This window comes from Hyperolius riggenbachi, chromosome 8 (genome assembly GCF_040937935.1).
Source record: "Hyperolius riggenbachi isolate aHypRig1 chromosome 8, aHypRig1.pri, whole genome shotgun sequence".
Lineage (NCBI taxonomy): Eukaryota > Metazoa > Chordata > Amphibia > Anura > Hyperoliidae > Hyperolius > Hyperolius riggenbachi.
Window position 1 is genome coordinate 73,431,032 of NC_090653.1, and position 266,225 is coordinate 73,697,256.

At 44.6% G+C, this 266,225-nt stretch overlaps 6 protein-coding genes across 14 annotated transcripts; 4 read left to right on the plus strand and 2 right to left on the minus strand.

The window, feature by feature from the left end:
- Window positions 1–31,526: 31,526 nt before the first annotated feature.
- On the minus strand, window positions 31,527–76,046 carry LOC137528925 (cytochrome P450 2C8-like). 2 transcript variants are annotated; one of them, XM_068250693.1, is made up of 12 exons: window positions 75,836–76,046; window positions 74,583–74,674; window positions 71,191–71,228; window positions 66,655–66,847; window positions 53,741–53,903; window positions 51,480–51,629; window positions 50,781–50,941; window positions 42,921–43,097; window positions 40,979–41,120; window positions 36,399–36,586; window positions 35,285–35,426; window positions 31,527–31,965 (listed from the first exon to the last, which is right to left on the minus strand). In XM_068250693.1, the coding sequence occupies exons 4-12, from the start codon at window positions 66,832–66,834 to the stop codon at window positions 31,784–31,786; spliced, it is 1,485 nt and encodes a 494-aa protein (XP_068106794.1). In that variant the 5' UTR covers window positions 66,835–66,847; window positions 71,191–71,228; window positions 74,583–74,674; window positions 75,836–76,046; the 3' UTR covers window positions 31,527–31,783. The 2 variants fall into 2 exon arrangements, with proteins under 2 accessions (XP_068106794.1, XP_068106795.1); XM_068250694.1 differs by lacking the exon at window positions 74,583–74,674 and having other exon boundaries at window positions 75,633–76,046.
- A 299-nt stretch (window positions 76,047–76,345) lies between these two features.
- On the plus strand, window positions 76,346–104,988 carry CCDC61 (coiled-coil domain containing 61). 3 transcript variants are annotated; one of them, XM_068249469.1, is made up of 14 exons: window positions 76,346–76,662; window positions 85,493–85,648; window positions 89,251–89,333; window positions 89,436–89,596; window positions 89,672–89,824; window positions 92,444–92,654; window positions 96,652–96,734; window positions 96,816–97,003; window positions 97,086–97,164; window positions 98,734–98,783; window positions 98,932–99,007; window positions 103,165–103,234; window positions 103,372–103,441; window positions 104,360–104,988. In XM_068249469.1, the coding sequence occupies exons 2-14, from the start codon at window positions 85,501–85,503 to the stop codon at window positions 104,452–104,454; spliced, it is 1,467 nt and encodes a 488-aa protein (XP_068105570.1). In that variant the 5' UTR covers window positions 76,346–76,662; window positions 85,493–85,500; the 3' UTR covers window positions 104,455–104,988. The 3 variants fall into 3 exon arrangements, with proteins under 3 accessions (XP_068105570.1, XP_068105571.1, XP_068105572.1); XM_068249470.1 differs by lacking the exon at window positions 76,346–76,662 and adding an exon at window positions 76,664–76,685; XM_068249471.1 differs by lacking the exon at window positions 76,346–76,662 and adding an exon at window positions 76,720–76,823.
- Window positions 104,989–112,871: 7,883 nt separating this feature from the next.
- On the plus strand, window positions 112,872–115,414 carry LOC137527357 (uncharacterized). The gene is made up of 2 exons (XM_068247867.1): window positions 112,872–113,006; window positions 113,361–115,414. Exon 2 carries the CDS (start codon window positions 113,435–113,437, stop codon window positions 115,412–115,414), a length of 1,980 nt encoding a protein of 659 aa, XP_068103968.1. The 5' UTR covers window positions 112,872–113,006; window positions 113,361–113,434.
- A 9,505-nt stretch (window positions 115,415–124,919) lies between these two features.
- Window positions 124,920–198,999, plus strand: DMPK (DM1 protein kinase). 5 transcript variants are annotated; one of them, XM_068250695.1, is made up of 16 exons: window positions 124,920–125,012; window positions 125,258–125,483; window positions 150,067–150,158; window positions 166,734–166,817; window positions 166,926–167,021; window positions 172,795–172,943; window positions 173,034–173,127; window positions 173,212–173,412; window positions 178,716–178,979; window positions 180,898–180,974; window positions 181,097–181,199; window positions 183,696–183,820; window positions 185,681–185,781; window positions 186,127–186,197; window positions 191,453–191,527; window positions 194,388–198,999. In XM_068250695.1, exons 2-16 carry the CDS (start codon window positions 125,342–125,344, stop codon window positions 194,472–194,474), a joined length of 1,761 nt encoding a protein of 586 aa, XP_068106796.1. In that variant the 5' UTR covers window positions 124,920–125,012; window positions 125,258–125,341; the 3' UTR covers window positions 194,475–198,999. The 5 variants fall into 5 exon arrangements, 4 of the variants coding, with proteins under 4 accessions (XP_068106796.1, XP_068106797.1, XP_068106799.1 ...); XM_068250696.1 differs by having other exon boundaries at window positions 191,457–191,527; window positions 194,388–194,473; XR_011023499.1 differs by lacking the exon at window positions 186,127–186,197 and having other exon boundaries at window positions 194,388–194,410.
- Window positions 199,000–215,302: 16,303 nt separating this feature from the next.
- Window positions 215,303–239,599, minus strand: RSPH6A (radial spoke head 6 homolog A). Its single transcript, XM_068250700.1, has 7 exons — window positions 239,374–239,599; window positions 232,990–233,221; window positions 227,929–228,387; window positions 224,802–225,089; window positions 224,565–224,709; window positions 220,116–220,233; window positions 215,303–215,598 (listed from the first exon to the last, which is right to left on the minus strand). Exons 1-7 carry the CDS (start codon window positions 239,472–239,474, stop codon window positions 215,364–215,366), a joined length of 1,578 nt encoding a protein of 525 aa, XP_068106801.1. The 5' UTR covers window positions 239,475–239,599; the 3' UTR covers window positions 215,303–215,363.
- Window positions 239,569–243,998, plus strand: LOC137528928 (3-galactosyl-N-acetylglucosaminide 4-alpha-L-fucosyltransferase FUT3-like). Of its 2 annotated transcripts, none has more exons than XM_068250701.1 (3): window positions 239,569–239,791; window positions 241,492–241,733; window positions 242,783–243,998. In XM_068250701.1, the coding sequence occupies exons 2-3, from the start codon at window positions 241,603–241,605 to the stop codon at window positions 243,888–243,890; spliced, it is 1,239 nt and encodes a 412-aa protein (XP_068106802.1). In that variant the 5' UTR covers window positions 239,569–239,791; window positions 241,492–241,602; the 3' UTR covers window positions 243,891–243,998. The 2 variants fall into 2 exon arrangements, with proteins under 2 accessions (XP_068106802.1, XP_068106803.1); XM_068250702.1 differs by having other exon boundaries at window positions 239,569–239,704.
- Window positions 243,999–266,225: the final 22,227 nt, after the last annotated feature.

Genomic DNA, 266,225 nt, shown 5'->3' on the forward strand with positions numbered 1-266,225 from the left:
TTTTTCAGTGACTACAATAGGGAAAATTTTTTTCAAAAAGATCTTATAGTTTGAGAAAATCGATTTTAAAATTCTTCTTCTGATCGTGGGAAAATTAAACGCCTGCCGACTTTAGCGGTTAATAGCAAAGCCCCCTTAAAGGATAAAACCCCCAAAATTGCTGGGAATGTTAAGAAGAACAGTGGAAACAAGAGGAAAACATTTTTTTCAAAAAGACATACTTTTTGAGAAAATTGATTTTAAAGTTTCAAAGTAAATTCTCCTTCTGACCGTGGGAAAATTAACCTCCGCCGACTTTAGTGGCTGGACAGTGTAATGGTTAAGGGCTCTCCCTCTGACACAGGAGACCAGGGTTCGAATCTCGGCTCTGCCTGTTCAGTAAGCCAGCACCTATTCAGTAGGAGACCTTGGGCAAGATTCCCTAACACTGCTACTGCCTATAGAGCGCGCCCTAGTGGCTGCAGCTCTGGCGCTTTGAGTCTGCCAGGAGAAAAGCGCTATATAAGTATTTGTCTTTGTCTTTTGTCTTCTAATAGCAAAGCCCCCTCAAAAGCTAAAAATACCAAAATTGCTGGAAATGTTGAGTGCACCGGGTGCCAGCCTAGGTAGGGGTGACAGGTGAAGGCAGGTGGGGAGAGACAGCGGGAGCCGACAGCTATACGTCTTGCACAGGAAGCATTCTAAGCTATACTAACTGGTTCATGAATGAGCCAGTTATTTTTAATGAATCTGCTCTTTTTAATGAATCAAATGAATCGGCTCTTTTTTCTTTGAAACTTTAAAATCGATTTTCTCAAAAAGTATAAGGTCTTTTTGAAAAAATGTCCTCTAGTTCCCATTGTTCTTCTTAACATTCCCAGCAATTTTGGCGTTTTTAGCTTTTAAGGGGGCTTGGCTATTAACCACTAAAGTCGGCGGGCGTTTAATTTTCCCACGGTCAGAAGGAGAATTTTAAAAACTATAAGGTCTTTTTGAAAAAAAAAATTTCCTCTTGTAGTCACTGTCCCCTCTACATACCCTGCAAATTTGGTGTTTCTACTATGCAATGGGGACTTTGGTATTAACCGCTAAAGTCAGCGGGCATGAAAGTCTATGGCAAAAATGCGAACCCAAACTTTTGGGGAAAAGAGTTCTCGGTTCACCTCGAACGCGAACCACAGATGTTCGCAGGCCATCTCTACTAGGTAGATGTCTACCTGGGACGCAGTGTAGGAGGGGAAAGAAACCTCAGGAAGAGGTGGGCACAGTTCTGTGCTGTGAGGGGGGCTCCTCCCTCCCTCTTCTCAGGCCCCCTTCTAAGCTCCTTCTCTCATCAATGAAGAGCTTTGGCGCAGCAGGCGGAGGTTACAGTGGACAGTCTTTCAGGCTCCGTGGAATAGATGTCCACGCCCCCTATCTTCTTATGGGGCCCACAGCTAAACTTTGGTGGGGCTCCTGCAATGTTCACACCCTTTCCCTTGCCTACCCCTGGTGACCCTCATAGACAGGGGGCCCATCTTGCAATGATCATACAACAAGTGTAGACATCATAATCTTCACACCCATAACAAGTGTAGTTACAAAAACACATGATCTGAAGACCCCTTTAATCTAATACACCCCTTTATTAGATGAAGTGAAGTAGTAGTTGGGGCCCCCTTACAGCTCTTGGCCTCCCTGATTCCAGAGAATGAGCAAAGCTGCAGCTAGAGAAGACAGATGGGACATGGGCCTCTATCGCATGGAGTACAGAAGAGGTGTGGGTCCAGTGTAATGCCCACTGTGCCAACACTCTGCATATTGTTAGAGGGTAGGGGCATAGAAGGAGGCCCTGAGGAGGAGGTGGTAAGAGTTGCACCCTGCTCCTAATGCCACTAGACACTGGAGATCATCTGGCCAGCTATACCTTTGGGCACAGCTGTAGGGGAAGAAAGGGGGGCTACATGGACCTACCTATTCAAAGGGAGCATCTGGCTACCTATAATGGGGGAGCATCTGGTGGGGAAAGGAAGGGTGCTTCATGTGGATATTTATACTGAGGGAACATCTGGCTACCTATATGGAGGGGGGTAAGGATACATTTGCATCTGGCTAACTAATGCTGGGTGCCCCTGGCTAACTCATGTTGGGGGCTGCCTAATACCACATCGCAAATAGAGTCCTTGAGCCTATGGGCTGGAGGGGGGTGCATTTTTACCCCCATTCGCCCTGGGAGCAGTTTAGCATAGAAACTGCCCTGCTCTGTGCTTATTGGTGATGAGCTACCCCAATAGTGTAGCCCTCTGTAGTTCACTAATGGACAATAGTATTCCGGTAAGTTGTACATACAGTTCAGTAGGGCATCCAGCCTATCACATTAAGGCATCAAGCAAGGCACACTCCAAGTATATTTAAGAATGCTACTATGGAAACTTCACTTGAATATGAGTGTGCTTCGACAATTATGGCATGTGGAGAACTAAACATTTTATATTATTGACATGCTAAAATATCGTCCTTGAATCTACAGTGCAAAAGTGCTGAACTGTCCATGTCTGGTGGTTACTGCTTTTGGAAGTGTAAGATTTAAAATGAATATATCACTAAATAAACATGTATATTTTAGAAACACTCCGTTTTCTTTTTTTTATTGATATTGACTCCTTTAAATAGATGATAACACTCCTGTCTAAAGGTTCATACACAGATACTGTGAATTTAACTCAAACTTTAAGGTGCACCTGAAACAGCCCCCCCCCCCCCCCAAATAAAGGCTTATCTCAATAGAGTGAAACCTCTGGATAGGTCATCGTTCCAGCTTGGGGTCCCAATAAGCATGTATTCAACACGGGCTTGTTGAATATGTTCTCGTGGCCACACACATATTCATGTACGAGCGCAATCATAGTGCGCATGCATGAGTATGGACTCACCTGCATAGTACTCAGCCTGCATGGCTTTGTCCTCTCTGCACTAGTGGCTTCCTGCTATGGCAAATGCATGAACCGTACTTGCACAGGCGCAGTATGGCCATGCTTGTACATGCATGTGTGCGTGGCCACAAAAGCACATTTGACAGGCTTTTTGTTTAATGTATGCTTAGAGTGACCCTGCACCTGAACAGTGGACCGCAGGATGATGAAGGAAGCCTCTGGACTATCCACAGGTTTCCTGCTATTGAGATGAGTATCCATCTTTTTTGTTTTGGCATTGGGGGAGGGACTTTTTCAGGTATACTTTAAAGTGTGTACAGTACAGAAGGAAAACATAGAGAAATGTATGCTGCATGTAGGGGCGCAACTAGAAATGACTGCTTCCTTCCACTGCAAAACTTTGGATGAGGCTCCCCTCTCCACACCCCTAAAAAACAAAAAACAAAAAGAGAGAGAGAAATTGGAAAGGCAGGGCCGGCAGGATATTAAAAAACAAAACAAAAACATACTTACAGTATAGGTAGCCAGGTATACAGTGTCTTGCAAAAGTATTCGGCCCCCTTGAAGTTTTCCACTTTTTGTCACATTACTGCCACAAACATGAATCCATTTTATTGAAATTCCACATGAAAGACCAATACAAAGTGGTGTACACGTGAGAAGTGGAACGAAAATCATACATGATTCCAAACATTTTTTACAAATATATAACTGCAAAGTGGGATGTGCGTAATTATTCGGCCCCCTGAGTCAATACTTTGTAGAACCACCTTTTGCTGCAATTACAGCTGCCAGTCTTTTAGGGTATGTCTCTACCAGCTTTGCACGTCTAGAGAATGAAATCCTTGTCCATTCTTCTTTGCAAAACAGCTCCAGCTCAGTCAGATTAGATGGACCGCGTTTGTGAACAGCAGTTTTCAGATCTTGCCACAGATTCTCGAATGGATTTAGATCTGGACTTTGACTGGGCCATTCTAACACATGGATATGTTTTGTTTTAAACCATTCCATTGTTGCCCTGGCTTTATGTCTAGGGTCGTTGTCCTGCTGGAAGGTTTACCTCTGCCCCAGTCTCAAGTCTTTTGCAGACTCCAAGAGGTTTTCTTCCAGGATTGCCCTGTATTTGGCTCCATCCATCTTCCCATCAACTCTGACCAGCTTCCCTGTCCCTGCTGAAGAGAAGCACCCCCAGAGCATGATGCTGCCACCACCATATTTGACAGTTGGGATGGTGTGTTCTGAGTGATGTGCAGTGTTAGTTCACCGCCACACATATCGTTTTGCATTTTGGCCAAAAAGTTCCATTTTGGTTTCATCTGACCAGATCACCTTCTTCCACATGTTTGCTGTGTCCCCCACATGGCTTGTGGCAAACTGCAAACAGGATTTCCTATGCTTTTCTGTTCATAATTGCTTTCTTCTTGTCACTCTTCCATAAAGGCCAATTTTGTGCAGTGCATGACTAATAGTTGTCCTATGGACAGATTCCCCCACCTGAGCTCTAGATCTCTGCAGCTCATAAAGAGTCACCATGGGCCTCTTAAAAACAAGGAACACCAAGAGCCCTAATAGTGTAATATGTACTGGTAAATGGTTACTAGATAGAGTAAATATTAATACTCACAAACCAGGGTTACCATTAGGCAACCACTGTAAAGGCAGGTGGGGAGATTTTCCTGACCCCACTCAGGAATAAAAAGTCGCTCTCTGTAGATGAGAAAAAGGGGGTTCAACCCTCCACCCAGGGTGGACTCAATATTATGCAGGAGAACAGAGGCGCCAAAAGGATAAAAGGAAGCTAAATGAGCTTAAAAACCAAATTCTTGGTAAATAGAGGAGGCAGTGGTGGAATTACCTCCTACAAGCAGACACACAACGACTGTAGTAAACACAGTCAATATATTTTATTTATGAACTCCAAATATGCAACGCGTTTCGCAGGTTTGATCCCGCTTCATCAGGCAATAACAACGGAGCAATAGCATATGTGGGCAGTAGAATCGTTGTTATTGCCTGATGAAGCGGGATCAAACCTGCGAAACGCGTTGCATATTTGGAGTTCATAAATAAAATATATTGACTGTGTTTACTACAGTCGTTGTGTGTCTGCTTGGAGGAGGTAAGTCCACCACTGCCTCCTCTATTTACCAAGAATTTGGTTTTTAAGCTCATTTAGCTTCCTTTTATCCTTTTGGCGCCTCTGTTCTCCTGCATACCATGGGCCTCTTGACTGCATTTCTGATCAGTGCTCTCCTTGTTCGGCCTATGAGTTTAGGTGGACGGCCTTGTCGGTAGGTTTACAGTTGTGCCATACTCCTTTCATTTCTAAATGATCGCTTGAACAGTGCTCCGTGTGGTGTTCAAGGCTTTGGAAATCTTTTTGTAGCCTAAGCCTGCTTTAAATTTCTCAATAACTTTATCCCTGACCTGTCTTGTGTGTTCTTTGGACTTCATGTTGTTGTTGCTCCCAAGATTCTCTTAGACAACCTCTGAGGCCGTCACAGAGCAGCAGTATTTGTACTGACATTAGATTACACACAGGTGTACTCTATTTAGTCATTAGCACTCATCAGGCAACGTCTATGGGCAACTGACTGCACTCAGACCAAAGGGGGCCGAATAATTACGCACACCCCACTTTGCAGTTATTGATTTGTAAAAAATGTTTGGAATCATGTATGATGTTCGTTCCACTTCTCACGTGTACACCACTTTGTATTGGTCTTTCACGTGGAATTCCAATAAAATTGATTTATGTTTGTGGCAGTAATGTGACAAAATGTGGAAAACTTCAAGGGGGCCGAATACTTTTGCAAGCCACTGTAGGTGCCCCCAGTATAGGTTAGTTAGCCAGGTATAGATGCCCCCAGTAGAGGTTAACCAGGTATAGGTGCTAACAGTATAGGATAGCCAAGTATATGTGCCCCCAGTAGAGGTTAGCCAGGTATAGTTGCTCCCAGTATAGGTGCCACCAGTATAGGATAGCCAGGTATATGTGCCCCCAGTATAGTTTAGCCAGGTATAGGTGCCCCCAGTATAGGTTAGCCAGGTATAGGTGCCACCAGTATAGGTTAGCCAGGTATAGTTTCCTTCAGTAAAGGTTAGTCAGGTATAGGTGCCCCAGTACAGATAGCCAGGCATAGGTGCCTTCAGTATAGGTTAGTCAGGTATAGGTGCCCCAGCATTGGTAGCCAGGCATAGGTGCCTTCAGTATAGATATCCAGGCATTAGTGCCCCCAGTATAGGTGGTAGCTAGGCATAGTTGCCCCCAGTATAGATAGCTAGGCATAGGTTCCCCCAGTATAGGTTAGTCAGGTATAGCTGCCCCAGTATAGATTACCAGGCATAGGTGTCCCCAGTATAGCTAGCCAGGCATAGTTGTCCCCAGTAAAGGATTCGAGGCATAGGTGCCCCAGTATAGATAAACAGGCATAGGTGCTCCCAATATAAGTAGCCTAAAGGGAATAGCAGTGGGCACACAGCGGCGGGGAGGGGGGCCTGACTTCCCCTCCCTCACCTAAGCCCCCCGCCTTCACCTAAGGCCCCCTCTTTCAGCGCTTTTCCCCCTCCAGAAATTGCAGACAATGGGCAGGAAACACAGGACTCACCCTCCAGGTTCCATGTGACGCAGCTGTGCATGCCGACTGCACAGTAAGCTGGAGCCCCTCATCCATGAGCGACCCATGCTCTGCATTAACCCCCTTGGCGGTATGAAAAATACCGCCAGGGGGCAGCGCAGCAGTTTTTTTTAAATTTTTTTTTTTTTAAATCATGTAGCGAGCCCAGGGCTCGCTACATGATAGCCGCTGCTCAGCGGCATCCCCCCACCCTCTTCGATCGCCTTCGGCGATCTCCGATCAGGAAATCCCGTTAAAAGAACGGGATTTCCTGGAGGGCTTCCCCCGTCGCCATGGCGACGGGGCGGGATGACGTCACCGACGTCAGGACGTCATTGGGAGACCCGATCCACCCCTCGGCGCTGCCTGGCACTTATTGGCCAGGCAGCGCACGGGGTCTGGGGGGGTGGGGCCGCGCACCGCACCGGATAGCGGCGATCGGGCGAGCGGCGATCGGGGTGCTGGCGCAGCTAGCAAAGTGCTAGCTGCGTCCAGCAAAAAAAAAATTATTTAAATCGGCCCAACAGGGCCTGAGCGGCACCCTCCGGCGGCTTACCCCGTGTCACACACACGGGGTTACCGCTAAGGAGGTTAATAGGAGTGGGACATAAACTTCTAGATTATCCTGGTCAGCGATGGTAGTCTGGGTAAGGAGGACATGGGAAGGCTCTGGAGGATCGAGAGGTTTTCCTCTTCTTAGGCAAGTATCTCATTTTTTTGCGTTAGAATCGCCTTGGGTTCTCTTTGAAAGACAACTGAAGCGGGAGGGATATGGAGGCTGCCAGATTAATATTCATTTAAGCAATACCAGTTGCCTGGCTATCCTGCTGATCCTCTGCCTCTAATACTTATAGCCATAGACCCTGAACAAGCATGTAGATCAGGTATTTCTAGCATTCTTGTCAGATCTGACAAGATTAGCTGCATGCTCTTTCCTGGTGGGATTCAGACACTCCTGCAGACAAATAGATCAGCAGGGCTGCCAGGCAACTGGTATTATTTAAAAGGAAATAAATATGGCAGCCTCCATACCCCTTTTCACTTCAGCTGTCCTTTAAGGCTTAATGTACAAATCTGTTTGAGGCCTCTTGCACACTACATGCGATTCCAATTTTTTATACGATCCTATTAAAAAAAGTACTGCATGCTGCTATGTTTCTTAACCAGAATCAAAAATCAGATTGTATAAAAAAATCGAAATCGCATGTAGTGTGCAAGAGGCCTGAATACTGATTGAGAATGAGCAGCCAGCTGTTGTCAATGAGAAGGAGATAAGAATGTACAGTATGAATAGTGCAGCAGTTTATGTTTTATTTTGTAAAGGTTACAATGGCCTTGATTCATGAAGCTGCGTTGCTATAGCTGCCCAAGCAACGCGCGCTCCTTTAAATGCCGGCAGCGGCGACTGCGATACATCACTAGCGCGGCAGCTACTATGTTAATTAACATAGTTACTATGTAAATAGCATAGGGGGTTGATTCACTAAATTGCGTTTTTTTTAACGGACGTAACTTTTCCACCTGCGTATTGCGTTACGCCTTGCGCGCACAGAAAAGTTACGTCCGTAAAAAAATAACGCAAGGCGTGCGCAATAGGAGCATTACGCTATACCATGGGTACAGTGGCATAGCAATAGGGGGTGCAGAGGTAGCGACCGCATCGGGGCCCTTGGGCTAGAGGGGCCCCAAGGGGCCCATTCCTCAAACACAGTATCAGCTTTTTATTGGTCCTGTGCTGATAATATTCACTTCTATAGTTGATTTGATTAGTAGTGATTATTAAAGGTGGCCATACACTCGTTAGATTAGCAGCAGATAGATCATCAGATAGATTTTCTGATCTATCTGATGTGTTTAGGAACAATTTTTACTAGGAACAGTATGAAATCTATTGAAAATCGATCTGATGGCATTTTTTTGGTTTTTTACATTAGGTCCAATGCAAACTGATAAGCCATCTCTTCAGATCGATCTAGATTTTCCAGCATGTCAGATCGATTAAAATCGATCGAAATCGGCCGCAAATCAATCGATCGGGAAATTGATTTGCAATCGATCGATCAGCCGCTAATCGGCGGAGTGTATGGGCCATTAACACACAGTTTCCCATCCTTTTCTTGCACTTCTGACGCTGTGGTTGTTCTTCATTGGTTTTGGTGTGTTGTATCAATTGTTATCTATAGCATGCTTGGGGGCCCCCAAAGCTAAACTTGCACCAGGGCCCATGGCTTCTTAGCTACGCCATTGTGTGCGTACGTTACTTAGCGCGTGGTAATATGGCGTAGCTGCATTGAATTGCAGTTACTGCAACTGAAAATTAAAAATAAATTAATAACTATTTCAACACCCCAACACCATTTAATTACCACACAAACAGCAAGGAAATATACAAATACACACACTTACTTGACCAGTCTCAAGCTGTTCTGCTGCTGCTGCTGCTGCTGCGGTGCAACGCTTACATAGGCCAAGAACACCTGAAATATATTAGTGAATGCCAACTAACACAAGTATGGGCGTAAAAAGTTATGCGCACACACTTACGTCCGTAAAGTAAATGCCGCGCGCTAACGACCATACGCCAGTATTTGCACACGTAAAAAATGAACATATTTAACACATGTAAAGTGAATAGCGCACGTGTAAAGTGTGTAGCACTCACGCGCTACGCACTAATACAGTTTAGTGACTCAACCCCCAAGGTAACTTCACAGCAGCAACCGGCATTTAAAGGAACGTGTGTTCTATGTAAGCAACGCATGTAACTAAGGTAGGCACATTACGCTGCACGACCGCACGTATCATGCATATCGCTCCCAGGTTGTTTTTAACTCTTTTGTGACTCAAGTACTATGTAGTTAATTAACATAGTAGTAGCTGCGCTAGTGAAGTATCACAGGCACAATACTTCACATCAGCACCCGGCATTTAAAGGAGCACTCGTTGCTATGTAAGCATAACCCTGGATTTAAGTTGCGCTGCTGTCATGGAGCTCGCACTGCTATAGCAGCGCAGCTAAACAAATCAAGACCAATGTTTTTTCCTTACTGATCTTTTTATGCATAATCCAAAGCAATATTCTATTAAATGCTTATAAATAATATACCTGAACTGGAGGATGTGTGCATCTACTGCTTATGGCATAAAAGGAATACTCTTCTCTTCTTAAATGGAATACATTTCTTGAGGTCTGCCTTTATTCTATAGCCTCCTGTTTCCTCCCACTTTGGCCTCGATTCATAAAGCATTACCACACATGCGTTATCACCCAAGCGGTAAATTACTGCATGATATGTTGTTGATAGTGGATTCATAAAATTGAACGCATGTTTTACCGCATGTAATAGTAACGTTGTTTGTGTCGTTAAACTGAATGAAGTGTATTCATGAAAAAAAAGGGGGAGTAAGGAAGCGATAAATAACATGTTGTTATCGCCAACAAAGACCCGGCGAGTTTGCTCTGCACAGTAGCATTTTAGGCAACAAATGGAGCCCTTTCAACTTAATGTTATGGAATGTGTAAGGATACAGAGGAGGAAGGGTGGTTGTAATATCACCCAGGCTTTTAGAAATCGTACAGAGTTAGATAATTTATTAATAATTTTATATATATATATATATATATATATATATATATATATATATATATATATATATATATATATATATATATATATATATAGTGGGTTGCAAAAGTATTCGGCCCCCCTTGAAGTTTTCCACATTTTGTCACATTACTGCCACAAACATGAATCAATTTTATTGGAATTCCACATATAAGACCAACACAAAGTGGTGTACATGTGAGAAGTGGAACGAAAATCATACATGATTCCAAACATTTTTTACAAATAAATAACTACAAAGTGGTGTGTGCATAATTATTCGGCCCCCTTTGATCTGAGTGCAGTCAGTTGCCTATGGACATTGCCTGATGAGTGCTAATGACTAAATAGAGTGCACATGTGTGTAATCTAATGTCAGTACAAATACAGCTGCTCTGTGAGGGCCTCAGAGGTTGTCTAAGAGAATATTGGGAGCAACAAAACCGTGAAGTCCAAAGAACACACAAGACAGGTCCAAGACAGGTCAGGGATCAAGTTATTGAGAAATTTAAAGCAGGCTTAGGCTACAAAAAGATTTCCAAAGCCTTGAACATCCCACGGAGCACTGTTCAAGCGATCATTCAGAAATGGAAGGAGTATGGCACAACTGTAAACCTACCAAGACAAGACCGTCCACCTAAACTCACAGGCCGAACAAGGAGAGCGCTGATCAGAAATGCAGTCAAGAGGCCCATGGTGACTCTGGACGAGCTACAGAGATCTACAGCTCAGGTGGGAGACTCTGTCCATAGGACAACTATTAGTCATGCACTGTAAAAAGTTGGCCTTTATGGAAGAGAGGCAAGAAGAAAGGCATTGTTAACAGAAAGCATAAGAAGTCCCGTTTGCAGTTTGCCACAAGCCATGTGGGGGACACAGCAACCATGTGTGGAAGAAGGTGATCTGGTCAGATGAGACCAAAATGGAACTTTTTGGCCAAAATGCAAAACGCTATGTGTGGCGGTAAACTAACACTGCACATCACTCTGAACACACCATCCCCACTGTCAAGTATGGTGGTGGCAGCATCATGCTCAGGGGGTGCATCACTTCAGCAGGGACAGGGAAGCTGGTCAGAGTTGATGGGAAGATTGATAGAGCCAAATACAGGGCAAACTTGGAAGAAAACCTCTTGGAGACTGCAAAAGACTTGAGACTGGGGCGGAGGTTCACCTTCCAGCAGGACAATGACCCTAAACATAAAGCCAGGGCAACAATGGAATGGTTTAAAACAAAACATATCTATGTGTTAGAATAGCCCAGTCAAAGTCCAGATCTAAATCCATTCGAGAATCTGTGGCAAGATCTGAAAACTGCTGTTCACAAACGCTGTCCATCTAATCTGACTGAGCTGGAGCTGTTGTGCAAAGAAGAATGGGCAAGGATTTCAGTCTCTAGATGTGCAAAGCTGGTAGAGACATACCCTAAAAGACTGGCAGCTGTAATTGCAGCTAAAGGTGGTTCTACAAAGTATTGACTCAGGGGGCCGAATAATTAGGCACACCCCACTTTGCAGTTATTGATCTGTAAAAAATGTTTGGAATGATGTATGATTTTCGATCCACTTCTCCATGTACACCACTTTGTATTGGTCTTTCACGTGGAATTCCAATAAAATTGATGCATGTTTGTGGCAGTAATGTGACAATATGTGGAAAACCTCAAGGGGGCTGAATACTTTTGCAACCCACTGTATATATATATATATATATATATATATATATATATATATATATATATATATATATATATATATATATATATATATAGATATATATATATATATATAGATATATATATATATGTATATGTATATGTATATATATATATATATATATATATATATATATATGTATATGTATATATATATATATATATATATATATATCTATATTTGTATATATATATATATTTATTATAAAAAATAAGTCACGTGTGTCTAAAACTGCCCACTTTGACCCAGCATGCACCTTGTCATTAGGAAGTCAACGGCAAACTACCGCACTCAGCAAATTATACCGCCAGCTTTACGCACCACACCGCACACTTACCGACTGCTATCGCAATCACCTCGCACTCTGAATTTTTTTAATGAATTCACTGCAAAAACCCTCATTTACTGCTAGCGGTAATTACCCGCCCTTCTCTGAACTACCGCACTCACTTTTATGAATCAAGGCCAATTGTCTGAGTCTGATTGCGTATGTTATATAATACAATCGCATATATAAGCAGTAAAGATGTTGTACTTGGGACTCGAGCGCTCTCCAATAACAGACTGTAGGATAACACGCATAGCTCCCTCTTTTTGGGAGCCTTGTCCCTCTTTCCTCCTCATTTGTGCCTCTTTCAGGACTTTGTCCCTCTTTCTATGCAAATATATAGATTTCTCTACTGAAAAATCTGTTTGACTCTAAACTTTATTTCTATCCTTTAAATTAATCTATTACTAATTTTAAAATGTTAATATGAAGGAAAATGAACCAGGATAGAAAGGACCAGTGTGGTTTGAATTATAAAATATATTTTTCTTATGAAATCTTTATGGCATGCGTGACTAGGGATGTGGCGGAGCGTGATCAGGGGTGTGGCAGGGGTGCGGCTTAAGTGTCCCTCTTTCTCATCTGAAAAAGTTGGGAGTTATGTAACACGCCCTGACTGCTGAGGGAGTATATGTTTACATCACAGCAAGTGCTGCTGTATACCTACTTCCTGTATTCAACCAGTCTATCTAGACTCTAGAGAGAGAGAGAGAGAGAATGGAGCTGGGAATAACAGGAACGCTTCTCCTGGCAGTCTGTGTCAGCCTAGTGCTCTATGTGTTCTCATGGAAGAGGAAGGTGAAGAGCATGAAACTGCCTCCTGGGCCACCCACACTGCCTTATTTAGGCACCCTAGGGCATGTGAGTGTTACAGAAATGCCCCAGTCTTTAAAAAAGGCAAGTTTGCCCCCAATTGTCCTTTTAACACAGCCCCTTTGTGAACCATCTTCTGCTATCCTCTTCTCTGCCTTCAAGGTCTGATGTACAAAACTGAATGAATGTGTTGCTATGGCCTGTCTGTATTACCATTACACCCTAGGTGGTCTTTAACATATGGTCCTTACCAGCCCCCGTTAGGTACTTATCTATTATTGAAGATCAGAGGCGTATCTGGGCAAAACAGCGCCTATGGCAAACACTGAAATTGCGCCCCCCACACACACGCGGTCAGAGCACCCTTCCCCTGTAAAAACAGCATCCTTTCTCACTTTCATTGTTGTCTGGTTAAGTAAAAGCTTATACTGCACATACTGGAGGTAGCAGAGATCAGCACACACTGCAGCTAGTTTACTATCAGTACAGGCACAGAGTAACAGCTTATACTGTACATACTGGAGGTAGCAGAGATCAGCACACGCTGCAGCTAGTTTACTATCAGTACAGGCACAGAGAAACAGCTTATATAATACAGACTGGAGGTAGCAGAGATCAGCACACGCTACAGCTAGGTTACTATCAGTACAGGCACAGAGTAGCAGATTATACTGCACACACTGGAGGTAGCAGAGATCAGCACACGCTGCAACTAGTTTACTATCAGTACAGGCACAGAGTAACAGCTTATATAATACATACTGGAGGTAGCAGAGATCAGCACACACTGCAGCTAGCTTACTGTCAGTACAGTACAGGCACATGGGAGCCCACTTCTGTGATTATATTAACCACACTTTGCTCTTGAAGGGGAGGAGGGGGTTTATTGGCCATGCTATATGGGGGTAAAGGAGGGGTGCAACACTAGATACAAGGGATGGGTCCCATAGAGGGGGAAAACGTCTCTATATAAGTATATAAAATATATATAATTTGTGTACATGCACATCACAAAGACACACATACATACACACAACATACATTTATACTACGCACAGTCAGATACTCCACATATACAGCAAACACATACAAACAGCCATTTACACAGATCCATACATAATGCACAAATACAGCACACACATACAAGCAGCCATTTACACGCAGATCCATACACATGCACACGCATACCAGCAGCCATTTACACAGATCCATACATATGCACACACATACCAGCAGCCATTTACACAGATCCATACATAATGCACAAATACAGCACACACATCGCAGCAGCCATTTACACACGCAGATATGCACACACATTGCAGCAGCCATTTACACGCAGCTCCACACACATGCACACACATACCAGCAGCCATTTACACAGATCCATACATATGCACAAATACATCAGCACACATACACACAGCACACACAATACATACATAAAAGAAGCACCTCAGTCTCACAGCACTCTGTGTCGGTCACGCTGTCTCCCCTGCACGTGTTAGTGTTGTCCGGATCATGAACGATTCGGATCTTTGATCCGAATCTATTTTATGAGTCGATCATCCGAATCATCAAAATCAGTGATTCGGATCGCAAAAGGGGCGGGGCCAGGAGCGACACGCCCCCTCTCAGCGTGCAGCGGGGTCTTGGAAGCAGAGCTGAGATGGATCGCTCTGTTGGAAGGGAGCCAGCCTTGCAGGGAGACAGGTAGATGAGAGAGAGGGGACATGGGTGCCACTGCCAGATATGTGTAGAGCACACATACTGGCTGCAATGTGCTGCCCATTACAGGCTGTCTGTTCCGTAGTGCTGCACAGTGATCACATTGGAAGCTTTTGGCTCAGCACAGCACAGTAACTTTGCAGGCACTGTGATTGAAAGGCAATATAATCCTCCTGCACTCGGCACTAAACAGCTGCACATATCTTCTGGGAATGCTTTCTTTCACTGTGCGACCTTTTCTTTCAAAGTGTACAGATGAGCATATAGGTGAAATATATGTAAAGCATATGACTTCAGCATGTGGGTATTACGTGCAAACATTTCTGCTCTCTGCTCGTCCCTCCTCCCTTCTCTGTCCACTCCCTGCCCTCTGTCCATCTTCTCCCCTTCTCTGTGTGTCCACTCCCTCCCCTTCTCCTATCCACAGACCTGTCCTGCTGTTCATTTCACCCCCGAATGCTTCCGGTAGTAAAATGATCCGAGATTCGGATCAAAGATCCGGATCTCTTCAATGATCCGATTCGAATCATCCGGATCATTGAAAAGATCCGAACTTCCCATCTCTAGCACGTGTCTGTGTATCTCTTCTCCTCCAGGCTTCCTCATGTTCCGAGGGAGGGGGGAGGTGGACGGGTCACGGGCTCACATTTCTCCATGTCCTCTCTGTGTAAACAGCTCAGCAATGCGCATAGCTGAAGCTATAAATTCGGAGCAAGAGGGTAATGTAGATCAGGCTCCAGCCTGATCTAATTTTGAGTATATTCAATTTTACAAGTAGCAACTTCCCCCCCTCCGTGCAGGTAAAAGTGGTGCATCCCCTGCACCCAATGCACTCACTGGCCAATGACGCTTCTGATAGGAAGGCAGCGGGGACAGCAGCAGCGCTGATCAGAGCAGCAATAAGGAGATAGCGTGCAGCACAGAATGGGGCAGGCATGGCGCCCATGGGTGCTATGTCGCCCATGGCACTAGCCATACCTGCACCCCTCTAAATACGCCTCTGTTGAAGATTGTTGCTTGTAAAAGTGATGCAAACTATTACATGTTGCAAACTTCTTATCACCTAAAATTGCGTATGGCCCTTTGTCTCTGATCTGACTCCAATGCTTTTTGCAGGTGTGATTAAAAAGCTCAGCATGACAGGCAGACAGACAATTGGCATTGTATGTAAGGGCTGGTGCACACCAAGAGTGCTCCAGAGCGCTTTGAAAAAGCTCTTGGCTAATGTATTTGAATGGCATGGATCACATCAGAATGATGTGATTTTCTCCCAAATGCAAATGCTAGTCCTGCAACATTTGTGCGCTTTTCGTAGGGGACTCAGCCTCAATATAATAAAGTGGTATGAGCGCTCCTCTTTATTGTCTCAGTGTGTTACTTTCTTGCTATTGGACAGATCGCTATACAGAATGGGGGGTATTACCTGCCTTAAAAGTCATATATACTGTAGTCCGTACAGCGCTCACTCCCCAGCAGACCCAATTGATGCCTAGAATCCAACAGTCCCACAGCTTCTTCAACAATTTAGTCCAGTCACAGAAGATGTAAAATACTCTCACCGATGTTAGTGGCTGATTTAATCACAGATCAGCAACACAGTTTCTTTCAGATTAATCTCAGTTCTACCTATAAATGACTCAAGAGAAACAAATAGAACACTACGTAGTGTAATCCAGTTTGTCTTTCAGGGTGCGTCCCATTCACCAACACCTCCTCGTGCAACCCTCCGTGTATATAATGCACACCGTGCTCTATAATCAGATAAAATACAGGCTCACCAGATTCAATGGCTGATTTATCCACAGATCAGCATAACAGGCTTATTTTAATCTTTCTGAGCTCCCACCATCCAGGCTTCCTCTCATGGCCTCAATTCACGGAGCTTTATCAAACACTTTATCAAACGTTTGATAATTTACCTCATGGGTAAAATCTAATTTTGAATTCACTAAGGTGTTATAGATTTATCGAATGTTTTATCGATGAAATGATCAATAAATCTATAACACCTTAGTGAATTCAAAATTAGATTTTACCCATGAGGAAAATTATCAAACGTTTGATAAAGTGTTTGATAAAGCTCTGTGAATTGAGGCCACGTGTTCCTCAAAAAAGAGCGGGATAAACCATAGCGTAATCCAGTACAAGCACTATACCCTGGTCACCAATTCCTTTTATAGTGCAAGAGTGTGCACACCTCTCCACACCCCTCTGCCAAAAGTGAGTGCACCCCTCCACAGTAATCCCCAGCACCAAATGGTAAAAATGCAGACTCACCACAACAGCTTGCTGACCAATCAGGACCAGCATAGCATACAGCGCTATATATATATATATATATATATATATATATGTATATATATATATATATATATATATATATATATATATATATACACGAGCTTCACAGTCTTCAAAGTTGTGGCTTTCTAAAAAAAAAAACTAACAGATGGCTCCCATAGCGTAACTGTATTTTTTCATAAATATGAACCATAAAAGTGCACTCCCATATCATAGAATCAAATGCGCATATAAATCAAAACCAGGACGTCCTCACTGCCGCTCATCTACCGTCTCCTCGTCTGCTGCCTGAAGCACCACCCTACCGGTTTCGTAACAATGACTCATCAGGGATTTGTCCATAGGCGGCGGGCAGAGACGCTTTAGCCTACGCTGCATGCAAATTACTTCCTGGAGCAGCGTACAGCTTCAAGCGGTGTCCCATAGCATTTTGGGTTGCCAGGCAACCACATAGCCATAATCTAATAGCACACCAATCTGAAGAAAAGAGGTGCACAAGGTCCCTGTAGTGGGTTACTCCGGAGTGCTCAAAGCCCAACAATGCAGTTCCACCAAGCCAGTAATCATATAGATAAAAGCGGCTGGGCACATCCAGTAAAAAAACCTTTATTGTATCCAATTAAAAGTTGTACAACCACAGGCAACAGTGCAGCAGGAGAGAGAGGGGTCAGCATGTGAAGTGGTCGACAGCTGTTTCGCACCCTGCAAACGGGCGCTTCGTCAGGACAATCAGAGCCCCCCAACAACCCCCCTTAAATACAGTACTCACACAAGTAGCAGATCCAAAGAGGAGGACGCCATGCAGAGTGCACCCACGAGGCCGGAATCCGCACTTCCTGGACGCCCAATGCGTTCCACCAGACGGAAGCGCGGACCGGAAGCAGTCATGCCGCTTGCTGGACCAATGAGGAGCATGTCCAAGTACTACTCCTCACATGCGTCAGGCTGTAACTGGCTGATACACGGGAACCGCCCCCAAACATTGCCATTGGCTGCTCCTGTACATGCCCGTCACCTCAACCAGTCACATGGGGTACGGATCACACCTAGAACCCGTCCCCCCCGGTAACTAGGAAGTAACAAGCAAGCGTTCCTAGCAACTATATCGGGAGTTACCTATTGACAGCCAAGCTGTCTACGCCTGCCACAATAATATATATTTGATAAAGCCAAGGCAAATAACAGGTCCTAACCACCCCCACAGGAGAAAAACGGGGCTAAATATCCCATTGACAGTAAAAGCTGTCACAAATTAGCAGAAACTGCGCGGACACTACCTGACTATTTAAGGAAGGTCCCGATGAGCGGTGCTACTGCGGCTGGCCTCCTCCTCCTCTAGACCTGCATGAAGAAAGAGGGGAAAGGTGAAAAGAGAATTAGATAATACAATTGACATATTATACAAAAGCTATATAGAACAATTAAAAATGACTATAAACAACCCCAATATTTACAAGAACACTGAAAAATCATTTCGTTCATTTAGTCCCAAAGGACCTACCGCCTCAAAGAATGAAATCCAAAAACTTTCTCTGCGTTGCAATTTCTTCAACCAGTTACCCCCTCTGGAGTCCCTTTCCACAACTTCTAACCCAAAAAACCTCAATTGAGAGGAATCACCTAAATGTACAGTGTTCATATGTTCCATAACCCTAGGACAGCCCTTTGCTCGTGGGTTACCTAAGGATCTGCAATGTTCCTGGTATCTATCCTGCATCATGCGTGTGGTTAATCCTACATAGATATGCTGACATGGGCAAATTAATGCATAAATTATTCCTTTAGTTTTACAATTTATAAACTGTCTAAATTTAACCTTTTTCCCAAATCTATCGAACTCCCTGCCAGTCACCAGAAAATTACAGCATGAACATGCATTGCACCTGTAATTACCCGGGGGTCTATTGCTACCCAACCAGTGTTGTGTTTTGTGGCTCACAAACTCACTATGGGATAATTGATCTTTAAGGTTAGACACCCTCTTGTACGAGATACATGGAGTTTGTCGACATTTATCCGCTAAAAGTTTGTCCTCTTGTAGGATCCACCAGTTGTTATTAATAGACTTTTTTATCTTCTCAAACATGAGGGAATAAGTAAAGTGCATAAAAAATCTGTTCTGTTGTTTTTTGACTCTAGGAGTTAAAAGGGAATCCTTTTTTCTATTAACAGCTTTATTAAAAGCTTCAGCGATAACTATATCGTCATAACCCCTGGCAATCAGCCTTTCCCTAAGTTGTTCAGCCTGATTTACAAAAACTTCTAAAGTAGTGGCATTTCTCCTCAGGCGCAAGAACTGACTATAAGGCAGAGATCTAATGGTAGAAGGTGGGTGGTAGCTCGAGGAATGGAGAATTGAGTTCACTGCTGTAGCCTTTCTAAATGTGTTTGTAATTAGGGACCCCCTACTTACATCTATATTGAGATCTAAAAATTCAATTTTTTCCTCTCCCCAAGTGGAAGTAAACGCCATATTTACGTCATTGTGATTGATCTCATCTACAAATTCCTGGAAAGTCCCCTGATCCCCATCCCACACCACCAAAATGTCGTCTATGTAGCGGATCCAGAGTTTGATCCTCCCCAGGAACGCGTTCCTGGTCGTAAAGACATGATTGGCCTCCCAGTGGCCCATGAAGAGGCCGGCATAGGTGGGGGCCACCGGGCTCCCCATTGCCGTGCCGACCTCCTGACGGTACCACTGGCGGTCAAAAAGAAACGCATTCCTGGTCAGGACAAACTCTAGACCCGCCAACAAGAACCTTTGTTCCTCATCAGAGTATTGTAATGCTGGCAAAAACCTGGCCACAGCCTGCAGCCCATCCCCATGACAGATTCTGCTATACAAAGAGACAACATCAATAGTTGCTAGGTGAAAAGTAGACTGCCATTCAAATACATTCAAAATATTCAGAACTTCTACTGTGTCCCCCACGTAGGCTGGTAAAGATCTCAACAGGGGTCTGATCTTAAAGTCCAAAAACTGGGATAGTGCCTCAGTTAGAGAGCCAATTGCCGAAACAATTGGCCTCCCAGGAGGTTTATCTACTGATTTATGGATTTTCGGAATAGTGTACCACACTGGGCTTCTTGGAAATTGAGGGACCAATTTGTTGGCCAAAGTTCTGTCCAAAATTCCATCAGATACTGCCCTAGATAATAAATTTTTCAAATCCAGACAATAGGAGGGGGTAGGGTCACATGATAGCTTAGTATAGGTCGATCTATCCTGAAGTTGTCTAAGGCACTCAGCCTGGTAGTCCCCAGTCGCCAACACCACTACCCCCCCTCCTTTATCTGCTTCCCTTATTGTAAGTTCCTTGTTGTTTTTCAACCATTTTAAGGCTTGTATTTCAGAAGACGACAAATTGTGTGGTGCAGTTGGATATATGAGTGCTTTACAGTCCTCCATAACACTCTTTACAAAAAGCTCCACAGACCCCCCAGGAATCACCGGAGGATTAAAGGAAGAGCGACCACCAATATGGAAAGGAACAGCTCGATTAATATTGACCAGATTCGTCTCATAATCACCAGTAAGTTCACACAAATCCTTCAATGCATCTGTGTCCCAATAATTCCAACAATCACCCATTAGGGGGGGCACTGAGATGAAGTTTGGAGGAGTAACTTGGGTTTTAGATCTTTTCTGACTTTGGAAAAAACTGCATGCAAATTACTTCCTGGAGCAGCGTACAGCTTCAAGCGGTGTCCCATAGCATTTTGGGTTGCCAGACAACCACATAGCCATAATCTAATAGCACACTCGTGTTTGCTGCCCTTAACTTTTAAAAGTTACATATAAAAATAGTTTACATACAATACATAAATATACATACAGTACCTAGAAAATACAACCAGGAACCATCATATAGACTTGTATTGTGGACTTAACGCACCCCCGTCTATATTGCTACTTAGCATTGATAATCTTAGGAGACAACTACTTGTAGCTTTCTTTCCATACAGGTCCTCCGCACCATATCCCGTTACAGACCTTTTATATCTGTGTCCATATCTTTATATTACAGTGCCTATATAGTGTGATACACATATGATATGACCCCCATGCTACCTCCATCTTTTTGTATTGATAACATCCGATCCCCTATACTAACAGTTTTCCCCCATCATAAAGTGCCACTGCAAGATGGACATCAATCTGCAATGTCACATATCCTCTCCAACCAAAGAGGAAGATGCTTGAAACAGTACCTCACACCATACTATAGTAACGTCTGCTTCGGGAACCCTATCCCCAGAACTAGCCTTGCTCAATAGAGATATTGATGAGTTTAACTCATTACATAGACAGGTAGTCTTTCATACTTTGGCAGCCGCAAGAGCATTATTAGTTTCAAACTGGAAATCAACTCATTCTCCTTCTCTATCACAATTAAAATGTTTGGTTGAACAGAACCTATCCTTACAATATAAAATCAGATCACGTATGCATAATCCAACAACTTCTTAATACCTTTTTCCACCGTGGCCAGATGGGGAATAGATCACTTAATTATCAATCCAGCCCAGGACAAACACTCAGACCAATTATTGGCCAAAACTAATATATAGAGACCTTCCTTCCTTACTAATAGAGAGATATATGACTCATTAGGTTACTAAACTGTGGTGCACTATATTAAGTGTACCCTTACTTTTATAGGTTCTTGTAAACCCCTGAGTTCATCCTTAGGGAAGATTTATGACGTGAATAAAAGCTCACTTAGGAAATAAATAGTATAACAGTTGGTTCATGAAGTTAAAGCTAATGGGAACCCATATTTAAATAAAAAAAGTCAGATACTCACCTAAGGAGAGGGAAGGCTCGGTCGTAATGAGCCTTCTCTCTCCTCTTCCGTGTCCCAGGTGCTACGCTGGCTCCCCCGTTCACTCCTGAGGGGACTTTGGAAGTCTTCGGGAGCTGAGTCCTCCTGAAGACAGGCGGCTCCACACTGCGTATGCGTGAGTGCGTCATAGAGGGTGCTCACGCGTGTGCAGTGTGGAGCGGCCCGTCCTCAGGAGCACTCGGGCTCCCAAAGCATTTCCGAAGCCTCCCTTCCGCTGGGAAACAGCAGTATTTGACCAAAACGGTCGAATACAGCTACGGGGGAGCCAGCGCAACAGCGGGGACCGGGAGAGGAGAGGGGATGCTCTATGGCAGGGGTCCCCAACCTTTTTGAGCCCGGGGCCCACTATCCCGACCAAAATTTTCTCCGGGGCCCCCCTGGGGGCGGGGGTTGTGAGTGGGCGTGGCTAGTGTGACGGCGGCAGCAGCCCCCCCCCCCTTTTTTCCCAGATTCCACAGTATAGCAAGTACAGTTTCCACAGTATAGCAAGTACAGTTAGCCCAGTATAGCAAGTGCAGTTACCACACTATAGCAAGTACAGTTAGCCTAGTATAGCAAGTATAGTTACCACAGTATAGCAAGTACAGTTACCACAGTATAGCAAGTACAGTTAGCCTAGTATAGCAAGTACAGTTACCACAGTATAGCAAGTATAGCTACCCCAGTATAGCCAGTAGTTACCCCAGTATAGCAAGTACAGTTAGCCTAGTATAGCAAGTATAGTCAAGTATAGTTACCCCAGTATAGCAAGTACAGTTAGCCTAGTATAGCAAGTATAGCTACCCCAGTATAGTCAGTAGTTACCCCAGTATAGCAAGTACAGTTAGACTAGTATAGCAAGTATAGCTACCCCAGTATAGCAAGTACAGTTACCACAGTATAGCAAGTACAGTTAGCCTAGTATAGCAAGTATAGTTACCCCAGTATAGCTAGTACAGTTACCACAGTATAGCAAGTACAGTTAGCCTAGTATAGCAAGTATATTTACCCCAGTATAGCTAGTACAGTTACCACAGTATAGCAAGTATAGTTAGCCCAGAATAGCAAGTATAGTTAGCCCAGAATAGCAAGTATAGTTAGCCCAGTATAGCCAGTATAGTTAGCCCAGAATGGCAAGTATAGTTATCCCAGTATAGCAAGTATAGTTAGCCCAGAATAGCAAGTATAGTTAGCTCAGAATAGCAAGTATAGTTAGCCCAGAATAGCAAGTATAGTTAGCTCAGAATAGCAAGTATAGTTAGCCCAGAATAGCAAGTATAGTTAGCCCAGTATGGCAAGTATAGTTATCCCAGAATAGCAAGTATAGTTAGCCCAGTATCGCTGCCCCAGTGTCGCCAGTACAGTTAGCCCAGTGTAGCCTCTCCTCTCCCCCGCACAGCCCCCATGTGGCCGCCGCTCCTGTTACCTTACGAGCGGGCGGTCGCTTCCTTGTATTCCCCATAGCTCCTCTCCTCTTGCAGCACCTCGTATCACAGCAGCGCTTCCCGCGCGGCTGCTGTAAGGAAGGGTAGGAAATAGGGCAGCGGCTTCCTGTAGCGGCGATCGCCGTTACCATGGGAACACTGCCCGCCTCCTTCCCTCCTTACAGCATGCGCACAGCAAGCGCTGCTGTAATACGAGATGCTTTAAAGAGGAGAGGGGCTATGGGGAATATAAGGAAAAAAGCGGCTGCCCGCTCATAAGGTATCAGGAACGGCGGCCGCTGGGGGGAGAGGGAGAAAGGCCAGATCCGCCGCGGCCCCCCAGAAATCTGCCCACGGACCCCCAGGGGGCCGCGGCCCCCAGGTTGGGGACCTCTGCTCTATGGGACCCAGAGCCTCCCTCTCCTTAGGTGAGTATCTGACTTTTCTTTTTTTAATATGGGTTCCCATTCACTTTAAGGGTCATATGCTGTTATTTGACTCATGGTTCTTTCTTTAAAAAGTTAAAAGTAACTAGTATATGCTCTGGTATATGTACTTAGAACTAAGATATTATTCACATGTAATTACTATTAAAATTAATGTTTGTATTATTAATATCTCCTCAAGATGTTATATACAATGCTATTATTTTGTTCTTGGTTTTGAAAAATTTGAATAAATGTATTTAAAATTTAAAATTTGATTTAAAGTTAAAATCCGTAATTTTCCTAGGGACTTTTGGCATGTATCCCACTCCGCCTTGCACCCCTCCTGGTGTTAGACCGCTTGAAACATCTTTTCCATCACTTTTGTGGCCAGAAACCGTGTTTGTAGTTTTTCAAGTTCGTCTGCCAATTGAAGTCTATTGCGGTTCACTAAATTCGCCGGTCCGCGGACTTTTGCGGAAGTTTGCGTCCACGGTCTGCGGACCCAAAATCTGAGGCTCGAGCCATCTTTATTTGGGAATTCTGGCGTGTAGAGGACTTATATTGATGACCTGCTCATATATCTTACACCCATAACTTGAATCACATGACTGGTGTACAGTAGTGCTGAACTGTTCATGTCTGCAGTCAGTGGTTTTTGGAAGTGTAGGAAGTGAGTGCGTATTTTTGTATGTTTTATTATTTTTAATTTGTTTTTAGGGGGATGCTGGAATAGCAATTCGATTTAAGGTAATTACATGGCCAAATAAAGAGTGGCTTTTTATAACATTGACTACTCTCAAAAAAATCAAAAAAGAAGGGGGACTACGAGTTCCTGATTTGGAGGCATACCACTCTGCAACTATTCTTGACACTTCACAATATTGGTGGTCAGATGCGAACCACAAGCTTTGGTCTCAAATAGAAGAATTCAGAAATAACAAAACTCTTAAATCTATTGGGCCTAGACTTACCTAAAACACGAATCCTTCCCATCCAAACCACTGTTAAAGAATGGTGGAAATATGCATCCATGAATCACACCACCTTAACTGATCCTCAGTTACAGATAGACCTGGTGTCGGTTGCTTCATTGATAGGCGACATATCCTTTTCAATATGGGAAAGGAGTGGCCTCCATTATTTGAATGACATTCTAGATGGCACCGTTTTAGCAAATTTCTCTGACATTCAAACCAAGTTCAATTTACCAAGTAATCAAATATTCACATATTTGAGACTGAAACATTGGATGCCAGGCAACTGATATTGTTTAAAAAGGAAATAAATATGGCAGCCTTCATATACCTTTCATTACAGTTGTCCTATAAGGCCTGGCTCATACTGCAAGAGCTTTTTAAGCGATTTGAAAAGCTCTTGCTAATGCAATCCTATGGGTGATTTTTCTACAATCACATTGCTCAAGTGAGAACACGCATAGCATTACATTAACATAGCATTACATTAATAAGAGCTTTCAAAATCACAAGCACTTAGAAAAAGCTCTTGTAGGGCTGGTGCACACCAAAACCCGCTAGCAGATCCGCAAAATGCTAGCAGATTTTTAAACGCTTTTTTTTATTTTTATGAGGCGTTTTGCTAGCGTTTTGCGGATTGCTGCTGCGGTTTTCAGTATAGTAGATTTCATATATTGTTACAGTAAAGCTGTTACTGAACAGCTTCTGTAACAAAAACGCCTGCAAAACCGCTCTGAACAGGCGTTTTTCAGAGCGGTTTGCGTTTTTCCTATACTTAACATTGGGGCAGAAACGCATCCGAAATCCAAAAAATGCCTCACCCAGGCATTTTTCGTTTCTGCAAAACGCCTCCCGCTCTGGTGTGCACCACCCCATTGAGATACATTGACCAAGCAGATCCGCAGCCGCAAGCGGATCTGAAAACGCCCAAAAAGCCGCTCGGTGTGCACCAGCCCTTAATGTAAACTAGTCCTAAGACTCACCTTAAGCAGATCTGTCAGCATTGCTATAAGTGACAACAACAGAAAATTAATTTATGCTGCATATTACTCTGGGAGAAATGTACTCCTTTATGGGTATGTGTATACTTACCGTAAATACTTGTGTATAAGCCAACCCGCGTATAAGCCAAGGTACCCACTTTTTCCCGGTGCCGCTCGCTCCCCCCGCCGCTGCCTTAGCCACATCACTGTAGGCGTCATGGTAACAGACATATCGGCAAGAACCAAAGGGCGCTCAACTACTGCCGCCTGCTTTACTTCAAATATGGAAGCGACATCACCTCCTGCATTTAGAGTTCACTGGCCACGGGTATCGTGTGCGCCCATTGTGTCTTGCCAATATGATGATGACCGTTACCATGACGCCGGCGGTGGCACGGCTAAGGTAGCGAGTGGCACCAGGACTCAGGTCTGTGATAGCACCTAGCTTGCGCCCAGACGCTGCTACCCTTCACCCAGCCACTTTGCCCCAGCAACCCTGTCCCTGTCCTGGCCACCCTGCGCCCAGACCCAGCCACTCTGCACCCTGTCCCTGCCCCAGCCACCCTGCGCCCAGACCCAGCCTCTCTGTCACAGTCACCCTGTCCCTGCCCCAGCCACCCTGCGCCCAGACCCAGCCTCTCTGTCACAGTCACCCTGTCCCTGTCCCAGCCACCCTGTGCCCAGACCCAGCCATTCTGTCCCAGCCACCCTGCACCCATACTCAGCCATTCTGTCCCAGCCACCCTGCACCCAGACTCAGCCACTCTGCACCCTGTCCCAACCACCCAGACCCAGCCTCTCTGTCACAGTCACCCTGTCCCAGCCACCCTGCACTCAGACCCACCCTGCACCCATACTCAGCCATTCTGTCCCAGCCACCCTGCACCCAGACTGTCCCAGCCACCCTGCACCCAACTGTGCCCAGACCCAACCTCTCTGTCCCAGCCACCCTGCACCCAGACTGTCCCAGCCACCCTGTACCCAACTGTGCCCAGACCCAACCTCTCTGTCCCAGCCACTCCCTGCACCCAGACGCACCCTGTCCCAGCCACCTTATGCCCAGACCCAGCCACTCTGCCCTTGCCACCCTGTACCCATCCACCCTGCGCCCACACCCAGCCATACTGTACCCAGACGCACCCTGTGCCCTGGAGGGGGTGCAATTTCAGTGTTCGCCATGGGTGCCATATTACCTAGATACACCTCTGCCCGCTCGCTATGTGTCATATGACGCCATTTAGTGGCACCTTGAGAAACAGCGAGTGGGACAGAGAGACAAGGGAATCCCTGAAACTGCACGTGACATACACCGCACTGCTTCTGAGAAAACACGGAAATAGACACAGCACGGAGCCCTGGAGGAAGCAGCAACTGTTTTAAATTGCATCCATGGAGCATTGACAATGTGTCTCACTCTCTCTCTCTCAGCTACAACTTACCCAGGTGACACAGGTGAGTTGTAATGCTGGATTGCACACTGTTGCCGCGGGTGTGCAGGGACATAAGAGATAGCGGGGATGCAGCACATGAGTGTGATCATTGCACGATTACTTACACGCCACAGTGACTAGTAGGGAGGGCACCCAGGGGACACTGACTCGCGTATAAGCCGAGGGGGGACGTTTGAGCACATTTTTTGTGCCCAAAAATTTGGCTTATATGCGAGTATATACGGTACTTTCAATAGTGGTGCTTTAAATATGACACAATGAACCAAGCTGAGGTTTAGATCTGAGCACCGTGGGAGACATAAGGGATGATGCAATTTTGACTTTGCTTTTTACACTCACATGACTTCCGCATGCAGCCAGAAAAGAGCAGCCTTTTAAAGGTTAGAGGCGAGTCTGACAATAAACAAGTCATTTACAGCATGAGATATGGAATGGCTGTCAGCTAGGTGCAGTTACATTCGAGCTACTACTCAAAAGATAACGTGATAACAGTGAGCACCATAAATGGCATGCCTGAAAATATAAAGCACAATGAATGTAGGATCAAATTACCCACAAGGCCACTGAGGCAATTGATATGGCCAGCCAACAAAAGGCCAACCATAGTCTCCTGAAGTGCAGAGTACAGGGTAGTGGAGCATGCTGGAGTGGTAACCAGGGCCGGTTCTCTCATGAAGCAAGGTGAAACATTTGCGTCAGGCGCAGAGATTTCAGGGCCAGCATGTTTGTACTGTGTTTACACTTACAGCATGCAGTCAGAGCAGGAGGAGGAGCGAGAAGAGAGCGAGGGAGGTGAAGAGGTCATCATTGGGGAAAAGCAGCTTATTGTGCTGTCTGAGGAGTCTAACAGTGAGTGAGGAGGGGGTAGGCAGGAGAGCAGCAGAAAGGAGATGGCACTGCTGTCCTGACTGAGAAGGGATGGAGTGTCTGAGGGTGAGCAGTTTGTTTATCACAGACTCACAGCCGGCCAGTGTGCTATTGTGTTCAGCTGCAGCATGTCATGTGAGAACATTAAATGAAGCAAAGTAAATTGTCGGGTGCTGTATGGTTATTTTAAATTGGGGTGGGTGTGCATCCTCACAAGTTTGCCTCAGGCAGCAAAAAGTCTAGAACCGGCCCTGGTGGTAACTCGCCTGACCAGTGACACTCCACCTCCAGCATCCCTTTATTTCTGTGCAGCCATGTTCATGTGACCTGTCAGCATGTGATGTCTTTTGTACATTCCAGTGAGGTAGGAAACAGAGACAAGACTGACCGAGTAATGCTAGAGGCACAAGAGTGCTGGTCATCAGGGGGTGGAATTGTCCCAGAAGCAGGACAGGTGAGTAAAAACTTTTGTAAACTCTGTATTGAGTATATGGGCCTGATTCACAAAGCGGTGATAACTCAGTTATCACGCCTAAAAGACTTTAGGCGTGATAACCTTTGCACTAGTGAAGTTATCACCACTTTGTGCTATAATTCGCGCGAAGCTCCCGCACGCAAACACGCACGCGCAAAGTCCCATAGGGTTTAATGGGTGCTGCGCGCGCAAAGTTCGCGCGAATTCCTTCAGATCACGCCTAAACTAAGTTTAGGCGTGATAAAGGGCTTTTCACAGGCGTGCAAAGTGTTTGCACCGCTTTGTGAATCAGGCCCTATGAGTGTATGGGCCTGATTCACAAAGCGGTGATAACTCAGTTATCATGCCTAAAAGACTTTAGGCGTGATAACCTTTGCACTAGCAAAGTTATCACCGCTTTGTGCTATAATTCGCGCGAAGCTCCCGCACGCAAAGTTTTGCAAGCGCGCACGCGCAAAGTCCCATAGGGTTTAATGGGCGCTTCGCGCGAAGCACGGTGCGCTGCGCGCGCAAAACTTTGCACGCGGGAGTTCGCGCGAATTCCTACAGATCACGCCTAAACTAAGTTTAGGCATGATAAAGGGCTTTTCACAGGCATGCAAAGTGTTTGCACCGCTTTGTGAATCAGGCCCAATGAGTGTCCCCTCATATGGGTACTCAATTATTGTATCTGGGGCACAAAGCTGCATGGTTCTTGTATCCTGAGGCATATGGGTACTTATGTGTTTTTTTTTATCTGGGGGCGCAATGGCTACTTAATTTAGGTATCCTGGGGCACATAGCAAATTAATTCTGGAGCTGGAGGCCACAAAAGTATTATCAGTAATATGCACACAATAAAATGTTACCGACAATACCAAATGTATAAAGCGTAAAGCTTCAAGACAGAGGGGAGCTAAGGGAAAAGGCACTGGGCGGAGCAGCTTAGAGCTGACTAGACAGCTTTTTTGGGGGAGATACCCCTCATGCTACAAGGATGGGGTAAAATTGGACAGTGATTGTCCAAATCAAGATTGCATGTGTGTATGCGCTCGTATATTTGGCTATTTATTCTATTTATCACAGAACTTAAATTAGGTTTCTGATGCCAGTGATGACATTTGTTTAAAAAAAAAAAAAAAAAAAAACATGCAAATAATTATTGGATTTCAGAATGGCTGGACAGATAAATATATACAAATAAACACCATCCGGACATCACCCCAGCACTGGAGCACAAGGCACTGGGTGATGGTATTTATTGCATATTAAATAGGGACAGTCAATGAGATGCAACTAATACGGAACGTATGCAGGATTATGTGAATTTTATATGCAAACATATGCAGCTTGAAAATGGATGAATCTACGTCTGACAAGGTGGCATTCGATTGGTCTGTTTTCAAGCTGCATACAAAATTTGCATAATTCTAACACAACTTGGAATTATTGTATTTCCATCTCATTGGCCATCCCTAATATTCAATATGTGTGTGAGAATCCGCTCAGCTGCCTGCGCAGGCAGGCAGCCTTTTGACCATTGTTTAGGTTTGCATGCTGCAGGACTCTGGAACAGAGACCTGTCTTTCCATTGCAAGTTCTGGTCTGTTCTCTTGCTGGGGAATTTGCATACATTCGTTATGCAAATCCCCTACCTGCCTTCTTTGATGACTGGCACTATAAGAGCTTTATGTTTCCCAGAAGGCTTTGCTGGTCATTTCCTTTCCATGGTCTGTTCCTGATGGACACTGCTGGAGTGTCAGCCATTGCTATCTAGTATAGTTAATTCCTGGGGGTTGATTTAGGCTCCCCTTCTAGCCCAGTCAGGTTGTATTATCTGTATTGCCTGTTCTGTCTTGTCTTGCCTGTTGCCATTGTCCTGTCCCTACGGTGGTCGACAGGAAATGGTTCTGATCTCTGTTCTTGGAGTATAGCTGGTGCAGTGGTTGCTACCAGCTATCTCTTCTGTTCTGTCTCCTGGGATCGCGCTAGCTACTTTTCGCTAGCGCTGGGGATCCTTCTGTTCTGTCTCCTGGGATCGCGCTAGCTACTTTTCGCTAGCGCTGGGGATCCTTCTGTTCTGTCTTCTGGGATCGCGCTGGCCACTTTTCGCTAGCGCTGGGGATCCTTCTGTTCTGCTACTCTGTACCTGGATCGCGCTAGCCACTTTTCGCTAGTGCTATGGATCCTATCTCTTGCTTGTTCCTGTTTTCGTGTGTCTGTCTTGTCTGCTACGCTTGCTGGAGGCTCGGTGAGGTAACCGTTAAGCAAGCGCTCGCGTCCTCGGTTTCATGTTTGTCTGTCGATGGTTAGTTAGGCGTGCTTGTCTCTATTGTGCTTATCACGTGGAGACCGCGCATAACCGCGTGCACTGTTGCGAATGAGTGCGGTGTTCGCGGTTAGCTAGCGTTTGTTATTTTCCGCATCTTCTCATTGTATTATTTGCTGTGCCTTTGCTACCCTCGTATTCTGTTCTGATCTGCCTTGTGTCACGTCTGGCGATCGCACCTCTCGCGATCGCGTTCCTGTTTCATATCTGCTGTTGTGTGTGCGCGGTCGCGGGGTGGCGACTGGATTGGCGCACACACATACAACCTGTCCCTTTGCTGATACTGATCCAAACTGTGGAGAAAGAAATTGGCTGATGCCACACGCTGTTGATGCTGGTCCTTGCCGGTCAGCGCATGATATCTGGTGAGAGGCTTGTATTACTGTTTTGGTGGAGGATACACCGGGTGACATTGGAGCAGTAGTTGGAAGTGCACTGGTGTATTTAACTGTATTTAAAGACCAAACAGTATTACGCTATGTGCTTGCACCTTACTTTTATTTTACATGTGTAAGAAGCTGAAGGATATTGAAAGACCTGGGAGTTACTGGCTGGGCCACAAACGTGATTTGCTGATTGTAATTGATCGGCCATAAAATCTGGTGAGCGTTTTTGTTTTGTATATGAGGATCCAGTGGACTATATGGAAATCTGGGAAGATTGATTATTATACTGTGGACAATCTGTTGAAGAGGGGATGTTGAGCGCCGCTTTACCTTTCTAACTAATTAAATCACCAGTTAAAAGTTTAATGCAGCTAGTTATTTTAATGTCAGAAAACCAGAGAGTATATGATTATTGAAAACGTCTGAAGTTTTATTTTGAACTAACCCTAAATCTATACATACATATATACTGTACAGTAATGTTACACAATCTGTAGGACATAGGGATGTGCATTCCAGGATGTTTAAAGTGCTTGTTCTTATTTTGGATCTGTGAGAGGTCAGTGGTGATATCTGAGTCCAGCAATAAGGAGAGGTAAGTGGTGACAGAGTCCTGGAACAATGAGAGGTCAGTGTTGAGTCCTGGATTCCAATGACCCATTCATCTAGGAGTGACATACAGCTGGTATGTTCTGGCTACTGATCCATTTTTGTTTGGTTCGGGGGTGATTTCAAGCTGTTCAGGGCACACTGTGGATTTCAGGTTGAACCTCTGCAGTATAGTGGTCAAGAAAAGAAAAATTTCCATGCGTGCCAAACCTTCTCCAATGCAGCTCCTCTTTCCTGGAAATGGCAATAGAAACCTAAATGTAATTATACAATTCTACAAAATATTGGTAATGTGACCAGGGATGAAAAAAAAAATATAATATATATATATACACACACGCACACCTGGTACTTTCTCCAACTCCCTCCAGGCTAATCGGTTCCTTGCCGTCCTTGTCTACTGCTTAGATCTTCCGGTGAATGCCCGGTTTTCCTCGGCAGTCAGGGTGTACTGCACAAGCACACCTTGGCCGCACGTGCCCTGTCGCACTCCCAGCTGCAGGAGCATGATGGGGGAGTGCACGAGTGTGGACTGGCAAAGATAACGGAGCATCTAGAAGGTGGCTGGAGAATCTAGGTGGTGGAGGAGGATGGCGAGGGACCAATTAGCTTGAAGGGGGCTGGAGGAAGCCCCAGGTACGTATCTTTTTTTTTCTTATCGTTCATCTCAGATGCACGTTAAAGTGTGCCTGAACGGCAAACAAAAGCTAGGAGTGATTTTCCTTTACAAAGACAATACAACACACGCCTATAATTACTGTTTAAAGCAACTGTCAACTTTCATACTGGAAGGCTGTGACTGTTGACAATGCTGGTATATTGCTTTAAGTGAATGGTCAAATGCTGCTGTCTCTACCACTGAAGGGAGTCTTTGGAAGTCTTCAGCACCCTCTCTCATGCACTCGCGCATGTGCAGTATGGAGCCACCGGTCTTCGAGAGGACTTGGCTCCCAAAGACTTACGAAATCCCCCGTGGTGAGGGATTTGAACGGAGGAGCCAGTGCTGCCTGAACGAGAGCACCGGGAGAGGAGAGTGAAGGCTCATTAGGACTCAGAGCCTTCCCTCTCCTTAAGTATTTGGTTTTGTGATTTTTTTTTTTTTTATTTTTTTTTACACAGATCCCATTATCTTGAACTGGTATATTACTGTGTTATGTACACATGTTTAGCTTGAGGGAGTTTAGAAGCAGAAATAAACTATTTAGCATTAGAATCATGAGCTATGCAAGTAGTTACTTTCAGAAAGCACGATGGCAGCCCCATGAAACAGAGACAGCATGAGCTGGAAGGGGAGAAGACTGTTGGGAATTCCTCCTATACTAAAAGGTGGGTACACACATCATATAAAAGTCTTTGGAAAATGAAAGATCACAGACCAATTTTACCCTCTTCAATGTAGTATAAGAGCCATACTCTACACAGTCTATTCTATGGAGCTGAACTCCCCATCAGATAACAATCTTTGCAAGGTGCTGCACACAAAGGATGCTGTACACATGCAACAGATCAGTATCTGTAAAATGCATTGATAGTCTATATCTGCAGATCCTCATACACACCTTGTTTAACGGACATTCATCTGCAGATCAGACAATTATCCATCCTGGTGGATCTGATCTGCAGATAATTGTCCATTAAAAGGGAACCGGAGAGGAACCTTCATTAACCACTTCACCCCCCCAGTGCTAAATTTCTCCGCCCCTCTGCGCACCGCTTCACCCCCAGGGACGGAGAAAGGCGCACTTGTTTGTTTACTGGCTGGGAGTGGGCGGGGAACTCACGCGCACACTCCAGCCAGCCAGCACAGCAGGTGACTAATTGGACGTTAGGAACAATCGTTCCTAAATCCAATTAGACTCGCCGATTGTGAACAGAATGAAGACTGCTTCAAACAGAAGCAGTCTTCATTCATAACAACCTAAAGTAAACAAACGTGCAGCGCGCGCCCCCGCGACCCGTGCACACACACCCCCGCTCTGCAGTCCAATGATTGGTTATGGGGACCCCAGTCCCCAATAACCAATCATAAGACAGAAAAAAATGAATGGAAGCAGCACTGCAAGGTAAAAATTGCGCTGGTGTTTCAGGGGTAAAACCCCTCCGTTGTGAAGTGGTAAAAAATACAAAATGCTTTTATACATACCTGGGGCTTCTTCCAGCCCCATAAGCCTGGATCGCTCCCACGCCGCCATCTTCCGCTTCCTCTATCGCCGGTACCGGGTCCCGTCACTTCCGGCGGACGTGGCCAATTGTTCGCATCACAGGGGCTCCCTCCATACCCGTACGCATGAAGCTGCGCAGTATGCAGCCTCACGCGTACTTATATGGAGGGAGCCCCCTGTGATGCGGACAATTGGCCGCGTCTGCCGGCCGACTGGCGGTAATGACGGGACCCGGTAGCGGCAGATCCAGGCAGCGGGGATGGCGGCGTGGGAGCGATCCGTGCGTATGTGGCTGGAGGAAGCCCCAGGTATGTATAACAGCTTTCCCCCAACGTCTCTGGTTCCCTTTAAACAAGGTGTGTACGAGATCTGCAGATATCATAGACTATGAATGCATTTTGCAGGAACGGATCTTTTGCAGATACTGATCTGTTGCATGTGTACAGCATCTTTGTGCACATCATCTTGCAAAGATTTTTATCTGATGGGGAGTTCAGCTCCATAGAATAGACTGTGTAGAGTATGGCTCTTATACTACATGGAAGGGGGTAAAATTGGTCTGATATCTTACATTTTCCAAAGACTTTTATCTGACGTGTGTACCCACCTTCAGTTTCATCAGCTGATGGCATTGTATGCTTGGATTATAGTGAACTTCCACACAGTGGCGTAGCTAAGGAGCTGTGGGCCCCGGTGCAAGTTTGACAATGGGGCCCCCCCAATCACTCTATACATAACAATTGATACGGCTCACCAAAACCTGCCACTGGCAACTACAGTGTCAGAGGTGCAAGAAAAGCATGGGAAACAGTTTCTTAAGGATTACCAGTATTCAAAGTATCTATAGAAGTCATTATTATGGGCACAGGACCAATAGAGAGCTAATACTGTAGTTGGGGGAGGGCCCTTCGGGGCCCCTCTGGCCCAAGGGCCCCGATGCGGTCGCTACCTCTGCAACCCCTATTGCTACGCCCCTGCTTCCACAGCCTTCCAGTAGATTGAGTTCTCCAGTTTTTTAATTCATTAACCTTGCGAAAACTTAGGGTCCATTCACACTTTGAACAGAAAGGTGTGATGCAATTAAAAGAACAGTCTATGGAAATCGGAAATTATGATTTACTCGGAAATCAGAAAATGTATAAAAGAAACACTGAAAAGCCCAATGAGGAGATTGGCTAGTCCAAAACCTGCTGGTTCTGTCAGATTTCTGCTACCTACTGTAAGTGACAGCAACATAAGAGAAAAGTAATTTATGGCTACTTCTTATTTGTATTGGTTTACATGTATTTTAAATTGTATGATTTTCACATGAGTGGTCATTTAATATTCCCAGTCTGTGAAGACACACTACATTGGTATTATGTAACACTTAAACTACTTATAGACATTACCTAGTGAGAATGGCAGGAAGGCTTCATTCTTTTGGAATCCACCATTCTCATTTAAGAAGTGCGTGGGGTCAAACTGCTGGGGATTCCTAAAATATTTGGGGTCCTTTAAGACTGATGTCAGCAATGGGAACACCAATGTACCCTAGAAATGAAAAAATGCACACTATAAAAAACACTTACTGTATCTACACATGTAATAAAGCTTTAGTTCAATCTCTCAGAATTTTCACTGTTAGTTAAAGTATACCTCAGACAAGAGGACCCATAGGATTTTCACTTACCTTCTTCCAGCCACCTGTAATTTGTCAGCCCCGAGTCCTCCCAGTCTAATCCGATGAGCTGCTGCAACCACATTAAAGGATACCAGATGCGAAAGCATCTAGTAAAAACTAAATTTGTACTTTGTAGGGGGCATAATCAAATACTCAGCGTGCCTCCCGTTAAATACTATTCCCCCTCCGAGTCATAGCAACTAAGAGGGAGAAGTAATTTGTGGTCTGGCAACTGCCGGAGCCCAATTACCCTTGCGTGTGGTGGGCACTATAGCATTTGTGAAACCACCTGCTTCGAGCCACACAGTTATCACTTTGACTTTATGATACATTGCGCCATCATGTTGGAAAAGGAGTTGTTCTCCACCAAACTGTCCTTGAATGGTTGGAAGAAGTTGCAGTTGGAGGATGTTTTAGTACCATTCTTTATTCGTGGCTGTGTTCTTAGGCAATATTGGGAGTGTGCCCAATTCCTTGGATTAGAAGCAGACATGAATGGTCTCAGGATGCTTTACTATTAGCCTGAGACACGACTGATGGTAGCGCTCACCTTTTCTTCTGCGCAAAGTAATTTTGTCAGATGCCATTCTGACATTCAGAAAAGGGCTTAATCAGTGAAAATAACTTTACACCAGCAGTCCAGTGGGAATGTTTTTTGGGGGAATTAAGTAGATTTTCATAGTGAAGAAGGACATGGCAATTCATCTGATCACTCTTCATAACATTCTGGAGGATATGCAAATTGCCATCATAAGAACTGAAGCAGCAAACTTTGTGATAACCAGCATTTGTGCCTTTATGAAAATTTTGGCCATGACTGTAGACAAACAAGACAAGCTGACCTTAGGGATGTTGTATCCCCGGAATGTGATGTCCTGGCTGACTCCATGAGGCAGGGTTATAGGGGAGATGTCCGCAAATCGCTGAATTTCATGAACAACGGCATCTGTGTACGGCAAATGGACACGATCTTCCACTGAAGGGTGACGACTCTGGCCAATTACATGGTCCAGCTCTTCGTGGATCTTTCCTTAAAAATGATTAAGGGAGAATTGGTTATAATATTACAGAAGATGTATGCTCATTTTCACAATAAAGTACGAAACAGATAAGTAAACTTAATAGTTTATGCCTTTCCACAATGTGCAATTCATTAAACTCTGTGAAGACCCCTACCTTGGGCTGTTTGTTCCTCTCTTCATTCATGCTCAAAGGGATAACTCTCTAAAGAGGAGTGTCACTTTTTGCAACAATCTTTTTCAAGAGGAAATACAGTATAATCTCGTTATAGTGAATATAGTAGAACTTCGTGTAAAGTAAACTAAATGTCAGCGCAGTGACATAGTGGATAGCAATCATGCCTTGCAGCGCTGGGTTCCTGGTTCATATCCACTATCTGCATGGGGTTTGTATGTTCCCTCCGTGTCTGTGTAGGTTTCCTCCAGACACTCCGGTTTCCTCCCACATCTCAAAAGCATACAGAGAAGTTAGTTGGCTTACCCTAAACCCTAGTCCCTAGACTACAACGAACCTATGACTATGGACAATTGTGGCTCCTCTGAGAGACAGTTAGTGACAAGGCTATATACTCTGTACAGAGCTGTGGTAGATGTTGGCACTATACTGTATAAATATATAATGAAATGTCCATGTTCCTGCAAAACGCCATAAGTATATGGGAGTAACGCCTAGTATAGTAAACCTGGATATAATAGATCTTCGTTACAGGGAACCTGTTTTTGGCCCCCGTGGTATTCTGTATCTGGCTATAGTAGAAAGTGGGCAGGAACATGCATTATACGGCAGCCAGAGACCCATGAGCTGTGGTGGTGGGTGGGAGGGCTGGCAGCCACCTGTAGCCTGCTTGCTATCTGCACTCTACTCTGGGCACCAATCAGTGCATGGGCTAAAGCTTCAAGGGTCCTAGCGCTGGAACAGTGAGGTGGAGGAACACTGAGACAGCCTCCGGAAGATCCAGAAGCTTCCCTCTGCTGTATCTGTCTGTCTCTTTTTTTACGTTACAGGTTTTCTTTAAAGTACATATTTATTTCCTTTTAAACAATACAAATTGCCTGATGATTCCTATAATACAGTACTTTTAGCCATAGACCCTGAACAAGCTTGTAAATAATAAGTCTGACTAAAGGGAGGGGGACACACCAAGAGCCCAATAGTGCGATATTGTATAGATGAAAATTAATAATGAGTAATATAACAATTTAATACTCACAAACCAGGGTTACCATTAGGCAACCACTGTGAAGGCAGGTGGGGAGATTAACCTGACCCCACTCAGGATTAAAAAGTCGCTCTCTGTAGATGGGAAAAGGATGGGTACAACCCTCCACCAAGGGTGGACTTAGCAATATGTAGAAGCTTTCCAGAGGCGCCAATAGAATAGTCACTTAAACAAGCTTAAAACCGATGGGGCAGTGGTGGGCCTATCCCATCCATGCGGACAAAGCAAACAAAGGAAGGACTGTGGCATCAACAATCAAACAATTTATTTATACTCCACAGTAAAAATAGGCAACGCTTTTCTCGGGCTCAATCCCGCTTCATCAGGCCAATCAAAAAGGAGCACAGGCGCTCAGTGTGGTTTTGATGCTGATAAGCTGTATGCTCCTTTTTGATTGGCCTGATGAAGCGGGATTGAGCCCGCAAAACGCGTTGCCTATTTTTACTGTGGAGTATAAATTGTTGTTTGACTATTGATGCCACAGTCCTTCCTTTGTTTGCTTTGTCCGCATGGATGGGATAGGCCCACCACTGCCCCATCGGTTTTAAGCTCATTTAAGCTCATTTAAGTGACTTACATTCTATTGGCGCCTCTGGAAAGCTTCTACATAAAAGTCTGACTAAAGTAAGACTAGATTAACAGACACTACTGATGCATGATAGATCAGTAGGAAGTCGGCAACTTATATTGTTTAAAGGGAAATTAATATGACAGACTATTTCCATCTCACATCAGGTGTCCTTGCCTGATTTAAACAATCAAATAATATTTTTTTTATTGAAAATGTGGTTTGAAAATATGATGCCTGACTAGCAAATACTTTTTGGTATTGATTTTGTGGAGATTTCTGTTACCCTGCTACCTTTGGACTGCTCAATGCATTTCCAACTGACACAGCCCCAAATCAACGCACTGCTAAATCACCAAAACTCTACCATAGTTATTCAGTATTTTGGAAAAGATGACCCACATATGGCTACCTTTGAGGGAGAATAGTAGAGAACAATGCTGAAAACATGGTATCTGATGTTTGGCGGGGGACTCTTTACAGAATCTTTGTAAAGCTATAGATGTAGTGTACTTGGACTTTGCAAAGGCTTTTGACACTGTTCCCCACAAAAGCCTGGTACAAAAGCTGATGATACAGGGACTAGGAGAAAATGAATGTGTGTATGTGGATAGAGAACTGTTTAAGGCATAGAAGGCAAAGAGTGGTGGTAAACGGAGTATACTCAAAATGGGAAACTGTTAGCAGTGGGGTACCACAGGGGTCAGTACTTGGTCCTATTCTTTTCAATGTATTCATTAATGATGTAGTAGATGGAATACAGAGTAATGAAGCCATCTTTGCTGATTATACAAAATTATGCAGAATTATCAACACTATGGGCCTGATTCACAAAGCGGTGCTAACAGTTAGCACGCTGGTGAAAAGCCCTTTATCACACCTAAACTCAGTTTAGGCATGATAAGTTTAGGCGTGATAAGTTTAGGCACCAACTGGGTTAGCACCGCAGTGCACAGCTGATCAAAAGTTTTGCGCTGGCAAAGTCTGGTGCACTTCGCATAGAGTTTAATGGCGCTGCTTTGCGTGCGGGACTTGGCGCGTGATCTAAACTTATCTAAACTTATCATGCCTAAACTTAGTACGCCTAAACTGGCTTTTCACCAGCGTGGTGCAATGGTTATCACGCCTAAAGTCTCTAACTGGGTTAGCACCGCTTTGTGAATCGAGCCCTAAGACTGATAGTGACATATTACAACAGGACCTTGACAACATGGCCATATGGGCAGGCACGTGGAAGATTAAATTTAATGTCGATAAATGTAAAGTCATGCACCTTGGACATACCAATGGTAGATCATCATATTAAAAAAATGGCATACAGCTGGGAACATCTGACTTGGAGAAGGACTTAGGAATATTGGTCGGTAGCAAGTTAGGTAATCGTATACAATGCTAAGCAGCGGTAGCTAAAGCAAATAAAATTCTTGGATGCCTAAAAAGGGAAATAATGTCTCGAGATGCTGGTATACTACTCCCTCTGTATAAATCACTTGTGAGGCCACATCTGGAGTATGGAATATAGTTTAGGGCACCACACTATAGAAAGAACTTTGACCTTCTGGAACAGGTACAAATGACAGGCAACTAAATTAATCGGATGGAAGATCTCACTTACTAAGAAAGGTTGGACAAACTGGGCTTACTTAGCTTGGAAAAAAGGCGACTGAGAGGTGACCTGACTAACATGTATAAGTACATCAGAGGGCAATACAAAAGCTTGGCAGATGAGGTTTTTGTCCCTAGGGTTGAGGGGACATGATTTGCGGGTGAAGGAAAGAAGTTTTTGCCATCTATTAAGAAAGGGGTCACAGTGAGTGGTTAAAATCTGCAGCAGCTTACCTCAAGAAGCAGTTATGGCAAACTCTATACCTACATTTAAAGAGGGCTTGGATGCTTTTCTTGCATTGAAGGGAATCCACGGCTATAATTTTTAGGTAATTCCTGGAAGCGTTGATCCAGGGATTTATCTGACTGCTATCTGGAGTCGGGAAGGAATTTTTCACTTTTAAGGCTAATTGGCCGAAGCGTTGTAAGGCTTTTTGCCTTCCCCAAGATCAACTGGGATATGTGCAGGCTCAGGATGGCGTTTTGTTTTGTTTTTTTCTGCTTGGACGAATGTCTTTTTTTCAACCAAACTATATAACTTTTTCTCTCCACTTCTAGGGGAGAAAAAGTGCATGTTATGGTCCAAAAGATAGATTTAATCAGTGTTTGCCCATTGTAAAATCTTTCCTCACCCTAATTTACATTCTGAAATGTATCACAGGTGGTGACATCTTTAGTCCTGTCAGATGCAGCTCTGAAAAATTGTTTGTTTCTGCGAATTTCAAAGCCAGTGAAAATAATATCTGGTGTTCCTGAGTGTTCTGGGAGGGGAATTCTGCATAGCTTAACAGCCTAGGCTAAACATCACTGGTAGGGCAGGGCTACATACTAATCTACAATTATATATAGATATAGGAAGTGTTTCTGATGCTCAAACTGGGAAATTATTGCAAAAGTGGGTATCCTGATTAATTTACTGCATTCTACTGTATGTCACTACAGTGCCTCTTTAATGTAAGCACATAATCAGTTTACTTATATGCAGTCAGTGTAGGTCATGCAGTACTTACTTTCCACCTCTGGATATTTCAGAGTTATGAGGAAACTGTACTTCATGGTCATGCTTGTAGTTTCTGTTCCAGCGATGAAGAGGTCAATGACGGTCCCAAATAAATTATCAAAGTGGAATTCCGTGTTGGGGTTGTCTTTTTCCTGTGGGACAAAATAACAAAATGATAGCAAATATTGCATGTACTTTATATGGTGAACATCAGCATTTTTGTAGTTTATGGGCTCTAGTATTTGTGTGCTGTAGAACTCAGAAACTTTATCAGTTTGATCAGGTGACACATTTTTAAAGAGACTCAGAGATTAATAATTATACAAGATTTATACAAACCTGGGGCTTCCTCCAGCCCCATCCGCGAGGATCGCTCCCACGCCGCCTAGACGGCTGGATCGGCTTCTTCTCTCCGGCACCGATGCAAACCCAACATGTCTTCTCGGCTCCAATCACACGATATGACGTGATCAGGATCCAAGAGAGCATGTCAGCATTACAACACGATGCGTTGGTGGAAGAGGGGTGGCGGAAGAGTCTCTTCCAACTCTTCCATCAACACTCTTCCACCACCGGGTGGTGCTATAACGCTGACATGGTCTCCTGGATCACATCACGTCATATCATGTGATAGGATGTAGTTGAGACCCAGAAGACCTGTCAGAAGTTCCAAGACGTGGGTGGAGGGAGAAGAGAAAAAGCCATCTGGAACAGATAACTATAAATGCTTCCTGCCACCCACTCCTTTGACTGCATTAGGCAGCCAAACAAGATTTGCAGGTAGAGGTTTAGAGTGCAACAGCAGTTTCAAACAAAATATTTTGTTTGAAACTGCTAACGGATTAAAGAACACTTGAACCAGAATTAACCAGCCTGGCGGTATGGACGAGCTCAGCTCGTCCATCACCGCCGGAGGCTGCCGCTCAGGCCCTGCTGGGCCGATTTGCTTCAAATAAAGAGCAGCACACGCAGCCGGCACTTTGCCAGCCGCGTGTGCTGCCTGATCGCCGCCGCTCTGCGGCGATCCGCCGCGAGCAGCGGCGAAAGAGGGTCCCCCCAGCCGCCTGAGCCCAGCGTAGCCGGAACAAAAAGTTCCGGCCAGCGCTAAGGGCTGGATCGGAGGCGGCTGACGTCAGGACGTCGGCTGACGTCCATGACGTCACTCCGCTCGTCGCTATGGCGACGATCTAAGCAAAACAAGGAAGGCCGCTCATTGCGGCCTTCCTTGTTTATTCTGGGCGCCGGAGGTGATCGGAAGAACGCCTCCGGAGCGCCCTCTAGTGGGCTTTCATGCAGCCAACTTTCAGTTGGCTGCATGAAATAGTTTTTTTTTTATTAAAAAAAAACCCTCCCGCAGCCTCCCTGGCGATCTTATCAGAACGCCAGGGTGGTTAAAAAAAAAAAAGTAATTTTTTTTTACTAACTTAGGTCTTCTTCCAGCTCCCTGTAGCCTCACTGTCCACCAGGACCTTTCCGTTGTGCCGCTATAACTCTAATTAAAGTCTCTGACCCAGATTCACCGTCCCAGGTGCACGCCTGCTTGACCGTGCTCTGGGAGGTGGAAGCATTGTGCGCATCTGTGGTTTGTAAAGACTTGTAAACGCGGATGCTTAGAACACTCCTGGCTATGGTTGAAGAGGTGTGAAGCCTGGTATGGCACATGCACCGTAGCCTGTGACCCAGCCGGATCGGAGACTTTAATTAGGGTGACAGTGACACAATGGAGAAGACTACAGGAAGAAACACCAGGTAAGTAAAAATCCACTTTTTTTAGCCTGGTTCATATGTGCTTGAAGTTTTCTAACCATTTTTTTTAGGTATACTAGATGAGCTTTTGATGTCATGTATGGGATGTTTTAAAACCAGCATACCAGTTGAACATCAAGGCTGCAAAGAGAAGTAAGAGACACGGTTGCACAGTAAAAGTAAGCAGCACAAGTACTATATGTCACCTCCTCCATCTTCACTAGGAAGCAGTCAATGAGGTCCCGAGGACAGTTTGCATCAAGAGTCTTTTTATGACTTTCCACAGACTCTGCAATAAACTCTCTCAGCTTGTCAAGGTTTTTAAAGATCTTCTGATGAGGTCCAGGAAGCCTTTCCATGGTTTTTGGAAATATGTTGAGGAGCTACAAACATAAAAAAACATGGTTTACCAGCCAGGAAGGAGACAGGGAGATCAAGCATCAGATGTAATCTTTAAATTATGAGCAATAGATTGCAAGTCCATGGAAATGTTAACGCATAAAGGGACATTTTCCAGAATATAATCCACAGCAGCTTTCCTGGTCACAGTTCTGCATGCCAGTCACTCTGATCCTTGTTATGTGTTCCCAACGGAGGCTAAACAGCACAGTCTTGTAGGAGTACCTTGAGGATGTGAGCAGAGATTGGAAAATAGGGGCTTTTGTACACAACTTAATGAAGCCTGAATGATTTTCTTGAATTGTTGTTGCACCTTTTAAAGGAAACCTGAGACAAAAGTCATCTCAGGGTTTATACTCGTCTGTGGCTTCCTCCAGCTCCCTTGATGCAACAAGGTCCCATCCACGATGAAGCGCGGCTCAGCCAGAGTAACGAGCCGTCCAACCCGGGTGATGGCAAGAAAGCGAGCAGCCTCAAGGGGCTGGAGGAAACCCCAGGTGAGTATAAAACCTGAAACGACTTTCGTCTCAGGTACACTTTAAGGGACAACATCAATCCCTTCTTAGATGACGTTACAATATACAAGTTCACTAGTTAAAGTGAACCTTAAGTGACTCCCCAAAAAAATTAGTTTTACTCACCTGGGGCTTTCCTCAGCCCCTGCAGCTGATCGGTGCCCTCGCCGTGTCTCTCTGATCCTCCCGTCCTCGCTGGTGACTACTTCTGGTTTCGCCGTCAGGACCCGACAAGCATGGGAACGCGAGTGATTCTTCGCGTTCCCAGCCAAAATATCGCCCCCTATGCTGCTATTGCGGCCACCTGGCCGCATAGGGGCGATATCTTGGCTGGGAACGAGAAGAATCACTCGCGTTCCCATGCCTGTCGGGTCCTGACGGCGAAACCGGAAGTAGTCGCCGGCGAGGACGGGAGGATCAGAGAGACACGGCGAGGGCACCGATCAGCTGCAGGGGGCTGAGCGAAGCCCCAGGTGAGTAAAACTCATTTTCTTGGGGTCACTTAAGTGCCTCTTTAAAGGGAACCTGAACTGAGTAAAATTATTTAAAATAAACACATGATGTAGCTGCAAATGAATATTACATACGGTACTTACCTCGCCGTCAGTTCCTCTCAGAAGCTCACCATTTTCTTCTTACAGTGATCCCTTCCAGTTCTGACAAGATTTTGTCAGAACTGAAATATACCAGTTGCTGTCAGTTATATATCAGCTGCTGTCAATTACAACTGAATGTGCAAAGTAATGTCGACGTTTCCCTATGGCTCAAGTGGGCGATATAACAGTTTAACAGTGTGCTGAGCAGGAAGCTGTTATTTGGTAATAGCCATTTTCAAAATGGAGGACAGAGAATGTCATCGATTACAGTGGACAAACAGGATGCAGGAGAGGAGAATGATTGATGAGCAGACTACATGGGAGGTAAGTATGACCGGTATATGTTTATTTTGACTTTTTATTTTCAGTTCAGGTTCTCTTTAAGTCTCATCTTGGCAGCTGCAGCTTAATTAGTGGTTGTCAAGCTGGGGGCAGGCCACAGCAATGCAGGCGGAGGCTTCTGAATAGCTTCGGCAGACTTCAGAAATATGGCCGCAAATGCATTCCTGAAGAGGGGGGAGGACCATCACCTGTGACCCAAAGACGTCTGGACAGGTAAGCATTTAAGCCCAAGACTCCCCAATCTATCATCATGTAGGTAGAAAAAAAACAAAGTTTTGTAAAATACCTTTTAATGGCTACGTTATAAAGTTAAATTATGCATGCTATCAGGGAACTAGTGCCCTTCTTCCTTGCATAATTTAACTTTATCAGTTAGCCATTACAAAGTATTACTTTTACAAAACTCTGTTTTTTCTATCTACATAATTTATTTGGCTAACACGGTACAGACACTCTTGCTACAATCCACCATCTTTAAAGAGGAACTGAGGTGAAAATAAACATATTGAATAAAATAGCATTTTTTTTTTATTTTTTTTACAATATTCATTTACAGATTATTTAGTCAGTGTTTTCCCATTGTAAAATATTTCCTCTCCCTGATTTACATTCTAAAATGTATCACTGGTGGTGACATCTTTAGTCCTGCCAGGTAATTTGTACGGAATGTTCGTTACTGAGAGCTCTATGCACAGAGGGGGATATGGTTTGCTTGGCAGTTGGAAAGAGCCATTATTTCCCACAATGCAACTGGGTTCACTGACAAGAAAGTGCCAGGACCAAGGTCATGACATCACACTGTGGGAGGGGTTTCACCACAATATCAGCCATACAGACTCCCCTGATGCTCTATATGAGAAAAAGATAAAGATTTCTCGTGGGAAAGGGGGTATCAGCTACTGATTGGGATGAAGTAACCAAGCCTTCTTTACAGTTGCTCTTTAAGACAAGTCTTTTTTACTGGAGGTACTCTAAGTATTTCTGCACAAGTTTTTATCATTTAAGCATGGCAACATTTATTTTTTCAGTTTATAACCAGTTATGACTTTCTGAAAGTGACCAGAAGTTTAAACGACAGTTCTTTGCATGTACAAACAGGCTGCCCATCTTTTTGAATGAATAAACTACACAAAGTAGGAATCTTAGCACTCACCTCGTCTAACTGAGTGATTGGCAGCAGGCTTTAACACAATTATCTTTTTATTTTTATGAAACACTGTGGAATTACTGTTAATTACATACATAAACACAATACTTTTACCACTTAGAGTGAACCTTAACTTCTTCCGTACCAGTATTCTCTGGCCCCTTAAGGACCAGAGACTGCTGGTACAGCAAAAGACAAGACAAATAACATTTATATCGCGCTTTTCTCCTGGCGAACTCAAAGCGCCAGAGCAGCAGCCACAAGGACGCGCCCTATAGGCAGTAGCAGTGTTAGGGAGACTTGCCAAAGGTCTCCTACTGAATAGGTGCTAGCTTACTGAACAGGAAGAGCTGAGATTCGAACCCTGGTCTCCTGTGTCATTACACCATAACAGTGCTTACCGACGATTCGCTGCACAGACCCATTGCTCTTGCCAGCCACGCCGTTCTCCCAACGCCGCAGGTCCCTCTCTCTGCCATTGCTATTGCCGGTCAGGAGCTTTGATTGGCTCCTGACACTGTCCATCAATGTAAGCCAATGGGATTGGCAAACAGAGAAGAACCCGTGGCGGCGGTGAGGTGAAATCTACGCTCTGGCAGGTATTAGGGGATAAAAACAGGGCGTAGATTTCAATCACCGTCATCTGTTAGCAGTTAATGAATCCTCCAGAAATGGCAAACACGTTTCAGACAAGGGCCCATATGCAATTAAACTTATTCTCTTAAGTTATTTCCTAGCTAGGAGATAATTTTCATATTCTCTTTAAAATAACTTTTGAAAAAGTACTTAAAAGTTGGTGAAAAAGTACTAGCAAAATTACTTTTTCTTGCTTGCTGGTTATTTAAAAGGCATTTTTTTCACAGGTGTGTAAATATCACCTAGCAGAAAACTCAGGAGAAAAAGTTAATTTCATATGGCCAAGGTGTATACTCATAAGCCTGCACCATACAGCAAGCTGCGGACCCTTTCTGCCTTCTTCCTTTAGCACTCAAGAGAAGTGGAATTTTGACTATATTTTAGAGACAAGGGCCCATATGCAGTTAACTTTGAGATCTCTCCTACATGATATTTTCACAACTTATCAATACAATGCTTTTTAAACCACCAGGGATCAAGAAAATACTCAAAATAATTTTGATAGTACTTTCTCATCTATTTTTGGTATTTGTTCAGTTGCAAAGTGCTGAAAATGTATGTTAAATGCAAGATACAAATCTCCATGAAGAAAAAACTTGAGAGAAAAAAAGTTACCATATTTTTCGGACTATAAGACCTAAGATACACCTAAGTTTATAGGACAAAGACCAAGGGCATACATACATACATACATATACATGGAGTGCAGACTTATTAGGCAAATGAGTATTTTGACCACATCATCTTCTTTATGCATGTTGTCTTACTCCAAGCTGTATAGGCTCGAAAGCCTACTACCAATTAAGCATATTAGGTGATGTGCATCTCTGTAATGAGAAGGGGTGTGGTCTAATGACATCAACACCTATATCAGGTGTGCATAATTATTAGGCAACTTCCTTTCCTTTGGCAAAATGGGTCAAAAGAAGGACTTGACAGGCTCAGAAAAGTCAACAATAGTGAGATATCTTGCAAAGGGATGCAGTACTCTTAAAATTGCAAAGCTTCTGAAGCGTGATCATCGAACAATCAAGTGTTTCATTCAAAATAGTCAACAGGGTCACAAGAAGCGTGTGGAAAAACCAAGGCGCAAAATAACTGCCCATGAAAAGTCAAGCGTGCAGCTGCCAAGATGCCACTTGCCACCAGTTTGGCCATATTTCAGAGCTGCAACATCACTGGAGTGCCCAAAAGCACAAGGTGTGCAATACTCAGAGACATGGCCAAGGTAAGAAAGGCTGAAAGACGACCACCACTGAACAAGACACACAAGCTGAAACGTCAAGACTGGGCCAAGAAATATCTCAAGACTGATGATTTTTCTAAGGTTTTATGGACTGATGAAATGAGAGCGAGTCTTGATGGGCCAGATGGATGGGCCCGTGGCTGGATTGGTAAAGGGCAGAGAGCTTCAGTCCGACTCAGACGCCAGCAAGGTGGAGGTGGAGTACTGGTTTGGGCTGGTATCATCAAAGATGAGCTTGTGGGGCCTTTTCGGGTTGAGGATGGAGTCAAGCTCAACTCCCAGTCCTACTGCCAGTTTCTGGAAGGCACCTTCTTCAAGCAGTGGTACAGGAAGAAGTCTGCATCCTTCAAGAAAAACATGATTTTCATGCAGGACAATGCTCCATCACACGCGTCCAAGTACTCCACAGCGTGGCTGGCAAGAAAGGGTATAAAAGAAGAAAGACTAATGACATGGTCTCCTTGTTCACCTGATCTGAACCCCATTGAGCACCTGTGGTCCATCATAAAATGTGAGATTTACAAGGAGGGAAACAGTACACCTCTCTGAACAGTGTCTGGGAGGCTGTGGTTGTTGCTGCACGCAATGTTGATGGTGAACAGATCAAAACACTGACAGAATCCATGGATGGCAGGCCTTTGAGTGTCCTTGCAAAGAAAGGTGGCTATATTGGTCACTGATTTGTTTTTGTTTTGTCTTTGAATGTCAGAAATGTATATTTGTGAATGTTGAGATGTTATATTGGTTTCACTGGTAAAAATAAATAATTGAAATGGGTATATATTTGTTTTTTGTTAAGTTGCCTAATAATTATGCACAGTAATAGTCACCTGCACACACAGATATCCCCCTAAAATAGCTAAAACTAAAAACAAACTAAAAACTACTTTCAAAAATATTCAGCTTTGATAGTAATGAGTTTTTTGGGTTCATTGAGAACATGGTTGTTGTTCAATAATAAAATTATTCCTTAAAAATACCACTTGCCTAATAATTCTGCACTCCCTGTGTATAATATTTATATATATATATATATATATATATATATATATATATATATATATATATATATATATATATATGACCTGGTGCTTCCATGGTGAAGGGGCATTTTGTGGATTATGCCCCCTTTGTACCTCTTGTGTCTCCCTGTGTCCTCCTCTGTTCCCTTTGTGTCCTCCATGTGTCCGCCTCTGTCCTTGTATCCTCCTCTATGCCCCTTTGTGTCCCCCTGTGGCCTACTCTATATGGGCACAGTACAGGGAGTCCCTGACATTGCGGCGGGTTGGAAGTTTGTATTGGCAGGCGTTCACAAGTCAGGAACTCCCTGCATTTGGACTATAAGACGCAGTGACTTTTCCCCCCACTTTTGGGAGAGAAAAATTGAGTCTTCTAGTCCAAAAAAATACAGTAATTGCATGTGGGCCACGGCCTTTTTGGGCAAAAGAAGAACCTGTAAAGCAGATAAATGGGGAGGAGCAGTTAAAGTTGTGGGCAAAAATGGGCGCAACTGTTATTTATTGTAATAAAGATAGCCGTTACTCTATTCAGCAGGTGGCTGCCATTAAATTGCTATTTAACGTATTATTGTTAACCATTACACTATTTAGTGGCCGGCTGCAATTAAATTGAAAATGTATTGTATTATTGTTAGCAGGGATTGGTGGGTGTTGAGGTTAGGCAGCACCACGGGGTATTTAGGGTTAGGCACCACCAGAAGGGGTTTAGGGTTAGGCACAAACATGGGGGTCTTAGGGATAGGCACTACCAGGGGGGGCCCTTAGGGTTAGGCACCACCAGGGGAGGATTCTGTGTGAGAGTAGGGAGAGATTAGGTTATAGTTAGGTCATGCATTATAGGTAAATTTACTAATACAGTGATTTACCAGTTTTGCTTTCGTTATTTAATGTTGTGCTTAAAAATTGTTGTTTACTGTTTTTGTTAGTAATATTGTTATTTAATGTCACGCCTAAATTAGCGTGCGACTTTATCAAATGTATGCCAATGGGGTGCCACAATCAGCAGGTGTCTAATAGATGCCAGTGATAATTTTTGGTAGAAGCATGCCCAGGCGGTCATTTGGGCACCCGATGCGTCCAGTAGAGGATTGGCTACTACATTGTATCTAATGGTTGAAGCCAATTTTAGTCGGACCTAACCAGCTACATAACACTTTAACCACTTGACCACCAGAGCAATTTTCACCTTTCAGCGCTCCTTCCATTCATTCGTCTATAACTTTATCATTACTTATCGCAATGAACTGATCTATATCTTGTTTTTTCCGCCACCAATTAGGCTTTCTTTGGGTGGTACATTTTGCTAAGAGCTACTTTACTGTAAATGCATTTTAACAGGAATAATAAGAAAAAAAAACGGAAAAAATTCATTATTTTTCAGTTTTTGGCCATTATATAGTTTTAAAATAATACATGCCTCCATAATTAAAAACCACGTATTGTATTTGCCCATTTGTCCTGGTTATTACACCGTTTTAAGTTATGTCTCTATCACAATGTTTGGCGCCAATATTTTATTTGGAAATAAAGGTTCTTTTTTTCAGTTTTGCGTCCATCTCTAATTACAAGCCCATAGTTTATAAAGTAACAGTGTTATACCCTCTTGACAAATATTTAAAGAGTTCAGTCCCTAAAGTAACTATTTATGTATTATTTTATTTATTTTATTGTAATTTTTTTTTCTTTTTATTACAAAAAAAATATTGGGGAGTGTGGAAGGTAATGAGTTAATTTATAATGTAAAACTAGGTATTTATATATGAAAAATGTTTTGGGATGTAGTTTTACTATTTGGCCACAAGATGGCCACAGTACTTTTTTGTTCATGCAAACTGTAAGCGTCGGAAGTACGCTTACAGGACATTGGGAAACTTTTTTTTTTTCACAATGATCGCGCGGCTTCTCATAGAAGCAGCCGATCATTGCTGGGGGCTGAGATCAACGAACGGAAACAGTTTTTCCCGTTCATTGATCTCAAGGGCGAGCGGGCGGCGGCGTGCACGAGTGCGGCAGCGCGCGCACGTGCGAGCGGGAGCGAGGACAGCGGCGGTACCACCAGGGGCGGTACGTGTATCTATGCCCCTAGTGGTAAAGTGTAAAATGGCAACATACTTATTTAAATTTTGGTAAAACACTTAATGGACAACAGTCGTCCTGTCAACTCACAATGCCCCAGACTGAGGACATGAGCAAAAATACTTCTTCCAGCAAGCCAAGCAAAGTCCGAAACTTCTGGTCTTCATAGTCAAATCGTTCTCCAAATACAACCGAGCAAATCACATTGGAGACAGCCAGGCGCAGCAGTTTGGTGGGATCGAAAAGTGTCTCTGTAAAAAGTCCAAATATTTGAGTCATTACAAGTGGCAAAACGGCAGAGTAAACTCCATTAGAAATGTCCTCACAATCCCTATACACACACCCATGCACTCAGCATGGTATCTCCTGAAAACCTTGGAAAGATTATTCTATCTCCTGTTTTGTGTATGTATAAATAGTATGACTTGTTTGCGGTGAAACAAGACTAAAGCTCGGTGAAACATAACATAAAGCTGTGGGATATCCAAAATTCATTTTTAGGAGTAGGGGGTTAGATACAATTGTTTATCTCATCAATTTATTTTCACTTAAAGGAATGGCTTATGGCCACATCAACCATTTTCCACAGAACGTCATGTGCTGATTTATCTAGCTACCGTGGTTAGCTTTTCCCAAAATTAACCAAAGCTTGATATTACTTTTTACTTAATAACTTACTTTTTAATTTGCTTGATGCTCAGAAGGTATTTTGTGGATAAGACAAGAAAACTTCTCCTGTGAGAAAACTCTGAAGAAAACTTTATCGAATCAGGAACATTCTTCACTAACCTCCATTCTTTCCAAATTCTTCTGCCAGACAGCGAGCTTCCTCTTGGATCCGCTCTTCAATACTTCTCTTCCCCATCCCAAAATTCCTGAGGGTAGACAGTGAGAAACGACGCATCTGCTTCCAGCGCTCCCCATTGCTGAGAATCACCCCTATCAACAAATAAAAGGATTGCACGTTATCCCAATCAGTAGCTGATACCCCTTTTCTCATGAGAAGTCTTCACCTTTTCTCACTTAGATCATCAGGGGGTCTGTATGGATGTTATTGTGAATAAACCCCTCCTGAAGTGTGAAGTCAAGAACTAGGTCCTGACAGTTTCCTGCCTGTGAGCCTTGTTGCATTGTGGGAAATAACTGTTAATAAATGTTTCCAGCTGCCAAGCAACCAGTATCTCCCTGTGTGCATATGTAAATCAATATAAAAACTAACCCTGTAGCCTATGACATTGTTAGGGGGTGTTCTAGATAATGGCAGTTGGTGCTGTCTGGTTTGTTTTTCCACGTCTGCCAGTAGTAAAGATGATGAAGTGAAGGATGATTGTGGATCAAACAACATGAACAAATTACATGGCAAATCTCAATCATTTCTTAATTTCTTCTTTTTCCCCTTTTCGTTAAAGTTCCTCTTTAAGTATTATACTATTAGGCTACAGTCAGAGGTGCATTGCTGCGTCACAGCAGCATTGTAATGCTGCTTTCTGCAATGCACCATCTATGCAGCGTTCACAGTGCGGTTTAACAGTGTGCAGTATCCCAACACATTTCATGCAGTGCTGCAAAACGTGCATGTTAACAGTGACAGTGAAGCATACTTTTATTGGCTGTATGTGACATAACTTTCCCATTCCATTGTATTGCGTTGCTGCTTTTACAGAGAATTAAGCTGTGAAACCTAGTATCAAGCAGTAAGCACAGGTGCTACAGTCACAGAGATAACTGGATACACCAATGAGCTGCTAGAGGCAGCCAATCTACAATGGTTAAACAGTAAAACAATCAAATCCTCAGCGCTGCATCAGATGAAAGATTTCCCACACTCTGTTTGAACGTTCCCTACAGCCACCCATGCTCAACAACATATATAAGGCTTGATTCACTGAGACAAATAGCACGCCTTATCAAAGTTAACATGCCTTATCAGAGTAGCATAGCGAGGACTACAAACCCACAGGGGCTCAGGGCAGGACGGGTAGAGCTCTCATCATTGCCAATTAGCAGACATAAGTTCGCTATGCTACTCTGATAATGCATGTTAACTTTGATAAGGCGTGCTTTTTGTCTTAGTGAATCAAGCCCATAGAGTGGCACTGGCCACCACCACAAAGATATACATTGATATAATAGATATAAATTGTTTGGGAATCCCAGTGACTTATTTCCTGTCCAGCAGGAGGTACGTCACTGGGCGAGGGATGTGCTGGGGGGGGGGGTAGTTCTATGCATATGACCCTGTCGGCGCACTCAGCTATGCGGGCAGAGCGTCGCACCACAAACGCAAGGGCCAGTTGTAAAATCGGCTTTAAGGTTTCCTAAACGATCCACCAAGAAAGAGTATGAAGAAAAGATGCTCTGTCTTAGTTGAAGACACAGGATTATTATGCGATTCAGGCAGCAAGTGTTATTTTATGGGATAGTAACGGCAGCCTCTGGATTCTTCTCCCCAGGGCTGGATTTACTATAAGGCACTGTAGGCACGTGCCTACAGGCACCTGATGATGGAAAGGCAGCTCACTCCCCTCCCTGAGCGCCTCCCTCCCTCCCTAAACAGAGTCCTGATGAGAGTGTAAATGAGAGGTTACTCACCCTGGTCTTGGCATTTCACTGCCGAGATCTCCTTTCAGTCAGGGGCACCTCTAGCTACTTAGTACTGAGGTTCTTCTAGCTACCTAATACTTGGGGACACCACTAGGTAATATTGAGGGTACTTCTGGCTACCTAATGCTAAGGGGTACCTGTAGCTACCTATGATGGGCAAAGGAAGTACGGGAGAAGTGACAGCTGGGACACACAGCACATTTCGGTGCAGTATGGTGGGGGTTTGTGCAGAGTTTGCCATGGGTGGGGGGCAAATCTAAGGTGCCAGAACATTTGTGCCTATAGGCTCCTATACGCTAAATCCGGGCCTGCTTCTCCCTTTATATTTCCTTTAGAAGTATTTTATAATCTGAATATTAATTCATGCATTAATATGTTTCTGTAGTTTGGCGTCGGAAACAAAAAGAAGCTGAAAATAAACTGCAGTAGAAGAGCTTTATACTCACCACAGCCTTTGAAGATCCTGTCTCCAAGTTCTGATGGGCCTCTAATACCGAATGTATCTGCATGATCGCTTAGAGCTTCTTTCACACAGTCGTAGCCAGCCAACACCACAGTAGGTACACTTGACAAGTAGATGGTGAACACAGGTCCATAGGTGTCACTGAGCTGAAAGGGAGACACAGATACATAAAGATGAATACATTGGTGAGCTCCAAACACAGTACAATATATGTGACTTAGGCCATGTCTTCAACATATCGAATATGGCATTTTATTACTGTCTGTGTCTATGCTGGGTAGATCTTCTCGCTTATTGTTCCAGGGACCACCAGTTATGAGGAGAGGAAGTACCATACGGTATACTCTTTCTAAGATTGGAAAGGAGAACTTAAATCACATAAAATGTATATACTGGTATATATTTTGGCCATAGATGATTGATGAGCCACACAAATTCTGTAACCAATGCATTTTTTAGGCTCATTCCCAAGCCACATGCTATCTATTGCATCACAACAATCCTCTCCATTTTGGATAAGAGAGGCACACCAGAGCCATACTTCCAGTCACACACACACGCACCACCGACAAACACCTACCCCACTTATGGTTACACACTAATGAATAGCGGAGAAGCCGCCGCGCGGTCTGGCGGCGGCTGTCTCCGCGTTCAGACCGGCGGTTTCCGCGCAGCAACAACATGTGTCTGGTTTGTCTGGGCCTTCTAGTGCACACAGATGGAGAGCTACGCGCGCGCCAGAAGACAGGACCTTTATGCCAGCAGGAGAGGTATCAGCTGATCAGGACGATCAGCTGATCTCAGCGGAACTCCTGATTGGTTGAGTGGCTGGGGGCGGCGCTGCAGTGCGCTGTAGTATATATAGATCTTGCCTGTCAGTTGCTGGTTGTCTGCCGTTGCGAATACTTACGTGTGAGCACTCAGACCTCAGTCAGATCCTACAGTGTGTTAGAACCAGCCGGAGCTGGGAATTCACACTTGATCTCTATTGTTTTATTGCATTGTTATTATCTAGACTAGTTCCAGGGTATTGAGACCAAGGACCTCACACCTAAGATTAGGAACTGTGTTACCTCTGTTATTATCTAGACTAGTTCCAGGGTGTTGAGACCAAGGACCTCACACCAAGATTAGGAACTGTGTTACCTCTGTTATCATCTAGACTAGTTCCCGGGTGTTGAGACCAAGGACCTCACACCCCATACTAGTATTGTGCTATACGGATATCTGTTATGACCTCTGGCTCTGTTGACCTCTCTCTTGCTTTCTGATTCGGTACCTCTGCCTATCTGTCTACTAGTTGCCAACCTTGCCTGTACCCGGTTACCGAATCAGCTTCTGTCACTGTACCTTATCTGCTCGTGTGTTACCGAACTTGGCCTGTCTGACCCTTCTGACTGTCACTCATCCCTCGAGTGATCAGTCTGTCTGTATTACCCGTGACACTAATCCACCAGGAGTCAGTTAGCTGCAAAGACCTCCTGCTCCTCAGAGAGTCCTTCCTGCAGTCCGGCCAGTGGTCTCTACCCCTAGGAGTCCACTGGCTGCAGTACAGTCTGATTCCCAATCCATCAGGGAATCACTGGTTGCAATATTATCTTTATCCGCTTAAAGAGATAGTCCCTGCACAGTCAGGGGCCACCTGCCCCTCAGGTGGTCATTGGCTGCAGTAGTATCTGTGTCTCCCGCTCCACTGGAGATAGCCTTACAGTTGCACCAAGCACTTACACTCTTTAGGTGTCCAGAGGTTAGTCATGCTTGTATTATTGGTGATTCTGCAGATCACCCATAATCAGGTATACATCTGTATTGTTGGTGATTCTTGGTTCGGTCTCGAGAAAGCCCTCATTACGGGGCGAAACGGCCGTCGACTTCACCTCCGCACCTCTATACATCTGCAGTGACCTGCTAAGTATCAACTGTTTTTGTACTTTTTTGAATTTTTTAGCCGTTTATTACCAATGTGGTCCTTTTACTAAGAAGTATATTAAAAGTTTAAAGTTTTTACAATGGATTGGCTGCTCCTGGAATGCTTTGCTTCTTTTTGAATAATTGTTGGTGATTCTGCAGATCATCAATAATCAGATACTCTCTGTGTGCTGAAACCATTAATTACGCACCCAGCCATCATGCCCTTGTCACATCTATGGTCACATCCCAGTCACATCTCCTCCACACTCTTAGGCCCCTTTCACACTGGTGCGGTGTGTTACCCTGTTTTGCCACAGGGCAACGCTAAAGCAGTGTAAGTCTATGGGGCATTTCATACCTGCCGATGCGCCGGAAGTCTCAAATTTGACGCACGGACAACAGCGCATTGTCGGGCAACTTTTGCGGGGACTGAAAGTCATGTACGTTTATGGCGAACTGTAGGGTGTGTGTGTGTGTGTGTGTGTACTTTTTTTTTTTCCTGAAATTGCCACAACCAAAGGGTATGCAACTGAATCATAAGTCCAAACAGCCAGAGCGCTATTAGTAAACAGAAGCCCTTTGCAAGCAGCATTCCACGTGGTCTGCAATTGGGGAGGTCAGCGTTACATACACCCCTTATCTGTACGCTGGCATCCTTCACCACTTGCATGGCCACATCCTGTGTGTATTAACCATCAACCATTGAGTCTCAGGTCCTGCATACACTGCTTTCACTAAAACCTGACAGACAAGATGTGCAAGTATGCTATATACCTTTCTGTTCATTTTGGCAATAGTTGGGCTGAAGCAGCTTTATATGACCACTAGACTTTCTGCTCTGTGGTCTAAACTGGCTGTTCCGTTGTGCCTCCCACATGACTTGGGGCTCTGTGGGGTATGGCCGTATGCTTATGCTATTTGAAGTTGCCCATATACTAACTGCCAATGCTACACGCTGTATGGTACTTCATACATCACGCTATTTGCAAAGGGCTTCTACTCACTAATAGTGTTCTGTTTGGACTTTCGATTCAGTTCATGAGGACTCATGTTGCATATCTTTTCAGGTTGTGGCAAATTCAGGAACTATGCTAGTGCCTCGCACATCAGAATCAGAATCAGAATCAACTTTATTCGCCAAGTACGGCGGGCACCGTACCCGGAATTTTTTGTGGACAAAAACGGCAATTGGCATACAGCATCAACAAGGTACAGATGGTACAGATACTAGTACAGATAATGGCTACACATATAATGGCTACACAGATAATGGTTACACAGACGGTCACAGCAGCAATATTACAGACAGTTTTTTTTTTTTTTTTGGGGGATGATTAGGGAGTGTCAGTTAGTAGTGCCTGAGTTGAGTAGGACAACCGCTTGGGGAAAGAAGGTGTTTTTATGCCTGGTGGTTTTGGTGAGAATAGACCTATAGCGGCGGCCTAAGGGAAGGGGGTCGAAGAAGCAACTGCCCGGGTGGGAGGGGTCTTGAGTGATCTTGTTTGCCCTGGACCTCATTCTAGCTGTATGAAGGATGTCCAGGGGTGGCAGGGGTGACCCTATGATCTTCTCAGCAGCACTGATTACCCTCTGGAGTTTCTGCTTGTCCCTTGAGTTGGCCCCGGAGTACCAGACGATGATGGAGGAGCAAAGGACGGACTCAATGGTGGCAGAGTAGAAGCTGATCATTAGCTCCTGCGGCATGCCAAACTTCCTCAGCTGCCTGAGAAAGAACAGTCTCTGCTGGGCTTTCTTTTGAGTTACAGAGGAGTTCACGTCCCACTTCAGGTTGTCCGTGATGGTGGTGCCAAGGAACCGAGCGCTGTGTACCCTGGAGACCTCAGTGCCATCAATCGAGACCGGACTGGGAGACGGAGCGTTTCTTCTAAAGTCCACAATTAGTTCCACAGTTTTTGCCGTATTTAGTACAAGTTTATTTTCCTTGCACCACCCGAGGATTCGCTCAATCTCCTTGCGATATTCATGCTCATCATTTCCATCTATGAGGCCTAGTATCGTGGTATCGTCGGCAAACTTGATGACCTTGACAGAGTCAGCAGATGAGATGCAGCTATTTGTGTACAGTGAGAAGAGAATCGGGGACAGCACACACCCTTGCGGGGCGCCAGTGTTGGTAATTCTGGCACTGGAAGAGCAGCCGCCAATCCTGACTACCTGCGACCTGTTAGTAAGGAAGTCTTTGATCCAGGAGCACAGATTGGGGTCAACACCGATTTGTACCAGGTTGTCGTACAGGATGTTCGGGCAAATGGTGTTAAAAGCGGAGCTGAAGTCCAGGAGCAGGATTCTGGCGTAGGAGTTGGGTTTATCCAGATGTTCCATGATGTGAGCTAGACTGATGTTAATAGCGTCTTCTACGGACCGGTTGGCCCTGTATGCAAATTGCAGGGGATCCATATTGGTGGCGGTGTGCCCCTTCAGATAAGAGAGTGCCAGCTGTTCGAAGGTTTTCATGATGATTGGAGTTAAGGCAACGGGTCTGTAGTTGTTTAGATCTGTGACACCTGGCTTCTTGGGGACCGGTATGATGTTAGCTTTCTTGAAGCAGGAAGGGACCTTGCACATTGTCAGGGATTTGCTGAAGATTGAAGTGAGGATCGGGGCTAGCTGGCTTGCACAGGTCTTCAGGCAGGTTGGGGATATGCCGTCCGGGCCTGAAGCCTTTCTGGTGTTGAGCTTCTGGAGGTGCTGTAGTACGTCAGCCTCCCGAATGTTTACCGGTGTCTGGGGGGCAGTGGCAGCTTGGGGAGATGTGGCGGGAGGCTCCCTGGGTGAGGGAGTCACTGGGTGTGCCAGGTCCTCGGAGTGGGTGGGTTGGTGCTCGAACCTGCAATAGAATTTGTTGAGGTCCTCTGCTAGCGCGATGCTAGGAAGTGTGTGTTGGGGAGGAGGCTTGAAGTTGGTGGCTGCTCTGAGGCCTTTCCAGACGTCCCATGTGTTGTTGGACTGAAGATCCTGTCTTAATTTGTTTGAGTAGTCCCGCTTTGCTGCTTTCAGCTCTCGATTCAGGGAGTTCCTTGCTTCCCTGAACTCCTCTGGGGTGCCGGATTTGTGCGATTCCTCTTTTATTTTCCGTAGGTGGCGTAGCCTACCGTTAAACCAGGGTTTATTGTTTGGGAAGACTTTGACGTTCGTCGTTGGGATGCATGTCTCCTCACAGAAGCGGATATAGGAGGTGACATTCTCCGTCCATTCATCTAGGCCGGGAGCCTCCAGGACCGACCAGTCAGTGCTGTCAAAGCAGGCTTGTAGTTGATCCTTAGCCTCCTCAGTCCACTTTTTGACTGTCCTGACAGTCGGCTTGGAGGTTTGTAGGAGCCTTCTGTAGGTTGGGATCAGGTGAATCAGGCAGTGGTCGGAGTTGCCCAGGGCCGCCCTGCGGATAGCCTTATACGCATCTTTGATGACCGTGTAGCAGTGATCCAGGATGTTTTGGTTCCTGGTGGGGCAGGTGATGTGTTGCTTGTATCGTGGCAGCTCCTGGCGCAGGTTCGCCTTATTAAAATCCCCTAAGACGATGAAGAGGGAGTCCGGGAGGGAAGTCTCCCACTGTGATATGATGTCGCTGATAGCGCGCAGGGCGTTCTTTGTGTCCGCATCTGGGGGGATGTAGACACCTGCTAGGACGTAGGAGGTGAATTCCCTTGGTGAGTACTGAGGCCTACAGTTGATAAGTAGAATCTCGGCATCCGGCAAGCAGCTCTTGTGCAGGATGGTTGTGTTTGAGCACCAATTGCCGTTGATGTAAAAGCAGATTCCGCCGCCCTTACTTTTCCCTGTGAGAGAGGGGTCACGGTCTGCTCGGAAAAGATTGAAGCCTGGTAGGTTGAGGGAGTTATCCGGGATGTTGTCGTTTAGCCAGGTTTCAGTGAAACAGAGAACCGGGGAGTTGCCTTCAATCGAGGGTTTGCTCCCAAGCAGTAGGAGCAACTCGTCTAGCTTGTTCGGCAGGGAGCGGACATTTGCTAATAGAATGGCTGGGATGGGAGACCGCAGGCCTTTCCTCTTAAGTCTAACCTGAGCGCCCGCCCTCCTGCCCCTAGGCCGGAATCCGCTGGTGCTGGTCCATTTGTCAATTTGGGACCAAACTATGTCCCAAATTGGCAGTACCTGAGCCTGTGTCTCCCATTCCAGGAGCTCTTCTCTGGTGTGGGAGATGGTGCTCTGCGAGGTAGGGGGAGCGGGACTGGCCATCAGGAGATTCGGCTGCGTGTCGACAGATTGCGACCTGTGCAGTGTGTGGTTACCCAGTTATTGGGCTAAGAGACAGTCCTTGTATGTATCAACAGTATGTGGCATGCAATTTAGGTGAGGAGCATTCAGCATCTCTCAGCAGGTATGCATGTAACAAAACAGTTTATGGCAAGCAGTTTAGATGGGGAGCATACAGCAAATCTCAGCAGCATTTCAGCAGTACTGATATAGTTCAAGAAAAATTGGCATCAGCCCTACTTATGGATTACTGTTCCAGCAGGACTTAGGTGAGGTAAGCAGGACTTGAGTGAGGCAAGCAATACTTAAGTGAGGCAGAGAGGCAGGATCGAGGGGTAGCAGTGCCGGACTGTGCAGTGTGGGGCAAGCAGGACTTAAGTGAGGCAGAGAGGCAGGATCGAGGGGTAGCAGTGCCGGGCTGTGGGGCTCCGTTGAAGAGGGGTAGGCTGCAGCGGGCCACGTGCGAGCCACGTGGGTGGGCAGCTCTCCGGAGGAGTCACTAGGGGTGAGCTGAGCCGCTGGCCAAGGCAGGTCTCTGGTAGCGTTCCGGGGGGCAGGTCTCTGGCAGAGTTCCAGGGCAGAGATAAGCTGCCGGTCGCCGGGGAAAGCAAGGCCCTTCTTTGATCGCTGCAGCGCTGCCACCGCTGCGTCTGCGCCGGGGAAAGCAAGGCCCTTCTTTGATCGCTGCAGCGCTGCCACCGCTGCGTCTGCGATGTTGGTGGGGGACTGGAAAAGTCAGTGGGTGGTCCCCTGGTGGCTACGGAGCTTCGCTTCGGAGTCAGCAGCAGGCTGCAGGGTCTTCCCGGTCACCGGTGTCGGCGGGACCACGGGCAGTCGTGGGTGGTCTCCTGGTGGCAGGATCCCGGAGTCGGCGGCTGGATCTCCTCTCCGCTGCGATCCGAGGGCAGCGGGCCTCCCGAGCCGGGGGACTGGCAGAGACAGCAGGTGATTACTCCATGCTCCTCTCCGGCTGGATGTCTAGCTGGTCCTGGAGGGCAGTGGTGGCTGGGCTGGTCTCCTGGCGGCAGGATCCCGGCTGGATCTCCTCTCCGCTGTGATCCGAGGCAGCGGATATATATACATGTATATTGCGCACCTAAAGTGGCTAAGACTGAGCTAAAACTAAAATTAAACTGAAGACTCAGCTAAAACTATGCTGGGAAACAAAACAAAACAAAAATCTAGGAATTGCCGGGAGCCGATGTGTCCGAGGCTGCCTCTCACGGCGCCATTTCCATATGGTTGTATGTTGATGATGCCAGGCTAAATACCAATTTTTTAATTTACATTGTTTGATTTTTTGTTGTTTGTTATTAGATATATTCATTAAAATGTACTTTTTTATACTTATAATTTGTCTATAGAGTTATCATTACCCCTTGCCTTACAGTTCTCAAACACGCTTTGGGTGGCCCTGTGATATCTCCTTTTGTATAACGGTTTTATGGGAATAATTAAACTTTCAGACTAAGTTCACAGTGGGACGTTAAAGTCGCGCGTTAAAACAGCATTTAACGCAGAATAACTCACTGCAATGAAAAATCAATGCCCTGTTCACAGTGCACACGTTGCGTTGGTGTCTAACGCTGCACGTTAAGTAAAAGTACTGCATGCAGTGCGTTATACACGTTATTAGCGGCGTTGGACTGTTTTCACATGCTCAGTAATAACTTGGAAGCATACTTTTCATTGCCTGTATTTTTTACTGTATCTGCTGTATGCGACGGTAACGCTGCGTTGCCACTTTTTGGGCGCATTGCGTTGTAAGCTTGCAGTAAACGCAACATCCCACTGTGAATCTAGCCTCAAACTTTGACAAAGCCCTTTTGTGGGGCGAAACGGCTGTCAATCTGCTGTCTCCGCACCTCTATATACCTTCTACCTGCTGCTGAAAGTGTGCCTTTGGACTTTGGTAAGTATATTGTGCTTTTTACACTGCCTACCACTTTTCATGGAAATGTTCTATTAAAGATTGAGAAGTTTTACTACGTTTTTCAAATGAGATGCTCCTGGATCTTTTTTCTTAAGTGTATGCTGAATAATTAAACTTTACAGACTGAGCCCTCTTCCCTATCAATTTCAATTTAGTCATAAGTTTATGGCGACACAGTTTTTTTTTTCTTTGTAATTTTCTGCATTCATGTTGGGGCATGTGTGGAAGCGTATTACTTCAATACACTTCTGCGCAATTCAAATTTTGGCTACAGGAAGTGAGTGCTAGAGAGCCTCTCTTCCTGCTTGGCTTGCAGCCAGAAGAGATATTACAGCGCTTTTTCACAGTAATCCCCAAAAGGCTATTTTTAGTGTTGTAGTGCGATGCGCTCACCGCAGAGCTCCCATAACACCCGTTTCTAGTGTGAAACCGGCCTTAAGGTACGTAAGCAAGTGATAACCATTGTCCAAAATGCACAATTACCATTTCAAATGCCGTTCAAGCTCCCTCGTGCATCAACAACCCTTGATGCCCGGAGTTCCTCCATATCTAGATTTTTTTTTTAAACAAATAATACCAAACGAAGACTATCCCTGATGCTGCATGTAGCATCCAGGACAAGACGACAGATCAAGCACAGCATTTACACAGATGGGAAAAGACGGTTCAGTCCTTTAAAACGCACTGTGCATTCATTTGAATAACCAGCGCTTGAGCTGCGAATGCTGCGACTGCCGCTATTAAAGCCCCTGTAAAATGGCCTGTGTTTTACTGTGAGTTTTCTGCATTGGAAAACTGACAACCAATGTTAATCAATGGGCTAGTTAAAGGGACCCTAAACTGAGAAGGATATGGGTTTGTCCTTTTAAAATAATACCAGTTGCCTGAGTCTCCTGCTGATCCTGTGTCTCTAAAATACTTTCAGCCACAGCCCCTCAACAAGCATGCAGATCAGGTGCTCTGACTGAAGTCAGATTGGATTAGCTGCATGTTTGTTTCAGGAGTGTGGCCCAGTGCACACCAAGTGGATTTGGATGCGACATGCCGACCGCATCCTCCTGTAAAACCGCTTGGCTTTTGTATTTCAATGGGCTGGTGCACACCAGCGGTTTGAGGTTTGTAGCAAACCGCAAACGTGCCTCCTGCTGCACGTTTGCGGTTTGCTAAAAACCTCAAACCGCCGGTGTGCACCAGCCCATTGAAATACAAAAGCCAAGGGTCCATTCTCACTTACAATTGCAAAATTCTTGTGATTAGCGCTAGAGTTTTGTTTGGTGATTTGTACGTGATAAATGTGCATGTTTCACTAAACGTTCCCCCAATTTGAGCGGTCGCGATTAGCGCTCGCTCAAAAAACGCAAGAAAGCGCTGCTAACACCACGATCACGTCAGTAAGATCACTGCCATATACTTTTTGTTGCACTAGCGCTTTTCACTAATGCTTTAAAAAAGCGCTAGCGATTGCCGGCAATTCATTACCGGTAAACTACCACTAATCGCCCGAGTGTGAATGGGCCCTAAAGCAATGTGTGCACTTTTCCTATCAATTACATCGGCTACTGTGAAAAAAATGCACCCCTTTTCACAAATGCAAACACACATGGCGTTCAGAAAAAACGCACGCAGAAAACGGTGTGTGAATCCTGCCTTAGGCCTCAATCACATTGGGTGTGTTCAGAAACGTATTTAAAGCGCAACCGAAGTATCCTAAAAAAATAAGCGTTTCTCTTACCTGGGGCTTTAGTCAGCCCCCTGCAGCCGACATGTGCCCGCGCTCACTTTTCTTTGCGTAGTGGAAGCTGACATCCATTGTATCTTGGCCACGTGTATCCTTGTACACATTCCCGTGGCCAGGAGCATCCTGCGCAGTACAAGATAATCTCTACTGCGCCTGCGCAATATACTCCCGGCGACGGGAGCGTGAATGAGGACGCACACAGCCAGAGCCACGCAGGCCTGCAATAAGTGAAAGTGAGCCGCGGCAGGGGAACGAAGGATTGTTTGGTAACTTCATGGGCACAGGTCAGCTGCAGGGGGCTGGCAGAAGCCCCAGGTAAGTGAAACTTATTTCTTTTTAAAATAATTACTTACAAATGATTTAGTCAGTCTTTGCCCATTGTAAAATCTTTCCTCTCCCTGATTTCAGCCATTCCTGTCGTCCAGCCTTGACAATTCACATCAAAGGGCCCGCTGGGCAGCCCAAGGGCCAGTTGATCTCTATGTCATATACAATATCTGCCTGCTGCTTGGCTGAATATGGGCCAGTGTGGAACATACATCTAAACAGGCTTGCTTGCTTCATGTGCTGAACATATTGCTCCACATGCTGAGGGTACTAATGCTTGCTCTGATGTGCTGGCTTCTTTATGCATACTGTGACATGATGAAGTATCTCTGTCATGAACTGTGCCTTTACTAAGAAGATTTTCTCTCTGAGCATGTCATTTGGATTGCTACCATAATATTGCTGAGTACGCCCAGGCGGTGATTAAAGTGAATTGTCGCACGTTATCAAGAGTATCAATTTCTTCATAGCAAGGTCCCAGCGTGGCTATCACAATTGGAACAGCTTGTTGCTTGCATTACTACTCTGGCTGAGTTAGCAAGGATTCATCATTGCCCATTGCTTGGCTTTACAAGAGTTGTGCTATATTCTTTGGACTCTATATTATCCTGCCAACACCAGGACATTTATAGCTTTGTTGATGGTAGGCTGTGCAGCCAGAGTTTTTGATTCATGTGCACATGATACAAGAAGTCCTCAGTAGGATCTATGGGACAATCCGAGTGAGAGGTATTGGGGGCTCAGAGATATAGGGGGGCTGGTGGGCTGCTGGGATAATTTGCTGTTATGTGCTTTTATGTCAAAAATAGTGATTTTGTGAATATTGAATAAAGTTTTGTATTTTTATAAGCAATACATTTGTATTCAGTCAGGGCATACCCTTCCTTTATTCTATCTCAAAGTTTTTCCTCTCCCTGATTTACATTCTGAAATGTATCACATGGCAACATCTTTACAGCTGGCAGGTGAGGTCTGTGGAAGGAGATGCTGCTTTTTTGGCAGTTGGAAACAGCTGCTATTTCCCACAATGCAACAAGGCTCCCACAGTGTGCTGTCAGCACCTAGGTGCTAACATCCCACTGTGGGAGGTGTTTCACCAAATAGCAGCCATACAGAGCCCCCTGATGATCCGTTTTAGAAAAGTAAAGATTTCTCATGGGAAAGGGGGTATCAGCTACTGATTGGGATTAAGTTCAATCCTTGGTTAGGGCACGCTCACACCTAGGGCATTTTGCGTTGTTTTGTAAGCGCCGGCGATTTTCAAAATCGCCCTAAAAGCACTTGTGCAATGATTCCCTATGGCCTGGAACCCACTGAAATCAGCAAACGCGAAACGCAACCGCTAGCGTTTTGTCTGAGCGGTTTGCAAGCGGATTCATGCACGTTTTCGGTCGCGTTTTGCAACATTGTATTTTTTTGCTCAGCGGTTGCATAGCATTTTGCGTTTCGCGTTTGTATCCTGATTGGTCCTGGGAATTATTTTTCATTTTGTTACAGTGTGCTGAACCGCAAAACGCTAGCAAAACCGCTCAGTTTAGGTTTTGCTGAGCGTTTCCGCTAGCGTTTCAATACTTTACATTGAAGCGCTAACGCTCCCAAAATGCTGCAGGTCCTGCGTTTGCGTTTCTGGGAAACGTAAACGCTCCTGTGGAAGTTGCCCCATCCATTAACATTAGCCCTTTTGGCAAAGTGCTAGCGTATCGCAGCGCTGCCAAAAGCGCTCCTGTGGGTTCCAGCTCTATGAGAGTGTTCACATCTGAGCGGTTCGTTTCCGATCCGCTCAGCAAAGTGCTGCCTGTACCTTTTTCTGAGCGTTTTTGCTCAATGGAAGGTATAGGGAAATCGCAAAGCACTTGAAAAAGCGCTTAGTATAGCGATTTACCCAGCGCTTATTTATTCTTTTCCGGGTCAAAAAGTTCACTTCCTGACTTGCGCCAGGAACTGAAAAAATAAATCGCTCTGCAAAATTGCTTTGAAAGCGCTTTATACAAAATCACAGTGCTCAGCTAAGTGTCAGGAGGAGAAAAAAAAAAGTGCAAAAAAATTTGAAAATCGCTGCCGTCAGCGATTTCGACTTTAGATGTGTACAAAGCCTTATAGTTTCTCTTTAAGCACATGATAAAAAAACGCATGCATTGATGCGCATTTTATAATGGCTTTCAGTGCGTTGTGGTGCGCTTTTTTTAAGCGGACCCATGCGTTTAGATCAGGCATGGGCAAACTTGGCCCGCCAGCTGTTAAGGAACTACAAATCTCACAATGCATTTGCCTTTATGAGTCATGACTGTGGCTGTCAGACTCCTGCAATGCATTGTGGGACTTGTAGTTCCTCAACAGCTGGAGAGCCAAGTTTGCCCATGCGTGGTTTAGATGCACTTTTATGCACTTTAATGTGTTTTTGTTCAGCACGTTTTGCTTATTTGATGTAGCAGTTATCAAAGATTAATTTTCATGATATATTTTTTTTAAATTAGGGATAAAAAAAAAACACATCTTCAAAGCGCATTGCTATGCGCTGAAAAAGCACACCCATTCACTTGCATTGCTGTGCGCTTCACAGCGCAATGCACAGAAATGCATGGGACACCACGTTACTCAAACGAATAGTGACAACGCGTATAGATGTGAACGTGGTACATTAGGATCAATGTAAAAAGCTATACCTAGCAAAGTGCACAGCGCAATGCTCTGTGAAATCGTACAGCACTGTCCCTAGTGTGAACAAGGCCTTAAAGTCACAGTGCAGCTGCCTCACCTTCACCAGAGACTGAGGCATCTCCTTCGGGCTGACATGCAGCATAGTCCCCAGGACTGGCAGCGGATCTGGGCCGGGGGGCATGTTTTTCCTCCTCAGTTTCCTCCTCCATGTAAAGAAATAGACCACGAGGCTCACACAGATGCCAAGGAGGAGAGTTCCTGATACTCCCAGCTCCATTGTCCCCTCAGGCCTGCAGTGTGAATACAGGAAGTGTTACAGCTCTATATGCAGCCTCTGCTTTTACATTCACAGCAGAGCAACTACAAAGCGGGTGTGTCCTGTACAATGACCTATATGCCTGTCACTCCAATCCTTCACACACAATGGGCTCTATTCTCAAAGAGCCAAAAGTACCGCAAAATTTTACCGGTAAATTCCCGCCAGCGGTAAACTCCGCATTTTTTTAGCATTCACTAACATTTTCCGCATGTTTGCCGCATGCGGGAAAAAAGATGCGGAAACAGGCATTATTCATGCGGGAATCATGCGGTAAAAAGGTCGCATGAAAAAGTGTTTAAAAAAAAAAAGTTAAAGTCCACCAAGCACAGCCCTTAAGCCTCCACACTTCATTAAAGTCAATGGGATGCGGAATATATCACCTACTTCTTGTAGGTGATAAAAATTCGGTAATTAACGAAGAAAAGATGCGCCTGAACATCTTTGAGAATTGATCTTTTATTGCGGAAAATACCGACTTTTGCGGAAATTTTACCGCATGAATCCCGCACTTTTATCACACTTTTTCCGCATGCGGAAAAAACATGCGGAACATTTTGAGAATCCCAACTTGCCGGTATTTTGGGTGCAAACTTCCCGCATGTACTTTACCGCATGCGGAAACTCATTGAGAATAGAGCCCATTGAGGTCACACGTGACAGAAGCCAGGTGCAATATATATCATATATCTAATGCTTTCCATAAAAGGGCACATAATGACAACACATACACTATTTACCAATGTATCCTCACTGTGCTTAACTATATGGACTATAGTACACAGGCCACTCTGCTGGATGATTAGATAACTCATGACATTGGAGTTGCTTTTTTTTCTGGCACTCCTCCATTCAAACTGTATACAGCTTGCAACTGGTACATTTGCATCTGCAAGAGGGAAATGAAGGCTGCAATATTTATTTCCTTTTAAGCAATACTAGTTGATAGCCTGGCTATCCTGTTGATCCTTTGCCTATAATACTTTTAGCCATAGACCCTGAACAAGCATGCAGCAGATCAGGTGTTTCTGACATTCTTGTCAGATCTGACAAGATTAGCTGCATGCTTATTTTTGATGTGATTCAGACACTACTGCAGCCAAATAGATCAGCATGGCTGCCAGGCAACTGGTATTGTTTAAAAGGAAATAAATATGGCAGCCTCCATATCCCTATCATTACAGTTGTCCTTTAAACTATCTCTGAGCCCTCTTTTCGAAGGATGCAGGGGCATAACAATAGACCCTGCAAGAGATGCAGCTGCAGGTGGGCCCATAAGCTGCAGGGGGCCCTGTGGGGGGAGAAGTTTATTTTCCTTGTCCTGAGAGATTGAGAACTAAGGTCACGGAGTGAAAAAAAAAAAAAAAAAAAAAAACACAACTTTCTGCTCTGTGCACAATTGTTCTAATGATCATGGGTGTCTGCAGAAAATTTTCTGGGGGTGGGGGAGCAGTGGCGTAGCAATAGGGGGTGCAGAGGTAGCGATCGCATCAGGGCCCTTGGGCTAGAGGGGCCCCGAGAGGACCACCCCTTAAACACAGTATAAGCTCTATATTGGCCCCATGCTAATAATATTCACTTCTATAGTTGATTTAAATAGTAGTGATCATTAACACACAGTTTCCAATCCCCTTTTTGCACCTCTGATTCTGAGGTTGTCCTTGATTGGTTTTGGTGTGTCGTATCAATTGTTATCTATAGCATGCTTGGGGGGCCCCAATGTTGAACTGGCAATGGGGCTTACAGCTTCTTAGCTACACCACTGGGGAGAAGCCATGAAGTGCGTGTAGCAAGCAGCTCTAAAATACAGGGGGGAAAAAAATGGGGGTATTAGGCGAAAAATGGGCATGGCCATTGACCAGGATGTGGGTGTGGTCACCGGTGGAGCCAAATTTACATGAACTTAGCAATGGTGGGACATTGCTAAGACAGCCATACACTAGGACTATAGTAAGAATTAGATTGTGAGTGCTTTTGACACAGGTTCCCCCCAGTTTAGGTAGTGACAAGAGCCCCCCAGTTTAGGTAGTGACGGGTGCCCCCCCAGTTTAGGTAGTGACGGGACCCTCCCCAGTTTAGGTAGTGACAGGAGCCCCCCAGTTTAGGTAGTGACGGGTGCCCCCCAGTTTAGGTAGTGACGGGACCCTCCCCAGTTTAGGTAGTGACAGGAGCCCCCCAGTTTAGGTAGTGACATGTGCTTCCTAGTTTAGGTAGTTACAGACAGTGCTGCTCGGATACCCCTTTTCACTATCTGGAACTAATTCGGATCCGGATACCCCTCTATCCGATCCGGGTCGGATATCTGGATCAAAAATTTTCCAATCTGAGTCGGATATCCGACCCCAGTATCCGCCGGATTCAGATATCTGGATGGAAAACCGGAAGTGGCCTTTAACCTCCTTGGCGGTAACCCCGAACGTAGTTCGGGGTTAGCCGGCGGAGGGTGCCGCTCAGGCCCTGCTGGGCCCGATTTGTTTATTTTTTTTTTTGCTGGACGCAGCTAGCACTTTGCTAGCTGCGCCAGCACACTGATCGCCGCCGCCCCGCGCACGATCGCCGCTATCCATCGCGCAGCACGGCCCCCCCACCCAGACCCCGTGCGCTGTCTGGCCAATCAGTGCCAGGCAGCGCCGAGGGGTGGCCCGGGACTCCCAATGACGTCCCGACGTCAGTGGCGTTGGTGACGTCATCCCGCCCCGTCGCCATGGCGACGGGGAAGCCCTCCAAGAAATCCCGTTCTTTGAACGGGATTTCCTGTTCGGAGATCGCCAAAGGCGATCGAAGAGGGCGGGGGGATGCCGCTGAGCAGCGGCTATCATGTAGCGAGCCCTGGGCTCGCTACATGATATAGGAAAATTTTTTTTTTAAAAAAACTGCTGCGCTCCCTCCTGGTGGATTTTTTTATACCGCCAGGAGGGTTAAATTGCTTTAAAGAAAACCTGAACTGAAAATTAAAAGTCAAAATAAGCATACACAAGTCATACTTACCTTCCATGTAGTCTACTCCTCAGTGTCTTTCTCCTGTCCCACGTCCTGTTTGTTCACTGTGATCAAGGGGATTTTCCGTCCTCCATTTTGAAAATGGCCATTACCCATAACAGCTTTCTGGTCAGCACACAGCTAAACTGTAACATCGCCCACTTGAGCCATAGGGAAACATGGACACATCAGTTCTCCTCTCGGCTGTAACTGACAGCAACTGAAATTTTATTTTAACCGCAACTGATATATTTCAGATCTAACAAAATATTGTCAGAACTGGAAGGGATTATTGTCAGAAGAAAATGGTGCGCTTCTGAAAGAAACTGATGGCAAGGTAACTATGTAATGTTCATTTGAAGTTACCTCATGTGTTTATTTTAAATATTTTTACTCAGTACAGGTTCTCTTTAAAAACGTTTTTAAGGGTATATGAGGCATGTAGCTTCATTATTTTGTAAAGGGGCCTTCCTTCCTCCCTCCCTCCTCTGATCTTGTCTTCCAGGGATTTCTATTTGCAGAGAAGGTCCATGCACAAGATAGAGCACCAGCTCAGGAGTGCCACACATCCATCCAAGGTAAACACTTAAGAGTAGAGAAACAGCGACGGTGCACATCCGGCTAAAACATCAATTTATTGCTTCAATTTAAAATCATGAACAATTGTTACAGACCAGCATCTTGGAGAGAGGTACAGGCAGTAAAGGGTCTACAGCCGTTTCGCGCCTTAACACATGTGGCGCATCATCAGGACCATTCGCTTCCCTCCCTTATCAATACCTAAATAATGTATATCTTACCAAGAAGGCAAATCAATCAGCCTCCGTCATGGGGCCGGACAACCGCTGCTTGGAACGCACGCTAGAGCTTTGAAATCTCCACTTCCGGATTCACGATTGGTAAAAAAACGTCACATCCGGCGCATGCGACCGGAAGTACGCATCCACAGGAGGAAACCTAATGGACAGGCGCCCTACATCCGAAAAAACGTCAGCGCATGCGACCCCATGTATACATCCACGTCACTTCATGTGACCAAAATCATTGCATGAAAAATAGGCTAAGGAGCCTACTGGCTCCATCTTGTGGCCAAAGAAAATATAACACAATCTGCAATGATTAAATACACCGAGGGGAAATTGATATTGCCACCAGAGTATATTAAAAACCTCCAGTAGGTCTGGAATCACACCTAGTCCACTTGTGTATAGAAAAGAGGATTTTTAAGGGGGGAAAAGAGCAGGAGAAAATAGAGAAATATCTTTCTTGCTAGATAAAGAAAATTCAATAATTACAATAGACAATCAATTAATCACAATCACCATTAATTCAACTCACCACCCCTCAATATACGGTGGACCCTGCGTGATCCAGACCTGAAAGGAAAAATATTTATAGAAATTCATTAAGAACCTTTAACAAATGCATACACATTATCAATAAAGATGGAGTTATAAAAACAAGTCACCCTATACAGAACATCTTGTCAAATAAAGACTGAGAGATTGTTTCTCACATTCAGTCCAAGCGGGCCTACAGCATCAAAAAATGAGATCCAATAGCTTTCCCTTTGGAGTAATTTCCTATGCCAGTCACCCCCTCTTCTATCTCTCTTCACCTGCTCCAAACCCAAAAACTTAAGCTTGGTAACATCCCCGGCATGCATCTGCCGCATATGCTCAATAACACGAGGGGAGCCCTCACCACTGTGTATCGATCTGCAATGTGCTTGATAGCGGTCCTTAAGCATATTAGTGGTTTCCCCCACATAAATACGCATACAGGGACATGTTAGGGCGTAAATTACACCCCGAGTTCTGCAATTTATAAACTGTTTAATCTTGCAAGATCGACTACAGTGTGTGAATTGCTTCCCCTCTAACAAGAAATTACAACAAGAGCAATGATGGCACTTGAAATTGCCAGTCGGACGCATGTCACCAAGCCAGGTCAGGCTAGTTGGACTTACAAATTCGCTATCGGTTAATTTGTCCTTCAGGTTTGGGGCCCTCCTATAGGATACACATGGTGGAACGCTACTCCTATCCTGTAGTAGTTTATCCTGCTTAATGATCCACCAATTATTTTTGATAGACTTTTTGATATTTTCATACATGGGTGAATATGAGAAATGCATATAGAAACGGTTTAATGGGCCCCTCTGAATCGTTCTTTTTGGAGTCAACAGCGATTGCCTATCTCTGTTGGCTGCTTTCTCAAAAGCCTGATTAATCATCCCTTCTTGGTAACCCCTCTTTTTTAATCTATCCCTCAAATCCTCAGATTGACTGAGGAAGTCCTCCCAAGTGCTAGCATTCCTCCTCAAGTGGAGAAACTGGCTATAGGGGAGACTCTTGATAGTAGTCAAGGGGTGATAGCTGGTTGCACTTAACAGAGAGTTAACCGCTGTCTCTTTTCTGAACGTTTTTGTTAGGAGGCCCAAATTCCTTACCTCAATTTCCAAATCAAGAAAAACCATTTGTTGGTCACCCCAATTGTGGGTGAATGCCATATTGACATCATTATTATTCAAATATCCCATAAATGATTCGAATTCGTCCTTGGTACCCTGCCAGACAATTAGGATGTCATCAATAAAGCGAATTCAGAGTTTGATCGGCTCCAGAAACCCGTTCCTCAGGGAATAGATGTAATTGGCCTCCCAGTGGCCCATAAAGAGGCCGGCATAAGTAGGGGCCACCGGGGTCCCCATAGCCGTGCCGACCTCCTGATGGTACCACTGGCGGTCAAAGAGGAACGAGTTTCTGGTGAGGACAAACTCTAGACCCGCTGCCACAAACCACTCCATAGATTCCTGTAATTGTAATTCTGGAAGGAAGTCCCTTATTGCTTTCAGGCCGTCTGAATGGCAGATACGACTATACAGTGACACTACATCTATTGATGCTAGATGGAATTCAGGCTGCCATTCAAAATCATTCAAAATATTTAGAACTTCTAGGGTATCCCCCGCAAATGAAGGAAGTGAACGTAGAAGGGGCCGTAACTGAAAATCTACAAACTGAGATAAAGATTCTGTCAATGACCCTATTGCTGAAACTATAGGTCGGCCCGGTGGGTTCTCCAATGATTTATGAATTTTAGGGATACAGTACCACACCGGGCTACGTGGGAATTCGGGTAGTAGTTTGTTAGCTATAGTTCTATCCAGGGCCCCATTAGAAATACCCTTGTGCAGTAGTTTCTTCAATTCCAGAGTGTAAGCCGGTGTAGGGTCAGAGGGAAGTTTTGAGTAAGTGGATCGATCCTGTAATTGTCGGAGACATTCCTGTTGGTAAGCTTCTGTTGATAACACCACTACTCCACCACCTTTATCAGCTTCCCTAATGGTAAGATCTGACCTTAATTGTAGCCACCTCAATGCATCTTTTTCCTCTTGTAACAGATTGGGTCTAGCTGTAGGATAGATTAAGGCCCTACATTCCTCTAACACCTTTTTAGTAAATAATTCTACTGATCCTCCTGGGATTGTAGGAGGGTTGAATTTAGAGGAGGTACCTATATTGTGGGGTAGTGGACGATTCTTTTCAATTACATTCGGGACAGAGGCATCTGCCAGTTCACATAAATCCAGGAGAGTTTGTTTGTCCCAATAATCTTCCATGTTACTCACAAGTGTCTTCCAGGGATTTATAGGATGTCAAAAGCAAGCTCACATACCTTGGCCAGGATTCGAACCCAGGTCCACTGCTTAGAAGGCAGCTCTCCTCACCGCTATACCACTATTGGCCAGGAATCGAACCCAGGTCAACATTACAGGCTGAAGCCAGCCATTTCACTCATCTCTTCAACTACAAGAAAGGCCCAGGAGTAGTCCTAGCTACCGTAATATCTATGTTACGGCAGGGCCCTTATTACACTTTCTCTTACAGGGATATGGAAACCGTTTTGCCCATACGATAAAGCGAGGTGCAAAAATGAAACCATGCCTAGCAGAGGATGGTGTGTGTGTGTGTGTGTGTGTGTGTGTGTGTGTGTGTGTGTGTGTGTGTGTGTGTGTGTGTGTGTGTGTGTGTGTGTGTGTGTGTGTGTGTGTGTGTGTGTGTGTGTGTGTGTGTGTGTGTGTGTGTGTGTGTGTGTGTGTGTGTGTGTGTGTGTGTGTGTGTGTGTGTGTGTGTGTGTGTGTGTGTGTGTGTGTGTGTGTGTGTGTGTGTGTGTGTGTGTGTGTGTGTGTGTGTGTGTGTGTGTGTGTGTGTGTGTACTTTTAAAGCCACTGAACTTGTAATCCAGATTCGGATATCTGGGAGAAATCCGCGGATATCCGAGTCAGCTGTCAAACTATCTGCAGATAGCTATCCGGATTTTCACCCAGGTATCCGGTCGGATAGGCCTAAAAAGTTTGGATATCCGGGTCTATCCGGAATCCTGTTGAGCAGCACTGGTGACAGGTGCCCCACCCAGTTTAAGTAGTTACAGGTGTCCAGGGGCAAACCCAGGATTTTCAAAGGGGGGATTCCTGAAAGGTCTCCCTCAGCCACACACAATACAGTATAATAATATGGCAGGCTATCGTACTGGGTACACAATGCAATTTCCCCTTCCCACTGATAGGATCTGACAATTATTCCCTAAATGTCCGATCTGCTCCTGATTGACAACGGTAAAGATCAGGAGCAGTTTGGATACAGATAATAATGAAGACGGCCTAGATTGCTTATGAAGGGGAAAGTGAAACATTCACACAGCAGGGCACAAGGCTGTGCTCATACCTGAGCTGCTCCATGCTCTGTACACACGCTGCTGCTTCATGCTCTGTGCACACACTGCTGCTCCATGCTCTGTACACACGCTGCTGCTCCATCTAAAGTCAAATGTAGCAGGGAAAGAAAGAGGGCAGTGCTGTGAGCAGCAGGATGCCTGCAGATATTCTGGTGTCTCAACTTGTGCCTGTCCCCAGACATTTCCCCAGGCCATGGTCTGAGGGGGGATTCTGGGCAGCTGTAATTCCCCCCCCCCCCCTGCGTTTGCCTATGGTGTTCCCCAGTGTAGGTAGTGACAGGGACCCCCACTCACAGCAGCGACATCAGCCAGCCCAGCATGAACGTCAGACCTCAGAATCAGCCGGCGAGCAGTGAGACACTCCGTGGACACCACGCTGCATATGCGGAAGTGATGTCACTTTCACATATGCATATAGGGGCGGGAGGCATCTAAAGTTTTGCAGGGTGCCCCATCCAAATTTTTACAGGGGGACCCCAGTTATTCTAGTTACGCCCCTGCATGGATGGCTGAACTGTATACTTGTCAGGCAGCCTCTCGGGTGCAAGCCACAAGTGCCATTAGTGTTTGAGGACATTACCCAGGTAGCATTTGACACGTGGCCTCCCAACCAACTTTCTGAGAAGAGAAAAAGGGACACTTAAGCCACGCCCCAGGGGGGGAGGGGTCAGAGACAGAAAAGTGGGAGAGAAGTGTCAGAAAGGGCTTCTTTCCACTTAGAAACGCAATTGTGCTGTGATGCAATCGCATTTCTTTCTATTTTCCATTTTACACGATTCAGTCCTTGCATATACGGCATAAGCACAATGCATATGCGTTTTGCGCCGGGAAAAAAAAATTGGAAAAATATTTTGAATTGCTAGATTGTGGAAAAATTGCATATTGGTGCAATTGCTGTTATTTTCCCACATGCCTAAGTATAGATGTTCATTTGCATGAAAATGCAGCAGGCACAATGATTGTGATCTGGAAAAATCGTGTCACAAACACAGCACACTATTAGAAACATCCCCTGCAGTTTCTATCAGTTAACTATGTACCTAGTGTTTTGCAATCCGCAAGTGATCAGAATTAGATCACAAAATGCTGATAGTGGAAAAGGGTCCTAAAAGAGAGGGAATGGTGGAAACGCTGATATTTTACCACCAGCAACATAATTAACTTAACACTGAGCATGCGTGCTACTCAGTGTGGAAGGGAGCTTCCGGGCAGCGCGATCAGACATTACACCGGGCTGCACTACCTGATATTATACCGGTGTAATGTCAGCTATTGAATCCCCGCATGTTGTGCAGCCCCGCATGCGCAGTAGGAGCCTGCGTCCCATTAAATTGTGCAGCCACGTAAAACGTCCTAAATATCTCCGCTTCCGCACCACGCACACCCCCGAAATTTTCAGGGGAGGGAGGGGACCCCCAGATCTAGCTCTGTGCCGAATTGCAGCCCCCGAGCCCCGCTGGTTCCCGAGACTGATTGCAGCAAACCTATCTCGGGAACTAGCGGGGCTAGGGGGCTGCAATTCGGCACAGAGCTAGATCTGGGGGTCCCCTCCCTCCCCTGAAAATTTCGGGGGTGTACATGGTGTGGAAGCGGAGATATATCAGGTAAATAATGTCTAACTTCCCACTGAGCATGCGCGATACTCAGTGAGGAAGGCTGCTTCCGGGCAGCAATATCTGACATGACACCGGCTGCGCTATCTGTCATTACAGCGGCACTGCGTAAGTCGCACGTACCCCCGCCCAATTCTACATGTCTCCCAGTCCCAGGACAGTATAAGCAGCAAAGCATTCCGGGGCGGGCATGCGCCTGGCAATGAGTTGCCATGCCAACAATGTCCAGCTTGGCTAATTCTGAATGGGGTGTTACCGCAGCCCCTATTCGCTGCATAGATGCACTTACTGACAGGCAGATTCGCCAATAGGAGAGCAGAGGCGGAGAGCGAGGCGGGACAGTGACTGACAGACCGCAGGAAGAACCTGTGAATGGGGACCCGCGACCAATAGGAGGGTAGGGCGGTGTTGTTGAGGATACCGGCGGTTTAACTGACTGAGAGGTGCAGGAAGGGAGGTGAGCGAACTGCTTCTGAGAAGGTCTTTCCATGTCTTTTCCTGTGTATAGATCTGTCATCTCATGTCTCTGCAGCCAAGGCTGTGTGCTGCAATCTCGGGCCTTCCAGGTGTGAGGCACTACAAATCCCAGCATCCCTTAGGGCTGATTCTCTCAAACAGGTACGCAGAAAACTGGAGTAAATGTCGCGCTGTTTCCCAGATACAGAAAAAAATGCCTGCTTTTCATACACTGAAATCTGATTAGCTGCCTCACATTTATTCCAGTTTCCTTTGCAACAGCTTTGATAACTCTTCCCAGCAGTCTGTGAGCGTGATTTACTTTTGGGATTTGTAGTTCCTTAACAGCTGGAGGGCCAAGTTTGCCCATGCCTGCTGTAGATGGTCTTTATAATAATGGAGCTAGTGTTACCGGTATATCGATACCTGCACCCACTGCACAGACATTTGCATGTGAGAAATCAGTCCATTGTCACTTCTGAAAATTAATAATTTATATTGATTAATCCCCTTTTACTTAACCACTTAACGACCGCCTAACGCCGATAGGCGTCGGCAGGTTGAAGTGGTGTTTCCATGGAAACGGCTGCTCGTTCGAGCGCCCGTTCCATGTCAGTTCATGGAGGGTGTCTCCGTGAACAGCCTGCGAGCCTCCGATCACAGCTCGCAGACGAAATGTCAACACACGGGGAAGAAATCCTCTGTGTTTACATCTGCTGCTGTTGCAGCAGCGCCGTAAAGGAGATCGGCGATCCCGGACTCTGGCCGGGGATCGCCAGCATCTGATAGGCTGAAGCCTATCAGAGGCGGTACAGGACGGATCGCCGTTCTGTGCCGCCCATAGCGGGAGGGAGGAATAGAATATCGCTGCGGAGGGGGGGCTTTGAGGTGCCCCCCCCAGCTCGGCCACACAGCGGCGGCGATCAGACCCCTCCCCAGCAGGACATCCCCTAGTGGGGGAAAAAGGGGGGGGGGGAAGTCTGATCGCCCTGCCACAATCCTGATCTGTGCTGCGGGCTGGAGAGCCCACGCAGCACAGATCAGCTTGTGCCAAAAATGTGATATGCCGATATAATAGGTGATGAGAACAGTTGATTTTTCTTATTCCAGTTTTGAATCTTTAAAGGACCACTATCGCGAAAAAAGTAGGCAGTTAAAAAATGTGACCGATGACAGGTTTTGGGCCAGTCCATCTTTTTAAGGGGGATTCTCAGGGCTTTCTTTGTTTTCAACAGCATTTCCTGAACAATAGTTGCAAAATCTAACTGACATAATAGTGTGCAAGTGATTAGGGAGGCCGGCTGGTATCTTGCTATTTTGGCAGTTAAACTGCTGTTCAGGAAATGCTGTTGAAAACAAAGCCCTGAGAATCGCGTACATTTGAAATCGGCGCCGGTAGACTTGGGCGCAGGATACAGCGGTATATGGCTGATCCTGCTTCTGCACAAGTCCGGGCCGATTTAATTACTATTCCCCCTCCAGGCCGACATGGATAGTGGGGGAATGAAATAATTCGGCTTCCAGCGATTGCTGGAGGCCGAATTATTATGTTTTTAAGCAACTTCGGCTCTGTCTTCTGACGGAGCCGACGTTACTCACTGAGCGCTTCAATAGGAATGATTCCTATTGAAGTCTATGGAGGCGCCGGCTGCGCCCAAATCTAGCAGCGCTGAAAAGCACTGCTCCGTGAGAATCCCCCTTAAAAAGATGGACTGGCCCAAAACCTGTCATCTGTCACATTTTTTAACTGCCTACTTTTTCCGCGATAGTGATCCTTTTTAAAGAAGTTCAGTTAGTCTGTGCTTAGCATGTGCCTTCCCCATTGCATGTGAGATTGACTGTTGGTTCCACTGAAGCAGTTGCCCTGCTTCCAACGGTCCTTTTTATAGACCTGATTTACAGATGAAACTAGGAATATATATGAACAGTTACTATGGGCAATAAAGCTTGCCTTGCACAGCAGTTTAGCTCCATCAAAGGAAAAGCTTTTCTAAGTTATCCACTTGAGGACCTCACCGGTTCAACCCCCCCCCCCCCCCCCCCCCCAAAGACCAGGCCATTTTTCTCTAAATGAGCCACTGCAGCTTTAAAGAGAACCTGTACTGAGTAAAAATATTTAAAATAAACACATGAGGTAACTTCAAATGAACATTACAGAGTTACCTTGCCATCAGTTCTTCTCAGAAGCTCACCATTTTCTTCTGACAATAATCCCATCCAGTTCTGACAATATTTTGTCAGATCTGAAATAGATCAGTTGCTGTCAGTAAAATATCAGTTGCTGTCAGTTATAGCTAAGAGGAAAACTGATGTACCAGGTAATGTTCATGTTTCCCTATGGCTCAAGTGGGCGATGTTACAGTTTAACTGTGTGCTGACCAGAAAGCTGTTATGGGGTAATGGCTATTTTCAAAATGGAGGACGGAAAATTCCCTTGATCACAGTGAACAAACAGGACACGGGACAGGAGAAAGACACTGAGGAGTAGACTATATGGAAGGTAAGTATGACTTGTGTATGCTTATTTTCACTTTTATTTTCAGTACAGGTTTTCTTTAAGGCCAAGCTGCAGGGCCGCACAACTTGGCACACAAGTGATTTTCCTAGCCACCCTTTTCTCCCACCAACAGAACTTTCTGTTGGTGGGGTCTGATCGCTCCTCCAGTGTTTATTTTTTATAAATATTTATTACATTATTTTACAAATATATTTCTTTATTTAATTTTTTATTTATTTCAAACTCCTTCCCCCAGCCAATAGCGGCGATCGGCTGTCATAAGCTTCAGCCTATGAGAGCAGATCGCTCTCCTGTCTTCCAAGGGGACAGCCGTGTCACGTGGCTGTCCCCAGTACAGCGCTGCCTTAGACCACAGCGTTATACAGCAATAAAAGACGGCGGTTTTGCCGTCTGAGAGACTGAAGGCGGAGCTCTGTCATCACAGGGGGGTGCATGCGCATGATCTCCTGCAAACCACGCCCCAAGGACTTTATGCCAATTAGCGTTAGGTGGTCCTGGGGCTGCCGCTGATGCCGCGCCCGTCGGCGTGACGTGGTCGGCAAGCGGTTAAAGAGGCACTGTAGTGACATATAGAAGAATGCAGTACATTATTCAGGATACCCACTTTTATGTGCTTTTTCTGGTTTCAGCATCAGAAACGCTTTCTATAAATTGCTGTATATGGAATGTAGCCTAGTCCTCCCGGTGATGTTTAGCCTAGGCTGATTAGCTATGTGGAACTCTCCCTCCCAGAACATTCTAAGAGACCAGGTATATTTTCTGCTGGCTTTAGAACTTTTACCCAAACATTCCGCAGATGCACCACCTGACAGGACTAAAGCTGTTTCTACCTGTGATTGATTTCAGAATGTAAATCGGGGTGAGGAAAGATTTTATAATGGGCAACCACTGACTAAATAGTTTGTAAACGAATATATAAAAAAAGCAATTTTATTCATTACATTATTTTCACTACAGCTCCTCTTTAATTGACATTTATGCTCCGTAATACTGTTATCAGTATCCCATGACTAGAAGTACAGTTGGACACTGGGAACAGCTTGGGAGAGAAGAGCAGGTACAGCTTTAAAGAGACACTGAAGCGAAAACAAAAATGATGATATTATGATTTGTATGTGTAGCACAGCTAAGAAAAAAAAAATTAAGATCAGATACATCAGTCTAATTGTTTCCAGTACACGAAGAGTTGAGAAACTCCAGTTGTTATCTCTATGCAAAAAAGCTATTAAGCTCTCCGACTAACTTGGTCATGGAGAGGGCTGTTATCTGACTTTTATTATCTCAACTGTAATTGAACTGTTTACTTTTCCTCTGCTAGAGAAGAGTTAATTACTTCACAGACTGCTCTGAAAGACTCATTTTGAATGCTGAGTGTTGTGTAATCTGCACATATTATAGAGTGATGCAATGTTAGAAAAAACACTATATACCTGAAAATAAAAATGAGAATATTTTCTTTGCTGCTAATCTTCTAGTAATTATTCATAGTACACAACCAATTCATTATATCATATATTTTTTTTCGCTTCAGTGTCTCTTTAAGTCCTTTGCCTCTAGTGAGGCACCACTGCTAGACGGCGGCAAGTGGTAGGCATTGGGGGGAGGGAAGGTTGGTGTGAGGCAGAAGAGAGATGGAGATTGGAGTTGTTGCCTAGCATAAATGTTAGCAGGGCAGCATCTTCCCGGTGTGCTATGATATGCGACTGTGTCAGAATATCCGACCTCCACCTCACGTATGCCTTTAAGGATACCTAATGTGACATGATGAGATAGACATGTGTATGTACAGTGCCAGGCACACTAATAACTAGGCTATGTTCCTTTTTTTTTTTTTCCCCTCTGCCTAAAAGAGTTAAACATCAGGTATGTAAGTGACAGTTTCTGTTCGGGTCGGGCTATAGCATAACCCTCACTGATTAGTGGTTACAGCCATAAAATCCTTTTCTGTCAGTAAACGTCTTCTAAGAGCAGGAAAGAGATAAAAAGGGTTAATAATTCATAGATTTGAGCTTAGCATACTGCAATACATGTGTCATTGAGCAGAGACAATAAAACAATAAAAACTAGATTTAAATATAAAATAAAACTATGGCATATCTTAAAAAGTCATTTTTAGGAGGAGGATGGATACAATTGTTTTTCTCATCAGTTTATTTTCACCTCTGAGGTCCTTTTAAGGCTACTTACACACTAAGACGTTGCGTTTTAGGGGACGTTATGGTCGCATAACGTGCCCCTAACGCAACGCATGGTGGTGCAGGAGAGGACGTTAGAGTGAGCCGCGTTAGGCTGCTCTATCCGCATAAGGTCTCCCAGAGTGGCGCTGATTGGCCGTCGGGACCACGTGATGCGGAGCGAGACTTCCCGCATCACGTGGTCCCGCCTGCCATTCAGCAGCCGCTAGTGCAGTGGATATTAAGTAGCCATGTGCGCGGCTACTGTAGCGGCATCTCCCCGCCTCCTCTCCGCCCCCCACTGAGCATGTGCAAACAGTCGTAGAACGCACAGCATGCTGCACTTTCACTACAACGTGCAGTGTTACATGTAACGCAACGTGGGCACTGTGAACAGCCCACTTGTGTTACATTGCTGTGCGTTGGGGGAGCATTACAGGCTGCACTAACGTGCACCTTAACGTCCCACTTAGAAAGCAGCCTTAAGGGAACCTTAACTGAGAGGGATATGGATGTTTCCTTTTAAATAATGCCAGTTGCCTTGCAGTCCTGCTGATCTCTTTGGCTGCATTAGTGTGAATCACACACCTGAAACAAGCATGCAGCTAATCCAGTCTGACTTCAGTCAGAGCACCTGTCTGCATGCTTCTTGAGGAGCTGTGGGTAAAAATATTAGAGACACAGGATCAGCAGGAGAGTCAGGCAACTGGTATTTTAAAAGGAAAAATCAATATCCTTCTCATTTTAGGTTCCCTTTAAGGTGGTCACACACAATCAATCAAATTTTAAAAATATCTTTCCAATTCAAGAATTGCAATCAATTTTTCTGTAACATTTAAAAAAAATATGACCAACGTACCACACAGGTGTGGTCAATTTTTACCTAATTATGAAAAAAAATGATTGAAAACTCTGAGAATATTGCTTGGGATTATATATAAGGAAATTGACAATCTACCAGGGCTGTGGAGTCGGAGTCGGGCAATTTTGGGTGCCTGGAGTCGGAGTCGGAAAAAAATGCACCGACTCCGACTCCTAATGAATTTGTAACTGTAATTAAAATAGAAAATATGATAAAATGTTCTATTTCTCAGATAATAGTCATTAAAAATAATGTATATATACAGTAATAGCTGTGCTTAGTCCACAAAAATGAAATAAACCAATCAAAATTAGTTACTTGTGCTGCTTCAATAAAGCAGTCCCCGTATTTTTAAAGAAAACCTGAACTAAAAAATAAAAGTCTAAATAAACATACACACATCATACTTACCTCCTGTGTAGTCTACTCATCAATCTCTTTCTCCTCTCCTGCATCCTGTTTGTCCACTGTGATCAAGGCAATTCTCCGTCCTCCATTTTGAAAATGGCCATTACCCCATAACAGCTTCCTGGTCAGCACACTGTTAAACTGTAACATCGCTCACTTGAGCCATAGGGAAACATGGACACATCAGTTCTCCTCTCAGCTGTAACTGACAGCAACTGATATATAACTGAGAGCAACTGATATATTTCAGTTCTGACAAAATGTTGTCAGAACTGGAAGGGATTATTGTCAGAAGAAAATGGTGAGCTTCTGAGAGGAACTGATGGCAAGACAACTATGTAATGTTCATTTGAAGTTACCTTGAGTGTTTATTTTAAATAATTTTACTCAGTACAGGTTCTCTTTAAGGTCAGATATACATATCTGATTGTGACTGTATATATGATGTGTACACAGGAATCTCTTACATATACACTAAATAACATCTATGCTGTAAGAATAAAGCCTGATGTGTAGCTGTGTCACTAATAGAGATGGTCAAAGAGATGGAAATAATTCTGCATTGATGCTGATTTATGCAAATGTATGCACTCCCTTTGCTGATGAAATCAAATAATTTGATATGTTGTTAAAATTTGGTTTGGTGACTACAAATTAAAGGGTAACTGAGACGGATGAAAAGTAAAGTTTTATACATACCTGGGGCTTCCTCCAGCCCCCTTCAGGCTAATCAGTCCCTCGCTGTCCTCCACCACCCGGATCTTCTGCTATGAGTTCTGGTAATTCAGCCAGTCAGCGCTGTCCGGCCGCATGCCTCTCCCACAGCCAGGAACATTCTGCACCTGCGCAATAGTGCTGCACAGGTGTAGTATGCTCCTGGTGGCGGAGTGTGTGCATGCGCACTACGCCCGACTGGCTCAAGTACCTGGACTCATAGCAGAAGATCCAGGTGGTGGAGGAGGACAACGAGGGACTGAATATCCTGAAGGCGGCTGGAGGAAGCCCCAGGTATGTATAAAACTTTAATTTCATCCGTCTCAGGTTTACTTTGTTACACAGTAGTACTATACTCTACATATGCACTCCCCACAGAGCTGCAGGGAATCCACTGAGAATGCTGTGCACATTGAACACAGAGGTGTTGTCTGTTTACAATCTCCTCATTCCCTTACAGAGTACCTGCACATCATTCTTACATGTACCCACACTTACATTGCCTAGGGCCTGATAGATGTTCTTTGTTCCGGTTTGTACCTTTTACAAGTACTCTTACCAAGGACTAGTTTTAGTCTAAAGGGAATAAATATAGTAGTCTACATATCCTTCTCACTTCAGTTGTCTTGTAAAATTCCTAAGCGTTGGCAGTTAAGAGACGAATTTCATGTTACATACTTTTAATCATCAAAATTGTAATATGCAAATTAGAGGAGTCGGAGTCGGTGGAATCCTAAACTGAGGAGTCGGAGTCGGTGGATTTTTGGACCGACTCCACAGCCCTGCAATCTACCATACACAATTCAATTTCCATAAAAATTGATCAGAAAAATCCAGCACACCCGATAGACTTTTATCAAATAAAGACGGGAAATCCGATCGGATTTCTTGCTCAAATAAAAAAAAAATGGAAAATCTGATTGTTTTTATAGAATTGCCGTAAAGTGGGATCATTTTATTGTATCGTATGTGCCTAGGCTACCTTATTACTAACTTTCCCCAGGGCTCTTCTGCACACTACCCTCACCATCTTCCAATACCTAAAGCCCAATCACTGACCAACTTTACCACCTTAATGTAGTATGAGAGTCAACAGATATTGAATATTGGATGAGTAGATTGTGTAGGTAAGCCCTCATACTACATGGAGGTGGTAACATTGGTCGGTGATTGGCCAATCATAGTTGAAACTGTGTACCAGGCTTAACTTCTCCCTCTCCAATGCCTTAGGGTGTATACACACATCCAATATTGGTCAATCACTTTGTTACCACCTCCATGTAGTATGAGGGATTGCCTACAGGATCTGCTCGTAGTTTTCAGTCTGTTGACAATCCTACTACATGGAGGTGGTAAAATGGGTCAAGTACTGGCCAATCAAAATAGGATGTGTTTATGCACAATAACCTCTGCCTAGCGATGGTTCTTCACTAATGATAAAGTACCAAGTTTTCAACTCAACCTTTAATCTCAGCCTAAATACAGAAGAGATTCTGGTAAATAAGGCATGCAGTAACTAACCAAAGGAGATATTCTGGCTGGAGAACTGCAAGTTTCAGCATGCCCAGTCTAGCTGAAGAGACTATGCAAACAGAATATCTGAAGAAACATGTCTTCCAAGCCTTCTATCCTCGTAAAACTTCTCCTCCTAAAATTATTCAGTCTATTGTAATTAAGAGGATTATTTAACAAAAGCTGGAATAGTTGCAGTTTTCGTGATGCTTACATGGCACCTGGTAACTTGTAGTATTTACAGCTACAGGATTGCCTGCTTCAGTCTGCAATAAAATAACCACTCCCGGGATTCCTGACTGGTAGCCTAATTACATACTTTGTTCAGACAGAGCAGCTACTGTATAAAAGTAGAGTACATTTTACTTGATTCCCAGTTGATGTACAGTGTATTCCCAGTTATCAGGTTGCCATTCATATAGGGCTGTAGAGTCGGAGCAATTTTGGGTATCTGGAGTTGGAGTCGGAGGTTTCATAAACTGAGGAGTCGGAGTGGGGTGATTTTTGTACCAAATCCATAGCCCTGGTAAGTATTAGACTAAGGAGTCTGAGCCATTGTGGGTACCTGAAGTCGGAGTTGGATGATTTTTGTACCGACTCCACAGCCCTGCATTCATGTTCTATTTTGCATTGATTCTTTCAGATTCCAAGATGGACGAGGGTGAGGTAGCGGAAGCGCGGTGTGTTTTCAGAGGCATAGAGCACATCCTGCGTATCCGTAACACAGGGGATCACCTGGAAGTGGAAGTGGAGGATGCTGTGACAACGGATCAGTGGAGGGCCGAGTTTGATGCAGAGTGTAAGTGTTGCTATATGGATTACTAAACCTAGCATTTCCCTCCACCTCTAGGCATAGAGGATTCCACAAAGTGTCATTGAATCGGGCATTAAATAGGATTAACATATGTTCTTTATAATGGGAAAAAAAAGTTGAAATTTTTTTTTTTTAAAGAGGATCTGTAACCTCAAAAATTCCCCTGGGGGGTACTCACCTCGGGTGGGGGAAGCCTCCGGATCCTAAGGAGGCTTCCCACGCCGTCCTCTGTCCCACGGGGGTCTCGCTGCAGCCCTCCGTGCAGCGGTGACGTAATATTTACCTTCCTGGCTCCTGCGCAGGCGCTCTGACGGCTGTCGGCTCCGAACTACACGGAAATACCCGATCGCCGTTGGGTCTGCTCTACTGCGCAGGCGCAAGTTTCCGGCGCCTGCGCGGTAGAGCGGACCCGACCGAGATCGGGTATTTCCGTGTAGTTCGGAGAGGAAAGCAGCCACAGCGCCCCCGCTGGAGCCAGCAAAGGTAAATATTGAAATTACAGTCGGGCCTGTCGCCGGCTGTTCAGAGGGCTGCAGCGAGACCCCCGTGGGACAGAGGACGGCGTGGGAAGCCTCATTAGGATCCAGAGGCTTCCCCCACCTGAGGTGAGTACCCCCCAGGGGATCTTTTTCATGTTACAGAGTCTCTTTAAGAAACCTGAAGTGAGAGATATGGAGGTTGCCATTAGGGATGCTCGTTTGGATTCCACGGAAATGCAATTTCTGAATTTCCGATCAGAAATTGCATTTCCGCATCGAAATTCGGAAATCGGTAAGGGAAGTGTGGTAGGCGGATTTTCACGGAAATTTCCGCCGAATTTAACATCAATTTTCTCAAAGTACAAGGTCTTTTTGAAATTTTTTTTTCCTCTTGTTCCTACTTATCTGCGTAACATTCCCTGCAAATTTGGTGTTTCTAGCACCTATGGGGATTTTCAACTAACCTCTAAAGTCCGCATCATACCACATACCAGTTCCGATGCGGATTTCCGCGGTAACTTTTGCCGATTTTTTTTTTTTTTTTTTTTTTTTTTTTTTTTTTTTTTTTTTTTTTTTTTACATGGATTTTCTCAAAAACTATAAGGTCTTTTTGAAAATTTGGTACCATGTAGCAAAAGACAGGCCCGGGGTGGATGGAATCTTGTCACTTGTAATATGTCCTCAAGTACTTGTTAACCACTTCGTCCACAGGTCAGTAGATATACGTCCTCTGGGACTTCATCTAAGCCACAGGTCAGTAGAATCTACTGACCTGTATTGAAGCAGTATTGTGCAGGATTGGGCTTGCTCCTGTGCACATTTCTGGCACTATCTGATGCAGGACTAATTGGTGAACGGGAATATAAGTTTCCTGAGCTAATGACATTGATTTTTGCCATTAAAAATACTTTTATTTTCTCATTCATAGTGAAAAACACACTCTGTAGCATTATTTCAGAATCAAATATCTTCACCATAAATTGTGACAGGAACATAATCTAAGTTTTGTGATAAACAGTAGAAACAGCCAAACAAAATGTGTGTTTTTTATCTACAGTAGCACTTTTTATTTTTAAACGGGAATTGGTAAAACTGAGAAATACATGTTTTTTCAATTTTTTTCTTTGTTTTACCCTTAAAATTCATAGAAAGCAAAATTGTTTGAGGGAAAAAATGGCATACTATGAAAGCCTAGTTTGTCTTGAAAAAAACAATATATATTTCATTTCTGTGTCATAAGTAGGGACAAAGTTATTTCTGATTAAATAGGGACATAGCTAAACTGTCAAAACTGCTCTGGTCAATATGTTGAAAACAAGGTCTGGATGCGAAGTGGTTAATACTGCAATAATAAGTACTTTAAAAAAAAATTAAAGGGACAATTCTGCCAACAGATTACATGTATTAAAGAGAATCTCTAACATCAAAAATTCCCCTGGGGGGTACTCACCTCGGGAGGGGGAAGCCAAAGGATCCTAATGAGGCTTCCCACGCCGTCCTCCGTCCCTTAGGGGGTCTCGCTGCAGCCCTCCATACAGCGGCGATGTAAATATTTACCTCCACAACTCCTGCGCAGGCGCTCTGGCGGCTTTCGGCTCCGAAGTAGCCGGAAATACCCGATCTCAGTCAGGTCCGCTCTACTGCGCAGGCGCCGGAGACTTGTAGAGCAGACCCGACAGCGATTGGGTATTTCCACCTACTTCAGAGCGCCTGCGCAGGAGTCGTGGAGGCAAATATTTACATCGCCGCTGTATGGAGGGCTGCAGCGAGACCCCCTAAGGGACGGAGGACAGCGTGGGAAGCCTCATTAGGATCCCAGGGGAATTTTTGATGTTAGAGATTCTCTTTAATACATGTAATCTGTTGGCAGAATTGTCCCTTTAACTTTTTTTTTTTTATTTATTTATTTTTTTTAGTACTTATTATTGCAGTATTAACAAGTACTTGAGGACATATTACAACTGACAAGATTTCATCCACCCCGGCCTGTCTTTTGCTACATGGTACCAACTCCTCCATCAAAGCTTACAAAAAATCTGTACTAATTCATCTGATTAATGCTGCTCGAGCACTTATACCAGCTCATTGGAAATCTTCTACTCCCCCCTCACTTCCTGAATGGGTCCGCAGGGTTGATGCAATAGCTGATATGGAGGAGTTGGTGTCATCGGCGGCAGATAGACTTGAGAAATACAACACCGCATGGGCTGTCTGGCACCACTTTAAACTCTCGGATCAATTCCAGCAGAGAATTGGGCTATAACAACATCTCACTAGATATCTCTGGGTTCCTCTTACCTACAGACTAGGTCCTCCCACCTTCTTCTTGAGTCCTTCTTTTCTCTTCATTCCTAACTCCTTCTCCCTCCTCTCTTTCCAATACTGCAACCTCTATCTATAAAATATGCTATGATAATTTGCTTTTTCAAGCTGGACTTGATAGTATTAGCTAACTTCCAGACTGATATATATACCTGTATGCTATTGACAATGGTCTATGACACTGTGAACCTATCTATGTTTATATAAGTTCTTTATTTACCTTTTTGATGTTGATACTTATGTACCATTTCAACTTTTACACAAATAAATCTTTTAATAGTGAAAAACAAAACAAAACAAGTACTTGAGGTTAAAATGACATGCCTTAATAGGCTCCGCCTTAATGATGGAGTATGGAGGGGGTGTCACAGTGTTAAATACACACCTTCTGACGTCTTCTCTTCAGGCAGGTGATCGCTCCGCCCACCCCACTACCATTGGAGATGGGCCCTGGTGAGTTTTTTTTTTTTTTCTTTTAAACTGCCCGCTGATGCTTTGACCAAGCCCCCTGCATCACTGTGGCCCGCCCCCAGCTCAGCAGCCAAGGACCCCTACAGGCTTATCTGTCCTCATTTAGCCAGGCTCTGTCATTTTTTGCCTCAAGTACTCTTCAACTATTTCAGCAAAAATTTGTTTTAAAACCATGGCCACTATCAACCGCCTATGAGCGGTCGGGAACTAGTTAAGTCCAATTTAGTGTATTTTCTAGAATGTGTTTTCTATTTGTTTTGTTTGAGGCATCATTGTGTTGTTAGTTGATTTATCTGATCTTTTGTATCTTTTTAGTTATTGAAGACCTCACACATAAGACTGGAAACTTCAAGCAATTCTCTATATTTTGTAACATGCTGCACTCTGCACTTACTCAGGTAATGTCCATGCAAACAAAACATCCGCTTTCAATTTATTGTTTATTATGCACAGAAAACTAGAAGGTAATCTCCAAGTTAATTTTCATTTCTTCAACTTAGACCAGCGACTCTGTAACCCTTGACCTCCTGACCTATGCAGACCTGGAGCTGCTTCGTCATAGGAAGGCTGGCGGTGCTCAGCGTCAGGCTCCGCCTGCCAGAAGCTCAGCGCTCACTTCCAAGAGATATTTGATACTTATTTATTCAGTGGAGTTTGACAGGTGAAGCTGATGATGATTGGTACATTGTAAAAGTTAGTTATAGTTTGCCCTTCACTCATTAATTCCTCTTCACAGGATACATTATCCCCTCCCCCTGCCCTACGTTGGTAAACCAGACCCTGTGTACTTACGGCAAGTGATACGAGGGCTGAAGGATGAGTTGGCAGCTCTCAAACTGACGGCCGGTGAAGAGGACCGAGAGGCTGAGACGAGACGTCTACGAGAAGAGTGAGTACTTCAGAATTTCTGTGACCTTAAAGAGACTCTGAATAAAAAAAAATGTCCCCTGGGGGGTACTTACCTCGGGAGGGGGAAGCCTCAGGGTCCCAATAAGGCTTCCCCCCCGTCCCTGTAGCTGCAGGCAATCCAGCGCTGGCTCCTCCAAAGTCTCCCGCAATCCTCCCCCGACAAGCCTGACAAGGCTTGATATATTTACCTTCCCTGGCTCCAGCTGGTGCGCTGTTGTGGCTCTCAGCACAGAAATGGCCAATTCCAGTCGGGTCCGCTCTACTGTGCAGTAGAGTGGACCCGACTGGAATCGGCTACTTCCGTCTACTCCAGAGACCAGAGCGGCAACTGCGCTGGAGCCAGAAAGGTAAATTTACATGCTTGCTGTTCCTGGACCCACAGCGAGACCACCGTGGGACAGAGGAGGACGGGGGAAGCCTTGATATACCCCGCAGGGACATATTTTTTTTTTTTTTAATACAGATTCTTTTTAAAGAGAATCTGTATTGTTAAAATCGCACAAAAGTAAACATACCAGTGTGTTAGGGGACATCTCCTATTACCCTCTGTCACAATTTCGCTGCTCTCCGCCACATTAAAAGTAGTCAAACAGTTTTAAAAAGTTTGTTTGCAAACAAAATGGCCACCAAAACAGGAAGTAGGTTGATGTACAGTATGTCCACACACAGAAAATACATCCATACACAAGCAGGCTGTATACAGCCTTCCTTTTGAATCTCAAAAGATCATTTGTGTGTTTACCTTCTGTCCCCTGCAGCTCTCAAGAGTAACAGGCTTCCTGCAGACAGCTCTGCCTGTGCCTGTTTATGTAATTCCTCAGTATGGCCTGGTGCACACCAAAAACCGCTAGCAGATCCGCAAAATGCTAGCAGATTTTGAAACGCTTTTTCTTCTTTTTCTGTAGCGTTTCAGCTAGCATTTTGCGGTTTTGTGAAGCGTTTTTGGTGTAGTAGATTTCATGTATTGAAATCTGTTACTGAACAGCTACTGTAACAAAAACCGCCTGGCAAACCGCTCTGAAGTGCCGTTTTTCAGAGCGGTTTGCGGTTTTCCTATACTTAACATTGAGGCAGAAACGCATCCGCAATCCAAAATCTGCAGCAGCCCGGGAGTATGCGTTTCTGCAAAACGCCTCCCGCTCTGGTGTGCACCAGCCCATTGAAATACATTACCGTAGCGGATCCGCACCCGCAAGCGGATCGCAAACCGCAGCCGAACCGCTCTGGTGTGCACTAGGCCTATATGTCAGCCAGCTCCTTTCACAGCCTAACAGAGGAAGATTTTTATCCAGCTCTCTTTCACTGATAAGCAGAGACGCTGCTGGCTTATGTAAATAACACACACACTGGAGTGGGCATAGAGGGGCCTGGAGACTGTGTATAACAGATCAGCACGGAAGAGTTGGCAGCCTTCCAGACACAGGCCGACAAGTCCGACAGGGGAAAGATACATTGATTTATTACAGAGAGGGTGATAGTAGAAAGTGCTGCAGTAAGCCAGAGCACATTAGAATATGTTTAGGAACTTGTAGGATGGTAGAACAAAGCATGACATTTTTGTTACAGAGTCTCTTTAAGAAGTGTTGTTGTTCGGCATAACTAATTCAGAACGCCCGGATACTGCTGAACACCACACTTTAGTCCCATTTCTGTAGCGAACAAGCAGACTAGGTCAGGTGGAGTTCACTATTTGTGCTTCATGGCGTATTTCACGTGGCGGCTTTGGAAGGAAGAAGCATCAGAGTCAAATGAAATGTGCCGTGAAATATTAGTACAACAGAGGTACCAAGAAGATTAATATACACTAAAAGCAGGTTAACCTCCCTGGCGGTATGATTCTTTCTGATTTTAGGGTCTAAAAGCGGTACAATTTTTTTCATGTGCTTTTAGACCCTAAAAGCATGAAAAAAAATCATACCACGAGAGTCTGCAGCAGCCCCTTCACTTTCTCACCTCCCTGGGCTCCAGCGCTGCAGTTTTTCCTCTGTCCTCCAGGTGGCACTGTAAGCCTATAGTGAGATTCCCGGCTGTCGTCATGACAACAGACTGCGATCTCACCAGGGGAAAGCACAGCCTCAGAGGAGAGGAAGAAGAATTGTGGCCGACAGTGGGATCCCCTGGGAGGTGAGTTGAAATGCTTGCTGCATGTATTACTCTGCATAGAACCTCCGACGGCTACCCCGAGTGTAGGTCGGGGGTACCGCTTTGAGCTGCGGTTTTCCGCCCCAACTGTAGCTCGGGGTTACTGCCAAGGAGGTTAAAAAGGGAGGCAGTTGTGTACTTACCGCCCCATAGATGACTCGATTTGTTTGCTTTTAAATAAAAATCACTTTATTATATACTCTGTGTGACGCGTGGTGGTCCCTCCTTATGGAGGAGGGGGAATGAGTGAGCAGTTCCCTGCTTTTGGGAGAATCGGATAAAGTTCCTGCAAGTACAAAAGTGTTAAAGAGAAGAGCAGTCCATCCCTCCGGCTTGCAGAGAAAGAAGGCAATCAATCTAACTCTAGGTTTTCTTTTGACATCGTCACAAACCATTTGTTCAGCCACGGAAAATGTAAAGTGTGGAGAGATGTCTGAGGTTTTCATTTACTTTCCAGGCTGCAGAGGGTAACAGAGGAGAAGCGAGAGGCGGAGCTGGCGTTACAGCGGCTGCAGGACCTTGAAATGCCCAATGGAAAAGAGGCCAGTCACGTACGAGTCCTGAAGAGAGCAGTGCAGACTTTGGAGATGGAGCTACAGAAAGAGAGAAGCCGGAACCAGCGACTCTCCAATAAGAGAAGGGAGGAGAGCATGCAGCTTACTGAGCAGGTATAGCCGATGCCATAGAGTTCTATGGCGACTTTTTCTTTTTGCTGGCTTCTTTTTTGTTTTTACAAACTGCAGAAGACCTGTGAGCCTGTTTGAGAATAAAATAATGTAGGCGACAAGACACCTTCACCTGTAGGTGCATTATTTTTCCCCTGCTCTAGTTTATAAATGTCTGGCTAAGAATCAATCTGTGAACTGGTACATCGCTTCTGTCTATGGGAGGCAGTAATATACTGTACTTAATAAAACTTCAACTGGCGTTTAATCAACAGGTCTTATTCCTCAATTTAAGCAATGTGGATGGAAAATGAGATGCAAGTTTTTCCAAGTTTATGCAGGATCATGCAAATTTTGTTCGCTCCTTTTTGCAGCCTGTAAATGCACAAATCGCACTCCATCTTGATGGGATACGATAGGTCCATTTTCACACGGCCTTAATTTGCATAAATTTGCATTATGGTGCATCAGCTTGAAATTGTTTACATCTCCCTGACTTATCCACAATGATTAATGATGTGGAAGGGAAGCACCCTCCAGTGTCCACTTGTAGTAATGCACCAATAAATTATAATACATACCTATAGTCAAAATTAGTTATATACAGTATGCTCCAATAGATTATCCACACTCCCCCCCCCCCCCCCCCCCCCCCCCCCCCCCACACACACACACACACACACACACAAGTTTTAAGGTGAGTGTGTAGATTTAGATTAGATATGATATATATATATATATATATATATATATATATATATATATATATATATATATATATATATATATATATATATATATATATATATATATATATATATATATATATATATATATATATATATATATATATATATATATATATATATATTATACACTAGCTGGTCGCCCGGCGTTGCCCGGGTATGTGATTGGCTAGTGTTACCTCTGCCCACTTTTTCTAATCCTAACACACAATTATTCAAGGATGACCTAGTTTGTGAGCTTTGCGGTCTTTGGCATCAATAATTGGCACTGAAATGAAATAAATCTAATTGGCTGTGGCTCCACTCCTTTGAAAATCAATAGGTGAATTTTGATTAGCTTTTGTAGGCTCCACCTACTTTTCTGAATATTAATCCCAGTCACCCAGTGACCAACTGTGCAAAGTTTAAGAAACCTGCCATTGACAGAGTTAGAAAAACAAAAGTTTGCTTTCTTAAAACAGAAAGAATTTGCGATAATTCAGGTTGGAGTGAGCTTAAAATGTCTCCCAGTGCATCACTGTTGAATATATGCAAATTAACCATTGTTACCCTTAAAAGCTAAACACACCTCCAGAACTGCTGGAATGAAATGTGTCAGTTTGTTCATTTGTACAGAGCCATAATAATCCAACATGCATACAGACTGTTTTGGATTGTTTGATCCTCATCAGTGCATGGCATGGATTAATTTGGCTCTATGCAGTAGGGCTTGTAACACCGAGAGGTACACACTAACCAGCAAGCTCATGGTGACCCAGAACTCATTGGAGTGTGTAAGGGACTACAATGGTCCTAAAAGCCCCCTTACTAAGATGTTAAGAAAAACAAAAGTTTGCTTTCTTAAAACAGAAAGAATTTGCGATAATTCAGGTTGGAGTGAGCTTGAGATGTCTCCCAGTGCATCACTGCTGAATATATGCAAATTAACCATTCTACCCTTAGAAGCTAAATACACCTCCAGTGTAACAGTGGAAGAGTGGCTGCAGTTTACATTTTCCAGTGAAATTTGTATTTGTCTCTTTTTGGTTATGAGAATAAAAAGTATCCTATACTTTATTCCAGGTAATGTACTATGTGTGTGCCAAATTTCATTCAAATCCGTTCAGCCGTTTTTGCGTGATCGAGTGACAAACATCCGAACTTTCCCATTTATTATATTAGTAGGATGATATAAAAAGCCTTATACCTACCTGGGGCTTCCTCCAGCCCCATACGCTCCAATCACTCCCACACCGCCGTACACAGTCTTCCCGCTGCTCCGATACTGGGCCCCCTGGACTTCCGTCAGTCTGAGCCAGTCTACGCAGGAGAAGTGAGCCCTCTGTATCTCTCCAGCGGCTGCCGGAGAGATACGCAAACGGCGCACTCTGACTGACGTAAGTGCGGGGCCCCAGTATCGGAGATGCACGAAGACAGTACGGCGGCGTGGAAGCGATCCGTACGTATGGGGCTGGAGGAAGCCCCAGGTATGTATACAACTTTATTTGGAACAGCTCTGGTACACTTTATAGCAGGGGTGTCTAACTCCAGTCTTCAAGGGCAGATGTCCTCACAATTCTTAACACGGCTCAAATGAATTGATGGGACTAAATCAGGAAAGGTGTGGTTTATCAAGTAGAACACATTCCTCAGTTCATCCTAATTACTGACATGGCTATAGCCCTAGAGGACTGAAATGGGTAAATAGTTTTAAGGTACAAACACACGTCAGATTTTCGCGGACGACCCGTCGCTTGCCCGTCAAATCGGGCGTGTGTACAGTCTGTCGTTCAGCTGATGAGACTTTGCGTTCGCGAAAATCCGACGTGTGTACCAGCCTTTAGTTTTGATCTTTCTCTCGCATTCTTATCAGCCAAAGAACTGCACTGCACTGGCTGAGCCTGACCCACATGGAGTTCTTCAGGCTACTGAGGTTATTTTTATTTTCTCTGAATGCAGAAGATATTTTAATCTAACCCAATCCTAATCGGGGGGCAACAATTTTATCTGATGCCTTTCGTGATGTGCTCAGAATTGCGTCCAAGAGTCTAGCTTTAGCAAACCTGTATTGGAAGGGCTCTTTGGCTAAAAAGGTTGCTATGGGGATGGTCAAACTGTGTACGCGTTTCTTTCAGAGCAAATTATGGCTTGGAACTGTATTAGATTAGTGCTGTTGAAAAGGATATATGTAGCAAAAAACTGAAGGAACTTGAAGAGTTTATATGCAAAAATACCAAAGATTTTTATTGAAGACAACACTTGTGCAAAAATATTTATAAAAAGTATCCGTTTATATCCTTTTTATCAGTATAAAGTCTGAGAGGATATCACTACCACTTCTTTTGTTTCCCCGCATACAGAAAGTGTGTGTGTGTGTGTGTGTGTGTGTGTGTGTTTCAAAATCTTCAATATGAAATGTGGCCCAACACACAAGAGTTAGGATGGTAATTTTTCTTAGGGGAGCAAAGGGTTGATGCTGCACCCCATCTCAAACTGACAATGGTCTCAATTCACTAAGTTTATCTCCTGTCTTTAATAACGTTTCTAGAGTGGTCACCATGGTGATGAGTCATGTTGTATTCAGGAAACATTTTACCTCAGGCAAACCTAAAGTTAACTCTTCTGTCTTTAAGTTAACTCTTCAATCCTTAAAATAACTCCAGATTTTTAAAGTTAAAGGCAGGATGTTAATTAACTGCGTGTGAAAATAACTACAGAGGAGGTAACTACAGAGGAGGTAACTTAAGGAATCTAGAGATAAGATAACTCTCTCACTGTGTGGAGGTAAGGTGTTTTTTTTTTTTTTTTCTCTTGCCATACTATCTCCAGCATGATCTTAGTGAATTGATGCCAATGTTTTAGCCAGAAACTGTCACCAGCATGCTCCACTGGTTGGGAAGGCAGTGTGGTGGTGGTGGTGATGTTTTTACTGCTTACAATGATGCACATTTGACGCTCTGGAGGGCCACATAAAATGGCAAGGAGGGCTGCATTGGGCCCGCAGGCCTTGTGTTGGACACCTGTGCCATATAGTATTGGAGAGGAACTTTACTGACATCACACAGTGGGAGGGGTTTCACCACAATGTCATCCATATAGATTTCCTTGTCGAGGAATGGTAAAGATTTCTTGTGGGAATCGGGGCATCGCTACTGGGAGAAAGTTTAATCCTTGGTTAAAGATCCTCTTAAAGCTTATTAAATCAGTTGGCCATGTCTTCTGGTGGGCCTGTGTAGAATAGTGAACATTAAAGGTTTTTTTTTTCTTTGATTTAGTTAGAAGAGGCACGAGCGATGGAACGTACACTTCGTCTAAAGGTGAAAAGCTTGACCACAGAACTAGCAATGTACAAAAGAGGGTAAGAAAAATAGATTGCTGATTTAAGATGATGTGGAACTATGTTAGCATCATATTTACTTGATATTGTTTCTTGTTAAAGGCGTGTGACACCAACTGGACCTTCACCTCAGAGTCGCTCCAGCTCTGCTGGTCGGGGGCCCACTCACCATAGTAACTCTCGTGGAGAGGTTGGCATAAGGAGGGATAGATCCACATCTCGGGAAAGAAGTGGGCTGAGCTCTGGAGGAGGAAGGGCCAGGCAGCCACGCTTATCACCTTCTCCTGTGGGTAAGCAAAGTTTCCCTCCATTTTATACCATAATGAGGTACAGTATACGCCCAAGTCTAAAATGCCTCTTTTATGTTCTTAGCTCTCCGCCCTCCACGATTCGATCCTACAGCCTATATACGAGACAGAGAGCGCAAACAGCAGGAGATGAACCTAAAGAAGTAAGTGACTGCTTCACAACTTGTCTTCTCTACCTGTGAAGTCTACCTGAGCCATAGATGTCTTTCTTCTAAATAAATTGTGTCCTCCCTGTGATGCTTTGTTGAAGGGAGGAGGTGATTGAGGTCAGGTGATGACTCTGTATTGGGGAAGCTGCATACTTTGTGCACAAACCCCTTTCATGCGACTAGTATTCCCAAAGGGGATATCTCTGGAATAGGTGCATCAAATATGACTTTTTTGTAACTAATAGCATAGTTCTCTAGTCTCCTTTTTTAATTAACCATGTAGAAACCATGAGGTTGAACTAGGACTTTGAAATGCAACTTCAGCCTAATTTTATTGTGTGACAGGAAATGAAGGATATTGAGACTTTGATAGCGGTAAAGGTCTTACAGAACTTCAAGACTTCTGCAATACTGTTTGAAACTAAAATATAAGCTCTGGCTTTCAGGGCTCCTTCTCAGGTCTTCTTGCATTTCCTAGGTGCATTTGCCAATACTTAAAGGACATCCAAACTTAAAGAAAACCTGAACTGAAAATTAAAAGTCAAAATAAGCATACACAAGTCATACTTACCTCCTGTGCAGTCTACTCCTCAATCTCTTTTTCCTCTCTTGCATCCTGTTTCTCCACTGTGATCATTGGATTTATCCGTCCTCCATTTGGAAAATGGCCATTACACCATAACAGCTTTCTGGTCAGCACACAGTTAAACTGTAACATCGCCCACTTGAGCCATAGGGAAACATGGACACATCAGTTCTCCGCTCAGCTGTAACTGACAGCAACTGAAATATAACCGACAGCAACTGATATATTTCAGTTCTGACAAAATGTTGTCAGAACTGGAAGGGATCACTGTCAGCAGAAAATGGTGAGTTTTTGAGAGGAACTGATGGCAAGGTAACTATGTAATGTTCATTTGAAGTTACCTCATGTGTTTATTTTAAATAATTTTACTCAGTACAGGTTCTCTTTAAGGGATAAAAATTACATTTACTTACCTGTTTTTTTTTTTTTCTAACCCTTAGTAGTCTACCTGGTCCCTTGGTTCCGCTCCCTTCCAGAGCACCGCTAGCCCCTCTGGAAGATCACCGATCGCACCTGTAGTTGCAGGCTATGGAACATGTATGTCCACATGCCTTTCTCAAATGCGCTCCCATAACCAGGATCGTTCTGTTTGCGCAGCTCACAACTACGCAGGAGCCAAACCCTCCTGGCTACGGGAGCATGATTGAGTGAAGCATGTTGTCATGCATGCGCCTTAGCCCACAATCACAGCTGTAGTTGATGTTTCAGAAGGGCTAGGGGTGCACTGGACGGTAGTGGAACTACACGGAGGGACCACTTGGGCTGCTAGGGGTTGGGGAAAAAAAAGTTACATAAATCTAATATTTATCCTTACAGCTCAGATGTCCTTTAAACTGTGCCTAAGTCGCTCTAAAACACCTATACAGTTGATGACAATGTGTAACGCCAGAATAGCTATGTAGTGCATACACACGTGTGCAGTAAAGTGCAGAGGTGTAAGCTACATGCGATAACCATTTACCTACTATTTATTGCAGAGGTCGAAGATCCTTGACATCGCCATCTAGTCAGAGACGCAGCTCATCAGGTGGGCCACAGCATTTGAAATTCCAGAACATTTTCATTCTATCTTTCTATGTCTTGTCTGTATGGTGTTTCTGCTTGTGCAGTGCTCATCTCCATCCTAGTGTACATATGGGCAGGATAAAATGCTAAGTCCTGTTTTTCTATAACAGTTGAGAGTCTTCAAAGTCACCGATCCTACCAAAGCTCTGGAGATGAAATGGAGTATGTGGAGCCAAAACCCAACAGGTGACATACATACTGTTCATCCTGAGCCGAATGTTTATACACCTATGTATTGTCTGTATACTTAACGTCCAAATCATTAATGCCTCTGACAAGTGAAGTAAAAAACAGATTTATTTTATTACAATGGCAGCTGTTAAGAGGGTGGTGTAGATAAGTTAACAAGGGAACAGACAGTTCATGAAATTGACATGTTGGAAAATGGGCAATCATAAGGATCTAAGTAACCTTGAAAAAAGCTAGGACTCTAAGGCTACTTTCCCACCAAGACGTTGCGTTTTAGGAGACGTTATGGCCGTATAACGTGCCCCTAACGCAACGCATGGTGGTGTTGAAGTTGGACGTCAGATTGAGCTGCGTTATGCAGCTTTCTAAGCAGCCGCTCCAGGTTAGTGATAGGAAGTCCGGATCTTTTTAAGGATTTGGATCATTTGAATCGGATCATTGAAAAGATCCGGATCTTTGAACTGAATCATTTGAATAATTTTACTATGGAAGCAGACTGGGTGAAATGATTAGCAGGACAGGACTTTCCCTACACTGTACATTCTGTATGTTCCTGTTTCTTCCAGACAGACATCCACTGTGAACCGAGTCTTTCATTGTGGTGATCCGGATGATTCGACTTACAAAAAAGATCCGGATCAAATGAACGATTCGTTCATGATCCGGACAACACTACGAGTCCCACCACGAGTCACCACAGTGCAGAGAATATTAATTAGCCATGTGGCTGGCCGCGGAGGGGGGGAGACCTCCTCCTCCAACATTACGGAGCATGTGCAAATAGTCTAACGTGGCTTAGACCAGTATAACGTACAGCATGCAGCACTTTGTTTAAACGTGCTGAGTTACTATGTAACGCAACGTGTGCACTGTGAAACAGCACATTGATTTTACAGTGCTGTGAGTTAGGCTGCGTTACTGGCTGCTGTAACGTGGAACTTTAACGTCCCACTGTGAAACCAGCCTAAAGGTGCGTATGACTGTTGCCCATCACGGATCAGGACCCAATCCTCTTAGGTGACATCGCTGGGCCAGGCCGCGCAGACACGTATTGGCTGTGTAGATGACGTTGTGTTGATATGCGGGGAGGCAGAGGGACCAGAGAGGTGCGTGCGGTCACGCGGGAGACTGGCATGAACAATGGCATTGGTTGTCATGGGGTGTGAGTTGATTTGCTGGGTGTATCGCTGGGAGAGGGGTCACGAGCCTCTGCACAAACACCTATCAGCTGAGGTGGTCGCTATCGGCCGCCTCAGCCGACTTTAGTCAGGCGTGTGTATGAGCCTTTAAAGGGACTCCGAGGAGAAAAAAAACCCACAAAATAGTAACTTACCTGGGGCTTTCTCCAGCCCACCGTAGGTCGGGAGGTCCCCCGACGTCCTCCTGGCTCCTCTCCCGGTCCCTCCGCAGAAATCAGGACCGGCGACACAGGGCTGGGCTGACACCTCCTGAGCGGTGACGCTCATCGTCACCATGCCGGCCGCTACGCATCATCACGGCAGCCGGCGTGACAGTACTGCGCATGTGCGGTTTTCTAACTCTGACCGCGCTTGCGCTGTACTGTCACGCTGGCCGTCGTGATGACGCATAGCGGCTGGCGTGATGACGACGAGCGTCACCGTTCAGGAACTGTCAGCCCGACACTCGGCCCTGGTGTCGCCGGTCGTGATTTCTGAGAAGGAGCCAGAAGGATGCCGAGGGACCTCCCAACCTACGGTGAGCTGGAGAGAGCCCCAGCTAAGTTCAGATTTTATTTTTTTACTCCTCGGAGTCCCTTTAGAGGGATGGGAAATAAGGGGTGTTCCTGGTATTCAGTGGTTGCTACATACCAAACCTTCAGTAAGGAAGCAAAATGGTAAACCAACGAAGTGGAGTACAAAAGTTAGCCCTTACTGGCCACCCACACCCAAAATGTATTATAGATGCGGTCAGCTACATTTTTAAATATTGGTGGTCCGCCTATAGAATGACGCCAGAAAGCAGTAATTCTCTGGTTTCCAATCAAATTCCACATCAGGTGACACTGTTGTCCAATTGGACTGAAGGTTGTCACCTCAGTATGCATCACTGTCTGGCCCTCAAAGACTTCTATGTATACTCCGGCCCCCCAGCAGTCTGAAGTATGTTGACCCGGCCCTCGACCCAAAACGTTTGGGGACCCTTGGTCTAGCGTGTGAACAGGAGTGAAAACTGTTCTGTAGCGGCGATGCCGTTACTATGGGAACCGCTCTCTATGGTTTCCTGCGTCATCACAGCAGCGGGGGGCGCGCTGCTGTGAATGAGTTACCGGAGGAGGACGGGGATAGAGGAAGCGGCGCCGCTTAAGGTAATAGCAGCGGTGGCCGCGGGGGGAGCGGGGAGGGACAGCACCTATCCACCCACCCACCCACCCATGACTCGCAAGCAAGCCGACCCCCCAACTTTTGGCCCACTTTTGGGGGGGTCAAAAATTCGGCTTGCTTGCGAGTATATACGGTATATGTATTTGTGATTATACGTACATTTACAGACACTGGTGCATGAGGAATCGGGCTTGTTTGTCCCCTGAAAGGCATTGTATTGGCACTTAATAGATGTTTTTGCTTTTATTATAGCTTACCGGTATTTATCACCCAGGAAGTAAATACTCAGTGACTTAAGGTAGCCATACATTTAGTGGTGTATGGGCAGATTCAACCAAGAGACAAATTTCTCTCTTGGCCACACACCGTACAATTTTTTTAAATATCTGTTCAATTCAACGATTGCAATCAATTTGTCTGACTGATTGTAACATTTAAAAAATCTGTCCAATATCTGTCCAATGTACCACACACCTATGTTCAATTTTTCTTAAGATAAAAATTATTGGAAACTCTGAGAAAATTGCTATGGTGTGTATATTAATAAATTGACACTCTAACACTTCGCATTCAATTTTCATAAAAATTGATCAGAAATATCCTGCATTCCCAATCAACTTTTATTGAATAAAAACGGGAAATCCGACCAGATTTCTCGCTCAAATTAAAAAAAAAAAAAAAAAAAGCTTTTGATTTTTCGGGAAATCGAATTTTTGGTTTCAAATTGCCGTAAAATCGGGTCATTTTATTGAATCGTGTGTGTGTGTGGCCACCTATATGATGAGAGAGAGCTCTGGCCATACACCACAGGCCGATTACCGATCAATTTCATGCCGAAATCGATCCGGAATCTGCCTTGTGCGCTGCTTCCGCTCCCTTGACGCTGTGCCCCCCTAATGTAAATGGACCCCATGTAAAGTATACATTACCTGTCCGCAGCCTGCGCTAGTCCCCCGCTGTTTTTGGGATATCGCCTCTGCATACATGCGCGCCCCATGTGGTTACCTAGTAAGGGCGCACGTGTGTGACGTCATGCGCGCACCCTTACTAGGAAGCCACGTGGGGCGTGTGTTTATGGAGAGGGGAATGCGCCTGGAGCAGCGGAGGGACAAGCGCAGGCCGCAGACAGGTAATGTATACTTTACACAGGGCAGCATTCTTCATTGGGGGACAGCATCGGGGGTTTGTTGCGTTTGTTGATCGTCAGGAAATTGCACGCCACTCTCGCTGGGCATCCGATTGATCAAGTCGGTCCAACATCTTGCAGCATGCGAGATCGAGAATGTGACCAATTTTCGTCCTGAAGTTGATCTTATTGTCGGCCGGGCATGCACTTGGCGGCAAAGGTTTTCATCCAATGCGATTATAATCTAATCGGATGGTCGATTGGCCGCCAAGTCGCCTGATGTGTAGCCGCCTTTACACTCCCTTTTATCTGTTTTTTAACTCTCATCCTTTGGGGTACCCTGGCCCATAATGGCTTTTGGCCACTGCTCAAAAACTTCTAGGGGAACCCACACAGCCACATGCTTGAGTGGAAATGGTTTAATTTGTCCACCTGTACAGTGGTTGTGAGGTTTGACTCTTTCTTCAAAAAAATTTTTTTCCTTTTGGGGAGGTGGGGTAGGCTTACAGTTGTTTGGATTTTTCGTGTTAGTTTTTTTCTTTCTCTCTTTTCTGAGGGATTTGCGAGTCTGAAACTCCTATTTGCATTATGTCTTTATAGCCGACAGGCCTTTTACTGTTATGACTAGATCACAGTTTGTCATCTGCCCAAATTTTTGCTCACAATTTACTTTAATTCTGTTCTAGTGGTGACAGAAAGCCAGCTGCACGTGGCAGGAAGCCATTTGCTCCTTCGTCATGGAATAGCAGGAATAGTGTAAGTTCTCCATCATCCCGATATGCTTAGTTGTTCTAATCAGACCGTTACTTAGCAGTACATTGGCAACCATTCATTTTGTAACACCAAGAAAGCTTTTTACAGCTCTATTTTTGTGTTTATTTTTGGCTCTGCAGAAGAGAGATCGAACAGCTAGCAAAAAGAGGCTCTCCAGCACTCCAACGTATGACAGGAAAACTCAGAAAGGTAAAGGGACTCCTGATGCTTAAATCTTGATTTAAAAGATACAGAGCTTAAAGAGAACCCGAGGCGGAAAATTGAAATCTTAATGGGACCCAGAGGCTCTATTGCTGCAGCTAGTCTTTCTCCCCCTCCCCTTGGGCTCTGCTATCCCCCCTAAAAATATCGGCAGGCTAGCGACAATCTGCTTGTCGCTAGCCTGATGTTTACCTTGCAGCCCCACCCCCCTTCAGATCACAGCTAGATCGCAGCGCTGTACATTTATTTATTAGTTTTTTTTTTTTTGTTTTTTTTAATCACTACAGCCTGTCAGCTCCGGTCGCGGCTGGCAGGCTGATCCCGGATCCCTGCTCTGTTTATTAGCAGGGAACATGCACATGTTCCTTGCTAACCTCTTAAGGACTGTGACGCCAATTGGCATTGGTGATCCTGGCAGCGCCACCATCCCACTGCCCATTGGCGTTAGGTCAGTAGGAATTTAAGATGGGGGGGCTGAACTGCAAGCCTGTTGGGCAGTTAAGCATCCTGCCTGCCACCCACTACTGTCACTTTCGCTGAATGGCAGCATTTGTAACACTACGTGTGTTGGTGGCATAACCTGGTGGCAGGCAGAACCATGTCGCATCAGAGCCTTGCTGCAGTCTTACTCATATGTGACTCCGTGAGGGTGCAAAAGTGCAGCTGACAGGAGGTGAATTCACAGGTCTCAGAATACTTGTTTGCATGGGGAGGGGGATAAGGGTGGTCACATATATCAGAATCTGCACTGTCTGTCTGGGCCAATTCCAAGCTACATTGAATTTGCTTGCAATTACTAACATCTTATTGACCAACCCTATTTAGCATTATTCCATAGATCTGACTGCCGCCAGAGTGCAGCATACATCCTATCTAACCTCATTTTTATTTTTTTAATCTTCCCAGAAAACCGCCTTGACCCCATGTCCGATCTCTCAGACATTGATGCCCGACTACAGGCACTGCAAGATTACATGAGGAATCTAGATACACGCACCTAAGTGGAGGAATCTGAACAGCTTCAATCATGTATGATGTGTGTGTGTGCTGAGATACAATGGCCAATCAGAATCACTTGCAACAGGACACGATATACTAATAATCTTCAACATTCCATGATCATCATTTAGATGATGCATCAGCAATATATTGCAGGATCCTGAGTAATCTGCAATAAACATGAAGGATTCCCGAATATATTCCAGTGCTGAATCCTTCACACTGCAGAACTGTGGGGAGAACCTGACAGTCCATGTTGAAGAATTTCGAGAGGGAAAATATCTGAGAAAGCTTTGCTCAGGATATGATGCCAAATTGACTAAATAAAATGAAGATGGAGATTGATGAGCCTAAGTTTCTCATTAGGTGATCTCATAAGGATTACTTGAGACATCAAGCATAGGATATACCACTTTCAGAAGAAATGAGGGCCTACAAAGCTGCTAGATAGTGACGTCTATGCATGACACATGAAGGGACTGCATGATTAGCAACCTCTTTCTGTAAATTATTAATTTGTTTTGTTGTTGTTGGGACTTGGTGGGTGGGTATTTTTTTTTTTTTTTTTTAATGATTTTTTATTTATTTGTTTTGTATTTTAATGTCTCGTTTTAGGTTTGAAACTTTTGTTTTTTAAATATATTTGTATTCAAGAAGACTTACCGTATGCTGTCTCTTTTTTTTTTTTTCTCTGTTTTTAGAAATAAGTTTTGAGTGAAGTGCCTAATTGTGGCAGCAGCAGAGTCACATCTATTGATCCCAATCAAGCATATTTACAATACAACATCCCGGGCTGGATTTACATCTCAGGAGCCGATAGGCACAGAAGTATTGGTGCTCTGAACTCCGCACCGCATGTGTTCTGTGGCTGGCTCGGTTATCACTGTGTTATCCCTCTTCCCCTGCCAGTCGTGCCCACACTCTCCATCCTGAAACCACACTAACATCCCTGTCACAGACCATAGAGAGCTGGGGGAGGCTGGATGGGCAGTCTCATCCACCCCTCCTATGTAGCCACCTATGCTCTGGGAATGGTTATGTCAGCCCAGCTCCAGGATGGTGAATGTGGGTTTGTGCTTAGTCCGGCCCTGATAATAGCGCTGACATCTGCAGGCCTTTATAGTAGTCATATACTGTACTTCAGAGGAGCTCCCAGTCAAAATCTGGTAAACGTGGTCAATTTTATCACTTCCATGTACAAGTGCTTACCTACACAATCTTATCATAGTATCCTAAATCTGATGGCTCTCATACTACACGGAGGTGCTAAAATTGGCCAATTTTACCTCATCCATGTACCATGATTACCAGATTTTAAATATTAAAAACAGATAGTGTAGGTAAGCTCTTCTACTACATAGGGTCTTTGGGACGAGGGAGTAAACTGGATTCCGAGAAGGGAACCCATGCAAACACCGGGAGAACCTACAAACTCAATGCAGGTTGTGCTCTGGCCCAGATTTAAACCAGGGACTCTAGCGCAGAAAAGCAAGATTGCTATTCATTATGCTGCAGGGCTCTGATTTGCTGGTCCTGATCATGTGCTGAAGAATGACATGAATAGTGCAGATCAGAGTCTTACAAATCTGTCACATGATCAAATTGAGCATATGCTTGTCATCTATAATTATAAAACTGTTGAAATGAGCAATACTAGTAATGAAATACCCTTTACCATGTGGTGACTGACAAAGAATCGCTGCCAGGAAAATGTTGCCTGCATGCATCATGCCAACTTTTAAACATGGTGGAGGAGAAAAATGTTTGGCTTTTCTTATTGTGTTCCTAATCCACAAACTGAGGTCCATAAAGATATGATGTGGACAAATTTGATCAGCTTGCCTTTGCATGAGAACCAATAAAAAACCAACCATGAGCCCAGACCTGAACTCCATTGAGCTCCTTTCGAGTTGTATTGGAATTCCAATTATAAGCCAGGCCACAACACCAAACATCAGTGCCAAGCCTCTCAGACTGTGTGTGAAAGTTAGCAAATCTTTACAACTATCCAGAAGATCAGGCTGTTACAGCAGCAAAGGTGTTATTTACTTTATATTAATTTGTATGGTTTTGAAAGTAAATGTTCAACAACCACATGTAGGTTTTGGTGTTGTGTCCACATACTTCTGACCCTGCAGTGTTGAATATTTCTATACCCGATTCTGCATTGTGAAATATAGATTGTGACGGATTTGCCATTCGTGGATGCGCCATTTGCACAAACGTACGCACATAAAGGCCTGCTCCCAAATTTTCCTTTCAGCTTTAGTTTTGTGTTTCTGTCAGGAGTGAAGAATGACAATTCAGAGCTCTCTAATTGTGGTGTTTACCGGAAAGGTGACAATGAAGCCCAAAAAACCTTCTACCAGAGCCAACTAAGCAACATAGTGGAGCCTAGCAGGCTCCCTAACATGTACATCACAGGCTTTCTGATAAGCTAGAAGCCAAGCCATAAAGCTCCCTCAGGTAGCTTCAAAGAGAGCAGCAATCAGGTGCCAAAGGGCGGCAGAGGGAGAGGGAATTTGATAACAACTTTAATCAACCTAGGAATAAATAATATACGTTTTTATTATATTTCCATACTTCGATTGCCGCTGGATACAACATGAATGTGTCCAGCCAGTAATCGTCGTTCTAGCACATTCTGCCACCGACATATGGGGATTCCCTGATATACCACTTAATAACTACACAGTGTTTTGATAGCTATGAACACCAGAGAACCCAATGCACTCATAATTATTTGCATCGACACTGCCTGATGGATTGCCACAGAGATGTGATATTTACAAACATTTCATATCTCTTTCTGCTCTACTGAGGGGGGGGGAGGGGCAGAACTGGATCATGTACCAGGGTCTGCCCATCTGTCATTACAATCTCCACCCAGCAAAGAGTGGGTTAAAAGTCTGTGCTGCAGATTCTAAAGGGTCCTACAGGGCTGGAACCCAGTAGAGTTTTTTGAGCATTTAGGGATCGCTTTAAATCGCTAGCGATTTGCCTAAACGCTCTGCCTATGTAAATGGGGTGTAACATTCCACAGTAGCGATTTAAGAATAGCAAAATTGCAATCGCAGGACATGCAGCATTTTGGGAGCATTTGCGCTCCAATGTAAAGTATTGCAGCGCTGGAAAATAGCTCATTAATCTCTACACATAGCGATTTGTGTGTGACTTTTGAATTACTGCACACTATAAAAAATAATTTGAAACGACCAATCAGAATTCAAATCACAATCGCTGGCAAAAAGCGTACACTTTTTTAAAATTGCTGCCAAAATAGCCAGAAAACGTTAATGAACTCGTTTAGAAAGCGCTAATTCAACTTCGACTTGTGGGTTCCAGGCCTCAGTGCTGATCCATCTGCTAGCTGATTGGACCTGGCTCCACTCCTTTTGTACGTTGGACAATTAACAACTATTGACCAACATTCTGGGACTTGCAATTTCCAAAAGGACATGGTAATTCCATGGACTGCGCAGACTTTATACAGTTACTATTTCAACTTTTTATTCCTATTGTTTTACTATATCAAATCTCATTCTGCTGAGTATTTTTCCATATTCATTTTATGCACTATTTTGTTTTAAAATAATGTAAAAATCATTTGTCTAAGCGCCTGGTCTGAATATCCTCTGCAAAGAATCCTGCCTTTTAGATAGAACGTTACCATAACTGTTATTGATAATATATTTTGTTATATCCTTTTTCCTACAGGACTAGGGTTAGAGTAGCATCTTTGAAAGCTAATGCTAAGTGGTGGCAGCTTACCTGTTTTCTATACGAGATCTCAGATTGCATCGATTGTATATACTGTACAATCAAAATTGTATTGTGCGTGGATTACCCAACCAACCCAAAAGGTAACATTGTCTGCAGTGTTGAAACCCTTTAGAATACCCTGAATGGTAATTTGTGAGGGAACAGGAATTGGAAGGTGACATCACACAGATCACCCATGACTAGACCTATCAAGTTCATGCTGCGTCTTGCTATCACATGAGGGAGAGTAAATATTGTACAGCTGTTTCAGATGGAACAAACCGAATATGCACAAAGCTACTGTGTTTAACCCTTTGGGGACCGGCTGCCTAACCCCTTAAGGATCAGGCCATTTTACAAGCAGGGGAGGGGTGCATTTGGGGGGGGGGGGAGGTCAGGCAGCCTGATCCTTAGTATGGCTAGCTAGGCATGGTGCCCCCTGTATTGCCAGGTGTACTGCATATTGCCAGAAGCCTTTACTCTCCTCCCAGGCTCCAGTGATGAGCAGCTCTAGCCCCCTCCGCTCTGACCAGCATCCTTGTTCCCACTGGCGTTAAGTTCCGGGTTACAGCTTGATGACATCATCAAGCCGGGACCCAACAATTGCGTCAGAGCGGAAGGGAGTGACGATCGCCAGGGGAACGTCAGAAAGGTAAGTGGATCCTCTTCTTCCCCTCCTACCACCACTTGTCTAATAGTGATTGTTACAATCCGCCGGTGATCGTAGTGATCAGGAGCCAATCGTGGTAGCTCCTGATCACTGAGGGTAAATGCCAGCTGTCATTTGACAGCTTAATCTCCTCTCGCCGGTGTGCACGATTGCGTAGAGAGTGGAAGCAGCAGGTTGCGTAAATCCTACGCTGCATCAGGCTTAGACAGCCACGAGTGCGGCGTAGGATTTGCTATCAGCGGTCACCAAAAGGTTAAGCCAGCCTACCTAAGATACCAAAACAAAAAGAGCAAGAGGTCCTATAGAACCACACCAATATCCTGATTTTTTGCTAACTCATGTTTTTGGTATTGTAGTTCAGTAGGACTTTTTTTTTTTTTTTTGAGAGGGGGGGGGGGGGGGGTTGGTATATTGAATTTGGTCCTCTCTGCACACTGCACACCCCTTGAACGTCTATACACATTGCTGTAGAATTAACTGGTCAGTAACATTGCTTGCCCAATATTTTGTTTTACGCTGGCGATCGGCAAACTGAGCGCAATCGCTCATGGTGTGAACTAGCCCTAAGAGTAGGTAGCAGTCTATTATTCTGGGTGAGTAAGGAGCAGTCATATAGACCAGTGTGGGTAGGGAGCAGACATGGGTGCTTGTAGATCAGGGAGGAGACAAAGGTTCTGTAGACAAGTGTGAGTAGGGAGCAGGGAAGTCCTCTGTAGACCAATGTGATTAAGGACAAGGGAAGACCAGTGTGATTGTGTAATTCTACAGTATGTGTGTGTGATCCCACTCGAGAGAAAACACTCATAGCATTACATTAGCTGGAGCTTTACAAATCACATGCGCTTAGAAAAGCACTGCCAGTGGGTCCCAGGTCTAAAATTGATTTGCTTGACATCTGAACAAGGAGCTTTCAATAGAGTTGAAAAGAAGCTCTGCCACTGATATACAGTGAAAGATTGCTAAAGTCCACTTTTGATAGGAAAAAGTCTTCTGCAACTAAAAATCTTGTCTGTTTAAAGGGACTCCGAGCAGTGCAGAAACTATGGGAAGATGCACATCATTTTAAAGCTCTCTTTCTCCTCTTTCCAATGATATATAAACCGCCATCCTACGCCTTTTAGTTTTCGCTATTTTCGCGATTGAAATTGCCGCGGCCGCGATTTCAATCGCGAAAATAGAGAAAACTAAAAGGCGTAGGGCAACGATTTAGGTGTCGTCAGAAAGAGGAGAAAGAGAGCTTTAAAATTATATCCATCAAGCCATAGTTATATTGTATTACACAGGACGACACTTTCCCCAGTGTCAGCAGCTCCATTTTGCTGAATGCAGCTGCTGACTTTGACAAAAAGTCGCCCTGTGTAATACAATATAACTATGGCTTGATGGATATCATTTTAAAGCTCTCTTTCCCAGGAACGTCCTCGGACAGCACCCTTGCGACTTGTCTCCTTCCCCACTTCAAATGGACAGGAAGCTAAAAATACCACAGACATTTGCATATTCATTAGGCAGGCATATATAAATAGGGAACTCACAGTAAATCGTCAGTTGTTTTCTGTCCACCACACAGGACGCTACAGGGGAGCTGAAGCCAACCATGTCTGTAAGGCAGGAGCTGCTGCACGACTCAGGCCGAGTATCGCGGGTCAGGGACCCGGCGTGCGCCGGAGCTGCGGCCGAATAGTTTCCCCCATCGGATCTCGCGCGCACAGGCGCGTCTGACGCACTTCCGGCGGAAGAAGAGGCCGATCATGTGATCGCGCCAGCCGGATAACGTCACTCAGTCACCGCGGGTAAGCCTATCCAGCGTTCAGAGGGCAGTGAGCCGCGTTGCATCCCAGAGCCCGGCGGTGAGGGAGCGGTTCGCTTGCCCATAAGGTAAGGAGGAACTATAGGTACAGCAGCAGTTGTACGGGGGGTTCATATTTTGGAAGCGCACTCTGTCAGGGGGGGCGCGGCTTACCTTGGCGTGGCATAATTGGGCGGCTTATTTAAAGCTCAGTTCCTGGTCAGAATCCATTCCCTGACCATGGAAACTGCCGCTGGATCCTCCTCCACCAGATCTGTGGAGCCTGGCTCAGAAGCCTCTCTGGTTGGTGTCATCTGCTGACTCCTTTTTCAGATATGTATAAATAGTTTTTTTATATAAGAGGCTGGTTAGTTACACTCTCTCTTTGTCTCTTTTATAGCCTAATGCTCCTAAAACGGATAAAGACAAATCTGATCCAGCTGACAAGGCTGATAAGAGTGACAAGGGGAAACAGGCTCAGAAGTCTGATCATAAAAGATGTGCCATCTGTGCCGTGAAAATATCCTCTTCTTCATCTAGATCATTATGCCAGACATGTATTGACAAAGTTATGAAGAAAGAATCACCCGTGGTGTTTAAAGATTTGATGGGATGGATGCGTTCTGAAATGGCTACTGCCATTAAAGCTATTAAGGAGGCAAACATTCCAGCTGCTGGGACTGTTCCTATTCCTTCTCCTATGGTGCCTCCATCTCATCCTTCTACATCTAGTAGTGATGTCACGGTTACACCTCAACCTCCCCCAGGGCAGGACTTTGCCGTAAATTTACAAAAAAGAAAGAGGGGTGAAGATTCAGGGGACTCAGAATTATCTGAGGGAGAGGTGGATATATCGTCTCTTGAGGAAATTCCTTCAGGAGAGGAGTTAGACACTGATAAGCCTCATAAATTTGCCTTTGCAACTGATGCCTTAAAGTTATTTCTTAAAGCTATGCGTGATACCATGGGTATTAAGACTGAGGAAAATACTCTATCACCCCTCGATCATATGTATGAGAGTTTATCTGATCCTGAGGTTGTTTTCATTCCAGTACATAGTTCTCTGAAGAATATGATTAAACGGGAATGGGATAACCCAGAGAGGAGAGCATTCTGGCCCAAGTCTCTTGCCAATAAATATCCGTTTGACCCTAATGACCAGAAATTCTGGGGGCCGTCACCTAAATTAGATCCCGCTCTTTCTAAGGTCTCTAGAAAATCTGATCTCCAGTTTGAGGACTTTGGAAATTTAAAAGACCCCATTGATAAGAAAATGGATAATCTGTTAAGAAGAGCATGGGAGTCTTCATCACTAACATTTAAACCAGCTGTCGCATCTACAGCCGCAGCCAGATCTTTAAAACTTTGGTTGTCTCATACACAATCCCAGATAGCTTCAGGGGTACCCAGAGAAGAGATACTAAAGGACTTTGATAACTTATTTCACGCTGCTAGTTATCTTTCAGATGCAGCAGATGACACGGTCCGTTTATCTGCCAGGACCACGGCCTTGGTGAACTCTACCAGAAGAGGTATATGGGTAAAAACATGGCAAGGGGACACCTCCTCAAAATCTAAACTGTGCGGAATACCTTGTGAGGGGGAATTATTATTTGGTTCCAAATTAGATGAAACGCTAGAAAGGTCCTCAGACAATAAAAAGAACTTTCCCATAAAAAGAAAGAACTTTCGTTTCAAACGTTCCTTTCGAGACCCAAAACAGAGCTAACAGGGGTCCAAAAGCTATCCTAAAAGAAGATGGGGGCAGAACAAACCACAGCGGCCAAGACCAAATGTGTCCTTTCCTCTCCCATCCCAGGGATCTAAACAATGACATCAGGCTCCCAGTGGGAGGAAGAGTAGCGCACTTTTACGAAAACTGGGAAAGTCACTTTCAGAACAAATGGTTATTAAATATAATCCTCGAAGGTTACAAGATAGAGTTTGCCACAGCTCCTCCAGTACAATTTTTTCTTACACAGACCCCATCAGATCAGCATCTAAGCTTAGCCTTACAAAGAGAAATTGCTGTCCTTCTGGAAAAGAGGGTAATTCGTCAGGTCCCAAAATGTCAACAGTTTCAGGGGTACTATTCTCCAGTATTCCTAGTAAAAAAACCTCAGGGGGAGTACAGGTTCATCTTAAACCTAAAGGGATTAAACAGGTCAATAAGATATTGAAAATTTCGAATGGACAATATACGCAATGTGGTCAATCTGCTACAGAGTCAGTGTTACATGGCTTCTATGGACCTCAAGGACGCCTATCTCCACCTGCCTATCCATGTCAGATCCCAGCAATACCTGAGATTCGCCATAAGACTACAGGGAGAGGTAAGGCACTTCCAGTTTTCAGCTTTACCCTTTGGTATATCTTCTGCACCCTGGCTGTTCACTAAAGTATTGTCCGAGGTTCTAGCAGTACTCAGGTTAGAGTCAGTTCAGATCATAGCCTATCTGGATGATCTTCTTATTTGGGGTCAATCCTATGAGACCGTTGAGACACAGATAAACTTCTGTCTCGATTTTCTGCAGTCCTTAGGCTGGCTTATTAATTGGTCTAAATCCTCTCTAGTTCCTACTCAGACTATGGAATTTTTGGGGTTTACTATAGCCTCCATTGACAGTGTTGTGTTTCTTCCTGAAAGGAAAATATGTGCAATTCTAAAATCTGTTCTTTCTTTCCAGGGCAAGATTTCAATATCATTGAGAAACGCCATGGCTTTACTGGGTCTTCTAACTTCATCATTCCCAGCAGTTCAATGGGGTCAGCTACACTCCAGGACATTACAACTATGGATTTTAAGAAGTTGGAACAGGAGTATAAGAGACTTAGACAGGAGAATCTTAATTCCCCAGTTCATAAAGGACTCACTGAATTGGTGGTTGATCCCTTCACAGTTGACGAACGGACGTCTTTGGAGCTATCCCTCAGAGACAGTCATAACAACAGATGCAAGCGCCTGGGGTTGGGGAGCCCATCTGGGTACAATACCAGTACAGGGATCTTGGCCCAGAGCGTCGAGGCAAAGATCTTCAAACAACAGAGAGCTGGCAGCAGTTTGGCAAGCGTTGACACACTTCGATTCCCAAATCAGGGGCACTCACGTCACGATAAGAACGGACAACAACACAGTGGTGGCCTATCTGAACAGACAGGGAGGAACAAGGAGTCATTCTCTATGGTACCTGTCATGCAAGATACTACAGTGGGCAGAAGGACACCTGAAATCCTTGAGAGCAGTCCATCTAAAGGGAACCCTGAATTGTTTAGCCGATTTTCTGAGCAGATCACCACTTCATCAGGACGAGTGGTCTCTGAACGAAGTTGTGTTTCAGGGCCTGGTACACCTCTGGGGCAGACCCGACATGGACTTGTTTGCTCGAAAGAACAACACAAAGTGCCAGATGTTTTGCTCACTATGCCCCCAGGACAATCCTTGCTCAGTGGACGCATTCTCGATAACGTGGAATTCAGGTCTGATGTATGCCTATCCTCCTCTTTCCTTAATTCCTCGAGTTCTGAACAAATTACAGAAAGACCGAGCTCGGATGATCATGATAGTGCCATACTGGCCCAAAAGACCATGGTTTACACTACTGAAGAATTTAGCTACAGTCGATCATGTAATGCTGCCAGATCGTCCAGACCTGCTGTCCCAGGGTCCAGTTTTTCATCCAGATCTGAGGCTCCTTCAGCTTTCAGCTTGGAGCCTGAGTGGAGAAGTTTAAAGCAGAAGGGTTTCTCTAACGGACTTTCAGAGACGTTAATCCAGAGCAGAAAAAAGGTTACCAGGAACATTTATCAAAAGACCTGGAATGTGTATAAAGGATGGTGTGAACAAAATTCCAGTGACTGTTCTTTATCCCTTTCAGTACTAGAATTCCTACAGGAGGGTTATCAGAAAGGCCTCAGCACCAGCACACTGAAGGTTCAGACAGCAGCTATTAGTGTTTTTCTGGAGAGACGTTTGGCTGAAGAAGAATTCTTCATACGATTCTTTCAGGCACTTAAAAGAATCAGGCCACTGGTTCAGTCAAGAATGCCATCCTGGGACCTAAACACCGTACTACAGGCCTTATGTAACAGCCCCTTTGAACCTCTGGAGGAGATCTCAGATAAATGTTTAACCATCAAGACGGCTTTTCTTGTAGCAATTACGTCGGCCAGGAGAGTTTGTGAATTACAGGCCCTGTCCATGAGAGAACCTTATTGCATTATCTCTGGAGATCGTATCACATTACGGTTGGACACCTCTTTCCTCCCTAAAGTTGTTTCTAAGTTTCATCGTTCTCAAGAAATATTCTTACCTTCTTTCTGTAACAACCCGACCAATGAAAAGGAGAAGAAACTTCACTGTCTGGATGTAAGAAGGACGGTTTTAGGCTACTTAGATCGTTCCAAACAATGGAGGAAATCGGATGCCTTGTTTGTTCTCTTCGGAGGAAGATTCAAAGGCAAACAAGCATCGAAGTCGACTATAGCCAGATGGATAAGGCAGACCATTGCGTTGGCTTATTCCCAACAAGGAAAGTTATTACCATCATCCATAAAGGCTCATTCAACTAGAGCGGTGTCAGCCTCTTGGGCAGAGAAGGCGGGAGCCTCCATCGAACAGATCTGTAGAGCGGCCACGTGGTCCAGCCAAAATACGTTTGTCAGACATTACAGATTAGACATTGCAGCTAGTTCAGACCTGTCATTCGGCAGGAAAGTGTTGCAGGCAGTTGTCCCCCCCTAATTAACTTATCTTGTTTTTCGTCTCATGGGTGCTGTCCGAGGACGTTCCTGGGAAAGACTATAGTTACTTACGGTAATGTCTTTTCCGGAAGTCCGAAGGACAGCACCCTTGCGACCCACCCTTACTAATAAATACATTTGAAGCAGAACTATGTGTGGTGTGGTCTTTTTTATTACTGACGATTTACTGTGAGTTCCCTATTTATATATGCCTGCCTAATGAATATGCAAATGTCTGTGGTATTTTTAGCTTCCTGTCCATTTGAAGTGGGGAAGGAGACAAGTCGCAAGGGTGCTGTCCTTCGGACTTCCCGGAAAAGACATTACCGTAAGTAACTATAGTCTTTCTCCTCTTTCTGACGACACCTAAATCGTTGCCCTACGCCTTTTAGTTTTCTCTATTTTCGCGATTGAAATCGCGGCCGCGGCAATTTCAATCGCGAAAATAGCGAAAACTAAAAGGCGTAGGGTGGCGGTTTATATATCATTGGAAAGAGGAGAAAGAGAGCTTTAAAATGATGTGCATCTTTCCATAGTTTCTGCACTGCTCGGAGTCCCTTTAATCACATGACCAGGACCTGGTTTGAGTGAGTTCATTTCTGGCACTACATAACAGAACTGCTGCAGCTTGCATTGAGCATCCTGCCATTCAGACAGCATTTAGAGCAGGGCTGCCCAATAGGTCGATCGCGCTCTACCGGTCGATAGCAACCGCCTTCTAGGTAGATCGCGGCCTCTCGTTAATTGTTGCGGCCGGTGGCTCATCATGTTTAGCTGCCGGCCGCTGCCTATACTGACACAAACCTGGCTAACCTACGCTGCAGGCACATATACCTGGCTAACCTATACTGCACATATACTGTACCTGGCTAACCTATACTGCACATATACCTGGCTAACCTATACTGCACATATACCTAGCTAACCTATACTGACACATATACCTAGCTAACCTATGCTGCACATATACCTAGCTAACCTATACTGCACATATACCTAGCTAACCTATACTGACACATATACCTAGCTAACCTATACTGACACATATACCTAGCTAACCTATACTGACACATACCTGGCTAATCTATGCTGCAGGCACATATACCTGGCTAACCTACGAGGGAGGGGGGGGGGGGGGGGCGTGCTTCGCATTTGAGTCGTTGGTAGATCTCCTAGCCTTGGCAAGTTTAAAAGTAGCTCGCGAGTCGAAAAAGTGTGGGCACCCCTGATTTAGAGGAAGGCACAGACCAAATCTCTCGGAGAAGATTGCAGCCTGTAACACAAATAGTCTGTACAGGAAGTGGCCAGCGTCTGGCCTCTTGACCAGGTACTTAAAAAGGGATTTATTTGATACCAGTGAATCTAGGCGCTTCTACACAGACAAGAGTGGCTATACTGCAGAAGGGGAACATTTTATGCTTGGAGTGGAGTGAGAACTCCATTATCCCTGAACTTTAGAAAGGTAATCTGTTTCTCTAGTTATTTCCTTCATTATAATAAAAGAGATAAAACTTGTGCAGCATTTTTCAGTGCCCATTCTAATCCTGCTTCAGTGAGTTCTTCATTTACAGAGATAGACAAGACAAATAACATTTATATGACGCTTTTCTCCCGGCAGACTCAAAGCTCCAGAGCTGCAGCCACTAGTGCACGCTCTATAGGCAGCAGCTGAGTTAGGGAGTCTTGCCCAAGGTCTCCTTACTGAATAGGTGCTGGCTTACTGAACAGGAAGAGACAAGATTCAAACCCTGGTCTTCTGTCAGAAGCAGAGCTCTTAACCTGTACACTAGCTCTTTAATGGGAAAATCAAGTCCACTTGTTACTAACTCTCTTGAACACCCCTAGATTAAATGTATAATGCCGAAAGTCTGTCTTTTACTTATACTGGCCATTAGGTTTTATTATAAAGCAGAATAACCGCACAGAAATCTGGCTTCTCTTACTTCTGGCTTGATTCCTGCTATTTGCAGGCTTGACAGTGATTTGTGTACACGCCTCTGGCAAGTTGTTTGTAATGGATATGGGTGTATTTCCATAACTGAGTATCAGGCCTGCTTATTGTTCATCAGACAGGGCAGAAATGTGCCTGGTTCCATACCCAGTGTATAAAAATGAAAAGCCAGGCAAGAGTTAACTGCGCTGCCATGTGTGCTTGCATCGTTCAGCGTTAGGTTCTGCCTGGCAGGGAGGGTTAAACGATGTGCGCTGATCTGCACTATGTTTGGTTACATTCCTGTGCAGAGAGTTTTCGGATGTTTATATTTAGAGCATGTGGAACTTATGAATAGGGAGAGAGACATGGAAAGAATGAGATTTCTATCTATATCTGCTCATCTCCCTGCCTGCTTATTTGTCCGGTTGTCTGCCTATCATTTTCAGCTCTGCAGTTCATCATCTTGTCCATCCTCATAGAGCAACTGTCTGATGCATCATCCAGAGGGAATCATCTATCTGGCTGTACTTGTAGGCCCTGGATTGATTCCTGTTTATAAACTGTGGTTTGACTTTGTCACTTGCGGTTCAGGAGCAACAATGTTGTGAAAGAGAACAGAGGTAAAATCAGCAGAAAGAATGTCCTGTAGAAGTAAAGTTGAAGTGAGAAGTGAAAATGGGTTAGGTTAAAGTAATAACAAGAATGTTAAACACATTTATTCTGAGTAATGAGATGCAGGAGAATAAGGGAAGTTATGAAGACAGGATTGAGAAGTTTAGTACAGACTTCTCTTTTCATCGCCTGAGATTATCGTCTTTAGTGGAAATCCAGCGTCTGTATGGAAGTCCCACAACATCATTCATTGATCCGTCGGGTCAGATCTCTGACTGTCTGCTATTGTTGGATTATCCTCCCGGGAGAGGGAAGCCTCCGACTCAACTTCCCCTTCATAGAACAGAATACACTGGTCAGCATTAGCCAGTCAGCTTGTCTGTGAAGAAATCAGACCTTAAAGAGGAACTCCAGTGAAAATAATGTAATAAAAAAAGTGCTTCATTTTTTACCATAATTATGTATAAATGATTTAGTCAGTGTTTGCTCATTGTAAAATCTTTCCTCTCCCAGATTCACATTCTGACATGTATTACATGGTGACATTGTTACTGTGGGCATGTTATGTAGCTGTTTCTAGCTGTTCTGGCTGTTAGACAGCTCTAAACAGCCATTTCCTGTCTGTGAACATTGTTACATTGTGGCAGTTTGCCAGGAGTACCGCGGTATTCAGAGCCTCTAGTGGGAGTGGTTTCAGCACAAAATCAGTCACACAGCGCCCCCTGATGGTCTGTTTGTGAAAATCATTCTATTTCTCATGTAAAAGGGGGTATCAGCTACTGATTGGGATAAAGTTCAATTCTTGGTTGGAGTTTCTCTTTAAAGAGGAACTCCAGTGAAAATAATGTAATAAAAAAGTGCTTCATTTTTACAATAAATAGCCAGTGTTTGCCCATTGTAAAATCTTTCCTCTCCCTGATTTACATTCTGACATTTATCACATGACATTTTTACTGCTGGCAGGTGATGTCAGTGGACGGAGATGCTGCTTGCTTTTTTTTTTGGGCAGTTGGAAACAGCTGTAGACAGCTGTTATTTTCCGCAATGCAACAAGGCTCCCACAGTGTGATGTCAGCACCATGGTCCTCAGATCACACTGTGGGACGGGTTTCACCACAATATAAGCCATACAGGGCCCCTGATGATCCGTTTGTGAAAAGGAAAAGCTTTCTCATGGGAAAGGGGGTATCAGCTACTGATTGAGATGAAGTTCAATCCTTGGTTACGGTTTCTCTTTAAGCTCCATACACACACTGGATGAAACCCGGTCGAGGCAGGTGTTAGAGAAACCGTGACCAAGAATTGAACTTCATCCCAATCAGTAGCTGATACCGCCTTTTACATGAGAAATCTATTCCTTTTCACAAATGGGTCATCGGGGGCTCTGTATGGCTGATATTGTGGTGAAACCCCTCCCACAGGAAACTGTGAGGACCATGATCCTGGCAGTTTCCTGTCTGTGAACCTCGTTGCATTATTCGAAATGGCTGGTTACAGCTGTTTCCAACTGCCAAAAAAGCAAGCAGTAGCTACTTCCAGTGACATCACCTGCCAGCAGTAAAAATGTCACCATTTGATACATAAAAATAGCACATAAATCCAGGCACATCACCTCTAGTTAGGACATTAAGTTATTAAGGAAAGGAAGATGCTGAAGGGGGTGTGGCCAGAAAATTAGCAAAAATAGTAACCCTTCGCACACTGCATGCAAATCTTCAAACAAATGCATTTACAGATTCACTCATCCAGGCACCACTGTTGTCCCTACAGCTAAATTAAAAGCCTGGGGTTACTGATTTTACCATTTGATAAATGTCAGAATGCAAATAGGGTAGAGGAAAGCTTTTACAATGGGCAAACACTGACTAAATCATTTACTGTATACTTAATTATTGTAAAAATGAAGCAATCTTTTTTTATTACATTACTTTCACTGGAGTTCCTCTTTAACCACTTTACCCCCGCCCGTACGAATTTCTCCGTCCCTTTTTCCATCCTTTCACCTCCAGGGATGGAGAAATCCGTACTTTCCGCGCTCCCGCCGCTGCCCGCGCTCCCGCTCGCTCTAGCGCGCACTCCTGCTCGTAAATACGCTGCCCGCCCGGAGATCAATGAACGGGAAAATCCATTCCTGTTCGTTGATCTAAGCCCCGCTATGATCCGCTGCTTTGCCGATAAGCAGCGCGATCATTGTGAAAAAAAAAACTTACCCAGCCTCCAAGTACTTCCTCCAAGCGTCCGGAAGGACACTTGGTCGCATTAAACAATAAGTTACTGTTGCCATCTTGTGGCCAAATAGTAAAACTACACCCTAAAGCATTTTTCACATACAAATTCATTAAATTTGTAACTCATTACCTCCCACACTCACCATTTTTTTTTTATTAAATTTAAAAAAAATACATAAATAGTTACCTTAGGGACTGAACTTTTTTAATTTTTATGTCAGGAGGGTACAACACTGTTACTTTATAAACTATGGGCTTGTAATTAGGGATGGATGCAAAACTGAAAAAAATGCACCTTTATTTCCAAATAAAATATTGGTGGCAAACATTGTGATAGGGACATAATTTAAACGGTTTTATAACCGGGACAAATGGGCAAATACATTTCATGGGTTTTAATTACAGTAGCATGCATTATTTAAAAACTATAATGGCCAAAATCTGAAAAATGAATTTTTTCCCACATTTTTTTCCTATTTTCCCATTAAAACATATTTAGAATAAAATAATTCTTGGCATAATGTCCCACCTAAAGAAAGCCTAATTGGTGGCGGAAAAAACAAGATATAGTTCATTTAATTGTGATAAGTAATGATAAAGTTATAGACGAATGAATGGAAGGAGCGCTGAAAGGTGAAAATTGCTCTGGTGCTCAAGGGGTAAAACCCCTCAGTGGTGAAGTGGTTAACAACTGCCTCTACTGAGGATCCAGTGTGTGTATAGCAGCCCATGATACTCCATCAGGGACCCTCGGAAGGCATCAGAAGCATTTGTGTCATCGAGTGCTTCTGAAGGCCAGTGGCTCCGTACTGCGCTGGGGACAGTGCTGAAACGAGGACACTGTAAGAGGACTGGGAAGGCTCTATAGGGTCCAGGACCTTCCCTCTCCATAGGTAAGTATAAAACTTTTTTTACTTTCATGTCACTACAGATTTGCGTTAAGAGTGTATAAGCCAGGGATGCCCAAACTTTTTAGGCCATGCGCCATATCGCCGTTCATGAGAGTGCTGGGGGGGGCAAACTAGCATAATTGAACACAATTCTTCCTGATTGCCATTAGGCACACTATGCCTGTGACCTTTTGTCAAATAAAACCAAAAATAAGCAAATGTCAAAAATAACCCATAAACCGTGTGCAGTCAGCATATCCCTTTCAGTATGCAGTCATAGTGCTACTGACACAGTGAAAGCTGCTAATTTGTGACTGTTACTGCTGCTGGCATAGTGGTGGCTGCTAATCAGTGGCTGCTTCTGCTACAGTGCTGGCTGATAACCTACAGGTGAGCAAAGGAGGAGGCAGAGTGCCGATACAAGGTGGTCCCTGTATGTGGCACCACAGTTATGGCCTCCAGGTCGCATGGAATTACCGGTAACTGTGAATAGCTTTCAGGAGCCACCGGAAATGGCTCGCCGGGCCGCATTTGGATCCCCGGGCCGGACTTTGGACATGCCTGGTATAACAGAAGATGTAGAGAGGCTCCACAAAAACATATAGTAGAATGTAATATATTATTCAGGATACTCAATTTTATGTTAATTATACTGGTTTCTGTATCACAAACACTTCATGTATTTACTGTATATATTGCTGTGAAATGTTATGTAATTATGTCTTCCTAATGATGTGTAGCCTAGACTGTTTAGTTGTAAAGCCTTCTGCCCCAGAGCACTCTGGGAGACCAGGTGATATTTCTGTGATTACTTCAGAAGACACAACAAACAAACAGGGCCGGATTTACAGCTCAGGAGCCTATAGGCACATAATCTCTGGTGCCCTAAACCCCGCCCCATAACACAGACCACACCCCTTTTCTTAGGGGTTGGCTGGGTCTTGGTGGAGGCTGTGTCTGGTTGCAGGGTGCAGTCTGGGTGCAGGGTGGCTGGGGCAGGGTGCAGTCTGGGTGCAGGGTGGCTGGGTCTGGGTGTAGGGTGGCTAGGTCAGAGTGCTGGGTGCAGGCTGGGTCTGAGTGCGATGTGGCTGAGGCTGGGTACTATTCGCTGGGGCTGGGTGCAGGCTGGCCGGGGCTGGGTGCAGGCTGAGTATGGGTGCAGGGAGGCTGGGTGCAGGGTGGGTCTGGGCGCCATAATAACAGACTTCAGATTAGCGGCGACAGGTGTAACATTATTTTTTGCATGTATGTAGTCCTTCCTTCCCCCCTTGCCCCCCCCCCCCCCCCCCCGCATAGTGCAAGGTGAGCGTTAAGCATGAAGGTAACAGTGTGTCTCCTTACTGTGACATGCCGCCGCCAGTATGTGCAGGCGCATCATAGTAAGGAGACACGCTGTTACCTAGGAGATGACTCTGGACGCGCTGCGGGGAGAAAAGCAGGTTAACACTGGCATGTTGGATCCCAGTGAGTCTTGTCCTGCTTAGCGCTCCACTTGCACTCTGCAGGGAGGGGAGACAAGAGAAGGGCACTTTGGTGGCTATTAATCCACCTCTGACTGTGACGGACATATGTCTATCTGGACGGATATATCCGTCCAGATAGACTGTGCAGTTCCTGCTGCCTGAGGCGCATGCTCCCGCGCACGCTGCCACCGCCTGCCATTAGCCCCCGATCAGTGAATGGGAATATAGTTCCCATTCACAGATCTAAGTCCCCTGCAGAAAAAACTACAGTCTCTTATCAGAGACCGCAGATTTTCTGAAAAAAAAAAGTTCCCCGTCCTCTTTCTAGTTCCCGGAAGCGTGATCGTACGCTTCCAGGATTTTTTTGACTGTAGCCATCTTGTGGCCAAATAGTAAACTACACCCACATACATTTTTTATTAAATAATTACATTACTTTACATTTAAAATTAGCTGTTTACCTCCCACACCAAAAATTACCCATACACATTTTTTTAATAATAAACAAACAAAAACAAATTACAATTAAAATAAAAAAACATAAATATTTACCTAAGGGTCTGAACGTTTTAAATATGCAAGTCAAGAGAGTATATTATTATATTTTTTTAAATTATAAACTTATAAATAGTGATGGACGCAAATTGAAAAAAAAATGCACCTTTATTTCTAAATAAAATATTGGCGCCATAAATTGTGATAGGGACATAATTTAAACGGTGTAATAACCGGGACAAATGGGCAAATAAAATACATGGGTTTTAATTACGGTAGCATGTAATATTTCAAACTATAATGGCCAAAAACTGCAAAATAATGATTTTTTTCCATTTCTTTCTTAATCTTCCTGTTAAAACGGATTTAGAAAAAAATAATTCTTAGCAAAATGTACCACGCAAAGAAAGCCTAATTAGTAGTGGAAAAAACAAGATATAGATCAATTAATTGTGATCATTAGTGATAAAGTTATTGGCTAATGAATGTGAGGTGAAAGTTGCTCGGATGCATAAGGTGAGCAACACTGTAGGCTGAAGTGGTAAAAAAAAAAAAAAAAAACATGTACAAACGCATTCCTCAGAGTCTATATTGAGACACATTACATTATGTGCATTGTACATGCTTGTTTTTGAAAATTATGCAGCAAATTGTGCGTTTTCATAAACGCACAATGTAAATTGCACGTACTGTATATGCGTTTTTACATACGGCCCATAGACTTGTATTAGCGGCAAAAACTCAAGCGTTTCTGCCTAGCTAAAAACTACAATGGCTGAAAACTGAAAAATGATTATTTTTTTCCATTTTTTTCTTATTATTCACGTTAAAATGTATATAGAATAAAATAATTCTTAGCAAAAAGTACTAACCAAAGAAAGTCTAATAAGTGGCGAAAAAAAAGATAAGATGTAGATCATTTCCGTGTGAAATGGGGAACACCTCCTGTAGTGGTCCAGTGGCTAAGAAGTGGGAAGATTCATAGAAGGAAGAGGGAACAGTTACAGTACATAGCAGGCTTTGCAAAAAAAAGGAACAATGAAATCTAAAAAGAAGATGCACAAAATTAAGCAACTTGGGCTGTGCTCACGGCTGGATTTTCCATAAGGCACTGTAGGCACGTGCCTACAGGCGCCTGATAACGGAAAGGCGTCTCACTCCCCTCCTCAAGCACCTCCCTCCTTCCCTCACTTGACATTTCACTGACGAGATCTCCCTTCAGTCAGGGGCACCATTAGCCAACTTATACTTGGGGACACCTCTAGCTACTTAATATTGAGGGTAGTTCTTGCTACCTAATACTAAGGGTCACCTGTAGCTACCTATGACAGGCAAGGGAAGAAAGGAAGAAGTGACAGCTAGTACAGCCAGCACACTTGCGGTGCGGTTTGGTGGGGGATTGTAAGTTCATGGAGGGCAAAGACTGAGGTGCCAGGACATCTGTGCCTATAGGCTCCTCTGAGGTAAATCCGAGCCTGGCTGTGCTCATGCTGAAATAAAAAAGCAGAAAAAAAATAATGGGTGTAGCACGGGATTGAATAGAGACCTGGAGACAGAGAAATGGTTGAGAGTAAGCAGAGTTTATTGCGAGGTGAAGTAAGTGAGTGAAAAAGAGACAGAAGAAACTGGGAAGAGAAGGAAGGAAAAGAGAGACGGCTGCAGAAATGAGCAGTATTAGATGGGTATATACTGTATGTTACTGGAAAAACCTGATCGGGCATAAGAGAAACACGCAGTGGAGTGAATTAGTTGGCTTTGTGAACAAGAAGTGAGTAATTCAAGCTTGTAGGAGTTAAAGGGACAGGGGAGGTGGAGAAGGGGGGTTGGATAGTGACAGGAAGGAGCGTGAAAAAGGGTGGAACAGAAAACTGAATTTAGAGGATAGGGAGAGCGAAGCTGACGATGTGGATTGCCTAGTGAAGGAACAGAGAGAGAAAGGACCTGTCAGACACGTAGAGGAAGAAAAGAGAGAGAAGAGGTGAAGTATCAGTTGCTATTTACTTACTCTGCTTCATTAGAGCCATTGAGAATGCTGTGACAGGTTCATTGAGTATTAATTTACTCTGGTATGTGTCCAGATATGCTACTAGCCATAAGAACAGGTTGATGGCAATGTTAGTTGGTGGCTGATGATAGCCAGAAGCTATTAGGTAGTGTTAAGTAATTACTTTGAGAAAGTTCTGTTTTGATACCGGTGGACTGAGTATAGTTTGTAAACTTTAGACAACTTGGGCACAGACGTCAGAAGCACACCATGATCCCTCGGCAAATGTGACATGGACAGGCGACCTCGCCAGTGAACCTCGGATGTCAGGGATGGAGCATACCCGCCTCACGCCAGCTCTCCTGAATCTGGATGCTCTGTTGGACCTGATGATCTGCGTGTGTCATGAGCTGGTCACGTCTCCGCTGGCCCAAGAGACGCACATTGCGGAATTTCTGCGCTGGGGTAAGTGTCTTTTCCATTAAACCAATCACCTTCCATGTGTTTTTCTGGGCTGGGCCCATATGCAATTAACTTTTTCTCCTGAGTTATCTCCTAGGAGATAATTTTCATATTATCTTTAAAATAACTTTTAAGCATTTTAGAATTGAAAAGGTACCTAAAAGTTGGTGAAAAAAGTACTATCACAATTATTTTGAGTATTTTCTGCTTTGCTGGTGGTTTAAAAGGCATTTTATTGACAAGTTTGAAAATATCACCTAGGAGAAAACTCAATAGAAAAATGTAATTGCATATGGGCCCAGGGCCCATATGCAATTCACTTATTCTTCTGAGTTTTCTCCTAGGTGATATTTTTAAACTTGTCAATAAAATGCCTTTAAGCCATCAACAAGCAAGAAAATATTCAAAATAATTTGGGAGTACTTTTTCACCTACTTTTTGGTACTTTTTTATTTGAAAAGTGCTGGAAAGTTATTTAAAATCGAAGATGAAAAATTATCTCCTAGGAGAAAAGTCAGGTGAAAAAGTGAATTGCATATGGTCCCAGGGCTCTTATTCAATTCACTTTTCCTCCTAAGTTTTCTCCTAAGAGATACAGTAGTTTTCACATTCTCTTTAAAATAACCTTTCACTTTTTTTGCAATTGAAAAATTACCAAAAGGTAGGTGAAAAATGGTAGCAAAATTATTTGTGGAGGTGTGAAAAGATCACCTAGGAGAAAATGTAGGAGAAAAAGTGAATTGAATTAGGCCCATATGAAATTAACTTTTGCTCCTGAGTTTTCTCCTAGGAGATAATTTTTCATTTTCTACCTACCAAAAAGCAGGTGAAAAGTATTATCAAAATGATTTTGAGTATTTTCTTGTTTACTAGTGATTTATAAGGCATTTTTTTAACAAGGTGCGAATATATCACCCTTTACCACATGCTGTATTTCTATTAAGTATAAAACTTAAAAAACAATCTTCCCGATTTTGAATGATAATGTTAAACACTACCATTACCTTTAGTGACTACTTTACATTCAGCTGTTGCTTGCCACTTTTGGAGACCTCTTCCATTTACAGATGTTTGCTAAGTTTGTGTATTACCAGCAAGTTCTATAAAAGACTATTATATTGTTTTAAAAAAATAGTGATATCAAGAAACTTCTTGCTGATGTGTGACCTGTCTAACAATTGGCCTCAATTCACTAAGCTTATCTCCTGTCTTTAATAATGTTTCTAGAGTGGTTACCATGGTGACAAGGCATTTAGTATTCAGAAAACATTTTACCTCAGGCAAACCTAAAGTTAACTCTTCTGTCTTTAAGTTAACTCTTCAATCCTTAAAATAACTCCAGAGTTAAAGACAGGCTGTTTATTAACTGCACGTGAAAATAACTACAGAGGAGGTAAATTAACTACAGAGGAGGTAACTTAACCATTTCTGCCTCCAGGACGTAGTACCTACGTCCAGGAGGCCACGTGCGCGTCCGCGCGCTCCCGTGGCCGATCGCGCGCGTGCACGCGCGCTCCCAGCCCGTGGTTCGTTAGCCAGGCAATCAGTGAATCGGGCTATGGTGCCCGATCACTGATTCCTCTCCCCCGCTGAAAAAGCGACAGCTTCTCTTGGACGCTTCGCTTTTTCTGGCTTCATGCGTCCCTCTAAGCGTATGTTACGCTTAGAGTGACGTCATGTAAACAAACTCATGGCTGCCATCTTGTGGCCAAAAAGTAAAACTACAACTATTTACATCCCACCCTCCCAAAAAAACCCAAATAAAATGTTTAATATATAAAAAAACCCATGTAAATATTTACCTAAGGGTCTAAACTTTTTAAATATCAATGTAAAGATGAAATAGTTCTATTTTTTTTTTACTTTTAAACTTGTAAATAGTGATGGATGCAAAACGGAAAAAAATGCACCTTTATTTTCAAATTAAATATTGTCGCCATTCAATGTGATAGGAACATAATTTAAATGGTGTAATAACCGGGACAGATGGGAAAATACAATACGTGAGTTTTAATTATGAAGGCATGTATTATTTTAAAACTATAATGGCTGAAAACTGAGAAATAATGATTTTTTCCGTTTTTTCTTATTCTTCCTGTTAAAATGCATTTACAGTAAAGTGGCTCTTAGCAAATTGTACCACCCAAAGAAAGCCTAATTGGTGGCGGAAAAAACAAGCTATAGATCAGTTTATTGTGATAAGTAGCGATAAAGTTATAGGCTAATGAATGGGAGGTGAACATTGCTTGGATGCATAAAGTGAAAACGACTGAAGGCTGAACTGGTTAAGGAACCTTTATTTTGCGAATGTACAGTAGTAAAACATAAGGGCCTGATCCAATTAACTTTTTCTCCTAAGTTTTCCGCTAGGTGATATTTTTACACCTCATTAATAAAATTCCTTCTAAGCCAACAGCAAACAAGAAAATACTGAGAATAATTCTGGCAAGACTTTTTCACCTACTTTTTGGTAGGCTTTTCAAATGCAGAGAGCTGAAAAGATATTTTATACAGAAGATGAAAATGACCTCCTATGAGAAAACTTGGGAGAAAAGGTGAATTGGATCGGGCCCAAAATTAGTTGAATACTCTTAACAAGTTACTGCAATGAGCTGCTGCAATTGCTAAACTACATCAACCAATCAGAGATCAGCACTCTGAAGTTTAATGAAGTCAGACTGAAGATGGTCACACAATACAATTTTTTTGTATGCAATGATTTCATCTAGTAGACATTGTACAAACACAGACAAACACAGAACATTTATATCGCGCTTTTCTCCTGGCGGACTCAAAGCGCCAGAGCTGCAGCCACTAGGACGCGCTCTATAGGCAGTAGCAGTGTTAGGGAGTCTTGCCCAAGGTCTCCTACTAAATAGGTGCTGGCTTACTGAACAGGCAGAGCCAAGATTCGAACCCAGGTCTCCTGTGTCAGAGGCAGAGCCCTTAACCATTACGCTATCCAGCCACCACATTGTAAGGCCTTGTTTCCATCTGTGCGCTTCTACCTGCTTCTGTCCGCTCTTAAGAGCGCTGCTATCCCCACACAAAACGTGTTTTTCAATTATTAAATATCAGCAATGAAGTAACTATATGCAATAGTAATAGGAAATCATTTTCACAATGTTTTTCTAAAAGAGGTAACAAAGTAAAAGAAATCTGGGCACCAGACCAAGAGCTCCAAAACAGCGTCACCTTTTATGCATGCTTAGACACAAAATTGACAGCAAAGGCAGTGTAGCCTAACAGCCGTTTCACGGGTTATACCCTCTTCATCAGAGGCAAAAAAGGATGTTTGGTTTTTTTTTGTTATAAGGCAAATACTGAAATAATCCATTTATATTTGAGATGAACAGTGCTTTGTGAATTAAGCCCAGTATCCCTATAGTTTACAACTAGCATTGTGTACTACTGAAGGGGTACAGTTTAAAGCGGACCCAAACCAAACATTTTTTAATTCAAAATATTTAGTTGCACCACTCTGACACATATAAAGATAAATAAACACTCCTTCAAGCCTAGGAGCATTTCAGTGCATGCTTTTCACCCTTCTCTTTTCATAACTAGGGTTATACAGGGGGCAGCCATTACTTCTGAGCTTAGTAGGCGGTTTTAGATCATAGGTATGTTTGTCATCAGCTACCCTCCCTCACAGGGGCGTAATCTATGTGAAATCTCACACAAGCTGAGATCACCTCCCCTGTGACATCATCGGTAGCAGCCTGTGTTTTGTTTTTTATCTCCTCCACCAGTCTACCAGATTCTGTCCCGGGAATATAAAAGGAAGGGAGGGGTTCCTCCAATAAATGTAAAATATTTTATACTTGTCATCATGCAGCTGAAAAAAGGCTGCTATTTATTATTATAATTTAGAAAATAGATTTTATTTCTGAAATATTGTAATCTTAATTTGGGTCCAATTTGAAGGGAATATCCAGGCAGCCCCAAAAAATGACATTTACTTAACTCGAGGCTTCCTCCAGCCCCTAGCAGCTGCTATGTCTCTCGCCGCAGCTCCGCTCCCTGGCCCCAGACGGTGCAGAAACCGACCTTACCAGGTCGTGCTCTGTTGTGCTTGCGCGAGTGCCGATGTCAATCACTTGCCGGTGGTGTGGAGTATACTGTGCAGGCGTAGGATTACTGCACCTGCTCGGTACACTCCACACCCCGTGCGAGTGATTGACAGCAATGCTCACTCTGGCACAGTAGAAGACAACCTGGCGAGGTCGGCCTCTGCACCATCGGGGACCGGGAGCCAGCGGCTGAGATCGGAGCTGCGGCGAGGGACATAGTGGCTGCTAGAGGCTGGAGGAAGCCTCGGGTAAGTAAATGTCATTTTTTGTGGCTGCCTGGACATTCCCTTTAAAGTATACCTGAGTTACCTCAGTGGTGGGAAGACCCTGGTTTGTCCGGAGGCTTACTTGGGTCCCTCTATAGCTATTTACTTGGGTCCCTCTATAGCTATTCAACTCGCTACACTCGAATAGGTTAATTTTTTTCTACGAGCGTGGCCTTGGAAGAGTTCAGCCAGATTAGGCATGAGCAAGTAAGGTCCACACATGCCCAGTGGAACAAGGTACTTGTGCACAAAGGAAAAAAGCAGTGCACAGGCAGCTTCATTGTGTTGGGAATGCAGGGACCGTCCTTGTGCATGGCCAGTCTGGATGCACTCATCCAAAGCCAGGAGCGCAGCCAGACGATGAAGGGGCACCCTTTGGTGGAATGGTGGTCTCTACAAGAAACCTGGAAGCTTCTGGACTGTCCAGAGGTTTCCAACTACTAGGGTAAGTATCACCCTTATTTTTTATTCACTTCAGGTCCGCCTTAAAGGGAACCCGAGGTGAGAGTGATATGGAGGCTGCCAGTTGTCTGGCAGTCCTTTGAACTTCAGGCATATGTAGTGTCTGAGTCAAACTCCTGAAACAAGCATATGGCTAATCCAATAAAACCTTAGTCAGCTGAGTCAGAGTACCTGATCTGCATATGCTTGTTCAGGGTCTATGGCTAAATGTATTAGATACACAGTATCAGGAGGACTGCCAGGCAACCGGTATTGTTTAAAAGGAAATATGGCAGCTCCATATCCCCCTTACCTCTGGCTCCCTTTAAGCACAGCATCCTTTAAAGTGGACCTGAACTTTTGCACGGGACAGAAGATAAACAGCATAGAGAAATGCACCCTGTATGTATTTAGGGAGTTTCGCTTGTCTAATTCCCCCTCATTTGTGATTAATCACAACTGTAATTTGAACTCTCAGCTGTGTCAGCTGTCTACCACTGCAGAGCAGCTAATTAGTAAACACAGGCTGTTAACCCTATGTCTGCTTCCATGAAAGCAAGCAGTAGATACACTGCAGATTTATTGCAGGATTTGTATCAGCTGTAACAAAGTAATGTTTTTCTTTAAAGGTTATTATGCTGTTATTTATCTTTTAGAGCAGAGAGGAAGTTCTGAGTTCAGGTTCACTTTAATACTGAACATACAGCAGACAAGAGCCCTTTATGTTAAACTCTTTAGTAAAGCCAACACGTGCTGACACAGCATCCCTGTCAGAAAATAAGCCTGCGTAAGACATGGCTTTGGATTGATTGGGACTTGTTATTGAAGCTATGTGCACAATCTAGATTTACATCACTTAAAACGATCATTCGCGATTGTGTCGGGTGAAAATCTAATGCAATATCGTTGACAATGCCATTAGTGATCCATCATGATGGATAGAGATGAACAATAGGATGCAGATAATGCCTAGTCTGTGCAGAATTATGCACATTGTATATGCAGACTTATGGAACTTGAAAATGGACCACTTAAAGCCAATGTGGAATTTGAAACAGAAGAGAGGAAGGAGATGGGCACAGCTGCTAAAATACCCTTTATTGTGGCTGGGTTGACACAAAAAGCTTACAGCAGTGGGGGAAAGGACAAGTCTGACAGCTGTTTCGCAGGGACTAGCCCTGCTTCATCAGAGACCAGATGACGCAGGGCTAGTCCCTGCGAAACCGCTGTCAGACTTGTCCTTTCCCCCACTGCTGTAAGCTTTTTGTGTCAACCCAGCCACAATAAAGGGTATTTTAGCAGCTGTGCCCATCTCCTTCCTCTCTTCTGTTTGAAATCACGGGCTACCATTGGAGCACACTGCAGGTAAGCCCAGTATGGCAGTATCCACCCCTGCTGCATTTTGTGCAAGTGGGATTTGATTGGGACTATTTTCGAGCTGCATACACTTGCATTAAAGGGAACCTTCTCCCTTCCCCCGCAGCAAGCCAGTTTTGTTTCCGGCAACTGGCCAGTTGGCGGACCACTGCGCCTGTGTGGCCCTGGCAACGCACGTCCTCTATCACGCTACGTCTGCGCAGGACGGTGATGGGAATGTGATTGAGGAGGCATGTGGCCAGGGCCGTGCAGGCGTAGTGGCCAGCTGATTGGCCAGTCGGCGGAAATGAAACTGGCTTGCTGCGGGGGATAAGAGGGTCAGTTTGTCCCGGGGCGGGCACAGGGCAGCTGCTGGGGGCTGGTAGAAGCCCCAGGAAAGTTAAAGTTTTTATGTTTTTGGTTTTTTTTTTTAACATTAGTTAAAGTTCCCTTTAGACATTTGCAGAATCCTACATCAGCTCAGGATTATTTGCACCTCATCGACCATCTAAATGATGGATGCCTGATGACCAAAGCTATTGTCTGTCTATTTGTGTCCTAACAGTGGGACATCTCCTGCTTGTCCTCTCCCTCCCTTTTAAACAGGCTGCTTCACAGGGAGGCAAGCTGCATGTCTGTACAGCAATCATTGATGAACGTTCACCCTAAATGATCACGAATGACTGTTTGCAGTTACAGTTTTTGAAAGGTTGTATGTAGGTTAAGCATCACAGCTTGCACTTGTTGACTGCCTGCCTGCGTGTGTGTTGTTGCAGAACTTCACTATTAACCTTTTATGAGTTTGCACTCATTACTTTGTATCGAGCATCCTTTCCTGTTAATGTATACTGACAATCTATATGTGTCTATATGATTATACAGACACTAGTCTGACTGGATGGGTTGGTTAGACAGGGAGTGTCGGTGTCTGCAGCATAACGCCCTGCAATTAGAGCTACAAGTCTGGCTGTGGCATGATGGAGGGGATCTTCCCACCCACAGCAGGGTGACAGATTTATCAGGCAGGGTGTGCAAGCCTGCCCTGGCATATACACCACAGGGAGAGACGCACAGGAGCCAGGCTGTGTGCCTTTTGCTCAGAGGCTTCAGCTACAAGGGACTTTGGAGTCATTATCTGGGTGCCAGATGCCTTCTGGGAATCCCTCCCAGTTATATGACATAGCCAGAATGTCTGGCTGCACCTCTGTATGCCAGCTGACACCAGTAAGATCACTAAAGCAGCTGGATGATATAATCTATTCCTCTGTCATGTGTACCTGTCTTGAGAGCAATAAAGAGGCGGCCATTACTGATCTCCTAAAATACTAGCTGAGGCTTTTTTTACACTGCAAATTGCAATTCAGAAAAAAAAACAGCAAAAAAACCCAAAAAAAACGCAGCATGCCGGACTTTTTTCAATTTCATAAAAAATCATAACCACATGTAAAATTGCATCAAAATCGGAATCGCATGTAGTGTAAAAGAGCCCTTAAAGTGCCCATTAACGGATTTTTCCTTCAGATTCAATCTTTCAACGTGATTTTTTTGATCGAATTGTATAGAATAGTACGCTGTGTGTGGCACAAATCGATGTGAACTGATTCTTTGGTGGAAATCTGACATTACCAACAGATTTTGGACTAGCCCATCTTCTCATAGGGGGATTCTCAGGGTTTTCTTTATTTTTAAAAGCACTTAGTGAATGGCAGTTGCTCCGTCCAACTGCCAAATAAGTGTGCAGCGAGCAGGGAGACTGGCCAGCATCTTTGTGTTTATTCTTTAAAAAGACATTCCCTGAAAATGATTAAGGCCATGCTGAGAATCCCCCATGAAGAGATGGACTAGCCCAAAACCTGTCGGTAATGACAGCAATATAGGAGAAAAGTAATTTATGGCTCATTTTACTCTTATTTGTATGTGTTTTAAATGTTAAGATTTTCGTGACAGTGCCTCTTTCAGTATGCAGATCAGATGTACTGACTTTCCTTGGAATTGTGTTAATCTGCATAGCATACTTGTTCCTGGCGATGGAGGAAGAGCTAGCATTTTTCCTGACAAGTTCATGACAAGTTTTGTCTCAGAGCGTCTGAATATGAGTTGAATATGCAGACTAGATGTCATTAGTTCTAGCTTGCATACAAATTTTATGCACTGTGGATTTGGGCCAATCGGATTGAGTAGAAAGTGCATACAGTTTGAATTAAATCTGCATGCTAGATGGAATTTTTAGCAGATCGCTGACACTAGTGCTAGCATAGCAGCAGCTGGTGATAATATCCTATTTGAATTATGGACTAATGAAATGATAAAAGTCATTTGGTTCCAGTAAGACCATAAGATGCATATTTGTGGAAAACTGAAGTCAGGGTTTTGCCACATGGCAGACACGGAGGCCTTATTAATAAGACTGGCACTTTCATTGTTGCCCTATAACCCTACACATCACGGTTAGGGGCGTAGCAATAGGGGATGCAGAGGTTGCAACTGCATTGGGGCCCTTGAGCCAGAGGGGCCCTCCCTCAACTGCATGATTAGCTCTTTATTGGTCCTGTGCTGGTTATAATCACTTGCTTTGAATAGTGGTAATCATTAACAAACTGTTCCGTATCTCCTTCTTGCACCTCTGACACTGTGGTTTTCCTTGGCAGGTTTTGGTGTGCCGTATCAATTATGTGTAGAATGCTTGCTGAGGCCCAATTAAAACTTGCACTGGGGCCCATACCGCCTGAGCTACGCCACTGATCACAGCTATGCAGAAAAGAGAGGTGCAGTAGAGTCTCATTTATCTGGCACAGGCTGAGATTGCCTGATGTGTGCTTGCCAGTTGTCAAGTCAGGCAACCAAAAAACCAAAAATAATACTAACCTCCCCGCCCAACAGATGAACTGCACAGCAGTGTGCATTAGAAATTGCTTATGAATCATCTGCACCATCCATTCCACTTATTGCAGCTCCCAGCTGCTTTGCGGCATCCTCCTTCCACGGCCCTGTTGTGTCATGTGACCCAATGCGGGTCAGGTGACCCACCAGGGAGCCGCATGAGGACACAGCAAAGCGTCTAGGAGCTGCAAGAAGTGAAAAGGACGGTGCCGGAGGGTTCATAAGCAATTTCTGATGCACAGCTTAGGTAGGAAGGTTTTTGACGTTATGTCACGCCAGGCATGCCGGTTAGTTGAGACTGCTGAATGTCCGTTTAACCGGGACTCTACAGTACATGCTTCTTACACACGGGAGAAGAGGCTGCGTGTGGAATGGGAGGGAGGCTGTGCACAGGCATGGGGGGGAGGATGCTATATACAGAGGGAGACCCACAGGAAAGCTGGTCTAGGCGAGGAAAAAGCATGAATCTGGCCTTGTGTGTGGCCTCCTTGAAGTAAATATCAGGTGTTCATTGTAAAGAAGCGGCATGGTCTTGGCGATGTGCCCATTACACCTTTACAAGGGATACTTTGACACGCCCATGCCACACCTCTAACCACGCCCCACCACACCCTTCACCATGCATATCACAAAGTATTCAGAATCAAAAGATGTAGTTTGATCATTCAGACCACACTGGTCCTTTCTGTCATCCGTAGTTTTCCTTCATTTTAACATTTGAAAAATCCATATATTTAAACAGTTTGTTACATCGGTCTTGAAAGAGGGACAAATGGGGAAGAACGAGGGCCAGAGGGATTGGGTTCCCCAAGAGTTAGGGGCACAGCTGGGAGGTATGCTAAATCACGTATGAGTGTCATGCCCCCTATGGTGGCCACATACCTTACAATCCAATTGTACAATCTAGTATGTTGAGGTTGAGTGGTATAAAATGGAAATACTGTATGTTACAATTAAAACTTAAATGAGAAGAACAGATTATAACATGTTTGGCGAACCTTGCTATTTTATTATCCACAATTACATGTTGCTCATCCAATTTTTATGCCCTTTTACAATCTGATTGTAACGTGTTTAAACAGCTGTATCACGTTAGAGCTTTTGGGGCTAATTCATGACAGTTGGAGAAGATTTAACTGGAGCAATTTCCTGTAAAGGTTCCTTGTTTCTGCTTGTTTCTGACAAAACTTGGTTGCTATAACAACTACTTAACATCTTTTTGGTCCTTTTCTTTAACCCCTCCCCCCCCCCCCCCCCCCCCCACACACACACACACACACACAAACACACACACACACACCAGACAGTTTTTATTGTCGATACATCGGACTCAGATAAACAGGGTGACTGTGCACCAGAGCTGTGAAAGTGCCTGCTGAGCATTAGGATGGAAACAGAGGTGACCATGCCGTCCGTGTCTCCCAGGGAGTGGGAATGAGTTAATTCCCCAGACGGGGAGGTAACACTAGTACATTAACCATATGTGGAGACTGTAAGAGCACAGACTGACAGAGGCCTTATAAGGAAGAGGTCTTACACTGCTCCCCCTGGACTGCAGTGCTCATTCCGTTGTCCCCACACCCAGTGCTCTGTATGCGCCCCTTCAACCCCTTGTTCTCCTATACTGATTGACCTGGGCTCAAGAGCTTCCTCCAGTTCAAGGTATACTGTATGAGACTCATTGATAACACTGTACAAACATAGGCAAGGGTTTCTCAAGGTTCAGACTTGCATCAGAAGTAATAGAGAAACACATTCATACTTGCATTATTTTCTGCCTGATAATTTCACCAATGTGACAAAAATATTTGTTTATGGCCTGAAATGTGTCAGTAGTAGAGCTTGGTTGCTGTCTGTGTATAATAAGCTTCTTCATTAGCTGAAGGGCAATCAATCAAGATCTAACTATCTAACTATTGTACCTGATCAGGAACCCCTTTGACAGTCATATTCTGTAGCACTTTGAGGCCGTTTTTATATTTATTTCTTGCGTTAAGGGAGGGGGGGGGGGGGGGGGTTTGCGATGCTGCTGACGCATCCCACCGCAACGCAAAAAATTGACAAACGTATGACCTTGCGGTGGAGTGCGCTGATGGGGCATATACATAGCGCTGCCCCTGCTTAGTGACGTACTCTTTGCTGGGCAGGAGGTACGCCACTGAGATTCCCATCAGTCCACGCACGTGTGCCGTGATGCACCGCACTCCGTCGTTTATGCTATGTGCGTCGCCCCTGGACTTCCATTACCATTAAGCGCGGTGCTTGCAGTAACAGGCTGTTGCCCTTGCGTTGGCTCGGATAATGCAGCTAACCACAAGGGACCGCAATAAGTGTGAAAGTCTCCATAGGTCTTCATTGCATTTGCGACCCCTTGCAGCATAATAGGGTAATGCAACGTAGGTTTACCCTGCTGGTGTAAAAGAGGCCTGAGAGGTGCAGGCTGTGATCTTCTGTGTTATTTTCATATCAGATCAGCAGCGCAATTGTGGTTTTAGATTTATTTTTTTTTACTTTTTTGAGGGGACATGAAATCAGGGAGGGTCCCATCTTCCCAGCCAGTCACAGAAAGATTTTTGCTGGACCAGAATCCTTGGCTGTCATGCCCTCTTTATCGATATTTTATGCCCAATAATTTTTAATCCATACTTGTTGAACCTGCTTGAGGTGTGTGTTTCATCCAGTCCAAATAGCACTCTTCTGAGAGTTGTAGTTCATTATAACCCGTGAATGCCATTTTTTCAGCTTTTTGGGGCGTCCTAAACTCAGAATCGGCAGAGATTTTTTTTCATACAGAGGCCCATATGCAATTCACTTTTTCACCTGAGTGTTCTCCTAGGTGATATTTTCACAATTTGTATATAAAATGCCTTTTAAACTGCCAACAAGCAAACAAATACTCAAAATAATTTTTACATTATTGTTTCACCTAATTTTTGGTACTTTTTCAATTGCAAAGTGCTAAAAAGTTATCTTAAATCAAAGATGAAAATGTATCTCCTAGGAGAAAACTGAGGAGAAAAAGTGAATTGCATATGGCCCAGAGTCTCTTTAAACTTGCTAAAAACAAACTGAATATTCCTGTTGAATGTTTCTGAAGTCTAATAATCATCCAATGTTAGTCAGTCACAGGCAGGCAGTCACACTGTCTGACAAAGGAATCTCTTGTTAGAAATCTACAGCAGAGCCAAAAAGAAGTAGCCCTCCGCTACACACTCAGCAACAAGATCAGCATCTGACCAGCAGGTGACATGGGGATGTATGCTCTAAACAGCGCTAACTGAGGCTTTCCCCTCCCAAGGTACTTACCTAGGGAAGGGGAAGCCTCTGGGTCCCAATGAGGCTTCCCCCATCTCTGAAGCTGCAGGCAATCCAGCGCTGGCTCCCCCGAAGCGTCCCGCAATCCTCCCCTGCCAAGGGATATTTTATTTACATCTCTAGGATCCAGCGCAGGTGCAGCAGCGGCTCTTTCTTCGGGTAAGGCGGAAATAGCCAAGCCTGATTGTATTCGCTCTACTGCGCAGGCACAAAAGGACTCGCGCCTGTGTAGTAGAGCAGATCGATTGGGTTTAGCTATTTCCGCCTTACCCGAATGAAAAGCCACTAGTGCGCATGCGCAGGATCGCGGAGAGTTAAATATTTACATCTCCACAGTTCGGGGGACCGGGCACTTAACGGAGGGACACCGGAGGACGGGGGAAGCCTGGTTAGGATCCAGAGGATTCCCCCTCCCGAGGTAAGTATCCCCCAGATGGGTATTTTTTTTATTACAGGATTTCTGGAAAGTATCCCTGAACTGGCAGGGATATGGAGGCTGCCACATTTCTTTCCTTTTAACTAATACCAGTTGCCTGCTGTCCTGCTGATCTCTTTGGCTTCTGTAGTTTCTGAATCACACATCTGAAACGAGCATGCAGTTATTGCAGTCAGACTTCAATCAGAAACATTTGATTTGCATGCTTGTTCAGTTCAGGGTCTTTGGCTAGAAGTATTAGAGGCAGAGGCATAGCTGGACTCGAGCGTAACTACAGTGGAGCAGCCCCTGTGACTGCAGGGGGGCCCAGATCTGTATGTGGGTCTCCACTACTACTCAACTCCCTCTGATAAAGGGGTCCATCCTTCAGATCAGAGGTTTTGTGGCTACACTTGTTATGAGTGTGAAGATTAAGATGTCCACACTTGTTTTATGACTATAGTAAGATGGGCCCCCCGGCTGTCAGGGTCACCAGGTGTAGGCAAGGGTAAATATTGGGTACCCCATCAAAGTTTTGCCGACGGGCCTTGTAATTTGTAGTTGTGCCGCTGGCAGGACTGCCAGACTACACAGGACACTTTACATAGACTACACACACATCAACAGGATATCTGGGCCTCCTTGCACCACCACCTTTGCTCATTCTTGTCTTCTATATTATCTTTGCAGTTGCCACTAATGGTTGCTCTTACCTGCCCAGCAGGTGCTTATTTCAGACAGCCAGAGCTCTGTCTTTCCCTTGACGTGTAGAGCCGTGCCTGCTCTACAGAATTCACAGCCCGGACCCTACTCCATGATGCTTTGTCAAACATGGTCCTGTCTGTCTGCTAGCATCCATTGTTCTAGCTGTTCTTCTGCATACTATCTGTTACTTTGCATACACCATTCTGTCTATTCAGCATGCATGGTTGTGTGCGCCCCCGGCATCCATTGTCATGACTCTACCCTTACAATCTTGTCTGTCACCCCAGCATCCACAGACCTGCCTGTTTCCCAGCATCCATCTCTCCGTCTTCTAGCATCCGTGGTCCTGTCTGTCCGCCGGCATCCATGGTCCTGTCTATCTCCCAGCATCCAGGGTCCTGTCTATCTCCCAGCATCCATGGTCCTGTCTGTCTCCCAGAATCCATGGTCCTGTCTGTCTCCCAGAATCCATGATCCTATCTGTCTCCCAGCATCCATGGTCCTGTCTGCTCCCCAGCATCCATGGTCCCATCTGTCTCCCAGCATCCATGGTCCTGTCTGTCCCCAGCATCCATGGTCCTGTCTGTCCCCAGCATCCATGGTCCTGTCTGTCTCCCAGAATCCATGGTCCCATCTGTCTCCCAGCATCCATGGTCCCATCTGTCTCCCAGCATCCATGGTCCTGTCTGTCCCCAGCATCCATGGTCCTGTCTGTCCCCAGCATCCATGGTCCTGTCTGTCCCCAGCATCCATGGTCCTGTCTGCTCCCCAGCATCCATGATCCCATCTGTCTCCCAGCATCCATGGTCCCATCTGTCACCCAGCATCCATGGTCCTGTCTGTCCCCAGCATCCATGGTCCCATCTGTCTCCCAGCATCCATGGTCCCATCTGTCTCCCAGCATCCATGGTCCTGTCTGTCCCCAGCATCCATGGTCCTGTCTGTCCCCAGCATCCATGGTCCTGTCTGCTCCCCAGCATCCATGGTCCCATCTGTCTCCCAGCATCCATGGTCCCATCTGTCTCCCAGCATCCATGGTCCTGTCTGTCCCCAGCATCCATGGTCCTGTCTGCCCCCAGAATCCATGGTCCTGTCTGCTCCCCAGCATCCATGGTCCTGCCTGCCCCCCAGCATCCATGGTCCTGCCTGCCCCCCAGCATCCATGGTCCTGCCTGCCCCCCAGCATCTATGATCATGTCAGTCCCGCAGCATCCATGGTCCTGTCTGCCCCCCAGCATCCATGATCATGTCAGTCCCGCAGCATCCATGGTCCTGTCTGCCCTCATTGGCAATGATCCTGGTCCTTAAGGTAGCCATACATCTAGTGATGTATGGGCAGATTCGACAAAGAGATAAATTTATCTCTAAACAAATCTGATTAGAAATACATTCATTTTTTGTTGATTCTACCCATACACGACAGGCCGATTCCCATCCGATTTTAGCATGAAATCTTCAGGGAGTCCGCAGTGCCGCTGCCCCAATGTATAATGTGCCTGGTGTGTGCATTTATACGTTACCTGTCCTGTAGCAGCCTCTGCGCGGTGTCCGTAATCCTCCAGGCAGCTCACCGTACATGCCACTGGCGTATAGCGTCTGACGTCAGATACTATACGCTAGTAGCGTGTAGGGAGAGGTGCCTGGAGGTTACGGACACCGGCTGCTACAGGACAGGTAACGTATAAATGCACACGCGGGGCACATTTATATATTACGGCAGGGGTTTCATTGTCTCTTCGCTCGTTCCGGAAATCACTGCCATACCGCCGCACACCCGACCAACCAACTTCGGCCTGACATCTTGCGGCATGTGCGATCGACCATGCGACCAATTTCTGTCCCAAAAATTGATAGCTTTTTTGGTCGGACATGCACTTGGCGGCACTGATTTTCATCCAATTCGATTATAATAATCGAATTGGATGGTCGATCGGCCGCCAAAGCGCCTGATGTATGGCTACCTTTACTCCTTCTATAATCTAAAGCCTGGTACACACTTAATTATGATTGGTCAATCGCTGACCAATTTTACCACCTCCATGTAAAATGAGGGTCAACAGATATTGAATACTGTGAGCAGATAGTGTTGGGTAAACCCTCATACTACATGGAGGTGGTAACATTGGTTAGTGATTGGCCAATCCTAAATAAGTGTGTAGAAGGTTTTAGGGTAGGTAACACACTAGGCAGAATCGCATATGCGTTTTCCATAGCACATAGTGGAAACCGCATATGCGATTCTGCCTAGTGTGTTCCTATCCTTATGCTACGTACACACATGCGACAACGATCGTTCGTTGTCAACGACGAACGATCTTTTAATTGACGAAAGAACGACCGAAGTAAAGTTAGTTGTAAAAAGTGTGTAACGATCACATCGTTAGAACGAATGTTACACCACGTAAAAGCACTTAATGCGTCTGCGCATAAAATTGTAAAGTTCCTTGGAGAAAAAGAGAAATGCGCATGTCCAGCCTGGTACGAACGATCGTTTCCAACGATGTACCACTTTTGCTAACGATCGTCGGTGGTAAAAATCCGCCAAGACAGAACTTTGTTTTGTAGCGATTTGCCTCGTTCGTCGTTTGCCTTAATAGTCGTTGGTTCGTTTTTTGTAACGATCGTCATTGGTAAAGATCGGGGAACGATCGTTACAAACGACTATAGTCGCATGTGTGTACGCACCTTTACTGTTTATGATGGAAGTTAATCATCTGACTTACTAAAGCTTGGTACGCACCTGATTGCACAATGACTGGCCAATTTTACCACCTCCATGTAGTATGAGGGCCAACAGATTTTTAATACTATGAACAGATTGTGTAGGTAAGCTCTCATGCTACATGCAAGAGGTAAAGTTGGCTAGTTATTGGCCAATCGAAATTGAATGTGTGTACTACGCCTTAAAGAGAACCCGAGGTGAGAAGGATATGAAGGCTGACTTGTTTATTTCCTTTTAAATAATGTACATTGCCTGGCTGTCCTGCTGATCTTCTGCTTCTGGCCGGCTTCACACTGTATATTGGCGGTTCAGCAGCTGCACCACACCACCAGAAACAGGCCTTAAGGGAATACCAAGTTACTATGCGGTTTTCCCCGTCTGGCATCCAGCCAAGCAGGAAGTGATGCTCACTTCCTGCCAGCCAAGCGTTCACGTGCGCGGAAGTGTACGGCAAAAAATATGCTTTTGTGCACGCGTGACGTGTAAAACTTGCGGTGGGTTTTCACACTGACACAGGTCGCCATAGGCTTACATGACTTCCGGTCTGCCGCACATCGACGCAGATACGTGGGTCAACGTAGTTTTGGAAGCACGTTGGATTGAGCACTTTCGGCGCATTGCAGATAATATGAAGGCACCCATAGACTTTCATTGCCCTGGGGGTAAAGTGCGGGAAATTGCCACAACGCTTCACACCAGTGTGAAAGGGCCCTCAAATATAGACCCTGAAAAGCATGTAGATCAGATGTATCCACTCAGCAACGCACTGCTGAGTCTGCGCCACCTCTGCGGCATTGTGTCACACCGTGGTGCTGTGGCCAGTTTCATTGAGACTAATTACCACATGGGAGGGGGGGGGGGGGGGTACCGTGACGCAATGCGAGGCAGCATATGTGAAAGGGGCCTGAAATTTCTGCAGTTAAAAATCCTTTATGAAAAATGTGGTCACGTAACTTGAAGCTGTTGAGCTTAGGGTGTTAGCAAACGTTTCTGTGGGATTCCAGTAGGATTTTGGCATCTAGGAGCAAACCCACGCAACTACAGGGTAAGCATGCAAACTCCATGCAGATATTGTTCTGTTCTGCTGTAATTTAAACCAAAGGCCTTAGGCTGGGTGAACACATAGCATAACGTAAAAAGCTGCATTTTATGTCATGTTTTATGTTAATGTTGTGTGTGTTTTTTGTGCGTTTTTGGTGCGTTTGCGTTTTTTTTAACGCAGATGCGTTTTTTAAGTGTTTTGCACAGGGTTGTGGAGTCGGAGTTGGAGCAACTTTGGGTACCTGGAGTTGAGTTGGAGTCAGAGATTTCATAAACTGAGGAGTCGGAGACGGGAGTCGGAGTCGGATGATATTTGTACAAAAGCCACAGCCCTGGTAAGTATTAGACTAAGGAGTCAGAGTCGGAGCTGTTTTTGGTACCCGGAGTCAGAGTCGGTGGTTTCATAAACTGAGGAGTCGGAAGATTTTTGTACCGACTCCACAGCCCTGGTTTTGTGTGCATTTTAATGCGTTTGCGGTTCGCATATATAAAATGCATATGCGGTTTGTATGCGGTTTTATATTTACATTTATGCAAATCACTAGGAAGACAGCAGGAAGTGGAAATACATCAGAAATCGTTATTTTAAAGAAAAAAACGCATAAAAAATTGCATACACGCAATACATTGTGTTTCCATTGGCTTCCATTATGTGCATTCTTGATGCGTTCATGCATAATATGCAACAAAACTAGCGTTTTTAAAACCGCCAAAGTACAAATGGATACCCATGCGTTTTTTAATGCGGCCCATTGAGTAACATTGGTGCATAAAACTGAGCATTTTACGCAACGCTAGCATTTCTGCTATGTGTGCACCTAACCTTAGTACTATAAGGCAAGGGTGCTATCCACTACGCCACCATGCCAACAAAATGCAATGTCCTGGCAATAAGCAATAGCACTGGTTATGTTAGCTGCTTATATTTGCCGGTTCCTTTAAGGCATATCTTACCATTTTTCTTTGTTAATCAGATAGTGCCGTCTTATGTAATTAAACATTTTATTACCCGAAACATGGCATGTGCACAGAGCTTGGCGATTGCTCATAGAGAATGCAGGTGGTAGCTGAGACCTTATCTGTGCTCAGCATCAGCTGTGTAGGTATTTTTATTCTGCTCCTTGTTTGATGTGGCCGGCGATCTTGGGAGGAAAGTTCAGAGGCATCTGGTAAAAGCCTTCATCTAGTTAAACAATAAGTGTTCTTTTTTTGGTCAAAAATTAACTATAAAGGCTTTCCTCATGCCTGGCTGATCCATTCTTGGCAGCTTTTAGTTATAAAAATAATCTCTTCTAGAGTTCATCTGTTCCTCATACCACAATGGTGCATAGCTATGCAATTAATCAGAATTCCTGATGGGAGAAGGAGTAAACACTTATGTCTTAGGCTAAGTTCTCACTGAACCCATAGTGATGCGCATGTGGCAAATCACAACTAATTATGAAAGAGGCGGCTCGTGGCAACGCACGTGTCGTAACGCACGGTACCATGATGCTAGCCATCTCAAAAATGGGCACAACCTCTGGTGCTCCAAGCAGATATCCCTCCTGACCACTAGATTGGGCTGGTCCGCAGATATTATTGGTGCTTTATAAAGCAATTATCGGGGCTGGATTTCTGGAAATGCCACAAAGGCCAGTGTCTTGGGTGGCTGCAGCCTAAGGGGGGAACCGGGACGTAAAAGAAGGACTGCTAATTATGAAAGAGAAGGCTGAAAATGGGAGGCAACACATGAAAAAGGGAAGCTGATGCACAAGGTAGCTTTTCATGAAATAAGTGGGCTGCTGTACATGGTACACAAGGAAGAGGGGGTCGCACAGGGAATGGGAGGGGCGCTGCTGCACAAGAAAGGGAAGCTATAACACACTTAGCCTAGGGGCACAAAAAGTACAAATCCAGCCTTGGTAATAATATTAATATTGCCTGGCGCTCTCCAAGTCTTCCTATGTTTTTCCTGTATGGGTATGCAATGTAATTGTAACTATTCTAACAAAGTATTTGAAATCCCCCCCCCCCCCCCAAAAAAAAAATAAAATATATATATATATAATATGTGTGTGTATGATATATATATATATATATATATATATATATATATATATATATATATACACACACATATATATACACAGTGGGGTGCAAAAGTATTCACCCCCCTTGAAGTTTTCCACATTTTGTCATGTTACTGCCACAAACATGCATCAATTTTTTTGGAATTCCACGGGAAAGACCGATACAAAGTGGTGTACACGTGAGAAGTGGGACGAAAATCATACATGATTCCAAACATTTTTTTACAAATAAATAACTGCAAAGTGGTGTGTGCGTAATTAGGGGGGCCCGAATATTAGTGCTGCAGCTACATGAGATTTATAAACTGTGAGGATGTGATGCGTTCCAGACTGGTACGCATGACATCCCTCCCCCCCCATCTACTAATCTACTAAGCCTGAATATTTCTTAAAATATGAGCCCCCTGGTCAGCCGAGGCATCACAGTGGCGGATGTTTTGTATTAGCTGTGACGACAGGAACGCTACGGATTGGGACAGTGGCGCTGCATGTGATCACACTGCTTTGGATACAGTGAATCACACAGTCAATGAAAAGTAGGCTTGATACCGTGCACGTTTAGTGTGGTAAGCCGTGTTACAAAGCGGCTGTGAACTGCAACGCACTACTGTGGACATGGCCTTATACTTAAAGCGGACCTGAAGCCACGGCTCACTTTCTCTTCTGACAGGATATGCACAGCCAACGCCGCACAGGTGCAGTGGATGTCGACTTACAAGTCGGCGTGAACAAAAGTGAGTTGCAGCGGGGGAACGAAGGAACATTTGGAAACGGCGTGGGCACAGGAAGGCTGCAGAGGGGCTGTAAATGAAACTTTTTTTTTTTTTTTTTTATATGTATCTTCAGGTCTGCTTCATGTTTATAAGTAGGAGATCAATTCAACCGAAGACCTTTTTTCTACTGGAGCATCTATTTTCACCCTGAGTACGGACAGTTGGGTAGCCCCACCCTTCCGCAGGCCCATTGGGTAAACTGCTACTATAGGGTTGCTGTAAACACTGCCAATTTTTATGTATTCTGCTTGTCCTTCTATACTATCTGTTGTACTTGCCTTTTGGCGCGCATAGTGGCCGCTCTTCTTGTTAATGAGCCCTCCCTTATGGCTCATACACACACGTAGCAACAATATGTCCAACTATCTTTCAAACTTGTCTGTTAAAAGATAAGTTGGGGGTGTGTACGGCTGGCAAACAACCAGATAACCAACGGATAACAGGATGTTTGCCAGATCCAACCAGTGGATGATTCTGACCAACAGGGGCGTAGCAATAGGGGCTGCAGAGGTTGCGACCGCATCGGGCCCTTGGGCCAGAGGGGCCCCGGAGGGCTCTCCCTCAACTACAGTATTAGCTCTCTATTGGTCCTGTGCTCATAATAATCACTTCTATAGATGCTTTGAATAGTGGTAATCATTAACAAACTATTCCCCACCCCTTCTTGCACCTCTGACACTGTAGTTGCCATTGGCAGGTTTTGGTGCGCCGTATCAATTGTTATGTGTAGAGTGCTTGGGGACCTTAGCTACACCACTGCTGACCAATATCCTGCAGGTTGGCCAGTGTGTACAAGTCTTTTGAACAACTTTTTGTTTTTTGTTTTTGAATGCAGACATGTTGTGCAAGTTGTCATTTAGCTTGCACACATAGTATTTAAGTGAGTTGGTTGTTTAGTTGGGTGGATTGTGTGTATGTACTTGTCAGGTAAACAACTTGTTGTGTGGTTGGTCATGTTGTGCAGTTGGTTGAGCATTAAGTTGGAGGTGTGTATGAGCCTTTAGCAGCGCAGCTTAATGAAAAGAATTTGTTTATCTGACAAATTATCTCAGCTTATAGTTGCGGTGATAGTAGGTAAGGTGAGATAAGTCATGAGATAAGTTTTAAGTGAATCAGCCCATAAAAAGCCCGGCAGATGAAGTCAGTGACAGCTCCCATTGCATTGCATCATAGGGACTGATTAGCATGTCCTGATTCATGTTTACATATTTACACACTGAGGAGTCAGACTGACGTTTTTTATTCTCAATTGGCAATGCATTGGCATTATGTTATGCGACTGTTTAAAAAATTTAACGTTAGATCATTGAATTCTATTTTTATTACTCTAAAAATCTAATGCTGGGTACACACTTTGAGATTTTCTGGTCGATTTACTGTCAGATCAATTATTTCCAACTTGTCCGATCTGCTTTCCGATCGGATTCCGAGTATTTTCCAATCGATTTCCGTTCACTTCAATAGGAAATCATTCGGAAAATGCAAATTGGACATGTTGGAAATAATCGATCTGACAGTAAATTGGCCAGAAAATCTCATAGTGTGTACCCAGCATTAGTACTAGCCCTTTTATCAGCTGTTTTGATTCAAAATGTCCTACTTCACCTTCATCTAATGTTCATGCCCTGTTATTTCTCACATTCAAAAGCCCAAAAGCATTTCCTGAACAGCAGTTGCTCAGTCCAAATGCTTTCGAATAAAAAGAAAACCCCAAGAATCACTCATGAGGAGATGGACTAGTCTAAAGGTGCCAACTAGCGGTACACTTGTTTCATCAAATGCGATCTTTTGACGAGATTTGAATGATCGGGGGGGGGGGGGGGGGGGGGACTTATAGCTATATGTCAGGAATCAGGATGGTCGGAGGCACGCTGAGCCTCAGGCTGCTGCAGAGAAGCACGCAGCACGTGTGCCACTCAGCCCTGTGACAATATCCTGAGTGACAACGAGTCCTTCTCTCCTGCTCCCAGAATCCTGGCACCTACACTGGCACTAAGCCCCCCCTCCCCATTAGTGTATGTGTGTGTTGCGCTCACACGCGAAGAGGATGAATGTGGGAGGGGGGGCACCAAAATCTGGTTACGCTCAGGGCGCTGTGAAACCTAAGGCCGGCCCTGCCCCTACTCTATGGAACTCACTTCTACAATCAGTACGAGAGGCTCCTTCTCTGGACAGCTTTAAAAAAAGGCTAAAAACTCACCTCTTTTCCCTTGCCTTTGAGACTGCATAATGCAGGGTCACAGCGCTTTCCCCAGGGAGAAAAGCGCTATATAAATATTATTGTTATTGTTATCATTAAAATCGCATTGAAAGATCACATTTGGTGAAAAAATTGTACCGTTAATGAGCACTTTTAAACCTGTCTTTTCTGTCAGATTTTAACTGCTTACTTTTTTTTGCTATAGTGGTCCTTGAATAATAATAATAATTCTAACATTTGTGTAATGCTTTACTCCTATTGGACTCAAACGCCTGAGGTAAAGGGGCAGCCGATTTTCTGGCCGACCGATCGATCCCGATCGATCGATCGCAAATCGGTTGGCCAATCGACCGATCGATGGCCGATTTCGATGGATTTCCATCGAACTGGCAGGGTGGAAAATTTAGGTCGATCTGATGAGATTGCTTATCAGTTTGCATTGGCCTTAAAGAGACACTGAAGCAATACTAAATCTCGCTTCAGCTCTCATATATAGCAGGGGCACGTGTGCCCCTGCTAAAACGCCGCTATCCCGCGGCTAAACGGGGGTCCCTTCACCCCCAACCCACCCCCCGCAAAAGTTGGACGCTAGGTTGGTCGTAGAATTTCCCTTCCTGGAGGCAGGGCTAAAGGCTGCAGCCCTGCCTCCAGTCGCGTCTATCAGACGCGCATCGCCGCCTCTCCCCCGCCCCTCTCAGTGAAGGAAGACTGAGAGGGGCGGGGGAGAGGCGGAGATACGCGTCTGACAGACGCGCGTGGGGCAGGGCTGAGGCGGCTAGCCCTGCCCCAATGCGGAAGCGCTCCCCCACATTACGGAGGGGATTTGGGGGGACGGGGACCCCCGTTAAGCCGCTGGATAGCGGCGGTTTAGCAGGGGCACAAGTGCCCCTGCTATATATGAGGTCTGAAGCGAGATCTATTCTCGCTTCAGACTCTCTTCAATGGAAATCTGATGGCAAAAAAATGCCATCAGATTGAATTTCAATAGATTTCCAACTGAAATCTATTGGAATTCTATCCTGGTAAAAAATGTTCTTAAAACGCATCAGATAGATCATCAGATGCATTTCTTATCTATCTGCTGCCAATCTGACAAGTGTATGGGCACCTTTAGCCACTAAGGGTGCGCTCAGTAGGCCATTATGGGATGAGATTCCCTCTGCGCTGTCATTCATCACTCCTCCATCTTGTTACTGTCCTTATACTAAGGTGTGAGTAACACGACTTAAGACGCTCTAATCAGCAGTTCACTGTATTGCCATATCTGATGGTAGATTGGTTTCAAGATAATGGACGTCACTCCCATCGATGCTGGGATAGCCTGTACTTGTCTTCAGTGTGTGCTGAAATGCTGATAATGATCCACATACAGTAGAACGGATAAAGTCTCGTTTACACGTACAAGGCATGTCACCTGGTGGTGAGCGGGACTCAATTCAGACCCTCAGGGTAGAGACCTGCAGCGGGTTGGGTACCCGCGGGTAACCCAAAATGCGGGTCTGGTTCGGGTACCCGAATGCGGGTAGCGAGTTGCGGGTGCGGGTAGGGTTGCGGGTAGCGGTCTGCGGGTGCGGGTCGCGGGTAGTGAAAGCAAGCTAAAAACCTTCTTTAGCTTTGGTTTGTGTATAAAAAAAGGTTTTATTAACTTTACAGCTCCCCAATGTTACTTTAAATGTGCACTTTAGAAGAAAATGTAAAAAAGCGGGTCGCGGGTAGAGGGTCGGGTAGCGGTTCTGCGGGTGTAGGTCGGGTTGCGGGTATCAAATTCACCAGAAAGCGGGTTGCGGGTCGGGTGCGGGTAGCGGGTCGCGGGTCGGGTGCGGGTATGAAAAAGTGGACCCGCGCAGGGCTCTACCTCAGGGGACATTGCAGGTCAGCAGAGGGGTACAGACATGCTGCTAGCCTGCAGGCTAGTGGCATGTTCTATTGCTATGTGTGTATGTGTGTGTGTGGGGGGGTGCGATTGTAGTAGCATGGAAGTGACGTCACTTGGCCGGCAGGGTAAGTGGGGAGATCATTGGTCTCGGTCGTCCTTCAGCCGTATCGATCCACTAGACTAGTGATCTGCAAACTTGTCTCTTCAGCTGTTAAGGAACTACAAGTCCCACAATGCATTTGCCTTTATGAATCATGACTGTGGCTGTTAGACTCCCGCAATGCATTGTGGGACTTGTAGTTCCTTAACAGCTGGAGAGCCAAGTTTGAAGAAGCAGTTGTCCTTTATAACCAGGAATCTCCTTGTTCAGGCCTCATGTTCATACACATGCATGCGTTGTCCTCCATCAGCAGAATAAATTCACGTACTGGTTATGTTTGTTTTTCGGCAGCGGAGCCAATAGTGCAGAACATTCGGGAGCAGAGGATGAAGAGAAGTGATTTTGACATCATCAAGGTGATTGGACGAGGAGCATTTAGTGAGGTAAGGCCTCCAGCTTGGTATGTGCAGATCACTGACCTCTGCGGAATGGCTAATCTCTATGTAATGTTTAACCACAGCATGTGAAGACTGTATTACAATGGCAACAGCAAGCAAATGACATTCTAAAATCTATTAAAGGGGCCTGAGACAGATGGCTTCAATTCAGAGCTCAGAAAGGAAAGTCTGGCAGACAATTTGATGCATACCCTTCGCAGATAGATTCTTGGCCGGAACATTACATATTTCACATAATCTGGTGTACAGTAAAAAATAAATCTGCTTTCAATAATAATAACTCTATTGTGTTTTTTGGAGGGAGGGATAACCAGATTATTTGATAATTAAAGAGTTAGCTTAAAAGTAATCATTTATGGGTGGAAAATGAATAGTGGAATCACCCACTGGCTTGCTATAACTCATGGTGATTTTCCCTTTCCTCCAAAACCATACAGCCAGTGGCTTAGCTAAGGAGCTATGGGCACCAGTGCAAGTTTTACACGGAAGCCCCCCCCCCCCCCCCCCCCCAAGCACTATAAACATAGCAATTGATACGGTGCACTACAACCTGCCAAGGACCACCACAGTGTCAGAGGTGCAAGAAGGGAATGGGGAACAGTTTGCTAATGATTACTACTATTCAAAGCATCCAAGGGCATAGCAATAGCGTACCTCCCAACTTTTTGAGATGAGAACGAGGGACACTTAAGCCACACCCATGCCACACCCCTGATCACGCCCCTGTCACACCCCTAGTCACAAATACGATAAAGAGTTCATAAGAAAAATATGTTGTTTTATAATTCAAACCACACAGGTCCTTTTTATCCTGGTTAATTTTTCTTTTTTAACATTTTAAAATTAAGTAATATATCAATTTAAAGGATGTGACTAAAGTTTAGAGTCAATCAAACACATTTTTGAGTAGAGAAATATATATATTTACATAGAAAGAGGGACAAAGTCCTGAAAGAGGGACAAATGAGGAGGAAACAGGGACAGAGGGACAGGGCTCCCAAAGAGGGACTGTCCCTCCGAAAGTGGGATAGTTGGGAGCTATGGGGCCCTGAAGCATAAGGAGCCCAGTGGGTACTTATAATGGGTAGGATGGAGGCGCCAAATGAATGTTCTATTTTAGTATTTTTAAATATAAATAAAAAATATATGATAAAAAAAGAGGTAATTGCTAACCTCTCCAGAAGATATAGACACCAGTTCAACAGGAAAAAAGTTTTTATTCAAAAAGCAATCTGACAACGCATTTCACATGTCATGGCCTGCTTCCTCAGGTCAATACAAAATGCCTTGATAGCATAGGGGATAGAGTGTAGGCATCTCTAATCAAACTCTATCCCCTATGCTATCAAAGCAATTTGTATTGACCTGAGGAAGCGGGCAATGACCCGTGAAACACATTGTCAGATTACTTTTTGAATAAAAACGTTTTTCCAGTTGAACTGGTGTCTATATCTTCTGGAGAGGTTAGCAATTACCTCTCTTTTTATAGTATAATTTTTTATTTATATTTAAAAATACTAAAATAGAACACACATTGGATGCCTTCATCCTACCCACTACCAGTCAGACCTCCTTTGGAGGTAATAGCTTTGCAGTTTTTCTGACACTGTGGTTGTCCATGGCAGGTTTTGGTGCGCGACCGTGCGCCATATCAATTTTTATCTATAGAGTGCTTGGGGGGGCCCCCATGTAATACTTGCACCGCGGCCCATAGCTCCTTAGCTACGCCACTGATGTACCGTTAAAGTGAACCTGAGGTGAGAGTGATATGGAGGTTGCCATATTTATTTCCTTTTTAAACAATACTAGTTGCCTGGCAGCCCTGGTATGTGGAAGTGTACGGAAGCGTATTGTTAAAATCCGCTTCTGCGCATACGCGCCGCAGCGACGCATTGGTCATTTTCTTAAAATCTACGCGTTGCCATAGACTAATATGACTTTCGGGCCGACGCACCTCGCCGCAGAATCCGTGCGGTAGCGTAGTTCAGGCCCTGCGTCGAGGATGAGGCAAAAACGTTGCAGTATGAAAGTCCATATAGACTTTCATTGCACGGTGGGGGGTGTGCGGTAAAAATACCGCACTGCCTCGGTGTGAGAGGGCCCTGAGGGTTCATTTCAAAGAGAACCTGAAGTGAGAGGAATATGGAGGCTGGCAAATTTATTTAATTTAAAAAAATGCAAATTACCTGGCTGTCCTGCTTAGCCTCTGCTTCTAATACTTTTATCAATAGACCCTGAACAAGCATGCAGTTTAGATGTTTCTGATAAAAATCAGATAAGATTAACACTGCATGCTGGTTTCAGGTGTGTGATTCAGACATTACTGATGCCAGAATGATCAGTAGCATGCAAGTCAACTGGTATTGCTTAACATGAAATAAATATGGCCAGAGGAGTAACTATAGTTTGCCAGGTTTGCCTGCAGATATTAGTCGGCGGCGCCCCCCCCCCCCCTCTCCATGGGGGGCCCAGTCTTGTGCCCAGTGTAAGTATGCAGAAAGCACAGCAGACGCCCTATACATTACGTGCGCCCAGCGACCGCATCTCCTCCACTTCCTGGTTGCACGGCAAGTGCCGTGCAGCCAGCCAATTACCATGCGGCGTCAGTCCCCACATGGTGTATGGCTGGCTGCACGGCACTTGCTCACTAACCAGGAAGTGGAGGAGATGCAGTGGCCAGGAGCAGGTAATGTATAATAAAACTTCCGTTGTGCATTCTGAATACTTATATTAGGTACGGGATTGCCCCCACTGCAGTGAAGAGGGACTGAGAAAAATGTGGTGCATTCAAACTGAGTAACATGACTGTGCTCTAACTATACTAGATAGGAGTTTCCAGAAATTTTTTTAAGGCTTTGTTTAAGTATCCTAGAAAAACAAAACACAAAACTCAAACTAAACTGAATAAAAGTGTGTTTGCATGAACCAGACACAATTTATTTTGTTTTAGTAAAGTCTGTTACGATGTTTGGATGGTCTGAGTTAGAGAGGAGAGAGCCTTTTGGAGAGAGGCTACATCTTGTGAGACCTGAGTGAGAGGAAGTGGAGTAAACACTGTGTATGTAGTCCACAACAACTAGTCAGAGCCTCTGTCTCCATGGAAAGTAGAACAGAATTTGTATTGGATCACAGATCTACTTCTGCTCCCGTCTCCCTGACTCAGGCCTTCTGCTTTGCTGCAAAGTTGGAAAATTGATTTCATGCCCATGGGCGGTAACCAGAAGAGCTGAGACAGATGTTCCCTGCTGGCACCAATTCAGTATTATTTTGTCTTAGACACGGATCATCAGCTAACGTCTGTATAGCTGAATTTCCATAATATATGCATTTTGTTTGATAAGAGCAGGAAGTAATTTGATTTCTGGAGAGATCACACAAGGACTGCCCTGGCTCTATCTGTAACTAAACACAGCCAACCTCCAATTCTAAGCTCGTTATGCAGCTATGCACTAGCTGGGCGACATGTTTTCTGAGTTTCTTAGGGCTGGTTCAGACGGCCGTTTTTGTGACGTTTAACGCAGCGTTTCAGACGCAGCGTTTTTTGGGATCTACTGCCATCCCATGCAAGTGAATGGGAGCGTTTAGAGCTGGCTTTTGCAGGCTTTCATGAAAGCCTGGCAGTAGATCCCAGCGTTGCGTCTAGTCTCGAAAGCAACATGCTGCTTTCAGAGGCAGTAAACGCGAGGAAACAATAGCAGAGACCAGAACTGCTAGCCTTGAACGCTTTTCAAAAGCTTTCAAAAGCTAGCTTTTAAACGCTGGCGTTTAAACGCTGGCGTTTGAACGCAATGCCAAGCAAAAGCTCAGCAGACGCCCGTGTGAACCAGCCCTTACTGATGTGGCAATAACTTCAGTTAGAACAATTTATTTACCAAAGGCTAAGGAGTTACCGTAGTATCGGAAGTAAAAATAACCGGTTGTCCACTAGAGTCTGATTTCCCCTTTGGTAAAGTAGACATGCTGACAGACACCATTTTTGGGCAGTCCTTGTTAAAAAGCATCACTAAAGGCTGTACACAAGCTAGATTTAAAGTTAATGGGAACCATGTGGTAAAAAAAAAAAGCCAAATACTTACCTAAGGAGAGGGAGGGCTCTGAGTCCTATAGAGCCTTCCCTCTCCTCTCCCGGTGGCCTTGGTGCAGCTCTGTCCCTGGGAGCAGCATGCGACCAATTCAGTCAAATACTGCTCGCTCTGCTGCCGAAGGAGGCTTCGGAAAGTCTTCGGGAGCTCGAGTTCTCCAGAAGACGGGGCGCTCTGTAAGGTGCATACTGTACTCTTGTACAGTATGGAGCCGCCTGTCTCCTAGAGGGCTCGGGTCCCGAAGTCACCCGAAGTCCCCCACGAGCGCCAGCGCTGCACTGAGGGCACCGGGAGAGGAGAGGGAAGGCTCTATAGGACACAGAGCCTTCCCTCTCCTTAGGTAAGTATTTGGCATTTTTTTTTTTTTTTTTACCACACGGTTCCTATTGACTTTAAGTCAGCTGAGGCGGCCAATAATTACTGTCTCTGCTGCTAATCCAGCATGTGTACAGCTACCCCTGACCAACGCCCGGTGAGCGATCTACTCGGCCAAGCAATGGCCAACAGCTTTGTTCTGCCGCTCACCCCGTCCACTGCATGAAGTCACATATGTGCCACACCATGGGCCTTTCATCCCCCACATTGAAACAGAAATATTAATCAGCCTATAGGCTGGCTACATGTCTGTACAGCCTCGGCCCAACAATGTTGCCTGAGGAATCTGTTCCCGATCCCCGTCAGGCAACATCAGTGAAGCGTGTGTACGGACCATAAGATGGAGGATTCTTGCTGGTTTCAGTCACTCACAGGCAGCTCAATGTGTCTCATGTATGCAAGTTCCTTGGAGACACTGCTGGCTAAAGGCTTGTACGCACGCTACATTAAAGTCGTCTGAGACCTCATTTCAATCCTTGAGTGCTAAATACTACATTCACCCCAACGGTTCACGGGCCAAGTAGGAAATTAATGGTGTAGAAATTATTGACGAAGATTGGGATACAAGCTCTCTCGCCTTGCAGCGCTGGGTCCCTGGTTCGAATCCCAGCCAGGGCACTATCTGCAAAGAGTTTGTATGTTCTCTCCGTGTCTGCGTGGGTTTTCTCCGGGCACTCCGGTTTCCTCCCACACTCCAAAAACATACGGATAAGTTAATTGGCTCCCCCTAAAATTGGCCCTAGACTACAGTACTTACACTACATAATATAGACATAAGGCAATGGTAGGGAATAGATTGTGAGCTCCTTTGAGGGACAGTTAGTGACAAGATATATATACACTGTACAGCGCTGCGTAATATGTCGGCGCTATATAAATACTAAATAATAATAATAATAATAATAATACTCTATATGCTACCAAGGAAGTATTTCCATGTGTCCGAGAAAGGGCTACTCAATTATACATTCTACATTTGGTATACTTGACCCTGGGCAGAGTGGCCAAATATAACGCTCAGCTCGCAGACTGCCGCCCAAAATGTCAGTCCCCCTCCCCCTCATTTTTTCACCTTTTGTGGAGTTGCCCAGTCGTAGCGCAGTACTAGTCACAGATAATCAAATTCCAACACAACAAAATAGGCTGCCCCTTGAAGTTTGACCCAAATGTATGTCTCCTGGGTGTTGTGCAGGATAAAGGCATGGAAGGTTCTCTTAAATCCTTCCTAACGGAAACGCTGTTTATGGGAAGATTAGTGCTAGTGCCCTCGCCATCAACATTAGCAAACTGGATCAAACATGTAGACAGCACTCTACCCTACAAAAACTGGTTTACACCCACCAAGGAACATCTAAATTTAATATGGGACAGATGGAAAAATTATGCCAACTAGTGGTCTTGCTTGCTGGTGCCAATTAAATAAGTTTGACTTCTCTGCCTATGGTCTCACACTGGCCATTGTTATTCAACCTGATCTGGACATATCAATTATCTCCAGAGTCTACCATCCCCCTGCAGACCTACATGTGTACTCTGTTTAAACTCCTGTTGATATTTACGTTGTCTGTGAATGATGGTTTTTGAATGCCCTCTACTACAATTCAAGATCCTACCGATTTTAATCTATGTCTATTTTGTGAAGCCTATAATGCTAGATTTTCTTATGCATCGACCTGTAAATGTGCATCTTTCGTACCTATATTTACCTTGCCTGCAACTTCAATAAACTCCCTTTGTTTAAAAAAAAAAAAGGCAGCCGGTAAGCTGCCTCTGCTGATAATCCAACATGTGAACAGCAGCTCCCAACCACTGCCTGGCAAGCGATCTGCTTGGCAGAGCAACTTGGCAGAGTGACGACTGATAGCTGCGTACTACTTGCCACTCACCCTGCCCGCCACGTGACCTCACGTCTGTGCTGCTTTGTGCCCCCCCTGGCATTGCAACAGAACTCATCGTTAGCCTGTAGGCTGATTAGGGGTCTGTACAGCCTTGGCGCAGCAATGTCACCAGAGGGATTGGTTCTGATCCCCGTCTAGTGACATCAATCTAACATGTGGACAGGCCTTAACGGTATTCAGGAAGTTAGTATGAAAGTCAGATGAGTTGGAAAATGTATAGCTATAGGAATTATATTACTTTTCCATCGCCTCCGCTAGTTACCGCAGGCTCCAGCCACACTCTGCTTATCATACACGCGCGCCACATGGTTGCCTAGTAATGTGGCCACGTGTATGATATCTGATGTCATACGCGCGGCCCTTACTAGGCAACCACGTGGGGCACACATGAGTGGAATGTGCCCAGAGCCTGCGGAGACTAGCGGAGGCGGCGGGAAAGGTAATGTATTACATGCGCAGGCACGGGGCACCAGGGTGGGGGGGCCTCGGGGGGTGCGGGAGATGGGCGAAGACGACATTTCTTATTAGGGGGACAGCACCGGGGTATCTGCTCACCCGATTGAGCAAGTCGGACCAACATCTTGCAGCATGCGGGATCAACTATGCAACCAATTCCAGGGCCGAAGTTGGTTGAATTGTTGGTCAGGCATGCACTTGGTAGCACCGATTTTCATCCGATTCAATTATAATAATCAAATCGGATGGTCGATGACCGCCAAGTCACCTGATGCATGGCCACCTTTAGCGATCAGAGTGCTCAAATGTTACCAAATTAGGTTTTCGTAGCTAAACAACCTGTCTTCAAATTGTGATTGCATGACCAAAAGCAGAGGTGCACATATAGTTAGTTTCAGAAAAAGTGGGTGGGGCTGCTGCCTGGATTGCATCATGCACAGAAAATCTCTTTGATAAGATTGCTGCCTATAGCAAATGTACTATTATGTTCATGAAAGGAATGGATGGTTGAACTAGAATGTTATGTACACTAATAATTTTAACTATCATCATGGTTGTCATATTTTTAGTAAAACTATGAGCGCCCACCTACAGTGGGGGAGTCAGTCCACTGTACACCACACACAGCTGAAATAACAGTTTGGAGCGGATGGGACCCTTCGATACTTATTTCTTGAATTTGCAGAACTGAGTACAAGGTACTCCATAATCACTTCTTTGTATTACCTTGCAAGAGAGCCAGACCAGCCCAGAGACAGAGTGCCAGAGGATTCATTTCCCAATCTAAACAAACAGAGGAGAGGAGAAGAGAAGAAATGTCTGGAGAAAAGTTAACTCATTAGTGTACTCGACTTTCAAATATTCTTTCTATACATAAAATAAAAATACAAGAAAGAGGACATTATTCCAGTGGGAGAACTTCACTCACATCATTTCAACACTAAATTAGATAAGGAAGAGTAGAAACTATCACATGTTTATATGTCAACGAAACTATAATTGGCATAACTACATGCTTTTACATCAGCAACATTAATGCTATGTATACCCAAGGCAGCAGGGCCGAGGCAGAGGCGAGAGAGGCTCCAGCCTCAGGGCGCAGTGTAGGAGGGGGTACAGGGCACGGCCGAGGCAGAGGCGAGAGAGGCTCCAGCCTCAGGGCGCAGTGTAGGAGGGGGCACAGGGCGTGGCCGAGGCAGGCGAGAGAGGCTCCAGCCTCGGGGCGCAGCGTAGGAGGGGGCGCACAACTCTCTCAGCTATCAGTCCCCTATTGTGCTTGAAGCAGAGAGAAATAAGAAAAGGGGATACATGGCAGTGACCAGGCCCGGATTTACCTCACAGGAGCCTATAGGCACAGATGCCCTTTCGTCCCTAGACTCCGCCCTCCATGAACCTACAAACCCCCACCAAACTTCACCCCAAGTGTGCTGGCTCTCCCAGCTGTCACTTCTCCCTTACTTCCCTTGCCTGTCATACTATTAGGTTGCCAGAAGTACCCTCAATATTTAGTAGCTAGAGGTACCCTCAGTATTAAGTAGGTAGACTGAAGGGGATTTTGTCAGTGAAATGCCGAGAGCCAGGTGAGTAACCTCTTATTTACACACTGCTCGGGATGCTGCATTGGGGAGGAGGGAGGGAGGTGCTCAGGGTGGGGAGTGAGCCACCTTTCCATCATCAGGCGCCTGTAGGCATGTGCCTACAGTGCCTTATGGTAAATCCGGCCCTGGCAGTGACTGCAAGCCAGATAACTAGAGATTAAGGTGTTGGGGGCCTTGGGGCACTTAGGTGTCTCAGCCTTGGTTGCTGGAGGACCTTGTCCCAGCTCTGCAAAGCAGTGAGGGGGGGGGGGGGGGGGGGCAGATGGGACACAGAGGCATTCTCCCTGGTCAATGACATGCCTCTCTGGGACACAAATGCGCCACTCTCTGCACCTCTGCACTGCCCTGTCAACCCCCAAAATTGCATACATGCAGTTTGTAGGCAATCTTGAAGGGGAAGGGGCATCCCTTGCAGAAGGAGCACGCATGAAATACACCCACTGGGGGCATTCCTGACACCCCTTCCCCAGCTCTCATTGGGCAGCTCTGCCTCTCCCCACGCCGCTTCCCTGCCTCCCTACTCTGTGATTAGATACGCAGAGCTTGCAGCGTCGTGACCTCAGGAGTCACTGATAGGAAAAGTATGGGATTTGGATGAAAGTATGGCCACAGGAGTGGTGGTAATTGAGGCTACCTAATCTGACTAGGCCCCCGGATCAGGTAGCATGTTTTTTTGTTTTTTTTTAGAAAAATGCCCACCTCAGGTACACTTTAAAGGACCATCGTAAAATTCTAAATGCATGATTATACATATATTTGAAATATTCATTTGTTTTTTTTCATAAATTACTTTTTTTCCTGCATTGCTGTCACTTACAGTAGGTAATAAAAATCTGAAAGATCTGTCAGGTTTTGGACTAATCCATCTTCTCATAGGGTATTCTCAATATTTTCTTTATTTTTAAAAGCACTAACTGAACGGCAGCTGCTCAGACCAACTAGCAAAATAGCGTGCAAGTAAGTAGGGATGCTGGCCCACATGTTTGTAAAGATCCTTTCAATAGAGTGTTTTTGTAAAGCAAAAAGGAAATACTGAAAGTCCCCCATGTGGCGACTAGTTCAAAACCTGGCTGAATTGTACTACCTACTGTAAGTGGTGACAGCAACATAGGAAAACAAAGTAATTTATAGTGCATTTTACTCTGGGAGACTTGTACTTCTTATAAATATATATTTTTCCTTTTACAATTTTTCATGATTATGGTCCTTTAAATTGGTCTCTTCCATTTTAGGCGATAAAGCTATACTATCCAATGTCTGTTAGACCCCTTACTATAAGTGTCTTCATTTCTAAAGTGTTGTTGTACTCACAGTTTGTCCACTAATAACCTGGCCCAGCCGACTACAATACAATGGAGCTAATTACAACAGGTGTAAAATGAAACTTGAGCAGCAGTGGGTCATTTATCCAAAGTAGTCAGAATCCTTTTATTTCAGTCAGAATCCTTGTTTCCTTTGACAGACGTATCCTGATTGGTTGCACTGGGAAACCGCCTCAGTTTTGCTTCCGTTTCCTTTGCACCTGCCTTGATAAATCAGTTCTAGTATAGTCTGTAGTTCTTGCACACCTGATAGCTGGAGGGGGGACAAATCATTAAATATTATGTACAAAGAGGTGAGGTCTATAGAGGAGTGGCCTTTATTTCTTTTAAAGGACACCCAAAGCGAAAATAAACTGATTAAATAAACAATTGTATCTATCTTCCTTCTCCTAAAAATGACTTTTTAAGATATTCCACAGTTTTATTTTATGTTTAAATCTACTTTTTACTTTTTAACTGTTTTAATGTTTTTGTTCAATGACACATTCATTGAAGTATGCCAGAGCTAAAATCTATGAACTATTGACCCTTTTTATCTCTTTTTCTTGCTCTCAGAAGCCATTTTCTGCAAGGAAAGAGTTTTATAGTCACTTCCTGCCTGAGTCAGGACTGAGTCAGCCAATTACATACCTGCTATTTAACTCTTTCAGGCAAAGAAAGAAAAAAAGGAACACAGCATAGTTATTAGTGTGCTTGACACTGTACATACCCATGTCTATCTCATCATGTCACACATCACTTCGGGTATCCTTGAAAGTGGATTCAAGATGAACTTTTACTCATTGCATAATTGTGTTCCTTAGATATAGGTTATAGGGCATTCCTAAGCCAAATACTTTTTTCTTTTTGTTTTAATACTCTAATTCCCTATAAACTAAACAAGCCTCGCCCACAGTTTTTCTAAAACGCAGAGGCACAAGGCCCATGTAGCAAGGGCTTATGGGAGCTCAGTCTGGGCAGGGGCAGGAGGAGGCTACTAGCCAGTGATTTCAGAGGCAGAGGGGAGGAGGGAGGAGAAGGAAGTGAGCTGAGGGCTGGAGATGCAGTTGCAGATTACCTGTGTAATGATGACAAACAGAACATGGCAGCTCTCATTTTATCACAGGAATAATCAATCATAAACTGTTGAAGCTGTGTGCAGCCAGATTGTCTGTATAAACTATCTAAACTTTAGATAAGAGTAGTGAAGTAGGAAGTCATACAGAGAGCTACTCTTGATCTACACACGAAGATGTTTGTGGTGTGTCAAAAGAAACCAAAAACCTGTCCCACTGAATGTGCTGTAATGCACAGCATTATCATACTAAAAATATTTACATGTGGTAAATGATGGGCAGCATGGTGGTTTAGTGGTTAGCGCTCTTACCTTGCAGCGTCTGGGTCTACGGTTTGAATCCCAGCCAGGTCAACATCTGCAAGGAGTTTGTATAGTGTCTGTGCGGGTTTCCTCCAGGTATCCTGGTTTCCTCCCACATCCCAAAAACATACAGATAAGTTAATTTGCTTCCCCCTAAATTGGCCCTAGACTACGGTACACACACTACATGATACATACATAGAAATAGAGTTGGGCCGAACCTCCGATTTTAGGTTCGCGAACCGGGTTCGCGAACTTCCGCGGAAGGTTCGGTTCGCGGTAAAGTTCGCGAACCGCAATAGACTTCAATGGGGATGCGAACTTTGAGAAAAAAAAATAATTATGCTGGCCACAAAAGTGATGGAAAAGATGTTTCAAGGGGTCTAACACCTGGAGGGGGGCATGGCGGAGTGGGATACATGCCAAAAGTCCCCAGGAAAAATCTGGATTTGACGCAAAGCAGCGTTTTAAGGGCAGAAATCACATTGAATGCTAAATGACAGGCCTAAAGTGCTTTAAAACATCTTGCATGTGTATACATCAATCAGGTAGTGTAATTAAGGTACTGCTTCACACTGACACACCAAACTGTTCACTGAACAGAACAGGTATGCAGTGGTGGGTGGGTTCACAGAACAGGTATGCAGTGGCAGGGTCACTGAACAGGTATGCAGTGGTGGGTGGGTTCACAGAACAGGTATGCAGTGGTGGGTGGGTTCACAGAACAGGTATGCAGTGGCAGGATCACTGAACAGGTATGCAGTGGTGGGTGGGTTCACAGAACAGGTATGCAGTGGCAGGATCACTGAACAGGTATGCAGTGGTGGGTGGGTTCACAGAACAGGTATGCAGTGGCAGGATCACTGAACAGGTATGCAGTGGTGGGTGGGTTCACAGAACAGGTATGCAGTGGTGGGTGGGTTCACAGAACAGGTATGCAGTGGCAGGATCACTGAACAGGTATGCAGTGGTGGGTGGGTTCACAGAACAGGTATGCAGTGGCAGGGTCACTGAACAGGTATGCAGTGGTGGGTGGGTTCACAGAACAGGTATGCAGTGGCAGGATCACTGAACAGGTATGCAGTGGTGGGTGGGTTCACAGAACAGGTATGCAGTGGTGGGTGGGTTCACAGAACAGGTATGCAGTGGTGGGTGGGTTCACAGAACAGGTATACAGTGGCGGGTTCACTGAACAAAACAGGTATACAGTGGCGGGTTCACAGAACAGGTATGCAGTGGCAGGTTCACTGAACACAACAGGTATGCAGTGGCGGGTTCACTAAACAGGTATGCAGTGGCGGGTCCACTGAACAGAACAGGTATGCAGTGGTGGGTTCACAGAACAGGTATGCAGTGGTGGGTTCACAGAACAGGTATGCAGTGGCAGGGTCACTGAACAGGTATGCAGTGGTGGGTGGGTTCACAGAACAGGTATGCAGTGGTGGGTGGGTTCACAGAACAGGTATGCAGTGGTGGGTGGGTTCACAGAACAGGTATGCAGTGGCAGGATCACTGAACAGGTATGCAGTGGTGGGTGGGTTCACAGAACAGGTATGCAGTGGTGGGTGGGTTCACAGAACAGGTATGCAGTGGCAGGATCACTGAACAGGTATGCAGTGGTGGGTGGGTTCACAGAACAGGTATGCAGTGGCAGGATCACTGAACAGGTATGCAGTGGGCTCACTGAACAGAACAGGTATGCAGCCAGGAACAAGCTAAGCCTAACTAATCTTTCCCTATGAGAGACAGACAGCAGCTCGCCCTACTCTCTCTAATGCAGGCACACGAGTGGCCGTAATGGCCGCCGCTGCCTGCCTTATATAAGGGGGGGTGGGGCTCCAGGGGCTAGTGTAGCCTAATTGGCTACACTGGGCCTGCTGACTGTGATGTAGAGGGTCAAAGTTGACCCTCATAGTGCATTGTGGGGCGAACCGAACTTCCGGAAACGTTCGCCTGCGGGAGGCGAACGCGAACCACCGAAGTTCGCCGGGAACCGTTCGCCGGCGAACCGTTCGGCCCATCTCTACATAGAAATAGGACTATGGTAGGGATTAGATTGGGAGCCCCTCTGAGGGACAGTTAGGTGACAATATACTCTGTACAGCGCAGCGTAAGATGTTGGTGCTGGCGCTATATAAATACTAAATAGTAATAATAATGACATCTGTATGTATGAATGTGAAAGTCTCCGCATCAGCATAGCTTATACTGTGCCTTACTTTCTATATTATTATTTTTCTATTTTTCTTTATTTTCTTGTTGTATGTTACAGTTTTATACTGTATTACTATTGCTATGTTACAGAATATTGAAAATTCAATAAAAACGCATCACTTGTAGCACATGTCCAGAAAAACAATGCATTCTGGATTCCTTTAAGGATACTGGACAGAGCCATGCAAAACATTATTTTTTAACCTCCTTGTTAATTGAGGCATCCTGACATGGACTCCAGTTTACATATATTCTGACCACCATTAGTGTAAGCAGGTATTGAGGTATTTACAAATTATTACAGGCATGATGTGTTCACCTCATGTTTTATCTCTTCTTATCTGTCTTATTCACAATTTATCTTTCCTTGTCTGATTATCTGATGAATTAGCCCTCCTTAGTCCATATGCAATTAAAGTGGACCCAAATTAAAAATACACGATTTCAGAAATAAAATCTATTTTCTCTAAATTATAATAATAAATAGCAGCCTTTTTTCAGCTGCATGATGACAAATATAACATATTTTACATTTATTGGAGGAACCCCTCCCTTCCTTTCATATTGCCGGGATTTGTCCAGCAAACTGGTGGAGGAGATAAAAAACAAAAACAAAACACAGGCTGCTACTGATGATGTCACAGGGGAGGTGATCTCAGCTTGTGTGAGATTTCACATAGACGACGCCCCTGTGAGGGAGGGTAGCTGATGACAAACACACCCATGATCTAAAACCTCCTACTAAGCTCATGTTAAGCTTGGTGGTATATCCTCCACGGTCAACACACAATGCAGATTCTGACGTGAAGGAGGTACACACGCTAGCACAAGGAACCAGGATATCCCCAGTCTAGTGGAGGAGAGGACTGATTCCAACAGGAGATGTGGCGCACAGAGCAGGCGTAGATCCGAACAGCCACAAACAATCCTTCCACTGTAGTGGCTCAGCGCAAGGCAGCGCTGAGCGCACAACCAGAACTCAGAAGATCAGGACAGGTAACAGAATGAACATTTGCTTAACCAGTCACTGCTTAAGTGACAGCAAACATCCAAGACAAGACAGACTGGAATGAGGCAGCCAATGCGATTGCAGCGGTGGCGTGCCTCACAAGGACAGGACAGAATAGTCGGGAAATAGAGTCAAAGAAGGCAGACGTAATCCGCACAAATATACAATAGGTATGATTTCCTAGCGTATTACCGTTACAGCTATCAGTGAACTACAAACAACTAACTGACATATGTATATATCGGCGATAAACCGATATATTCAAAATGCACTCGGATCGGCACCACCAAAGTAGTATAAAGCTCTTTTATTCCATAAAAGCAGTGACAGACGCTGTTTCGGGCTATGCAGCCCTTTCTCAAACTGCTAAAGACCTTTAGACCTGCTAAAGACCTAGGTCTTTAGCAGTTTGAGAAAGGGCTGCATAGCCCGAAACAGCGTCTGTCACTGCTTTTATGGAATAAAAGAGCTTTATACTACTTTGGTGGTGCCGATCCGAGTGCATTTTGACTACAGAGGGCCCCAAGAGGCACTGGGGCAGGGATCAAGGCACACCCCCTGGTTCATTGGTGCTCCTACCACTTGCAACTTTGGATAAACCGATATATGACATAAGCAAGGAACACTAAGAACTGGAGCAGGACTAGGAAGGATTCGCTACTTCTACGCAGAAGCTAAGCGCAATCCACGCAAGGCAACAGGAACAGGACTAACTAGCTCAGCACGGGTGATCACGATACGCGCAACCTACCAAAACGTGCTGGAAGCTGACTGGCTGAACACAGAATATAAACAGTTCGTGTACGTATATGTCAGCGACACTGATATATTAATGTAACACGAATACAAGGAAAATAACAAACGTGCTAGTATGCATATGTATTGGTGATGAACCAATATATGATACAAGACCAGCAAAGTAACATTAGAACTAGAAACACGACCTGGGGCCAAAGCAGCAGCAGCAAGACAGGCTTATGCTGAAGCTATGATAGCCCAAGGAGCCCTGCAGGAAGCAGATATTTATACTGAGGTCATCCAATGGGAGCAGACATGCAGATTCCCACACAGGTGAATGGTAATTATTCAATCCTGAGCTGGCCAGCACTGCAGAGCCACTGCAGATGGAATCAGCAACTAGTTTGAGTGCAAACCAAACTATGCAAGCAAATGCATGCAATGACATCAAAAACTGCTTGTCTTCAGCAAAACTGCAGCCAACAGAACATGCTGCAGACGTGATCATAACAGCTCAGAAGTAATGGCTGCCACCTGTATAACCCTAGTTATGAAAAGAGAAGGGTGAAAAGCATGCACTGAAATGCTCATAGGCTGAAGGAGTGTTTATTTATCTTTGTATGTGTCAGAGTGGCGCAACTAAATATTTTGAATTAAAAAAATGTTTGGTTTGGGTCCGCTTTAGCTTTCCTCCTGAGATTTCACAGAGGAGATAATTTTTCAACTTCTCTTACTGCTTACTGGTGCCTTAAACACAACCTGAGCCAAAGTTTCATATACTTGCCTAAGGAGAGGAAAGCCTCTGGATCCTAATGAGGCTTCCCACAGCATCCTCTGGTCCCCCGATGCTGCTTGTGAACCCTTCAGCTGGTTGGTGGAATGTCCTCTGGTCCCCCGCTTCTGGACCCTCCAACTGATTGGGCTGCCCAGTGCCCTCCTCTTCTGGCACACCTCTTATTGTTAAGGAGTGAAAATATCTCCTTAGAGAAAACTCAAGAGAAAAGTTAATATTAAATAGGGATTCTTGATCCCTATTCAATTAACTTTTCTCCTAAGTTTTCCCCCCAGGAGATAAATTTTCATCTTATCTACAAAATAATTTTTCAGCACATGGCAATCAAAAAAGTAGATTAAGATGTACTGTCAAACTTATTTTGAGTATTTTATTGTTTTACTAGTAGACAAAAACGGGTCTAGTCAGTGTGCCTGTGCGCGCACGCAACCGCCACACGCTCTAGCCTGCCTCGTCCGCTCACCCACCTCCCTACCTGGTCCCGCCCAGCTGTCTGTTATTGCGCACATGCGCAGTAGCAAAAAAAAACCAGGGACACAGGGACAGCTGCTGGACGCAGCGACAGTAGGGTTTTATTATAGAGGATTGATAAGGAGTGAAGACATCTCCTTTAAGATAACCAAAGCAGCTTTATGGTAGTCGTAGAATTAGTGCTATACCTGTATTTACAACATTTTTTCCATCTCCCAATCAGTTTGTCCTTTGCTCTTCCCATCAGGTTGCTGTTGTGCGAAAGAAAAGTGACTCCCAAGTTTACGCCATGAAGATCATGAACAAGTGGGACCTTCTCAAGAGATCAGATGTGAGAGGAGAGGACGTATAGAGGGATGGTGTGTGGGGAGTAGTGGGGCAAAGAGAACTGACCCATGTGAGTCACTGGACAAAGTCACATGTTGTTCTCTATTTGCAGATGGCTTGTTATAGAGAAGAGAAAGAAGTTTTGGTGAATGGAGACAGGAGGTGGATAACAAATTTGCACTTTGGCTTCCAAGATGACAATTACCTTGTAAGTAGACAATAAATGTAAAATAAATGTAACTAAAGAGATGTGAGAAGAGAATGATGGCCAATATAGTGAAGAATGTTCATTAATCACAGGAGGGAGATAGATGTGAACAATTATACTCACCATTGTGTGCCACAGCAGTGGCGGTCACACAGTAGGCAGGCGGAGAGAGCAAACCCGATACGGTTCAGATTAAAAAGTCACTCTCTGTAGTATAGGACAAAATCCAGGGGAAAAAACTCCACTCAGGGTGAAAAAGCACCCCCTGGGGGATATTTACCTCGGGAGGGGGAAGCCTCTCCGGCTCCAGGGCAGGCGCAGTAGCGGCTTTCCGATGGGCTTCGGCGGAAACAGCCAAGCCCAATCAGGTCGGCTCTAGGTGAGGCAACTTGCGCCTGAGCAGTAGAGCGGTACCAATCGGCCTCAACTTTTTCCCATGTATTTCGGGGGCTGACAACACTGGATCCTGGAGGGTGAAGAAGACAGGAAAGCCTCATTAGGATCCAGAGGCCTCCCCTTCCCAAGTGTTTTTTCGTTACAGATTCTCTTTAGGTTTAAAGGTTAAAGGTTTAGGTTTAGGTTAAAGCAGGAGTGTCACCTTAAAATTCAAATTTTAACAGCAACTGGTCTGAGTGTATTAAGTGATAAAGATGCTAATCCTGCATTCAAAACTTTCAAAACTTTTTCTGCTGTTATGATTTGGAGTTATCAAATACTTAAGGAGCACTGGCCCTTTAGTAGTCAGTGCCAAACAGTTGCATGCTGGGGGTTCTTTTTATTTATAATATATTCCTCCTCTTCCATTTATTTCCCTGCCAGCTGCTTATCTGAAACCTGATCACCTGCTCACTTGTGCTTACAAGGAAGGCTGAGGTGACTCAGCGATTGGAGAAGAAAATAAAAAAAAGGTTAAGGGAATTACATCAGTTTTTAGCCTCAGCTGTGGGCAAAAGACATGGCCTCCACCAGGAACATAATTCTCTTCATTTACTATATAACATTCACTGAAATCAAAACATGGACTGTACAACACGTGTTATGTAAGTAGATCAAGTATTTATCTACTTATACAGGGTCTTCTCAAAAAATTAGCATATTGTGATAAAGTTCATTATTTTCTGTAATGTACTGATAAACTTTAGACTTTGATATATTTTAGATTCATTACACACAACTAAAGTAGTTCAAAGCCTTTTATTGTTTTAATATTGATGATTTTGGCATACAGCTCATGAAAACCCAAAATTCCTATCTCAAAAAATTAGCATATCACGAAAAGGTTCTCTAAACGAGCTATTAACCTAATCATCTGAATCAACTAATTAACTCTAAACACCTGCAAAAGATTCCTGAGGCTTTTAAAACTCCCAGCCTGGTTCATTGCTCAAAACCGCAATCATGGGTAAGACTGCCGACCTGACTGCTGTCCAGAAGGCCATCATTGACACCCTCAAGCAAGAGGGTAAGACACAGAAAGAAATTTCTGAACGAATAGGCTGTTCCCAGAGTGCTGTATCAAGGCACCTCAGTGGGAAGTCTGTGGGAAGGAAAAAGTGTGGCAGAAAACGCTGCACAACGAGAAGAGGTGACCACACCCTGAAGGAAGATTGTGGAGAAGGACAGATTCCAGACCTTGGGGGACCTGCGGAAGCAGTGGACTGAGTCTGGAGTAGAAACATCCTGAGCCACTGTGTACAGGCGTGTGCAGGAAATGGGCTACAGGTGCCGCATTCCCCAGGTCAAGCCACTTTTGAACCAGACAAGTGGCAGAAGTGCCTGACCTGGGCTACAGAGAAGCAGCACTGGACTGTTGCTCAGTGGTCCAAAGTACTTTTTCGGATGAAAGCAACATTTGCAAGTCATTCGGAAATCAAGGTGCCAGAGTCTGGAGGAAGACTGTGGAGAGGGAAATGCCAAAATGTCTGAAGTCCAGTGTCAAATACAGGTCAGGCGCTTCTGCCGCTGTTTCTCTTTCAAAAGTGGCTTTCTCTGGGGAATGCGGCACCTGTAGCCCATTTCCTGTACATGCCTGTACACGGTGGCTCTGGATGTTTCTACTCCAGACTCAGTCCACTGCTTCCACAGGTCCCTCAAGGTCTGAAATTGGTCCATCTCTGCAATCTTCCTCAGAGTCCGGTCACCTCTTTTTGTTGTGCAGCGTTTTCTGCCACATTTTTTCCTTCCCACAGACTTCTCACTGAGGTGCCTTGATACAGCACTCTGGGAACAGCCTATTCATTCAGAAATTGCTTTCTGTGTTTTACCCTCTTGCTTGAGGGTGTCAATGATGGCCTTCTGGACAGCAGTCAGGTCGGCAGTCTTACCCATGATTGCGGTTTTGAGTAATGAACCAGGCTGGGAGTTTTTAAAGCCTCAGGAATCTTTTGCAAGTGTTTAGAGTTAATTAGTTGATTCAGATGATTAGGTTAATAGCTCGTTTAGAGAACCTTTTCGTGATATGCTAATTTTTTGAGATAGGAATTTTGGGTTTTCATGAGCTGTATGCCAAAATCATCAATATTAAAACAATAAAAGGCTTTGAACTACTTCAGTTGTGTGTAATGAATCTAAAATATATCAAAGTCTAAAGTTTATCAGTACATTACAGAAAATAATGAACTTTATCACAATATGCTAATTTTTTGAGAAGATCCTGTATATGTGCATACAAAAAGGGCTGGCACCACGGTATAAAAATAAGCTCTTTATTGAAGTGCCATTAAAATGACATAATAGTAAAAAAAAATAGGCTTTGGCGGCGACAGCCCGCTGTTTCGATAGCTCTTTCTCAAGCCACTCAGCGTAAATACAATCAAAACCACATCTGCTTATATAGTCACAAGTGATCATATTAACCAATCAGATTAAAAAGGCAATAGCCAATCACAGCACATAGAGGAGGAGAGGACCTGGTGGGAAACTAGGTAAAAAAAAAAAAAAAAAGAAAACACACCTGCAAAATAAAAAGCCAATTAGGCATCTCCCACTGCTGCAGAGCAAGAGCATCTGAATAACTGCAACAATTACCAGCAGTGATGTCAGGAGGGGCTGGGGAAGCGCAGCATAATGTACAGGCAGCCAATAGAAAAAAAGGCTGACCATGCACCGATCACGGCGCATCATATGTGCGCCAATCCAGGTGCATCATGTGCGTCGATTCGGGCACATCACATGTGCGTTGACTCGGGCGCATCAGACATGTGTCAATTCAGACGCATCTGATGCTGACAATTGCATGCAAAATCCCACCCGCCATGACAACATGCGTAAATATAAACAAAGCAAGTTCAAAATATCCAGCAAAAAAAGTACACAGAAGTGACATATGACATATAGCGCACACATTGGGCCCGACCCCCAAAAATGGCCAACCAATCCAGCACGCCCAAAAGCTCTGGACGCACAAACCAGGGCGCTAAGTAGTCTGCACTTCTGTAACTGTTACTAATCTTGCACAAAGTTGGAGCGCGCAAAATATCGCACCCTCACGCCTAAAACGCTGCATGCGAAACGCCGCAATGGCCCACGCACACCGGAGCGACGCCCGGGCGCACAGGCGCGACGCCCCGCAAACCTTCATGTGCACAAACGCCTGTGCGCATATTAGCGTGCAATGTGGCAGTCTTCACGTCCCAAGTGCCCCTTGACTGGCGCGCCAACACAAGGCCAACGTGTGCTCTAAAAGATCTCCTGTCATACTAACAGTGATAGACACCTGCGGCTATAAAAAAAAAAAAAGGAAAAAAAAAACCGGGGGGTATTTACACCATCCACTACAAGAATATAATACATACGTCCCCATAAAGTACTTCGTCCTCCAATTGGATATAATTAGCCATACATATATTAGTTCCTACACTGATTTAACATATACCACAGTGATCATCGCCTAGAATAAAAATACAACAATGATTAAACACAAAAACTCAGGTCATAATCCTGGTTTAACCCTCCCCTGACCATAACATTCAGTTTCTTAATCCACCTTGCCTCACGGTTTAAAATATCCCCCGTCTACTTAGTCGTCCTTGCTAATTAATAGGAACGCTATGGACCACCTGCACATGTAATTGTGACAGATTATGCCTAGCTTCTGTGAAATGGTTTGAAACTGCCTGGGTGAGATCTTTATGCCTAATTGCTGTTTGTTGTCCAGACATTCTCACTTTTCTCACGCTTGAATTGGCCAGTAGGAATCACAAGCTTGACAGATGGTGGATGAAAGCTCATAAAGTGCAGAAGTGAATTTCTATCTGTAGATTTAACAAAAAGAGTAGTAGTAAGTACACCAGCATGATTAATGACACGGGTGTCAAGGAAAACAGAATCCTGTTTACTTGCATGTACAGTAAGTCTGATGGCCGGACATTTGAGATGTAATTAAGAAATGAAATCTATTAGGGTCGAATGTGGCCCCTGCCCACAGGCAGAAAATGTCATCTATGCATCTCCACCAGCACTTTGCGTGCTGGTGGAAAAGCGTATGGGTGTACACATAACTGTCCTCGTACTGTCCCATAAAAAGACCCGCATAGGATGGGGCCACATTGGACCCCATCGCAGTACCGCGCTGTTGAACATAAAACAAATCCTGAAAAGAAAAATAATTACATTTCAAAATAACATTAAATAAATTAATCACAAATTTCCTCTGTGCCACAGACATATCTGCATACTGCATAAGATACCACTCAGCAGCCTCCACACCCCCATCATGAGTGATGGAGGTGTAGAGGCTCTCAACGTCAAGGGTAACCAATAAGGTATCATCAGAAATCTCACCCAAAGACTGTAATTTAGTCAGGAACATGCTGGTATCCTTAATATAAGATTTGAGGGAAACAACAATCGGTTGCCACAATCGATCCACATATTGTGCTAAAGGCACAAAGACTGAACCCACGCTGGCCACAGTGGGTCTCCCCGGTGGCCGACATGGGTTCTTGTGGATTTTCGGTAAGGTGTAGAAGGACAGATTCTTGGTGAATCCTGTTGAAGAAAACTGTAAAGGTTATCATCAATCACATTATTGCTTTTAGCATCATCAAGAATTTTTTTAATGCGCAATTGCACCATCCGTAAAGGATCACCCTCCACCCTAACATATACGTCCTGCTGTGCCAGCTGTGACAATATCTCCTGCTCATAATAAGCTGTATCTAGTATAACGACTGCACCCCCTTTGTCAGCGGGGCGGATAGTGATTTCAGTCCGCTGGCTTAATTGTATCAAAGCAGTATTTTCATCCCTCATCAGATTGAAATTTGATCTAAGTTCACCTGCTCTAGCTTCAATCCCATTAACCTCTTCCCTGACTTTCTCAATAAACAAGTCAATGATGGGATGACTTGGTGGTGAAAAGGTCCTCCTGTTTCTTAAACCCGTGTCCTTCAAGGTTACAACATCGATATTTTGCATGTGTTCCAGAGTAAGGTTCTACTTATATATGTGTTTTTTCCCCCCAGGGATAGTATGGCTAATCCTACTGCTTTAAAACCTGTTTCAAAAGAGGAGACAGATATGAACTTACCTCCTCCCAGAAAAAAAAAAATACTTGAGTGAGAAAAATATTTATAGTTTTAATACTCCCAAAAACAACTCTCATGGATTACAACATGCTTCTCGGGACTAGGTTCTCGCTTCATCAGGCAAATATCGAGCGCAAAATCTTAAAAAAAGAGCTGTAAGCACGTTCAGCATTGACGAATTATGATTTACTAAGGTTCTTATTAACAGAACTTCAAAAAAGGTTGTCTTATTTTTTTTTCATTAGTACCTTGTGATGGACTACTATGTAGGAGGCGACCTGTTGTCCCTTCTTAGTAAGTTTCCAGATGGATTCCCTCCCCCCATTGCAATCTTCTACCTGGCAGAGATGATCATGGCTGTGAATTCTGTCCACTCTCTGGGCTTCATACACAGGTGATGGTATCACTGGATGCTAATTCAGTTCTATGGTATTAATTCTACTGTGGCTCATATTTGTCCCTTTTTTCTTCCTGCCTTCTTTAGGGATATCAAACCAGACAACATGCTTTTAAACCGGTTAGGTCACATCCATCTTGGGGACTTTGGTTCATGTTTGAAACTCAGAGAAGATGGCACAGTAAGCTATTTTTGTTGTGTCTCTCATTACATTTATTCTCAGTAATGGTTGTATTTGGATCAAAATATCTCTCTTTTCTCCCAGGTGTCGTGTTCTGTTGCAGTAGGGACTCCAGACTACCTATCTCCGGAAATTCTTCTTTCCCTTGAAGACCATAGTTTATCTTATGGTGTAGAATGTGACTGGTGGTCCATAGGGGCTTGCGCTTACGAGATGTTCTTCGGGCATCCTCCATTTTATGCTGAATCTGTGGTGGAGACCTATGGAAAGATCCTCCACTATAAAGTAAGGAAAACATCTTCAAAGTTGTATTTGGATATGTCTATTAAAAGGGAGCATCAATAATTACATTTCTTCTCTGGTTCTGGACAGGATCAAGAGGGGTTAGAACCAGGGCTGTGGAGTTGGAGCAATTTTTGAGTTCCTAACAAATTTAAACTGTAATTAAAAGAAAAAAATATGATAAAATGTTATATTTCTCAGATAATAGTAATCATAAATATTATTTGATTACTATGATAATAGTAATCATAAATAACATACATACAGTTATAGTAGTGCTTAGTGCACAAAAATTAAATAAACCAATAAAAAACAAGTTATTTGTGCTGCTGCAATAAAGCTGTCACTGTACTGTATTTTTTAAGTTTGCTATACCTATATAATTTTGTGTACACAGATCGCAATAAGTGTGCTAGGCTCTATAGCCTTGCATTGCCATTGCGGCCTCTTGCGGCAATGGAGAGAATCCTAGGTAAGTGTAATAGGGGCCTCAAGCTTTATCTCATGATAAGGCTCTAGGAAAAAGTGAAAGTAGATATTTTTACCATTACTTTTTTAAACAGAATTAAAGGGATTCTGAGCACCTCTCATGGGTATGCCTTTAAGCATACCCACGAACAATTGAGTGTGTCAGCACACTTACCAGCCACTTGTTCATTCAGTGATGCACTTCTCTAACAAAGAAGACAGTGGTGACCCGGAAGATATAACATAGCCAAGATGGCAGCCGCAATTTTTAAATTGAAATCGAACGAAAACTATTAGTTGTAGAACAGCGATGCATGAATCAAATGAAAGAGGAGAGCACAAGCTACAGAACGGTATGGATCTTTAAGTACTTTGCAGTACTGGTCGGAGTCTCTTTAAACATTACAATGGTGTAGCGTTTTTCTTTTTTTAAAGCAGATGAGAAATTTTGACTGTAATTGTGCTTCTGTTTGAAAGAGTCGTTTATTTCAACTTGTGTACGGCACTTTCAAAATACAGCTTCTTTTCCAGAGACAGAAAAATCGATACTAACCTTACAGACCTACTAACTTTTACCCACTGAAACATTGCTTTTAGTTGTGTTCGTATCCTTATTGGAGACATTTCCCATCCCAATAATATCTGTCTCTAGAAGACAAATGGAAGTCAACTCTGGTAACACTGGTAGAAAACACACAAACATATTACACACTACTACACAGTTGCTGTCTATGTTCATGATGGAGAGTTTGACCCACTCCCTGTAAAGACAGGAAAGAAGCAATAGAACCCCAAAAAAGAGGTTCTTGCCCCATTCCGCACATTAAAGAGACTCTGAAGCCTTACAAAATCTCCCTTTTTACTTACAAATCCTCTTGTGCGATATGGTACTAGCTGAAACACCGCTATCCCGCGGCTAAACGAGTCCTCTTTGTCCCCCAAATCCCCGGGGCAAAAATCCACGACTTTCTTGGTCATGGATTTTGCTACCCAGGAGGCAGGGCTGTCGCCTGTAACCCTGCCTCAAGCGTGTCAATCTGTGCGTGGATCTTCGCCCCCTCTCCGCCCCTCTAAGTGAAGGAAGACTGCGAGGGGCGGGGAGAGGCGGCCATCGGAGCAGATTGAAGCGCCTAGAGGCAGGGTTACAGCCGAAAGCCCTGCCTCTTATAGGAAGTGATCCTTGGATTTTGCCCCGGGGATTTTGGGGACAAAGAGGACTCGTTTAGCCACGGGATAGCGGCGTTTCAGATAGTACCATATTGCACAAGAGGATTTGTAAGTAAAAAGGGAGATTTTGTGAGGCTTCAGAGTCTCTTTGCCTCTTGCACACTGCAAGCAAATCAGATTCAGATTCAGATTTTTAATCTGTTTTTACATCCGATTCCGATTCAGATTTTTAATCTTAACTGCATGCTGCGTTTTTTGATCCGTTTTTCTGTTGAATGTATTCAAGGAAAATCGGAAACGGAATCGGAATCGGAAACGGAATCGGAATCGGAAAACGGATTTGCAGTGTGCAGGGAGCCTTGCAGTGTGCAGGGAGCCTAAATCGACTAAAGCTCAAATTAATTCTAGAATTGAGCTGCAGTGAGAGGCGTGTTTGCTTTACAAGTGGTAATAACTCAAGAAACTTTTGGTAAACCTTCTCTAGGTCTATACTGACCCCTTATCACAAATCTCAAGTTAGGAGTAAGAATGGAATAAGTAAAAACCACCCCATGAGTCAAGTGAGATCACGCGTGATATAATTAACATGCTATGCAGTTTTGCAGCTCTGAAAGTACAAATACCACTTGCTATATTATGTACATGTAAAAAGAACTATACAATATCATCAACTCTAAGCCCTAGAGGCAAGGTTGTGTCAAACTCCAAATATAACCCTACAGCTCCTCTGACAGAAAACAAATCAGTTCGCTGTACTCCTCTACCTGAGAATATAGACACTATCATCACGATGAACCTTCCATTAGAAAATGGGCAGAAATGATAAGCTTCTTAGATGATAACTTCAGAAATAAAATGTATACAGGATGATAGGACTTCCCAGAAAAGCCATGATTCATGAGAGCATGCAACATTTATCCCTCTCAGGGGACCTTTTAAACAAAAATGATGTGGCTGAAACTGACTGTCCCAAATGTAATGCTTCAAGCCCTGGGCTCAACCACATGTTCTGGCAATGTCCTAAAATTAAGAGTTTATGGAGAGGTTCACATTTGTTATGTTTGTTTCACACCATGGAAACCTCATGTGAAATAGAGGGGAAGGACATAGCTTACTCTGAAATTTCATACTTTTAACAGGAAATTAAAAGCATTACCCTACATAGCTTACAAGAACCATACAATCAGTATTGTAAAAAAAATATTGGGCTCTATACTACAAATGGGAACAATAGTCATTAAAATGTATAAAAAGTGTATTATGGAAAACAGTGTTTGATATATGGAGAACTTGATGACATCTCATGGTCATGCTAAAATGGTGAAATACTTGAATAGATGGTACATTTCATAAGAATAAGTATGTTTGTATTCTTTAATGTACGATGTAAGCCCCATGTGAATGATAATCTGATTATTACGCAGAAATGAAGATCTTTCCATGTTAAACCCCAAAACAACATAAAACAGTATTTAATCAACAGAGATAGGAGCAAATATTTTTCGTACATAGTTTTGGATTATTTAAAAAAGTTATGTTTATGCATCATAGACTGTTGCTTTGAGTATTATGGATTGGAGGTATCTAACCATACATCTGTACAATTTGTTTGAGCAGCTTGAGGTGGATTGGTTTAGTTGATACCATCTAAAAAGTAACTGCCATTTCCTTTTATCTGCCACGCAAGGAATTCTTTCTGTGAAATGTAACTTGTATCTGCCCAGTTAACCGCTTCTCTCACATGACTGCAGAACACCAGTAATTGTTTGTTCAGCAGCATTACCATGAAGTCTCCACCTCCCTTCATTTCCTCCAACCTAAAGGTGAGGAGTGTGATACTATTACAAAAAAGGGATTGAAAGCCTTGGAAAAAATATATCATAAATGCTTAAATAAAGGAGGTGATTATGTGGAAAAATAATAAGACGATACAGCGTGTGTTCTTAATCGTTTAACTGAAAACAGCTGTTACTATCCAGACAACCCTCATATACGAACACTTTCATTCCAGTGCAGGAGACTTGGGCGCAGCAGTGAGTAACTTTAGCGCCATCAGAAGATGGAGCTGAAGTTACTTATAAAACACTATAATTCGGCCTCCAGCAATTGCTGGAAGCCAAATGATTTCATTCCCCACCATCCATGGCGGCCTGGAGGGGGAATAGTATTTAACGTCGATGGGAATTTGTGCAGGAACAGGATAAGCCATACCGGCTGTAACCTGCTCCCAAGTCTCCTGCGCCGATTCCTCTCGTACGCACCCTCATATAAAGAATTGCAGATCATCTGTCAGATAAGCAGTTTCTTCAATATTTTTTTTAAATAAGTTCACCCCCTTGAGATCAAGTGATTTATTTTCAATAAAGGCTATCACTGCTTTCATTGCTTACCAAGGCTAGTGCAAACCTCTGATCAAAAAACATCTGTCACTTGTATGGCGTAACTGATCAGCAGCTGCAATGGTTACTTTATTGCAGGAGAAGCAGTGGTGCGCGGCCGATTGTGTCCTTGGGTCACCACTTCTTAAAGTGCTGAACACCAATGTCCACTGCTAAAGCTTATATTTTTCCTGCACTAGTAGTGCACCAAAAGTAGTGCACCAAATGTTATTTGCAGATAACTAAAGGAAGCCTGTAGGGAAAAAAGTGCCCCAAATATTTACTTACCTTGAGAGAGGGAAGCCTTTGGATCTTCCTGAGGCTTCCCTCATCTTCCTCCACTAGACAATTTCAGTACTATCACCTCCACAAACCCTCGACAGGGCTTTATCGATGGCTCATGTATTAGTGGTAGCATAGACCCACTAGGGGTTGGGCAGAAAAAGTCTAGCCTGTGCTATTAGCCATGCATGAACCAACTACACCTGCACAGTAGCATGGACCTGATCGTGCTCGGCTATTTCTGCTGAAGCCCGAACAGGTCCATACTACCGCTGCGCATGGCCAGTTTGGCTGTGCTTCGGGAAGTGCCTATTCTCAAACGGCTTGATGGAGAAAGATGGGGACATGGTAAATATCTCATTCCTTTTCAGCACTCAGAGTATGCATGGCTTTGGAGAAGCAAATTCACAGGGACACAGCAGTAGCACAGTTGCATAAATAACACTGGAATGTGCTAATACTAGTAAATAATTGGCAGAGGTTCTAACATTTTCATATACTATCTAAAAAAGTTTGGCTTGAGTTCCATTTAATTAGTTCTCGCTCTTTTCTTTTTTTTTTTTTCTTTCTTTAATTAATGACCATTTCATTTAAACTATAGACCACTATGTAGCTAGATCATTTCTGCATTAACACTTAGAATAAGGACTGGACTTCTGGGAAAGCCACCAAGGCCTCGGCCTTGGCCAGGAGATGGCCAAGGGGTGGCTGGATGGGGAAGAGGGATTGCTGCATATGGAAGAAGAGGCTGCAAATGGGAGCAATACAAAGCAGAGGGGAGCTGCTGTACAAGAGATCTGTAAATAACTGCTGTACATGGAAGAGAGCGCTGCACAGGTTGCTGTACAAGAAAGTTGGCCTAGGGGCGGAAAAGTATAAATACGGCCTTGCTTATAATCACAGTTTTTTTTGTCTATGATTAGATAGAACTTTTGCTTTTCCAATATGCCATATCACATAATAATGGGCAAGTATGAGTTTTCTTTCTTTTATTTTTTTATTTTATTCCAGGAGCACTTTAGTTTTCCTTCTTCAGCCAGTGAGCTACCACTTGAGGCCTTAGACTTCATCTCATCCCTCATCTGTGAGCGGAAATCCCGACTAGGCACGGGTGGACTCCATGATTTTCAGATGCATCCGCTTTTTGCTGATATTGACTGGGAAGAGCTGCGGGACAACATGCCACCTTTTGTTCCTGACTCAGGAGGAGCCACAGACACTTCCAATTTTGACATTGTAGAAGATCATCTGTCAGAGATGGTCACTGGAGGAGGAGTAAGTACATTTATGATTTGAAAGTACTCTTTGCCTTTAAGCTATCCCAAACTGATATGTACGTTTTAGGTAGATGTTGTTGGGATGAATAAACCACTTGCTTCTGGAGCGGAGTCTTGCCAACGTAGTCAAAAAATTGTCAGAAATCCAGGTGAAGTTGGAGGACAGACAAGTGGAGAATTTATCAAAAGTACTGGGGGAGATATCAGGGGTGTAGAGCGAGATTTGGGTGTCATCAACGCATAGGAGGTAGTGAAGGCCAATTAAAGAGATGAGTTCGCCAGGTGTAGAGGGAGAAGTGTAGGGGGCTGAGGGCAGAGCCCTGAGGGACTCCAACAGTGAGAGGGGTGGAGTTCGAGCAGGATCCATTTAAGGGGGTCAGAGTGGTGGTTAGAGAGGTAGAAAGAGAACCAGGTCAGGACTGAGTCATGGACAGGTATGTATTATTTCTGCTTCCCATTGTATCCTACGAAAAAAGCCTGAAATCACATATGATCATGTGATATGTCCACCCAATCAGATTTAAGGAGACACTGAAGCGAAAAAAAAAATATGATATAGTGAATTGGTTGTGTACTATGAATAATTACTAGAAGATTAGCAGCAAAGAAAATATTCTCATACTTTTATTTTCAGGTATATAGTGTTTTTTCTAACATTGCATCATTCTATAATATGTGCAGATTACACAACACTCAGCATTCAAAATGAGTCTTTCAGAGCAGTCTGTGAAGTAATGACCTCTCCTCTGGCAGATAAAAAGTAAACAGTTTACTTACAGTTGAGATAATAAAAGTCAGATAACAGCCCTCTCCACGACTAACTTAGTCGGAGAGCTTAATGGCTTGTTTGCATAGAGATAACAACTGGAGTTTCTCAACTCTTCCTGTACTGGAAACAATTAGACTGATGTATCTGATCTTAATGCTTTATTTCTTAGCTGTACTACACATACAAATCATAATATCATCATTTTTTTTTCCGCTTCAGTGTCTCTTTAAAAATTGATCACATGTTCAATCTGGTGACATAATTCTCTGTGGAAGAGAAACTGACCATCTGTAGTGATACATCAGGTACACTATCTATTGTTATGCATGTTGTTATTCTAAGCAGTGATGAGTGAAAACGCTGATGTTCTTTTCTCATTAATTTTCACATAAATAATGACTTTCGAGCGAAAATGCCATAAAAAATCATTTTGTATTAAGTTTGTGATTTTTCAAATTTTTTTTTATTTCCACTCTAAAAATAAATGATTTGGGGGCTTTTTGCAAAGTTTCGCAGGAAGAAAATAATGATTTTCCTGTTTTTTGCGAATGTTCGCATTGCAAAGAAAAATTTGTTTCCGTTTACCATATTGTAAAAATACAATGTACTTTCATTAATATTTTCTAGAAATCGAAAAAATAGCATTTTCGATGTGAAAATGACTTAAGCGAAAATTCGTAAACAATGATTCCAAGTAGAGATGGTCCGAACCGTTCGCGGGCCGAATCTCTCTGGGTCTTGTACTACTTCCAGGTCGCTATGTCCCGGAGTAGTACGCCTGCGCTGGCCCGGCGGTGCGCGTCCTATATCGCGCTCCTGTTGCCGGGCACTCTGCGCATGAGTCCGTCACGCACATGCGCAGAAAGTGCCCGGCAACAGGAGCGCGATCTAGGACGCGCACCGCCGGGCCAGCGCAGGCGTACTACTCTGGGTCATAGCGACCCGGAAGTAGTACAAGGCCCAGAGATTCTGAGATGTTCGCCGGCAAACGGTTCGGGAACAGTTCGCAACATCTCTAATTCCAAGATCATACTAGAACGACATACAGTATATGAGAACTGTCTAAGTTTATTTTTTTTCTGCTATTCTACCATATTTTATCTTTGCCTTATGCTCACTTCACCCTGACACTAATTTGCCTTCCCAGGAGACTCTCTCAGATGTTGAGGATAGCTCCCCTCTCGGAGTCAACCTCCCCTTTGTAGGCTACTCATACACATTCAGGTATGTGCAGTCCAGAAATAAAGAGGGTTATGTCACATTGCCAGTGCAATTTATGGATTTATGGATACAAATAAAAATAGAAATTCTATGTTGGAAATACATATTGCATCTGTTATTTCTAGGGATGAGGGCAGGGAACACGTATGGGGAAACTTGAGAACCATTTGTAGATGTAAATCAGGATCAACATCAGACCTTCAAAAAATGAGCCATAAAGAGGACTTGGTGAGTAGTCACATGTTCTGTTGTGTTGTACTGAAGATGATTTACTAAAGGAGGTAACGAACTGTGAATGAACATGTCTTTAATTCAAGCACCCCACTATCTGCTGGCTGGGCAACCTATGCAGGCTATTTGCTGCACATGCTTCAGTGTATGAAGTGCACACAGGCTCAAGTGAAGTCATTTTTAAACCTGAGCAAACCTTTGAAAGTCATGTCAAACAGAAACTGCAGATATTCTGAAAAATGTACAATAACAAATTGCTGTAAATTTGATCAGTAGATTCAAAGGTCAAGGTTGCTGAACTCAGCACCCCTGTTGGTCTGTGAAGGCAGTGATCACATTTATTCTTTTTTACTTTCATTTTTGCACAGGGACAGTTATCTCGTTTAGGCCAATTTTACACTAGGCCAGACCATTACCAAAAATTGATTCATATGACCCTGCGGCAAAGCCAAGGCCCCCCCCCCCCCCCCCCCCCTGCACGCCCGATCACTCCCGGGAAATATACCGTGTACCGTACGTGTGTGCATGGCTTAACTTAAAAAAATAGCAGTCCAGCCATTATATCCTGGCCCGTGCTCTTTGTTTCTCCTTTCTTAGAAAAATAATTAATTATTTGTCTTTATACTTGTAGTAGGTGTACCAATAAATATACATGTTTTTAAAGGGTACTTGAAATAAGAGGCTGCCTTATTTATTTACTTTTAAAGCAGTAGGATCAGCCATACTATTCTAGGGAAAAAAACACATATATAAGTAGATAAATACTTGATCTACTTACATAACACATGTATTGTACTGTCCATGTTTTGATTTCAGTGAATGTTATATAGTAAATGGCAAGAATTCTGTTAGTGGTGGGGGCCATGTCTTTTGCCCACAGTAAAGGCTAACTCGTGATGTCATTTCTGCCCTTTACTTTTTTTCTTGTCTCCTCCAATCACTGAGTCACCTGAGCCTTGCTTGTAAGCACAAATGAGTAGGGGGATCAGGTTTCAGATAAGCAGCAGACAGGGAAATAAAGGGAAGAGGAGGAATATATTATAGATAAAAAGAACCTCCAGCATGCAATTCTTTGGCACCGACTACTAAAGAGCCAGTGCTCCTAAGGTATATGATAACTCCAAATCATAACAGCAGAACAGTTTTTGAAAGTTTTGAATGCAGGATTAGCATCTTTATCACTTAATACACTCAGACCAGTTGCTGTTGAAATTTGATTTTTATGGTGACGATACTGCTTTGAACAATGCAAGTTGCCTTGCTTTTTTCGCCCCCAACTCAGCCCTAGTCAAATTCCCCCAACTCAGCCCTAGGGACTTTAACCCAGGATTGAACTTTCCAGTCAGTAGCTGACACCCCCTTTCCCATGAGAAATCTTTACCTTTTCTCTAATAAACCATCATGTGGGGTCTGTGTGGCTGATATTGTGGTAAAAAAAAACCTCCCACAGTGTAATGTCATGACCATAGTACTTACAGTTTGTTGTCTGTGGACCTCATTGCATTGCATTGTGGGAAATAATGGCTTTTTCCAACTGCCAAGCAAGCAATATCTCCCTCTGTCCATAGAACTCACAGTAACAAACATTCCATACAGATCACCTGGCAGAACTAAAGATGTCACCACCATGTGAGACATTTCAGAATGTAAATCAGGGAGAGGAAAGATTTTACAATGGGCAAACACTGACCAAATATTCTATAAATCTATAAAAAAAAATTGCAATTTTATTTATGTTATTTTTCACTACAGTTCCTATTTAAATTTGACTGGATTTTCATGAAAGATCAGCAGGACAGCCAGGCAAGCATCTGGTATGGTTTAAAAGGAAATAAATATGGCAGCCTCCATATCCCTGTCACTTCAACTGTACTTTAATCAGAAAGAATATGAAATGAAATTATGATGATTCAGGTCCACCTGCTGATCTAACTGGCAGGTTTTATAAGGTAACCTCCCTGGCGTTATGATTATTTCCAGATTTAAGGTCTAAAAGCCATAAAAAATGTTCACAAGCTTTTAGACCCTAAAAACAAGAAGAAAAACATATCACAAGAAGAAAAACATGCCTGCATGAAACTCACTCAGGCACCGGATTACCACCCTGTTCTGCGGCTTTCCGTCCCAAGCCTGACTCGGGATTACCGCTAAGGAGGTTAAAAAAGGTCTAAGTAAGTTAGTTGACTACTGTTGGCTTTTTATGACAAATAGAGTGCCACAAGCAAGACAGCTCAGCCCCATCATCTCCATAGTGTAGTAAGTCTCCCTCCCGAAGGACCTGGCTGTATGGCAAGATTTTCATTATCATTATTTAATAAATCTTTCACTCAGTTAAATGGTGTCATTTATATTTGCCTACTTATTCCAGGGCTGTAAAAGATACAGCAGGATATTAACAGTTATAGAACTACAGGGCTGCTCATCATTTATAATGTTTATGATAATTATACACTTTTGAAAGTGTAGGTGTATTTTAATATCGCTTACTTCCAGGAATCTCATCTGGACCCCTCACTATTGTCCGATCTGCGCAATGCTCTGCAAAGTGAGATAGAGGCACGTGAGGCTTTGACCACTGAAATTAACCTTCTTCAAACAGCCAATCAGAGCCTGGCCAGGTGAGATGTATTGCTTTTCTCATTTTTTGTGTGTTTTTGGAGCATAGCTATCTGCTTTTTCTTATGTACTTAGTATCCTGTTTCGTGTCATCTCATCAAATTACCCTCTTGGGATCTCTTTATTTAAGGATGATGCTGCATATGGCACCCTGAGTGATGATGCAACCCCCTCCCCAACACACACACACACACCAAATACAACACAAGAGCTGTTCAATTCTCCATCCCAGAACACAGTGCAAGAAATGCTGTGTAGGTGGTAGCCGTGCCATCCAAGGATAAAGAGATGCTAGCTGTTTGGTGCTGCTCTCCCCATTGTGCCACTCATAACCCTGGTCCTCAGTTCCCGGTAGGAACAAAACATAGCCTTAAAGTTTATTCAGTGTCTGTGCTAAAAGTATTAGAGACAGAGGATCAGCAAGACAGCCAGGCAACTTTGAATGCTGAAAAAGAAATACCGGTAAATATGGCAGCCTCCATTAGACCTCTTGCTACAGTTGTCCTTTAAGTTCTGAGATGGATGTTCCAGGGTTCTATCTAAAGCGCTACAAAAATAGTAATGGTGCCATAATAGCAAGAAAATATATGTGATTCCAGAGGCGTATCTACAGGGGTGTGGGTATGGCATGTGCCTTGGGCGACTTCATATTGGGGGGCCCGGCACCATAGTTTCCCCCAGTGTTCTCCAGATAGATCCTAGTTTTTATCTGGGGGACATTCTGCTGCCTGGTAAGATTTTTAGGGAGGACAAGCTGGGGGATATGTACAGCCTGGCCTATCGCCATACTTCAGTCTTATGCTGGGAACACATGTTTCATTTTCGCGGCAGAATCTTTCCGATAGATGCCTTCGATAGATAAAATTCCATCATGTCCGATTCTCTGCTCGATTCTTTTCCGCTTGATTTCTCTTTGAAGTGAATGGAAAAAAGATAAGAAAAAGGAGCAAAAGATTAGAGAATTGAGCAGAGAATCGAATGGTTAAAGGACCACGCGCAGAATCGAATGCAAAAAACGTTGTGTGTGTTCCCAGCAGGCATGGGCTGAAATTCGGCTTCGGGTGATCCGAATAGTTACTATCCGGATTTCACCCAGTAATGCTGTGCGGGCTGAGTGGGGGGTCAAGCTTACCTGTCTGATGTCTTCTTCGCTCGTCCTTCGGCGCCTCCCACGATGGACTCCAATCCGCCGACACGTGATTACAAACACTTTCTCCTTCCTGGTTGAAGGAGGAAGTGTTTGTAGTCACGTGACGCAGCATGGAACGCATCGTGGGAGGCGCCGAGGGACGAGCGAAGAAGACGTCAGATAGGTAAGCTTGACCCCCCACCCAGCCCGCACAGGTTTACTGGGTGAAATCCGGATAGTAACTATTCGGATCACCCGAAGCCGAATTTCAGCCCATGCCTGGTTCCCAGCATTAAACCTCATCTACACGGTACAATTTTCCATCAGATGGACAGATCTATTAGATAGATCTGATAAGAAATTGCATCGTGTGCAGACATCCAAATTGTTTCATATTAAATCTGCGATAGATTTTGCTTTGATAAGTACCCAAAATCTATTGCAAAATCTAACGTAATCCGATTGGACCGGTTGAAAATTGTCTAATAGATCCGATCTGACGGAAAATTGTACCGTGTAGATGAGGCTTCACAGGACATGCTTCACATCAACGTGGACACAACCAATTCCACAAAATGACTGCACTTTCAGTGTTTTGGATGGTGCTCCCCCACTTCCTTGGGGCAGATTTCACTGTTAGCCATAGGCTCCATTTTCCCTAGATACATCTATGATTGATTTGACTAAAATTGTCTGTAATTCAAAGCAAGTATAATGTTACATCTCTCTACAGTCGCCTATATGAAGCTGATCAACTAAACTCTGAACTTCAGAGTAAGATCCAATTGCTGGAGCAGCAGCTGAGAGACAAAGAGAGACAGGAGGAGGAGCGAGGTAAGAAGGACTTCCGGGTCACCAGAGACCTGTGTACACTCAGTAATGAAGCAAGCCTTTCACCTGTGTGGTCCATGCAACCACATCTGTTCTATAATCACTTATCTATGTGCTACACACTCATGTTGTGATCATGGATAGCACGTGTCTTACACTGGCTCTGCAGGTGAAACACTTGTCCTATAGCCAATGCATACTGCTGCACTACATAATGTCCTCTTCTTCTGCCCCGTCTGTCCATCCTCTGCCTCTGTTGTATATAGCTGTCACTTTGCTTTTCTCTGTATCACCTGCAACGTCTTTTAACAGAGTTTCTTTGATGTCTCTCCTCCGCCCTTTTTTCAGACAAAGCTTTCCTTGCCCGAAGATGTGAAACCAGCAAGCAGAACTCTGCACCTACTTCTAGGATTAGACAAGTGAGATCTCTCTAGGGAATAGAGTGGGGAGTCAGGGCTGTGGCATTGGGATCTTGTAGGGTGAAGAGGGTTTCTAAAGGGATAAGGCTTAGTTCTGTGGAAGGAGTAGTACTGCATATAGGGCAGGAAATTGAAATAAGGTTAAGGGGTTGAAAGTGAACTTATAATTTTCCATGGCGTGACCAAACAAACGATACATGGTTGTGTTTATCTTAGAGTGCGCTTCCCAACAAAGTCCTCGCAGTTCAAAGTTCCTGAGGGGCTCGTTTATTTGATTCCACGCTGCACACCCAACAGATCGCAGATCAAACCATGTCTCCACCACAGAAAGCCATAAAACACAAAAAGAAGGAAAACACAGTGTAGACTGTATTAGATTCTTTGGTAGGATAACCACCACCCTATGGGATTATCAGTGGGAGACGAAATTACTGTTGGGCCACCTCTGCCACCTGGTGCTCCACCTTATAGTTGGCACGCTCACCTCCTGGCATGGCTGCCTTGCCCCACAGACAGCAATCTCACCTATTTAACGCCACTCGATCCACATCTATCTTCTCAACGGTTCAATATCTCAGAAAGGAATAAAACAACGTATAGTGCAGAGATTCCTATTACACCTGGGTTTTAAAGCACAGCACCCACACACACGCCTCCTTGGTCACCCTGTTGAGCTGCTGCCCACCCTCACAGACAGCTGTATTTGCTTGAGTGTGTGTGTGGTAACCTTCCCGGTATTTGCAACTCTCTGGACCACCTCTGCATCCACCAACAAGTCAATCTATTCACTAAAAGCTTCTAGCAGTATAAAACCAGACACTTTATTTGCCCAATAAAAGGTTTGTATACTCACAAACATCTGATAAAAAGCGCTCATAAGTTTAAAAATCCAGAGGATGTCTCCTCCGGTCTCTGCCGATCACTTCCTGGCCTTAGCTCCGCCCTATGTGTTTCGTCACAAGACTCATCAGTCTATCCTATAAATTATATATGCTCAGCGCAGAGTCCAAAAACAAAAGACGAGTCTTCAACAAAGGATAAAAGCAGGCAAATCTCCACCACAATAAATATTGGGTTCACGGCACAGCTCTGCAATCATGGATACCCAAAAAAGGAAAGAGGCTTACCAGCTTGTGACAACCCACATTATAAGGTTGTATCAACCCTTTGGTAGGACATCAGGAAGCAACAGTCTGTCCAGGATCCACCAATTCAGCAATGATTCCTTTCACGAATGGATATCAGTAAACATCATAAAAAACAAACAAACAGCAACTCTAAGTGTAAACCGTTTAATATAGAGTTTTCATAGTAAAAACAGCTTAAAAATAGCATAAAAATAGCATAAAAACAAAACTTACATATGGGGCCCATGCAATGGGAACCCTGAGAAAGTTGCACGCGTGTATGGGTCAGCAGTAAAGGACAGTATGAAGGTGCCGCCTGTCTCCTTCCCGACCGGTTTCGCAAACTAGCGTCATCAGGGGATTCTTTCGTCAAACTAGCGTCATCCCCTGATGACGCTAGTTTGCGAAACCGGTCGGGAAGGAGACAGGCGGCCCCTTCATACTGTCCTTTACTGCTGACCCATACACGCGTGCAACTTTCTCAGGGTTCCCATTGCATGGGCCCCATATGTAAGTTTTGTTTTTATGCTATTTTTATGCTATTTTTAAGCTGTTTTTACTATGAAAACTCTATATTAAACGGTTTACACTTAGAGTTGCCGTTTGTTTGTTTTTTATGATGTTTACTGATATCCATTCGTGAGAGGAATCATTGCTGAATTGGTGGATCCTGGACAGACGGTTGCTTCCTGATGTCCTACCAAAGCGTTGATACAACCTTATAATGTGGGTTGTCACCAGCTGGTAAGCCTCTTTCCTTTTTTGGGTATCCATGATTGCAGAGCTGTGCCATGACCCCAATATTTATTGTGGTGGAGATTTGCTTGCTTTTATCCTTTGTTGAAGACTCGTCTTTTGTTTTTGGACTCTGCGCTGAGCATATATAATTTATCTGTTTGTGAACTCTGGACATCGTTCTTCCCTCAGCAGCGGCCACTTTGTTTCCTTGGCGCTGATACACATATGCAAACTTGTTCATCAGTCTATCCTACCAAAGAATCTAATACAGCCTACACTATGTTTTCCTTCTTTTTGTCTTTTATGGCTTTCTGTGGTAGAGACATGGTGTGATCTGTTGGGTGCAGTGTGAAATCAAATAAAAAAGCCCCTCAGGAACTGTGAACTGTGAGAACTTTGATGGGAAGCGCACTCTAAACACTAGATGTAACTAAATGTGCATGTAGCATATTGAATAGGAGTGCTGCAGACCCGAATTGTATAGGATTGGTGTTGGTCTCAGGGGGAGCGCAATTGATTGTTGTTTTGAATTTGATACATGGTTGTAAGGATGTATATTTTTGCCCTTTATTTAGCCTTAATGTATTCGTGTCCCCAGTGTAACTAAATAAAACTAGTAACAGGACTGTGTAAAGTGAACCTAAGGCCGGTTTCACACTGCCGGCATGGGTTGCTGGTGCGATGCAATTAGATGATTGCATTGAACCGTGACGCTAAAAAAGGCCTTTAAGAATTTTCAAGTTAATACGCAGTAATCCCCTTTCTGCCCGTAAGCTGTCATATGACAGCTAAATCTCCGCTTTCGAATGCGCATGATTGCGTCGGGAGCGGAAACGGCGGGTGGCGTAAATCCTATGCTGCATCAGCCTAGAGCAGCCACAAGTGCGGCATAGGATTTACTTACGTCAGTCCGGAAAAGGTTAAGCAATCCCACCTGCCCCTACCCTAAGATATGAGTAACATTGGGCAATTTCCATTCTCATGCAATGAACACTGCACATACTTCATGGGCACTGACACAAAGTCAGAGGGTGTAGAAACACATGAAAGTTAATGGTGAATACATTAAATGCCACCTGGGCCCCCTACGCTCCAGGGCCCCATAGCAGATGCTGTGACCGCTATGGCTATTGCTACGCCCCTGTGCAGGGGAGTAACTAAGGGCAGCAGTCCCTGCAACTGCAGGGGGGGGGGGGGCAGAGGTGTGGGGGGCTCCGACTACTAACCTTCCTTTCTCTGATACTCCAGATCAGGGTTTTTAGCTTTGACTCCTGGCTTATCCTTAGATAAGGTAGATTGGGCTTTATAAGAGGGGAAAATATACATCTCTTACAAGAATGCCTGTAAAGTTTAAAAAAAACTAAAAAATATGTTTTCCAAATTCTTAAATGGAATATACAGTTATTTTTCCACATGCGCACAACGTCGCTTGAATGACGGACTTGCTTTAAAGAAAATCTGTAAACAAAACAGCCTAAAAGGGGGTACTTACTTCAGGAGGGGAAGCCTCTGGGTCCTAAGGGCCCGTTCACACTTGCAATCGCAGAACGCCGGCGATTACCGCTGGCGTTTTGCGGGAGTGATTTTCCCGCGATTAGCGCGGAAAAATCACTGGACACTGCGGCGGTTTTGGAGCGATCCCGATTAGCATGCTGTGCACGCTAATCACGATTGCTAATCGCGGAACGCTCGTCGCCGGCAAACCGCTGCATGCAGCGCGGTTGCGGTTATCGCTAACCGCAACCGCGGCAGTGAGAACACTGCCATTCGCTACATTGTGTAGCGGTTCTTGCAGAACCGCTAGCGGTTTGCCGTGAGCGGGAATCGCGCGATTCCCGCTCAGGTGAGAACGGGCCCTTAAAGGAGGCTTCCCCATCTGCTTCACCCTCCTGGATTCAGTGCTGGCAGCCCCCACAGACGGGGTAAATATTTACCTAACTTGATCCTGTGCAGTAGCAGCTTTCCAATGGGGCTGAGGCGGAAATAGCTGAGCTCGGGCAGGTCCGCTCTACTACGCAGGTGACACGTCTATTTCCACCTGAGCCCGTTCAGAAAGCGGCTACTGCTCCACAGCAGACACCCTTGTCACCATATTTTCGGGGGTAAGAGCAATGGATCAGTGAGGCTTAAGGTGGCCACTAATGATACAATTTGCTGAACGATCGATTACGTACGATTCTTCGTATGAACTATTGTAAATGATTGTTTGCTACCTTTAATGGACAAAAATCTCCTAACCAATCCGATCAGATTAATGAAATCAATCCAATTTCGGGTTGATCCCATCAATCTGATTGGATTGGTTAGGAGATTTTTGTCCATTAATGGTCCCAAACAACCACTTATAATTGTTTATATAAAGAATCGTTTGCAGGGCCAGATTTGTACTTTTTACCGCCCAAGGCCCACGATCGCCAGCTGCCCCCTGACAAAAGTATCCTAAACTCCCCCCCCCCCCAACACCCCAACACGGCAGGGTTCAGATTGTAAGCACCTCTGAGGACAATTAGTGAAGTGATGGCTGGGATAAAATTATAAGATCCCCTGAGAACAATTAGTGACAGGATGGCAGGGATTAGATTGTAAGCTCCTTGGCACATTCAGTCAGAGACAGGCAGCTCGGAAATCCCTGTAAGTGCCCTTTGCTGCCCCTTTGTCCCCTGATTGCCAGATCTGGCTGTTGGTAGCCACCCACCGCTATGTGCAAACTCTGTGTAGCAGGACGAATGTTCAGCAGGCTAACTGCTACTACCATCCTTCTGCCTACAGCCCGCCCCTTGCTTTCCTGGTGCCCTAGGCCATGGCCTATGCGGCCTTGCCTGAAATCCGGCCATGATCGTTCGTAATGGGTAGTTCAGCAGATTGTTATGATTAGTGACCACCTCTAGAAGGATTAAGAGGAAGCCTCATTAGGATCCAGAGACTTCCCCCTCCTGAGGTAAGTACACCCTGGCTGTTTTTTCTTTGTTACAGATTCCCTTTAAAAGCGGCCATGTTGTGCAGTCTGTCTTTCAGTTGGCTGGCGCGCAGAAAATACAAGTAGTGTAAACGGCTTGTTGTGGGGTCTGTCATGTCGTGATGTTGGTCATGCACTTTGTTGGACTTGTGTAGTCAAATCTTATTATCTGTATGCTTTTGAAAGCTCTAGTGAACATGACTGCTCCTTGCATTACATTATTACATAAGCCCATTTAGGTTGTCCTATATGAATTGGGTATAGAGCATAGCTGAAGTGGCAGAACAAGCCTGACTGGGCATGTTGGGTGGGGTCGCTGCTAGTAAACTGTGCAGAGAACTTCTAGTAAATCTGGGGAAATGGAAAGATATAGCCAGATGTATCCCTGCAAACTCCAGGGCTGACTCCAAGCCTTTGTCTGTCTTCTCTCTCAGTTAGATAGCTGTATTCCTTCCTACTGCCACCCCTTAGTGACACCAGTTCACCGTCACATGCTGCTCTTCTCACGGGTATGTCACATGCATGTCACCTGTTGTCTTGTTCTGTGTGAAACGGAGACCTCGGTCCCCTTCTGTGTCTGTCTGATGTGAAGGTGCTCAGGCCATCCTGTGACCAGAAAACAGAGACCTGACATCCTATTTGTGTTTGGAGTGTCCTGTCTACAGGGTTACGCTCCAGTGTCCTGTCGTGTGTGTGTGTGTCGTCAGTCAAGTCACTTTCTGTAACGTCATCATGTAATAAGAAAGTATTAAATATCATTGGCTATATATGTAAAAGTTTTACTAACTCTATGGTAAAGGTCTATTCTTGTGTTATGTTTCTTAACATGACATTGACTGATTCTGCAAACAACCTTTGAATCTATTTGTATTACCCCAAAAATAAGCAGGAAGTAGCGTCAGACGCTTGCCGAGAACTTCCGTTGCGTGGAACGCACGAGAGAGGTATGTCCACGTTCCTGCTCGCTGCTCCTACTGCCAATTAATGCTGGAGGGGGGAGCGTGGAAGAGAGAGCTGAGGTGAGGGAGGGGGGAAGTGGGACCCCCTCCCCACCGCTATGAGTGGCCAATGCTTTCCCCTCATGTGCTGCCACCCCTCCTGCCCCCCAAAACGGCACCTATACCTAGCTATACTAAGGGGACCTATACTTAGCTATAATGAGGGCACCTATACCTAGCTATACTAAGGGGACCTATACCTGGCTATGCTGAAAGCACCTATACCTGGCTATGCAAGGGCATCCGTGCCTGGCTATACTGTGGGCACCTATAGCTGGCAATACTGGGGGCACCAAAACCTAGCTATACTGTGGGCACCTATACCTGGCTGTACTGGGGGTGGCTATATTGAGGGAACCTGGCTATACTGGGGGCACCTAAGCCTTAGCTATACTGAGGGCACCCATACCTTAGCTATACCTGGATATACTTGGGATGGGCACCTGTACCTGGCTATACTGGGGGCACCTATACCAGGCTATCTGTACTGGGGGCATCCAGCGGTGAGCTCTATGCACCGCAACCCCTTGCTTCGGCACCTGTAGGGGGGGGGGGGGGGCATCCAAATTTTCGCAGGGGGGCCAATTGTTTTTTAGTTATGCCCCTGCAGAGGCACTAAGGGTACTTTCACATTATGCATTGTGAATGCACTGCCAGTTCAACTGTATGAGCATGTTCACATCCCTACATTGTAACAGATCATGTTATCCTAATGTACTGTCTACAGTGTGTTCCTGAGAAATGTGTGCAAACATGTCCATGCTATGAAATAACATGCTCATTTGTTAATATTCTGCATTGCTCTATAGTGCAGGTGTTATGCAAAGCACGTAGTGTGAACGCACCCTAATTTACAGGGTGCCCAGAGTGTGGTGGGAGTGGCTACTGCTGTTCTAGAGGCCTCTAAGACTACAAAGAAAGGCTGGAAAGTATTTCAAACACAAACCATGGTTTGGAAAACCATGTCTTAGTAAGTTCACATAAGAAAAAAGGACCTTGAATAATGTTTGAAAATTATTGCAGTTTATAGAACTAAATATCTACTGCATGTCAAAGCTGTATCCTTCTATATCACTAGCCATGTCCCACCCACATAGCCAGCAGCACTCATGTCCCGCCCACATAGCTAGCAGCACTCCTCCCGCTCCCACATAGCCAGCCAGCAGCACCATGTCCCGCCCACATAGCCAGCAGCACCCATGTCTCGCCCACATAGCCAGCAGCAACCCTGACCCTTCTACATAGCCAGCAGCCCCCCTGTCCCATACACATATCCAGCAGCACCTATGTCTCTCTCACATAGCCAACAGGATTCATGTTCTGCCCACATAACCAAAAGCACCCATGTCCCACCCAACATAGCCAGCAACACCCATGTCCTGCCCACATAGCCTGCAGCACTCATGTAGATACTGGCTTGTTTATACTGTCCCTTCTGTACAAGTAAGGACTATTTTAGCATTTTCTAATATATCTTTAACTGGAAGGAGTTGCTAAAACTTTTACATATATGGTATATATTCTTAGTAAGTACTTTACCTACAACATTTGTTATTCGTTTTATACCCTTTTAATTAGCGTATGTCCTTTAATATTAGATATTGGGCTGTAAATTGGAATGTGTGGAAGGTAGACACCATGGGCCCATATGCAATTCACTTTTACACCTGAGTTATCTTCTAGGAGATCATTTTCATCTTATCTTTAAAGTAAATTTTCACCATTTTACAATTGAAAAAATACCCAAAAGTAGGTGAAAAAGTGCTACTATTGTTTTATGTTGTTATCTTAATTATTGTTAGGGATAGCGGCATCATCTTCTGTGTGCAAAGAAAGATATGAAGTAAGATCTAAACATGCTTTTTCCAGAGTCTTTGAAGTCCCTCAGCTTCCTCCGTGTCTCCTCCATTGTATCGCTGCCCCCTCAGAAAGATCTGTGACTGGAGCTCCAGTTGAGGTCAATGTGCATGTGCGTTCCCGTCCACTCGCCTCCTGGATCATGCTTCCATTGCTTTCGCGCATGTGCAGAAAATTCCCAGCAATGGGAGCCCAACCAAGGTGGTTTGTGTGGACAGGGTCATGTATGTGCAGTAGCCTGGGACTGGCTTTCCAGTCGCAGATCTATCTGAAGGGGCAGTGGCACAATGGCGGGACACCAAGTGACCTGAAAGACTACACAGAGGCCAGTTCTCTTTAAATGTATGATTGTATATAACCTACTATGATACGGACACTAAAACCTTCATAGCAAAATCATAAAGGGCATGACCTCCCTTGTCAACTTTCCCTGACAGCCTGTTGTCTGCTACAAAAGGACATGCGCTCATTAAACATATATTCATTCTGTAACACTCTTGTATATACTCCACAGGTACCTAAGCCAAGTTCCTCCTGGGTGGGTTACCTCTGGCACCTCAGCACCTGGCCCTTGACGTGGATGATGCCTCCAATCCTCTGAGTGACCAGTCACTCTCAGAGGGAGGACACACTAAGGTTTACATGTGTTTGAGCAATACGATATCCCTGAATATCACTGTTGTCATAGAGACACTGCCCTGCAGACAATCAGTGTGCTCACAGTCTTCAGCCAAAAGCTTCCTTCAGAAACGTGGTCTTAAAATTGTCAGCACAAAAAGGTGTTATTCTGCAGTATTCTAGGTTGAGTGACGTGGGGTCTCTTCAGCATGACTGAAGGTAAAGCACACTGCCATTTCAGCTTCCAGTGTGTGGGATTATGGCTGCAGCAGGCCACAGTGATGTCTTGGCCTCCAGGCCGCAGCCTCCTGAGTGTGGTTGAACACAAATGGCTGCCTCAGTTTTGTGTGGATGAGGTTAATTTTAAGGTACATGATCACACTGAGTGTTCACGTCTGATGTTACACGGAATCCTCTTGTGCTGTGGACAAGCTGCACGATGTTTGAGTCTTTTCACGGTAGTAGAATATTTCCTTGGGAAAGTATTCAGACCTCTGAAAGTTCTATAACATAACTTATCACAACTGTGTTGGTTTCAATAGTCTTTATTGAAGAAATGTTTCTCTTTTAATCTTAAAAATAATAATAAAAATTAACAAGTTTACAATGGTTGTAGCCACATCAGTAAGAAACACACAATAATTTCTGCCACCAACATTCCAAACATAAAGTAATAGTTCACAGCTATGGAACAGGCTTAGATAGTCAGAAACATAACAATTAATTGTAATCTGCTAAGTACAATTGCACAAAATTTCACATAAAATTTCCCCATTATGGCCAGAAGTAATTATGAATTGGAAATTCAATTGATTTGTCATTTGTAATTTTTGCATAATTTTGCACCTAATTTAGCGGTTTATAGCAAAGCCCCCATACATTGCTCCGTATGTTAAGGGGAATAGTGGGAAGAAGTCAACATTTCTTTTAAAAAAGACATTGACGTTTTTAAGAAAATGTATTTTGAAAAATTCGAAGGAAAAATGGTTTTTAAACCCGGTAAATGACATTTTGCACAGCAGAATGCCATTTGCCAAGTTTAAAAAACATTTTTACTTAGAAATTTTTCAAAATAAATTTTCTTCAAAACGACAAGGTCTGGGGGCTTTGCTATTAACTGCTAAGGTCGGCATTAAATGAAATTGTGAAATTATGCTTCCTGTTCATGGTTATAAATTCAATTATGATTTTTTTCCCCTGAAATTTGACTTTACAATTTTGCATCGTACTTATGAGTTATGATGCGAAATTAAGATTATGCAAAATTCATGCTCATCACTACTTGGTCACCTAGGAATTAGCCTTCAATCTGGGTGACCAAGAACTACGGTAACCCTCTTCTTAAAGTGGACCCAAATTAAACATACAAGATTTCAGAAATAAAATCTATTTTCTAAATTATAATAATAAATAGCAGCCTTTTTTCATCTGCATGATGACAAATATAAAATATTTTACATTTATTGGAGGAACCCCTCCCTTCCTTTCATATTGCCGGCAAATAATCCGGCAAACTGGTGGAGTAGATGGTGTCCGGCAATGGAGGAATTGCTAATGGCTCCACCTGTATAACCCTAGTTATGAAAAGAGAAGGGTGAAAAGCATGCACTGAAATGCTCATAGGCATGAAGGAGTGTTTATTTATCTTTGTATGTGTCAGAGTGGTGCAACTAAATATTTTTAAATAAAAAAAATGTTTGGTTTGGGTCCGCTTTAATCGCTTGGGGTTATGTCTCTAGAAAACAATAATTTGGCCCTTACGCATTACATTCATGACTGTTTAAAGAGACACTGAAGCGAGAAAAAAATATATGATATAATGAATTAGTTGTGTACTATGAATAATTACTAGAAGATTAGCAGCAAAGAAAATATTCTCATATTTTTATTTTCAGGTATATAGTGTTTTTTCTAACATTGCATCAGTCTATAATATGTGCAGATTACACAACACTCAGCATTCAAAATGATTCTTTCAGAGCAGTCTGTGAACTAATGACCTCTCCTCTGGCAGATAAAAAGTAAACAGTTGAGATAATAAAAGTCAGAAGACAGCCCTCTCTACGACTTTTGAAAGTCGTAGAAATGAATGGCTTTTTTGCATAGAGATAACAACTGGAGTTTCTTAACTCTTCCTGTACTGGAAACAATTAGACTGATGTATCTGATCTTAATGTTTTATTTCTTAGCTGTACTACACATACAAATCATAATATCATAATTTTTTTTTCGCTTCAGTGTCTCTTTAAGGCTGTGTTAGTGCGAGGAATGGACATTTCTTGTCCATCCTCCACTCATTGCTAAACTGACAGTGAACGGCTCCTACTTTATAAAGGAGCTGTTCACACTTCTCACACTTCAATGGATCCGCGGGTATTGATAAAGAAATAATTGTAAATGGCACGTGAAACCTTTCAAAGGCTCTGAATACTTTTGCGAGGCACTTTATATTTATAGAAGTAAAATGCTCAATAATTTAGCATGCAAAAAGAAATAAAAATAGTTCATATGTATACTGTAACTTCTGAGTAATAATGGCACTTTCGTGAACCTGTTGAACAAATAGACTGTGAAGGTTTACTGTCTGGATGTTTAGCACTTGAGAGACCCACTGAGCGAATGAATGATTTGGATGATGGAAAAATACACTCGCAATGGACCTGTTGATATTAGAAAGCAGTCTAACTTTGCATTGAAGATGGCAATTTGTTGATGTGGATAACAGCTGCACTTAGCTTTAGCATCCTTTGCTCCAGTTTTCATAAATCGGTCCCATAATGAGGGTAACAAAGTATTGCTGATCTTTATGGTGGGTGCAGGGAGCCCCGTAAAGAAGAATGGAGAGTCCGGTAGCCCAATTGTGCAGTACTGTTAGGTATAGGAGCAAGGTGTAATAATAGTGATTTATACTTACAAAGGTGGGTTGCAATCCCTGCAGACTTGAGTGAAAATAGCCTTTGCCTGCTCGGTTCTCCAGGCCAAACTGAACGTTAGATGGCCAGAGCAGGGACAAGGTCCTCCAGCACCCAAGGCTGAGACACCAAAGTGCGCCCCTCCATCCCTCCCACCCCAGCCTTCACACACTGATTGCTATTATACTAAGAGGTGCCTCCCCCAACACATTAATCTCTAGTTATCTGGCTTGCAGTCACTGCCATGTATCCCCTTTTCTTATTTTTCTCTGCTTCAAACACAATAGGGGAATGATAGCTGGGTGAGTTGTGCGCCCCCTCCTACACTGCGCCCTGAGGCTGGAGCCTCTCTCGCCTCTGCCCTGGCCCAGCCCTGTAGATGGTCACTCCCATTTAATACTTTATAGTTGACAAGAGTAAAGCTATAAATACACATATAAAAGTTCAGCAGGTTTAGCGCTCAACAGCAGAACAGTTCCATAACACATATATGAATCCAAAGCTATAAATACCTTCTCTGGAGGTCAACAACTAGACTAGATACTATGGTGGAGGTGCCTGGTTTAGCTATAGTATAGCCTATAGCTATATTATATATAAACTGGGCTTCTCCATCATAGTATCTACCAATAATGAGGGTTCCTACTTTGGAAGGTGTGTGATTTAGTGGTCCCATCTAAGTGAGTGCTGTAGAAATATGCTTTTGAGTTGTAGCTGAGCAGTGTGTGCAGTCAGTAGAGAAGGGAGGATGGGATGTTGCAGGAGCCAAGCAGCTTCTGGATGCCAGGTAAGTCGGGGTTTTTTTGTGTCATTTATCGATTCCTTGTGATAGGCCACTAAACAACATTGGAAGTAGCTGAACAGATGCTGGTTTCTTGGACCAACACGGCAGCAAATGACCATCTTGGTCAAAGGTAATCCAGCATAGTTATGACGCTTTAAGGGGTTGTACAATTTAGTTTAGTCCAGTGATCGGCAAACTTGGCTCTCCAGCTGCTAAGGAACTACAAGTCCCACAATGCATTTGCCTTTATGAATCATGACTGTGGCTGTCAGACTCCTGCAATGCATTGTGGGACTTGCTGGAGAGCCAAGTTTGCAGATCATCGGTTTAGCCTGTTGTGAGAGTAGGGATCTTTTGAAGAGAATGTTGAGGGTTAGTGTTGGGTTATTGTATGGGTTAAGGCACAATTATCAAGTTAGCGGAGGGATATTGCAAAACTGAAAGCCAATAGTGTAGTACGTTCAGGTAGTATGGAAAAAAAGTATTAAATAGAAAGGATACTTATGAACTGGGTTGTTGCCCTGACACCCACAGACTAGGCAACTAGAGTACTATGAACCTTACCCAACTTGGGTATAAGGAATCTTTCAGCATCTATAAATCTGTTGCTCTGACAAATTAATATGTTGTTCTGACAAATACAGCATATAGTACAAGTACTAAGGGGGTAGAAAGATACAAGCGCTTCACACTTAGTAGAATAAGTCAAGCTGCCAGAGGTTCCTTTATCCAAAAGGTTGTTAGAGCAATAGTAGGTATCCCTCTGCACTATGTTGCAGAGACCTGCAGCCGCCCAGTGCGAAATATACTGAAAGGTGGCTGGCACGACACAAACCGAATACAAAGGGTCAGATTTCCAATCCACAAAATAAAATCCAATTTATTTAAAACCAACCGGTTTTGGCCTTCCGTCGTTGTCAGGGGATATTTATCCTGCTGGTGGCAGAGGGCCAAAACCGGTTGGGATTTAGAGAAGTGGGAAATTATATAGTTCCAGTTACTCTATATTTGCATTTAGCACGTTATGTGCTCTATTGTTGAAGGCTCGCTTATACACCAGGGTCCCGTTTGCAAAGACCCAGAATGTGAGTAATATTTTCTGGAACTGTTTTAACTGATTTTAAATAAATTGGATTTTATTTTGTGGATTGGAGATCTGACCCTTTGTATTTGGTTTATGTGGTGACGGCAACACCTGTCTGTACATTGCGCACTGGGTGGCTGCAAGTCTCTTCAACATAGCACAGAGGGATATTTACTATTGTAGTACAAGGCTAGCCATAATTTAGGATTTCCTAAAAGATGGCCTGGCCGGCTCTGCCTGTGTATGCTGTGATGAGCAACTCTCTGAAATACTGAAGCTAGCAAGAAAGGTGTCCATCATATTAATTGTACCTAGGAGGCTGGGAGGAAGGGAGAGAGAAAGGTGCGTCTCTGATGTATGAATCAGTGTGATGTAATGTGATCTCAGAACAACAATGATAAAATATGGCAGGATGACAAGATCTGACAGGTGAAGAAACTTCTGCTCATGTGTTCTTCAGTTATCAGCTTCACTTGTTATCATTCGGAATATTCTTCAGTCACTGTATTCATTCACATTTCTAATCTGGGATGACTGTATCACCTGCTTTCATTACAGCTTCTACCTCTGCTCCCTACAAGGAGATATGTGTATGTGTGACAGGCTATGGTGAATTTTACATGTGGGTTTGTTGTAGGTGACGTCATGGATGGTTTTGCCTCGGTGGTTTACCCTTTGGTTTGTTTATGATTAGTTCACAGTTATTTTGGATGCGATTTCACTTCTTCTTCTGTTCCCAGTACACATTATTCTGGATGGTACATTATATTCTGTCTGGTTAAAGGATACCTGAGCCGAACAGGCGTTTTTAAAAGAAGGATACGGTTATGTGTGGGCATGAGTGCTGTGGCTTACTGCTCCTCCCGTTCGATTCCGAGACTCTCTGTGTGAGTACATTTGAAATCGGCGCCGGTAGACTTGGGCGCAGGATACAGCGGTATATAGCTGATCCTGCTTCTGCAAAAGTCCGGGCCGATTTAATTACTATTCCCCCTCCAGGCCGCCATGGATAGTGGGGGAATGAAATAATTCGGCTTCCAGCGATTGCTGGAGGCCGAATTATTATGTTTTTAAGCAACCTCGGCTCCGTCCTCTGATGGAGCCGACGTTACTCACTGAGCGCTGCAATAGGAATGATTCCTATTGTAGTCTATGGAGGCGCCGGCTGCGTCCAAATCTAGCAGCGCTGAAAAGCACTGCTCCGCTCTGTGCAGCTGCAAAAGGCTCCATTAGTGGCTCTGATTTGGGTGACTCAGCTGACCTGCGCATGCACAGTACATCTATGTCCTCACTTGTGGCCACGCTCCCCGAACTCTGGTTTCCTGGCGCATGCTCCCCGAATTCCTGCAATCCCGGCATAAGTGCTCATATCCAGACCATAGAATAAGGGGGGTAGATCAGACATACTATAGCCCCCTTGTATTACGGTTTGGACGGGAGCACAGAAACCAGTGGAGTGCGTGCATCGGGAAGGCAAAGAAGGCCTTTTGCAGCTGCATGAAGCGTTGCGGAATTGAGCAGGAGGAGCTATAAGCCACACCTCTCATGCCCACACATCTAGTTGACCTGACAGATGCAAGTTAAATTACACAGAAAGACCTTGTGCGGCAGATAAAGGCATATGGCTGCTACTTCCTAGGTAGAAGGTCTGATAGAAGGGGGGGGGGGGGGGGGTTGTCCATGTTAATGCTAGTGTACCTAAAGTTGCTGGCATTCTGAAGTCACGTGACAAGCATTGCAGGGAGAGAAGTGGCTAACCTGACAGATACAAGTTAAATTACACTGAAAGAGTACATTGTGTGGCAGATAAGTGAAAACAGCTGTAACTTTTTGGATGACCCATGTACAGCTAATAAAAAAACTATACTGTAATTTTTTCTGCAAAAAAAAAAAAAAAGGCTAAAAGTAAAACTGTGGGAAGTAGCTTATTAATACACCTACAGAGTTGGTATGTACAATATGATTACTTAAAAGCACCAGCAACACAAGTGATCATTTTACTGGCACAGAGTGCGATTTTGGGAGCTTTGCATTGAACTAGAGTAGACCCTAAAGTCTTTTAAATGACAGAATAAATCACCAGAGCAACAGGAATGCAAATAGCTTCACTTTGTAACTTCTAATTTTAGTAATGTTTTTCCTGAAACTATGTTGGTATTTATACGAGATGTCTAAATAATTCGGCGTAGTCTACTTAATTTGACATTTCCTGGCAGACTTGGCACCCGGTCCACTTTGTATTTTTAGAATTTGCTGTGGCTGACAGGATTGCAGGCATGTCAGCTCGACCCATTTCCTCAGGGAGATGTCTGGCATGTTCCATACATTAAGCGGATGTTGTTTGGACTAGATAATTAATGGAGTAAACAGAAGATCCAGTTTTGGGAGACCCATCCAACAAGATTGTGCACCTAAAAAGTTAGGTATGTTACACCCCTAGTGGTGTACTGAATAACCACATGTTGGTTTACCCCTCCCTCCAAAAATACACCTTATCATTACAGAAAACTTGAAGTGAGTTGAATATAAAGGCCACTATTTTAATTTCTTTTCAAAAATGACATTTTCCTGGTTGCTATGGTAATCATTTGACTTTGGTAACCAAACACCAGCGACAAATATGAACGTGGAGATTTTTGGGTCATGCCACAACGACTGACCGCATTCTCATTCTGATTCAGTAACTTATACTGAAGTATTAGCAAGAGAAGGATAGTGTCGGATATGCTGAGAACAAACCAAAAAAGTTGTGTAAGGACCAGCAGACCTTCAAGACATGAGGGAAAAGTTAGATCTATAACACATCTTCAAGGTTTCTATTAATGGACAACTACCAAAGTTTGTGCTTTAGCCTGAACCCTTTTGATAAAGAGGGGCAACTTAGCAACGAGCGGTAGTTTAACTAAAATAGTTTTTGTTAATCCTCCATTCTCCGTTTTACTGGACAAACGGCATCCCATAAAAGTCCAGTCCGCGTCAGTCAGCAGCAGAGTCTATCCTCACAGGGGACACCATTATGTGAGATGGCGCGTATGACAGATTATATGGGAGATTACCCATTCAGTTCATTCATTGGGTATTACAGTATATAAAGAAAATGTATTTGTTACATTACCTCATTTTAATCTAGTTCCCTGGTAGGTTCTTCACCATCCTGACTCCTTGGTATTGTGACTGATGTATAAAATTGGAGCAAAGTGTTTCTGTTGCATGTAAGAAGCAACTACAGCTATTGGGGCTGTGTCACACAGGCAGATTTTGGCAGAGATTTATATTGTATGTTCTTTCTTTCAGGTGCTTTATCTATAGCTTCTTGGCTCTGTATTGTGTCGAGGTACAACTCTATGCTACAATTATGTGTTGTAGTCTAAAAGCTAGGCTCACTATTTGTTTCTACTGATGAGTGAAATATCCTCCTGTTAATTGGCTTCAGTTTTCAGGAAGTTGGAGCAAGCAAATCACTGCATAATTATCACAGCAGCTGGTTAGGTGGATCAGCTGCTAGAAGCTTTGATTTGCTAATTAAAACTTCTGCCTCCTGGGAAAGGCTAATAAGCATGTTAGAAGAATTTGTGCTCATTAGTAGATAGTAGAGCTGCAGGTAAATTTTCAGTTACCAGCACCACTGCCAAAGAAGTAAATTTACCATATTTTCCAACAGCTGCCTCTTAGCAGTGTGCAGAGGAAGCAAGGCATGCTGGGAGCTTAATTTTGGAAATAAAGATCTCTGCACTGAAAGCTAAATTTAAACCTGAGAATGTTGCTTTGACCTGATGCAGAGATCTAACACTTCTGGGCTTTCAATAAAGGATTCAGCCATGTTAAAAATTTTAAGTAAAACTTGCTATGAGAAAACTAGAAGAAGCACCTTGTGGTCTTCTTCTGATACAGGAGTTGCCTGGCTGGTAAGCTGAGATCTTGCCTTTTATACTTTCACTCGATGGAGCAAGTAGGCCTATCTGCAAAGTCACAGTAACACATCCGGATACTTATCACCTTTAAATCCCAATTAAACCTAAATCAAAAGATGAGCAATGCATATCTTAAAGCGGATCCAAGATGAAAAACTAACTATAGCAAGTAACTTGTCTATATATCTTATCTAAAGTGTAGATAGTTTACACAGCATACCTAGTGGCAAACAGCTTCAACAGTTTATGATTATTTATTCCTGTGATACAATGAGAGTGGCCATTTTCTGTTTGTCACATTACATACAGACAAGCTGCTGTGCATCTCCATCCCTCAGCCTGTGAAAACTTCACTCCCCTCTCCTCCTCCCTCCTCCCATCTGCCTCTGAAATCTCTGGCTAATAACCTCCTCCTGCCCAGATTGAGCTCCCATAAGCCCTTGCTACAAAGGCTCAGAGTGTCAAGGCACTCTGGAGAAGCTGTGGGCGAGGCTTGTTTAGTTTATAGGGAATTAGTGTATTAAAACAAAAAATGTATTTGGCTTGAGGAATGCCCTATAAACTATATGAAAGGAACACAACTATGCAATGTGTAAAAGTTTATCTCAGATCTACTTTAATAGCAGTCAGGTTTGTAAGTGAATATAGTGAACATAAACAGTGTATAACAGCAAAGTGATGTACATAATATCTGTTTCATAGGGCAAATGTGATCACCAGAACTCACTGCAGCTGTTACCTCCTCCCCCTCCTCTAGATGTATCTGGTGGGTGGGTCAGTCAGGTTTGACCATGTGAATCTAAAAGTAGGAAGAAGAATAAATTATAGACTACATTTCCCAGCATCCTTGTATTATAGCTGCTCTTTATGTTTGAGTTATAGATTGCCCAGCAAGCTCATGGTGAGCCAGAACACCTAGGAATATGTAAGGGGCTAAAAAGGACCAAAAAGCCCTCTCACTAAAAATGCTATGTAACTGCTTTATGTTTGAATGTAGGCTTATCGTGATTAGTGAATACAGGAAGTAGGTGATGAGCAATTGTAGGACCAAGACCTGCTCACTGCAAACTCCTCAGGTACTAGTGGTGCTAAGTCTATATGAATTGGTGCACAGCTGCAGGAAGCACAACTACACAGTCGATTTTGTAACTTGAAAATTAAATTTCCAATACAATACCTATGAATAATCAATGTGATTGCTTTGAAAATGTGCCTTGTTCAAAGTTGAGTTTTAGTTGGATTTTAGGGGGTGGTGGACTCCACGTTTTTTTTCTCATGATAATTTTTCTATTTTTTTTTTTTTATTTAGTAGAGGCCAGAGATTTAGGTTGATGTTCGGATGCTGGAATGAACCATTCTTTTCTTTTAAATGTGTGAAAGGCTTAGCTTAGCTAATAGCCCGTTCAAAAGTTATTCATTGCATGTTGCCATAGTTCTACGAGTCTGCTACACATTGACAATCACAAACATGGGTGCAAATCACCAAAATTGTGTCCACTGAATGTACTGATGTCTTGTTGAGTATGTTTTCATAGGATATATCCATATCGGTTCCTTAACATATCTATATAAATGTATATATACATATACATGCCTGTTTATATATAGATCTATATAGATATCTAATATATTGATGTAATATATTCTATTTATGTTTTGTTACCATTTCGGATTATGTATATATGTGTATTGTATAGAAGAATGTACATATCTGGAAGAAAGTGAATATTTGTGTGTATAGAACATAAAGAAATATATGAAAGAGTGTTTACCGTAAGTGAGATGCTAGTATTTATATATACATGTGTGAAGTTTACTGATCAATAAATTTTAAAAAAAATATATAAATAAATGGAGGTTGTGTCTATTATTTTTTTCTGTCTTATTTTAGTATACCTGTTTGTCACGTTGTCCCATATTGTCATATATGAGGGGAGAACTGTTTAAATTATTAGAAAATAACCTGGTTCTTAAAGCAAACTTGAAGTGAAAATAAACTTAAAGAGGAACTCCAGTGAAAATAATGTAGTAAAAAAAGTGCTTCATTTTTTACCATAATTATGTATAAATGATTTAGTCAGTGTTTGCTCATTGTAAAATCTTTCCTCTCCCTGATTTACATTATGACATTTATTACATGGTGACATTTTTACTGTGGGCAGGTTATGTAGCTGCTCCTAGCTGTTTTGGCTGTTAGAGACAGCTGTAAACAGCTAATTCCTGTCTGTGAACATTGTTACATTGTGACAGTTTGCCCAGAGTACCGCGGTACTCAGAGCTTCTTGTGGGAGGGGTTTCAGCACAAAATCAGTTATACAGCGCCCCCTGATGGTCTGTTTGTGAAAATCATTATATTCCTCATGTAAAAGGGGGTATCAGCTACTGATTGGGATAAAGTTCAATTCTAGGTTGGAGTTTCTCTTTAAGAGACAATTATACGTCTTTCACTGAAGGCAAATATGACATAGAACTGGGTCTCATATTTTTATTTTGAGTTTAAGGGCATCATTTTAAGACTGGATTCTAAATAGCAACTGTGACAAACCTGCCTTGCTGGGATGAAAATTAAACGGAAATAATGACCTTTTAAACGTTACAGCTCAAAAACCTTCTGAACCTCCCTGGCGGTAAGCTCGACACAGTGTCGGGCTGGCCGCCGCAGGGGATCGCATGGCCCCGGGAGGATTTTTTAAAATAAAATTTGTGCAATAGTCTTCAGCTAGCACTTGGCTAGCTACCTGTGCCCCCCCAAGTGCCTCCGCTCTCCCCCCGATCCCCGCCGCAATACATACCCCCCAGGTATCCCGCGATGGCGCAGCCTCCCAATCAGCTCCAGGCTTTGCTATGGGGAGGATCGGGACTGCGCATGCCGTCGATGACGTCATGTCCGATCGTTGCCATAGCAATGACTGAAGCTAATTGGGAAGCTGCGGCTCTTGCGGGATCGCGGATGGGTTAGTGTTGCCGGCGGCGATCGGGGGAGCAGATAGGTGCCGGGGGACTTGGGGGGACACAGGTAGCTAGCCTAGTGCTAGCTATAAAGTTTCAAACAACTTTTATTCTAATAATCCCTCCTGCGGACGCAGCCTCTTAAACTGCGTACCGCCAGGGAGGTTAAGGTGGCCATACACTTATAGATTTGCAGCAGATTCGACCATCAGATAGATTTCTGTCAGATGCCAGTCAAGTCAAATCTGACAGGAATCTATCTGATGTGTGCCACACACTCGGGACAGATTTCCAATACATTTCAGAATGAAATCTATTGGAAATTGATCTAAATGCATTATTGGACCATTACATCCACTGCAGCAGATCGATCGAGATTTTCCATCCAGTCAGATAGATCAAATCGATGGAAAATGGCCACAAATCGATCGGCTCATTCAATAGAATCGATTTCCGATAGATCAGTTTGATAGAATTGATCGATCAAAGGCTGAAATTGGCCAGTGTATGGGCCCCTTTAGAAACCTTTTCTCAGGCACATGATGCTCTTTAGGCTTCTGCTTACTTTTAAGGCAATCGGACTGAGTTCTTTAAGCTGTTCCACAAGATAACAAATTCAATTTGCATGCAATCTGAAATAATGTAAATACTTTGCAGTGTTTGGCAGAAAAGACAATGACTGAGCCATGTTATGTCACTTAACCTGTTAAGAGCCCTGTACACATTATCTTGAGATAGATAATGTGTGCCAGTCAGGGATGCTCGGATACCCCCAATCACGTGTTTGAGTGATCTCGAATTCGACTCCGCCCACTTACGAATTGACTTGTGATCGCGATCACGAATAGAAACCCGATATCCGACTTGAATGTGGTTTTGAGTTGAATAACTGCATCTAATCACGAGTAGTGATTCATGATTAAAAACCAGCTGACTTTAACGGTTAATAGCAAAGCCCCCTTATATACCAGAAACACCAAATTTGCCAGGTATGTTAAGAACAACAGTGGGAACAAGAGAAAAATTTCAAAAAGACCTTATAATTTTTTGAGAAAATTGATTTTAAAGTTTCAAAGGAAAAAAGTATACATTTAAATGCGGTACATACATTAACCTCCTGGGGGATACAATTATATTGCCCAGGAGGTGGTGCAGCACTATTTTTTTAAATGTTTTATTTTTTAAATCATGTAGCGAGCCCAGGGCTCGCTACATGACAGCCGCTGTGCAGCGGCATCCCCCCACCCCCTCCGATTGCCTTCGGCAATCAAAGCAAACAGGAAATCCCGTTCAGAACGGGATTTCCTGTTTGGCTTCCCCCGTCGCCATGGCGACGATCGGGATGACGTCAACAACGTCGTGACGTCAGAGGGAGTCCCGATCCACCCCTCAGCGCTGCCTGGCACTGATTGGCCAGGTTGCGCACGGGGTCTTGGGGGGGGGGAGCGGCACGGCACGGCGGGTAGCGGTGAATCAGCGCGGAGCGGCTGCGATCGGTATATACACGCAGCTAGCAAAGTGCTAGCTGCGTGCAACAAAAAAAAATTATGCAAATCGGCCCACCAGGGCCTGAGAAATCCTCTGTGGCGGCTTACCCCGAGCTCAGCTCGGGATTATCCCCCAGAGGGTTAACTGTCATTTACAGCATTTAAATGTATACTTTTTTTTCCTTTTGAAACTTTAAAATCGATTTTCTCAAAAACTATAAGGTCTTTTTGAAATTTTTTTCCTCTTGTAGCCACTGGGGGCCCCTAAACGCTCTAGGGCCCTGGGGCAATTGTCGCCTTTGCCTCTATGGTAGCGCCGGCCCTGCACGAGTGCATTCGTGATCGGCATTGCTGATTACAACCTCGTGATCACAAAAAACGGCTCATGATCACAAGCTCTTGATGAGCACCACTGATGCCAGGGCATCTTCTGCCAGCATATATCATATGCTGTCTAATACAGAGCACACAGGGAGAATTTTTATATTTGCCTGTTCTGGCCAGCTGGATCGGCTTCTTCTCTTCATCCACCTGCGGCACTTTACTCCCAGCATCCTCCTCTGAGTTACAATAACAAGATATGATGTGATTGTAACTCGCGATGGTGTCAGCGTTGCAGCGCCACCCGTTGGTGGAAGAAGGATAATGAAAGAGACTCTTCTATCCCCCTTCTTTCACCTCCGAGCGGAGCTGCAACACTGACACCACCCCCTGGGTTACGATCACGTCATATCATGTGATTGGAACTCTAAATAGATGTCGGGATTGTAGCACCACAAGAGGAGAAGCTGATCCAGCCGCCCAGCACAGGTAAATATAAAGAGGCTCCTTGCGCCCTACCCTGCCAGGCTGAGGAAGGCACACTTACCCAGCAGCAGAAAAAAATCAACCCTTCAGTGCACATATAGCTTTGCTGTATGTGGATGCTAAAGGGTTAAAGTGTACCAAAGCTGTCATAAAAAAAGATTTGATACACACCTGCAGCTTCTTTCAGCCGCATAAGAACGTTTGTGTCCCTCAGCGTCCTCCCGCAGTCTGCCGTTCAGCTGCGATCAGCCCCGGTAACGGTAACAGGCTCAATCGCATCAGTCCGGGTCTACTGCTCATGGGCAGGAGTTCCACGCATGCGCAGAAGACCCAGACTGGACCCGGCTGAGCCAGTTACCAGGGCTGATCATAACTGAACGACAGACCCTGGGAGGATGGCGAGGGATTTAGACGAGCTTATGGTTATCCTTTAAATATTAGCAGCACAACACAAATGTCTAGAAAGCAGTAAAGGTTTGCAGCGTTTGTCTGGTTCACTGGGCCTCGGAGACAAGCGTCACCAAACATGAAATGGCCGTTAGGTTTGACAACCGCCAGCAACCTCAAGCCTTCTCTTTGTTTTACTATGTTGCTTGAGGATCTAAGTTCAAAATCTACCTGAACAATTGCTATGGCAGAGTTCCCCTCACAAGCATAATTCCATACATGCATTTTGTTTGTGCAGTAGCAGGAAAGATCCATCTCTCTGCTTAGTCAATATCTCTGTGTGAGGGACTTCCGGTTCCAGGGCCTACCAGGAAGGGATGCGATAGCGGAGCTCCGCTAAACCAGGCATCACGCAGCAGCAAAAACCATCGGAGGAAACTTGGTATCTACCCCCCCAGACTCCACAAGCCACCCCTAAGCCACAGAGGAACCCAATGGACCGATATCTAACTCGGTCCGCGGCGAAGCACCGCGATCGCCAGCCAGGCACACCACGAGGCAAGATGGCGGAGCAACCCCCACCCGAAGATAACTACGCCACGGATGATTCCTCCAGACAAGACTGGGACGAGGACACTGATCGTGAAGAGGGACGGGGTAGGAAATATACAGGCAGCCAACGGCCCCGATCTCTTGCTAAAGAGGTCGCCAAGTACTTGATGCCGGACCTGCAACTCATTGTTAAAGAGGCCGTTACTAAATCCCTGTCCACTCTTACGAAAAAGGTTCAGGAACATTCTTCTAGGCTCACTGAAGTAGAGAAAAGACTTTCACAGTGCGAAGATGACATATATGTAGCTCAAAAGAAGCAACAAGAAGCTGAGAAACATCACTACATACAGCATAGCAGAATCGAAGACCTAGAGAATCGTTCCAGAAGGAACAATCTTCGAATTGTGGGCCTACCAGAACAAATCAAGCCAGAGGTACTGAAGGAATTCTGTGAACATACTCTCCCGTCCATGCTATCTATAACAGGGCCTTGTAAAACCGAACGAGCCCACAGGGTGGGGTAGCCACGCCAAGGCAAGAAAGACACCAGACCTAGAATGATAATGGTAAAATACCTGGATTACATGGATAAAGCAAATCTACTACGCGCATACAAGGCAATGAAGGATCCTCCGGAGCACGAGGGAGCCAAGGTCAGAATCTTCAACGATTATTCACAAGAAGTTTCTCTTAAACGTCAGGCCTTTACTCCTATCTGCACAACCCTCATACGCAAGAAACTTCAGTTCGACCTGCTATATCCAGCCATCTTGCGCATCACCGATCATGAGGGGCAAACGTATATATTCAAGACACCGAGGGAAGCAGAAAATTTTCTGTCAAAAAATCACCCGGCCATGCAAAGTCCCAGACAGCAATCACCCCGATCTGTCCACTCACCTGCTCCGGAGGATTAAGGTCGTATATTAAACAATATGTCTGATGTAAAATTACTTTTCATTTGGAACTATCTTTCCAGAAGCAATCCTTCTAACAAATAATGTGAATTATATAAACAGCAAAGCTGCATTATCGAGATGCCTGATTTCGGTTGTTAGGATGTTTATCGCATATTGCTGGGGAAGAAGTGAAGTCCTGAAAAGGCTTCTTAAAGGAGTTCACAATGCTGTTATTTTGTTCTGCATCGTTTTCTGTTATTGGTTTCTACTAGGGGGGGTTAAAATGGTCACACCGCTTTCTTTTATTAAAAAACTCAGGGGTGGGGGGGTCATTCGGTGGCCGCACACTCTGATGGAAAAATTACTAATAGGTATAACTTAAGATATAATGACTATCAAAATATGCTCATGGAATGTTAAGAGACTTAGATCCCCCATAAAGAGAACCCAGGTATTACGTCATTCACGAAAGCTACGTGTAGACATGGCTCTATTACAAGAAACGCATCTTAAAGGGGAAGAATTCAAATTCATGCGCAAGAGCTGGGTAGGCCAATGCATAGGATCAGATGCAGTAGGTAGAAAAGCAGGAGTGTTAATTTTAATTAGTAAAAAATTACAAGATAAAGTTGACCTTAAATATGCAGATTCTGCAGGAAGATGCGCGGCTGTTGAAGTGCGGTTGCCGAATGATCTCCTCACGATTTTCAATATATATGGCCCCAATACTGACAAACCCAAATTATATGACACCCTACAACAATTACTTCTCAAAGAAGACCTAGATAATTTGATTATAGGTGGAGACTGGAACGAAGTAATTAACAAAGCGGAAGATACAAAGGTAGAGAGGGAGGATGCGGGGAGATACAGAAACAGAACATCTTTATTAGCAGATTTTACCAATTTACTACGTCTCATAGACGCTTGGAGATTCCTCCACCCCTATGACAGGGAATTCTCTTTCTATTCTAACCCGCATCTCTCATTCTCACGTATAGACAATATCCTTGTAGGCAATAAAATGGTCTCTAGACTAATATCTTCAAACATACATGACATCCTGATCTCAGACCACGCCCCCATAGAAATAGAAATCTCAGACCAAATCCCTCGAGGATCAGATATTATCTGGAGATTCCTGTCCTATTTATATGGAGATGATAGTTTCACTCAGTCATTACAGGGATGGTGGCTCGAATATTACCATGACAATATCTCTGTGTAGTGAATATCACTGTTTTTAAAGAATCTCTATCGCATAAAATTGTAAAAAGTTGAATTTGTATATATGCATATGTATAGAATGTACATTTGCCCCAGAGTAAAATGAGCTACAGTATAAATAACTTTTCTCCTATGTTTCTGTCACTTACAGTCAATAGAAAAATTCGGACAGAACTGACAGGTTTTGGACCAGACCATCCCCTCGTGGGGGATTCTCAGCATTTTCTTTGTTTTCCAAAGCACTTACTGAGCGGCAGTTACTCTGTTCAACTACCAAAGTAGTGTGAATGTGGGTAGGGAGGCCGACTGACATCTTTGTATAGAACCTTTCCAGGGAGTGCTTTTGTAAAGAATGAAGACATACTGAGAATCTCCCAGGAGGAAATAGGCTAGTCCCAAATCTGTCAGTTCTGTCAGACTTTTACTACCGTCTGTGACAGCAACATAGCAGAAAATAATTTATAGCTCATTTTACTCTGGGAGAAATGCACTTCTTATATGTATGTGTAAAAAAATGTATTTTAACTTTTACATTTTTTTGTGACAGTGGTCCTTTAAAGAGAGCCCAAGGTGGGCTAAATGTAAAAAAAAAAAAGTAGGCTACCTGATCCAGAGGGCCGAGCGGATCAGGTAGCCACAAAAAATGCCACTCTAAACCGCTCCTGTGGGCTGCACTGGCCCACTTTCACTTTTGTGACCTATAGGTTAAGACACTGGGATGAGAGATTCATTCTCTCATCAAGCATGCAGGGAGGCGTGGCCAGGGAGAGATAGCTGACCAATGCCAGCTCTGGAAACCCTGTAGAAACACCCCTGGCAGGCGTTTTTAACAGGGAATCCTTTTCCCTGTGTTTACCTCAGAGATGGTGATAAATAATGTCACCAATCTCTGGGAGCTATAGCGTGGTGGGGGGAGGGGGGGGCAGAGAGTGGCAGTGTGGGGGCACAGAGGTATGTTAAGAGGCAGAAACATACCTCTGTAAAGTGTAGAGAAACCGAGAGCCCAATATAGTGTAGTATGTTAAGCATAAATGAATTAAAGGTTATCGTGAGAAAATTATACTCACAAACATGGGTTACCACACAGGCAACCACTGTATAGGCAGGTGAGGAGATTAGACCTGTCCTCACTCAGGGATAAGAAGTCGCTCTCTGTAGATGCGAAAGGGGGTAGATCACCCCTCCACCAGGGGTGGACACGGTATAGCAGTAGGAGAACAGAGGCGCCAGCAGGATAAAAGTGGATAAAACTTTAAAATTTGCTGGGAGGAAGTGGTGGACTTACCTCCATAAAGCAGACACGAAAGACTGTCTGAATAGTAGTCACATTTATTAATTAGTACCCCAAAACAGTGCAACGCGTTTCGCAGGCCCAGCCTGCTTCAGCAGGCAATAAAAATGGGGACAAGACAGAATTTCAGCAATAGCAGGTGTAGCGCCTCAGTCAACTGACTGTAGCGCCTCAGTCAATGTGACTACTATTCAGACAGTCTTTCGTGTCTGCTTTATGGAGGTAAGTCCACCACTTCCTCCCAGCAAATTTTAAAGTTTTTATCCACTTTTATCCTGCTGGTGCCTCTGTTCTCCTACTGCTATACCTCTGTGTCCCATTTGCCCACCGCGGATTCTCTTTAACCTTTCTGGTACCTCACAAGTGTAAGCAAAGCTTTCAAACATATACATTCTTCAATACTGTATATGGCAACATACCTCTGTACCGTGCGGCTCTAGGTGAAAGTCACGTGACGAGCATCAAGAGTGGAGGCATGCTGCCATACATTGCATGAGGATGAGAGAGGAGCAGGTCCCCTGGCGTTTGCTGTCCCCATGAAACACAGCAGATTCTTCAGTTTGGGCCAACATGGCAGAAATGGGATTACAGTGGTGGGAAGGTTTAGTTGCGGCTTTACATTGAAATGTCTGATAAATTTATGGAAATCTTTATCACTCTTAGCAGAGCTGGATCATCCACAAGGCAAACCTAGGCAGTTCCCTACGGCCTAGAGAAAGTCTAGGGGCCTGGTGGAAGCTAACCCCTATGAAATCTCACTTATCTGTTATCTTGCCTGGGGCCTCAGTTCCTCTTAATCCTTTTCTGACTCTCAGCAGCAAGATACATTTTATGAGCTCTCACTGTCTTACATTAAGAAATCCAGGCCACATAGAGGAAATGTAGATGTACAATAAGTGTTTTTATGCAACAGAACACCCTTGTGTGTGCAGAACAAGCGCTGTGTTGTTGATTCATGCTGATGTTTTTCTGCCCGTTGAAGGAAGTTTGCCTTCATTCAAGTCATAAGATTCTGATAATTAAAGTCCTCACATATGAAAAAACAAATGTCTATTATGGATCTTCTTGAATATCCTCAAAGTTTGGACAGCTGTATGGGCTGATGTGAAGAACATGTGGCTGCATCCTCTCTAGGCATGGTGACCTTCAGTCTCTTAGAAGGTTTGTCTATCTCCATGGTGACTGTATAGGACAGTGTACAGGAGTTCACCATGCTCTGCTGTAAAGCTATGACCTCATTGGAAGGTTCTATCACCCGAAATGCTCTTTCATGATTACTTGGGCGGTTCCTCTACAGAGCTGTATGCTGGACTCCCTGTTGAGCATCATGTACTGTCCTATATGGTAAGGGGTGTGGTGGTGAGACAAAATAGGAAACTGCCTGCTGCCAGTTGCACTCATGAACCTAAAGGAGAGCTCCATGAAATATAATTGGATTTGGAATTCTAATTTATACCTTTAAAATGTTTCTACCTTTCAACAGTTACAAGCCACATAACCTTTAAGGAAGCCATACATCTAGCGATGATGGGCAGACTAAGAGACAAATTTCTATCTGATCCAATATGAATATAGAGAGATCAGTCGGATGCTTATACCCAGCAGGCTGATTCCCAATACATTTCATGCTGAAATCGATCAGGAATTGGCGGTCTGATACCGCATCTACCACCTTGCCGCTGTCCCCCCCTAATGTCAAATGTGCCCACCCCGGTGCACTATACTTTACCTGTCCGTGTTTGCCGCTGGCTTGGGGCTCCGTCCATACATGGACCCACGTGGTTGCCGAAGCAACATGGGCGCTTGTATGATGCCACACACATGCCCATGTGTACACTGGCAACCATGTGGGGCGCGTGTATTGACGGAGCCCCGAGCCAGCGGGAGACACTGAAAGAAAGTAAAGTGCACTGGGCACATTTGACATTAGCGGGGACAGCGCCAAGGGTTTCGTTGCTTGTCCTGCTATTGCTCACTGTTACTGCCGTGCACCCGATCGGCCACGACGGCCCGACATCTTGCAGTATAATATATGCAACCAAATTTGGATCAAAATTGGTCTCATTGTCAACAGGGTGTGCTCTTGGCAGCAGCGTTTATCATCCGATTCAGTAATAATTATTGAATCAGATGGTTAATCGGCCGCCAAGTCAATAGATGTATGGCCACCTTTAAATGTTTTTTAGCCTCCAAAGATAAGTAGGCAAAGTTTATTTGCAGTAGGGTTTGAAGGACAATAGAGTTCTGATTTTTATTTTTGCTCTACATTTTTTAAACAATCTTTTGCTTTACATTTACTTGAAATTGATCAAGGCTAATCAGACTCAGAAGGCTAATAATATTAGGTAATCAGACTTCATCTTTCTGAATTTCTTCCAAATCGTTGGGTAAAGTTCCAATTCAGCCCCTTTACCCAAAGTGGAATTTTAAGCTTGTCACTATTCAGCATTACAATCAGGAAAGTGGCACTTTGGGATAAGTCACATTACATTATGTAAATACCACGAATATTGAAGCAAAGTTCAAATATAAAACAGCTTTATTAAACATAACTGAAAAAGCGCATAAGGTAATACATCTGATTAGTCATCTTCCTCCTCCTCTTCTTCTTCCTCTTCCTCCTCAGCTTCTTCAGCAGCAGCTGCAGCCTCTTCCTGTGCTGCCTTAAGGGCTTGTTCCTCCTCTACTGTGGGGTCTGCAGCTTCACTGATCTCTGGCCCACTGGGGTACTCTACCTGGGGTGGAGGTGGAGCCGTGGGGCTGTACCCCTCAGGACTGTACTTCACCCCCCAGCCAATGTAGATGTTCTCAAATTTTCTAGGATGATACCAACATAACAGGATTAGGGAAGGAAACTAACTTGTTTAATACACTACCAAACTTTGGGAACAAGAAATAATACAAAATAAAATTAACTCAAGATCTTATTACTGAGTGCATCTCTATCACTTCAGCTCAGGGGTGTTGTTGGAGTCCATAACATCTCATGTCTGTATAAAGTGCACTATTTCAGATGTGCCTTCATGGATACAGCAGGCCTGGACATTTCTGTGTTACAAAGCAATACTCAAGGCCTCATCGTATCTGACCCAAGAAGCATCTCAGGGCTAGAACCACAGTGCGCTTGTAAATGACAAATATGTGTGGTGTGTCAGCAAAGTTTTATACGTGTCTGCTTCCCCTTCACACACATAAGCTTAATAGCCCATACTCGCAGAAATAAATAATGCCCGAGTACTTTGCTCAGGCCCCAAAATGCTAGTCATGTTGTTTGTGTGCCTGTTTAAAAACTCCTTTGGATGAACTTTCTGGAAGTGTCCTTAATGTCCTTATAGGACACCTGACCCAAGGCAAAGCTACCCAAGACAAGTACAGCAGTATGTTCATGTCGGATCCACATAGCTTTGTGCATTGTCCGTTCCTCTCCTTGTTCCCCCATGTCCATGATCAGACCTTGAAAAATGTGACTGTTGGCTAAAGTTAAACTTTCAAACAGGAAGAGGCAGACTTGCTGAGATTTTGCCGCCTACCACCTTCCCATTCCTTCCTCATTCGCTCTGCTTGAGGGGAAGGAACGGAAGGAGGATAGGAGGGAACACCACAGCAAGCTTGCCTCTTCCTGTGTGTAAGTTTGACTTTAGCAAAAAGAAATCTAATTGTTCAAGGAATGATTATGGGAATGGGGGGATTGAGGAGAGGAGCAGACAATGGCCTCAATTCACTAAGCTTATCTCCTGTCTTTAATAACGCTTCTAGAGTTATCACCATGGTGATGAGGCATGTCGTATTCAGGAAACATTTTACCTCAGGCAAACCTAAAGTTAACTCTTCTGTCTTTAAGTTAACTCTTCAATCCTTAAAATAACTCCAGAGTTAAAGACAGGCTGTTTATTAACTGCGTGTGAAAATAACTACAGAGGAGGTACAGTAACTTAAAGGATACCCGAAGTGACATGTGACATGATGAGATAGACATGTGTATGTATAGTTCCAGCCACACAAATAACTATGCTGTGTTCCTTTTTTTTATTTCTCTGCTTGAAAGAGTTAAATATCAGGTATGTAAGTGGCTGACTCAGTTCTGACCCAGACAGGAAGTGACTACAGTGTGACCCTCACTGATAAGAAATTCCAACTATAAAACACTTTCCTAGCAGAAAATGGCTTCTGAGAGCAAGAGAGAGATAAAAAGGGAAAATTCTTATCAGTAAGGGTCACACTGCAGTTACTTCCTGTCTGAGTCAGGACTTAGTCAGCCACTTACACACCTGATATTTAACTCTTTAAGGCAGAGAAAGAAAAAGAGGAACACAGCATAGTTATTTGTGTGATAGACACTGTACATACCCATGTCTATCTCATCATGTCCCATGTCACTTCAGGTATCCTTTAAGGAATGAAGAGATAAGATAATTCTCTCACTGTGTGGAGGTAAGTTTTCTCTTGCCTTATTATCTCCAGCATGATCTTAGTGAATTGAGGCCAATGTACAAATGTATGTGGATCCAGTGTGAACATACCTCTGTGCTTACCTTAAAGAGAGTCTGAAGCGAGAATAGATCTCGCTTCAGACCTCATAGCTAGCAGGGGCATGCGTGCCCCTGCTAAAACGCCGCTATAGCGCGGCTTAACGGGGGTCCCTGTCCCCCCAAACCCCCTCCGAGCAGCGGGGGAGCGCTTCCTGGTTGGGGCAGGGCTAACCGCCGCAGCCCTGCCCCATGCGCGTCTGTCAGACGCGTACCTCCGCCTCTCCCCCGCCCCTCTCAGTCTTCCTTCACTGAGAGGGGCGGGGGAGAGGCGGCGATGCGCGTCTGATAGACGCGACTGGAGGCAGGGCTGCAGCCGTTAGCCCTGCCTCCAGGAAGATCAGCTCCAGCGACCTTTTTCCGACCCAGGTTTGCGGGGGGTGGGTTGGGGGTGAAGGGACCCCCGTTAAGCCGCGGGATAGCGGCGTTTTAGCAGGGGCACACGTGCCCCTGCTATATATAAGACCTGAAGCGAGATTTAGTCTCGCTTCAGTGTCTCTTTAAGTAGCTTTACTCAGGTCAGATGTCCTTTAATTACCTCTACCAGCCAAAGGCGTAACTACAGGGGAGCAGCCCCTGTGACCGCAGTGGGAGCCAGAGCTGTAAGGGGGTCCCAAATACTACTTCACTCCTTCAGATAAAGGGGTCCATCCTTCAGATCAGGTGTTTTTGTGGCCATACTTGTTATAGGTGTAAAGATAACAATGTCCAAATGTTTTATGACCCTTGCAAGATGGGGCCCCAGGCTGTGAGGGCCACCAGGTTTTGGTAAAGGAAACAGTGTGAACATTGGGGGGGGGGCATCAAAGTTTCAGGGTGCCCCATGACTTGTAGTTATTCCCCTGCTACCAGCGCTGCGGGCTGCTCTTTAACGGCACGTTGTTTGGAAAATCCAGGAGGGATGAAGGGATTAAAGGTGAACTCAAGCTTATGTCGACGCTCAGAAAATTATGTAAACAAAACACACTGATTGTGCTGCTGTGAGGTTTCCATAGTTTAGCTATTGTAAGTATGCTGATCATTTTGTGCAATCCTATAGACAGCTGAGCACCAAACTGCACATTGCACTGATTTCTCTTAATCACAATTTATTTTACAGAGAGCAGATATTCAACGTGGATCCCCAATCTGTCAAGACCACTGAACATCTACTCCATAATGAACTAGTAACGAGTATTTTGGTCACCTAACCTGATCCTACTGAGGGAGTCATGCCACACACTTTGTGCAATCTACAAAGGCTGGGACCCCCTAGAAAGAGCTAATCATTATTACAATCACGGAACACTTTTGGTAGCAATTTTTGGGGTGTTTTTCAGAGCGATTTCTGGCATTTTTAAAGCTATTTTGAATTGAATGCAAGTGATTTGTACAGCTATTGTGATTCCCATAGCGATTTGGAATTTCCATAGGTTTGGTAGTAAAAGCAAAATCACTTAGTACAGCGATTGAAAAGTGATACTTTTCAAAGATGCTGCAGCCACTACGATTGTGATTTTGAGAAACTCCAATCACTAATGTGACTGACTTGCATGAACCTAGCATGTTTGGAATCGCCTCAATTCCAAAAATGCTCCCGAAAGTGCTCTAGTGAGCCTATGGCCTTAATGGGCACATATGCACAAAAGAAGCATTACAGTCCAAAATGTCTAAAACCCAGTCTAAAATATATAAAGACACACAGACAAACACAGAACATATATATCGTGCTTTTCTTTTGACGGACTCAAAGTCTTGCCCAAGATTTCCTCACTGAATAGGTGCTGGTTTACTGAACAGGAAGAGCCAAGATTCCAACCTTGGTCTCCTGTGTCAGAGGCAGAGCCCTTAACCTCCCTGGCGGTCAATTGTTTTTTAAGCCTAATTTTTTTTTTATCATGTAGCTAGCCTAGCGCTAGCTACATGATTCCCCCCTCCCTGCGGCCTCACTCCCACCCCTCCGATCGCCGCCGGAAATCCCTGCGGCCTCACTCCCACCCCTCCAATCCATCCGGAAATCCTGTTCTAATCGGGATTTCCTTCAGGGCTTCCCCATGGCGACGAACGGAGTGACGTCATCGACGTCGTGACGTCACAGGGAGTCCCGATTCACCCCATAGCGCAGCCTGGAGGCGATTGGCCTGGCTGCGCAAGGGGTATGCAGGTAGCGGCGCATTGGCGGGATCGACCCGAACACGCAGGAAGCAAAGTGCTTGCTGCGTGTTCTAAAAAAAAATTATGAAAATCGGCCCAGCAGGGCCTGAGAAATCCTCTGCGGCGGCTTACCCCGGGGTTACCGCCAAGGAGGTTAAAGTGAATGTAAAACAAAACAGATACTTACCTATGGAGAGGGAAGGCTCTGGGTCCTACAGAGCTTTCCCTCTCTTCTCAGAGTCCCCTCGTTCCAGCACTGTCACCCCGAATGGTCAAATACTACTCTGTGCCACAGCGGGAGGCACAGACTGCACTGCGCCTGCACGAGCGTACTCTCTCGCATGCTCACGCACGCATAGTATGGAGCCGGCCAACTTTGGGACAGCTCTCAAAGACTTCTGAAGCCTCCCATGGTGGTGACGTCGCTGGAATGAGGGAATTGTGAGAGGAAAAGGAAAGCTCTATAGGATCTTCCCTCTCCCTAGGTAGGTATGTTTTTGTATTTTTGTTTGTTTGTTTTTTTCAATTTACATTAGCTTTAACCAGTACACTATTCAGCCACTGCTGGATATACACAGATTTATGAAATGCATTCTAAAAATGGACAAGGATGTAAATGAGCCTACGAGGGTAACACTGGGAGTCCTATGGAGGTTAGAGGGTTGGATAACATACTTCGAGCTGGCGATGGTGTAGGCTCCTGGCCATAAATTAGAACGGAGAACGGCCAACGCATACTGCGGGATGAGAGAAGAGGAGAGTGAAGCTGTCCATGGTGGGGTTTGGTTAATTTCTGTAAAGAGAAGAAAAAATATACGGTACTCACTATAAACTCCCACTTCAACATTAACATCAGCATTAGATAAAATGCAGCTCCCAAAGTACGCCATTTAAATAACTCCAGATGGTTAAATTTAAATAACTCCAGATGTTTATGACCTGTATGCCCTTGTTTTGGCTGAGCATACATACTGTGTAATAATACAGGTTGGAGAGTGATCTTAACGTGAACCTGTGTTCAGCTGTTTATGAAGCGAGATACAGGGCAGAGTCATAAGCTGGGACTGCCCCTTCTTCCCTTGATAAGCTACTCCCATTGGCCACCATCTATCCACCATCTTTACTCATGTAATTTTGGTGACAGATGGCTAGTAGGAGCAACTTAGCAAGTATAGGGTGGGCACAATTTCCGACTCAGGCCTTGGTCTAACTTCTCCACAAGCAGTTGGACACAGGTAGGCTTTTAGAAGGCAACTGATTTGAGAGGGATATGAAGGCTGCCATATTTATTTCCTTTTAAACAATGCCAGTTGCCTGGCTATTCTGCTGATCTTTCGTGCATCAGCAGAGTCTGAATCACACACCTGAAACAAGCCTGTGGAAAATGCAGTTAAACATCTGATCTGCATGCTTGTTCAGGGTCTATGACTAAAAGTCCTAGGCATAGGATCAGCAGGAAAGCCAGGAAATGTGCATTGTTTAAAAGGAAACAAATATGGCAGCCTCCATATCTTTCTTAGGTCATTTAAAGCGGAACTGTAGATGGGTTTCACTTACCTGGGGCTTCTGCAAGCCCCCAGCAGCCGTCCTGTCCCGCGCCGGTCCTCCACAATCCTCCGTTCTCCCACCGCCAGCTGCTTTCGGTAACTTTTTTATTAACTAGATGCGCTCCTACCTCACACACAGTAGTCTAGCATCAACCAGTAGCACTGTAAAAATCCTTCTGAATATCTACATTTGTCACACTCAGAGAGCTGTTGCATTCAAAATCCATTCCCTTCATTAGCGATGCCATCACTTTCCATTGGCTTCCTATAGATGGTATGCCCCCTCCCAGGTCCTGATTGGAAGGGGCGGATAACTTCAGCTCAGCTACACCTCCCCTCCCAAACTGTTTCTTCGAGACCTAACGTTCTGAGTCTCTGAAGCTGAGTAGTGGTCACGTGGCCACCTCTAAGTACATCAGAAGGTATTCAGGGTTTTTGGATTATGAGTGTGGATTATGGAGGGGCTCCGTGATTTGCAGTTATGGCTCTGTATGTCCCCATGCCCCACCTTGCAGTGCCTGTCTCCCCCTGTACAGCCATGTTCCCCCCAAGTAATGCTATGTCCCTCTTCTATAGGATATAGAGCAGAAATGGAGGTTGGCACTGCTGCTGTTAGCTTTAATTCAATACTCGTTACATGTGGAGATAATCATCAGTGGAGTAAGTGCCGCTTGGTAAAAATATAGTGCACATACAAGCTGCGGTAGATGGATATGGCATGATAGGTGCAGGGCCACGCCTATAGGCTTATAGGCTTTTCAGTGCCCTGTACTCTGCAGAGCCTAAGAGGTCCCTATCACCTCTTAGGCTCTGCGGTGCCAATGCTTTTGTCCTATATACTCCTTCCCCTCTTCTATAGACATGACGCCAAGTATGGCCCTGTCCCACTCAATGCAAAGTGATGCAGGAAAGTAGATGTTGTTAAAGCTATCTTATGGCACATTGCAATCCTTATTTTTGCACTGGCCTTGCTTTCCTGGTGGCTCCCTTTTCCTTGCTCATCCATATCTCGCAGTCATTGGCTGTGTAATGCCAGAAAGGCATCAAAAGTAGATTGATCTGAGAAATAAGCAACCTCTGGAAGAGTGAAGGAGGTGGGAAAAATGGATTGCAGCACGTGTTGAGTCTGGTAACTATAACAACACCTTCTTCCTGTGCCACTGTATATGACCATAACTGGAGGCCACTGAGGAGAACTCCAGAGCGGAGTCCTTTATCAGAGAGAGGGGGGTAATAAGGTGGAGCATCCCTCAACAATGATCCCCACCCCCGAGGATGCGGAGGCTGTTCCCACAATAGTTATGCCCCGCCCACGGGGTTACTTTTCATTTGTTACATTCAGGCAGTGGAGATTTAGAGCTGCACATTACTGAGCAGGCTAGTGCACTTCTGCACACCTTCAGTAAGTATATACAGTACAGAGACAAAAGTCTCAGCCTTGCTCATCTGTGAGCTGCAGGGTGACCAAGCTCATTACAGTTAGTGCAATTATCTGCATCATACAATACCTATTTTGGATTATAATCTGCTTTTGAACTGGACTTGAAAATTGCTTTCTTAAGAAAACTTTTGGAAAGGGAAGATAAAAGAGGCCAAAGATGGGCTTGGCTTAAATAGATCTGTCACAAAGCAAAACACCTGTGTGATTAGGCTGTTGTGGAAGAATACTTTTTTCCTGCTTGGATGTGCCCTACTAGTTTCAGGACAGTAAAGCTAAACTTGTATGAGAATATTTCCCTGAAACTAGTATGCTATGCAGCACATAAGGAAGTTTTCCATGAAGCGACATTGGACTGGACAGGAAAAATATTTATCACTTATACCTGTTTAAATAACTTTGTCAATCAAGTTACCAACTACAAAAGTGTGGAATTTGTCAGGACATGCAAGTATGCAGCTAACAGGCAGGGCTCTCTCTAACCTCAATATACAGTGTATGAGCTGTTGGTCACTGGCACACATAGCCGGCCTTTGATATGAGCGACCGGAGCGGTCGTTCAGGGCGCCGGCTTCCAAGGGGGGCACCTGTAGCTGGCTAACTATACTGAGAGCACCTACACCTGACTTCTTATATTGGGGGCACCTATAGCTGGCTACCTATACTGAGGGAGTGCACCTACTCCTGGCTACCTATACTGAAGGCACCAACACCTAGCTACCTATACTGGAGGCACCTAAGCCTGGCTACCTATGGGGGGAGACCTACAATTGACTCTTTCTATACTACCCCTCACAAGTGCTCTAAACCTACAGCTGAACTCTGGTCTCCTACCATTTGTGTCCTTACCTCTCCCTCTAGATTGTAAGCCTTTGGGCAGGGTCCTCCTCCTTTTGTGTCCTACCTGATCTTGCACCTCCATTACTGTGAACCCATGCTATGCATCTGAGTGAACCTAACTTGCCTAATCTCCATGCTCCATCCAGTGACTGACTAAGCATTACCTTGTACTCATACTGTGCTGTGTGATCTGGTTTTCTTGTATTCCTGTATTGTCATATTGCTGTATGTCACCCCTAAATATTGTCTGTAACCTAAATTAATCTTCAGCGCTGCGTAATATGTTGGCGCTTTATAAATACAATAAATAAATAAATAAATACTGGGGGAACCTATCCTTGGCTACCTATATTGAGGGAACCTTACACATGAGATCCTGTACTAGGGGCACCTATACCTAGCTACCTACCTATACTGAGTATGATGGCATTTCTTTTTTTTTGGGGGGGGGGGGGGGGGCGCTGGGGAGGCGCAGATGAAGGGGGGCGGGGGCACAAAAATCAGATTTCGCTCAGGGCGCTGTGAAATCTAAGGCCGGCCCTGCTGGCACATCGTGATCTACACACAATTACAGGGTTCAGGAGATTAATGCCATTTATATACCCATACAAGTTACAATACAAGAGATAACTTAATATGTAAATTTTATTGCAATCACTGACTGACATATTATAGATATTTGTATGAACCCCAACACACACACTTTAGGGCCGCCATCAGGGAAGTACAGGCAGTACTGCTATATGGTGCCCATAAAGAGTCTGGGGTCCAAACAGTGGCAGCGCCACTTACACATACCTTCATGATAATCTTACGTAGGAGCACTGCACCTCTCACGCACCACAGCACGTGTTCATGTTCTCATACGTCTCACACCACACACTGATGGGTCTGTCTTACACGCTGTATGATGACTGAACACTAATGTGCCGGATAAAAGGTAAAGAGTAATTAACTGATATATTGATTCATTATGGTAATCTAGATATTAGTTAAGTAATCATTAGCGCTTGTATCTGACCAGCCCATGCAAAGTTCCAGTCAAGAGCGTACTAATTCCAGTTCCATCAAGTGATTGAATCGGAGGGATATAAATGGAAAAAATGGACAAGTGTGTATGGCCACCTTTAATGCTGGAAAGGGTTTGAATATCTGCTTTTGTATTTTGGCTCGAACCCCATTGAGAGAATGTTCGATGATAGGATCACCAAGAGCAGGAAGCAAGGGATAATCTACCCAGACAACAGCAAAAAAAATGACAGGTTCTAACTAGCATTTTCAGGAAGTAAGGTTGGTTACCTGCGTCTTCAGATAAAGGTGTAAGCAGTGGTGGGCCCACCTCAGGCTCTGGTTCTTCTTCATCCTCCTTCTCTTCCTCCTCCCCCTCCTCCTCTTCTGCCTCCTCTTCAGACTTCACGGCCGTGTTATGCCAGACACAGCGCCCCTATAACCGAGATAAAGAATATAGTATGTAAGGGTAATCCACTCACTGGTAGGTAGGGCTAATACTTACAAAGGAATAAGGAGTCTTCTCACCTGTGGCAGTATGTGCTGGACATGGTGAACCCAGTTAGACAAGCTCTCTACCAGCTCTGTTACGGGAATGCCCTCATATTCTGGGTTCTCCTCATATGTGTCTCTCACAGCCCCTTCTTCCTCCTCTTCTCCTTCCTCTTCCCCAAACTGGTAATAACCCAAAGGACTGACGAGGGTCCCAGCAGAGATACGTGCAATCTGAGCACGCAGAAGGTTGGCCTCTGTTCCCAGGAATGGGGGGTATGTGATCACTGGAGCATCAAGGTTTCCTGTGAAGAGACGTCTGACCTGTAGACAGGAAAAAGGCAGGGGAGCTATATAAAAAAAAGGTGCTGACACACATGAAAGTTCATTAAAGAAAATGGCCTTCTATCTGTGGATGATGCCCAGTCTCCTACTGATTCACCTATCCTACTGGCAAAGACCTGGGCCTTGGGCGGCTGCAGCCCAAGAGGGGCATCTGACCATAAAATAGGAGTTGCTACATATGAAAGAGAAAGCTGCAAACGGGTAGCAAAACACATGAAAAATGTAAGCTGATGCTCAAGGGAGCTGCACATGAAAGAGAGGGGCTTCATACATGGATGTTACACATGGAAGAGGGGGCTGTACATGGAATGGGAGGGGTGCTGCCAACATACTTGGCCCTGGGGCATTAAAAGTATTAATCCAGCCTTGCCCATATTATGGTACAGAAAGCTCTGCAGCTGTGATTGTTTTCATAGCTCCCTGAGGGAGCGGTCACTGGTCATGCATCATAACATGGGCAGTCAATGAGATGAGGGACTGTGACACTGCAGCTGGCCTGCTGATGGGGAGGTGTAGCCAGGGGGTGGAAAGGAGAATATGCAGCTCACACGCAGGGTCTGCCATCCACCATTTTAGTCAGAAACGTTGGGGTGAAGTTCCGTCTGTGTATATGTATATTTTTTTTTTCGTACTTCTTGGACAGCACACCTATCTTGCTTCAACAGCTGTGCCAGGTCTAGCCTGTGTGGCTAATACAGACTTGATGCAAGCAAAAAAGTAAAGATGACCAGCACTTGCCAATTCTTAAAAAGCAGAAAATTTATTCACAAAAAAGAGTGAATAAAAATAGCATGCTTTCACTTGACAAAGAGCGGTTTATCCGTTCGAAACGGCAACAGTCCGCTGTGACTAGAATTGGGCTGCAATGGAGGCGTAACCTATTCTGGAGGAAGTCCTCATGCCATTGTATGCAGCTAAGAGCTATACTTACTACCAAGAGCTATAGTTACATTCTGGGAGTCCGGATGTCATGGCTATTTTTATTCACTCCTTTTTGTGAATAAATATTCTGCTTTTTAAGAATTGGCAAGTGCTGGTCATCTTTACTTTTTTTGTATGTATATATATATATATGTTATCTCAGGCTTTCTCAACCAGGGTTCCTTGAGGACTCTGCAGGGGTTCCTTGGCATTTTCCCACATCGTGGGTGAATTATAATAGAGAACATTATAATAGGTGGTACTGTAAAAAGAAGCATTAAATTGGGGGTCAGAATAATAATGAGCACAGTATAATGAGTGGCAGTGTAATAGGGGGTAGTGAAATTAACAGCCTCACCTACTTTTGAAGACCATACCTCAGGAAAAATAAATGCAGGGGTTCCTCGAGATTAAAAAATTGTTTGCAGGGGTTCCTTGAGATCGAAAAGTTATTTTCAGGGTTCCTCCAGGGTAGAAAGGTTGAGAAAGGCTGTGTTATCTTGTTCATAATGTCTGCCAAAAGTAAAAATGCTGTCCTGCAGGGTTACGGTGGATTTTTTAACTTCTCACTTTGCAATGTCTTGATTTATATTTTTACCTACTAAGTTCCTCTTTTAAAGCAGATTTTATACCAGTAAAGAGGAATTCCAGTGAAAATCATGTAATAAAAAAGTGCTTAATTTTTAGAATAATTATGTATAAATGATTTAGTCAGTGTTTGCCCATTGTAAAATCTTTCCTCTCCCTGATTTACATTCTGACATTTATCATGGTGACATTTTTTCTTGCTGGCAGGTGATGTCAGTGGAAGGAGATGCTGCTTGCTTTTTTTGGCAGTTCGAAACAGCTGTTATTTCCCACAATGCAACAAGGCTCCCACAGTGTGATGTCAGTACCTCAGTGCTGTGAGGAACTGACATCACACTGTGGGAGGGGCTTCACCACAAAATCAGCCATACAGAGCCCCCTGATGATCTGTTTGAGAAAAGGTAAAGATTTCTCATGGGAAAGGGGGTATCCGCTACCGATTGGGATGCAGTTCAATTCTTGTTATGGTTTCTCTTTAAGTACATCATTTAACCCTGCAACTGCCACTATTTTTTTTTTAAATCTACTATCCATTGCCAGCCATTTTGGAATACTGGTCTTGAGGTGTTCACAAATCTTTGCCTCCATGTCCCAAGGACATCTAAAGAGGTATCTTCACCAAATCTACTTCTGAAGAAACTCCCTTAGATGTTGGCAACCTTCAGATGTTCTGCGGCATATGTGGAGGAATTTCTGTAAATGTTGCGGCAGTCTGTGGGTTTACATTTTAAAAATTGCTTTAACAGGCATTGGCCTCAATTCACTAAGATCATGCTGGAGATAATAAGGCAAGAGTAAACTTACCTCCACACAGTTAGAGAGTTATCTTATCTCTTCATTCCTTAAGTTACCTCCTCTGTAGTTAATTTACCTCCTCTGTAGTTAATTTACCTCCTCTGTAGTTATTTTCACACACAGTTAATAAACAGCCTATCTTTAACTCTGGAGTTATTTTAAGGATTGGAGAGTTATTAAAGACAGAAGAGTTAACTTTAGGTTTGCCTGAGGTAAAATGTTTTCTGAATACGACATGCCTCATCTCCATGGTGATAACTCTAGAAACGTTATTAAAGACAGGAGATAAGCTTAGTGAATTGAGGCCATTGGCTAGCGCGACCGTGGTAAGAGTTATCACAGCTTTGTGAATCAAGCCCTTGGTTTTTACTTTCATTATTTTACCTGCAGCATCAATACAACAACTCAAAACATTTCTGTGACGTCTTAACTGCGTTTAATATGACCCCTACAGAGTGCTCTATATCATTGCACCATTTGCTTCAGGACAACAAGAGTACTTCAAGAGGGATACCTTTCGTGCAGCTGTGATCTGCGCAGGGGTAACAGAAGGTAATCTGACCCATTCGGCACCAGGCTCTGTACAAACAAAGTAGACATATTTATTTGCTCCTGTGCCATTGTCCTCCTTGGGCACCACAGGAGGAGGGCGGTAGGTAGATTTGGGGGGCAAATCTTCCGCTTCCTCTTTTTCTTCTTCATCCTCCTCTTCCTCTCCAGTTTTGTCTTCTTCTTCTTCTGCACCTTCCTCAGCCTCGTCGTCTTCACCTTCTCGGAACTGCACCTCTGCCACCAAGTAGCTGCCCTGAGTGCCAAGGATCTTGCCCCAGAAGCGGCAGAATTGGAGGGGACGAGTGTCCGTGAGACGCTTCAAGGCCAGTGCTATCCGGACTGTCTCATCTCGCCCCAAATTCACTCCTCCTTGTTGAAGCAGATGAGCAAGATCCAAGAGGTTGGGGAGAGGAGACTCTGTCTGTGCAGGAAACAAATTAATTTGAGTATTGGGTAACCAGTGATCATTTAAATTTTTTTTTACTAATATACTAATTTGCCCCACCCAGGAAACAAAGTATGGAATTAGAAAATCACAGCGTCCAGTAGCTGATCCAGTTAACAAGCAGGCGTGTTAATTGTTCAGTGATTTGATAGCCCCAACTTGTTTCTTTCTGGTGAAGCAAATTTGTAGGTTAAGAGAATTTTTTTTTCTATTACAGTAACTAAAGGCCACTATGTCGTCTCAGCACAGTTATACTGCTACCAACACAGAAATTTAAAAGAAAAATTGTTATACTATGTATAATGACCAGATCGTTAATCTAATCTGCCCAGTTTTTTTTTTTACTTGATACATTGGGCTAGATTCACTAACCTATGTAAGGGCCCTTTTCCACCAGCGCGTTTGCGCTGGCCGAATCGTAAAGTCGCAAACCGCTAGCGATTTTACAATCGCTACGGTTTGCTTTTTAACATAGGAATCGCGGTAGGTCATTTCCACTACCACGATTCGTTTTTGACGGGAACGCGAACGTGCGGTGGAGCGATATTTGCCGCGATTTTGCTATGCAGTGCATAGCATAGTAAAATCGCGGCCGCAAACGTCGGGAAATCGGCGGAATTGCGATTCAGCAATCGCTAACGTTCAGCGTGAACGCTAGCGACTGCTAGTGGAAAAGGGCCCTTATACTTTACATACTCAGACAGCACATGCAAAATTTCACTGGAGTTTTGTAAACTACCTAACATGTTAAGGCTCATACACACATCAGACCATAGTCTTTGGAAAATGAAAGATCACAGACCAATTTTACCCCCTTCCATGTAGTATGAGAGCCATACCTACACAGTCTATTCTATGAAGCTGAACTCCTCATCAGGCAGAAATCTTTGCAAGATGCTGCACACAAAGATGCTGTACACATTCAAAAGATCAGTATCTGCAAAAGATCTGTTCCTGCAAAATGCATTCATAGTCTATGATATCTGCAGATCCTCATACACACCTTGTTTAACAGACATTCATCTGCAGATCAGATCCACCAGGATGGATTTTCAGATCTGCAGATGATTGTCTGATCTGCAGATGAATGTCAGTTAAACAAGGTGTGTATGAGGATCTGCAGATATCATAGACTATGAATGCATTTTGTAGGAGCGGAACTTTGGCAGGAACAGATCTTTTGCAGATACTGATCTTTTGTGTCTGTACAGCATCTGTATGTGCAGCATCTTGCAAAGATTTTTTTCTGATGGGGAGTTCAGCTCCATAGAAAAGACTGTGAAGGTATGGCTCTCATACTACATGAAGGGTGGTAAGATTGGTCTGTGATCTTTCATTTTCCAAAGACTATAGTCTGATGTGTGTATGAGCCTTTAGACTCATATTATACACCCAATGTGTACATTGCTTGTATAACATCATGCCTTATTGGCTAACCAACTAACTACTCAAGAAGTTTTGAATAACGATGATCCCATTTATTGACTTAAGGTGGCCACACACCATACAATTTTTTAAATATCTGTTCAATTCAAGAATTGCAATCAATTTTTCAGACTGATTGTAACATTTCAAAAATATGACCAATGTACCACACACGTATGTTCAATTTTTCCCCAATTATGATAAAAACGATTGGAAACTCTGAGAAAATTGCTTGGGTGTGTATATTAATAAACTGACAATCTAACACACACCATACAATCTTTAGAGAAATTGAAGAAAAATATCTGGCATTCCGGATAGATAAAAATCGAAAAAAAACGAGAAATCCGATTGGATTTTTCAGTCGAATGAAAAAAAAGCTTTCTATTTTTTCAGGAGATCCGATCGTTTTTATCAAATTGCCGTAAAATCGGATCATTTAATTGTATTGTGTGTGGCCACCTTAACTTAAAAGAATAAGAGTAAGCTTTCAGCTATTCCACCTTCATCAGACTCGAATGTTTGAAGAAACAGAATGCATTAGTATGGCAGACACATTGGCGGACACCCGCTAGTTTCCGCCAATGTGTCTGCCATACTAATGCATTCTGCCTATCGGCATATAGCATGTGGGGCGCGTGTGTGATGTCACATGCTATAGTGCCAGGAACCCCGTGGGAGTGCAAATGCAGAAGTACAAGGACAGTGGCTGGGGACAGCGAGGAAGTAGGGGGACAGTGGCTGGGGATGGTGAGGAAGTAGGGGGACAGTGGCTGGGGATGGCGAGGAAGTAGGGGGACAGTGGCTGGGGATGGCGAGGAAGTAGGGGGACAGTGGCTGGGGATGGCGAGGAAGTAGGGGGACAGTGGCTGGGGATGGCGAGGAAGTAGCGGGACAGTGGCTGGGGTCAGCAAGGAAGTAGGACAGTGGCTGGGGACAGCGAGGAAGTAGGACAGTGGCTGGGGACAGCGAGGAAGTAGGACAGTGGCTGGGGACAGCGAGGAAGTAGGACAGTGGCTGGGGACAGCGAGGAAGTAGGACAGTGGCTGGGGACAGCGAGGAAGTAGGGGGACAGTGGCTGGGGACAGCGAGGAAGTAGGACAGTGGCTGGGGACAGCGAGGAAGTAGGACAGTGGCTGGGGACAGCGAGGAAGTAGGGGGACAGTGGCTGGGGACAGCGAGGAAGTAGGGGACAGTGGCTGGGGACAGCGAGGAAGTAGGGGGACAGTGGCTGGGGATGGCGAGGAAGTAGGGGGACAGTGGCTGGGGATGGCGAGGAAGTAGGGGGACAGTGGCTGGGGATGGCGAGGAAGTAGGGGGACAGTGGCTGGGGATGGCGAGGAAGTAGCGGGACAATGGCTGGGGTCAGCAAGGAAGTAGGACAGTGGCTGGGGACAGCGAGGAAGTAGGACAGTGGCTGGGGACAGCGAGGAATTAGGACAGTGGCTGGGGACAGCGAGGAAGTAGGACAGTGGCTGGGGACAGCGAGGAAGTAGGACAGTGGCTGGGGACAGCGAGGAAGTAGGGGGACAGTGGCTGGGGACAGCGAGGAAGTAGGACAGTGGCTGGGGACAGTGAGGAAGTAGGACAGTGGCTGGGGACAGCGAGGAAGTAGGGGGACAGTGGCTGGGGACAGCGAGGAAGTAGGGGACAGTGGCTGGGGACAGCGAGGAAGTAGAGGGACAGTGGCTGGGGATGGCGAGGAAGTAGGGGGACAGTGGCTGGGGACAGCGAGGAAGTAGGACAGTGGCTGGGGACAGCGAGGAAGTAGGACAGTGGCTGGGGACAGCGAGGAAGTAGGACAGTGGCTGGGGACAGCGAGGAAGTAGGGGGACAGTGGCTGGGGACAGCGAGGAAGTAAGGGGACAGTGGCTGGGGACAGCGAGGAAGTAGGGGGACAGTGGCTGGGGACAGCGAGGAAGTAGGGGGACAGTGGCTGGGGACAGCGAGGAAGTAGGGGACAGTGGCTGGGGATGGCGAGGAAGTAGGGGGACAGTGGCTGGGGACAGCAAGGAAGTAGGAGGACAGTGGCTGGGGACAGCGAGGAAGTAGGGGGACAGTGGCTGGGGACAGCGAGGAAGTAGGGGACAGTGGCTGGGGTCAGCGAGGAAGTAGGGGACAGTGGCTGGGGACAGCAAGGAAGTAGGGGTACAGTGGCTGGGGACAGCAAGGAAGTAGTGGGACAGTGAGGAAGTAGGGGGACAGTGGCTGGGGACAGCGAGGAAGTAGGGGGACAGTGGCTGGGGACAGCGAGGAAGTAGGGAGACAGTGGCTGGGGACAGCAAGGAAGTAGGGGGACAGTGGCTGGGGACAGCGAGGAAGTAGGGGGACAGTGGCTAAGGACAGCAATGAAGTAGGGGGACAGTGGCTAAGGACAGCAAGGAAGTAGGAGGACAGTGGCTGGGGTCAGCAAGGAAGTAGGGGGACAGTGGCTGGGGTCAGCAAGGAAGTAGGGGACAGTGGCTGTGGACAGTGAGGAATTAGGGGGACAGTGGCTGGGGACAGCAAGGAAGTAGGGGACAGTGGCTGGGGACAGCGAGGAAGTAGGGGACAGTGGCTGGGGACAGCGAAGAAGTAGGGGGACAGTGGCTGGGGTCAGCAAGGAAGTAGGGGGACAGTGGCTGGGGTCAGCAAGGAAGTAGGGGGGCAGTGGCTGGGGTCAGCAAGGAAGTAGGGGACAGTGGCTGGGGTCAGCGAGGAAGTAGGGGACAGTGGCTGGGGACAGCAAGGAAGTAAGGGGACAGTGGCTGGGGACAGCAAGGAAGTAGGGGGACAGTGGCTGGGGACAGCAAGGAAGTAGGGGGACAGTGGCTGGGGACAGCAAGGAAGTAAGGGGACAGTGGCTGGTGTCAGCAAGGAAGTAGGGGGACAGTGGCTGGGGACAGCAAGGAAGTAGGGGGACAGTGGCTGGGGACAGCAAGGAAGTAAGGGGACAGTGGCTGGGGACAGCAAGGAAGTAGGGGGACAGTGGCTGCGGACAGCAAGGAAGTAGGGGGACAGTGGCTGCGGACAGCAAGGAAGTAGGGGGACAGTGGCTGCGGACAGCAAGGAAGTAGGGGGTACCTTAAGTCTGAATTTATATTTGTGAACTGTATTGTAAGATCTTAAACAAGAAACTTTTATTGATTGATTGATGTAGGTTTATTTTCTCACCATCTCTCCATCTCCCTCGGCCTCCTCCTCTCCAGCCCCCCGCGCGAAGAGAGCTCGGTGAGATTCTGCCTTGATGTAAGTATGTGGCTCCTCTTTCTGAGTGCGCAGAGTATCGAGCCCCTTGGTAAGCCTGGACCAGTGGAGCTCTGTACTCATCTGCTCCAGAATCTCCAAAGCATTAGGTGGTCGCTCTGCCAGAACCCGGGACAGGAGAGCAGCGAGGTGTTCATATCTGGAAATAATAACATGTTACTAAGATACAGTACATCATCTACCTTCAGTACTGGTCAATGGGCCTCATATGAGGACTGAAAAGAGTCTTTGATACCAACAACGGGTGGGGTTCCAACGGTAAATTATGGATATCAGACTTTGGGATAATTTTGGCTGACAGTCAGCCCTGCACCTAATGATAAGGCAAAATGCAGTAGAATGAAAGATAAAATCTTAGCACACGTTACCTTTTTATTTCCAGCATTTTCTCTAACACCAAGATATTATGCAGCACAATATAAACTTGTCCCTAATACCAAACTTAAAGGGATACTGTAGGGGGTCGGGGAGCGTACTGCACAGGCCCAGTATGGTCTGTGCCTGCACAGTATGCTCCTGGTGACATCAGCGGGAGCGAGGACACGGCAACGCAGGCGCAGTGGTTTTAAGACTTTAAAGTCTGAAATTCCAGTAGTGAACTGGAGGCGGGGCTGGAGCATCGATAAGTGGCTGCGCGGGTTCAGGATGTCTGCGGAGGACCATTAGAAGCCACGGGTAAGTTCAACTCATTTTCCCCCGACCCCCTACAGTGTCCCTTCAAAGAGACACTGAATCGAAAAAAAATATTATGATATAATGAATTGGTTGTGTAGTACGGATAATTACTAGAATAATAGAAGCAAAGAAAATATTTTCATATTTTTATTTTCAGTTATATAGTGTTTTCTATAACAATGCGTCATTCTCAAATATTTGCAGTTTACACATTACTCAGCATTCTAAATGATTTTTACAGAGCGGGCTGTGAACTTTTGACCTGTCCAGTGCAGAAGAAAAAACAATATAGTGACTGACAGTTGAGATAATAAGCTTCAGAAGACAGAGCTCTCTGTGACTTTGAAAGTGGTGTAGCTCAATTGCTTATTTGCATAGATAACAACTGGAGTTTCTTAACTCTTCCTGTACTGGAAACAATATTAGACTCGTGTCTCTGCTCCTAATGTTTTATTTCTTAGCTGTACTACACATACAAATCATTATATCATAATTTTTTTTTCGCTTCAGTGTCTCTTTAAAGGATACCACAACTGAAACTAAGTTTGCGGCAGTGTGTGGGGGAGTCCAAGTAAATACCTTCAGCTTCTCCTGCCCCCCTCCGTCTGCCTCCGCTCTTCTAATATACCTCCCAGTGCCCGGCGACTCTCTTGACCCCCCACCTGGACATACTGCGCCCTGTGCGCGCAGTATGTCACCCCCCCCTTCACTTCTGGCCAGCGCATGATTAGCATGTGACGCTATGGAGCGCACACGCAGCCCAGGGGGGGCAGAGGAATCAGCGTGCTTCTGAGCCGATCGTTATGCACCGGCCAGAAGTGAAGAGGGGATGACATACTGCGCGCAGAGGGCGCATTATGTCCGGGTGGGGGGTCAAGAGAGGTATATTAGAAGAGCGGAGGCAGACGGAGGGGGGCAGGAGGAGCTGAAGGTATTTACTTGGACTCACCAACACACTGCCGCAAACTTAGTTTCAGTTGTGGTATCCTTTAAAGGGAACCTAAACTGAGAAGGATATGGATTTTTCCTTTTGAAATATTACCAGTTGCCTGACTCTCCTGCTGATCCTGTGTCTCTAATACTTTTAGCCACAGCCCCTCAACAACCATGCAGATTAGAAAAAATATTCTGATTCTGATTAGGTGCTCTGACTGAAGTCAGACTGGATTAGCTGCATGCTTGTTTCAGGTTTGTGATTCAGACACTACTGCAGCCCAAGAGAACAGCAGGACTGCCAAGCAACTGGTATTGTTTAATAATAATAATCCGAACATTTGTATTGTGCTTTTTTCCTCTCGGATTCAAAGCGCTCAAGAGCTGCAGCCACTAAGGACGCGCTCAAGAGGCCACCCTGCAGTTTTAGGGAGTCTTGCCTTGAACTCCTTACTGAATAGGTACTGATCCTAGCCAGGATTCGAACCCTGGTCTCCCATGTCAAAGGCAGAGCCCTTAAAGGGAAGTTCCGAGGAAAATAAAAAAATCAAGATCTACTTACCCTGGCTTCCTCCAGCCCCTGGCAGCTGATATGTCCCTCACCGCAGCTCTGGTGGCCTGGTGTCCCCTCCGGTGCAGATGCTGACCTCGCCAGGTGGGCATCTTCTGCGCTTGCGCAATTGCGCTCACTTTCATGCTCACGTTGCATGGCACAGGACTACTGTGTCTGCGCAGAATGCTCCCAGCCACTGGATCGCGACCATGAGTGTCTCGGCCGCACACTTGCGCAGGCACAGAAGATTCTGACCTGGCGATGTCTGCACCGGAGGGGACACCAGGCCACCAGAGCTGTGGTGAGGGACATATCGGCTGCCAGGGGCTGGAGGAAGCCAGGGTAAGTGGATCTTGACTTTTTATTTTCCTCGGATGTGTCCTTTAACCAGTACACGATCCAGCCACTAAAAAGGAAACATCCATATGCCTCTCAGTTTAGGTTCTCTTTAAAATACTTTGCCAAGAACACAGGTAACTATATGATGACATGGCTACCTGCTCAAAAAGTAACAATCTCCGCTTGCCACATCTCAATGAATCAGTGGCATATTATGTAATAACATACCAGGTCACTGAATACAGTCTCCCCTGTGAGGATGAAGTTGGGAACTCATGGAGCCACAGACTAATGGAAGAGCACGCTAGATGGGACAGGTGAATTGCTATACTGCTGAAAACTTTGCAGGAGCTCCGGGGACCTCAATTAAGTTTGAGGGGAGTCCTAAGGGGAGCCTGGAAAGCAGCTTGGTGGCTCGGTGGGGGAGGATTTGACAGTAAATAAGAGGCCCCTAATGCTGCTTTGGTGGGGGGGGGGGGGTCTGTCAGGGGGACCCCATTGCAACTTGAACCAGCCCTGACCTTGGCTGCTCTCTCTGGCTCTCACCTCTATTCCGTCTGCTCTCTCTGCTTTTGAGTGGGAGCAATCGGGTGTCACTAGAGAGAGAAGGGATGAATGCTCACAGGGGAAATAAAGGTTAGGCATTGGGAAGGCAAATTAACCACTTCAGCCTTCAGTCGTTTTTCACCTTATGCATCCGAGCAATTTTCACCTCCCATTCATTCGCCAATAACTTTATCACTAATTATCACAATAAATTGATCTATATCTTGTTTTTTTCCAACACCAATTAGGCTTTCTTTGGGTGGTACATTTTGCTAAGCATTATTTTTTTCGAAATGCATTTTAACAGGAATATTAAGGAAAAAAATGGAAAAAAATCCTTATTTCTTAGTATTCGGCCATTATAGTTTTAAAATAATACATGCTACCATAATTGAAACCTACGTATTTTTTTTTTGCTCACTTGTCCTTGTTATTACACCATTTAAATGATGTCCCTATTACAATGTATGGCGCCTATATTTTATTTGGAAATAAAGGTGCATTTTTTTAGTTTTGCGTCCATCAGTATTTGCAAGCTTATAATTTAAAAATATTAGTTGTATACTCTCTTCACATGGAAATTAAAAAAGTTCAGACCCTTAGGTAACTATTTATGTTATTTTTTTTTTTAATTGTAATTTTTTATAAAATATTTTTAGTTAAAAATGTTATTTGGGTATTTTTGGGGTGTGGGAGGTAAACAGTTAATTTTAAATGTAATTCATTGTGTCTTTTTGTAATAAAAATGTATGTGCATGTAGTTTTAATATTTGGCCACAAGATGGCCACAGCGATTCTTGTGTTTTTCTATGCTGTGAGCTAGCATGCTCGCTTACAGGACGTTTTTTTTTTTTTTTTTTTAGAAAGACTGCGGCCTCTGAAAAGAAGCTGTCAGTTTTTCTACCAGGGACTTACCGGTAGATCAATGAATGGGAACAATGTTCCCATTCATTGATCTCCGGGCTAACAGGGGGCAGCACGGGGGCGCGCGTGCGGGAGCACGCAGCAGCAGCCTTTTGGACGTGAAAGTCACGTCCAAAAGGCTAAAATGGTTAAAGTGAACCTCCAGACTAAAAATCTACTCAGCTGAACTGAAAAGGCTTGGTGTTTCTTTAACAGTTTCACAGCATCAGAACTTTGTTTTTCTTATAGAAGTCTCATTTTTAGCTGCATTTTTAGCTAAGCTCCGACACATCAAAGAAAACGGCCCGGGCTTTTTTCCCCTGATGCTGTGCAAAGCATGATGGTATTTCCTATATTGTTACTCACGTTGCCTAGCAACTGGGAGGGGTGATCAGGACACAGGACAGTTGGAACTGTGTCTCATGCTCCCTGTCACCTTCTTTCAACCAAAAAGATGGCTGCCCCCATGAAATGTTGACACTAACAGGTGCTACAACAATATGTATACTCAGAGCCGGATTAAGGCCAAATAGGGCCCTAAGCAAAGTAACAGACTTGGGCATCTCTCTCCCATCTCCCACAACCCCTCCTGCTCCCCGATACAGTATATATATATAATATATATATATATATATATATATATATATATATATATATATATATATATAGTATATAGATATATATACATCAGAGACTAACATGCCAAAATGTGCAAATGCTACTAAAGTACAGAAGTAGCTGCCACTGGCACAGGTAAGGTATAGGTTGCTCTAGCTCACACGTGTCGAACTCCAGGCCTGGAGGGCCAGATCCATGCCAGTGTTTAGGATGGACTGAGAAAGAAAGGAATGTGTTCTACCTGATGGATCACACCTTTCCTGATTCAGACCCATCAATTCATTTGAGCTGTATCAAAAATGTGTGAGGACCTCGGCCCTCGTAGGACCGATTTGACATACCTGCTCTAGCTAGCTGAAATTCAGGTTAGGGTGTCTAGAGTCTGTCAGATGGAAAGTCTCAGTATGGGGTGAATCGTGTGTACTCACTGAGGGGACACATCCTCCCGCAGCGTGACCAGAACAGGCTTCTTTCTGCAGGAAGATAGCAGTGCTTCCGGTCTATTCTCACAGAGGGAAGAAGCTGGCTCTGGTTACCGTGGCAGCAACACACCATTGCCGTGGAGGAAAAATGCCTGGAATGCGCAGGCACGTTAGATGTCCGGCTGATTGTAGGAGGTTGCTGAGGTCCCGAGGCTGCTTTCACAGGACCACAACTCCATCACTACCTCACTCTGAGCCTCAGGGCAGGCTCGTTCAGAAGAGAGATGGCCTGTCAGAATGAGGTCAGCAGCCAGCGTCAGCCAGCCACAGTGAGGAGCAGGCTTATGCGACGCACGCTGACTCTCTGCAGGCTGGAGAGCGTCTCCTCACCATGGCAACAGAAGCCGCTCAGCTCGTTTTTGGGAAACCGGAACGGATATCAGTGCAGCGGCAGAAAGGTAAGAGATACAAGGATTACATGCTTATGGGGCCCCTTAGAGCCTTAATGGGGCCCTAATCAGGTGCTTGATGTGCCTGGTTGATAATCCGGCCCTGTGTATACTACCCATGAAAAGCGGTGCAAGTGAATTTGGGCACCCAATTTCGGCTAGTAGAATATCGGTAAAATTTACTGATATTCTACGTTTTAAAAGTGTAAATTACCATAGTAAAATATCGGTAAATAATACCAATATTTTATTACAACTTAAAGAGGAACTGCAGTGAAAATAACATGATAAATACAATTTTATTGCTTACAGTATTCATCTGTAAATTTTTTAGTCAGTGTTTGCCCATTGTAAAATACTTTCCTCTCCCTGATTTACATTCTGAAATGTATTACTGATGGTGACAGCTTTAATTCTGCCAGGTGATCTGTATGGAATGTTTGTTACCGAGAGTTCTATGCACAGAGGGAAATACTTGCTTGGCAGTTGTAAAAAAAAAATATCAATGATCTATTTGAGAAAACCTTAACTGTCCCAGCCAACGCCAATCCACCGCAATGACTACAAGTGCCATAAATGTTGGCTGTAATGTGAAATGAGGGCGAACACGCCCAAGTCTCTTCCAATAGTGGGTGCCCAAATTTCCTGCTTCTCCCTAGGGTCCAGGAGCCCAGGTGCATCTTCTGCATCCCCTGTTGCTAAGCGACTGATTAAACTTAAAATTGTGGTTATAAACAATAATGTGTCTGGGCTTGTTTTTAAGTTGTATTCTTGTTTATTTAGTGTTAATTCTCCCAGGAGAAGCACAGCCCCATCCCCTCTGCTGCAGCCGTCTCTGGCCATCCATACTCACAGGCTGACCCCGTTTGGGCCGGCTTGCTGTAAGAAGGCTTTGGCATTCTGGACCTCTAATTCCCGGGGATCTGGAGCCACACTAGCCGCGTTCTCCGCCATCTCTCAGCGATCCTGCTTCGGGTCCAGAGCAACGTACACCGATCTCCCTCTGCAACGCAGGCCACGTCCAGCTTCCGCGTCTCCCGTTACCTGGCAACCGCGTAACTTCACGTTACTAAGCGACCAAGCAATGCCTCTTCATCACGTGACTACAGACTCACACGCGCGTGACCGGCTGAAGCGTGGACTGTCCTGACTCCTCAGTTCTGCATTACAACTTCTTTTCAGGGGTCGGATATTTACAATTGCCCAGAAATCTCACACAGAGAATGACGTATTATTTTTTACCAAACAGGAAAATGTCAGCATTAATATGGGTTTGTATAGTGTATGGCAGCAGTCCTAGCTGCGGCCACAAGGTGGTGCTAATTGACGACATTAGTGCCAGATACAGGATTTTTGCAAATGTCAAATTCACTTGAATGAAAAGCAACACCTAATTTCAATTCTGATTGGCCAGTCACTGACCAATATTACCACCTCCAGGTTGTGTGAGGGTTTACCTATACAATATGCTCATAGTATTCAATATCGACACTCATACTACACTGCGGTGGTAAAATTGGTAATTGATTGGCCAATCTTAATAGAAACTATGTACAAAGTAGGTTGTTGGTTCGGGTGCTGTGCTTGGCTCGCTCCATCTCTACTGGCTCTCACATCATTTGCCACCGCCTTGCCTGAGTTTTGTCTAACATGTATGGAGTTTAACCATCAGGGTTCTTTTACACTTAAAGTGAACCTTAAGTCAAAAATAAAAAAATGAGTTTTACCCTTTTCCCTCAGCCCCCTGCAGCTGATCGGTGCTCACGTAGAGTCGCTCTGATGCTCCTGGACCCACTTCCGGTTTCGCCGTCACCGGCCGTCAGCCTGGGAACGCGAGTGATTCTTAGCGTTCCCAGCTACAATAGCACCCCCTATATTGCTATTGCGGCCTTCCTTGCCGCAATAGCAGTATAGGGGGTGCTATTGTAGCTGGGAACGCGAAGAATCACTCGCGTTCCCAGCCTGACGGCCGGTGACGGCGAAACCGGAAGTAGCCGCCAGTGGGTCCAGGAGCATCAGAGCGACTCTACGTGGGCCCCGATCAGCTGCAGGGGGCTGAGGGAAGCCCCAGGTGAGTAAAACTCATTTTTTATTTCTGACTTAAGGTTCACTTTAAGGACCACTATCGGGAAAACACAAAATTTAAAATACATGTAAACTTATACAAAAAAAGAAGCATATTTTTTCCAGAGTAAAACGAGCCATGAATTACTTTTCTCCTATGCTGCTGTCACTTACAGTAGGTAGTAGAAATCTGACAGAACCGACAGGTTATGAACTAGTCCATCTCTTCATGGTGGATTCTCAGCATGGCCTTTATTCTTTACTAGACCTAAGGCTATTAAAATAACAGGCGCTAGGCCTCTCCCCTCACACCCCCTCTCCCGCCCCAGTTGCCATCGCATCGCCCGCAGGTCAGCACGCATGCGCGCACCGCAATGCGTGCCCGCACGTGCACACGCCTGGCCTCAACCTGCTGTCCCATTGTCTGCCCACGTGCAGCGCATGCGCAGTAAGCCAAACGCACGGACACAAGGACAAAAGAGGACACAGGGACACAGGGGGCCCAGGAGTCAGTACAAAAATCATCCGACTTGGAATGAAGGTACCTTTAACATCAGAAATAAATTGGTTATTTTTGGACATGTGCTCAGGGCTGTGGAGTCCAAAATCATCCAACTCCTCAGTTTATGAAACCTCTGACTCAAGGTACCCAAAAATTCTCTCTCTGACTCCTAAGCCCTGCGTGTGCTCATAACACTAACCTGTAAAGAGTGTAAAGACTCAGTGCTGTACTTTAACTCCCCCCCCCCCCCCCCCCCCAAAAAAAAAAGATGATTTAGTAAAAGAAATAACCAGTTACTAAGTCCTAACACACATAATGAGCTGCACCTTTTAATGCACTAGTAAATGATGCTGGGCGTCCCTAGGAGGGAAGGTTATCCCTGATGATTGTTTCTGTGTCACTTAGAAGTCTTTGATGACTATGACTCTGATCCCATCACAGTGCTTCAGTACTAACAGAAATTTCTGCCAAGGCGTCTGCTCTTCAGAAATCCCAGTTGTATGAAGTACATTTGTAATGAGAGGGTTTGGAAGAAAGGACCTTCCTGAAGCAGCCGGCTTGAATGATACTTGTTACACAAGGATATCTGATGGTCATCCCATGTCTTCTCCTATGGTTGCTGTACTCAGGTGCCTCTTCCACAAGATGTAAGTACTAATTACGTGTTTCTAAAGCTAAATCCAAGTTCATATTAAAAATACAGTCTTGTGTTATGAACTGTAAAGAAAAAGAAGTTATGAGAGAGGGCTGATAAAGCAAACCTGAACTGAAAAATCGGTGAGAAACAATTGTGTCTATCCTCCTACTCTTAAATATGACCTTTTTTCAGCACCCTCCAGTTTTATTTTGTGTAAAAACTGAAAAAAGTAGATTTATTGAATTTATTGTCTCAGCTGAATGACACAATATTTTAGGGACGGTTTCCACTAGGAGCCACACCGTTTTGGCCACTGCTCCTGTTTTGTGAAAACCACAGCCTTAATCGCTAAGCCGTGCCACATACGGCTATAGGTATTCGGCTGTAGGCTGGAGAAATCTGCAGCATGCTGTCCAGATTCACACCCCAGTGTGATCTGGATAGCAAATCATTAGGGGTATAGGCAGCGATTCCCCGTCCCACTCACATATGGGGGAAACGCTGCAGATTTGGCCAAGAATCGGGCATAGGGGAAATAGGCCCTTAGTGTTCCAGAGCCGCAGTCTATGAACTATTGATTTTTTTTTATCTATTCCCTGCACCCAAAAGTTGTTCTTCACCAGGCAACAAGTTTTATTACTTGTAATTAGTTATCAGTGAGAGTGGGGCACTAGTCAGGTAGGTCCTAATGGAAAGAAACTGTCATATGCATATCTGAATTATTAGCCCTTACAGTGAGGAAAAGATATGACACTGGGCACACACGCTTATCTCTTTCATATGTCAGTTCAGGTACCCTTTAATATTATTTCTCAAACCTTTATTTAGCAAGACAATTCTGTGTCTGACTAATACAGGCACAGACTAGCTTAGTAGTGGTTTCTACCAAATCAGCATATGAACTGGTGCCTTTAAATGTTAGAGTAATACATCAAATAGTTGTTTTCTGAAAAAAGTTTTTTTTTTCAAAATTAATTTTAGTGATAATCATCATTGCGTACTGATGCTCGATAATGGTGCAGTTGCAGGAATTAACACAGCTGTTATATTTCTTTACAGGTTATCTATAACAATGAAATTATTTCGTACTCAAAGCTTGATCATACTGGTCCCTGTTCTATTCTTTGTGATTGTTTTTGGCTGGTCATGGGGAAGAACAGACCGCTCCGTAACCCTTTCATGTAAAGACAGAGAGATGAGTCAGACAACATCCGATCAATTACCAGAGGACTGTCCACTTACAGTCTCCAATGAAGAGAAAGACCTCCTTATCCTTGTCTGGGTCTGGCCTTTTGGGGAACCATTCCCATTAAACACTTGCCTAAGTGTTTATGGTATCCCTGGCTGCAAACTTACAGCCAACAGGACCTACTACAGTGAGGCTGATGCTGTAGTTATGCACCATGTAGACATCATGTATGACAGAAAATCTTTGCCACAGGAGCCAAGACCTCATTACCAACGTTGGGTTTGGTTCAACATGGAACCCCCATTGATTATTCAAAATCTCCATTTCTTGGATAATTTATTTAACATGACCATGACATTCCGCCAAGACTCTGATGTCTATAGACCGTATGGCCGAGTGGAGGCTTTGAAACAGCCTCAGAGTTTTAGCCTCCCAGCCAAATTCAAACTGGTTGCTTGGGTGGTTAGTAAGTGGTACCCAGGTGCCCAGCGCAATAGCTATTATAACCAGCTGAAAAAGTATATTCCAATCGATGTTTATGGGAAGAACCACATAAAGCTATCCTGGGATGACTTTTATACAACCATTTCCCAGTACAAGTTTTACCTCGCCTTTGAAAATTCCATTTACAAGGACTATATTACTGAGAAGTTATGGTCAAATGCATTTGATTCTTGGGCTGTACCCGTCGTGTTAGGAACATCTCGAAAGAACTATGAACGATTCCTTCCTGGCGATGCCTTCATCCATGTTGATGATTTCCCAAGTGCGAAGGATCTAGCAGATTACCTATTTGAATTGGATAAAGACGATGAAAAATACAACAAGTATTTTAACTGGAGATCTATGTATCAAGTTAAACGGGAAACTGGCTGGGACAACCACTACTGCAAAGCCTGTCGGGCATTGAGGCAAGCCCCACATTACCAAGTCATCCCCAGTGTGGAAAAATGGTTTTTAGAGGTGGCTAATGAATAAATAACATGAATGGACAGGCAGCAGGCATTTAAAGGCACAAATTCAGAATGTTTGTTCCTATGGACCTAGGCATAGCTTTAAAGTGTGTAAAGGATGTTAAAAATAAAAATAAAGGTAGAAACTGCAAAAATGGAAATGTCTACTAGGTGTGGGGGCACTCACCTGGCTAACAACTATGGCAACTATACTGGTTACCTATAATGGGGGAAACTATACCTGGCTGCGTACCTATGAAAAAGCCACCGGGAGACTTGGGCGCAGGATATAGCCGGTATACGGCTAACCCTGCTCCTGCATAACTCCCGGGGGCGTTAATTACTATTCCCCCTCCAGGTCGACGTGGATGGTAGGGAAATACGTAATTCAGGTTCCAGCAATTGCTGGCGGCCGAATTACAGTGTTTTAAAAAGTAACTTCAGCTCCGTCTTCTGATGGCGCCAAAGTCACTCACTGTGCACCGCTATAGTCATAACTCCTATTACGGTCTATGGTGGCGCCGGCTGCGCCCAAACCTCCTGCGCTGGATTTCTAGTGTTCCACCTGGCTGACCTATACTAAGGGCAAATATACTTGGCTACTTTACTGGGGGCAACTGTGCCTGGCTACCTATACTGGGGGCAATTATACCTGGCTACCTACCTACCTATACTGAAGATTTTTTTTTCTGGTCGCACCGCAGCTATATGCACTATAAGCACTGCAAATTGTTGGGTGCTGTTCAATTATTCCAAAATGGGGGGTAGGAGGGGTTAGGCGCATCTTCAGACGTTTGCTTCAGGCAGCAAAAAGCCTGGAACCCTCCCTGAGTGTTGGTATGGGTAACAATCAAACAATCCTACGTTCGTTTCCTAGAGAAAACAATGACTATATTTATTGTTTCTGGGCCTCTACAATCCCACCAATGATGTGCAGATTTGAAAATTATCATAGACCCTAAACTGGGCATTAGGGAAAATCTGGGTTACTCGTTCCTTGGTGCTCAGGTCTGAATGCGTCTTTTACTTGCTGAGCAGGTTGTTCACTTAGCGAACTGATGATGTAAAGGCGATCAAGTTGTGGTTTCATTAATTACACTTATCAGTAACTACTCTTAGTTACAGTGAAAGCATTCCCTGGCCCATATGCAATTCACCTTTCCTCCTTAGTTTTCTCCAGTTTTATATTTTCACATCTTGCCAATAAAATGCCTTTTAAACCTCCAGCAAGCAAGAAAATACACAAAGCTATTTTGATAGTACTTTTTCAACTTCTTTTGGTACTTCTTAAATTGCTTAATGCTGAAAAGTTATTTTAAACAGAAGATGAAAAATTATTACCTTGGAGAAAACTCAGGAGAAAAGGTGAATTGCATATGGGCCCCTGTGTGTAAAAACATTCATTTTCACTGCAGAAAGCAGAAGCTTGCTTATATAAATCTTGTAATCTGCAAACGTATTTATCCCTGGCTGAAGCTCTCTGTATGTGTCTTCACTCTGCCCCCCACCCTCTGTTGAACAGAAATATTGCCCTGGCAACAGCTGAATGACTTCAGCAGAAAAGGAGGTGGGCAGAGGGAAGACACAGGCAGAGCGAGTCTCCTGGCCGGCAATTATTACATTGGCCAATGAACCAGAGATAAGTAAGCTTCTACTGTTCTCTGCACTGAAAGTAAACGTTTTTACACACAGAGAATACTTTCAAAATTTATTTTATGTAACTAAAGGTCCATACACACGCCGGACTGGAGGCAACGACGGGTCCGTCGTCACCTCCCGCTGGGTGGGTGTTTCAATGACAGTCTGGCGTGTGTACGCACTGTCGGCGGACTGATACGGCTGTTTCTGAGTGATTCGCCAGAGAGGACCTTAAGAGTAGTTATGGAAATTTTAGTTTTGGGAGTATAATCCCACTTTAACATTTTTTTTGAAGTGCTGCAATCTCCTATTGCTATGACCCATTTCTATCAATGTCTATGGGCTTATTAGGTTATCTCTAGACCTCTCCACCAGAAGTAATCCAGCACAACTGGCCTGGAATTGTTTTTAAATAGACTGCATTTAAGGTTGTAAATGATTGGAATCATTGCCGGAGAAAGACTGGGAGCTGCTGAAAGGTTAGTAAATTATCAGATTTTGTATTTGTAGGCTAATGCCAGCATCTGCAATAAGAACCTTTTTATTTTTACTGATTTGCCAGATTTTTTTTATTTTCAAAAGCACTCAGAGAAGGACAGTGGCATGGCCTATCACCTAAAATAGTGTATGTGAGCAGGCAGGATATCCGGTGTCTTGCTTTGGTCCTTCACAAGGAGGGCTTTGGGAAAGAATACAGGACCGTGAGAATCCCCCATAAGGAAATGAAGTAGTGCAAAACCTGCTGGTAACAATTTCAGATTAATAACACCTACTGTAAGTTACAGCTACATAGGAAACCATAATTACTGGGTAAGTTCTAGACTTTTTGCTGCCTAAAGAAAACTTGTGAGGATGCCTCCCCCCCCCCCCCCCCCTCCCGATTTGGAATGATTGCACAGCACCCGACAATTTACTCTGCTTCATTTACTGTTCTCACATGACATACTGCAGCTCAACACAAAAGCACACTGGATGGCTGAGAGTCCGTGACAAACTTCTCCCCCTCAGCCACTACATTCCTCCCCAGTCAGGACAGCAGTGCCACCTCCTCCCCTCTGCTGTGAAAGTCAAATGAAACACTGCTGCTTTCCTGCCTCCCCCCCTCCTCACTCACAGTCAGACTCCTCACACAGCACAACAAGCTGCTTTTCCCCAATGATGACCTCTTCACCTCGCTCTCCTCTCGCTTCTCCTCCTACTCTGACTGCATGCTGTAAGTGTGAACACACAGTACAGACACGATGCCCCTGTAATCTCTGCGCCTGAGGCAAATGTTTCACCTTGCTTCATGAGAGAACCGGCCCTGCATAACAGTATAATTTACACTGGAACACACGTATATCTAATACCTAGGTGTAAATATGTACTTTACATCAGGCATGCTGGCTCTTTAAAGATGCTTTAAAGAACTGCAGTGAAAATAACATAATTAAAAAAGTGATTAACTTTTACAATAATTATGATTTAGCCATGATTTACATTCTGAAATTCATCACATGGCGACATCTTTACTGCTGGCAGGTGATGTGTATGGAAAGAGATGATGGCTGTTTTGCAGTTGGAAACAGCTGTTATTTCCTCCAATGCAACAAGGCTCCACAGTTTGATGTCAGCACCCTGGTCCTGACATCACACTGTGGGAGGGGTTTCCCCACAATATCAGCCATACAGAGTCCCCTGATGATTCGTTTGAGAAAAGGAAAAGATTTCTCATGGGAAAGGGAGTATCAGCTACTGATTGGGATAAAGTTCAATCCTTGGTTATGGTTCCTCTTTAAAGGGACACTTAAGTCTCTGTAAAAAAAAAAAAAGTTTTACTCTTCCAGCAGCCCCCTGCAGCTGTAATGTGCCCATGCAGACTCCATCAGATGCTCCTGGCCCCGCCGGCAGCTACTTCCGGTTTCGGTGACAGGAGCCGACAGGCTGGGAACACGAGTGATTATTCGCGTTCCCAGCCACAATACCGCCCTCTATGCTGCTATAGCATATAGCAGCATAGAGGGCGCTATTGTGGCTGGGAACGCGAAGAATCACTCGCGTTCCCAGCCTGTCACCAAAACCGGAAGTGGCTGCTAGAGATGGGCCGAACGGTTCTCCGGCGAACGGTTCCAGGCGAACATCGGGTGGTTCGCCTTCGCCGGCGAACTTTCCCGGAAGTTCGATTCGCCCCATAATGCTCTATGAGGGTCAACTTTGACCCTCTGCATCACAGTCAGCAGGCGCATTGTAGCCAATCCGGCTATACTAAGCCCTGGAGCCCCACCCCCCTTATATAAGGCTGGCTCCGGCGGCCATTAGCCTCACTCGTGTGCCTGCTAGAGACAGACTAGGGACAGCTGCTGCAGACTTGTTCTCCTAGGGACAGATTAGTCAGGCTCTTGCCTTCTTAGCTTGCTTAGCTGAATCTTATTGCTATAATAGCGCCCCAGAAAAGCTCTTTTCAGAGCTCATCCTGCTCGTGTGATCAATTTTTTTTTGCTGTGTTTGAAACTGACACTTGTGTTTTTAGACAGCATTGCTAATTCATACGGTGTGTCCCACTGCCAGCAGCAGCACATTCAGTGACTACCTGTGTGTGTGAGACACTTGTGTTTTTTAGACAGCATTGCTAATTCATAATGTGTGTGTCCCACTGCCAGCAGCCCACCAGCATTCAGCAGCACATTCAGTGACACCTGTGTGTGTGTGACAGGGAGCTGCACATTGTACTACCTACCCAGTACTGCATTTACCTACTACTAGTACCTGTTGTGTTTAGTTAACCCACCTGATCACTGCATACACCTATGTTTGTGTTGAGTGAACCCACCTCGCTGCACATAACTACCTTTTGTGTTGAGTGAACTTGCGTCACTGCATATAACTACCTTTTAAGTTGAGTAAACTCACCTCACTGCATATCTACCTTTTCTGTAGAGTGAACTCACCTCACTGTATATAACTACCTTTGTGTTGAGTGAACTCAGCTAACTGCATCTAACTACCTGTTGTGTTCAGTGAACTCACCTCACTGCATATAGCTACCTTTTGCATTCAGTGAACTCACCTCACTGCATATCTACCTTTTCTGTTGAGTGAACTCACTTCACTGCATATATAACTACCTTTGGGTTGAGTGAACTCACCTCACTGCACATATCTACCTGTTGTGTTCAGTGAACTCACCTCACTGCATATATAACTACCTTTGGGTTGAGTGAACTCACCTCACTGCATATCTACCTTTTCTGTTGAGTGAACTCACCTCACTGCATATAACTACGTTTGTGTTGAGTGAACTTAGCTGACTGCATCTAACTACCTGTTATGTTCAGTGAACTCACCTCACTGCATATATAACTACCTTTGGGTTGAGTGAACTCACCTCACTGCACATCTTTTGTGTTATCTTTTGTGTTCAGTGAACTCACCTCACTGCATATATCTACCTTTGGGTTGAGTGAACTCACCTCACTGCATATATAGCTACCTTTGGGTTGAGTGAACTCACCTCACTGCATATCTACCTTTTCTGTTGAGTGAACTCACCTCACTGCATATACCTAGATTCCCCCCGAGATGGACAAAATGGACAAACCAGGTAGAGGAAGAGGTAGAGGAAGACCCAGAGGAAGGCCACCTGGCACTGGCAGGTCTGTGCGAGGTGGTGTTGCTGTGATTTCGTGCGGACCTGGACCAAAGTACAGTGCTCAGAAGAAGGCACGTGCCATCACTTCCCAAAATTGGGAGGATGTGCTTGAGTATTTAACACAGAAGACCTCATTTCCCGCAGCCAGTGCTACCAGCGCTAGTACAAGCACCACATCCGCTGCATTTGACACTTCGCAGGAGTTATTTGGTGGTGGTGAAATCACTGATTCACAGCCACTACTGCAACAACAAGAAGAAGGCACAGGTACACCACCTCATACGTCTGAGTTAGGTGGACGTAATGTGTGAGGAGGGGCATGATGAACCACCTGAAGTTGGTGCAGTTGTGGAGTTGTCTGAGGAAAGCGAAGCTGGGCAGGAGGATTATGATGACGATTATACGGATGCCACGTATGTTCCCAATGGAGGAGATGACCAGGGGGACAGTTCAGAGGGGGAGCCAGAGAGGAGTAGGAGGAGACAACTCCATGATAGAAGCAGAGGGAGCTCGTCCTCAGAAACAGCTGGGAGCAGTATCCGGCGCCATGTATCACCAGCTATGGCCAGCCAGCCAACATGCCCTTCAACGTCAGCTGCTGATGCCACCGTAGCACCATCACCCCAGGGGGGCTCAGCGGTTTGGAAATTTTTTAACGTGTGTGTCTCAGATCGGAGCAAAGCCATCTGTTGTCTCTGCCAGCAAAAATTGAGCCGTGGAAAGGCCAACTCTCACGTAGGGACAAGTGCCTTACGAAGGTACCTGGAGAGAAGGCACAAACAGCTATGGGAAGAACACCTGAGGAAAAGCAGCACCCCTCAAAAGACAAGCCACCCTCATTCTCCTCTTCCTCCTTCAGGTGCATCGTCTTCATCCGCTTTCTCCCTTGAACCTTCACAGCCACCCTCCTTCACACCGCCTCTGCCCTTGAGCGGTTCCTGCTCCTCTGCCCACAGCAGTAGTCAGGTGTCCGTGAAGGAAGTCTTTGAGCCGAAGAAGCCAATTTCGGCCAGTCACCCTCTTGCCCGGCGTCTGACAGCTGGTGTGGCGGAACTATTAGCTCGCCAGCTATTACCATACAAGCTTGTGGAGTCAGAGGCTTTCCGTAAATGTGTGGCCATTGGGACACCGCAGTGGAAGATACCAGGCCGCACTTATTTTTCACGAAAGGCCATACCCAAACTGTACCGTGCAGTTCAGAGGCAAGTGGTGTCATCTATTGCAAAGAGCGTTGGGTCAAGGGTCCACCTGACCACGGATGCCTGGTCTGCCAAGCACGGGCAGGGCCACTACATAACGTACACATGGTATGATGTATGTCAGCGCTCCTCCTCTTCAAGCTCTGTGCTCTAAAAGACACAAACACATATACTGCACATAGTGCATTACTGCCAGTCAATGACTCCCAAACTATGTGAATCCTTGAAACACACCCAGGGTGACAGATGGTGCCTCTGTGCCAAACTGCTCACCAGATGGTTGCCACCTCAGACACCAGGTGGATCTAGCGTTTCAATATATAGACCAGGCAAGCAGCTCTCCGTAAAGTGCGCACTTACGTAGCAAGAAGATTTTTGGGCGTATCGGGCTTGAGCCCCTGATGAGTCCGCACGGACGAAACGCGTAGGGCGGAGCCAGGTGCGTCTGACGTCACGGGATACGGAAGTGCAAGGTAGTCGCATTGACTACACGGAAACTGTGAGCGGACACCCTGAGGTGGAGCTGCGGGACGCCGAGTTCACCCGGAGAGGAGTGTCACCACTGGGTCTTGAGCCCGATACGCCCAAAAATCTTCTTGCTACGTAAGTGCGCACTTAGCATATTGATTTTACATGTTACGCTATGAGCATTTTATTTGTATTTTACAAGTCTGATCTGGATTAAAGAGTTGGAATTTTTTACGGAGAGCTGCTTGCCTGGTCTATATATTGAAACGCTAGATCCACCTGGTGTCTGAGGTGGCAACCATCTGGTGAGCAGTTTGGCACTTAGCACGGGGTTTGGCACAGAGGCACCATTTGTCACCCTGGGTGTGTTTCAAGGATTCACATAGTTTGGGAGTCATTGACTGGCAGTAATGCACTATGTGCAGTATATGTGTTTGTGTCTTTTAGAGCACAGAGCTTGAAGAGGAGGAGCGCTGACATACATCATACCATATCGTCTATTGCTGGACAATTTTGTAATAGCGCATACTCGTGTTGGTTACATGCGATTGGTGGACATACCATATAAACTGTATATGCACTTGGTATTTAGGTAAAACTTTTGTCTAGATAAGTTTGCAGGGAGGCGCAGTTTGCATATATAACATAACGTACACAGCCCATTGGGTCAACCTGGTGACCGATGGCAGCAAGCAGGGAGTACGTGGCTGTTCAGCGGACCGACTTGTCACACCTCCACGGCTTGCAGGCAGGCCTCCTGCCACCTCCTCTCCTTCTCCTCCAGCTACATCCTCTTCGCTGTCAACCTCCTCCTCCTCAGCTGAGTGTCAGTTGAACTCTAGCGGTGCTGCCATCTCCTCTTCCTCTCCAGCTACACAGGCCCATCTCCCCAGAGCCTACGCTGCATGCCAGGTACGACGGTGTCACGCAATTTTAGACATGTCTTGCTTCAAAGCGGAGAGTCAAACTGGAGCAGCTCTCCTGGCTGCTCTTAACAAACAGGTGGAGCAATGGCTAAACCCGCACCAGCTGGAGATCGGCAACGTGGTGTGTGACAACGGCAGCAATCTCCTTTCCGCTTTGAATTTGGGAAAGCTGACACATGTACCCTGCATGGCACATGTGCTGAATCTGGTCGTGCAAAGATTTGTCTCAAAGTACCCAGGCTTAGAGAACGTCCTGAAGCAGATCAGGAAGTTGTGTGGGCATTTCAGGCGGTCTTATACGGCCATGGCACGCTTTGCGGACATTCAGCGGAAAAACAACTTGCCGGTGAGACGCTTGATATGCGATAGCCCGACTCGCTGGAATTCCACCCTGCTTATGTTCTCTCGCCTGCTAGACCAGGAGAAAGCCGTCACCCAGTACCTGTACAACTACAGTAGAAGGACACAATCTGGGAAGATGGGGATGTTGTGGCCCAACAGCTGGACACTGATGCGAAATGCATGCAGGACCATGCGGCCGTTTGAGGAGGTGACCAACCTGGTTAGTCGCGCTGAAGGCAACATCAGCGACTTGATCCCCTACGCTTACTTCCTGGAGCGTGCCGTGCGTAGAGTGGTGGATGAAGCTGTGGAGGAGCGGGAACAGGAACAGCTACGGCAGGAGGAGTCGTAGGAGCAATTTTCAGCCGAACCACAGGTTTCCTCAACACCTGCGGCACCACAGAGGGGGGGGAGGAGGAGGAAGAAGAGGAGTCGTGTGGGGAAGGAGAGGAGTCAGACTCGGATGATTATGAGGAAGGTGTTTCTGTGGAGGAGGAAGAGGCGGCAGCGGCAGAAGAACAACCGCAGCAGCCGTCACAGGGGGCTTCTGCTGCTCCACGTTCCCGTGGTATTGTTCGTGGCTGGGGGGAGGAAGAGGAGTTGCGTGACGTCACTGTGGAAGAGCAAGAGGAGATGGAGAGTACGTCTGGATCCGACTTTGTGCAGATGGCCTCTTTCATGTTGTCCAGCCTGTTGAGGGACCCCCGTATCAAAATACTCAAGGCGAATGACCTGTACTGGGTGGCCACGTTACTAGACCCTTGGTACAGGCACAAAGTGGCAGACCTGTTAGCAACTCAACACAAGGCGGAAAGGATGCAGCACTTGCAGAACAAGCTGTCAATGATGCTTTACAATGCATTTAAGGGTGATGTGACAGTACAACGCAATAAAAGGTACCACTGGCAGTATTCCTCCTCCTCCTCACCAGTCCACGCAGGCAAGGACAGGACGCTCCAGCGATCTCGGGGTGATGTCGGACATGCGGACATTCTTTAGTCCAACGCCTTCGCAGTAGCCCTTCGGGATCCACCCTCCACCAACGCCTGGACCGGCAGGTAGCCGACTACCTGGCCTTAAGTGTGGATGTACACACTGCGACTGCGAGCAGCGACGATGAACCCTTGCTCTACTGGTTGCGCATGCTTGACCTGCCAGAGCTGTCCCAATTTGCCATACAACTTCTCTCTTGCCCTGCCGCAAGCGTCTTGTCAGAAAGGACCTTCAGTGCAGCTGGAGGCATTGTCACTGAGAAGAGAAGTCCCCTAAGTCATGACAGTGTTCAGTACCTGACCTTTATCAAAATGAACGAGGCATGGATCCCTGAGGGCTATTGCACGACCGAAGACTAAGTCAGTCCCCACACACAGCATCTCTGCCTGCAGGCCGCTTGACTGCCTTCTCCGCCACCACCACCAGGGTCCAGGGCTCTAGGCGGATTCCACAATTTTTAAGGCCGCTGCTAGCAGCGGCCGCTATACTAATTTTTCTGGGGCGTGCACATGCCTGCCTAATTTTTCTGGCTGAACTGCAGGCGGCTGCAACAAAAAAAAAACAAAAGGCATGTACATGTGCCCATCCCTCTTCGTGATCATTACCTTGCCGCGGTGAAGGGGCTTGTGTATCACAATGAAGCAATGACCGCGGCTATATGAGTGTCTCGGGTGGGGGTGGCACACCAAAGATAATAAGGTCGTTGTTTCATTGTGGTCAGACCAAATTTGATCAGCTGGACAGTCACTGTTCTGTCATTCAGCTACATCAGCCGGGCGACCATATGGGCTGAAAAGCCACCATCACCTGCACTCTCGTCATGGTGCGCACCAGTCCAGCACGCCCGTCACTACACAAACGTCTGTTTGCAGTCACTGCATACCTTTCACTGCATCTGTGACTGCACATTATACCTGGCAGTCAGTGCATAACTTGCACTTGAATGGATACAGTTTCAAACAATTGAAAAAAAAGGCAAAAAAGCTTGCCCTCCGTAAAACATTCTTGGCAAATGCTTTCGACTTGGTTTGTCTTCCCCTGGGTCAAGGGTCCATCTGATCACAGAAGCCTGGTCTGCAAAGCATGGTCAGGGCAGCTACAGCATGGGTCTCAACAGGTTCCCACTTCGGGCCGGAATCCAACCTTCATTGTCCCTGCTCTGGGTGTCACGCCTCTCCCGTCACTACCTCTGGCTGCAGGTGTGCCGTCACGCCTCTCCCGTCACTACCTCTGGCTGCAGGTGTGCCGTCACGCCTCTCCCGTCACTACCTCTGGCTGCAGCTGTGCCGTCACTGTGTGTGTGTGTGCGTGCGTGCGTGTCCCCGTCGTCGTGGACAAGATTGGTAGTCTGTAGGGCAGAGGGTGGCTGTGTGCCAGTGGCGTTCCTACCATAGGGCGGCATGGGGCGCCCTGCACCGGGTGTCAGGCACCCCAGGGGGTGTCACCAAGGCCTCCCACAGAGGCCTGTGCAAGACAGGAGGGGGAAGCAACACGGAAAGGAGGGGTGGCGGGGAAAGCGGCAGGGATGGGGGCCGGACCCCCCACCTCCCTCACCTGGGTCCCCTCCTTCTGGCGCTTCCCCCTCCTAATTAGCAGCAGCTAGATGAGCAGGCAGGAGTGGGCGGAGAAGACTTACTCACCTACTTCTTGCATTCCAGGCGATGGCGCATAGCGTCATCGTCACGTGACGCTGGTCTCCACCTTCTCCACCGCCCACTGTGCTTCCTGATTTGCGGAAGCACAGTGAGCAACAGAGAGAGAAGTCGGAGACCAGCGTCACGTGAGGATGACGCTGTGCGCCATCACCAGGAGCAGGTGAGTAAGTCCTCCCCGCCCGCTTCGCTAAGCTGCTGGCTGCTGCTAATTAGGAGGGGGGAAGCACCGGAAGGAGGGGACCCAGGTGAGGGAGGTGGGTGGTCTGGCCCCCCTCCCCGCCACCCCACCTTCCAAGCTTCCCCCCATTCCGGTATCACCTATGCTGCACTGGGGGCACCTATGCTACACTGGGGGCACCTATGCTACACTGGGGCCACTATGCTATACTGGGGCAACTATACTAGCTATACTGGGGCAGTGGTGGTGCCAGGGGGGTGGTTTGGGTGCTGAAGCACCCCCTAATATTGTCCAAGCACCCCCAGCGTGAACTGATTTTCGGCGTCTAATAGACGCTTTGTCAGTTCACTGACGGCAGCAGCCCGCAGCTCCAACAGCGGCAGAGCAGGGCAGTAAAATGGCGTCCGAAGCCCTGCTCTGGAGACTGAGTCTGCAATGCAGGGCACCATTTTCCCATAGCCCTGCTCTCAGCGCGGGAGTTTCAGTTGCTGGCTGGCTGCAGAGGATCGTGGGAGCTGCGCGCCGGACGGAGGCCGGGACAGGAGGTCTGCTGCTGCTTCAGGTGAGTAAATTTTTATTTAATTTATATTAGCAGGTGTATCGACTGTTCTGGCCAGGTCTGCTACATGATTGAAGTGTTTTCTGGCCAGGTTGGCCACATGATTGCATGTATTTTCTGGTCAAATCTTCCACATCATTGCATATATTTTCTGGTCAAATCTTCCAACATGATTGCATGTATTTTCTGGGCAAATCTGCCGACATGATTGCATGTATTTTCTGGGCAAATCTGCCGACATGATTGCATGTATTTTCTGGGCAAATCTGCCGACATGATTGAATGTGTTTTTTGGGCAAATCTGCCGACATGATTGAATGTGTTTTTTGGGCAAATCTGCCGACATGATTGAACGTGTTTTTTGGGCAAATCTGCTGACATGATTGAACTATTTTCTGGTCAAATCTGTTCACATTACGTGTATTTTCTTGAGAAAACCTGAACAATTATGTGAATTTTCTGGGGAAAGGTCCACTGTCTTTGTGTTGCACTTTTAAGGGGAACCCGAGGTGAGAATAATATTGGGCTGCCATGTTTATCTCCTTTTAAGCAATACCAGTTGCCTGGCTGCTGTGCTGGTCCTCTGCATCTAATTCTTTCAACCATAGACCCTGAACAAGCATGCAGCAGGTCAGGGGTTTCTTACAATATTGTCAGAACTGACAAGATTAGCTGCATGCTTGTTTCTGGTGTAATTCAGTTCACTACTGCAGCCAAATAGATCAGCAGGGCTGCCTATTGTTCAAAAGGAAATAAATATGGCAGCCTCCATATCACTCTTATCCCGGGTTCACTTTAAATTAGTTAGCTCTGCCCTCATCCAGTCATGGCCACGCCCATTTTTCGCCGCGGCGCGCCGCATGTTATAACCACACATATTTTTTTGTTAGCTATACTGGTGCCACTATACTATACTGAGGCCAACTTTAGGGGGGGGGGGGGGGGGGGGGAGCGAGCCTACACCTGGCATTACCCGCTGTGTCACGTTTAGCAGCCACATTTGCTGTGTTTTTTTTTTTTGTGTGTGTGTGTGGGGGGGGGGGGGGTGTCTTTTTAATACCCAGCACCGGGTGTCAAATGCCCTAGGTACGCCACTGCTATGTGCTTTTTTTTTTAATTGAGAAAGGGTTTCTGAAAATTGACTATTTGGGTGTGTTAAGACATGTGCAATTGGTGGCACTATTAGTTGGTTGGAGAGGGATCGTTCCTATGACAGTATCCTTTGTGTGTGGTGGGCCTGCTGTATGTGATTATTGCTAACAACAATGTGGGGGAGGGCAAGCTTTCTTTATAAATGATACAAAGTCCTTAGTCTTGTCACAGATTGCCCAGAGGAGCCGATAGTCATATCCCTTGGAGTGCCTTCAATGTTTCAAGTAATCAACTGTAAATACCTCTATACTTTTGTACATTTACATAGAGTTTGCCGCTAAAGCAGAATTGCAAGCACTGTGCACGCTATGCTGTGGTACTGCTTCTACCATGCGCTGGCAACTTGCGCTCACAACTTACTACCGTCCGCGGGTCAAGTGGCTTACTGACGCAATCCAAACCCACTTTGATTGGCCCAATAGGCTGCCTGTCAAGTTTTCAGACAGCCTACAGGGCCAATCAAAGTGCTGGGATCACGTCCATTATAGCAACTGGACCTGCAGGGGCTCATGGTGTAGTTAGTGGAGCAGCTAATCGTCAGAAGGAGCGTATGAAAGTTACCAGCACTAGTTAGAGGTGCTACCGCAGCATAGCGTGTGATTTTTTGCGCTCCTGTCATTTTGGCTGCGCTGCTTCCGCTTCGCAGGTTGATAAATCAACCTCAGTGCCTCACCCAAGACAATTGGATTACTTGTTTGTTTTGCTTGTAAATATGTTTTTTTTTTTTCAACAGTTCAAGTTTCATTTTTTCATATCATTCTTAGTCGTTTTTAAAAAGTTGTATAATGTTTTTTTTTTTTTTTTAGATGTACACGTATAGATTTCATTTTTACCTTACAAAGAAACCACTTTGGCTTTGTTCTCCTTTGCAGCAGCCCATTTCCATCAGAGCACAAGTCAATCTTTAGCCTACATTTCTCCCAGGGCGATGATGTAAAAACTGTGGCCTCCTCTCCCGCCACCCACCCACACCTAACATAGTTTTGCTCTTTTTATGTTCAATATTGTTCTTCCAGGAATGTTACTACCGCACAACCCATAGGATTTTATTTATCATTCTAATTAGAAATCTTGTGGAAACAGACCAAATTTTTAATAAACCAATCGATAGGATGGGGCACAAAATATAAGATTTCAATTAAGGGTTGACAAAGGTGGCGTTTTTCCAATCGGAGAATCTAAAAGTGTATATTCAAATTTAAATAATAAATAAGACAATTGAAACAGCCATTAGTGAATCACCTAAAAAAGGGATCAGAAAGGATTTTTTTCCCCATGCTATACTTATATTGTCCTTTTAGTGTGGCATGGGTTTTTTCGCCTTTCTCTGGTTGAATTCTTTTTTCTTTTCTTTTTTTGAGGGTTTCCATATTTGTCTATTAAATTTTCCAAATTACATTGTAATGACGTTAGATGGTTTGTGTTAGTGTTCTGAATAAATCTATTAGAAACCCTCAAAATCTGTGTTTCTGTGTAAATTTGATCACAACATGAATATAATGGAGATAGAGATAGATCTGTATTTTCCGCCTATAAGACGCACTGTTCTAGCCCAAACATGGGGAGAAAAAGTCCCTGCGTCTTATACGGCAAAGGCAGGGAATCCCTGAATTCTGAACGCCCGCCGATACAAACCGCTGCCACGTCAGGGATTCCCTGCCTGTGTGCGTCCTCGTCTCCTCCTCCTGTCTAACCACCTGTCACTTCTGTCCTCGCCATGGTCCTCCTGTCTTTCTTTCCCTCCCTCCCCCCCCCCCCCCCCCCCCCCCGCGCGCGCGCGGCGGTGAAATCAGCTGCTGTAGCATATAGGCCGCCCCGGGTCCTCGCAGCTAGGGAAGAACGGAGAGCAGGGGCCAGCAGGACATGGAGCGGGGACAGTGGAACAGAACGCAGAGCAGGGGACAGCGGCACAGCACTAAATAGGTGAGCTAGTCAGAACGCGTTCTGGCCGGCCAAAGTCCGAAATTGTGCAGCATTTTGTACATTGGCCGCATCAGGCAGCCACTTCGCATTGTGACTGGCCAGAATTTGAAGTGGCCAGACTTCGGGTTCTGGCCGTAACATATATAAAAGAATCCGGTGTACACATCATATATACAGGCACAATCAGATATGTTTATCTTACTTTAAAAATATGGGGACTGCTTTATTGAAGCAGGACAAGTAACTAATTTTTTATTAGTTTATTTCATTTTTGTGGGCTATACACAGCTATTGCTGTATATATAATTTATGATGACTATTATCTGAGAAATCGAACATTTTATCATATTTTCTATTTTAATTACAGCTTAAATTCATTAGGCGTGTGTCGGTGCATTCTACTTCACGTATTGGAAAACCAACAGTATTTAAAAATGATAATACAAATAAAGCTTGACTTTTTATTAGGAAGTAAATATTTAAAACAATTGGTAATCAAGCATTTCAGCCGCATCAAAATCGTTGCCATAATAAAACCCCTTGTAAATTCCCTGAGGGTCTGGAAAAGGCGTACGTTAAAAAGGGGCGCTGGGAAAAAAGGGCGCAGGGGTTTTAAACGATAAACATGGATAACGTTTAAAAATATAATGTACTATATTTCGTTTAAAAATAATGTTTTATAAAGTTATAAATCATTAAATAATGTGCATGAAATTGGCAATTGTGAAAACGTTAATCTTCCGTTTAAAAAGTGAAACGTATAATAACGTTTAAAAAAAAATAGTAAGTAACCCTCCCTGTACCTACCCCTAACCCCTAGACCCCCGTGTTGGTGCCTAAACCTAAGACTCCCCTGGTGGTGCCTAAACCTAAGACCCCCCTGGTGGTGCCTAAACCTAAGACCCCCCTGGTGGTGCCTAAACCTAAGACCCCCCTGGTGGTGCCTAAACCTAAGACCCCCCTGTGATAAGCATTAATAACGTGTGAAAAAAATATTGTGCTGTTTTTCGTTTAAAAATAATGTTTTAAAAATTATAAAATCATAAAATAATGTGTATTCATGAGAAGCAGTTATAAAACAGTAAAAGTCTCCGGGCGCCGCTTATAAAACGTTATTTTTCTCCGGCGCCCTTTTTTCCTGTCGGGCGCCCATTAAACGATATTTATTATGGGAGTGAATGGCGGCGCCCGATTTGTCCACTTGCCTCAGGCGCCCGAATTTACTGTTACCCTGGAAAAAAGTGTTTCACACACTTTTTACGGTGCAAGATGGGATTGGACGCCTCCTCCCTTTCCCAAGATAGCCATAAATCCATGACGCAAAAGAACGATATGCGGTTCTATGGAGTTTTCTGAAAATTAAAATTGTAGTTAATGAAGAGTACACTTCTTTATAGATTAGAAGAGAGCTGTAAAGGTAGCCATACACTGGTCGATTTGCCATTAGATCGACCAACTGACAGATCCCTATCTGATCGAATCTGATCTGAGAGGGATCGAATGGCTGCCTTTACTGCAAACAGAGTGTGAATCGATTTCAGCCTGAAACCGATCACAATCTGTTGAGCTGCTCCTGCCGCCTGTCTCTTCCCCCCCCCCCCCCCCCCCGTATATATTACCTGAAGCTGGCTCCGGGTCCTCTTCTCCGCGCTGCACCGCATCCCAGCATCCCGCACCGCATCCCAGCGTACACTGTGTCACTCCGTGACCAGGAAGTTCAAATAGAGCACCCTCTATTTGAACTTCCTGGTCACTGGAGTGACACAGGAAGTTAAGCTGGCCATACACTGTACGCTGGGATGGAGCAGGAACAGAGTGGTGCAGCGTGGAGAAGATGCCCGGGAGCCAGTGTCAGGTAATGTATACCTGTATCGGATCGGGCGCCGCTAGCGACGCGCTCCCTACCCATGGGTGATCGATGGTAATTTCCCGCACGGCGCGATTGACGGACCGACCCGATTAAGGGAGGAAATCGGATCGGCGGGTGCGTTTAGCGCGAACGATTGGCAGCAGATTCGATCCCAGTGTATGGCCAGCTTAAGGATAGAGATTAGTTACCTATGATATACATCGGCAGGAGGATGAGTTGTATTGTTTGGATGAGTCCTAAAAAGAGCTTCCACAATAATTGGGTCTGTGCAAAGGTGATGAAAGTCTGAGATTTGTGTAATACATTGTAAGTCATCAGGTATGAAAGACTTGATGTCCTCGGCATCCTGGCAGCAGATGCTTTCTATTTCCGTTGGCATGGAAATACAGTTTCCACATAAACACCAGTTGCTGTTCCCAATTCTACCTGTAACTGGTGCATGGTGAGATGTTGATGCCTCTGACCCTTGATTGTCTGTCTGTAAGGGCCTTCTTGGATTGAATGGGAAGCTGCAATCTTCATCAAAACATGGGAAAGTAGCGTAGATCTCGTCCATAACCATTTGTGTCTGAATTAAGAAAATACAAACATTACACTCTATAAAAGTACTAAAATTGATATATAGACTTTGCAAATGATAAAAATAGCAAAATAATAAAAATGGGTATAAAAATACTGTTTGTGGCCAACAAGATCCTTCCATTCATTCAGGTTTCCGAAGCAATTGAATTACCTTTCTAAACCACTATACATTTTTTCAACCACAATTGTAATTTTCACTAAATTAGGATCTCTTCTGCTCCATGCTTGTGGTGCGTTTCTACTTTTTGGCGAAGGGTTAAGGGCGCTGCCACATGAAATATTTTACTATTCAGTTATCGAATTGCATTTTTTTCCCCATTGCAAGTACACAGCGGGCCATCACAAGACCACCCTCATCAGTGGTGCGTGGTTTATTTCACTTTACAATTGCAGTGTCTGATGCAGTGTTGCTGTGTTTGTCAAGTCAATGGGAGTGCATGCAACTCGCATTGCAAACATAGGCCCAGTGCACACCGAGCAGTTTTTGGAGCGATCCGCCGGCCGCATCCGCCTATAAAAACGCTTGTCTAATGTATTGCAATGGGATGGTGCACACCGGCGGTTTGCGGTTTTTGCCAAGCCGCAAACGCGCCTCCTGCTGCGCGTTTGCGGTTTTCGGAAGCGTTTCGTCCTCAATGTAAAGTATAGGAAAAACGCAAACCGCTCTGAAAAACGCTAGTTCAGAGCTTTTTGCCAGGCATTTTTGTTACAGTAGCTGTTCAGTAACAGCTTTTACTGTAACAATATGTGTAATCTGCTACACAAAAACGCACCCAAAACCGCTAGGTATGTTTAGAAAACCTCTCTAAACATACCTAGAATCGCTCTGAAATCAGCTCCCAAAACCACTAGCGTATTGCGGATCTGCTAGCGGTTTTGGTGTGCACTGGGCCATAGTGTTATGCGATTTGTACTGCGATTTCACATTGGGAACATTTTACATCAACCTTTGCATGTCAGGAAACACAATAGTGCACACAGATCAAACATGAAACGCACTGTGAAACATGCACTTGCCAGGAGCTGCTATCACAATGTCATTCTATGTCATCATGACATCACTAACGCAGAGCTAGTGATAGGCCCACTTCACCTGATGGGGTGCTGGCAGGCAGAAGGATACTTTCCAAGCCTCCAGTAACATCTAGCAGCCTTGCTCTAATTTAGGGGTCAGGAACCTTTGTGGTTGAGAGAGCCATAAAAGCCACATATTTTAAAATGTAATTCTATAAGAGCCATACAATATCTTTCAATCTGGGACAGTGCACATGCTCAGCAGAGGGCTCACGTCCCTGTTGCCGTGGTCATGTGCATACAGTTGATCCGCCAGGCAGCAGAAGTGTCAGACACGTCTTTAGCTTCTCTAGGGTTTCAGCAACATCAGCAATTTCCCAGACAGGAGAAATACTGACTAACCGCTTGTACAATTAGCTAGCTGACTTGGGGGTTGATTCACTTTGTAGGACGAGATCCCCGCACTTTGGCCCAATAGGCTGCCTGTCAAGTAACAGGAAGCCTATTGGGCCAATCAGTGCGGGGATCTCGTCATACAAAGTCACTGGACCTAACAAGGTCCAGAGTGGGACAATTGGAGCAGCCGTTCGTTTTGGGGGGAGTGCGCGTAAGTTACACAGCACTAGTGAGCCTAATTTGAAAATGTTTTTTGCGCTGCCACACTAAGCTGTGCTGCTCGATCAGTGTAGCTTAGTGAATCAACCCCTACTGATTTGTCTGTGAGCCAGATGTAGCCATCAAAAGAGCCACATCTGGCTTCCGAGCCATAGGTTCCCTACCCCTGCTCTAACTCCTCGTGGTGTCTTTATCGGGTTCCAGCATCCAAGTACATAAGCTGGCCTGTCACCTGACCCAATGCGGGTCATGTGCGGGAGAAGATGGAAAGAGGCTTGCAAGGAGATACATAAAGGCTGCTACTAGATGTCACTGTATGATCAGTGACTATTTCAGGGTGATTTTTTTTTTCTGGGATGCTCAAGCAACTGGCATGCACATACATCTCATCAGGCTATCCCTGCTTGTGCCAGATGCTCGGAACTCTACTGTATTATACAAAGTAAACTTACCCTTTGTGCTCTCTCCTCAGCAGTCATTTCTGAATCCACATATTCCTGTCATCCTGCTGCTTGGAATTCAGTCTGAAAAAAGATCATGTAATAAAAAAAAAAATTAAAAAAAAGTATATTGCTTGATAGAGATACATACATTCATGTGTATTTAAACATACTGTCACATGAGCCAGGACCAAATGGATTGGGAAACATTTAGGGGTCCCCAAAGTATACAACATTCCTGATTCACTGGCCAACCCATGCGTTGGAGAAGCATGCATGGGTTGGAAAGAAATAGACTTCCACATTACAAACAGTGGCTCCAGGCTGTCTTGGACTTATGGCCCATACTCACGGGCTATAATTGTCGCCGCAACCACGTGGCACGCGTGTTGCGGCAACAGGTCACCCGTACGTATGGCGTGCGCGCCCCGAACCGTCGCTGTTGTTGCCAGGTGATTGGCGCGGTCAATCTCCTAGCGACAGTTGGCGCCGCAACTGTCGCTAGTCCGTGTGTGTATGCGGACTAGCAACAGCAACTTAATAGCCGGAGCACTGAGTTTCCGGCGGGGGGGGATGAACGTCGGCGACAGCTTCCGTCGCATCACTGATCCCTCTTCCACGGTGTGTATGTGGAGGGACCTGGCGACGAACTGTCGCCGAACTGTCGTGCACACGCTCCCGTGTGCTAGCGACAATCTACAAAAAGTAGCCCGTGAGTATGGGCCATTACTTAGCCCAGTGATGTCACAGGCCCTTGGAAGGTGCCGACATGGCTGGAGACATTTAACACCTTGAGAGACAGTGTGTCTCTAAAGACTATAGGTCCAGGAAGATTATCACCTGATTTAATTATCTCTGTGGGGAGCCGTTGTAATGTGTACAGTAGTGTATTCCAGGTGCTGAACCTAAAGGTGCCCATACACTCGTCAGATTGGCAGCAGACAGATAAGAAATGCATCTGATCTATCTGATGCGTTTTTAGAACATTTTTTACCAGGATAGAATTCCAATAGATTTCAGTTTGAAATCTATTGAAATTCGATCTGATGGCATTTTTTTTGCCATCAGATTTCCAATAAGGCCAATGCAAACTGATAAGCAATCTCATCAGATCGACCTAAATTTTCCACCCTGCCAGTTCGATGGAAATCCATCGAAATCGATCAAAATCGGCCATCGATCGGTCGATTGGCCAACCGATTTGCAAACAATCAATCGATCGATATCGATCGGTCGGCCAGAAAATCGGCTGAGTGTATGGGCCCCTTTATTGTGTACAGATAGATAAGATAAACTGTTTAAAAGATAAACTGTTTAAAAAACTTTGTATAAAGCTGAATGGCTGCATAGCAAGACCTTACGGAACCAAGAGGTGATGGCAGCAGTGCTGAGGGCCACTCGCAGAATAATGGCTTTCCAAGAAGAGGGCTGAGATAATGTGACTCCCAGTAAAACGATGATCTAAAATATCCAGAAGAACTTTACAAGGCATGTTGTGAGGAATTTGATATTTGATTGATTGATTGATTATTTGAGTTAATAATAATACTAATTCTAATAATAATAGTATAATTTATTTTCTTTACTCAGATCACTATGGTGCCAAAACAGCAATTTATCCATTCAAATTTTAAAATTAATAATGGAAAGACTAAGATTCTAAATATAGGGTGTTCACATGAGACACGAACAGTAATTCAAAAATCAAACCAACTAGGATGGTGTGAAGATTCTGTCAGATATCTAGGGATCTTGTTGAGTAGCAATCCAAATATGCCTTTTACAGATAATTTTCCCAATTTAGTTAAGAACTGTACAAAGATATTAAGGGGAGCTGACCGCCCCTGTTTCAATGCCCTAGAAAGGATGGATATTATCAAGATGCTGATCCTCCCCAAGATTTTATTTGTACTCCAATGTCTCCCGGTAGCCATACCACATTATTGGTTTATGGATGTGAACAATATCTTTCAAAAATTTATTTGGGCTAATGAAAAACGTAAAATTAAATATGCCCAGTTGATGAGGGAGAGAGAACAGGGAGGAATGGGCGCCCCGGATATTGAAACCTATTCTAAAAGTATCCACTTATCAAGGGTGATTGATTGGAGGGTAGGACCTGAAGAGAAATTGTGGGTAATGACGGAAGAGGGGGAAGCAGATCTTGAACATATATTTACTTGGATGCCGGGAAACATTCGGGCTATAAAAAAACCGGGCCTCACATCCACTTATTGCCCCGACACTTAAGACTCTGTATGATTTTGTGGTGGGTTGGGACAGGAGGGCTGGTACCTCCCCCCTGGTCACGCTAAGAGATCATGAGGAATTTCCTCCAGGTGCCCAAGGAGGCTGGTTTGTTTCCAACAGACTGGACAAGGAGACTCAGATTTTGGACTTAATAGGCAATCATGAATTGAGAATCATTGGCTCCCTGAGAAGGGAGAATAATATTTGTTTGGGGTCTACAGCATACTTAACCCTAGTAAAGTATTTTACGCACCTGCATACTCGCTCCCGCTGATGTCACCAGGAGTGTATTGCACAAGCCCAGTATGGTCTTTGGTCTGCGCAGTATGCTCCTGGTGCCATCAGCTGGAGCGAGGACACGGCAATGCAGGCGCAGTGGTTTTCTGACTTTAAAGTCAGAAATTCCAGAAGTGAACCGGAGGCGGGGCCGGAGCATTGGTGAGTGGCTGCGCGGGCACAGGATGTCTGTGGGGGGCCATTAGAAGCCCCAGGTAACTTCAACTCATTTTCCCCCGACCCCCCTACAGTATTCCTTTAAAGTGAACCTAAAGCCAGGAAAAAAAAAAAATGAGATTAACTCACCTGGGGCTTCCCTCAGCCCCTTGCAGCCGATTGGTGCCCTCGCAGCCACGCTCTGATGCTCCAGGACCTGCAATAGCAGCATAGGGGGCTGGGAACGCAAACAATCACTCACATTCCCATGCCTGTCGGCCGGTGATGGCCAAACCGGAAGTGTTCGCCGGTGGGTCCTGGAGCGTCAGAGCGGGGCTGCGAGGGCACCGATCGCTGCAGGGGGCTGAGGGAACCCCCAGGTGAGTTGATCTCTTTTTTTTCCCAGGCTTTAGGTTCACTTTAATGACATTGGTTCTGCCCAATGCACAGGTTTATCCCAGTACCGTCCTGCAGCTGAGTTAGTTCCTGAGGTTCT

Coding starts and splice junctions, on each gene's coding strand:
- LOC137528925 (XM_068250693.1), bottom strand. CDS start 66,834: ATGGAGCTGGGAGTATCAGGAACTCTCCTCCTTGGCATCTGTGTGAGC. Junction 53,904..66,654: donor TGCCTCAGTCTCTGGTGAAG/GTGAGGCAGCTG, acceptor TCTCCCTTTCAG/CTCAGTGACACCTATGGACC. Junction 50,942..51,479: donor AGAATTTGGAAAGAATGGAG/GTTAGTGAAGAA, acceptor GACTTTTTACAG/AGACACTTTTCGATCCCACC.
- CCDC61 (XM_068249469.1), top strand. CDS start 85,501: ATGGACGAGGGTGAGGTAGCGGAAGCGCGGTGTGTTTTCAGAGGCATA. Junction 89,597..89,671: donor TATTCAGTGGAGTTTGACAG/GTGAAGCTGATG, acceptor TCCTCTTCACAG/GATACATTATCCCCTCCCCC. Junction 97,165..98,733: donor CAGGAGATGAACCTAAAGAA/GTAAGTGACTGC, acceptor TATTTATTGCAG/AGGTCGAAGATCCTTGACAT.
- LOC137527357 (XM_068247867.1), top strand. CDS start 113,435: ATGGGGTCAGCTACACTCCAGGACATTACAACTATGGATTTTAAGAAG.
- DMPK (XM_068250695.1), top strand. CDS start 125,342: ATGTCAGGGATGGAGCATACCCGCCTCACGCCAGCTCTCCTGAATCTG. Junction 178,980..180,897: donor AGATGGTCACTGGAGGAGGA/GTAAGTACATTT, acceptor TTGCCTTCCCAG/GAGACTCTCTCAGATGTTGA. Junction 183,821..185,680: donor GCCAATCAGAGCCTGGCCAG/GTGAGATGTATT, acceptor ATCTCTCTACAG/TCGCCTATATGAAGCTGATC.
- RSPH6A (XM_068250700.1), bottom strand. CDS start 239,474: ATGGCGGAGAACGCGGCTAGTGTGGCTCCAGATCCCCGGGAATTAGAG. Junction 225,090..227,928: donor AGATCACAGCTGCACGAAAG/GTATCCCTCTTG, acceptor TCCTGTCTACAG/GTCAGACGTCTCTTCACAGG. Junction 224,710..224,801: donor TCCAGCACATACTGCCACAG/GTGAGAAGACTC, acceptor TCTCGGTTATAG/GGGCGCTGTGTCTGGCATAA.
- LOC137528928 (XM_068250701.1), top strand. CDS start 241,603: ATGAGAGGGTTTGGAAGAAAGGACCTTCCTGAAGCAGCCGGCTTGAAT. Junction 241,734..242,782: donor AGGTGCCTCTTCCACAAGAT/GTAAGTACTAAT, acceptor ATTTCTTTACAG/GTTATCTATAACAATGAAAT.